The sequence below is a fragment of the Chelonia mydas genome, chromosome 6 (genome assembly GCF_015237465.2).
Source record: "Chelonia mydas isolate rCheMyd1 chromosome 6, rCheMyd1.pri.v2, whole genome shotgun sequence".
In the NCBI taxonomy this organism is placed as follows: Eukaryota; Metazoa; Chordata; order Testudines; family Cheloniidae; genus Chelonia; species Chelonia mydas.
In genome coordinates, this window is record NC_051246.2 from 19090313 (window position 1) to 19324035 (window position 233723).

At 49.1% G+C, this 233723-nt stretch overlaps 4 protein-coding genes across 18 annotated transcripts; 3 read left to right on the top strand and 1 right to left on the bottom strand.

Annotated features, from left to right (window-relative positions):
• The first annotated feature begins 922 nt into the window (after positions 1-922).
• DAGLA (diacylglycerol lipase alpha) lies at positions 923-61313 on the top strand. The gene is made up of 20 exons (XM_007065771.4): positions 923-1396; positions 4575-4713; positions 5379-5590; positions 8544-8645; positions 9283-9421; positions 18540-18627; positions 24050-24184; positions 26136-26213; positions 27980-28104; positions 29717-29873; positions 30194-30277; positions 30447-30524; positions 35747-35827; positions 38808-38950; positions 40460-40528; positions 41708-41780; positions 44119-44315; positions 44742-44871; positions 46043-46224; positions 49503-61313. The coding sequence occupies exons 2-20, from the start codon at positions 4619-4621 to the stop codon at positions 50428-50430; spliced, it is 3096 nt and encodes a 1031-aa protein (XP_007065833.2). The 5' UTR covers positions 923-1396; positions 4575-4618; the 3' UTR covers positions 50431-61313.
• Positions 61314-73265: 11952 nt separating this feature from the next.
• MYRF (myelin regulatory factor) lies at positions 73266-186230 on the top strand. 15 transcript variants are annotated; one of them, XM_043548520.1, is made up of 28 exons: positions 73323-73425; positions 122916-123003; positions 124141-124476; positions 128178-128239; positions 143335-143626; positions 144333-144538; positions 144902-145025; positions 152391-152586; positions 153363-153439; positions 153891-154001; positions 154782-154872; positions 155484-155549; positions 157284-157484; positions 161441-161549; positions 162025-162134; positions 163825-163985; positions 164719-164791; positions 165234-165322; positions 166529-166597; positions 171206-171286; positions 173752-173837; positions 174177-174338; positions 175417-175710; positions 178508-178595; positions 179232-179306; positions 180371-180473; positions 181411-181485; positions 181984-186230. In XM_043548520.1, the coding sequence occupies exons 1-28, from the start codon at positions 73398-73400 to the stop codon at positions 182068-182070; spliced, it is 3540 nt and encodes a 1179-aa protein (XP_043404455.1). In that variant the 5' UTR covers positions 73323-73397; the 3' UTR covers positions 182071-186230. The 15 variants fall into 15 exon arrangements, with proteins under 15 accessions (XP_043404463.1, XP_043404455.1, XP_043404465.1 ...); XM_043548523.1 differs by lacking the exon at positions 73323-73425 and adding an exon at positions 80494-80877 and having other exon boundaries at positions 144333-144463; XM_043548519.1 differs by lacking the exon at positions 73323-73425 and adding an exon at positions 80495-80877.
• A 6469-nt stretch (positions 186231-192699) lies between these two features.
• Positions 192700-197968, bottom strand: TMEM258 (transmembrane protein 258). The gene is made up of 4 exons (XM_037899456.2): positions 197832-197968; positions 197373-197482; positions 195199-195349; positions 192700-193335 (listed from the first exon to the last, which is right to left on the bottom strand). Exons 1-3 carry the CDS (start codon positions 197832-197834, stop codon positions 195223-195225), a joined length of 240 nt encoding a protein of 79 aa, XP_037755384.1. The 5' UTR covers positions 197835-197968; the 3' UTR covers positions 192700-193335; positions 195199-195222.
• On the top strand, positions 197924-200701 carry FEN1 (flap structure-specific endonuclease 1). Its single transcript, XM_037899454.2, has 2 exons — positions 197924-198160; positions 198573-200701. The coding sequence occupies exon 2, from the start codon at positions 198574-198576 to the stop codon at positions 199720-199722; it is 1149 nt and encodes a 382-aa protein (XP_037755382.1). The 5' UTR covers positions 197924-198160; position 198573; the 3' UTR covers positions 199723-200701.
• The last annotated feature ends 33022 nt before the right edge of the window (positions 200702-233723 follow it).

Genomic DNA, 233723 nt, shown 5'->3' on the forward strand with positions numbered 1-233723 from the left:
TGGACTAGATGACCTCCTGAGGTCCCTTCCAACCCTGATATTCTATGATTCTGTGACATGGGGTTGAGTGGAGAGCTGATAGCAGGTCGGCAGTTTCAGGATTATACAGGTGGTATACGTGAGAGTAAGCCCATTGCCTGTGTGGAGTGGTGGTGGGGGGGCAGGGGGGAGTTTCAGATGAGGGATTACTATAGGCTGCTGTGTCAGAGACTGTGTGGGTATAGGTTTTGTGCCTTGGGTGTCTGCATGTGACGGTGTGAGCATGCCAGCTCATTCCTCTGTGGATTTGGCTAGTGGGGAGTGGGTGATCTCTTGGGTTGGTTTGTCAGGGGCTGTGTGGATGCAGGTGGTGTCTCATGTCTAATGGGATATGTGTAAACCTATTTCCTTAGATTGCAGCTGTGTTCAGCTCATGTATCTACTTGTATACCTTTTTCTGTGGTTAATGTTAGACACATGAGGATGTTGGATTAAACTAAATCTAGGTTTAGTGGGAATCTTGTCTCGCTGTAGCATGTCTCTCTCTCTTGCTCTTTTCTCTAAGCCTTCACCCAACAGCTTTCTCTACCCCTCCCCCATGTCCTGCCATACCCTAGAGAGCATGTCACAGGGAATTAAGGGCTAACAAGGCCTGGGAGAGGCTGTTCCTTTTAAACAGTCCCTCCTTTCTCTGACCAGGAGGGTGGCCCCTCTTGGCTGCCCCTTTCATGTCCTGTCCCCGCCTCCCCTCTGCATTCAGCGAATGCCAGGGGATAGAGTAGTGCCCCACAGCCTTTCTGAGCTTTCCTCCAGCAGCACCGTCTCTGATGCCATCCACTGCAGGGGAAGGGGGGTTCCTGCAGGCAGCGAAGCTCCAGGACATTCCCAAAGGATCTCTGCAGCAAGCTGAGTCTTTTCTGTTTCCCTGTGGCAGAGGGGAGGCGGTTTCCGTGCTGCTGCACTTGCTGGCTGAGAGCTCCCTCCTCTCTCCATCTCTCTGTGTGTTTCTCTCCCCATGACTCTGACAGCATCTCATGCTCTCGCTTTCAATCCTTCTTCCCACAATTCACACACAATCTCCTCAGAACAGGGATGATGTCACTTCCTTCTAGAGTGTGTCGAGGGGTGTGTGCGAGGGGGGGAAGTCACGACCCCGGCTCATTCGCTCCAAGCAACCCCAGTTGAATAAATGAGGTTTCCGTCTTGGAGGGAGGGAAGTGCTCTGAAGATGATGCCTGGCTTCCTTGGCAGACAGTCATCAAGCTGTCCTTTCCTCTTCTGACTGGGATTTTCAATGGCTGCATGAAGAGTTCGTGGTTTCCTCCTTCACTCGTGATGTCTGTCTCCGTGGACGTGAACTTTCCCTGAAACACCCTCTCGGGAGAGAAGAATGTGCTTCTGCTGGACCACTTGCCATGTAAGCGTTTCCGATTCCCATAGATCTAACTCTGGCCTGAAGGGTCAGGGTCCTGGGGCTCCTCGCACTGAGCACTTGTGCATGCATGTGCTTTCCCCCTAGGTGGGGCTCAGGGTCCCAGGGCTTCTCACACTCAGTGCTCTCTCAATCTCTGACCTTGGTTTTAGGCTGCTGGGCTTCCTTGTATCGTAAGTGCTTTTGCGTGCTGTAACCTGGGGAGCAAAATCTGGGGCTCCTTGCACTCGGAGCAGTCTCTAACCCACTGTTTTAAGGTTCCAAGGCTCTTTTGCAATCAGTCCTCCGGCTCTTCTCCTCCTTCCCCAGTCCCCTGCTAGGTTCATGTCTTCAGGCCTCCTCAAATATAACTCTTTGGCTGCATCCCAGGGTTCCAGATTCCAGGACTCCTCCCCCTGAGAACACTATTTCTATCTTGCTGTAAGTCAGGTATGATAGTAACAGGCCTTCTCTCACTCCTCTCTTGCTGTTTCTAACACAAGGGGTAAGACCCCTGGCTTCCTGGTTTAGATTTCACACAGACAATCATTAGAAATTAATTGCACTCTGTCTGCCTCTGGTTTCCACGTTATGTGTAGGGTCTTCGTAAAAGAGAGGACTAGCAGCATCAGTCCCACAGTATTTATCATGTTCAGTAATGAGAGGTTGGATACCCCATTCCAAGCCTACCTGTTGCTTTTCATCAGGAGTCTACCCTAGGGCTCATTTTTTCTGCAAGATATCACTGCTTAATCTGGTAGTAGGCAGGAAAGTCTGCAAAATACAACTGCATGTACTGCTAGGTGCAGAAAAAGGGTGGAAAATACGTTGATGGGGTACGCTAGTAAACCAGGGAATGCTGGGATTGTCTGCATGGATAAAGAGCAGTTACAGGGAGGGAAAGGCTGGGAGGTACCACTGTGTTCATGGGCAAGGAGCAACAGTGTGTAAGAGCAAGGTAAAAAGTATCTCTGTGTGCACTGATTTAGGGTAGCAGTATTCATGGTAAAGGTGGAAAGTACCACCATGTACCAGTGGTAGATGGTGGGGTTATTCATGATAAGGCTAGAAAGTATTGCCATATGGCCAGTGGAGTGAGCAGTTTGAAATGTACGAAGTGCGCTGACAAGTGTGTGCTAGGGGAGTGTGAATCCAAATGGTGTGTAGTTTTTTCATGTTGTTTTTTGTTCTGCTGAGCATGGAATACAGTGTTGCCTTTACTGAAGTGAGTAACAGGCTGGAAGTGTGTCAGCATGTTAATTGTGGCATTTCCTGAAAAGTGTTAGAGGTGTGTGTGTAGTCACTTCTGCTGCGTGACAGCATGTGTAGGAGAGCAAATCCAACTGGACCAGGGTGACAGCAATTGGCAGTGGACATGGGACAAGAAATGCTGCCCAGTTCTGGGATGAGCTGCAGTTCTTGTGTGCAGATTAGAGAGCAGAAACATAATTGACAGGTACAAGATGCCAGATCATGTGACCTGCTGTAACATCAGACGTTCTAATAATATAGCTGTGTGGTGCTGCTAGGGCAGCTCGTGGGGCCTGTCATAAGCTGCAAATGTTTTTGTGGTTTGAAGATTCTAGTTAATTTAAATGTGATAACTCATCAAGTCATTTTATCCAGAGTATTTGAATTGGATTTTGAGATTTAATGTGAAAGAGTTACGATCAGTTTTGAGTTAGGAATGGGACCTGGCAGATTAGTGTAGTAGTTTGTGCCCTCTGAAATCCTGATGCAAATCCTGATTATATCACAAGTAATAGAAATTATATGTTTTTATTTTTGCCTCTGGGACGCTTGACTGGGTTATCCTGCTTGGCAGTACTTCACAGAGACAGCACTGGACTCGCACAGTTGCTGTAATTTGGGATTGAGGTGCACTGTCTCCAGTGTCTGGGTGTGAAGGAGTAGGATTAGAATAGCAAGCGGTGCTGCAGATTAAGGTTGAGGTGCATGGGCAGAGCTGGATGGTGGCCCAGACTCTGTAATAGCATAGGAAGCTGCAGGTCAGCCTTGAAGTGCTTTGACAAAGCTGAGGGTGAAGGCAAGACTGGAATTGCCGGGGATTCTGTAACATCACCATGGATGTACACTGGCAGAGCACAGTGCGTTGCTGGCGGAAGCCAGAAGTGGAATAGCCTGAGATGCTGCAGGTCCGGATAGAAGTACATTAACAAAGCCAAGCTGAGGTCTTACAACTGGTGTTGCAGGTCACTATTGAGGTGCATCTTCAGACTGAAATAGCAGGGAGTGCTGCAGGGCAGGATTGAGGGTCTTTGGCAGAGCTGTGTAAGGGGTAACCTTGGAGTAGAATAGCGGGGCAATTGTTGCAGGGCAGGATTGAGGTGCAGACCTGCATATGCAGGGGAGCTTTGTATAACCCCTGACTGCTGTTGCCAGTGCTAATTAAGGATTATCAGGTTGAAAAACTAATAAATAAAAGAGAGAGAAAAGGAGAGAAGCAATTGTCCCTTAGGTCTCCAATGATTTAATGCATACAGGAGGCAAAGTGAGGGCACGGCAAACGGGGCTTCTAAACAGTCTGCAGTTAAGATTGAGATCTCCTTGGATGCTGCTTCCTTAGCTTTGGCACACCATGGAGGCTGTAGGGTGCACACCCCCAAGAGATGGGAAGGAAATGTACAGCTCTCCAGGTGGTGTGTGAGGGCCAAGTGTTAATGGATGCTTTGGAGCACCTGGCCAGCTGAGAGGAAGGTATTGTGAGGAAGCTTTTGAGAGAAGAACCTGGTGGCAGATGTGTGGGAGAACACAGTAATAGGGAGCTGTACAGAGCTTAGGCTGGCACAACCTGTCGTAGGTGCCCAGCAGGGATCACTTACAAACACAGAGCTCTGTAACAGGATTCCAACTCATCGTGTTCGAGTGAGGGTTAATTACATTCAGCGTGAGCTACACACCTGTTTAAGCTAATGCTTCCCACGATCTTTGACTGCCTTTCTCTCTCCCCGCCTCCCCACCTTGAGTTTGGTATGCCTACCCCTCTTCGTCTGCTGGTGATGGCTGGAGGAAATACGATGCTGTCATGGGAGTAGGATGGAGAGGACTCTCAGACAGGACCCTCTCCGTGGTGTGTGGCGGATGGAGGGGATTTTAAGGCAGCACGGGGTGCATTGAGGGACTGGAGGGGACTTGCATCCTCATTCCTGTATTTCTGTTTCAGGAGATGAGCATCGTGCCTGCTGAGCCTCCTCAGACCTGCTAGCCATGCCAGGGATTGTGGTGTTCCGCCGTCGCTGGTCTGTGGGCAGCGATGACCTCGTTTTGCCAGCCATCTTCCTCTTCCTCCTTCACACCACCTGGTAAGTGAAGAGCACAGATGCTCAGGAGAAGGCTGCTCTGCAGCAACTCATGACTTCCTTTTGCTACTCCCATCTCCAGTGGCTGGAGTTCTCTCCAGTTCCCCTGTATAGCGCAGGAAGGTTGTATTGGACACTTATGACTGGTACCAAATTGTTCTGAACTTCTGGTCCCTCTTGCTTTCCCCTTTCCTTGGATCAGTGCTATTCAAAGCCCGTGTCCCACTTTCACAGGGGAAGCCTCTGTTAGAAGCCTGGTGCCTGTAACTCCAGATACATCCCCACCCTTTATCCTGAGTGGTCTATTGAAATTTGGGGTTGTGCTTCTTTAGGGGGGTCCACAAGACAGAGATTTGAGTGTGGTGCCTCTGGTGTGTCCCAGGGGATATCTCAGAACTGCCAAATAGATGCAGGATACCAAGGTGAGATCTGGGCAGCATGTCTCCCAGCAGCTGGGAAAGAGAATTCAGGACCAAATTAATATATAGATGATCTATAGGTGAGTGGGAGAACTAGCAGGAAATGTACAGGCCATCTAGGGTTCCTTCTTATAGTCCTAAGGATAAAAAACCTGGCTGTGAGGAGACTCTAGCTGAGGGAATATTACCAGATGCTGGGCTGCTTTGCTTGGTGTTGCCACTGGTAAATAGTTGGCTTGTGCATGGCAGGTTTGTGATCCTTTCCGTGGTGCTCTTCGGGCTGGCGTACAATCCCAACGAGACCTGTTCCCTTAACCTGGTGGACCATGGCAGAGGCTACCTGGGCATCCTGCTCAGCTGCATGATCGCAGAGGTGGCAATCATCTGGCTCAGCATGCGTGGCAGCATCCTGTACACAGAGCCCCGGGACTCGATGCAGTATGTGCTCTATGTCAGACTGGGTAAGAGGCAGCAGCATAGGGCCTTCTAACCATTTACCCTCCACTTTGCCATCTGTCACTCTCAGAAGACTTTTCCTCCCTACACCCTGACAAATACACAGCCCCTAAGATACACCTAGATAGCCACTCTTCTGTGACATGCACATGAATAGCTATGGAGCTCTTCTGGAATGGGTACACAATCCCCTGTCCTCCCATACATACCTTCACCTGTCACCCAAAACACCCTCTCAGCAAACCTTTCATTCATCCTCCCCTCACTGTGACACCTTGTACACCCCATCCCTACAACAAATACATTCATCCTTCTTCCTGCAATACAATTGTACACTCACTTTGTGACACATTTACACCTTTGCCCCCTCTTTCTCCACAAGGTTTCCAATAACACAAGTATATGCCTCAGTACAACACATGCCTGTCACCCAGCCTTCACCCACCTACTTAAAGGCCACCTCTCAATACACATACCCATCTAGCAGTGTGCACGTACATAACCCACCTCCATATAGATAACTATATTTACTGGATGCCCACATGTCTCCCCTCCTCCTGAGATGTGCATACAGACCTCTTTTCCTCCTAAGACCTTTCCCCCTGTCACCCATTCTGAGCTCCTCAGAGTCATACCAGAAAGGGGAACAGACACTGGTCTCTTGTGCAGGTGTTGGGATATCCCAACACAAGGTTTCTCACTCTATCCTTCCATTCATCCCCCAAGGTATGGAAATGTATTTAGGCCAGCACATCTTTTCCCTGAGGAAAGTATTTTTATAAGGAGTCTGGTGGAGAAATCTTTTGGGTAGACAAGGAGTTGTGCCCATTTTAAACATGAGGGCAGGGCAGCCTATTGCCTGTCCTTGTTTTGCTGGCTTCTTTCCACTTAGGACTTATCAAAAGCCCAGCATCCTCTCTTGAAAGCTCTCTCCATATGGGAGGCAGTTCCATCTTTGCTGAGTGCTAAGTGCAAACCATTAACGAGCAAAGCAAACAAATCTTCCTCTCTCCATTTCTCCCAGACACTGTGGAGTCTCCCAAGGGAAAGGAGCGGAGCCTGGCAGTTTGAGACTGACTGTATTAAATCAAGGTTGAGTGGAAGGGGCAGAAAAAGGGAAAAACCAAGTGAGAGATCTCTTTCCCCCACACCAGCTCCCTGCGAAGTCACCAAGCCCTTTAATACCATATATGCACTGGACTTATTCCATATTAGAGAACTATACTGAAACTGAGTCTTGGGCCTGTCTGTGTTTAATTTCCAAAATTTCTCACTGTTGCTACCACAGTTTCATCAGTTCCTCTGGTATTAGCAGTGTGGGTGTTACCACTAGTGTAGTCCAGGCCCCTGTGTCTCTGCCCCCAGAAGTCTTGTCTATGCTAACGCTCCCATGGATGGAGCTGATGTGATGGTAGCAATGGTAGGAATTTGCGGGGGAAAGAGCCAGTGAACACAAGGCCTAGTGCACAGTTTTTAAACATGCCACTGGCAGGCCAAACAGCATGAGAAAGTGTTTGCTGGAACTGTATTTAAACCAGGCTCAGTAGGATGGTGCAAGCCCATGGCTGACAGGGCCCTAGAGATGACAGGAGTGTGAGTGCCTGACAGGTCTGCAATTAATCGAAGAAACAGCAGATCAATGTCTTGGACAGGTGCCTGTGTCTCAGTTGAGGGAAACAACTCCAGTGGCTGAGATGTACCAACTGGTGAGGGAAGTAGTACCTGAAGTGCTCAAGGAAGACAGAGGGTTCTGGCCTTAAAGAAGTGGCAGCATGTGACTAGAACAGACCTTGAGTGTGCCAGAGCATCCCCTGCTCCTGGAGCTGGCAGAGTTGAGGCGGTATAATCCCTACCCCAAATCTGGCAGAGCCCAAGGGAGGTGAGCACTCCACATTCTCTCTCAAGTCTGCCAAAGCTAGTTGGGAACAGACCCCGCGTTACACATACATCCTCCTAGGTTTGCTAGAGCCCATGGAAAATTAACCCCGCCCTGTATGCCCCTTTCTGAACCTGCCAGATGCAGGAGGGATTATCTGTGTCCCGAGGCTGCCAGGCTTGGGGGCTTAACTTCCTCTGCCCATCTCGCACGCTGTGAGTCTGCTAGATGGTCCAGTGGCTAGGATGCAAACTTGGAACTTGGAAGACCTGGCTTCAGTTCTCTGCTGTACCACAGACTTCCTGTGTGAGCTTGGGCATGTCAGTTAGCTTCTGTGCCTCAGTTCCCCACCTGTAAAATGGGCATAATAGCATTTCCCTATGCCACAGTGGTGTAGTGAGGATAAATACACTGAAGATTGTGAGGTGCTCAGATACTGTGGTAATGGAGGCTATATAAGTACCTAAAATAGATAAATTCCCTTCCACACACACCAGATTTGCCAGAATGAACAAGGTGGGATTAATCACATATACAAACCCTCCTAAATTTGCCTAAGGGAATTAACCTCTCCCTTCCAAATCAGGCAGGCCGTGTATCATGGGGAGGCAGATGCATGGTTACACAGTGGTACATTATGTAGGAGAGTCTCTGTGCATTGGAGTGGGGGTGCGGGAAAAGACTAGGTGGGGTATGAGTGTGTGTCTGACTCAAGCCGGGTGTTGCAGCTGTGTGTATGTACAATCAGGGTGTAACATAGGGGTAGGGGCCGTTGAGGAGCTAGTGGATCTCTGTACTTATTCCTTGAGGATCAACTCGGAAAGCACTGTGGCCAAAATCTGTTTTGTGCTGCTCTCCTGCTGGAGAGCACTGCTTATTCTAGTGGGGTATGAACCAGCCACTGGTTAGAGTTCATTTAGCATTAGGAATTGGGATTTCTCTCTTGGCATGAGGCTGCTGATATGAGATACAGGTGGGATTGACAGAGCTGGGGCTAGGAGGATGCCCACCTTTCTGGGGAGAAGCAGTGCTTAACTGTTAGAAACTTGCTGCTATTGCGCTCTGTGTTCCTATTGTTTCAGCCATCCTGGTGATCGAGTTTGTGTACGCTATTGTGGGCATCGTTTGGTTAACACAGTACTACTCCTCCTGCAATGACCTCACTGCCAAGAGTGTCACCTTGGGTATGTATTTGGGTGTCCTGAATGTAGTGCTCAGTTAGTGCATTCATGTGCTCCTGTGCACGTAGGGGGTGCTCCTTATTGGGGAGTTACTCCATACATGGGGAGATACCCCTGGGAATGGATTGACATACAGTCGCTGTGAATGTAGTGCTTGCTGTCTGGCTATGTTACTGCACAGAGCAGGCATTGTATTCATATGTTTGAGCTGTCTCCAGAGGGACAGGAATCCAAGTTCCCAGCATTGGGTCTGGTGGGTGAATCTGAAGGACACTGTTCTTTACAATTTGTTCTGCAGAGACTTAACTAGTTACCCAGATTTCTTTTCAGGATCTCAGCTAGTCTCACTGGGGTCCTGACACATGTCCTGGAATCCTTCTAGGTATTGAACAGATATTTAGGTGTCTCTCTCTGTGTGGGTAACCTCCAAGCAAGAATCCTGAGGCTGGAGAACCCAGCTGTGATCAGAGACCCTCCCAAAGGAGTTCTCTGCAAGAGTGAGATGGTTAATGCCATCTCTTTGCTCGCTTTGCAGAAATGGAAAGATGAACTGGTATGCACACAAGAGATTAGGGTGGATGAGCCATTGCTGTGGCTCCAGGACAGACCCCCTGACTTTCCCCTTCTTCTCTCTCTACAGGAATGGTCGTCTGCAACTGGGTCGTCATTCTGAGTGTCTGCATCACTGTTCTGTGTGTCTTTGACCCGACGGGACGGACCTTTGTCAAACTGCGAGCCACAAAGAGGAGACAGCGCAACCTGAGGACGTACAATCTGCGGTAAGGAAGCAGGGCACAGTTCTCCAGAAAGAGGAGGTCTGGAAGCCCATATTGATCTGTCCAACTCTTGGCTCTTCCCTGTCCTACCTCAGGGTGCTCTCCACTACAAGCATCAGTGCATTTCTCTGTTGAGCATCATTTCAAAAGCACACAGGTCAGATGCTCCGGTATATTTATGCTGTGCAGCACATGTACATCAGTGTATGTGTCTGCAGTGAGCGGTCTGATTGGATCCCAATGTAAGCCCGGGGTCTTGCTGTCCCCAGTGAGCCCTGGTGCGGCAGTGCATAATATCCTATACCAGTCATCCTTTTGCATGGCTGTTTGCCCTTCTATGCTGCTGCAACACTGATTCTCTAGTTAAGGTTGAGACAGCATCTTCATTCCAAGCTCCTTTCTTTGCGCATTGTTTGTCTTTTTTTTAATTATTCCCCTCTGGTATGCTTTGTCTCAGCCCAGAAGCAATTACTTTTGTGTTGATAGTTAGACATTATAATTAAGAACCCATTGTGCCATTTGTGAGTAACCCAAAATAGAGGAGAGGTTTTTTTTTCACCCAGTAAGATATTTTTTTTGGATTTTTTTTAAAATGCTGGACAGCACAAACTGGCTTTGTTTTCACCTGCAGTGTGGACATGTATATAGCCCTTGGTGAGGAATGTGGCTTTGCCAGTTGAGGACATTTCCTTTTGCATGTGCAAAGGTATGACCATTTGAAAATAGCCTGCAAGTCATGTGTTTCAGATCAAGAATATACAGTGAGGGGTGGTGCTCCAAACATTTGCTCCAACTTTGACTTGAAAAGGGATCATTCAAATGCTGTTCATGTTTTGGGAAAGACCCTTGAACCATCAAAGAGCCATACAGCAAACTCAGGTACCCTTTAAGGAGTTTGGATTTTTTTCAATGGGGAGATCCCTCCTTACCATTCAACATGTCACTTGCATCAGTTCTGGAAATCCAGGGCTCTTCAGTACCCTGTTAGTCTATCTCGCATGCTTCAAACTTGCTCCGTTGAAATCAAGACGGTCCCGGGTAGGTCAGGATCCAGCTCTAAGACCACATGCCAAATCCCAGCAGGTTTGATTCAGGTCTTCCTCCTCCTGAAAGAGAGAGAAACTGAGCACTCTGCAGTCTGAGAGGTTCCTTTTGCCTGAGATCTCAAAAGTCACTGTTCTGTGGATATTAAAGGCCCCAGGGCACTGTCGGTTAGGGTATGGCTTTGTCCCAGTGTCCTTGACCAAATTTCTCCTCCCCATATTGTTATGCAGTGTGCTATTGTCATGGAGTGTGGGGGAGTCCGGGCCCTGCACCCCTCTTCCTGGGATTCACTGAGACTCTCAGCCAGCCAGTAAAACAGAAGGTTTATTGAACAATAGGCACACAGTCTCAAGCAGAGCTTGTGGGTACAACCAGGACCCCTCAGTCAAGTCCTTCTGGGGGAGCAGGGAGCTTAGACCCCAGCCCTGGGGTTCCCTGCGTTCCACCACCCAGCACCAAACTGAAACTAAACCCCCCCTAGCAGGCTCCCTTCTGCAGCCTCTGTTCGCATTCCCTGGCAGAGGTGTTACCTCCCCCTCCCCCTCCTGGCTCAGGTTACAGGCTCTCAGGTCTCCCAGTGAAACTCCCCTGCCACATTCCCAGGTCAACACTCCCCCCTCCCTGCTGCGTCACATCTCTCCCCCCTTTGAGACTGAACTGAGCGGGGTCACTCTGATCATTGACCTGGGGAAGTTCAGGGCCCCCTCTCCAGGACAGCGCATCCGCTATCATGTTGGCACTTCCCTTCACGTGGACCACATCCATGTCGTAATCCTGCAGGAGCAGGCTCCACCTCAGGAGTCTGGCGTTGGCTTCTTTCATCTGGTGCAGCCAGGTCAGGGGAGAGTGGTCGGTGTACATGGTGAAGTGTCGCCCGAAGAGATATGGCTCTAGTTTCTTGAGGGCCCACACCATGGCCAGGCACTCCTTCTTGATGGCCGTGTAGTGTCGCTCCCGGGGTAGCAACTTCTTGCTCAGGTACACGATGGGGTGTCTCTCCCCCTTTTCATCCTCCTGCATTAACACCGCCCCCAGTCCCGTGTCTGAGACGTCGGTGAACACCATAAAGGGCTTGTCAAAGTCTGGGTTTGCTAGAACTGGGCCACTGAACAGAGCCTCCTTCAGCGCCCGGAAAGCCTCCTGGCACTGCTCGGTCCAGACCACCTTGTCTGGCTTCCCCTTCTGGCATAGCTCGGTGATGGGGGTGGCTATGGCGCTAAAGCGGGGCACAAACCTTCGATAGTATCCTGCCAACCCAATAAAGGCTTGGACCTGCTTTTTGGTGTGGGGAGCAGGCCAGTCTCTGATCACCTCCATCTTAGCTGGTTCCGGCTTTAGGCGGCCGCTCCCCACCCGATGGCCCAGGTAAGATACTTCAGCCATCCCCACCTTGCACTTTTCTGCTTTTACAGTCAGCCCAGCCCCCTGGAGTTGGTCCAGCACTTGTCTAACCTGGGACACGTGGTCCTCCCAGGTCTGGCTAAAGACACAGATGTCATCAATGTACGCTACGGCAAAACTCTCCATCCCCCTCAGTAGCTGATCCACCAGGCACTGGAAGGTGGCCAGCGTTCCCTTGAGGCCCAAAGGCAGGGTCAGGAACTCATAGAGCCCCAGAGGGGTGATAAAGGCTGATTTCAGCCGGGCATCTGCATCCAGCGGCACTTGCCAGTAGCCCTTTGTAAGGTCCATGGTGGTAAGGTATCGAGCTCCTCCCAGCTTGTCTAGGAGCTCATCAGGCCTGGGCATGGGGTAGGCATCCGGTACAGTGATGGCATTGAGCTTCCGATAGTCCACACAGAACCGGTCTGACCCGTCCTTTTTGGGGACTAGCACCACCGGCGAGGCCCAAGGGCTGGCAGATAGCTGGATCACCCCCAAAGCCAACATGTCCCGGACCTCTCTTTCCAGGTCCTGAGCAGTTTTCCCTGTGACTCGGAAGGGGGAGCATCTTATCGGCGGGTGCGACCCTGTCTGCACCCAGTGGACAGTCAGATTAGTGTGTCCAGGCTGGTTGGAAAACAGCTGTCGGTACGGATGCAGCACCCCCCGATCTCAGCTTGCTGGGCAGGGGTTAGCTGATCCGAGAGGGGAATTGTTTCCAGGGGGGAACCAGCTCTGGTCCCAGGGAATAGATCTACTAAAGGGTCATCTCCCTGCTCCTCCCAGTGTCCACACACGGTCAACACCACGTTCCCCCTGGCATAATATGGCTTCATCATATTCACATGGTGCACCCGGCGGTGGTGCGCCCGGTTAGACAGCTCCACCACATAGTTTACCTCATTTAGCTGCTTGACAACCTTGAAAGGGCCTTCCCAGGCGCCCTGTTGTTTGTTCTTTCTCATGGGGATGAGAACCATCACCTGATCCCCGGTGGCGTAGGCGTGGGTCCGCGCCGTGCGGTCATACCAGGTCTTCTGCTTCTTTTGGGTTCTGGCCAGATTCTCCCTGGCCAGGCCCATGAGTTCAGCAAGTCATTCTCGGAAGATCAGGACATACTCCACCACTGACTCTCCATCGGGAGTGGCCTTCCCCTCCCACTCGTCTCTCATCAGGTCCAGGGGGCCCCTCACCCTCCTTCCATATAACAGTTTGAAAGGCGAAAATCTGGTAGACTCCTGGGGTGCCTCCCTGTACGCGAACAACAGGTGAGGTAAGTACTTATCCCAATCCTGCGGGTGCTGGTTCATAAAGGTTTTCAGCATCATCTTTAGCGTCCCATTGAACCTCTCCACCAGCCCATTGGACTGGGGGTGATAAGCTGAGGCCCAGTTGTGCCGGACCCCACACACCAGAGCAGGGCAGACATGAAGTTGGATCCTTGGTCTGTCAAGACTTCCTTGGGGAACCCCACTTGGCTGAAAATGGTCAGGAGCGCATCCGCCACGGTGTCTGCTTCAATGGAAGCTAAGGGCACTGCCTCGGGGTAGCGGGTGGCAAAATCTACCACCACCAGAATGTATTTCTTCCCTGACCGGGTCGTCTTGCTCAGAGGTCCCACTATGTCCATGGCCACCTTCTGGAAAGGTTCCTCTATGATGGGCAAAGGTTTCAAAGGCGCTTTCCCCTTGTCCTGGGCCTTCCCCACCCTCTGACAGGGGTCACGGGATCGGCAATGCTGCCGGACAGTGGTAAAGACCCCAGGCCAGTAAAAGTTCTGTAGCAACCTCTGCCGGGTGCGCCGGATTCCCTGGTTTCCTGAGAGGGGGATGTCGTGGGACAGGTACAATAGCTTGCGGCGATACTCCTGAGGCACCACCAGCTGCCTCCTGATCCCACAGGACTCCACTTCCCCTGGGGGAGCCCATTCTCGGTACAGGAACCCCTTCTCCCACAGGAACCTCTCCTGGCAACCCCTCTTCATGGTCCGTACCACACTGAGGTCGGCCAGGTCCCTGAGCTTCCACAAGGAGGGATCTTTCCTCAACTCGGCCTGGAACTCAGCTGCTGGGGAAGGGATGGGGACTGGTTCCCTCTCATTGGCTGGGTCTGAGGCCACAGCCTCTCTGAGCCGTGCCCCTCGGCGCTCCCTCCCCACCAGGGTAGGGTCCTGCCCCTCTGGTGTGGTACCCTCCCCAAGGTCAGGGCGCAGTGCCCCTCGCCGGCTCTGGCTATGGGTCACAACCAGGGCGGTCTGGGGGTTGCTTGGCCAGTCCTGTAGGTCTCCCCCCATCAAAACCTCAGTGGGCAAATGGTGGTGCACCCCCACGTCCTTGGGGCCCTCCTTGGCCCCCCATTTCAGTTGTACCCTTGCCACGGGCACCTTGAATGGGGTCCCACCCACGCCCATCAGGGTCAGGTAGGTGTTGGGCACCACCCGATCTGGGGCCACCACCTTGGGCCGGGCCAGCGTCACCTCCGTGCCCGTATCCCAGTATCCATTGACCTTCCTCCCATCCACCTCCAGGGGAACAAGGCACTCTCTCCGGAGGGACAACCCTGCGCCCACCCTGTAAACCGAGCACCCTGAGTCCAGAGCATCCAGCCGTCTGGCGGAGCTGGCCTGGGGTACTCTTCCCTCCTGAGCAGGTGGTAAGCTGGCAGCCCCCCTTGCCTGGGTCGTCTGCCCCTCATCCAGCTGGGTCCCTACCCAGTTAACCCTGGGTAGGTTGGGTCTGTTCAGTCTGTCCCTGAGCCTAGGGCACTGGGTCTGTACGTGGCCTCTCTGGCCACAGTGATAGCAGCTCAGGTCGGAGGGTCCCGACGCCAGTCGTTCCCCTTGGGAGGCGGTTCTCCACATTTCCCCGCTGGGAGGTCCCATGGTGACTCTCTCTCTGCATCGGGGGGGGGGAGCCTGTTCTTTTGGGATTCCTCCCTGCTACCCCCTGACCGACTGTTCACAAACTCGTTGGCCAGCTGCCCTGCGTGCTGTGGGTTCTCTAGCTTTTTGTCCACCAATCATAGCCTCAGGTCGGAAGGGCACTGTTCATACAGTTGCTCCAGTACGATTAGGTCAAGCAGGTCCTCTTTAGCTTGGGCCCCAGCTGTCCACTTGCAGCCATATCCCTGCATTCGGTTGACCAGTTGTAGGTATGTGACCGCAGGCGTTTTACACTGACTCCAGAACCTTTTCCGGTACATCTCGGGGGGTCAGACCAAACTCACGGAGCAGGGCCTGTTTGAACAGTTCATAGTCCCCTGCCTCCGGCCCTTTCATTCGGCTGTACACCTCCACGGCTTTGGGGTCCAGTAAGGGGGTGAGAAACTGGAGCCCGTTGGCAGGGTCAACCCTGTGCATCTCGCAGGCATTCTCAAAGGCCGTCAGGAAGCTATCTATGTCCTCCCCCTCCTTACGCTGGACCAGGAAGCACTTATCAAAGCTCCTTGCAGTCTTGGGTCCCCCCCTCACTCACCACAGCCGGGGCCCCACTGCTCCTCAGCCTGGCCAGCTCCAGTTCGTGCTGTGTTTGTTTCTCCTTCTCCTGACGTTCCCTCTCATTCTCCTCCTGCTCATGCTTACGTTGTTTCTCCTTCTCCTCCTGCTCATGCTGACGTTGTTTTCCATGATCCTCCAGCTACCTCATTTTCATCTCCCTCTCCCATTCCAGCCGCCTCCGCTCCAGGGATGGGGAGTTCCTTCGGGAGGATCCCCTGCTGGCTGCCAGGGTCAGGGTGCCCTCGGTATTCGCTGGGCTTCCCCCAACCCCTTCCCCAGGCATAGGTAGGAAGGGTCTCGGATTGTCCTCGGCAGCAGTCTGACCCCTCCCAGCCCGGTCAGGCCCCAGGGCCCACGCTGCATCCACCGGGCGGCTGCCCTCAGGGACAGGGATCGGGTCATCCAAGCGATCCCTCTCCTCCAACTGGGCAATCAGCTGTTCCTTGGTGGACCTCCCAATGCGCAGCCCCCTCTGCCTGCACAGCTCCACCAGGTCGCTCTTACGGCATTTAGTGTACATCTCCCTGCTGGCCACTCGCAGGCCTGAGCAGCTTTCCATGGTTTCCAGGAAAAACCCTTAGTGTGCCAGTCCTTCTTGAGGTCACCACCTCTTTGCCAGGGTCGAGCTGCAGACTCCTCCGCCCCTGGAACCGCTCGCTGCAATCCCTCGGGGGACCCTGTTACTGCAAAAGTCCTTCTCACTGGTCACACACCCCCAGGGGTTAACCGCCCCCTGAAACCGTCTCTCTCTGAATCTTCAGCACGCCTGGTCCCCGTCAGTCCCCCTTCGTTTTACTGCTCCCCAGTCACTTACTGCAGGAAGCGCCGTCCACGGGGTGCAGTAGATCCCACCGCTACCACCAGTTGTCGTGGAGTGTGGGGGAGTCCGGGCCCTGCACCCCTCTTCCTGGGATTCACTGAGACTCTCAGCCAGCCAGTAAAACAGAAGGTTTATTGAACAATAGGAACACAGTCTCAAGCAGAGCTTGTGGGTACAACCAGGACCCCTCAGTCAAGTCCTTCTGGGGGAGCAGGGAGCTTAGACCCCAGCCCTGGGGTTCCCTGCGTTCCACCACCCAGCACCAAACTGAAACTAACCCCCCCCCAGCAGGCTCCCTTCTGCAGCCTCTGTTCACATTCCCTGGCAGAGGTGTTACCTCCCTCTCCCCCTCCTGGCTCAGGTTACAGGCTCTCAGGTCTCCCAGTGAAACTCCCCTGCCACATTCCCAGGTCAACACTCCCCCCTCCCTGCTGCGTCACAGCTATGTACCTGCTGTTTACAGCCTTCCACCCCAGAGATGGCTGAATTTCAGTGGTGATTGGTGTATGTAACCAGAGATCTGCTGGGATATGATGTTATATGGAAAAAATGCTATGATGTATTTATTATTATTATTATTTATTTATTTATTATAACAATAGCCCCCAAAAGGTTTATTTTTAAATCATCTTCTGGTCTTGGCCCTAATCCTGCAAGGTGCCGGGCATTGCCAGTTCCCATTGGGATTAAAGGGAGTTAAGGACACTCTCCGCCTTGCAGGATCAAGCCTTTAGTCCTCAGTGGCAAGTGCCTGTAACATGTAAGAGTCAATGTGACCTTTGTAAATGCATTTAAAACTTGAGCTGTGTTTTCGCTGTCTTAACCCATAACAGAGCCTGTCAAGATGACAGATTTCCTTTGGATTTATTTGTCACATTTAGGACAGTTCATTTTTGGTGGCTTCCTTTTTGTGCTACTCAGCTGTTGTTATTAGACTCTCTGTTGTGTTATATGGCTATTTTCATGCTCACAGAAGTCAAAGATAGTTCAACTAATTATGTTCAGACTTACCTGACAAATTCACCTTTGGGCTAAGACTAAACACATGAAAGTCCAGCCCAGAAAGACTGGTTTGTGCCCCCCTGCTCCCCCCTGTTAGAGCAGTTGTGAAGTCCTTGAAACTGACAGAGGAAGTAAAAATTCTGCCACCCGGGTTCCTTAGCATTTCAGGAAGCTTATGATTTTCTCTAGCTCAGTTACAGTACAGTGCTAACTCCATTTTAAAACTATATTCTTGTTCATCTTTTGGAATCTTAGTTGCAAGTTATGGGCTACTTTTTAAACCTTTACATATCCCCTTTCAGGCACTATATGTTGAATTGCTTGACTGGGTCCCATGCTTTTATAGGAGTCATCCTGCTTACCAAAATCTTTTTTCAAAAGCAACCCACTGTACTCATGAGCTTTTCCCATCAGGATCCTGTGCCTGGAGAACAGGGTTGAGGTGACCTGTTTTTAATCACACTGAAGCACATTAAACCTTAATTCATCTGTGCTGGCACCAACAGAGCAAGTATCCGATTGGGGATACCAAGGGATGATCCCTATAGTAAAAGACTTTCGGCAGAGAATCAAAGGCACTACCATCCCCAGCCTTAAAGTGAGATGAATTTCAGTTTGCTTGATCTAATCCTCTTTGCTTTGCATGTACCTCAGTCAAAAACAGGAAAGGAACTGGTCACAAAATGTAGTTCCCCAAGGCCAGTGGCACCTGGGCTTGACTTGAGCTTCACTATGGTGTATTGAAAATCCAGTTTGAAAGGAGTCAGTTTGTCCCATAGGGGTAAAAGTTCTCTCCTTGGGAATAGCAGTAAATCCTAGGGAAGGCACCTCACCTGCAAACAATTACCTTTAGGTTCCCTTCCAAGCTCCAAAGAATGAGACATCCTTGGACATTCTGCTTCGAGCAGACCATGGAACATTGATGTCCTCGTAACAACCATCCAAATCAGAAAAGGACATCGTGTATGTGAGCACTGAGGCTTAGCACTGGCCAGACAAGTCAGAACTTTCACAAATGTCTCCCCCTCCCTCCCAACACACTCTACTAGCTGTCAATCAGTCATATGTGGAGTGCTGTCTCATAAACAATCTCCCCTGCCCTGTGTATGTTTGTCTATATACAGCATGGGCCAGACTTTCAAATCCACTAAGTCCCCTTTGTACTGCTGCCAGAGCAGTGTATAGGGGCCTTAGTGGAAATGAGAATTAGGCTCTGTATGTATATTATCCTTGACAGCACATAGTCTGCATGGTTTGTACACCAGGTCCTAGTGCTTGTCTCTCTGTGTTCTTGTTGCTGTTGTCTTCACTCCTGCACCTCTGCTATGCAACTGCTTTTCCTTTGTCCATATGCATTCTTTGTTTCCCTGATGCAGGCATCGCCTTGAGGAGGGACAGGCCAGCAGCTGGACTCGCCGGCTCAAAGTTTTCCTTTGCTGCACACGGACAAAGGACTCCCAGTCAGTAAGTAACAAATAGCTGTGCATCAGAGGGCAAATTCCAGGCCCAGCCGGCCTTGTCCTGGGCTTTTCTGAGCATAGCACTGTGAGAATCCCCAGGACTGACAACAGAAGTGTCTCACTGGTTTCAGCAGAGGGCACTCTCACCTGGTTGGGATTTAGGGGCACTAAGTGCAGTGGGAGAGGAGAACAGTGGAAATTTTCCTCTAGGAGCAACAAACTGAGCAGCTCTCAGAATAGGTGGGTGCAATGTCTTGCAGTATGGTGGTCCCCTCATCCTCCTTTGAGTTACAGGTTTTCTAGAGTAGACTGGCTGATTGTCAGGAATACGAATGATAAGACAAGCTAGAGGATCGGTTTGGAAGGTGATCACCTGGATCACTGAGCCCCATCCCTGTATGGCACAGGAAGGACTATATATAACTGCTATAACCAGGTCCAGAGAGGCAGGTCCCCAGACAGGGTGGGGGTGGTCTCTTAAAGGTGGATAGCGTTTTACCCATCTGATCCTGGAAATTATAGTCATGGGACCAGAATTAATAAAAGGGGGCATCCTCTTACAGTATTATTTAATACAGCTGTGTCCCATCTGAATGTCACTATGGTGATGTCCAGTTGTTGCTCAGAGTCTCTTACCCTGGGTGTGGGTGAACCATCCCTTAGTTCCATGATATAACGTAGCACCTAGATGAGTACAATATGAGAGGGAGAACCCAGCACAGCTTGAGTAGGGGAAAATCGTGTCTGAGCGCTGGGATTCTTTGCAAGGGTTAACTGAGTAGTAGTTAAGGTGGAAACACTTGATATAGTTCATTTAGACTTTGAAAAAGCCTTCGAAGAAATTCCCTCACAAAAAGTTATGTATGTGGAAATTTAGTAGTTCCTAGGGACGCTGTCAGCTTTAAGATCACACTTCTGCCTGAAGCTTTTTTACCTGCTGTTGTTAAATGTAGCACCTAAGATTCCTGTAAATGAAGATTAGAGCAAAAAAAAGTTTTTTATTGTGTTTACTTTCTGCATTTCATGAACTTTGATGCTTCCCTGTTTCTTTGTCGTTAATACTTACTTCAGTTTTCCCTGTTGTTTGTGAGATCCTTTCAAAGAGCAGCAAGGGAGAGAAAGAGAGACATCTTAAAAATAGGAAAGTGCAAAGCCACCAGAATTGGCAGGAGGTCTCTTATGGGCAGATGGAGTGCCTAAAACTACTGCTAAGTACAGTGACTCAGTGTCAAATTAAGTGTTCCTGTGAAGTCTTGTCGTGGCTTACAAACTGAGGTAGGAGACAGTGACCAATTCTCAGTGTGGAAAGTTTAATAATGTAGATCAGTGGTTTTCAATCTTTTTTCATTTGTGGACCCCTAAAAAATGTTGATTGGAGGTGTGGACACCTTTGGAAATCTTAGACATAGTCTGCAGAGCCCCAGGAGTCCGTGGACCACAGGTTGAAAACCACTGCTGTAGATAGTTCCCCCACAGATCTGGCCTAATGGCTTAATCCTGGCTCCCAGTGAAGTCAGCAGAAGCTTTCGTATTGACTTCAGCGGGAGCAGATTCATGCACTAGATCTGGTGTTCACTGTATTTATTAATGGCCTTTTGGAGAGGTAAATAGTAAGGTGGCAAATTTTGCAGAGGACACAGTAATAATTAGGTTAGTCAAAACTATGGAGCATTTGTGAGGAACTTGTGAAGGATCAGGCAGAATGAGGGAATTGTTACTGATGGCAGATGAAAGTCATCAAAGATAAGGGCAAGCTAATGCACATTGCAATGAACAATTTAAATTACTTGTACACGCTGATGGGCTCTAAATTAGCTATAACCTCTCAGGAAAAGATCTAGGAGTTATTGAGGACAGTTCAGCAAAGACGTCAATGTACAGCGGTGGCCAAAAATCAGAAAAGATTCTTGGCTGCATTAGAAGGGAATAGAGAACGATATGGAAAAACTCTGAGGGCATTCAAAATCAATGGTACATCTGCACTAATTACAGCTTGCAATTTTGGTCTCCTCGTCTCAGAAAAAAAGACACAGGACAGGTGCAGAGAATGGTACTGAAAGAAATGTGGGGCTGTTTATGTTCTTTACCCTGGAGAGGAGATGGGTTGAGAAGATTCAGAGCACTGTAAAGTAGTGGATGGTCTGGAGAAGACCACCGGAATGCTCTTATTTTTCCTATTTGTAAATCAGAGATTAAAGCGAAGGCTTTGTTAGATAGTGTGTAACTGAGCCGCACGGGGCTTAATGAGAATCACCAAAGGATCAGGCACTTGTCACTTTTGAAATCCCCAAATAGACTGGCACAATTGGCCACCCTGATTACATGCCCCTGCAGTACTGGGTATAATGCCTTGCAAATGCCATAGCATTTCCTGGGAACTTCCAAGCCCTAAATTGGTGCCCAACTGACAGTAACTATCCAACATAACCAGTTTCCACAGGTCAATTGCTGGATGGAAGATCCAGCTGGGAAAAACAAATATTTTGTTTCAGGTCAGATTGCTCTGAATCTAAGCATTTTCATTTGGGTCATTTTTACGTTGTGTCCACCTGAGCTGCCGTGATGTCTCCCTGGAGTTGTATTTTGGGTGCCTGCCCATCCCAGATACATCACAGGGGCTAGCCAGAGAGGAAACTGTGGCGCATCATTGGAGATGTAGTGCAGTCGGGGAGCCCAGCCCATAGGGCATGAGGCACCCAAACTACAGCACCCATGCGGCACTGTAGTGGCTCAAGTAGACACAGTTAAATATCTAAATAACCCAAAATGAAACATTCTGATTGAGGAAAGTGAACATTTTTTGTTTTGACATTTCTGAATCAGGTTTTTTTTTTTTGTACTTTTCTTTATGTGACAAGTTTCAGTGGCCTGATTCAGGGTGAGAACAAATGTAAAAATATCAAAATTTTCTATGAGATGGAAGTTCTGTTCTTCTGTCAGCTCTAGCAAAAACTAGTCTCGTCTGTATGGGGATAGGAGCTCCCATCTTTGTGATCCAGTGTTGCAAGATTGGGGACAGCTCCCCACAGAGAGGGAAGAAAAGTCTTTGTCCTCATTCTGAAGTTTTGTAGTCATGGCTGCCTGGCCCAGGCCTCAAGGAAAACTTGTCCCCCTCAGTCTGTGGAAACCTGTGGTTGTTGTCTAGACACACAAGTGGAGTGTCACCAAGTGGATATCACCCTGAACTACTTGGACAGAGATGGTTATTGTGGGATTGGGGAGTGACCTGTGCAACTATGAGTCTATTAGTGCTGGTCTTGAGCACTGCAGGTCCTGCCCAAACAGCGTACACTGTCTCTCTAGTCATCTCAGAGGTCTTGTACCTACTTTTGAAAAGCTCCAGCACAAAACTTTCTTGCTGAGCAAGGAATAAGAACTCAACTTTTACGCTGGCCTCTCCATCTTGACAAAAGGTCTGGGAAATCTCACCAGTTCCCTCGGATTTATGGGAATTTCCCCTCTTCTCCTTTAAGGCCTTTTGCATTTCCCACATGCCACTGGTTCAGGGCACTGTGGGATAGGTTTCCAGAAGGCAGTGCGATGCAAGGATTGGTACAGGTTAAAACTGCATTTAAATCAATATAGCTAGTGTAGAGATTGTGCATCATTAGTATTTGAAGTCCCATTGGTTCAGTCACTGATGATAGAGATCTCTAGCGCAGACTGTGCCAGAGATGGAGGGAAATAATCTCACACCCCAGAAGCCTGCCCTTCGTAGTTTGCCAGAGGTGGAGGCATTTACCTCTGGAAAAGAAGAGCTTCCAAGCAGTGGGTAGGACAGGAGAAGGGAGACCATGTTCTCCAAACCAGACTCTCTTTCAAGCACACTCTCCAGTCAGGGAGTTACATGTCTAATGACCACATTCACACATGCAGATCAATTGCACACAAAATCACAGTTGTAAATTTAGATGCTGGGTGAAGGTCCCTTTGAAAGTTATGGGCCGACAGTTCAGGGTAAAGACTGTGACAAACCTCCAGGAAAGATTAAGTGATGGGGAAGAGCCAAAGTAATGGCTAGGTATGTGCTACAGCGCTAGCTGAGCTCCCCTTGTGGTTAGATACCAGGTTGCTATATTGGACCAAACCTCTGGATCCCATTGCTTTTAAGCCTGCTGGATCTGAGCAGCATCCAGATACTCTCTCGTAATCTGGCCTCTCCTGTCTAGACTCCTCCTTGGGATATGGGGCCCTGCGGCCCAACTGCCCTTGGCCAGTGCTGACCCCCCATGTCTCCCCAAGAGCATAGGCATGCTCTCCCCAGAGCTCCACCCTCCTGGGTACCTGAGTTAACAGTTTAACTCTTTGGGAACTATGTGACCACTAAAGCATAGAATGCACAGACTTTGCAAAGGAACTTCTAAACCATACCCCCTTTTCTCATACAGTTACATGGGAGTTACCAATCTAAGCAAAAATAGCACCTGTTTGCAAGATCTTCAGTCCTGCACAGAGTCACTTGAGTCTTGAGCAGTGTCCTTCAGCGACTCGAGGATCCTCCTGCATGCTGCTCCTCCTGCTCAGTCTTCTCTTTCTTTCAGTGCTCTTCCCCCTTTGTCTGTCAGGGGCTCAGCTTTTAACAGTTCCAGAGTCCTTTGTTCCATTTTTCCCCTGTGTCACTGCAGGTGGTGAGCCTCAACATGGTCTGAGCTAGACTTAACGGGTTTGTCATCTGTATTGTCCCCTTAAGTCGGGGTGACTGGGGTTATCCATAGCCATTGTTTATCTTCCTGCAGATGTACCAAACCACGCATGATTGACTTAACTCATTGAAACCATGTAACAAACATGATGGCAATCAGATAATTGTTATAAAAATAATACGCTATCTCCCCCCATTCTTCACAGTATGGCTGGGACAGCGGGGTTTGGGAGACTGTCCGGCTTCAGTTTACTAGAGGTGATCAACCTATGACTCTGAGCTAGAGAATGATGGGGTCAACAAGTAGAGGAAATATGGGGGATTTTCTTACTAACATGAATTGTTCAAATTAAATCATCATTAAAAAGGAAGGCTGACCTTGAGGTTAAGGCACTGGACTGGGACCAAAGTTCAGTTCCCAGCATACTCTCTTTGTGCCGCAGTTCCTCATCTGTAAAATGGGGCTAAGAATACTTCCTTTCTCTCCCCTTTTGTCTGTCTTGTCTATTTTGATTTAATGTTAGGAGACAGTCCCTACATACAACCAGCACAGTGTAGCTCTAATCTCAACTGAGGCCTTTAGATGGTACCGTAATATAAATAATATATATTAATAATTATTAGACCAGAGACTTTTTCCCATGAGGTCCCCTTGGGAATGTTTTCAAAGGGCGCTCTGGGAATGAGGCCATCGCTGCCATACTGATTCCCACTCACTCTTTCCCTCTTGCTCCTTCCCCCAAACTCCTCTTCCTTAACCCTCCCCTCTCCCTGGATTCCACAGGATGCATACTCTGAAATTGCCTACCTTTTTGCTGAGTTTTTCCGAGATCTTGACATAGTCCCATCTGACATCATCGCGGGCCTGGTCCTCCTGCGTCAGAGGCAGAGGGCAAAGCGCAATGCAGTGCTAGATGAGGTGAGTGCATGGAGTGCGTCTGGATTGCACGGTCCCAATGCGGGTTCTGTGACTGCGTGTATCTCACTCATTTCCACTTGGCCCCTGTTTTACCTTTGCTTTTACCTGCCTCAGGCTCTGCCCACTTTGTTTCGGTTGTATGATGGGCTGTTACCAGTCACTGGGTTGTGAATTAAATATAAAATACTTAGTTCTTCTGCAACACCTTGATCTGAGACTCCCAAAGTGCTTTACATACAGCGATCTGTCCTGATTCTGGTTCTATTCAATATCTTCATAAATTGTTTGGATAATTGCATAGCGAGTAAACCTAGGGCAAATCTACACTACAGCACTACATCAGCGCAGCTGTGCTGATGCAGCTGCACCGCTGTAGCACATCTGGTGAAGATGCACTACTATGCCGACAGGAGAGGTGCTTTCCTGTCAGCATAATTCCTCCACCTCGGTGAGAAGCGGAAGCTATGTCTGTGGGAAACTTGCGTTGCTTGTAGGGGGATTTTTCACACCCCTGAGCGATGTAAGTTATATTGACTTTGGCTGTAGTGTAGACATGCTCTAATAAAATTTGTGGACAATACCAAGCTGGGAGGGGTTGCAAGCACTTTGGAGGATAGGATTAGAATTCAAAATGATCTTGACAAACTGGAGAAGTGGTCTGAAATAAATAGGATGAAGTTCAATAAGGACAAATGCAAAGTACTGCACTTCAGAAGGAATAATCAATTGCACAAATACAAAATGGAAAATGACTGCCTAAGAAGGAGTACTGCAGAAAAGGATCTGGGGCCAACAATGTAATACTGTTGCAAAAAAAAGTGAACATTGTTCTGGGACGTATTAGCAGGAGTGTTGTAAGCAAGACACAAGAAGTAATTTTTCCACTCTACTCAGCACTGATAAGGCTCGACTGGAGTACTGGGCTACACAGTTCTGGGTTACACACTTTGAGAAAGTTGTGGACAAATTGAAGAAAGTCCAGAGGAGAGCAACAAAAATGATTTAAGGTCTAGAAAACATGGCCTACAAGGAAAGATTGAAAACGCTGGATTTGTTTCGTATGGAGATGAGAAGACTGAGGGGGAGATAATAACAATCTTCAAGTATGTAAAAGGTTGTTATAAAAAGGAGGGTGATAAAATTGTTCTCCTTAACCACTGAGGATAGGACAAGACGTAATGGACGGGCTTAAATTGCATCAAGGAAGATTTAGGTTAGACATTAGGAAACACTTCCTAACTGTCAGGATAGTTAAGCCCTGGAACTAATTACCTAGGGATCTTGTGGAATCTCCATCGTTTTAAAGAACAGGTTAGACAAACACCTGTCAGGGATGGTCTACTCTAGATAATACTTAGTCCTGCCTCAGTGCAAGGGGCTGGACTAGACGACCTATTGAGGTCTCTTCCAGTCCTACATTTCTATGATTCCATTAAAGAATTAAACCTCATAACCCCTTTCTTTTTGTAGGTGGGTGATATATGCAGATTTAGTTTCCCACCCCCGGGTGGTACATTATAATTATTTAACCATGTACATCAAGATTATGCCCTCTTCTATACTTTTGTGTAAAGAAGATTCCTGTATCCAGCCAAAATGGCAGGAGGAATATTAGGGATAGTTACTGTACCCAGGGAGTTAATGAAAGTGAACTTGGCTAATTGATACCCCTGCAGAAAAGTGCCATGGGAGCAAAGTGGTCCAGGACCCCAATTTCCAAGGCTGTCATGGTAGTGATAAGAGAGATTCAAAATCAGGGGACTAGAGATCAGACTGGGTGGGAATTGGAACAAAAATAAGCTCAGAAAACTGACCAGATGGTAGGGAAAAAAGATCTCATCGTCTGCGAGTTGTGTTGGCACAGAACAATGGGACCTTGCCTTCCCTTGTGCACATCGATTGTGTCTTTGTGGATGGAGGGAACTCACCCATATGTGTGTGTGATTTACAGGCAAACAATGACATCTTGGCCTTTCTGTCTGGGATGCCAGTGACCAGGAACACCAAGTACCTGGATCTGAAAAACTCGGTAAGTCACCAGCCGATGAGCTCACCTGCTCTGTGCAGAGCCATAAAACAAACAGCAAACTGACTGTCTTCTCATAGCTCGTTTCCCTTTGTCTCTTAGATGGTGTTTGCTCTTTCATTTATTTCTGTCTGTCTCACGTAATCAAGGAAATTAAAGATGAAAAAGACCTATTAGATGATGATAACAATAAAGCTTAGCTCTTGCCTGGGTCTTTCAAAGCTTTCTAAAGCATTATCCTCACCATGTCCCTACGAAGTAGGTGGTATTATCCCACACGGAGGAGAAAGAGCAATTAATTGACTTGTCCAAGGCCACAAATGAGGAGTCCGTGACACAGGCAGGGTGTTAATAGACGACTTTCATACGGAAGTGCTGCCAGCAAAGATCAGGGTTCTATCTCGATCAGAGCAGAAGACCACCTACACCAAGATGGAACATTGCATGCTGGAACCAGTAGTGTCTGAAGGTTGTATTTCTTTAATGAAGGTGAAGACAGCTGAAATCTGTCCCATTTTGTGCAAATTCTGTTTAGCTTTTGGTCTCCTGGCATGTTGCCATTGCAGCCCTTGAGAGGGCACACGTTGGCCATCTTCCTGGATTGTTGCAAAAGAGCTGAGGTGGATGACCCAATCCGCTTCTTTTCTAATCAAGTGATTCTGTGATTAATCTACCTGTGGTTCCATTCTGCTCCACTGTGTTCCACTTTGTCTTCAGACTGCCTCTCATTATAGACAGGTGGATAATTGCCTATGTGTCTCCTTTCATAGGCAAGGTCAGCACTGTTCCACACGTGCTTTGAGGCACATGGCCCTAGACTTGAAAAATGGCTTTACAATTCCATCTCTGTGCATCTCCATGACCATCTGTGGCTATATGGGAACAATATATTAGAGCAGCAGTACTCAAACTGTGGGTTGGGACCCCAAAATGGGTTGGGACCCTGTTTTAATGGGGTCAACAGGGCTGGTTTAGACTTGCTGGGGCCTGGTGCTGAAGTCAAAGCCCAAACCCCACCGCCCGTGGCTGAAGCCAAAACCTGAGGGCTTCGGTCATGGATAGCGGGGCTCAGGTTACAGGTCCCTCCACCCAGGGCGGCGAGGCTGTGGTTTTGGCCTCCCACCCGGGGCAGTAGGGCTTGGGCAGGCTCAGGCTTCGGTTCCGCTCCTGGGGTCATGTAATAATTTTTATTGTCAGAAGGGGGTTGCGGTGCAATGAAGTTTGAGAACCCCTGTGTTAGAGAGATCCTGTTACTGACTAGTAACCTAGTATCTCCTCTCCTCAATTAGGGCAGTGCAGGGCACTCTGGGTTTTGTGCGGACTGGGACTGGCACTGGGACCTCCTCGGTGTAATTGAGCTAAGACCACTGTGGGCTGGCTTCCCTTGCAAAAGTCTGATAGTTTGCTGATGTACTGCAGGAATATCTTTAGATCTAATTCTTAATGTTATTAAACATTTATGGGTGAGAGCCTCAGCTGGTGTTAATTGCTGTAGCTTGGTTGATTTACTCCAGTGGAGGATCTGGCCCAGGATAACCAATGTGCCCTCCACAAGGCAACTGATGATGTACTCTGAGGTCTGTAGCTGCTCTGGTGGTGGGCATAGGGAGGGCTGACGTAATGTGCAGACACCAAGAGGAAACAAGGATGCACTTCTCTAACACGTGTTAGGGAGTTCTTGGTGGGGAAAGCTACGGATAAGGGAGGCTAGGTGAGGCAAGCGCCACCAAAGAGAATATGAAGGGCACTTAATCTCTCGTCTCTTTCAGCAAGAGATGCTGCGGTACAAAGAGGTCTGTTATTATATGCTGTTTGCCCTGGCAGCCTATGGCTGGCCCATGTACCTGATGAGGAAGCCCACCTGTGGACTCTGTCGCCTGGCTAGATCCTGCTCGTGAGTGGCCTTCCCTGCCTCTCCATCTGCCTTCACTTTCTTTCTCTCTCCCCATTTTGCCTCCTCTCTCCCTTTTCTCATTTTTCCCTTCTTTCTTCTTTTCTTTATCTGTCTCCTCTTTCCTTCCATTTCTCTTCTCCTCACCTCTCCTTCTTTCCTTCTTTCTTTTCTTTCTCCTCTCAGTCTCCATTCCCTCTCGTCTGCTCAGTTACTTTCCCTATCCCTTCCCGTCCTTTCTTTTCAGTCCCTTACTCCCCACTGCTCATCTGTCCTCCCTATTAAATAATCCAGACTGTGTCTCAGTATGCCCTCTGTGACATGCTAAAGACCTTGCCAGACCTATGTGCTTCATACAGCCAGAATGGGGAATTGATTAAGACTATATTCACTGAATCAGAATTGCCACCTCACAGCTCTGGGAAGCACAGAAATGCAAGGAGCTGACATTTGGCGTGAATGAGATTTGGCCAGGATCTGTGCTCCTTGCTGTCTGGCATTTATTTCTGACTCCAGGAGTAGCATGGTCACCTCCAGGTAGCAGCACTGCAGTTAAAGTGAGATAGCACTTTCATTTTAAACATTTTATATTTTCAGTTGCTTGGAACTTTCTCATTATTTTCTTTTTTTGGGGGGTGGGTGGGTGAGGGGAGCTACGCTTTTCAGGCACAGTCTCAATCCAGAAGCTGTTTTGATTTTTAGGAACGTTTTTAATAAGAGTCTGTTCACTTTTCAGTCATTTGTGCATGAGGTGTAGGGAAAGACATTTTTCAAGTCCTTTTGGTGATTAGGTTTGGTGGTTAGCCTCCAGAACTGCTTTGTTTTTTACTGACATAGACCTGAATGAAGGATGGCCTCTTTGTCTGTTACAAGACATTTGGGATTGCAGTAACAAAGGTATAGCATCCCTCCAGGCATGCAAAGTTGTGCAGGGTTCAAAGATCCCACAGTCACATTGATTCTTCAGAAAGAACAGGAGTACTTGTGGCACCTTAGAGACTAACCAATTTATTAGAGCATAAGCTTTCGTGGGCTACAGCCCACTTCATTGGATGCACGAAAGCCCACGAAAGCTTATGCTCTAACAAATTTGTTGGTCTCTAAAGTACCACAAGTACTCCTGTTCTTTTTGCGGATACAGACTAACAGGGCTGCTACTCTGAAACCATTGATTCTTCAGTCATTAGTTGCACTGTTGCTCCTCCTGGTGTCCACAAGCAACATTGCACCCCCTCATGATGATTTTACATGGTGACACTGATAAAGAGGGTGTGTCTACTCTGGGAAAAACTAAGCATTTTTTGGCATGGGTGCAGCTCCACCTGTAGCATAGGGGAGCACGGGCATTTTTACCGCCATGGCATCTAAACCTACTCAGGTCACAGTTAGGTGGTAAAAATGTCTGTTTCTTCTTGGCTGTGCTACCGCTTCATGGCACCAGTGCATAAAAAACAATGGCCAGAGACTCACATGCCGAGTCTCTCAAGCCCACATAGTATCTCCCTCTGTTTTCCCTTCTCGGCTCAGTGCCTCTCCTGCTTGCCCTCCCCTCTTCCCAAAGCCCCACTTCTCCCCACCTTTCCTTTTTCCTCAGAGTAGTTCTTTTTCTCTGCAGATGTTGCTGTCTCTGCCCCTCGCGGCCCCGCTATGCCCCTAGTGTCACCATTGAGGAGGATAACTGCTGCGGCTGCAACGCCATCGCTATCCGTCGCCACTTCCTAGATGAGAATATGACTTCAGTGGACATTGTCTACACCTCCTGTCATGATGCGGTAGGGAGACTCTATATCACCTGCTGTACTCCGGACATGTTCCCCAGCCACTTCCCCATGAGAGCTATGTGCTCTCCAGCATGGCTGGAAGGCCCTTAAGCCATTCCCCCGACACTGGAGATCCCCCTCTGGACTGACCGCACCACGTGTATACAAGTCTTTATGTTACTGCTGACCTTGAACAGTCCAGAGGGGAGATCTGTCATGCAGATGGTCTGCGTCCCGCTAGCTGGGAGGGAAAGTGTGTGTGTGTGTGGCAGGGGTGGGAATCACAGCTAGGTGGGGCTGAAGGTTTTAACAGGGTAATGTATTTTACCCAGGTCTATGAAACTCCTTTCTATGTGGCTGTGGACCATGAGAAGAAGAAGGTGGTCATCAGCATCCGAGGAACTCTGTCTCCAAAGGTATGGGTGCTCTGTGATGGGAGTCCCCTGGCGTTCACCCTCACCAGCATGCACCAGCTTATGCTTGGTCCTTGGGAATCTCCTTCGGTACAAGCAGAGAGTTCATTTCACACTCTTGCTGTCTTTCTTTCTCTCAGTCTCTGAACTGTATTGGATTCTCTCCCTCCAGGATGCCCTGACTGACCTGACAGGGGATGCAGAGCGCCTCCCAGTTGAAGGTCACCATGGAACCTGGCTGGGACACAAGGTACTCAGAAAATGCTGCTTATTTTGGCCTTCTAATTTTACAGTGTAATCCCAACCTGTCTCCCCCAAAATGTTGTAAGATTCATTAATTATTTGAGAGCCTTGGATTGAAAAACGGGCTGTATCATGGCCAAGTGGCATTATTAAAACCCCCAAAACCTTCTAAGGTCACTGTGCCATTAATCAAAGAAAAGAAAGATACACAATTAATAAAAATACGACTTTAATAAAAGGAATCTGTTAAGGTGGAAACAAAATCACTGACAGCAAATTCTGATAAGCTCAGTCGAAAGAAAAATAAATTTAGCCCTGACAGAGTGTAACAGTCTCAGTGTTGCAAGGCAGATGGTCACTGACCCACACCAGAGTCTCATCTCTATTGAGAAAACTTACACTGATGTAACAAAATTGATGCAGCATGTCTATATTAGAGATCTGGCCTGGTGTAACTAAATCGATTTAGTTAGTATAGACAACACCTTTGACCCCAGTACAGCAAAGTGCTAAATTTAAAGCATGTGCTTAATTTTAAATACATGAGTATCTTAGTCAAAGGGACTAATTTCATGCTTAACGTTAAGCACATGCTCAAGTCCTTGGCTGGATAGAGGTCTAATATCCTGATCTGGAAGGCGGGGGGTAGCTCAGTGGTTTGAGCATTGGCCTGCTAAACCCAGGGTTGTGAGTTCAATCCTTGAGGGTGCCATTTGGGATCTGGGGCAAAAATTGGGGATTGGTCCTGCTTTGAGCAGGGGGTTGGACTAGATGATCTCCTGAGGTCCTTTCTAACCCTGATATTCTGTGATTCTGTGAAGCCTTGCTCATGCAGGTAATTCTTATTCACGTGCATACTGTAGCTGGTGTCACTGGGACTCTTGTGTTTGGTTAAGGATCATATCTATGGATAGGCTTTCAGAATGGGGCCATATTGTTGAAACCAAGGTTGCATTCTTGCTCTTGTAAATGTGAATGCTGTGTTTTAAGCTTCCGAAGTAACAAAAATTAATCAGCATAACAAAATAATATTCAGAAATAAATGAAGTAATGTTTTTATCATATAATTGGCATTCAGAAATTTAAAGTCTGTGCTGCTTGTTTCATTTACTAAATATTATGCTTATCAAAAGGAGCTAGCGCTAACATCTCATGCTGTTCAACTAATGCATTTTGTTCAAAATTACATAGTATAATAATAATTGTAAACAATTTTTATGAAATAAAAAAGATAAAATGTAAATCCAAATGAAAATGACATTAATAAACTGAAAATCTAAGTTACAGGTATCTTATTATCTATTGTGCAAATCTAAAATCCATGTTAGAGATAAAGATTTTCTCTTGACTGATCTTTTTCGAATATTTGCATAAATATGTCCGATTTTATTACATATTTTATCAGAGCATTTGCTTTTTTCTTTTTGTATTTTTGTTTGGCCTTTTTATTAAAATTTTCTTTGCTATTCTTTGATTAATGGCTTCGCAACTTCAGATATAACTAAAAGAAGTTTAGTTTGTTTTTTATTTTATAAAAACAAATTATAATTATAAAATAGTTTTGACTATATTTTTCAGATCTTAGATAACCCCCAATAATAAATAGCAAAGACATATACAACTGTATTTTAAAATACTGTTATCAGGCCTGCTGACGGGGGGCGGTAAAGGGGGCAATTGCCCAGGGACCTGGGCGATTTAAAAGGGCCCAGGGGCTCCCAGCTGCTGCCACAGTAGCAGTGGTGGCATCTGGGAACGGGGCGCAGGGCTCCTAGGCACGCGAGACTGCTCCAGGCCCTGCAGGCCAGTGTGATTGGCCAGCATTGGCAGTCCTGGAAGTGACGGATTTGTCACTTCTGCCCTGGGCCCCACCCCCTCAGGGAAGGCCCTGGGCCTGGGGCCCAGAATTTCTGTTGGCGGTCCTGACTGTTATTAATATGAATTACTAGATAATTAAAAGCTATTGGCTCCCAAGAAAGACTAAATAAGATAATATTTTGTGTGTCTCTTGATACATTTTTAATATATTGTATAAAAACCAAAAGTTAATGTGAAAATAAATGAAGTGCTTCACTCATACTCACATGTGTCTTTGACAAAAGTATATGGCAGTATTTGGACTTACCATAAGTTGTTTTGTTTTCTTGTGTTGATTACTTTTTCACACATACACAAGTAACAGGAATAACCCACCTCCATTTGCTGAGCCAGTTCACTGTTCTGTTTCATGTACAGTTTATCATGTGATCTACAATTGGAAACTCTTGACAGGTTTGTACTGACCTCACCACCGATTCATTACAACTACAATAGGAAGGGAGTGGTTGAGTCACATCTGTTGTCATAGTTTCATTAGTTAAGAGTGACCTGAGCTATTGCTGGGGCCTTGACTATATCTATATTCAAGGTTGGCCGGTTATCATTGCAAAAGTAGTGTAAAAGCACAAGTCTATGGCAAAATAATTTTAAAAAAAGTCATAGGGTTACATTATATTGAGCAAAATGCCCTTAAAACTCAATCTAGTTGTAGTCATATTGATCCCAGGATATTAGACAAGATGGTGAGGTATACCTTTTATTGGACCAACTTCTGCTGGTGACAGAGACAAGCTTTCGAACCATAGAAGAGCTCTGTGTGGCTCGAAAGCTTGTCTCTCTCACCGACAGAAGTTGGTCCAATAAAAGATATTACGTCACCCATCTTGTCTTCTTAAAACTTAGGTTATTCTTTCATGGTCCAGTGCAATGAACATATCTAGAGCCAAATAGCTAAAGAAGAAATAAAATAATAAGGTAATAGAGGAGTCTTTCCTGGTAGTAAGCTAGCCAGGGTGACAGACAGGGACCATGACTTGTAACAAAAAGCCTTAAAAGTTATGGCTATGACAAATATCATGCTCTTTTAACTATAACAGCTAGATACAACAGTTCCTAATAACAATTAATTACAACTTCTCTTCTTCCAGTAGAGCCTATGTATGGATTTTCAGAAAGATTTACCTCTGTGGAAAATGTGAAGGGGTTTTGAGCTAGAGGGATCCAAAGTAATATTAGACTCCCCAGATTTCAAAAAGGAGTCATTTTTAACTCCTTAGAACTACAGAACAGTACAAAGTATTTTCTTGTAACTCCCCAAATTCTCCTTTCTGCCCCCTACCAGTGATATGCCAGTTTTTAAATTAGGCCCCGTTTTTTATTCCTTCATAATTTACAGAATGATATCCCAGTTTAACAGGAAAACTAAATGCAGCTCTAACGATAATGATGAAGCTATGACTATGGTTCCATAATATTAAAATGACTGTGTGTATTAGACTATCAGTATCAAGAATATATCTATAAGGCTGACTAATTCAACCCAGTAGTAACATATCATCATGGATTCAGGTCAGGATTTTCAAAAATAGGAGCCTAAAATCCATGTTAGTTATCTAAATAAGTGACCTGATTTTCAGACGTTCCCATTGAAGTTAAAGATGAACAGGGACTGTTCTTGAATGAGGTTGAAGTTGAAGAGCTGTCAGAAGGCCTGGAACAGAGACTTAAATGATCCTGATAGCGACTTTTTGATGATATTAGCATCACAGATGTCTCATTTGTAGGTTTACAAACTCATAAGTATTCTGCTCTTCCCTTTCATTACCAATTTCATTCAGTTCAGTGGTACATTTGATCTTGAAGAATTTGAAGAAACCCAAGTTGCTGCACATTTTTGCAATGTGCATGGATCCCTTATATCTTAATGGACAACACTTGACAATGTTCACTTTTTACTTTAGAGCTGTTTTAGTTATTTCAGTCCATCCAGGCCCTTGTTTCCTATCATATTGTTCACCTTTAGGCAGATTGAGTCAGGTGATTCATTGTAATAGGGTCCTCTGGGGGCAGAGGAGCCTAGCGGTAAGTGTCTGCTCGTTGCGGGGGCAGTGGTAGGGGAGTCTGGGCCTGCCCAATCCACTGGGCTCCCAGGGTCCTAGGAAGATTAGCAATGTTTGGCATCCAGCAGGGGGCCGTCTGAGCTACCTTCCCTGGGTCACTTCCTACCACTGCTTCTGGTCTCAGATAAGAAGAAAAAAGAAGGAAACCAAAACCTGCTGGCCCTGGCTGGGCTCTGCATACGGTCTTGTCTCCTCTAGGAGGTTTCTCCAGCTCCTTTTGGCTTTCTGGGTCGGTCTGCACACCTTCCCAGCCTCTCCCTTCTGAGCTGGGTTGCTCCCTTTTTAACCTGTGTCTCCATACTCTTGGGTTGGAGTGGCAGGGTTAGCTGGGCCCAGGAACTCCTTTAACCCCTTCCATCCCAGTGTGGGGTTTGTATACCCCATCACATTCATACGCTGGTGTTAGCTGATCACTAAACACTAATCATCTGTTGCAATGTGGATCAGCAGCCTCCATATTTACTAGGGATAGAATGAGAAACAGCCATGTGCTGAATTCAACACTGTGTAGACTGAAGGCAGACAAATAAGATGAGCTGGCCAGCTTTCTATAGAACTGTGTTATCAGTTCCCCAGCCACCTTCCAGAAGTTTCTAAATTCTACCTAACTAAAGTCTCCCAAATAGTTTACAACTACAAACCCACTCTGATGTGTTCAGTATCCGTTCACCAGGGGACCCATTCCTCTTCCCATCTGGGCTTCTAGACAATTTTCTCACTCTCTGTTGCTAGTAAGCATAACAAGAACCTTGATGTTCTCATTATTTTCCTGTTAACTTGTTAGAATAGTTAACATTTTTTATTTACAGATTGAAATTAAGAGGAACCTGGTTAAGGTGCTAGCACTCAGGAGATCCCGGTTCAATTCGCTGCTCTGCCAGAGACTTCCTGTGTGACCGTAAATACCAAAGATAGATGGCCTAATGTTCGAAGTGTCAGAAAGCTTTCAAAGACATGTTGGGTTCATACTGCGGAATGACAGTGGGCCCTAGTCCTGACTGGAGCCTCTGGGTGCTACCATAATATAAATATTTATTACTTCTGCTACTGTATAGCAGTTCACAACCATGCTAACTAGACACATACTTGCTGATACCCCAATTAATTCCTCTCCAAATGAAGTGAAAGGGTGAGGCAGTACTTTCCCCCATCATGCCTTGGGTGCAGTCCAGAGCCTTAGCTGGAAAGCTCACTAGCTCCTTTCAGTAATTTGCTGGCCTCTGTGTATTGAGACTGTGCTGATATGCTAATGATCACATTTTGGTCTATGCTCCTTGGTGTCTGCCCTCAGGGAATGGTGTTGTCTGCTGAGTACATCAAGAAGAAATTGGAGCAGGAGATGGTGCTTTCTCAAGCCTTTGGACGTGACTTGGTGAGTCCTTGCTCTCTTGTGCCCCATGCAGAGTGTTTAGGAGATAGGATTCTCCTGTGCCACTGATATTGTCCCTCCATCCACACTTCCCTGAAACATTGTAGTAGAATTGGTCCCAGGCGCTCAAAGCTTTCTTCTGATTCCTGCTGATCCTAGCCATCAGAGCACCAACTTGTTACCCGTTACTCCAATGTCCTTGTTCCTCCATGCTCCCTGTTTTGAAGGGTTCTCCACACCAGTACTGCATAGCTCCAGAGCTAGTTTTCAAGGCAAGGCTAAAAACAGGAAGTCATCCCATAGTGACACTGAGCAGAGAAACATATCAATAAGACTAAAATCTCATGCCCATGGAATCCATTAGTTTAGAGAAAGACGACTGGGGAGCAGTGCCCACTAGCATTCATCTGGACAGCTCAGATATATTTTTTGCATGAGCTGATCTTCCTGTACCATGAAGAAGACCATACCACAACTCCAGAATGCTGCCCTCCAAAGTGAATGTAAATTATACCACACTGACAGAATGATTAACTCTTAGCTAAGGGAGGGCTTCTCTGGACTGTCAGGTTCCTTGCCATGAGAAGATTTCCCTGTTCTCGTGCCCAAAGAAGGCCTTGGTCTGAAGACGGACTATTGGGATTTAGCAAGGAATCTAGAAACCAAAAAGGAGAGGAAGAAGGAAAAGAGGGATCAAGGAAGGATGGCAGACTGCAGGACTCGATAGCCAAATACCCCAATGAGATTTCCACCTTGTAATGTATGGTAAACAGATGGAGGGATGCATGGGTTACTACTCTGATGATTTCTTAATATGATGCTCTATTCCTTTCGCCCCAGAAAGTGGAAATTGGCCTTATTAAGTGAGTTCTTACTCATGAGAGGGAAATTTTCCTGCTGTCCCATATATCTCAATAATTGCTGCCCAGACTTGCAAGAATATAGTGGTGTTAGAAGCTCTGATACCTTCATTCTCTCCTGCACATTGTACACACAAATCTTGTTTTTGTTCCTGTCTAAATAATACTTGCTCATCCATCTCACATCAAGACAATTTAATTTGATTTCCTTTTGGTAAGATTGTTTTAAATATGATGGGTCCAATCTTCAGCAGGTGTAATTTGGTGTCGCTCGGTAGGATCTGGCCCAGGAAAAGTTAAGGAGATGTCTCCATTAACATGCTACAGGGAAGCAACTTTGTGAAATAGTCAAGTGCTGTCTGAAGGACAACTTTACCAGAAAGAAGCTGAAGAAATGGTTCCTTGATGGACAAAGCATTTGTTTCACTTATTCTCCTAATAGACGTGCTGGCCATTTAAGAATGCTACTTTAAACTGATAAGAAAAACAAAAACAGTATTGTAGAGATTGTTTCTAATGGTTCCATTTTGTGTCCTAGTACCAGATTTGATTTCCCATCTTAATTGGAGGGAAAGGTTTGATCCCTGACTTGGTAAACTTGGAGTACTGAGGATGTGATGGTAGACCTTCCTTTCCTCTAGATAGCCTAGGGGCCCCTAGTGCTGCTGTTGGTCATGCAGAGAACTGAGACTCAGAGCTTTAATAAAGCCAACATAGCTTTTTATTAGTAAGCTTTATGATTCAGGCCATGCCTAGAGCTTCAACTTCTGAATATACACCCAATGCAATAGTAAAGGTCAAAAGTGGATTTTTTTTTATTACAAGAGTAAGTCTGCCAGGTATTGAGAATATCTGAACTCCAGAAGATGCAGCCATCCAAGTTCCAAGCACTAGTTTGAATTTCTCAGTTTTTGGCATCTGATTGGACCTTTAGTGGGAGATAGAATTCAAGGGAACAAACTGACATTTCTAGGAGCCAGGAAAATTAAGGACTGTGGGGCCAGATCTTGGTGTTTTCAGGAGTACGCTGGCTACATGAGCAAGGAGTGGGAAAGGAAAAAATGCCCACATTAGGGGATCAGACTGCTGAACTGAGAGTGCATCAATTTTTCCATGCCTTCCTCTGCCAGTGGCTGCAACAAGAAAAGTCCAGCAAGGCAAACAAATTGATCTGTGGAGTTCTCCATTCTGAAGATGAACTGATGGAGGTTGTCTATTCATTTTCCATTCTCCATGGGCACAGAGTCTGTTGACTCAGCTGTTTGGCCTGAATGTTGTGTTTGCTTTGTACTTAGGTGGCCAAAACCAGCAGCTTCCACTTTTTCACCAGTATAAAATGCGTAGAGTCTCTATTCTTGGAGGAGAGATTGAAATTCCTCCTGGCCATTTATGTAAGCTACTATTGCATAATTGTCACTCTGAACCTAGACAAGGTCAAGAGGGAACTAGACATTTCATGGCCTTCCTGATCACCCTCAATTCCAGCAAATTTATATTCATCCTCCTTTCCAGAGTAGACCATTTTCCCTGACAAGTGTGCAACCCATTGGGAGCACCCCAGTCTGTTAGATATGCATCTGTGGTTATTCTCGCCACACATATCTCTAAGGTTTCCCTCTGAAAAGGTTTCTGGAACTTGTCCCCCTTGTCTTCAAAATTATTCAAGTTGCCTCTGTGAATGGTAGTGGATGTGGTTACCCACATTCAGTCTCCAGGCTGATGGATTCCCTGCTATGAGGAGACAAATTCACAGGTAGTAACAAAACTGTCCTACTCCCATCCATCAGATGGGGCATAGTTGGGCCCCTGCAAAGTTATGGATGTGACTCCTAGGATTGAGGGAATTCCACTTTCACTTCAGAAGAAGGGTCCTTCTGGGGCAGGGACGGGATTTGCTTGCTAGAACTGTCATTGTGTAGCCTAGACTAAGGCAGCATGGAATCTGAATTCCACTACCACTCCAGAAGGTGTCATCCTACCAGGCCATAATTAATTTCCGTTGGTGGAAGGAGAGAACGTCTGGAGCACTAGTGCATGGGAGAGTCAGCTTTTGCTAAGCCATGGGAGCATTGTAGGAAGGTGCCAAAATTCTTCCAGTATCTCAGCTGGTCTTTGTTTTGCAGGGCAGAGGAACAAAACACTATGGGCTGATTGTGGTGGGCCATTCCCTAGGGGCAGGCACAGCTGCCATTCTGTCCTTCCTGCTGCGTCCGCAGTACCCATCGCTGAAGTGCTATGCCTATTCTCCCCCAGGGGGGCTGCTGAGGTATGTGTTGGAAGATGAGACCTGACTGGGGGTTGCAGCTGATCATTATTGTGTATTATTTGTACTATGATAGCACACCAAGGCCCCATTGTGGTTGGTGCTGTACTGAAAAATAGCAAGAGACAGTCCCTGCCCTAAAGAACTTACAGCCATGGGGGGCGATATACTATAGAAGCTGATGTTGCTGTTGGTTGTGTCCAATAGGCCTGGTTCTATCTGTCTTAGTTTTGGATCTTGATTATAATGCCAGGTGGACAGCTGCCCCAGACACTCACTAAATCTGTGAAGTCACATGGCACAGGAGTCCCCTGGATAATACTATAGCTTCACCCTGTTTACAGTAGCAAGCACAAGCCACAGTCAAGAGGCTGGCAGCCCAGACAATGTTTCCCTTCCCACATCCTTCACTGCATATTATGTGATTCAGGGCGCTGTGCTCCTCTGTCCATTGCAGATAGATATACAGCAGGTGACTCATATAGTAGTTTAAAAAAAAATCACTCATCTTGACCAGCGTAGAAAGGGGTGTGGTCCCTTGAGTAGTCACGACTGTCACTGCAGGGGGTATTTACAGCAGCTGCAGAGACTCGTCCATCACCTTAGTCCTGGGTCTCTGTAGCACCCAGGGGGTTTCCCATTAGGGTAATCACTCTGGGCATTATCCTTCAGGTCCATTACCATGATAGGAGTCGCCACAGTATCTGTTGGACAGAGAGTCCTCTGCAGTGACTGTCAAAGGAATTATTCCCCAGGACAGTCACTGAGGGAACTCTGTAGCTTATCTATTTGGATTTCCCCTGGCAGAAATCCGTTAGGCTGTTGTAGACACAACCATGGCTAGAGTGTGCTGTTAAACCTCAGACTATCCAATAGCTCTAGGGGGTGCCTCCACTTATCATATTTCTGATCTTCATTGCACTCTAACACGGTTTGCAGTGTTGTCTGTAGACTCTGTCATTTTACTTCTGTCAGTAGTGTTGGCCTCTAGCTATTGTGAATCTATCCACGATTCAGAGAGAGGCCAACGAAGATGTAAATCTGCATAATGAACAGCAATCTGGGAGCCTTGGCTCACTTACCTTGGGCCAGCGGGAGTGGTGTGGTGCAGAAAGTGATGTTCTTAATCCCACAAGCACCATGTAGTGTCAGTCTCAGAAGGGCATGGGATGTTCTGTCCTTCCTACCTCTCTCAAGTGTCCTGGCCATCTGAAGACTTTGGGACATTCAATTTGAGGCACAATATTTGAGTACTTCCTTTCCCAAATGTATGCTAGGGCTATTAGTACCTGGGGCATAAGGAATGGATTTCAAGCCTTGCATCTGTGGAGCAAGGTGGAAACCCCAGATGCTGTGAGGAACAGAAATTGTGGCCTGCGCAACACCACAATTCCCCAAATCCAGCCTCTTGGAAATCAGACCCTTCAGAGGCCAAGAGCAATTTGGCCATGGAGTCCTGGTCTTTGCTAGTGAAATCCTACTTGTTCTTCTTGGATCCTATTTCTCTTCCAGTGAGGATGCCATGGAGTACTCAAAAGAGTTTGTGACTGCTGTCGTGCTTGGCAAAGATCTAGTTCCCAGGCAAGTTGAAAAATCTCTGAATTCCTCACTTTAGTATCCACTTGTTCTATACCAAAAGCACCCGTTTCCTGTCTGAATCCCCCTCCTTCCCCCCCAATCATATCTATCTCCAGTTTCCCCATTTACCTGTCCTCATGTGCTTCTTACTTGTCCCTCTTTTCCTAGTTACCTGTATTGCTGTATCTTTTACCTGGACACTTTTATTGGTGTATCACACACCTGTGTATTGGCATATCCCTCCCCTCTCTCTCAGTTGCCTGTATGAGTAAAAAGGTGAATATCCTGACTTCACAATTATGTTCATTGTTACATCTGATATATCTGTGCCATCTTGATGGTATCTGTATTGTCATCCCACACCTGTGTACTGTCTCCCTGGGTCCATGTGCTCTGTCATCTCACACCTGTGTACCCTCTCCCTGGTTACCTAGAGTTGGACATCTCACACCTTTTTATCATCACCTTGGAGACATGTGGCCTAATGGCTGGGGCTTTGGACCAGGAGACCCGGGTTCTATCCCCAGCTCCACCATCAATTCATTGTGTGACATTGGACAAGTCATGTCATTTCACTCTGTGTCTCCCCATCTTTGAAATGGGGATTATGATACTGACCCACTTCTGTAAAGTGCTTTAAGATCTCTGGAGGAAAAGCACTCTGAAGTACTGAGTATTATTATTGGTAATCTGTATGATGACATCTCTCATCTGTCCGTTGTCTCCCTGATGATCTGTATAGTGGTGTCTTACACTGCTGTACCATCTCCTTGGCTTACCTGTTTTGTAGTCTCTTATATCTATGAACCATTTTCCTGGTTCCTCATATTGTGATGTCACACCAGGTACTATCTACCTGTCTCATGCCATCTCACACCTCAGTATCCATCTTCTTGGTTATCTGTATTGTCACATCTCATACCTATACACTATCTTATCAATTTATCTGTGGCTTCTTACACCTCATTATCTATATTGTGTAATCTCACACCTCTGTGATGTTTCTTGGGTCATCTGTATCGTGGCATCTCCCAAATCTTTGTACCATCTCTTGTATTGTGGTATCTCACTTTTCTGTTATGTCAGTCCCACCTCTCCTTGCTACCTGTGTTGTGATGCTTACTTCTCGGTAGTCACCTGTGCAGTTGTAGCTAACACCCTTTCTCTCTCTCTCTCTTCCAGGATTGGTCTCTCACAGCTAGAGGGATTTCGCCGGCAGCTTCTTGATGTTCTCCAGAGAAGTAACAAACCAAAGGTAAGAAGATTCAAATCCACCTGGAATGAAAAGCCGTGACAATTATTCTCATGGAAACACCAGACCGAACAAATAGGTGGTGTCCTGAGCTGAGCCTGTTTAAGATCTCACACTCCAATTCTAGCTCTTCCTGGCCTTTAGTGAACAATAGCCAGTAATGGACTAAGTAATGGAGCAGGTGTGAAGTTTTCTACCCACGACTCCATGGCCTCTGTCTGGTTGTGCAGTTTTGGGTTAAGTGGATTATGTTAACACTTTGGAGATAGAGGATTTATATGTATATTATGTCGTAAAGATTCATTTCCAGCAGACTGGGAAATGCCAGCATTCTAAAGCAGTGGTGTCCAACCTTATTATCACATAAACCTAAGCACAACCTTATGTGGGCCAAACAGATTCAACCTGTTTTAATAAGATTTAAAGTCACCCGTATTGAGTTATATTTTAAGTTCAGCTTGTTTCATATGTATTTAGATAGGTTGTTTCTATGTACAGTATTGTCTGTTTACACACTTGTGTAAACTAAAATGATGTAAACAAACAATAATGAATTGGCTGTTAATATATATTATGTTGAAGCAGGCTGTGGGCCGTCGGAAATGCTCTGGTGGGCTGTAGGTTGGGCACCCCTGATCTAAGGGATAACAGAAGCCTTATTAACACTAGTAGCAGTTTTAATATCAAGGATTTTAAAGGTGACCTGCAAATGGGGGAAAAGGACTCTGTGTCTTTTTGTGTAGTTGTGTAGCGTGACATGCTTGAAAACGGTTTTTTCGTTGGTTTGTGGTGTTTGTTCTCTGCTTGTTTTTCGCATTGAAAATTCAGCTCTTGTCTATGCTGCTTGTCTTGCAGTGTTCTGTGGGTATGTGAAACTGTTGGGATTCGGATCTCACAAGGACCAGGAAACTGAAACCTGGTTAACTGAGAGGGGAAGTGGTTTTCATGCAGATTCTTTAGAACTTTGTTTTCTTTCTTTCGTTGCTAATATCTACTTAACTCAAATGCCTAATAAATAGGTATGAGAAAATATCTCTTTGTAAAAGATTCACCATACCTGGCCCTCCAATGCAGGGCTGATAACACTTCCACGCCATGTCTCTGGCTCCTCTAAGGAAACCTTCAGCAAAAACAGGGAAGACAAGACTTTGCTATTTCTAAGGTAAAAACAAGCAGGAAAAAAAACTTGGGGAGTGGGGAGACCTTTTAACTTTCCTTTGTTTTCTGATTAAGCAAATAAGGGCACAAGCCCGATTTTGTTGTTTTGGGACACTTTTAAAGTGTTATGTTTCAGAGTAGCAGCCGTGTTAGTCTGTATCCGGAAAAAGAAAAGGAGGACTTGTGCCACCTTAGAGACTAACAAATTTATTTGAGCATAAGCTTTCGTGAGCTACAGCTCACTTCATCGGATGCATGCAGTGGAAAATAAAGTGGGGAGATTTAATAAAATAAAAGGGACACCATCAGAGGGCCTAATCACATCAGCCACGCTATCAGAGGCTCATTCACCTGTGCATCTACCAATGTGATATGTGCCAGCAATGCCCCTCTGCCATGTACATTGGTCAAACTGGACAGTCTCTACATAAAAGAATAAATGGACACAAATCAGACGTCAAGAATTATAACATTCAAAAACCAGAACACTTCAATCTCTTTGATCACTAGATTACAGACCTAAAAGTGGCAATTCTTCAACAAAAAAACTTCAAAACCAGACTCCAACAAGAGACTGCTGAATTGGAATTAATTTGCAAACTGGATACAATTAATTTAGGCTTGAATAAAGACTGGGAGTGGATGTGTCATTACACAAAGTAAAACTATTTCCCCTTGTTTATTTCCCCCCCCTACTGTTCCTCACACATTCTTGTCAACTGCTGAAAATGGCCCACCTTGATTATCACTACAAAAGGTTCCCCCTCGTGCCCCCCCCCCCCGCTCTCTTGCTGGTAATAGCTCATCTTACCTGATCACTCTTGTTACGGTGTGTATGGTAACACCCATTGTTTCATGTTCTCTGTGTATATAAAATCTCCCCACTTTATTTTCCACTGCATGCATCCGATGAAGTGAGCTGTAGCTCACGAAAGCTTATGCTCAAATAAGTTTGCTAGTCTCTAAGGTGCCACAAGTACTCCTTTTCTTTTTAAGGTGTTATGTATCCTGTTTAACCAAACCCAGCAACCGTCTAATGTGAAGTGACCCTAGGAATATGACACTGTGTGCCCCCTTCTCCCCTGGCTTTTTATCCTATCCTCATCTCCACACTTTTCCTTTCTGTATTTTGGCATCATGATCCGTTGCATCACCTCCTCCTCCTTTCTCTCTTCTTGGACAGTGGCGAATCATTGTGGGGGCCACAAAGTGTATACCCAAGTCAGAGCTCCCGGAAGAGACTGAAGGGAATTCAGTGACCAGTAGCCGTCTCTGGACTCACCCCAGTGACCTAACTATTGCCCTGTCTGCCAGTACGCCACTCTATCCACCTGGCCGCATCATCCATGTGGTGCACAATCACCCTGCTGAGCAGTGCTGGTAAGTACAGCTGGAGCTGCAGCCATGCTGCAAGCCAGCCCAGGGTGTAGGGGCACACTTCAGTTTTGGAAAGGGACCCAACAGGATAGCCTTCAGGAAAGCCACAGCATTCTTTGGCAGCTTGCTTTGTCTGTAAGTAGGAGTTATTTAGCACCATCCTGTGATGGTTGTGTCTGTCCTGGGGAGGAGATAGAAGGAGGGGAGATCTTGCATCACGATTGGTTAGTGTTGGTCCTGGGAGCAGTGGCAGCAGTATATGTAACTCGACGTCTCTTCTCTTTTACTGCCCCCCTCCCATTCTCCTGTTCTCTGTCTCTGACCCCCACTGTCTCCTTCTCACGTTCTCCCTTCTTCCTCCTCTCTGACTCACATGCTCTCCCATGTCTCCACCTCTCCCTCTCTTTTGATCCCTGACTTCTATTCCAGTTGCTGTGAACAGGAGGATCCCACTTACTTTGCAATTTGGGGCGACAATAAAGCGTTTAATGAAGTCATCATCTCCCCAGCAATGCTGCATGAACACCTCCCTTATGTGGTCATGGAGGGGCTCAACAAGGTAATGCAGGGGGAGACTCAGCACGGCAATATAGCTTCTGAGTCCCAGACCCTGGGAGTGGCAGGAGATGGGGAGGTTCAAAGAGGGTGTAAGCTGGTGGAGTCCCCACTCAGCTGCTGCAAACCAAAGCTACGCACTTGTTGGAGAGTCGAAAAGTCACGTGCTGGCACCTGGTTTTATTAATTCTTATACATAGTAATGTATTCCAGTAATGCTTAGAGGCTCCAGCCAAGATTGGTGCCCATTGTACTAGGCATTGTACATACACATAGTAAGAGCCAGTCCCTGCTCTAGAGAACTTACAGTCTAAATGGACAAGATGGTCAAAGAGTGGGAGGGGAAACTGAGGCACAGAGTGGGCAAGTCTGGCCCAGCATCACATAGCTCATTCATTGCAGAGCTGGAAATAGAACTTGGGTCTTCTGAGTCCCAATTAAGTGCCCTGTCCACTTGACCATGCTGCATTTCTAAAACAGCACAGTGTGAACCCCAGCCGCAGCTGTCTCCTTAGTCTTGTGTGCTCCTTGGTTCCTTCAGAACCTGCCCATCCCACACCCTGCTTCTCTCTGGCAAAGGACTGCTTCTGTATTCAAAGTTAATCTGATAAGCCACAACTTCCCCAGTGGGGCAGCAGTGAATAACCTGGAGGTCCCTGAGTTGTCCAGCACCTGCCAACACGCTGGAGCCTCTGCAGAATCTTTCCAATATTAGGCATCTGCATGTCACACAGCAGGATGTGTCTCAAGTCGTTGGGCTTGATTTTACAACCCTTATTTAAGTCAATGGGACTGCTCATCTGAGTGCCTGCTAGCACACATGGGTAAGGTCTGTAGAATGGTACAAATACAGTTCCTAGTCATGAGGCAGTGGCACGTAGCTTTACCCAGGTCTCCTAGGCCCTGCTAATTGCGGGGCTACTACAAGCAGGGTCCCTAGTTGCTTTCCCCTTGCTGGGTTCCAGCAGTACATTCTGACAGTGTGGCTTTAGTGTCAATATTTGTATAATGTCAGTGTGTGTGATCCTAGGTATGATCCTTGCCTTTGAGATCCCTCTAGGCTTGCAAAGGCTGCTGATAAGAAGCAAATCAGGGGATAAGTATGCTTGTCTGGGTGAAGTTCAGAGGTCAGAACAGAAACGGTCACTGAGCAAAGCTGATCTTATTTTGAGTAGGTCCTGGAGAATTACAACAAGGGCAAAACTGCCTTGCTTTCTGCGGCCAAAGTGATGGTGAGTCCAACAGAAGTGGATCTCAACCCGGAATTGATCTTCCAGAATCAGCCCCTGCCCAGCGGACCCTCATTACAGATCGGGATTGGCGCCATAACAGTGGACAGAAGGAACAGCAGCGTCAAGTAAGGATGTGCCTTTAATTTCCTTGAAAGCTTTACCCGAGGCCTGTGGAGGGGTTGTTGCCTCCCACAGGATCCCTGATCACTGTGAAGCTGTCCTGCAGTGGCTCAAGAGCATGAGACCAACCCCTGTATAGATTGTTAAGGAGCAGGGCACAAGCCCCAACTTGGTTGTGAGTTCTGTACTTAAATTTCACCAAGCTATTGTCAAGAGTGAACTCCCCAAGCACTACATCAGCCTTAACATGGAGTCACAGACAGTCCCCTTGCGAACTCGGATCTATTTTGGCACGAAGGTAAGCTAACCTTCAATAGATGGTTCCTCCCACCAAAGATCCCAGTAATATTCAGGTTATTCCCAATCCCAAAGCACCAGTCACTTACCCCAGGTCAGTTGCATCTTAGATCTCATGCCAAAGACAACACTTGTAGCCAGTCCTATAATAAACTATCTAAAGATGTATTAACTAAGAAAAGGAAATAAGAGAGTTATTTACAAAGGTTAAAGCAGCTAAACACATACACACACAAATGAGTTACAGTGCTAAATTTCAAAAGGTAATAAAAGCTTCTATAATAAGCAAGCTCTCTATGTCCTTTAGGGCTAACACAGACTAGGCACTGGGGATCTTTTGCTTATGCTTAGTCTTCCTTGCCGCTCAGAGTCCAAGCAGTATAAAAGATACCGTTTCTCCTTGTTTGGGCCTTTTATTCCTTCCCCACTTCTGCTTCGAGTTGCAAGTTCAGCTGTTGGGAGGAATTGTCTTCTCTTCCTGAGCAGGGCCAGGGGTGGATGGGCGGAAGCAACGAACAAAATCTTTCATCCTCTGATGTTCCACAATGGTTTGTCTGGTGTTGATGGACCTTCTTTTGTTGGGCAGGAGCTAACATCTCCTATGGCAAAGTAGTATTTCACTTTCGTTAATTCCTCTCTCCTGTCTGGTAATTTGCAGTTACAGAGCAAATACTTTTACAGTTATAGAGCAAACACTTAAATATTAACTTATAAGGTGGGATACAGATATTATCAGTTTTCAGAGTAGCAGCCGTGTTAGTCTGTATTCGCAAAAAGAAAAGGAGTACTTGTACAAGTACTCCTTTTCTTTTTGCTATATTATCAGTGAGATTAATGCATGCATCAGTTTACAAACATTTCATAAAGTCTAAACACTATGCACACTTATATACTCTAATACCTATGTTAATGATACCAACACACGTGAGCCAGACTGGTTTCCAGTTATGTATTTGTCAGTGTTCAGTTGAGACCTAAGGTCTTGGCATGAGCTGGCATCTGTGCTGCCAGCATCACAAGCACCCTTTGAAAATTGTGACTGGCCCATGCGTGAAGTGTAGTTTCAGTGGCTGCTCAAGTGCTCTAGGAAAAAGAAGACCATATCATGCTAAAATCCATTGATACAGCAAAATGAAACCCAATGGTGAAAGGACATTGAAACTTTCCCTCTTACTCCAGGACAAAGGGGGGGGTTTCCCTTGGGACAAGACTGGGATTTGGTGGTGGGGCAAAGCTTGCATCCCTGTAGGGTAGATTTCTATTTTCCAGTACCCTGTAAATATGATGGTGTTGGTAGTAATAGATGGTATCAATGGTAATAGATACGATCTGAGACGGTCATGGTGAGCAGAATGCTACATTTTGTATAGGTCTGCATGTAAAGTGTACTCCAAAATGTTTTACAGAGTAAATAACGTTATTACAGAAAATTGCAGAGAAAGAGAGAAGTACAGAAGCATGGGCAAGGGGGGAAGGTATGTTCCCAGCTGAGATGTGAAATGGAGAGACTGTAAGGCAGATGAACCCAGGAAGGCTGGCAGGAGCTGCAGAGAAGGCTGTCCTAGTGAGGGAGGCCAGATTAGTGAGGGACAGGGAGCAGGCCAGGGAAGAGAGAGTTGGGAAGGGAGTAGGCAGTGACGGTGAGGCTGGCTGGAGCCAGACCATGGAGAGTTATACAAACAAGGAAGGTAATTTTCAGTCAGAACCAGAAGTGAATGGGGAGCCAGTGGAGTTGTGTAGGGGAAAGGAAAGAAGTGTGGTTGCACTCCTTTTTACATGTGTGAGGGTTGGGGCATATGCACGTGCTGGGGTTGTCAGAGCTGGGACTGGGGAGTTCACAGAATGAGAGTTGCAAGTAGTCAAGGTGAGAGGAGGAGAGGACTTGGATGAAGACTGCAGAAAATGTGAAGTTGAGGGAGTGACTTATGGACATGGTTGCGCTGGAGATAGGCCAGTATGCAGACATGATAGATGGAGTAGGAAGACTATAGACAATTGGAGCAAATGGGGGTGAAGAGACGGAGCTGTACTTGAAGGGGCCACTTCTACCCCAGAAAAGGACTTCTGTTTCTGAGATTTCAGATAAAGGAAGCGGAGAGGAAGCCGTGCACTTATCTGGCTAAGACAGAGAGGGAGGCCGAACATGATGGAGTCATTAAGGGTTTTGAAATCTGCACCCCTGAGATAAAACTGAGTAGTATCTGAAGTTAAAGAAAAAGAGGAGATGAGAAGGGAGGAGAAGACTGGAAACAGAGGGATTCTAGGCCCTGAGCAGGAGCCATCACCAGAGACAGAATGAGAGGCTAGGCAGGGGCAGAACCATGACAGTAGAGCAGCCAGAGGAGGGAGCAGTTCTGCCATGAGAGCAGGGGACTGGACTAGATACGACCTCTCAAGGTCCTTTTCAGTCCTTGATTCTGTGATTAGTGAAGGCTACAATGAAGCCAAAAAGAGGGAGATAGGAGCAAGCAGAGAGGAGGAAGAGGCTGTTGACTACCCAGAGGAGCGAGACTTCCATGTTCTAGCCAGAGCGGACTCTAGAGTGGAATAATATGAGGCCATTCTTGTTTTGGAGGTGGGTGAAGGGGAGAGGAGGTTACTTTCTCAAGCCTTGTGCTGTGAAAGGGAGGGTCAGATATAGGGCGGTCCAGGATTGGAGCCTGCTGCTGCTTCACTTTCCATCATTTCCTTCCAGGTGAGAGGCTACTCAGGGAACTAGGTACAGGGTGATGGGTTAAATTTGTGGCAGGCGAGAACTTTAACTGACAGTGTTGGGAGGTAGGAGGTGGAGAGTGAGATGCTGATTGCCAAGGTGTATGTGACGGTGCTGGGCCCAGAGGTGATGTCTGACATGCACTCAGTAAGCAGAGCTATGTTGGTGCTGAGAGATGGTGTCTGGGACTCCCTCATTTACACAGGAATGAGCTGGTATCAGTCAGGTTTCAGAGTCATGCAGCTGCCTCATGTTTCTGTTGTCTCTTTGCAGGAGCAAGTCCCATTCTGAAATCAGTTTGGAGGGGTTTTACGAGACCAAGCTCCTTTCTCCTGTGCAGAAGGACCCTGTGGAGCTATTGCTTCTGGATACCAAGGAGCGTTTGTCTGTGGAGCTGCAGGACCGTCGTGCTCCTCTCGCTACCATGGAGAGTCTGTCTGACAATGAATCCATCTACAGCTTTGAGTCGAGGCGCTCCTCTGGATTCCGGAGCATCCGCGGTTCACCCAGCCTCCACGTCGTCATGGAGAAGGACGAGACACACTGCTTTTATATAGACCCCATTATCCCTGAGGAGAACCCCTCCCTCAGCTCACGGACAGAGCTGCTTGCTGCCGACAGCCTCTCCAAACACTCCCAGGAGACCCAGCCCCCGGAGGCCCTGCACAACAGTGGTGGCACTACCCCCCGGCGACGCGGCAGTGAGGAAGGGGCTGGTAGTGAAGGGGACCACGTTTCCTTCATCCCCGAGGAGGAACTGACCCTCCAGAATGGACGGCTTACTGATGTGCCCAGTCCACAAGTGCTGGAGTTTGCTGAATTTATAGACAGCCTCTTTAACCTGGACAGCAAAACCAGCTCCTTCCAGGACCTCTACTGCATGATGGTATCTGACAGCTCCAGTGACTTTGCTGAGATGCCCAAGTCAGTCAGTGATCAGGAGATCCTGCTGAGAGCACAGTATGAGCCCAACCTAGTCCCCAAGCCCCCTAGGTTGTTTGCTGGCTCAGCAGATCCCTCTTCTGGCATCTCAGTCTCTCCCTCATTCCCTCTGAGTTCCTCTGGAGAGCTTATGGACATCACTCCCACGGGCATGAGCAGCCAGGAATGCCTGGTCACTGACAAAATCCGGACTTCCACTCCAGCTGGTCATGTGACCAGCCCTGCCAAGCAGGAGGACCTCATGATCTCAGCCCTCTAGTGCAGGAGTGGAGGGGTGAGGCTCCAAGAGCCAATCCCATGAGCTGAATACTGGGATAACACTTGGAGGAGCTGGTCATTGGGCAGTTCGGAAGTGGGAGAGACGCCTGAGAATGTTCCTTCTGAGGTGCCTTGCTGGTGGCATCGTGACGTCAGGGGGATGGATTCCGTATGCTGGGTCATATGCTTAAGTTTGGGAGAAGATGTTCTGCCTCTCAAAGCCTGCTACAATAAGAGGGTCTCATCAGTGGAGTTAGATGTTTGGTTTCCCTACCTCAGCCTACTGGATTAAATCAGAGGGCAGATTCCCTGCCTCAGGGCATCTGCTGAGGCACAGGGCTCAGATTTCCTGCTCGAGGGAGTCTGCTGGAGACGGGGTGAATTCCCTGAGGTGAGAGGACTGGATTATCAGAAGTAAGGGTCGTATCACCTCCCGTTGTCATTTAAGTGGTGTCAATAGCGAGCAGATTGCGACTTTGGGCCCAATTGCACTAACACGTCACGTCTGACCCAAGCACCAATTCATCACCCTTTCATGGTGTTTGTTTTTATAAGACACTCTCTCCCGTTTTAAAGCCATTGGATCTGTATTCCCAGGGAATGCAGCCACCCTCTCCCTGACCAGGCGCAGCGAGAATCAGGCTGGCACTGTGTGTTTTCGCTTCCCTGATTACCTCTGAGTTCACTGACTACCAGGCTTCTTCTGAGAAGAAAGGAAATCCATATACTAGAGAGCCGAAGGCCACTGCTGCATCCGTCCTCCACCAGAGGGGTGGGGAAGGTCTCTTGGGTCTCGCCTTCATCACTTCACAGCTCCCTGGAACACTCAGAACTGGTGATGTTCCCACCACAGACTGACAGGATTTTCATCTCAATACCGCATGGATGGATTGGTTTAAACTAGCTTTTGGTATTTAAAAGGCTTGCCAGTGCCAAGCATTATCTGCCAGGTCCCTGTGGTGCCTGGGAGCCTCCTTGGGCCTGTTCCTGGTCGTCAGTCCACCTTCCTCGCAGACCAACACTGGTCTCTGCCCTCGGAGTTCAGGGAAAAGATGAACCTTTACCAAGTGTTGAAATCTCATGTATGTTTACAGAGCTGCTAAGCTTTTCAGAAGGTATTCATTACACAAATTGGAAAGCCTTCCTGGAGCAAGAAGAATGTTCTGTTTCCCCTTCCTTGCTGTTCCCTCAGTGTGCGGGCTGAGGGGAGAGTGGAGGGGGCAGGAGGTGCTGTTATTGCAAATCCTTGTTTCAAAGTGGAGGCCCTTTGATCCAAGCCCAAGGGAAAGCTGCATGCATCCCTCCCGCAGGGGTTCATCCCCTTCACCCTGCTGCACGACAACTCGTTAAAAAGCCCCAATATATTGTCAACAAAAATAGTGACTGAGCAACCAGTCCTGTTGCTCTCAATGCCAGTGCCCAGGGTAGCCTGCTGGCTCTACTGAATGAATGGAAGGGATTTTCCGATGACGGAAGCAGGAGGGAGACTAACTGCCTAGGCAGTTAAACATACTGTGACCTACAAGAGTCCTCTAACTGGAAAAAGACTTCATATCAGAACTCAGCAGAATCAATCCGTGTCTCTGCAGCTCTGCCCTCCTTCACCGGAAAAGAATCTCCTGTTTGAGTCAGCTGTAAAATGCCCCCATCTTACCGGAGCCCTTGGCTGTGCAATTCCCAGTACAGTGAGAATTCCATGCTTCTGATAGGTTAGCCCCATTACACAACAGGAATTGATGGGTCCAGTTCACCATCATGGTACATCTTTGTTGTTGGTTGTTTGTGCTAGGTGCTGTACAAACACCAAACAAAAAATAGTGTAAAATGGCACCAAATAAGAACAGGAACATTTTTACACCCACTCAGCATGGCAATGTTGAATTGGTTCCTATGTGTCCAGTGTGACAATATCATGTAGGGTAGATTCCCCAGTCCCTACCATGAAATGCTTAGTCACTGGGAGTGCAGACGTTTCCATTTATAAATACTAAAACAAAATCTTTTTAACTGTCCCAGTAGTTTAGATTCCAGATGTGACCTTTCTTAAAACTCCGGCAATCAGAGGGAATAATGTCCTTCAGATTCTAAATATCTTTTTTTTAATCTATTAGTTGCTGAGCAACAAAGTTCCTTCTTTTTTTTTTTAAATAGGCCCTACCAAAAAGAGCAGTGTGGTGTGTTCCCCTTGCTGGCTTTGCAGCAACAGTTGACCAGCATTGTGCTGACAACATGAATGGTTCTGGCACCTGTACAAGAACAACTGTATTAATACTTGCTGGAGGATTCTCTGCTCCTTGAAGTCTTTAAACCACGATTTGAGGACTTCAATAGCTCAGACATAGGTGAGAGGTTTTTCGCAGGAGAGGGTGGGTGAGATTCTGTGGCCTGCATTGTGCAGGAGGTCGGACTAGATGATCATAATGGTCCCTTCTGACCTTAATATCTATGAATCTATGAATACCATCCTCCATTGGAAGTGCAGGGCAAGAATGCATGGTAAGGGAATTAAAAGATGATTTTCAGGAAGGCATTACAATGAGCAGTACAGTTTAGAATAACAAGGGGAATTTGCAGAATTTAGGGAGTAGGACTAGCAGGCTAGGCTCACCACTTGCAGCAGTCTGCTGAGGGTGCTGCAGTGTGGACAGGGTGACACCCTGCCTCAAGCCATCTGCTAGCCTTGGGGAAAGGGCGCATGTTCCTGCCTTGCCCAGTAGGCTGAGGTCGGGTAGTAATAATAACACTTAGCACTTATCTAGCGCTTTATATTTTCAAAGCACTTTACAAACATTAATGAAGGAATCATCCCAACCCCTAGTAGTTAGGTACGTACCTACTGTATTAGGAGATGCCTCGGAGAATCTGCTGAGGCTAGGTGAAGCCGGTTCCCAATTTTGGGAGATTAGGGGGTCAGAGTCACAGAAATTATGTGATCAGATAGCGTCCCTGTTAGTGAAGGTTTTGTTAGCATCTAAGTGATTTCACTAGTGACTAGATTATAACTAATGGGTCACACTATTGCACTAAGATGTCACGTCTGACCTGGGCACCCCTTTGTTGCAGTTGTATGTTTTAACACTGTCTACGTTTTCAAAGCCATTGGATTACAGGGAATTCAGAAGCTCTCTCCCTGACCAGCGGTAGAGGAATCCAGCCAGCAGGTTGTGTTCTTGCTCCCCAGTTTACATGCTCTGTGGCTATGGGGCTTCTGCCAAGAAGTTGGAAATATGCAGCCTCTGGTGTCCCAGGGCTGCCACTGACCAAAGAAGAGGGGAGTTGAGTTGTGAGAGGGTCCAATTAGAAAAGTTTCCAACGACAGTATCTCATGGCCTCCCCTCTTGTAGTCATTTTTCATTGTCCCCTCCTGGGAAATCACAGAGTAAACCCATGCTCTCTGCACCAGCACTGCCCAAACACACGTTAAATTTCCCCCTTGAAGTGACTGATGTGTAACTCCCCCCCATTGTCTTATGCATTATAGAGAGCATTTGCAAAACGCAGCCTCCCACTGCACCCAAAAGAACATATCTGATGTGTTTGTGTTTAACGCTGAGCCCGTCACTAATCCGCCATACATATCCCATGCTGCACTCCACCTTCTCTGTCTTTCCTCTACTCTGATATGTTTTCTGAGACAACTATACCTAGCACTTAAGGTTCCTTCACTGCTTGACTGCTGGATCTTATCCTGCAGCTCCTGTGCAGCCACCTTGTGCCTTTAATGTTTGGATGGTCCATTGAAAGGTCAACGGGACATCATAATGTGACTGGGGCAGTACTGGATGTACCTGACACGTTAGAGAGCAGCTAAGCTGTTAATCGTTTGTGTCAGTTCTTGGGGCACACTCTTGCCTTTCATCCCAATCAGTGAGTGATTAGTACTGGAGTGCCGTTCCAGTGAACAGTCAGAGCAGAAGGCACCCAAATTGCTGGAGCTGAGAGACTGGGTTTTCTGCACCTTAAAAATTAAAATGTATAAAGTGAAACCTAATACACCAATGCAGCTTTGCCAAAGAGTCCTACAAAGAAACCTCCCCAATTAGGCACTTCGTGGTTAGCTGAATAATAATGAGACAGCACTTGCATAGCAAGTTTTATCTTCAAAGCCCATAGAAGACTGTGATGGACTGTAACCCTGAAACCTTGGAACATTCAGGGACAACATGGGAGGCTTTAAACCATTGTAACAGCACTGGTTTAACTCCCATACCTCCTAGGTCAAAGAGAGATGGGCTCTAATCCTGTCTCTGAAAGTAGTGAGGATCCATGAAAGGCGTATGTGCTTGGGTGATGGATATTGCTCTTGTGCTTTTTCAAACAGAACCGGACCCAGAACTGATCCCTGTGGGACCCCACTTGAATTACTGATAACTGCTCTCTGGAAATGGTTTTCCAACCAGTATGCACCCACCTTATAGTAGTTACATCTAGGTTGTATTTCCCTAGTTTGTTTATGAGGAGGTCATGCAAGACTGTATCAAAAGACTTACTAAAGTCAAGATATGCTACATGTACTGCTTCCCCCCCATCCACAAGGCTTGTTACCCAGTCAAAGGTACGGTCCCTTTCAATTTTATTGAATGTTCCTTTGTACTGGAACACCTTATCTACCGTCTTCATATCATTCAGTATTTTATATATCTTTGATGTCCCCTTCTGATTTGTCTCATCTCTATACCTATGCCGTCCCAATCTTACCCATCTCTTCATGTGGACATTCTTCCATGCCTCTGATCATTTCTGTCTCCCGTCTGTGAACCCCCCTCTATTTCTTGCCCTATTCTCTTTTTAGATAGGGTGACCAGAACTGCACAAAGTATTCCCGGGGAGGGTATCTCATTGACTTATAGAATGGCATTATATAATATTTTCAGTATCTTTCTCTCTCCCATTTTTCATGCATTCCAGCGTTTTGTCTGCTTTGCTGACCACAACTGGGCATTGAGCAGAGGTCTTCATTGACCTGTCCGCACCGATGCCCAGGTCTTTTTCCCTGAGTTGTGACAGTTACTTTGGAACCAGTAAGGCATATGAGCCGTTCAAATGATTCCTTACAATGCCCATTAGCTTCATTAATCAACACTGAATTTCAGCTGCTGGTGTGTTCCCCATTTGCCTTTCTTGGCTAGGCCCTTCTGAAATCCCTTAAGGTTTTAGTCTTCTCCAATCTTGGCTAATTTACATATTTTTTTTAGTCATCTACCAGTGTTCTAACCTTACTGCTTGCCCGTTTTCCAGATCATTGTTCCATATATTACATAGCACTGGTTCTCGTATGGAATTTGGGGAGCACCCCACTAACAAGGCAGAACAAATATCACCCAGCCTATGCAAAATGTGCGTATTTTCCTTTGCAGGTTTTACTTGCAGAGCAAGCAGGTCTATTATGAATTCAGTGTGGCTGCTTGGAATATCCTGGACTGCTCAGTTCTAGGCTATCTGCCATTCCTCTGCTTGTGTACACGCGCATGCACACACTTGCAAGTACCTTGTGTACTTTTAAATGCCGCCTGCTCCAGCTAAATCTCACTTCACATTGTGCAGGAGGGCAGCCTAGTATAATGTTTAATTTCCCATCGTGATCAGCAGCGCTTTCTCTGCAATAGATGCCTTGGGAACTCCCCCCAGCTCGTGTTTTGCTAGAGCCTGGTCTTCATTATGCTAAGTAAAGCAAGCACACTTACATTTAACCAAAAGGCTAACCCCAATTTATCCCTTTTCCCCATATACACAACATACAGACAGTCTGGCTGCAGAGACTTTCTTACTCTGTGGCAAGGACAGTGGCTTTTAATCTACTCTTTCTGGTTACAGTAGCTCTGTGTGATTTGTGTGTTCTGTAGATAGCACATAGATTTTAATACTTTCCTGATAAGGTGATTAAGTAAATAAAATGCCTATAATACTTGCTGGCAAGACATCCTAAGTTAACCTATTGCAAACCTCTACTAGTTCTGCCTTTTATCAAAGTCCCTCCAGCCTTCCTCCAATTTGCAGAGTTAATTGTTTTCTTTTTTTCTGTCTGTAGTACGGTTTAAGTCTCAGATTCCTTCTTCTGAATATCCCTCCGCACTGCCCCCAGTTTGTCATTGACATCGCCTATCTGAATCTACCCGAAGCTGGGTTTTTGCTAAGAGGGTTATTGTTTCGTTATGTTGCCCCAACCCTCATGTGTTCAGTTTCTCTGCATTTTTTCAGAGTGAAGAGACAATACCTCTGATCCCTCTTCTTTCAGGTTAGGGTGATTTGGGGAGTAAATGACTGTTACCTAAGTGCGTGCTCCTTCTCTATTGTTCCTTAGCAACAAAAGTTACTAGTCATAAGAGCAGAGGGAAGTAAAAGAGTAATGGATTAAATGGGTAATGTATTAAGTCTGAGGACTCAGTGTAAAAGAAAAACCCAACATAGAACAAACAGGGATACTATTATTGTGCGTATGACTAGTGTGGTAGACGCTGTACAAAATGATACATTACATGAACTATTAAACAAGGAAACAGGATAAATAGATTTAACAGTGTGGCAGCCTGCCTAGAGCAAGGCATTATGTGCAGTGAGCTCGATGTTGGTCCTTTCATAGTTAATTAAAGTTAAACTCAAAATTGGCTCTCTGCACCTTTAAACTTGTAAACGAACACAAAAAGTAACCGCTTGGTCATAACATGCAAATGAAGGTCCTGACCCAGCCCAGGTTCTAGGTTAGGACTGAGTAAGTCCTCTACTGGCCCAACTCCACCCACCACCCCTCCTGGGATGAAGCAGGCAAACTTTCTTAATTTGCCTGTGCTTTCCTGATTGGTTAGTGTCTCTTTCCAGATCTTCTAGGCTTATGGAGGACTAAGTCATGTGGTACCCAAGCTTGAGTGGGTTTGTCTCAGGCAGGGTGGTGTCAGGGTGCTGACACTTCCAGCCAGGAGCAGAGAAGGCCTAATAGAGCATTGGTACAAGTAGCAAATAGCCCTTGTTGTCACTGAGAGATGACACACACACACACACTCATTCCTCACAAGCAGTGCACACAACCCCTCTTACGCTGTCTGAAGGAATGATCTAGAAATCCACTGCTCATTTTTCACAGATGTTCTCTCCTCTGGTCTTCTATATGAGAGATTGTTCCCCTCTCTAGCCTCCAGCAGGACTGGCACAACCAGGAACTCCGCTCTTCCTTTTCAGTAATTACTGTGGAATTTAAGGTCTCTGTATATTCCCACCACCACTCTCTTCTGAGCTGGAGCATCTCATGTCCTCTTGTTAATGTCCAGATTTGCAGTCAACGGAGAAACTAAACTAACAGATGTCAGAGCCACATCTCTTGTCCCTGGGTTACCTCCACTGTTGTCCCTGAATTGTACAGGGTTACATTCCATTGCACATGCTGTGACTGAGCAAGCCTCACTGTCCTGCTGTGAGTTAGGCAACTATTATCCCCATTTTACAGGCAGGAAAAGCGAGGAAGGGAGGTGGTTACTTGCCCACGGTCACATAGTGAGTTTCTCTTAGGGCATGTCTACACTTATCAGTAGATACACTGCAATCGATGTAGCAAGTGTCAATTTAGCAGGTCTGGTGAAGACACGCTAAATTGATGGGAGAGAGCTCTCCCGTCAATTTTTGTACTCTACCTAACCGAGAAGCATAAGGGAAGTTGATGGGAGATGCTCTTCTGTCGACACAGTGCAGGGTAGCCACCGTGGATCTAACTATGTTGACTTCAGTTACGTTGTTGACATAACTGAAGTTGCGTAAGTTAGATCGATTTACTGCGATACTGTAGACCAGGTCTCAGATATAGGATTAGAATGTGGGAGTTCCTGGCTCTGAAGCCTGTGCTCAAGTCACTAGATCATCCTCCTCTTGCAGAAAAGTTTATAAAGAATCTGTGAAATGGATTGATCAGCGTTCTTTTCCCTTCAGCCTCAAGCCCCTGTTGGGGTGTGTCTCCTATGTGCTAGTAATATTCCCTTCCTACCTACTAGAATCCCTTATGATAGAGGCCACTCCTGGCACCACCTCTGCCCCCATGACAGGAAGTTGTGATACAGCAGGGATCATCCCATGGGGACTGCAGTTCCTGTTTGCTTTGATCAGTGTTTTACACCCCACTCTTAAGAGTCAGGGGCTTCACTGCCAAGTAAGATGGTAGGAAACCATATTAATGTGGTGGGCAAAGACTCAAACCCAAATCTCTGTGAGTATAAATCTCTGTGTAACTGGAATTCTGATGAGTTCTCTAGAAAGGAGGCCCCTAGACTAGAACTCTAGTCCCAGAAGTGTGGGGTGCTGGTCTCCCCACATCAAGAGGCTAGTTGTGGGGCTCTCAGCTCCCTCAAGGAGGTGGGTGTGCCAGAGGCAGCATGCTGCCTTGCTGCTTCTGTTCCCACATTCCACTATAGTAGGTTTCTGCTTCAGCATCTCCCTACCAAATTCATGCCCTGTGCTTCTTTCAGAGCCATCTCACTCTGTACCCTGAGCAGGAGGAGAGGGGATGAGGATGCTGTTGGCATAAACTTTGGCTCTTTAAAGGCATATGCACTGGAAAGTCAAAACAAAACCAGGGAGAGAGCAAATCCAGTTCCCAGATGTATATGACATTTGTCATAGGAAATGGTCCCAGGAGACATCAGGAAATGTACGAACTTGCCTTCAAGCACTTTGCTGTCTCCATTAATGTTGTTTTCATTGCTTCTGTGCTTGGATTCATGTCTTTGTTGTGCCTTTGTTTTCTATTGCAATGTAAGGATCCTGTTTGGGACAGGACACCTGGCCTACTAGCTTCCTTTTCCCACCTGCAGAGACAGTGCTCCTACTTGGGAATGGGGAAGGAAGGGAGATGACAGGTGGGGACTGGACCAGCATCACTCTGGCTGCCAGTCTCTGTTTTCCCATCTTGGTTAGGCCATGCCATGTTTCCTCACTGTCCCCTGCTCCCTCAGGTTGTCTTAAAGTGCCAATAGCAAAGCCTGACTGATCTGAAGCAGGTCTCCTTCTCATACCCACACAAGTATGTAAGTCACCCTTCTGGATCGATCTAGTCTGGTATCTTGTCTAGGGCAAGGACAGTTTCCTGCTGTACTATGGGAAAGTGACCCCTGACATGCACTATGTCTAGCCAGTCATGCAATTCTGTATTTGTCCCCTGGCTGGTGGTCAGAAGATTTAGTCATAATAAGCAAAACTGCCCCCGTTTTTAACTCTGGCTCTGTTCTGCAAGATTTCATGATGAAAGGAACTTACTGTATTTAAACTGTGCATTGTATTTATGATGTAACTGACTGCACTTAGACTGTGGCTCTAGAACAGTGATCTTCCAATGCCAGACTCTGACATGAGTGGAGTGGGATTTCTGCTCCTCTCATCCCTGTGTTTGAATCCCCTGCTAACATGGCCATGCCTTGTTTTGCTTTTCTCTTACATAGGAGCGGTCCGTCCAGCCATTATGTCCATGAGAGAGGGAAATGGTTATTTTGCCACTAGTTTAAATGATTTTGCAAAAATAAATACAATGCAATGTAGGCAAAAACCTCCATCAATTTTGATTGGAGCTCCACTTCTCTGCTGTTTGTCATAGTCCTAGTGAAGTTCTGGTGTTCCAAAGTACATGGTACATGGGCAGTACTGGAGGGTCGTTTTCCACTCCCACGTAGCATGTATGTTACTCAACATTCAGACTGGTTTATTGACAGTTGCCTGCGTGGTCTGTCTTGTCTTAATACACACTTTGGGGCCATGGTGCATACAAAGCGCTTGCATCAGAGGTGTGATTGATGGATCACTCCCTTGTACCCTATCACGTCTCAATGCCCATATCAGCATGTCTGAGGCGCCCGCTGGTGGCCACTGTCTTGTGGAGAAGTGACTTCATCTGCGATGCAGAGGCCTCTGCTCCAAGCTCGCCGAGCTGCTGCAGTCAGAGGTGTAGAGGTCACTTCAAAGCAAGAGCCTCGAGCTTCCACTCCAGTGACAGACTCTGTTGATAAATCCAGTGAATGGTTTATGGGTGGTGAGTCACATCCCCATCCCTGTGGTCAGAATGGTGGCCTTAAGGAGAAGGGATGCTGCGGCCCTTTAAGACTCTTTCAATTAGTCTGGCCTTTTGCAGGAGAGTCCTGTAAGGATAACTGCCTGCCTGCCTGGCCTCCCAAGTATGCTGCTGCTCATGTGCAAATGGCAAGAATAGAGGAGCCCAGATGAAGATTTCTTTATGCCCTAGTCTGCTCACTTTCCCTGTTGCATGTCCCTTGGGATGGAGCCGAGTTACATGGACTCAGTGTTACAGAACACCCAGCTTTGTTCTAATGGGGCCTTTGGGCCCTCGCACTTGGGAGGGGCTTTACCAAATGATGGTTGCTATGGAGAAAGGTTTGTGTACAGGAAATCACACTCCTTTTCCATTCCCCATCCCCCCCCCTTCAACAGAAGTCAAGGCCACAAGGCCCCACTGCCTGCTTCTTTCACCCTTTTTCACGTCTTGTGCTGGGGCAAACTGGACCAGGGCAATTTCTAGCAAACTCATTCACCCCACCCGCCTGTTTAGAGTCTTTGTATCACTGGGGAGAAGGCAGCCCCCTTCTGTCCAGCCCTGAGCTGCTCCAGCTCCCTCTCCTGGGCCTTAGAGAGCCTTCATATGCAATCACTGGGGAAGCAGTAAAGGAGCCCATGTTCTCACACTCACTCAAGAGGTCACTGCCCTTCCCAGGAATGCTGCCTGCTGGATCCCTGCTCCACACTGCCCCAGCATGAAGGCTATAAGGAAACTCAAGCTCTCTTCATGTGCCATTCTCACGTGACTTTTTTGTACCTATGTATGAAAGATCTAAACTAATATTGCTGTAAAGAAAGATACAAATTAATATAGCATATTATATAAAGATATATGTATATAAAGGTTTCTGTATATTGTATAGAGTTGTGTATAAAATGGATGTAGAAGTATGGCTGGTGTATGTGCCTCCCCCAAGCTTGGCCTGGAGAATGGTAGAACCATATAGTTTGACTGATGTGATGTCTTAAAGGATTGAGCAAGGATGAGAGAGTTGGGAGAAAATAACCCTATCTCTATTGCCAAGGCCCAGGGAACAACCAGATACTACTTCATCATTAAAGCTGCCTGGGGGTTTCTGTGGAGAGGCATTCAGATGATGCTGAGGTCATCTCCAGGGCCATGTATCTCCCCTCTATAGATCCCTGGGTTCTGTATCTCTCCCCCATACAGCTCTAGAGCTGGTATCTCCTCTTCTCCTTGGAGATACTTGTGGTCCTGTATTTCCTTTCCTCTTCCCAATCCCCTGCACCCACTCTGACCTCTAAGCCTTGTGTCTTTCCCTGAACATACCAGCCTCTCTGTGTCACTGGGCAGCTCAACATGGATCATAAAGGAGAATCCTGATAGTGACAGGAAACTCCATGAGCTAGAAAGTAGAAAATGCAACCTAATTATCTTCTTCCTAGTAAGGAGGAGTTGACTAAGAATGCGAGGGTTACAGGGCAGTTTGCTGCTAGTGACTATCAGCTATCTGAAATCAACATGCTGAAAAATGGGGTTAACATGAGCAAAGGCAGTAGATTCAAAGAAACAACTCTTTTGGGGAAAAGGTGTGCAGTGGAAAAAAGTATGAAAACCCACCAGTGTGGAAGAATGCTGGAAAGATGGCATCAGAAAGAGGCCATAGTCCTTCTGCAAAAGAAACACGCAGGGTAGAAGTGGTGACCAGTGTAGATTCACAGAGATCTGAGAGTAAAAGCTCTTCAAGGCAAAGGATTTATCTTAATCGATGCTTGTAAAGCTGTTTGTGAATGTAAAGTGCTGCTCACATTTTTAGGAATAATAATAGTAAACCTGTCCTGGAAATGGAAAAGGAGCAAGGGAACCAGACAAGAATACACAGGTAAGGAGAATATGGGGAGCAATCTGGATGAAATCATGCTGCACAAAGGGGCATGAACAGCTGTTAGAAATATATGGGCAGAGGGAAAGAGCGCTAGAAAGAAAATAGCCCCATTAACTCCCTGTGTGAGGGTTAGACTAGAGGATCTTTCTGGTCCCTTTTAACACTATAATTCTATGATTAATAAATCAAGTGGAATAGTTCTCTGAATATTTATTATGGTCATTCCCAGGTGAGACCCAGGGCTGTTGGGGGAATTAATAACTCCTAAAATGACTAACCTATTGAACTACTTATAAAAATGTCTAACAGAAAAAAGGAGTTTATATTTATATTAATCCATAAACAGGAACAAATAACCATGTAAATATAGCTACTGGTGAGGAAAAATGTGAATATATACAAAGCAGGCACTCTGGATGTTAAACATCTTACAGTGTTAAGGGAACTAGCTAATGAAGCACTGACAATTATTTTTGAAAAATGGAGTACTGTGCAGGTACTAGAGAAGCAAATGTGACGACAGATCTTCAAAAAGTAAAATTAAAGGATGATCCTGGCAATTACCATCTGGTAAGTAATTTCTGTTCCTAAACAAGAGATAGTGAGAGCAAAGCTGTAGGGGTTATCTAAGAGATGATGGTATGAAGTGAATACAGGGCAAATTGCACCAAACGAACTTGATAATTGTTAATCAGATTCCAAAACTGGCAGACAAAGTAATAACTAAGGCTGTCAAGCGATTAAAAAAAATTAATTGTGATTAATTGTACTGTTAAACAATAACAGAATACCATTTATCTAAATATTTTTGGATGTTTTCTACATTTTCACATATATTGATTTCAATTATAACACAGAATACAAAGCGTACAGTGCTCACTTTATAATTATTTTTATTACAAATATTTGCACTGTAAAAAACAAAAGAAATAGTATATTTCAGTTCACCTAATACAAGTACTGTAGTGCAAGCTCTTTATCAAGAAAGTTGAACTTACAAATGTAGAATTATGCACAAAAATAACTGCGTTCAAAAATAAAACAATGTAAAACTTTAGAGTTTACAAGTCCACTCAGTCCTATTTCTTGTTCAACCAATTGCTGAGACAAACAAGTTTGTTTACATTTGCAGGAGATAATGCTGCCCGCTTCTTGATCATAATATCACCTGAAAGTGAGACCAGGTGTTCGTATGGCACTGTTGCAGCCGGCGTCACAAGATATTTACATGCCAGATTTGCTAAAGATGTATATGTCCCTTCATGCTTCATCCACCATTCCAGAGGACATGCGTCCATGCTGATGATGGGTTCTGCTTGATAATGATCCAAAGCAGTGCAGACCGACGCATGTTTATTTTATCACCTGAGTCAGATGCCACCAGCAGAAGGTTGATATTTTTTTTTTTGGTGGTTCGGGTTCTGTAGTTTCTGCATCATAGTGTTGCTCTTTTAAGACTTCTGAAAGCATGCTCCACACCTCATTCCTCTCAGATTTTGGAAAGCACTTCAGATTCTTAAACCTTGGGTCGAGTGTTGTAGCTAGCTTTAGAAATCTCACATTGGTACCTTCTCTGCATTTTGTCAAATCTGCAGCAAAAATGTTCTTAAAATGAACAATGTGCTGAGTCATCATCAGAGACTACTATAACATAAAACATATGGCAGAATGCGGGTAAAACAGAACAGGAGATATACAATTATTTCCCAAGGAGTTCAGTCACAAATTTAATTAACGCATTATTTTTTTAACGAGTGTCATTAGTATGGAAGCATGTCCTCTGGAATGTTGGCTGAAGCATGAAGGGGCATACGAATGTTTAGCATATCTGGCATGTAGATACCTTGCAATGTCGGGTATAAATGTCCCATGCGAATGCCTGTTCTCACTTTCTGGTGACATTGTAAATAAGAAGTGGGCAGCATTATCTCCCGTAAATGTAAACAAACTTGTTTGTCTTAGCGATTGGCTGAACAAGAAGTAGGACTGAGTGGACTTGTAAGCTCTAAAGTTTTACATTGTTTTTGAGTGCAGTTATGTAACAATAAAAAATCTACATTTGCAAGTTGCACATTCACAATAAAGAGATTGCACTACAGTACTTGTATGAGGTGATCAGAAAAATACTATTTCTTTTGTTTATCATTTTTACAGTGCAAATATTTGTAATAAAAATAATTATATAAAGTGAGCACTGTACACTTTGTATTCTGTGTTGTAATTGAAATCAGTATATTTGAAAATGTAGAAAAACATCCAAAAATATTTAATAAATTTCAATTGGTATTCTATTGTTTAACAGTGCGAGTAAAACTGCGATTAATCGTGAATCATTTTTTTAATCGCAATTAATTTGAGTGAATCGCGTGAGTTAACTGCAATTAATCAGCAACCCTAGTAATAACCTGTGTAGTTGTATTGTACTTAGGAGTTTTTACTAAATCATTTGAGACAGTATTTTACAAACTCTTACTTAAAAATGTCATTCAGATGGTCTTGGCTGTCAGGCCTGTAAGTAGACGAGAGCCATTATAAATGGTAGTATGTCAGGTGGGGAGAAAAGTGCTAATGGGATGCTCAAAGAACCATTGGTTAGGCCCTATTTTGTGTAGTATCTATTTGAGAAGGGTAGATTAATGATTTATGATGCCTCCAACTGAGTTATGTAGCGTTACCTTGATCACTGTGGCTTTTAGACTGGAAGAGATGCCCAGTGCCACACCAGTGGAGTAATATCTGTTGGGTAAACATTCTCTCCTGCAGCAGGTGGCACTGTCTCCCTTGCACTCAACCCACTGCTCTTCCTTATTGCAGAATCACCTCTCCCTCGAGGTTTCAGGCTCCCCGCTGCTCTGAGCCAACAGCCAAGTGAGCAGAGTACTGTTCACTCAGTCTGTGGGAAAGTTCTCTGGGGGCTTGCTGAGGTGGTTCCCTGATTAGGCCCCTGACCAGTGCTCCTGTATCAGGCACTTGTATTCTGTACAAGCATTTTGCAAGGTATCATATAGATACAGTTACAGGACTTTTTTATATAGAAGAGAGATCCAAAGTTTTCAGAGGTTTCTAAACTGTACTAGTTATGATGCTCCCCTCCCTCAGAGATCTGTTCGGTTGGGCTTGTGATGCTAAGTCAGCCTAGCTGCACAGCAGGAGGCTTATGAAAGAGTAGTAGTAATAGAAATATTCAAAACTCTCAAACAATTCTGAAAGTTACCGCACAGGCTGGAGCTTGGGCTCTGATGCCTAGGGAGTGGGGTGGGCTTCCGAGCCCAAGCTCCAGCCTGTGCGGTAACTTCAAAGCTGTGACTTCAAAGCACTGTTTACATGGTTATTTTTGGAGTGCTAGTGTGAGCCCTGCAAGCCCAAATCTCTCATTCTGGTCTGGAAGATTAGCTTCTGCGGGCTGCATAACTGTACCCAGTGTGGCCCCAGTGCATTGGGTGCTAGACTGGGACTCAGGAGGCCTGGGTTCTAATCCTCTGTCTACTGGGTGACCTTGGTTGACCCCATTCCTTTCTAGTGCCTACAGTACAATCAGGAGCTGTGACATACCTGATATAGCTACCAGTGTAGCCACGGTGGCATGGGCCAGCCTTGCCCGACCAGGACCCCGGTCTGTGTTCATGCTGCTCAAGTCTTTGCTGCTGTTGTTACTCGAGCTAATTTTGATTTAGCATGCTCAGTGTGTACGTATGCTGCACTCACACTCCCAGTTGCAATGTAGACATACCTTCTGTGCCTCTGTATCCCCACTGTCTTGTCTAGTTAGATTGTGAGCTCTTAGGAGCAAGGGCTAATATGTACGTAGCCCAGCGGAGCCCTGATCTCGGTTGGGGCACTAGAAACAGGAGCAGCACTTGCTTCTTCCTCTGAATGCTTCCAACATGTCAGACCTTACATTTAGGTATATTAAGAGATTAGATGTATTAAAACTATTTTAAGTTATTTTTATGGCTCCCTGTGAACCATACACAGCTGGGCTGATGGCAACTACAGCACCTTGCTTTATCGGGGAGATACACAGAATACCTCCAGTGTGGTTTTGGTTCCATATGTACATAAAGAGACGGTATCTGCCACTGTGGAATGGAAGTTTTAGAAGAGGCTGGTTGGAATGATTTGCCTCTCTCTTGTGTGGCTTTGCTACTTGTGAATACTGCAGCCATCCCAGACTCGTGTGGGTAAACCCTTTCTATCACACCATCCCACATTTCCTCTCTCTACCTACACACTTAAGGGGAGGCTTTCAAAAGGCATAAGTGGGAGTTTGGTGCCCAAATCCCCTCATCTTCCAATGGGAGTTAGGTGCTGAATCCCCTGTGTGCCTTTGGAAATCACTCCAGTATGGAATAGCAAAACCACATTCGAATATTGTAGTTTTAAAAAAATTAAAATTCAGAGTTAAGTTGCACAAACCCCACAGGGCTGCCCCACCCATGTAACAGGGGTTAGGACCATTCTGAAACATCACTCACTTTTCTAACTTTTGAAAGGAACAATGAACGACGCATTGTTGGCCTGACCCAGCTCCCACTGAAGTCAGTGACTCCCATTGACTTCAGTGATGGCCAGGGCAGCCCTTTTATGCATGGCATCCTTCGGTGTAGAGCAGCCAACTCCATCGCTCTTCAGGGTAGAATGGGGTGCTGTGGATACTGCAGCCAGTATCTGAGGACTGAAAGTTATTAAGGTAGCTAATTGTTTTTATGTGGAGGGGAAGTCACTGGGCTGTGGAATAAGGTAAGTAGATAGGGGTTGCATGGGACAGATTGGGCTTTGTGTCTTATAGCGGAAGGGTTGAAGAGGAGGACATTGTGGACTGCATGTATGGGATATAATTCATATTTTATGGTCTCTTGACTACAGAGGGTAGGAGGGGAGGGGAGGGCCTGGACTTTGGTCTGTGTATGGTGGGCTGGAAGGGAGATGTTTCAGCTGGCTCGTAGAGGGAGAGTGAATTGGTGGAGGGCATCTGGTTGGTTAGGTGGCTGATGTAGTGGACTTGAGTGCATTGAGGGTTTCTGCTATCACACTGATAGGTGCGGTGGTAGATGAGAGCTACATTGTCTCACTCTGTTGGTATTGGAGGGCATATGTGGGGAGGCATCCATGGCTCCTATTGGAAAGAAGGGGAAGGTGGGTGTAAAGACATCTCAGAGACAGACGTGTTGGGTTAGGGATTCAGGAGCCAGGGCAGAGTAGAAGCTTATGGAACCTTAGCTTATGAACGTTGCCTGCTTTTTGTAACTGTGCTGTTCTAAGGAGGTTCCTTCTGTTGAACTGACAGCGTTGTCAGAGCCACCCTTCTATGTGGAGTCTTGAGTATATGACAGTGTGGGAACCGATAGGAGGAAGTGCTGGAGCAGTAGAGGGGACAGTGTCATTCACTCCCAGGTCGTTGGCCTCCTTGGCTTTCGCACATTCTAGTTAGCAATGATTACAACACAGGTGACGTAAAGTACATCCAAGAATACCTTCATCCTGCACCATGGGAACAGCCCATCTCCACACAATGGAGAAAGAGGCTGAGAGAGGAAATAAACCATCCTTAGCTCTCTGCCTCGTGAGAGCATTCCCTGCTGGTGCCAGCGAGGCACTTCCATTCTTTTCACTCGGAGTCTGACGCTCCCCTCCCATGGCACTGTCACAGCACCTCAGCTGCTGAGAGCACTCCCTGACGGTCCGCAGAACGAACTTGTGCTAAGGGCTGGACAAGAGTATCCAGACCAGAGAGCAACAGTCTGTAAATCTCCACAGTCTCATGCCTGTGAGGAACCTCTCCCTTTTGTGGGATAATGAATTAAGCACCCAGTTAGTATCACTGGAAAACAGGAGCTCACAGCTGCCCTAAAGGTACAGTCTGCAGTCACTATATAAGTTCTCACACCAGGGCATGCTGATATCTTGCCAGATTTCGTGGTCTTTCTCATTGTCTTTGTCTTCATATCATTTCTGCCCTTCAGGACTCTGTCTCTGCTCAGCCTCCCTCAGCATGCCTTCTGCTATATGGATCTCTCCCTCTCAGGCACTCAGATTTCACGGTGATGGGCAAGCAGCCTTATAAAATTAAAGTTGGATTTAGTTCTTTTCCTCCCCACCCCCATCTCTCTCTCTTTCTGTGCGTGTGTGGGTCTCTCTCTGCGCTGCCTGATAGCTTTTATCTCTGTGTTATAGCATCCTTTGGCCTCAAACACTGCTGCAATTCTTCCCCTTGTCAGCGAGCATGGTTATTATGGGAGTCCCCGGCCAGCTGTGCGGAACCCTTCCATTTCATAATGGAGGTTGTGCAGCCACCTAAACAAAACCCTGCTTGCTTGGGCTGCCTCTCACTAGTGCTTCAGGCAAACTGGGACTCCACAGCGTCTCTTCAGGAGCCTTCGCCCCAGCCCCAGGGGGACAAAGAAAACTCAAGATCCTCACTTCCTATGAGCAGCATTTGTCTTCAGAATACAGTGCAAGTCGCATCCCTTTGGGCAGACGGTTTTGGAGCAGTCAGGCAGAGGCACCTAATCCCTCTCGGAGTGGGCTCCTTCAAGTCAGAGATTCAGAGCGTGGGTGCAAAAGGAGAACAGCCGTACTCCATTCACAGACAGTCCCCATACTCCGTTAGCAACCACAGCAGTGGACCCCACGGACATTCCCCTATAGCGCCAGTAGTAATCAAAGCCAGGGACGGTGTCCCTCAGCACTTTGAACGGTTTATAGCAGGGGTAGGCAACCTATGGCACATGTGCCAAAGGCGGCATGCGAGCTGATTTTCAGTGGCACTCACGCTGCCCGGGTCCTGGTCACCGGTCTGGGGGGCTCTGCATTTTAATTTAATTTTAAATGAAGCTGCTTAAACATTTTAAAAACCTTTATTTACTCTACATACAACAATAGTTACATATTAAAGACTTATAGAAAGAGACCTTCTAAAAACGTTAAAATGTATTGTTGGCACGCAAAACCTTAAATTAGAGTGAATAAATGAAGACTCGGCACACCACTTCTGAAAGGTTGCCGACCCTTGGTTTATAGCCATAAAGTCATCAGCATCTTTATTCACAGCCCATGATGGAAGGGCACATGTGCACGTGCCAGCTGAAAACACACACACACGAGCAAGCCTGTCAGTAATCCACTCCTGAATCCGCACACAGGCGAATGTACACTAGTATGGACAGGACAGGCGGGCACAGTCAGGTCTGTCCAAGCAGAGGGTCCTTCCATAGGGGCGGTCTGGTTTGATGTGGACCTCCCAAGTGCTGGGAATGAAAGTCCATCTGTGTAGGGACACCTCACTGGCTAAATCTGAGCTCCCCGCCCTGAGACCCCCATGCCCACTCGCTGGCTGAGATGGAAGCAGAGCTGGGCTTATTCTGTTATCTCTTCTCAGCACTGATAGGAACTGGGAACTGTACTGATAAATCTCCCACTGGTTATTCATTAACCACGAATGCCTGTCCCTGAGATGGCAAAAATTACACCATTGATTTAAAAGAAATAAAAGGAGGTTGCACAAGGGAGTGTGTCCATCTGTGCTGGGGATGTGTAGAAGTGTCCCACTAAGGGGGGCTTGTTTATGTGTGGAGGTTACAGGATGGAGGTGCATGAGCAGCAGTTTGTGGATCACATGCGGCTGTAAGATAACTTATTGAGTGTGGGTCTTTGAACATGGGCTCAGGGTAGGATGCTGGAGCAGATTAATGTTGAAAGATGGAAAGTGCCAATTGCCAAGTATTATTCATTGGCGCTGTTACTGTCTACTACAGAACTGACCCCACCCAGGAAGTGGCATTTCCAGTGAAAGGGCACAGAGAAGCAGCCACTGCCCAATAAGGCTCTGACACTAGAGTAATTCTCCATGGGCCCCAATGCATCTAGCCACTGCCGGTTAGGAATGAATTTGCAAGACTTCCAAAATGGCAGCCGCTATTGCAGGGGAGATCCCATTCCTTCACTTGTTGCTGATCATCTAGTTCTTCTTATTGGTAAACAGTCATTGGCCTGGCTTTATGTATATAGAGAGAGTAAATCAAACGATGAATTCACACTAATGTGGCTCTTTTGGGTAATGTTGATCGCTAATTTGGCTCCTGAACCACTGAGTTCTCAGTATCACTGCTCTAGGTTGTCTAAGTTTTTACAAGTGTGCTACACGCCTGTTCATATGTGAAGAACCTACTGAGGGATAAGTCAAAGGATTTGTCTTGATTGGGATAAAAGGTGTTTTTAGAACATGATACCTATGATGCTCTGACTAACACATTCTGAGGCAAGTTGTACTTGCCTAAGTCTTCAAGTTGACCAGCTAGTGTGTGCCGAAGTACAACTGGCCTCATCTGCTCTAGAGTTTTATAACATGCTAGCTACCATGTTCTTAAAAACACACACAGTTTAGCCTAATCCAGATGTACCCAAAGAAGGGCCTTTTGCATTTGCTTCTGGAAGTGAGTAAGTCAATGCTCATTCTTCGCTCTTCAGTTCCCTACTCCAGCCCAGCTCCTGGGAAAGTTCTGTCTTTTGCACTCCTGGTCCCGCCCCCTTTCTTGATCAACAGTTTGATCCAGTGGACTATAGTGGTCATGGGAGACTCATGGCTGCAGAAGCCAAGGCAATCTCTTAGATAGCTAGCACTTAGTGAGAGGTTTTGAATATCAGGGCAGAGACCTTGAACTGGTCCTGGAGTCAGTGCAAAGAGCAGATTACCTGGGTGTTCTGTTCATGGGTACTGTGCTGCTCAGCAGTCAGGCTGTTGTGTTTTGTATCAGCTTTTTCTGCCACTTCATTCCTAGAGAATTCCCACAAGACCATCATTAGTAAAGAGCTAAGGCAGATCCTGTGCAATTGCCATTGACGCAAACCTTCAGAGTCCAGGAAATAAACAGTTACAGTCTAAGCCAAAGCCCAGTTAAGTTAATGGGAGTCTTTCCTGTGACTTCAATGGGCATTGGATCAGACTCTAAATCCATGTGTACCTAAAATGTTAAACAAACAGGCACACACACTCGCTACATCCCACGGTAACATTAACTCAAGAGACATCCACAGGACCCATCCAAACTATTTCATCAACTGCAGCAACCTTAATTGTGCCCCCCCGGGAAGCGCCACACAAAATATGTCAAGCTATGGTGTTACAGAGTGCAGCGTGCAAACAGGGGCGTCTGCACTCTGATCACTCCAGTGTTAATTAGTTCCCCTTGAGAAAGCTGATGGGGTGGTAATTAGACAATCAGGCTGGCTGGCTGGCAAGTCTAAGGAGCTCATTACCCCATCAGCCCAAGGCTGATAGGAAGGAAGGAAGTGCGGGAGGGACCTCTGTTCCCCTCGGGTCCTGGGGAGAGGGCCAAAAGTGCTGTTGTAAATAGACTGTTGCACAGAGATTGTTGTAGAAATGGTGGAGGGGCTTAAAATAACAAGACACGGTGAAGGCACAGCCGCTGGAGTATGTGCCCTTTCTGTGGGGAGACGGTGGAAGGAGCCACGCCCAGTGACATATGGTCTTGCTCAGGGGTGAAAGTAAGATTAAATTCTTGCCGGTACGGGGGCCCAGGCCTCGGCCGGAAGGGGCAGGGCTGGGAGTCAGCCTCCCCCAGCCAACCCATCCGCGCTACCTGGCCTGCACTGCCCGGGGCTCCGGCGGCGATTTAAAAGGGACCAGGGCTCCTGGCCACCGCCAAATCACTGGCCCTGGGGCAGCTGCCCCTTTTGCCCTCCCCCCCTTCCCACGTCGGCAGCCCTGGGGTAGGGGGGAAGGGGCAATGAGGTTAAAGTGCTGCTGCGGCCCATACCGTACCAGCCCATACCGGCCCACTTTCCCCCCTGGTCTTGCTTCTTTCAACCCAACAGCTCTATTCCCCAAACACCCAAGTAGCGATATTAAAAGGGGGAACTCTGCTCTACACTCGGCATGCTAATTTATAAGCACAACACTTTTCTTTCTCCAGTTCTGTGTCAGCTACACAACGGACCCATCCCATAACGAGTAATAAGCTGTGGCCATGGGGTCACAATAACCAGCACTGACACAGTAGCAATGCCCCTCGCTCCCAGTTCCCAGACAGGGTTACAACGACCCTCACTCCTTCTTCACCAGCAGGTAAAAGGAGATTCCAGGGATCTATAGTATCTATTTACATCCCCACAGCTTGGCTTAGTGACTCCAGCTTCTCTGGCCCCGTTGACCCCTTTCAGCTGGAAATAGACATGGGCATACCCATAGGCTGCTGTTATAGGCTGGTGTGCTCCACCTTGGTGAAGGTGACATCAACAGCCTTGTACCCGAAGGAATCCCCTTTAGCCACTCTACAGGGAAAGAGGACCCTGCCCTGGTTTGGTGATGAGACAGCAAGAGGAAACAGGTCCAAGGGCTCTGAGGCTCTGGCTCTGTCGGAAAGGCCTGGCCGTTCCCTGGGATTTGGAGGGGGTGTTTAATTATTTTTTTGCTGTAATTCTGGACTTTGAGATTTAGTGCTGAAGGGAGCAGCACCCACACCTTGGGTGAGTAATCCCCCTCCCTCCTCCTGGCTTGCACTCAGAATCAATGTATCTGACATAGAGGGAGCAGTGTTTACGGACAGCAGGACCTAGAGGAAATGAGGAAGGGAGTGTGTGTGTGAGGGAGGGAGAAGGATGATGGAGGAAGACACAGCTTGCAAGAGAGAAAATGATGGAGGAAAACAGCAGAAGGGAGAAAAAGAGCAAACAACATGCCATGAAGGGGACTCTGGAGAAAAGCAAAGAGAGGCACCCACTGGGGTGACCCTAAGGTCTGATCCCATGATTAGACCCTCACAGGGTTTACTTTTTAGGTTACAGTGGTGGGTTAAAGCAGCACCGCTTAATTTCACAAGGTTAAAAATCTCTCCTAGAGCTCATTTGTTAATTACACAATAACCCCTATGTAATGGCAAGTCCTGGCTTGTTCTGGAAGTGACTCTTCTCCCTCCTTTCCACAGCGGCTAAAACTGGGCTCATTCCTCACCCTCTTCAGGACCCTGTGCACAACACATCTCTTACCCTTAATCAGATCCAGAGAGAGTGAGCAGCAGCAGTTCCTCTTCAGGCCAGGGATCATGATGAAGGCCTCTGGGCAATGCTGGAATTCGCTCAAGTAGAAGAAGGTGAGCAAGGGAATGAGGGTTTTGCCTGTTTCAGGAAATGGGGAGAGAAGAGTGAATGTGGGTAAAAAACTGAGTGAGACTGAAGTTGGCACTCGACTGGGACTAAGTCTGAGGAATTAAAACTAGGTCCACTTTCTGGGTGAAGTTGGGAAGTCACTGCATCTATCCTTTGCCTCAGTACCCCAACTGTAAATTGAGGGATAATACTTCCCTATCTTAAGGACAAACTCCATTAGTGACTGTGAGGTGCCCCTGATGCTGTGGTGATGAGGATCATATAATACACTGATAAACAGAACCTAGCAGGTGCTCAGATACCATGGCGATAAGCTCTGTACAAATACCTGGCGAGGTTGATACTATTGCCCAAAGTCACCAAATTATTCCATAAATTATTTCTAAGTCACTGGCCTGGTTGTTCTTATAACAACTCTGTAGAGCAGACACCAGAAACCAGCATGTGTTTATCCTGCATCTCCAGGGTACAGGCTGAATGTATGCTCAGAAGATACTATGTAGGAGGACACTTAGCCAATGGTTAATAGTTACTCTCTGTTACAGTTTGAGTAGTTAACAGGATACTCTCAAAGGGCCTTTCTTCATTCTTAAAATCTCCTCTCCTCTCCGTTTCTAGTCAGCAGGGTAGCGCACGACTGCTCTGTGGCACATGCCTGTGTACTGTGTTAAGGGTACAGGGCTCTGCACACTGTTATTGGGAATGTGTGCATGGGGGCTGAGCAGTGCACACTGTCAGGCTGTAGCGTTTCTCGTGGGGGCTGAGCAGTGCACACACTCAGGCTGTAGCGTTTCTCGTAGGGACCGAGCAGTGCACACTGCTGGGCTGCAGCGTTTCTCGTGGGGACTGAGCCGTGCATACTGCCAGGCTGTAGCATTTCTCATGGGGGCTGAGCAGTGCACACAGCCAGGATGTAGTGTTTCTTGTGGGGACTGAGCCGTGCACAGAGCTGGGCTGTAACGTTTCTTGTGAGCGCTGAGCAGTGCACACCCTCGGGCTGTAGCATTTCTCGTGGGGACTGAGCCGTGCACACAGCCAGGATGTAGTGTTTCTTGTGGGGGCTGAGCAGTGCACAAAGCTGGGCTGTAACGTTTCTCTTGAGGGCTGAGTGTGCACATCCTCGGGCTGTAGCATTTTTCGTGGGGGCTGCGCAGTGCACACAGCCAGGCTGTAACGATGCTGTGAGGGCTGAGTGTGCAGATCCTCGGGCTGTAGCGTTTCTCATGGAGGCTGAGCAGTGCACACTGCTGGGCTGTAGCGTTTCTCGTGGGGGCTACGCAGTGTATACCCTCTGATTGTAACATTTCTCATGGGGCTGAGCGGTGCACACTGCCGGGCTGTAGCATTTCTTGTGGAGGCTACGCAGTGTATACCCTCTGATTGTAACATTTCTCATGGGGCTGAGCGGTGCACACTGCCGGGCTGTAGCGTTTCTCGTGGGGGCTACGCAGTGTATACCCTCTGATTGTAACATTTCTCATGGGGCTGAGCGGTGCACACTGCCGGGCTGTAGCATTTCTTGTGGAGGCTGAGCAGTGCACAACGCCAGGATGTAGTGTTTCTTGTGGGGGCTGATCAGTGCGCACTGCAGGGCTGTAGGGTTTCTCACCGTGGCTAGGAGGGAGGCTCTTTATTTTCCATTTAAAACAAATTACACTGAGGCATTTGCATTTGGGAAAGTGTGGGGGCGAATCCCGTTGACAGAATTACACAGTCTGCAAACAGAAGGGTATAAAACCCAAGGTCGATCAATACTATTGCCAACCTGCCCTAAAATCTCTTCAGTATCTTCCGACAGTTTTAAACTGCTCCGTGACAGATTGTCACGACCGACAGGAGCTCATTCTCTTTCCGACTGGGGCTGTTTACAGGGTCTCTTCACTGCTTGATGGTCACTAGCAAAGTGACCCACAATAACCTTGATCTTCTGATGTAGCTTTGTCACACTTGATTAACTGAAGCCAAGACTACAGACCCTCCTGCAAATTGTCTCCTGCCTCCCAGTTCTTCACAGGAGAGTCAGTGGGCTCCGGGGAGCTCCTAGAATTTCCCAAGCCCTGGCTGACCCCCACACTGGAATTGCAGCCAGCTAGCACGATCACCTAACATATTTTCTCCCAAATGTTCTCCCCTCTTTCCTGCCTGTCAGTCTCCTGGTCCTACATGACAATCTATGTCGCTCCTTTCCTAGCATTCGCAGTGACGAGGGAAACTGAATTGCCATCTTTGCCAAGTTTGGGGGTCTTGCAGGAAGACCTGTGGTCAGGAGGAAGAGCTGTGTGCAGGGGATTAAGCTAAAGATTTAATTAACTGAATTCTTGGTGCAAGGACTGTGCAGGATAGGAGTGAGGCTTGCGAGTGGTCAGTGCCCAGCATTGGCCTAGCTGCGCTTCCGTTGAAGTAAATCATCTAATGAGCCACTGGTTTCAATGGGGGGCACAGTGGAGGCAATGTCCATTAACAGCATGTGGAGTTAGTGGCCAATGCAGAGCTCTCTGGAAAATCCCACCCTAAATCTATGTCTGGCCTCTAGAGAGGGGACTCCTTTTAGGACAGGGAGTGGATCGTCAGCTGGTGGAAATCAGCATTGTCTCTTTGACTTCAATGCAGCTACACTGATTTCCATCAGCTGAGGATCTGGCCTAGAGTTTGGGTCCCTTGGCAGAGCGGTAAGGGAGGGAGTGAAGCCCAGATCTAGGTGAATAAGAATGTAACAGTGGCCATACTGGGTCAGATCAATGGTGCATCTAACCCAGCATCCAGTCCTCGGACAGTGGCCAATGCCAGGTGCTTCAAAGGGAATGAACAGAACAGGGCAATTATTGAGTGATCCATCCCCTATCGTCCACTCCCAGCTTCTGGCAGTCAGAGGCTAGGGACACCCAGAGCACGGGGTTGCATCCCTGACCATAGAATCATAGAATATCAGGGTTGGAAGGGACCTCAGGAGGTCATCTAGTCCAACCCCCTGCTCAAAGCAGGACCAATCCCCAATCAAATCATCCCAGCCAGGGCTTTGTCAAGCCTGACCTTAAAAACTTCTAAGGAAGGAGATTCTACCACCTCCCTAGGTAACGCATTCCAGTGTTTCACCACCCTCCTAGTGAAAAAGTTTTTCCTAATATCCAACCTAAACCTCCCCCACTGCAACTTGAGACCATTACTCCTTGTCCTGTCCTCTTCTACCACTGAGAATAGTCTAGAACCATCCTCTCTGGAACCACCTCTCAGATAGTTGAAAGCAGCTATCAAATCCCCCCTCATTCTTCTCTTCTGCAGACTAAACAATCCCAGTTCCCTCAGCCTCTCCTCATAAGTCATGTGTTCCAGACCCCTAATCATTTTTGTTGCTCTTCGCTGGACTCTCTCCAATTTATCCACATCCTTCTTGTAGTGTGGGGCCCAAAACTGGACACACTACTCCAGATGAGGCCTCACCAATGTCGAATAGAGGGGAACGATCACGTCCCTCGATCTACTAGCTATGCCCCTACTTATACATCCCAAAATGCCATTGGCCTTCTTGGCAACAAGGGCACACTGCTGACTCATATCCAGCTTCTCGTCCACTGTCACCCCTAGGTCCTTTTCCGCAGAACTGCTGCCTAGCCATTCGGTCCCTAGTCTGTAGCTGTGCATTGGGTTCTTCCGTCCTAAGTGCAGGACCCTGCACTTATCCTTATTGAACCTCATCAGATTTCTTTTGGCCCAATCCTCCAATTTGTCTAGGTCCCTCTGTATCCTATCCCTGCCCTCCAGCGTATCTACCACTCCTCCCAGTTTAGTATCATCCGCAAATTTGCTGAGAGTGCAATCCATACCATCCTCCAGATCATTTATGAAGATATTGAACAAAACCGGCCCCAGGACCGACCCCTGGGCACTCCACTTGACACCGGCTGCCAACTAGACATGGAGCCATTGATCACTACATGTTGAGCCTGACAATCTAGCCAACTTTCTACCCACCTTATAGTGCATTCATCCAGCCCATACTTCTTTAACTTGCTGACAAGAATACTGTGGGAACTTGGCTAATAGCCACTGATGGACCTGTCCTCCATGAATTTATCTAATTCTTTTTTGAACCCTGTTACAGTTTTGGGCTTCACAACATGCCCTGGGAATGAGCTCCATGGGCTGACTGTGCGTTGTGTGAAGAAGCACTTCCTTTTGTTTGTTTTAAACCTGCTGCCTGTTAATTTCATTGGGTGACCCCTGGTTCTTGTGTTATGAGAAGGAGTAAATAACACTTTCACTTTCTCCACACCCCTCGTGGTTTTATAGCCCTCTCTCATCTCCCCCCTTAGTCGTCTCTTTTCCAAGCTGAAAAGTCCCAGCCTTTCAATCTCTCCTCATGTGGAAGCTGTTCCAAACTCATCATCATTTTTGTTGTCCTTCTCTGTAGCGTTCCCAACTCTAATATCTCTTTTTTGAGATGGGGCGACCAGATCTGCACGCAGTATTCCAGGTGTGGGTGCACCATGGATTTATAGAGAGGCAATATGATATTTTCTGTCTTATTATCTATCCCTTTCCTAATGATTGCTAACCTTCTGTTCGCTTTTTTGACTGCTGCTGCACACTGAGCAGATGTTTTCAGAGACCTATCCATAATACAGACATCAAGGGGCAGATTTTCAAAAGCACAAATCCTGCCCCATTGAATGACTGCCTTTCAACATCTCCGTTCTCTTCTCATCCGGGAGCCCCATAGTAGAGTGATGAAGTGCAGGATCTGAATGAACAGGGACCTGCAGGGCAGAAACGGGGTTCCACTGGCAGGACAGGGAGCTGGTGGGGGTAAAGTCCTCCTCAGCCCCCTTTTCCCCATGACACATTGTCCCAATGCTTAACACGATCATAGAAGTTTCTAAAAAACAAGAGCAAATCAGCCAACCCACCCACAAACAGAAGAATAAGGGAGAGAAAAGTAACTGAAATAGCAGAGAAGCATGTGAGGCACTTGCTTCTGAAGGGCCAGATCCAGCCACCTGCACTCACACCGAGTAGCAACTTAGTCTGCACGCAGCTGTGCTACGTGAGAAGTACGTAGCTACTCTTTGTGAGTAAGGGTGACTGGATCTGGCCTTAAACTATCAAACAACAGCCCAAATCTCCAAGCAGAAACAGAGGGAAATAAATAAATTCATTAGAATTGGTCCTGGCCAATCAAAAGCTTGTTCTGTGTGTCATGAGGTTCAGGGGTGTCTAATTCCAAGGCTCTGGTTCAAAGTCCATCACTGCATGTGGGGAACCCTTCATTACATCCAGATCCAGCTTTGGGGGAGCATTTGGAGCTGGGTTTTGATTCAGGCCTGTGGCTAACATCAGCCTCCGCAGAGAAACGTTTTGCTTCCTCCCCGGGTGCATGCAGCTTGTGTCTGTGGGCAGGGGGAGTATGTGTGTGGGGAGGGGGGATGGGATATAATGGAGAATAACAATTGTCTTAATGGAAAGAGAGAGAGAGAGGGGGAAAAGGCTGTTGAGCTCTTGCTTTCCAACCCCGAAAGAATAGACCTATTACTATCCCCAAACCTCAGCCCCCTCCCCGCTCCCCAGAGAAGAATTGGTCACTGCACAGCTGTGTGAGAGAGAAAAATATATTTATATATATAAGAGAATCTGCCCTTCTGAATTGGTTTGTGGGGATGGACAAAACCTCATTGTGTGCTTTATCTGCCCAGAAGATAATGGGCCCACAGTCTTCTGCTGGCAGGGGCTCTGCCTTTGGTTAACTGTGGTCAGATAACTGTAACTTCATTTAGCAACTGTAACTGCTATGTTTTTTTGAGGCATTATTATTGATTGTGGACACATCTGGGGAAGAAAACCCAAATTGCCCCTTCCTCCCCCCGTGGAAAGAAAGAAAGATGACCGGTTTTAAGAATGAGGATTGGACCCATGGGCTTGTGCGGAGGTCTCAAACTGTTTGTTTTCGGCCTCTTGCTGTTACATTTCAGTTGTGATTGGCAAAAATAATGATCATGTTAATGAGGCTCTTGTCTGTAAAGGGGGCGTCTGGGAACGATTGTGTCTTTCTTTCCTTCTGGGTCTTCTTCCTAGGGCTGGGACCTGAGTGCTCAGAACCTAAGCAGAGTGGCAGGACACTCATGCTTTCTCACATGACACTGATGGTGATGGAGGGGTAAGTAGTTTGTGTGGAGGACGCAGAGGGCATTTCTGAAAGTGACAAATCGGTTAGTAGTGTCTCACCTCGGGAGGTGAAACTGGGCCATAAGGCCAAAGGTCTGACTGGGCTTTCTCAGATCTCTTTGTGAACTAGCTCACGTTCTCGTCCCAAAACACACGCTTTGGGGTTATTTTTCAGCAGCGCTGGCAGTCTAGCTCCTGTCAGCGAATCAATGCAGTCCAGACTCCCTCATACAGCCTACAGTGTGGGCAGGCTAGTGTTTGTGGGTGACCCTACAAAGCCCTGTGTTCAGTCCAAACCCCCAAACAACTCTACAGTAAGGAGACAGTGTGGGCAAGCTGGTGTTTGTGAGTGACCTTACATTAACAAAGCACCGTGTGCAGCCCCTCCCCTACCACTGTTCCTGACCTTAACAAAGCAGTGGGCTTAGCTCAGCCCGACAAAGGGCAAGGCCAGTAACAAACCAGCGCTTGTGACTGACCTTATTAAAAAACAAACAAGTTTATGCAAGCCACCCTACAATAACAAACGGTGGGGGAGGGGGTGTTGTTATCCAGAGTCACTGGGGGTGTGCGGACCTCCCAGAGCTATCCTACAATAACAACATCCCTCAGTGGCGGGGAAGGGGGGAATGAGGGTCCCAGGCCCCGTGGGGGAGCAGGAATGACGGGCGCTGTGCAGGCTTAGGGGGCAGGAGCGTGGGGGGAGGAAGGTGAGCGCGGCTGCCCCCGGGAAGGCGGCGGGACAGTCCCAGGGCGATGGAGGGGAGCGGCCCCCGGCTCCCCCCGGCGGGGTGCTTGCATTGCCCGCGGCGGCCGGCAGAGGGGCCCGGCCGGGCCGGACCGGGCCGGGAGGCGGAGCGGCGGGGCCGGAGGGAGGAGCCGCGCGGCGGGCAGGGCGCCCGGAGCCAGCCGCCCAAGTTGAGTGTCAGGGCTGCTGCTGTTTCTCGGAGGCCGATGGGCAGCTGCCGGGGCCGGACGGGGCCGACACCCCCCGGGGGGAGCCGCGGCGGCTGCTGAGCGCTCCGCAGAGGGGCGCGCTCGGGGGCGCCGGAGCCGGGTCAGCCGGGGCGCGGGGAGCAGGCGGGAGAGCGGAGCGGGGCACCCGGAGCGCTCAGGGGCCGGTCCCCGCCGGCGCTGCGCGGCCCGAGCCCCCGGGCGTCCCCTCTGCGTGCCCGGGGGGATGCCCCCCTGCGGGCTCGGCCACTAGCCCGGCAGCCCGGTGCATGGCCCAGCTATGGAGGTGGTGGATGAGACGGAGGCTCTGCAGCGCTTCTTCGAAGGTGAGAGACCGCGGTGGGCAGCCCGGGACCCCCGGCCAGAGCGGGGCGCAGACACCCCGCAGCCCCGCACCGGCCGCGGCCCAGGTCAGCAGCCCCCCTCTCCCCCCCCGCATCCCCACTGATCCCACACGTCTGCCCAGGCACCCGAGAACACGACCCACCTCGAGCAGGGACCTGGGTGCAGGCCACCGTCCCCCCCGCCCCCCCGTACCCTCAAGCAGGGACCTGGGCACGGAAGTTGCTCGGAGAGACCGGCGCCCATCCCCAGCCCTTGCACCCCTAGCGGGGAGCTGAGCCTCGGTGGCCACCCTCGTGACTGGGCACCTGCCTCACTGCAGATGGAGGAAGTTGAACACAAGCCCCCCACACCCAGACTGGGGTTTAGGCATGGGCTCTGCCCGTCGCCCCGTCACGGGGACAAGGCCATCAACCTGCCGCCTCCTTACCGCTGAACAGGGCCATGCCAGTCCCAGCACTGCCAAGTCAGGGACACGGGCTCCCAGCAGACACAGGCCACCACCGTAGTCTTCACCGTCACACAGAGCCCAGCACCAGGTCAGCCTCTACGGTCACCTCCAGACCAAAGGCCTCCAGACCAGTCCCCTGAGCCATGGATGTCAGGCTCCTTGACTGAGGACCTCAGCACATCTCCATCACTCCATGGCTTGCAGTATAGATCCCCCTGCTCCCAGACCAAGGACATCAGCACAGGTTCCCTCCCCTGCTCCCTCTGTCCCCTTGGAAAGGGACTCCTTACAGAACTCTTCCTGCTCTGCTCTAGCTGTCCCTCTGATTGATAATACCTACAATAATATTCTGGGCTGGGGCCTAAATCACCATTTTAATTAGCTTCCGTAGGCTGGCGCTACACAATCAGAAACACAGATTCCCCGCAATCCACAGAAGACCTTGGCTCCTATTCTCCTTTTAACGCCAATGTGAATCAGGAGTGACTCCGTTGAGGCCAGAAGAGCTATGGTGGTGTAATGTTGGTACAAGAGGAGAATCAGGCCCCTTTTGCTGGGTTCTGGACAAAGATGAAGGGTAGAACGTGACCATTTAGTAATAACTGAATAGTTAGTAAAGTTAAACTGTTGCATTAAGAATCACTCAGTTGAATGAAGGTTACGGAGCAGATGGGGCCCTGCCACCATTTCTGACCTTTGTTTTAATTCCTCTTTCCTCTCACTGTTTCTCCTCACTGCCTCGTCTTTGTGCACCTCTCTTTGCTCTGTCTCTCTGCATTTCATTTTTTGTCAGTTCTTGTTCTCTCTTCTCTTTCCCTCTTTCTCTTTCCCTTCGTTAGGTGTCCCGAGTCTCCCCAAGAGCCCTCTTCCTGTGGTCTCTGCTAACCTGCTTTCCAAGGGGAAGGGCGGCAGCAGTGGGAAACTGACTAACGTTTCAGGTGTGCATGTGCAGAATATCTGCACTTTGCATTCAGCTCATTGCACAAAGAGCCTGTGGCAAAGGGAAAATATGGAGGATCATCTTAGCCGGTTTCTCTTTTTATAGCAGGTCCTGGGAGCTTTTGTTGCTGGTGACGATATAATCTCCAATTGACTTGAGGGCTGGATTAATACATTGATCAAGCCCAGAGTTTGGCTCCCCTCCTGCTGGTATTTTTGTTGAGATTCACTCGCTCTGTGTTTGGGGAGTGCAGCTTGCTGATACTGTATTCACGGAGAACAAGGGGATGGGGATTGTATGAGGAAATGATGATGAGCTTGTTTGCCATGGAAGCTGCCCAGATCGTGGGGAAATGAACACATGGTCAATGGAAGGTGCTTTATCTAATGGTTTGGACTATGGCTGCTTCTCTTTCTGTTCCTTCTCCTGTTCTGGTTTCTGTGAAATCTTTCCCTTTGTTGTCTCTATAGCTCCTCTCTCTCTTTTCCTCAAAAGGAAGAGATTCTCTTGCTTTTCTGGTCATGATCCCGAGTCCCATGTGGAACAGGATTAACCAGGCAGGAAGCCTTGCTCCAGAGGCTCTTACATGCACCAAACTGCGTCCTAGTCAGTCTTTGTTTTCAGTTGGGGTCCAGTTGGACATAGTTCCTGGTGGCTCCACTCCCAGTCCAGCCGCATCCTCAACCCGCTGAACACCAGTCTCCTAGCTTCTAAGCTCCATCACCCCCCACCCTTGGCTGTCCCACTCGTGCTGTGCTGTGTGATATTTAGAAGCAGTGAACTTTGGTTGCCTTTCTCTCATTGTCACTTTCAGGGGGGTGTTTTGTATTTCACAGGGTTTCGAGAACCATCTGATTGATTTATTTTTGGTGAACCCTAAAAATCTCTTGCCCCTGCCTTCCCCTGTGAAAATGGAAAGTGAAGAAAAGCGGGGCTGCGGGACACTTCTTTCATGTCTGCAAGTTGCTCGATTGTGTAACTTTTTTATTTTAGCTCTTAGTTTGCACTGCAGCCTGCAGCATGGCAGTTTGTTTCCCATGGGCAGCTCATCCTGTTCTGTTGTGTTAATCCATGTCAGTTACACTGTGGTAGGTGAGGATGAGAGGGGAATGGAGGAGTAAGCTTTAGCACAAAGGATCACCGCCCATGGAAAGAGGTGATGAGATTCTTTTCTCTCTCTCTCATACATGCCAGCTATCCAGGGTGTTTTGAAGGAGTGAACGGTGAAACTGATCATCAGCTATTAGGAGTTGAAGGTTGGTGCCTATCTTGCTAGATTTCCACAAGGAGTCAGATTTAACTTGGGATCTCAGTGTCCTGAGAGATCAGTGATCTCCGGACGGGTAGTATACAGGTGAACAAACATACCTTGTTTCTTCTCGGCATGCTAGACGTGTATTCATTTACAAGGATAAACTCTGTTTGTAGGACTGATTCATATCCACACAATTAACTTCTTTAAACTGAGTATCCCTGTTGCTTCTCATGGAAAGCTGCAAGTTTGAATCAAGACTTCCCCTCATAGAGTGAATTCCTTTTTCTTTCTCCATAGCACCCTCTGAGTAAGTGGAGATTTCACAGTAACGGGAATTTCTTTCTGCACATTGCAACATGCTGAAATAATTCGAGGAGTCCATTCTACTTCACTATAAACTGAGTCTCACCAGATCCGAGTCTGCTGTTAGCACTTCCACCATATTTATGAATAATCTTTTAGCACTTGATATTTTCGAAGTGCTGTACAAGGGTTAACTAATTAATCCTTGCAACCTTTTGGGAAGCAGGTAGGATTAAAACCCACGAGATCCTAACCCCTAGCCTCATATTCTGTCTGCTCGACATAGAATCATAGAACTGGAAGGGACCTCGAGAGGTCAGCTAGTCCAGTTCCTTGCACATTGCTGTCTCTGGTATTTACACATCAAGTCATAGCAAAATCCTTCTGTAGAGAACTGTTGAAATCTTCTATGGGGAAAGGGTTATTTTTCCATGTTTAAACTGGTGTCGATATGGCATTCGGGATAGAAGCTTTTCCTGGGATCACAGCATCATCCTTAAGTTTGCATTTTGCCTAAGCAGCTATTCCCTTGTGTGTGAACATCCCTTAGATCCCCGGCTTTGGGCCCGGCTGGTGAGGAGTGAGCTTGATTCTGGTTCCCCTTGGGTCTGAAAATCTCAGGAGCTGGGACTTTATTTCAGGAAGACGTTTCCTGGTTTCAGTCAGACTGGAGTTACCCATCTCTCTCCCATAGGAGTTTGCTCCTTTGGCACGGAGCTTGGAGGTATAGGAAGACAAAGGAGATAAAGAGAGAATGGAAATATTTGGGCCGTTGCTCTGAGATTTGGGAGGGATGAGGAGATTTTGGATTGAATGAGGCTTTGAAGGCATCTAGAGGAGGTTTGGGTGCAGGCTTTGCTGATGAAAGGAAGATGCTGGGGTTGGTAGTGTATGCTCTGAGGGTTCTCTGGACAGGCGTTTCCCTATCCTTAGTCCAAAAGAACCTAGCTGTTTGGGTCTGACTGTTCCTTAGTTTTTGCTACAGCCCGTCACATTACCACCCAGCAGAGTTGCCTGCAGCAGAGGAAATGGAAAGCCTCGCGGCAGAGTGGGATGGTGGAGGCTCTGGCGGGGAAGGTAAAGGAATTAAGTTTGGTCTCTGCACAGTGTTCAGTGTTTACCTAGAGCGGTTGTATTTTATATCAAAGGGAAGGTGGGGAGTATAAAAAGCCTGACCCTTGGCTGGCACCCTGCTAGAAACTCTGCCTTCTTCCTTGCCTAACACTCGCACGAGGGAACCAGTTACGACAGAGCTCAGCTATTCGGGATCCCTCTCTCTCTCGGCTAATTTACGAGATAAGAGGTAGTTAAAGAATGTACATCGGGAAAGATGTGCCGAGCGGCTTTAAAAGGAAGAACAAGCAGGACTGGGGGTGGATAGCATCTTGGCAGCTGTCTGAGGGTTGGCCTGTTAAATCTTTTTGTAGGGTGTTAGTGGGTAAAGTTCCTCTGTGCGTAGCAAGCCTCTGTGTGTGTGTGTGTGTGTGTGTGTACACAGACTGATTGTGTTTGCTCGCATGCTCACGAGGGCTGCCGTAGCCCTGCTGTTGAATTGTTAGTCGTTGCCTGAAGGGTCACAGGAATCTCTCAGCTGTAAGGGTGAATGAGTGAGTGTGTATCGTTGTTTATCAACCAGGGAGCGAGTGGATGTTTAGTCAGTGTGTGTGTATTAATGGGACTGAGACAGTGCCCTTCTCTGCTGCCTTCCATCCTGGATCGCAGCTGGCTTTCCAGACATCATTAAGGAACACAGCCCCTCTGCAAGGCAGCTCAGGACTGTCATCCTTGTTTTACAGATGGGGAAACTGAGGCAGAGAGCGTTGAAGTGACTTGTCCAAGGTCAGATGAGGGAAGAGCAGGGAATTGAACCTGGAACTACTGACTCCCATTCTCATCCCTTGGTCTAACCACTCCCTATCCTTTTGTTGGCATGTTGTCGTGTCTGCACTATAGCTGCCACAGCCGCACAGCTACACCACTGCAGCCATGCTGCTGGAGAGCCATAGTGTAGATGCTTCCCACAGTGACGGAGGGTTTTTTCTGTCACTGTAGATAATCCACCTCTCTGGGTGGCAGTAGCTAGGTCAGTGTGGCTGTGTCTACACCGGAGTTAGGCCGGCATAGCTGCGGTGCTCAGGGGTGTGAATTTTTCACACCTCCTGAGTGCTGTGTCTGTGTCACCCTAATGTTTCCGTGTAGACTGGATAATGCGGTGGAACAATAAGCAGTCACACAAGGGGTGAGCAAAAATCAGTTGGTCTTTGAAGAAAGATGGAGCAGAATTCCACCCCGCCACTGGGTCCCCGGCTGGGGCAAAGCATCCCCACTCAAGTGATTGGAGCTTGGCTGATTTCTGTCTGCTGAGGATCTGGCTCGTTGTTAGTGAGCCTATAGGGAGGCCTCTCAAGACAGGCGGTAGTTTCAGGTTCCTGCCCCACCAGGGTGTTGTGAGGGTGTGACTGAGGGGTCCCAAAGGAGCCAGAGAGAAGCTGATTTGAGGACTATAGGTGTGTGAGGGGGCTTATGATGGGACCCAGATGGACAGTTTGGGGGTCTCCTGTGACAGAACTGGCACAAATGGGTTATCATAGTGGGAGCAAAGGGACTTCAGGCCTGGGGCCTCCAGGGTGGAAGCTGGAGGCTGCATGCCTAGGCACCAGGCAGGGATGCTGTGTAGGAGGCAGAGCAATACTATTGAAATGTCGTGAACATGGATATAGGCTGAATCCGTGACCCAGCACATCTGACGCCACAGCCTCAGAGTGCCGCGGCTCTGAGATCCTCCCCACTGCCCTGTGCAAAGGAAAGGTGGCTGTGGGAATGGGAGTGGTGATGCAGAATTTTCCATGGAGAGGGGTGGGGTGGTGCTTGGAGGTGAGACCAGAGCAGGGAGAGGACTGCAGGGAGCTTGCATCTCTGCCGCACCTCTCATCCAGCTGGCTCCCAAAGGACTTTAGTATATTTAGTAGGGGTCACTTCCCCCATCACTGAAATGCAGCCACCTCTGGGGTGGAACATGGCAGCTGTTAGCTCACACAGCAACGCTTCATATGAGTTTGGGACAGGAACTGACCATGATGCTGTATCTAATTAAGAATGTAGGGAGCATTTTATTAGTGGAACATAATTATTTGAATTGAAATTTGCCCAGAAAACAGGATTAACACCCCTCCTCTTGTGAGGGTCTCTCATGACCATAAGAGATCAGAGCCTCAGTTTGATGTCTCGTTTGGAAGATGGCCCCTCCAGCAGACCAGGATCTCGTAGGGCTATGCTGTGGGGCTGGGTCATTCCTGACTCAGAGGGAAGAGCCCCATATACTGAACACCAGCAGGTGGTCTGCATTTATCCAGGAACAGGGTTTCACAAACGCTCCTCAGCCCTGGCTACTGGGCTTGCCAGCTCAGCTGCGCTGCTGTCCAGGCCTCAGGGCTTGCTGGCTCAGCCATGCCGCTCTCCCTCAGCCTTTGCCACTGGCTTCCTCTGAGTACTCCCCCTGCTGCCATTTCTGAGGAGAGCTTTCCCTGGGGAATCACACCTCATCCAGTTGGGGTACAGACACTGAGTGGGGAACCGCGGGGTGCTCTGGCCTGTGAGTGAATGCAGAAAGCCCCTCGCCGCCCCCCAGGAGAGCTGGTGGGTCACCCGCTCCGAACGCAGGACACATCTGCTCCGGGGCTGGTGTCCAGCTCAGCCCTGCTTGTCTGGAGGAGGATGGGGGACAGTGGCCCCGCAGAGTGGCTGCCTCGCTAGGGGCTGTTTGTTGCGGGCAGGAAGCTAAGAGGCTTTGTGTGGAGAATTTCGCTGAGCAGAGTTAGCCTGTGACAGAACAGCCCTGGGGAAGCTGGTACAGCACAAACACATGACCGGCCCTTTCGGTAATCCCCCCGCAGACCCAAATCCTGGAGGGTGCCTGTTAGAGTGAGGCGCTGCGCAGAGGTGGCAGCCTCCCGGCCTTCTTGGCCCCCCACCCCTCTCAGAGAGAATAGAAAACCCAGCCGGCAGCAGCGCTGGGGTCCACACAAGCCGAGTGAGACAGCGGGATGACCGAGGAGGAGAGCGGGGACGCTGGAGCGTGACATCCGTTGTCACCGCACTCAGGATGCGCTGGATCCGAGCAGGTAGCTTCCTACGGCCCTTCCACTGCGGAGTTTTCCTCTCTGTCTGCCTGTCTGTTCTCCTCTCTCTTGCCATCTGACCTCCCCTGCCCACCTGTCTGCTTTGGATCTACACGTCGGTCCCAGAGGAGAGCGGGCAATTTGAGGCCACTGGTGAGCATAGCCCCCTTTCCAGGCCCCCTGCAGGGGAGAGGGAGGAACCCAGCACCCACTGAATGCCAGCCTTGGTCCCAGGCACAGAGGGAGATAGCAGCTGTGGCCTGTCTTGGGAGGATGGAAGGAGAAGGCTCCCAGGAACCATGGCCACATCCTGCTACCAGGTGTGAGCCCAACACAGAACAAACTGCTCCCCCATCCAGGGTCTCACAGTTCTGGAAGTGCTTCCCCAGGTACAGCCCACTGCCCCTCACCTGTGCCATGTGGGCTCCTCTTTCCCTGGGGCTGAGAACATGGGGGCGGGGAGAAGGGAAGAGGAAGTGAGAGAAGGGCAGAGCTGTTGGTGAGGGTGTACGGGGGCTGGGAGTAGATCCTGGAGGGGGTGAGGGTTGACGAGGAGCTCGGGGTTATTCTGGGTGCTGCGATTCAGAAAGAGCAACATGTGCTAATGCCCACAGAGGTTCCCTCTGGAGTTCGGGTGACCAGGGTCTGAGGCATTCTTTGCCGCAAGTTCTTCCCGATGTGGGATTCTGTTCTGGCCCAGGTAGCTGGGAGTGCTGGCTGGAGAAGGCCCCGGCTGGTGGCCAGTGGGAGTTGGCGGCTGGAGGTGGTGGCTGCCAGTGGCACAAATGGAGTCCTGCCAGGGACTGGGAGTCCCTGACTGAAGGGGACACATCAGTGGCTGAGGTTGCTAGAGGGGAGGGCTCCTCCCAATGTCGGGGGGGGGGGGGGGGGGGTTGCTGGTGAGGAATGGCCAGGATGCTGGTTGGGGTGAGCCTGGCTTTTAAGGATTGCATCCCTCGGAGCTGGTTAGTAAGATTTGAGCAGCGGTGCACCTGGGCATGGGTCCCTTCACCATTCATTCGTTTGTAGGCAGCTGCAGCAGGCACCAGCTGTGATTCCCTCTGCCCTGCTGTGGGGTGAAGGATCAGGTCCTGCCTTGTGATTTGCATCTCAGGGCAATTTGAGGCAGAAGGGCAGGGGTTGAACTGAACTGGGGTGCTGGTTATTCCACTGAGAAGCCTGATGGGGAATCAGGGCCTGCGTTTCCCCTTTGGTTGGTCTGGCGAGCCCCTGGAGAATGGAGATGCCCTCTGGTCTTGTCAGCATCTCCAGAGCTGGCCAAACCCTGCGAGGAAGCCACCCTGAGCATTTTGCTCCAACGGTGCCTGCAGCCCTTCCCCAGGAGCATTCATCTCAGTGAATGCTCACGTACCAGGTGGTTGGTGGGAAGCAGAAGCCTTGCAGACGCACTGTGAGCTGGTCTGAACCAGAAGCCACTCGTCGGAGCCCTCTTCCTAGTTTATAAAAGTGTGAGTTGCCCAATGAGGGGGCACAGACAATAGCAGGTGACCAAAGCGACCTATCACCCAGCTGGGAGGATGAATATTCAGATAGCTGCCATGAGCTGTTGGTGGCATCCCTGGGGCTGAGGTGGGTTTGTGTCAAGCATTCATGGAACAGGCTCTGGCGATCAAGCAGGGAGTGCCCACCGTCCATCCGGGAACAGGAGCAGGGGTGCCATTGGCTGGGACGCTCCTTGTCCCCAGCTCACCATGTGGCCTATGCCGGAGTCTCTCTCACACGGTGTCTCTGAGAGGGCTTTGTGCACCAACAACCCAGGAGAATGAAGTCTGCTGTATCCACAGAACAGGGGCAGTGCTGGCAGTGCCTCTTCCCCTTCCAGGCTGCCCCTTGCCAGGTGTGTCCCTAGGGGGCTCAGGCCTAAGGGGAGCAGGAAGTTTGGTCATCGGCCACAATCAGCTTTTGGCTTCTCTGCTCCAACCGTCAACAGTGAGGCTGCCAACGAGTATTGGATAGAGTGGGCTTTGCGACACAGACACCGATCTCTTTGGAAGTAGGCTGAGGTCACTGAGTTCATGGCACTGTAAAAGTATCACATAGGAATGCCTCGTAGTCACCTCTGAGCTGGGGCTGGATTGGACCCAGCGAGAGGGGAAAGGCTTGGTGCCTGGCTGGCAGCCCTTGAGCCCACTCCTTTGGTCCTGGTGGCTACACCTGCTCCACAAAGGCTCCACTCGTGTGGTTTGGTGGCCACTTTTCTGTCTGGCTTATGTGCGGTCGGTGTTTGCGACTGGCTTGCTGGCTGTGATGAGGTCTCTCTTAGCCCTTTGCTCTGCTTTGCTAGAGCAGGGAGGTCGCCAATGTTCTTGGGCCAGATTCATCCGGAGTGTAACTCTAGGGCTGTTACACCTGGGGTGAACTGGCCCCTTGGTCTGTTCATTGCACAGAAGTGCTGTGGAGGCTCTGTCTGTGACTAATCTGGCCCTAGGTCAGTGGCTGCTCCTCCTGGGGAGCTCTCCCCACCCTAGAGCCGGGGCTGGCTCCTCTCCTCTGCTTCATTCTGTCCTGGTCTTTCTTCTACACCTGACCGTGTAGCTGGAAATACAGACAGCAGATGCATTTTAAAGGGAGAGAGAGAAAAATGGGATCCTCCTAGACTCTCCCTGTCCTGGGCTTGGGCCATGGCTGATATGCCCAGCCGGGGCTGACCCTGTGTGTGCAGGGCCCCTGCCTGCCCCCCCATGGAATTATAGACTCTCTATTCTAAACAAGGGGCCCATGGACTTCAGGGCTGTAACTGGTGTGTCCCTTCCCCTGTGCTGCCTGTCTCCTCTCTGGCTGAAGGACCCCAGGGCAATACCCTTGTTGGCCCACAGCTCAGGTGACCCTGGGGGTAGACCCCACTGGAAACTCCCAGTGTGGTATGCCATTTGTCACGCATCCAGCGAGGAAAGCTGCGGGGTGGCTGCCTTGCACAGCATGCTGGGTAACTCCCTGCTCTTGATTGACTGGGCCTTGCCCTTGGACTTTGCGCTGTCTGATAAGAACCCCAATGAGCTAAATGGATCTGAGCAATGATTAACTCAATGCGTGCACTGCCAGGGAATGGGGAGCAGCTCTCTGGAGACACAAACAGGAGCCCAGCGCAGGACTGATTGAGCCCAACCTGTAATTCCCCATTGGGTGCCCCTCCCTTGTGCCAGCTCTTAGCACTAGTCATCTCTGGGCAGCATCCTTCATGGGAGACAGACCTGGGCAAACACCTCCTTCCTGTCTCTTCCCGGCAAAGACAAACTGATGGGTGTAACCAGCGAGGCAAGAGCAGCCCCCTAGATAAGGGGGAGAGACCGCAGGAGGACAGCGCGCTCCAGGGGGTAAGGCGAGCTCTTAGCAGGGATAGGGAAAGGATCCCCATGGACACATCTCATTATAAAGGTGGCTTCTCCACCCCCTTTCCTTTCTACGCAGTTGCCCCTTGCTGGCTGGGACCGATTGGCCTGTTCCCTGGGTAACTCCTTCTCCTCTATCCCTAGGGGTGCTCCCTGCTGACTGCGGCGGAGTGGCTTCCTAGTGCACACTTGCGAACAAGCGCTGTCTGAATGGGTAGGGCCTGGTAGGGGGATCTGTCATACATGATGGTGGTGGGGTGCCTGGCTGAGCAGGAGTTCCCCCTGTAGCATGCATTGGAGAGCAATAATGAAGGGTGTGTCTGAGCGGAGGGCTCCCCTCCTGTAGAAGGAGTGTAACGTGACACCTCGAGCCGGGTACTTATCTTGCTGAACTTTATGATGTCTTTACCTAAGATGGCGGGAGAGAGATCTCTGGGGCAGAACTGCAAGTCCCAGGAGAGTGGCTGGCCATGGTTGCAAAACAAATGGCAAGCGGTGTGGAAAAGCGAGTGAGGGCAGGGCAGGGCACTAGCCTGGCTCCTGGGATGGTGACGTGGGCTGCTCTTCATGTGGGCGACTAGAAACACATGGGATGGATTATTAAAAGGCCTCATTTGTTCAGTTCTATGACTTGTGGGGGAAGCGTAAATTCCAGCAGATGAGCAGCGGTATATGAGCCAAAGGCTTCACCTTGTCTAACCCTCCACCAACCACTTCTCCCTTTCCCTATCTTTCACCCTCTCCTCCCACTCTGTCCATCCGTCCCTCTTTCCCATCCTGTCTCCCACCTCCCTGACTTCCTCCTTTTCTCTCTCCATATCTGTTGTAACTCTTTTCCACTTCATTGGGGCAGGTGGATGCTTTTATTCCATTCATTTACCATAGTTATCTGCAAACTACCCTAAGAGTAAGAACAAAAAGGAGACAGGATTGAAAACAATATGCTGCTTGGGTATAAATTCAGCAGGAGCAGCGTGGAGGGGCCTAAAGGCATGCTGACATGTACATACTATCCAAAATGTGGGGACCCCAAGATTCGAAGTCCCTTTTGGCCTTGGAATCTATGATTCCTTTAAAAAAAACACCAATGGAAAAACTTTTTGTTGAGATTTAAACCTTCCCCACAGAGTCTGCAACCCTAACATTGCAGCACTGGGCTACTGCATGAGAGTCGAAGTGTCAGATCGACTAGGCTGGTTTTGTTGTTGCAAAGCAAACATATAGCAATTGATGGAGGAGAGGAGCTGTAGAGGCAGCATGGCCAAGGGGATAAGCCACTGTCCTGGGTCTTCCAAAAGAACCTAAGAGAGTTAAATGCCCACAGTGAATGAGAGCTGGGAGTCTCAGTCCTGAAGGCTCCTTTGCCAATCCCAGCTCAGGGATGCTGGGTAACCTTGGGAAGTCGCGTCCCCTTCTGACCGTTGTCTGTCTTGTCAATCAGTAAGCTGCTTGGGACAGGGCCTATCTGCTGCAATGTGTTTGTACAGCACCCTGCACAATAGGGCACCAATCTTCCCTGCAGCCTCTAGGTGCTACTGAAATGCAAATAGTGAAGAGAATTTAAATTAAATCTTTAGTGACTGCTTAGCTGTAATAATCTTAGATGTTGCTAATAATAATCTCCAGATAAATGGTTTTTAATCTCTTGATGCCTCTTTGCAAAATACAAATCAGCCAACCAGTGGCAACCTAGATAAAGAGTCAATCAATCAATCAATCAGCTTGTTCCTTGAGCTTTTCTTTTCTGACAAATGGCTGTGATTGGCACTGATAAAGCAAAGCCCTTAAACGCGTGCTTATGCCCTGTCACAGGGTGACTGGCCCCTTTAAGAGGGAACAGGTCCCGTTCACCTGTGACTGGTTAGTTGCCTCCCAGCAGGCCCTGGTAGAGGACGTCTGTCCTCTATACAGACCCAGACAGTATATGAGAATGGGGAACAAGAAAGGGCAGCAGGGAACGCGGTGAGAGATGCCTGGAAAGAGCTGCATGAGGCCTGAGAGCTGGCAATGAAGAGAGCTGGCGCACAGAGAGGACTGATGAGAGCAGTTGGCGAGAACTGGCTGGAGCTGGGGAACCCGGCCGAGTAGAACATTCATATGCAGGCTCCTAGGTAAAAAGGAAGAACCTGCTCAGTCAGGGCAGTTGAGCCCCCCAAAAAGAGGGTTGATTGTTCAGAGAGGTTCCCATGAGAAAAAGGCGAGCAGGACTTGTAGGCAAAGGAGTCTGGGGGGTGGGAGCCCTCCTGCCGAAGCCCTGAGTTGAGGGCTGCAGGAGAAGTGTTGCAGAAGGCTTGGAGAATTGCCAGAGGCCCTGGAATAGGGTCCCAGGAATTGAAAAAGAGGGACTGTTCGCTCTCAGGTGGCCTGGAGAATGGGGCCCTGGAACAGGGCCAGAGGACCAGGGGCGTGGAGCAGTTCACTCTTGGGTGGGCAGCCTGGAGAATGGGGCCCTGGAGTGGGAATGGAGCACTGCTGCATTTTAACCTATCTTACTGTGGCATTTCAGGAATTGTCTGTTTTAAGAGGGATCAGCCGGTGATTGCTGTTATACTAATACGTTATGCCCGGACGCAGGGCTTGAACTGGGCTCTGAGTGGGACATTTCTGTCCCTGGAGAGGTGGTAACGGTCAGTCTGATATGTGAGGAGACGATGGGCAACGTAGTTGGCACCAGGCACTGTAGGGGAGGGTGGGGCAGGACTTGCCTGGATTGCCACAGGAGGGCTCTCGGGATGGGAATGAGCCATGTTGTCTGCCCCTTTGACTTCAATGGGGATTACGCAGCTGCTTAAAGTAAAGCATGTGCTTAAATGCGGTGCTGAATTGGGGCCATTAGGGGTCTTTCATTATTTGTGGCATGCCAGTAGAACGTCTCTGGCACTGAGCGCTGCGTGGAAAAAGGCAATCCTTACCCTAAGGAGCAGCAGCTACAGGTTAAACCACAGGTGTGATCCACTGGCAAACCTTAGGCATGGGGGGGTGGGGTTCTTTTTCTGTTTTAATCCTAAACTTGTTTCCTGTGGAGGTTCTAGGAGAAATGAGTTTCTGGAACGGGGGGAGAGGGGTGGGTGGCTTGGTGGGTGGGTCCCATGCGGAGGGGCAGTGTGGTGACGTGCATAGAGAAGGGTAGGAAGCAATAAATGGGCCATTGAGACAGGTACCGCCCTGGGAGTGAGGGTGGCATAGTCAGAACCAAGGTGGGGAAGGGCCGAGTGCGTAGAGTTTGGAAGGCCAGGATGAAAAGTTTGAGCTAGATGTGGTGTTGATGGGGGAGCTGCTGGAAGGACTCACAAAGGGGAGCGACGTGGCTGCCCAAGAGTCAAGAGGGAGAATTTATAATTAGAGATGTGCTGATTTGCCCGGGGAAGTTCTGCTCTTGGTGAGAGCTGGGTTCCTCTGGCTTGGGATCTTTGCTTCCAGGATGCTCTTACAGGCACGCATCTGGGGAGTCCTATCTCGGGCACCACGGTTCTCATCGTCCCAAGGAATATTTCGAGGTGAAGGAGACAATCGTTTTAGGTGCGTCTGCGCTGGGAATTGTCAGTGGTGGCAGCGCTAGTGTTGTCCGGGCACAGCCATTCTTATCATTGTCGCCTAGTGGTAGAAGCACCCTGTGTGTGCTAGAGCTTCTGTTGTTGCCATTCTTTGTGGGGCCACACTGGTTCGAGAGAGTGCAAGGCCTTTGGGGGTGACCACAATCATTGGGTTTAGGAAACCTGAGGGGACTCTGTCAATCAGTTTAGACTCAGGATTGTGGACGGCTCCCGCAGCTGATGTCAATTGGCGTAACTCCCTTGAAACCAACAGAACTACACTGATTTGCACCCCTTGAGGATCTGACCCATAACATAAGGACTGGAAAGTTTTCATTATAGTATCTTTAAATGAAAAAAAAAAAGGTTTATTGTATTTAAACATTCTCCGTGCAGTGCTGGAAACCCAGACACAGCAGCACTGAGCTACTGTCTGAGAACCAGAGAGTAGGAACTGATGGGCACTAGAAAGTGGAACTGATGCATCTTGTTTCGCTGCTCAGGCTGAGTGAAGTTCAGCAACTAAACAAAGAGCAGCAGGGAGTGCAAAGGAAGTTAGGGTCCAGTGCTGCAAATTACTTACAGGAGGAAATGTTATTCATGAGAAGAAACCTGTTGAAGACGATGGCTTTGCAGGATTGGGCCCCTAGACTTGTAAAAGTTCTTTCCATTTGAATCAAGCTGTTGGTCAAATGGGTCAGGACGTTTTTCAAAATACACGAGAACCCCACTAATTCCCGCTCTGCTGGTTCACAAACCCAATACCTCTGGATTTACTGAGAGAGCTCTGAACGCTCTTCTCCATTAGAGGTCTAATATCCAAGAGCTGTTGTGACATCTCATGTTACTCCTTGCTATGATTTGTGTTGTGGTGGTGACTAGAGCCTGCACCTGAGATCAGGGTCCCATTATGTAAGGTGCCGGACAAACACACAGTAAGAGACAGTCCCTCCCCTGAAGCGCATACAGTCCATATAGACAAGCTGGACAAACAGGACTGGCCACTGGGGTGGCCTCTCTGGGCAGGAGTCCAAATCCCTGAGTTTTTTCGCCTGTGCTCTTGGGGGGCGGGGTGGCTCTGGAAACATTTTCCGTCTTGGGTGACAAAATATCTAGGGCCAGCCCTGTGGACAAAGCGGGGGAGGAAAGGAAAGCTGATTATTTCCATGTTACAGTTGGTGAACTAAGGCTCCCCAAGGGAGTCAGCAACTGAGCTTGGAATTGAACCTACATCTCCTGGGTGTCTTAATCACAAGACCAGCCTTCCCCTCTAGCTGTACACACTTAACTAGGGAGTGTCACAAATAATTAAAACTTAGCCAGCTTGCTAAAATAATTGAGTAAAGTCCAGTTTGTGAGTTTATATCCCTTGTGTACTTTCTTTTCCCCATTTGCTTACCTGAAAATTCACAAAATTCCATAACTGGTGATGAATTTTTTAGCAAAGTTCTGCTGTGTGTGGTTTTTGTATCTTGAAAATGTCTCTTCTTTAAACAAAGAAGTTGTGAAGTTTCATAGATTTTTAAGCCCAAAGAGGACCATTAAATCATTTAGTCTGCCCTCTTGTGTAACATTGGCCTGAATAATACTAAAACTGAGGGGGGAATTCATGAAAATGTGGGTGGTATTTACTGCAATTGGAATTTATCCAAGACATTGAGGTTAATACCCGTGTTCCTGCTAAAAGACCCATGGGATTTTTGATCATGTGTGACCATGGTTTGAGATCTCATCTGAAAAACATTATAGCCCCATGCTGGGGCATTCACAGAGAAGACCATCTCCTTCTGAATCGGTCTTTATGGAAACTGTAAAGATCCAAGTTCTGTCGTGGCCCAACCTTGTGAGAGCTGCTGGGATCACAACCCACGGTGGCATGGCTGCGTGGGACAGGAGCCCCAGCGTTAGCTTGGGGGAAGGTGGAGAAGTCACAGGAGGATTAGTGCAGATTAACAATTATATATTTCTTTCAAACTAGGCTTTCTTTAAAACAATAATAATGTTTCAAACAAGAACATACAGCTCAACGGGCAGCCCTGGACAATCATGTTCTCAGCACGGGGTCTCTGGAGGAGACTTTGTGTGAGGAGGATCCTTGATCCCGTCAGCCTCAGCCCCTGTTACCAGCCCCCTGTATGCTCTGTGTTATATCTCAAAGAGGGAGGCAAGGGAGCTGAGAGGACTGGGACCCAGAGATCTGGTCTGGGTCTGTTCCTGGCTCTGACACTGACTTGCTTTGTGACCATGGGCAAGACACTTCACCTCCCTGTGGCTCTCTCTCTCCTTTTGACCTTTGTCTTGTTGATTAAGATTGTCAGCTCTTTAGGGCAAGGACCGTCTCACTCTGTGTTTGAACAGCTCACTCCACAACGGGCCCTCCATCTTGGCTCAGGCCTCTAGGTACTAGCATAATATAAATAATTAAGAAGGTGCCCATGATCTAGGAAGTTATTCTCAGCATGGGATATCGAGGGTGGCTATGCTGTATGGATCAAAGCTCTCGAGACTGGGGATATCTGGGAAACTAGAGAACAGAAGAGGAATGCCCTGTTGGCTTGGGTGGATGTGGTTGACTGGCCCATTGGCATGTCCCCAAATATGAGTGCTATCTGGTTAATAATAGACTGTTGTATTGAAAAGCACTGTGGGAAACTGTATTTGCCACTCACATGATGCTTGTACAGTAGTGAGAGAAGTGCAGGGAGGATGTGGCCTCTAGAGCGGTTACACTCCCAGTACCTTGGACAGCAGTGTTGTCATTTAAATATGTTTCCTAATGTCATTTGTCCTGCAAGAAGAATAGATCTCTGCTCACTTCCCTAGCATGTTTCAAACTCTGGAGGGAAACGTGAGGATTAACCTCCATATATATCACCCAGGGAGGTGCAGTGGGGTGAGGGGAAATTTGAGTTTTCTCCAATGAACTCGCTGTGCCTTTCCTCCATCTGTTATTCTCCACGCAGCACACTAAGAATCTTGGGAAAGGTATGGCCCATTAGGCTTGTCTTCTCATTCAGCCCTAAACCACAAGAGCCAGGGAACATTGCCCACCACTGACGGCCATGGAAGAGACCAGGTGATGCTGGAAGAGATCAAGGAAATCTAAGATTGGGGAAATGCTTCTTTGGAAGAGCCCAGTGCAACTGATGGGCCTTTGGAAGAGAGAAATTGTAGCTCTGAATGGGGTGGATCTTTGGAAGATGACAAGTTTCATTGGCAATGGAGACAAGTCTTTGCAGGGACCAGGTGCAGCACATGACTTGAAGAGCCAGAGTGCGTGAACCCATCAACTCTGAGAAGGCTGCTCTGTGGTGTAACTTGTCTGCAGTGAAAGCCCATGAGGAAGGGCCTTCCGGGTTCAGAGAAGCGTCCGTGGTGTGTGGCAGGGGGAGGTTTCAGGTGGAAATGGAGAAGGGGTTTGAAGATGGTATTAGTATCAGGTGAGCAGGACAGGGAGGTTGGGCTGGAGAACAGGTGGGATGTGGGTTTGGATAATGGATTGTGGGCTCATCAAAGGGAGTAGAGATTGGGATGGGTAGAGAATGGGTCACTGGAAGTAGGGTTGGGGGATACTTTCCCAAACCAATTTTAACTTTGTTAAATGGTTCTAGTTCAGGGCATGTGCAACCCACTGGAGAGCTTATCAGAGCACAGAGGTCTGTGTGATAGCGTCATAGAGTTTAAGGCCAGAAGGGACCACCAAATCAGCTAATCTGACACAGGCCACCACCACCATCCAGCACTTGCATGCTAAACCCAGCAACTGAAATTAGACCAAAGTATTGCAGCCCACAGGAGACTAAACTATCATGTTCCACAGGCAGAGAACAGGAGGGACTGAGATGCATCAAGTCCCCAGCAATGGCAGGAAATTGATTGTGAGACACACCCAGTTAATCCCAGCAGGTGACCTGCACTCTATGCCACAAAGGATGTCGAAACCCTCCGAAGGTCACTTCCAATCTGACCTGGGGGGAAATTCCCTTCTGACTCCACATATGGGGATCAGATAGATTCTGAGCATGTGCACAAAAACCAGCCAACTAAGCACAGAACAAGACAACTAAGCTCTGAGTCCTTATGTCACTAATCTTCAGTTGTGTGTCATCTTGCTCCAAGGATGTTTAGATCATGTCTCGTTTTACAATCAGCAGGTCCGGAGAACTTGCACCCAAGAATTTAGAAGAGCTGGCTGAGAAGCTCGCTGGATGGTTAATGTTGATTTTTCAGTAACACTGGGGATGTTCCAGAAGGCTGGAAGAAAGCTGATCTTGCGCCAGTATTTAAAAGGGTAAATGGGATGACCCAGGCAATTATAGGCCTGTCAGTCTGACATCGATCCCAGGTAACTTAATGGAGTGACTGATATGGGACTCGATGAATAAAGATTTAAAGGAGGGTAATTTAATTAATGCCGATCAACATGAGTTTATGGAAAATAGATCCTGTCAGACGAACACCTTTTTTTATTTTTTGATTACAAGTTTGGTTGGTCCAGTTAATAGCGTTGACGTAATAGACTTCTGTAAGGCATTTGACTGGGTATCACATGACATTTTGATTAAAAAACTAGACTGATGTAAAATAACATGGCAAACCTTAAATGGATTAAAAGCTGGCTAACCGATAAGTCTCAAAATGTAACTGTTAATGAGGACTCCTCATTGAGCAGGTATGTTTCTACTGGAGTCCCACAGGGATTGATTCTTGGCCTTATGCTATTTAACATTTTTTATCAGTGACCTGGAAGAAAACACTGATAAAGTTTGCAGATGACACACAAATTGGGGAGTGGTAAATAACGGACAATCAGGTGACTGATATAGAACAATCTGGATCACTTGGTAAGCTGGGCACAAGCAAATAATAAGAACATAAGAACGGCCCTACTGGGTCAGACCAAAGGTCCATCTAGCCCAGTATCCTGTCTTCTGACAGTGGCCAATGCCAGGTGCCCCAGAGGAAAAGAACAGAACAGGTAATCATCAAGTGATCCATCCCCTGTCGCTCATTCCCAGCTTCTGACATTTTAACAGGGCTAACTGTAAATGTAGACATCTAGGAACAAAGAACGGAGGCCATATTTACAGGATGGGGGGCGCTATCCTGGGAAGCAGCTACTCTGAAAACAATTGGGGAGGAATGGTGGATAATCTGCTGAACATGAGCTCCCAGTGTTAGGCTGTGGCCAAAAGGGCTAGTGTGACCTTTTGATGCATAACAAGGAAATCTTGAGGAGGAGTGGAGAGATTATTTTACCTCTGAATTTGGCACTGGTGACTGGAATACCATGTCTAGTTCTGATGTCCACAACTCAATAAGGATGTTGGTTAATTGGAGAGGGTTCAGAGAAGAGCCATAGGAGTGATTAAAGGATTAGATCCCATGCCTTAGCGATAGACTCAAGAAGCTCAATCTCTTTAGTTTGCAAAAGAGAAGGTTAAGGGGTAACTTGATTACAGTATTTCTTTTTTGTTTTATTTGTTTTTATAGGCCTTGTAGGCCTCATTGGTCCAGTTAGGCCAAGAATATCCTGTGGTATTACAGTAGGTCTGCTTCTGGCCAGCACCAGGAGGCGTGGAGGAATGGGTAGAAATGAGGGGGAGGGGGGAACTTTATGGAACCTCAAGGAAAGTGTGATTCTGCTATCTGAGTCTCTGGTCAATTATCTGTTTAGCTCATCCTGCTACAAACTGACCATTTCCTCCATCCCTACTACTTCCCTGTTATGTCACCTTTCAGTCCTGGCTTCCAAAATGGTTACCAAACATTGCTGAAATCTCTTAACACCCTTGAGAGGCTGGTAATCTCCTGCCTGGAATAAGGGAATGATCTTCCTGCTTTGTTTATAGCTTCTGACCCATGGCTGAAGAATTATGGACAAAGCATAGTGTTAAACCGCAATTCTCTGTTCTATGTATATTCTTACAGTGTGTTTGTCACCATAGTATCTGAGCACGCTCCAGCAGTGCATTAAGCATTGTGACGAACATCTGCCACATTGTTTGTTCTGTCATCATCTCCTTGGGGGAGAAGTGTGTGTAATGAAGTGTTTTGTATTGGTAGAGTGACCTTTTTTTAAAATATCCCGATCACTCTGTTTTTATGCCAGAGAAGGCAAGGTCAAAGAAATGCGCCTTGCGCTTGGTGCAGAAAGTGGTGAGGTTTGTCGTGGTCCTGGGAGAGTTCATTCCACAGTCTTGGGCCAGCCCCGGAGAAAGTTGTGTCTCCTGCACACTTGAATTCTGCCCTTTGTGTAGAGAGTTCCATTGTGCCAGAGCAGTAAAGTTGTTGACCACAGTCTTCATCCCAAAGCTTTACACCATCCTTTAGATGTCCTGGCCCCAGGCCATGGAGCACCTTGAAGGTAAAAGACCAAGAGCAGAGGGCAGGTGTGATGTGCTCACGGTAGCTTGTGTTGCTGAGGAGATGCAAAGCAGTGTTCTGTGCTAGTTGGAGTTTCCTAAGTGCGGAAGGTTTCATGCCCAGGTATAGCGCATTGCTGTAGTCTGGCGGAGGGGTGGTGAAAGCATGAACAACAGAGGCTAGGTCATCGTCTGCTAGGGACAGTGTCCTAGCCTAATGGCGACGATAGAAAGTGTAGGATACATCTATGGGAGAGGTCAGCGAAGAATTGTGGGTGTGTGTCTTCAGCCAACGGAGGCCAACTGCACCACGGCTGCAAGCTCTTCAGAATACCTTCTTCTGTCCATCAGCATTGCCGCTGTCTTGCTCAGATTCAGCCAGCTGTTCTTCACCCATGAGCTCATCCCAGCCAAGTACTGGGCTATCTTGGTGGTAGTGGTGTAGTCGTATGTGGCGAAGGATAGGTAGAGCTGCTTAAATTCTGCATATCACTGGCACTTGAGTCTGGGTTGTCTGCCCAGTTCACTTGGTGGCTGCATGTGGCTGTTGAAAAGGAGAGAGAATTGAGCTTACGGGATTCTGTGATGGGGTCCTCCACTCACCGCTAGGATGGCACTGCCTCCTGGGCACTCCTGGAGAAGAGCTTGCCAGGTCAGCGTCCCTTCCCATGGTTGCACACCATCGCTCTGTCTCTCTCACCCAGCCTGCAGCCCCTCTCTCACTGCACAAGCTGCTGCTGCCTCTTCGTGACTCAGCCCTCCAGCCAGATCACTATCTCTGATTCCCACTTCTGCGATATCAAAGTCCCTTCTCCCTAGCAGTCCTAGGCAGTCTTCCCTCTCACTGCCCCCTGGTGCCACTCCCTCAGTGGCTGGTAGGGGAACCTGGGTCCAGCCTCCACTCTGCGTTCCAGCTCAGAAGCCGTCTAGCAGCCAAGGTCTGTTCTCTTCTAGACCTTACTGCCTTTCCCTGAGCCTTCTCCTCCCAACTGGCATTCCCCGCTCTCAGGCTTTGCCAGGTTCCTAACTCCCCCCTCCCAGGGAGTAACTGTGGGCTACCTGTCCCTGTCGCCTCCAAAGACGTCTCCCTTCTCGCAGGGACTGACTGCAGACTCTCCCAGCAGCCCCCTTTCAGCTTCCAATTTCCTGTCTTTAGAGTCCCAGCCCAGCTCGCTCCTCCCCAGCTGGGCTCCCTCACTCAGTCAGGGGATTACTTGGCCACCTGATTCTCCTCAGCTGTGCCTCGCTGGGTTAATTGGCCCCCTTCTCACTCCGCATTAACCTTTTCTGGGCAAGTGCGGGGGTAAACGCCCCATCACAGACTCCACAAATGAGAGGACTAGGAGATGTGTGTACAGTTTTCCATCCCTTCTTGTTTGGTGTGTCCCTCCAAGAAGAACTCACATTATTTAGTGCATTACATTGCACCCCTGCCACCTGTCTTAGGTGAGACAGCAGTGTCTTATGGCCAACAGTGTCTAATGCTGCAGAAAAGTCTGGGAGGATGAGAATGGATCTCTGTCCTCCATCCACTGATGGGAGGAGATCATCCATCAATGCCACTAAAGCGGTTTCAGTTCCATGCCCTGGCCTGAATCCAGATTATGCTGGGTCTAGAATATTAGCTCAGCTCTATAGGCTTGTGCTTGGTCTGTGGCTAGCTTCTTTGAGCTTGCTCGGGCATGGAAGGTTTGATGCTCCGTGGTAGTTGGGTAGAACTGATGTGTCCAGGGAAGGTTTCCTCAGTGTTGGCTGGACTGTTTCATGTTAGAAGGAGGAAGGGAAGATTTCTTCTCTGAATGATGCATCAGCTATTTGAGTCAGGGGTGGCACCAGTTGCTCCTGGCTGTATCATGTACCAGTGGATCATATTAGAGGGAGGTGTCTAGAGGGGACTGCACAGTGGTCATTGTCCGCTCTGATCCTATTTAGTGTCTTCGCTTATGAGTTGGAAGACCCCTCACCTCCCAAAAAAACCATGGACAATGGGTAAGCTGTGGAAGTGCTGTGACTACTGCTTTTCATGCTGACCAGTAATGTCTCATTGTTTCCTTCTGCTACACTGTCCGTTTGTTGAGTCCACCTGTTGTCTCTTTCTTAACCTTAGATTGTAAGCTCTTCAGGACCTGGACCATCTCTTTATTTGTGTGTTCAGTGCTAAGCATTTTGGAGCCCTGATTCCTGATGGGACCCCTAGGAGCTGCCAGAATATAAACAATAATTAGTAATTTAAAAAGAGTTACAGGAATCAGAAATGTGGGCCAAAAATATCAAAAGTGAGAAAGATGGGCCAGATCCTCTGACCTGAATTTCTGTTGAAGTAAAGGGAGCTTTGCTGATTTATACCAGCTGAAAATCTGGCCCTCAGTTTGGAAAAATACAAGTTAATTCATCTGGGGAAAATAATTCCAAGCATGGATACTCAATGGAGGGAGACTGCAAGAGACCTTGGGTGATAGTGGACGGAAAATTAGATTTGGAGTTTGCAGTGTTATATAGCAGCATGAAAGGTCAATGCAACGCTGGATTATGTATGAAGAGACATCACATAATGCATCGTCCTTCTCCATTTGGTTGTTGAGTGACAGCACCTAGGCTTTTGGGCTAGGTGGCTATTGGGTTTGGGGATCACATTACCAGACAGCTTGGAGGGAGGTCAGAGAAGAGTCATAGAAATGATCAGGGACTGGAAAGGTTGACTTATTAGGAGAGACTAATGGAGTTTAGCTAAAAGACAATTAATAGTCTGACTATGGAACCCATATGTTGGCCAGCAACAATTTATACCAGTGGACCCCTTCATTTCATTGGTTCTTGGGTTCTCAGCTGGTTCATGATATCAGTTCCCACATTGAATACAAAGGGTGTAAACCACAAAGAGGGAGAGGAATTATTTAGTACAAGGGGTCTCAGCAGGGGTGATGAATAGGAATGAGGACAGGCTGAATATCAGGAAGAGCTCCCTGACAGTGAGATGGCTTACGCTGTGGAATATTCTCTGAGCAGAAGTGGGGGAAGTCCCGTCACTTGGGAAGTTTTCAAACTAGACTGGACAGAACTGTGGAAAATGAATTGTCATGCGCAATCCTGTTCTGTCCCCAGTGGGGCGAACCGAATGATCGAATAGATCTTTTGATTTAATGACTCACGCCACTTGTGTAATTTCCCTTCCTTCCCACTCCCTCTTGTCGTCCATCTCTTTGTTAAAGTTGCACAGGCTGCCAGTGAAACTGAGTAACTGGTTCAAACAATTATTGCTAAATTTTATCCCCCAGATAATTTAAAATAAATGTTAAAAACATCAAGTGCATGCAGTGCTGGTAGAAGGAGCTGGACTAGCCGCTGGGGAGGGGCAGTGTGGGAGACTCGAGGGTGGCTTTTGTGGTGTGGACACCTGGTTATTCAGAACTGGATTGAGACCCCTAAATGTATGCCACATGAGCCTCTGACCAGCCAGCAGATGGTGATTTAATTTGCTGTTAACTGGATTTGAACAGTTAACCAAGCAGTGAAAGGTTCTGTCTCCTATTGCGTGTCTGCTCTGACCTGTGGGACCAGTTCAGCTTTCATGATCAGTGGGAGTCTTGTGACCGACTTTCAAAGGAATGGGATTGTGGGGAGGGGTAGCTCAGTGGTTTGAGCACTGGCCTGCTAAACCCAGGGTTGTGAGTTCAATCTTTGAGGGGGCCATTTAGGGATCTGGGGCAAAAATTGGGGATTGGCCCTGCTTTGAGCAGGGGGTTGGACTAGATGACCTCCTGAGGTCCCTTCCAACCCTGATATTCTATGATGGGCCCTATTTGTGTGATCTGTTTGCTGTCCGTGCCCCTTCTAACCCTTCTTCTCTCTTAACTTTATTTCCCAATCCCTGCCTTTTGCAGGCTCCAAGAGGCTTTTACCCTCCTAGCCCCACTGTGATAGCATCCACCACCCCCTTCAGTGCTACTCACGCAAAACCAGACATCTGATCTATTTTTCATACCATATTCCCCACGGATTTTTATTCTGCCCTTTCCTGTGCTGAGTTTTTGTTTGTTGTAACTCTGATACACGCTTTCACCCTGATTGATTTCCCTTTCCATCCGAGTACGGCTCCTCCTACTCCTGCCAGCCAGGCTGTCCTGGGGAAAGTGAGTTTTGATCTTGAATAGTAGTGAGGTATATTCTAGTGTCCAGAGGATCAGAGATTAGCTGAGGCTGGCTTTACGAGACATTCGCTGAGGAAGCCAGACTAGAAGCACCTGAGATGGAAATTCTAGCAATAAGGTGGCCAGAGTTAAGGGGAAAAGATGAATGTTGTTTCGTGCAGCCATCTGCTGGCAATGAACTTTGAGCTATTTCCCCAGCTGCTGTTCCAGGATGATCTTCACGAAGGGGAGTATGTTGCATGGGTATGCAGGCACCTGTTCCTGGTGGGGGTCTGACTGTGTCTGTGTGCGTGCATGCATTGTGCCCGTAGAAAGGAATACAACATGCCTCTTCTCTTCCCTCCTTTAAGGGACAGCCTTTCCTGGAGCCAGAAACAACAGGGTCCTCGAGGGCAAGGCCCCTGTAAAGGGCAGGTGGAGGGCTGGGGCAGGAAAGTTCTATGGTACTTGGAACATGACAGCTGATCAGGAGACGTGGTTGATCTGTGCCCAGCCGAGGAGCGGGAGACAATGGGAATATTTTTTTTTAAAAAAAGGCAGCTGTCCAAAGGTGGCTCTTGCCCACCCCAGCCTCCAGTGCAAAGAGAGGGAATAACCTGGTCACGCCTCTCCCAGGTAGGTTCCCCAGCTTCCTATGATCCCCATTCTCCTGCCTGTGTCTCCATCTCTCTGGGCTCCTGTGGCTCTCCTTGCACTGACTGTAGGTAGCTCTTCCCCCTCCATCAGCCAGGGCCCCTCCTGAGCCCAGCATCCTGGGAACATAGGGGTGGAGATGAAGAATCTTTCTGAGAACAAGGATCCTCCTCAAGTTCTACCTTCTGTTCCTGGAACCCCACTGAACCTGCCCTCACCCAGCACAGCAGGGAACTCCGCTTGGCCAAGTCAAGGTCTCTTCTCCCCTGTCATCTTCCGTGATCTGTCCACTGCTGTTGACCCTATTGATCATTCCCACCATCTGGGCACCCTCTCCTTCCTTGGCCTCCATGATTGTGTACTTTCTGGTTCTCTTCTTACAGCCTCTTCATTGTCTCCCTGGATGGTCCCTCTTTCTCTGCTCTCCTTTTCCTCATGCTGTCCCCCAAGGCTCTGTTCTGGTTCACTTCTTTCTTCTCTCTACACAGTATTTCTTGGTGACCTTATTCACTCTTATGGTTTCAGTTACCATCTCGCTATGCCGACAGCTCCCAAATCTCTGCTTCTTCTACCCACCAACATCTCCTCCATTCAGTGCGACTCTCATCGCTGTCTCTACAACAACGCTTCCTGGATGTTCCACCAATTCATACTCGACATGGCTACCACAGAACTCCTGCTTTCCCCCAAATCCTCCCTTCTCTATCTCTCCTGATATTTCTGCTCCCCTCCACATCATCCAGACTCACAACGTCCATTCCTCTCCACTCTCCTTGCCAGCTCTCCATGTAGAGCATCTCTATGTCCCATGCTTTAACACAAAGACCCTCCTCTACGCCTTGGTCAGCTCTCACCTACTCTCAGCTGTTCCTCATTGACCTCCGGAATTCCCATCTTGCTCTGAGCTCATTCAGAATGCTGCCAGGAGAGTTATCTTGCTGGTCTGCTACACTGACCACATCATTCCCCTATTTGAATCCCATTACTAGCTTCTGCTTGCCTTCTGCATTGAGTTGAGACTTCTTGTCCTTAGCTTCAAGGCTCTGAATAATTCTTCCCTTGCTTTCTAGCCAAAGCCTTCCGCCTAACCAAGCCCAATGTTATCTTCTCCCACACTTGTCTCCATGCCTACTTCCTCGCTGCCCCCTACACACGTAGTGCTCTCATGCAGTGCTGGCAGAATTTTCCCTCTCTCCATTTAAATCCATCCCGATAACCTACTTCTGTGAAGTCAAACGTAAAATGCACCAGGAGGTCAGAGTGTGAATTTAACACAGTCTGTCTACTATCTATTTAAATGGTAAGATCTCTAGTGCAGGAACTGTTTCCCCTCTCTGTTCTGTGCAGGGCAGAATACACAGAACAATTTACAAGCAAAAAATACTTTATATTGAAAAAGTCCTTTTTAAAAAAAAAAATTTGAAATATTGTCTGGTCAAAAATTATTATTATTTTGCAAAAATGGTAATAAAAATGAATTGAAAATGTTCATATATTGAAATAAGAAATTTTCATAAATGATTTTTTCAGATTTTCAAAAAAGTTAAAAATCAATGTAAAATACCTTAATTTAGAAACAATATATGAACAGTTTCAGTAAATGAAAAATTCCAATTAAAATTTCATGTGAACAAAAATCATTGTTTCAGAAAACGATTGAGAAGTTTTCCAGTGTTTTTGTTAATTTTTTGAACTTTAATAAATAAAGCCAGTTGGAAGCATGGAGGCTTGAAGGAGCACGGAAATCCATTTCCATTCCATTATGGGAATGCTGTGTCAATTTGTGGTATCCACACTTTTAAAAGGATGTGGACAAATTGGAGCAAGAGTTACAAATGTAGGCCTGAAAAGCTGGCCTTGCAGTGAGACGCTAAAGAAGCTCAAACTATTTCGCTTAGCAGAGAGAAAGTTTAAGGGGTGACTTGAGCACAGGCTAAAAGAACTTGTCTACAGGGGCACACTGAGCAAAGTTAATCTGAATTAACTAAGGCCATGTCTACACTATGGGTGCTAGAGTGATGTAGCTATGGTACCGTCCCTATGCCTCTGTAGCCCCATAGTGTAGCTGCAAACGACATCGATGGAAGGGGTTTTTCTGTCATCATAGGAACTCCACCTCCCTGAGTGATGGTAGCTAGGTTGACAGAAGGGCTCTTCTGTTGATGTAGATCCCTAAGGGCACGTCTATGCTTAAAACACTGCTTCGGTGCAGCTACAGTGCTTCATGAAGATACTCACTACAGCAACAGAAGGGTTCTACCATTACTTTGCTCATCCTCCTCCAGAGAGGCGGTAGCTAGGTTGACAGACTAATTCTTTCATCACCCTAGCACTGTCTACACCAGGAGCTAGTCGAGCATAGCTACGTCTCTCAGGGGTGTGGATTTTTCCCTTGTGACCTTTATGAATCTACGAAGTCTGAGATGAATAACATTTACTGTATCCTTGGTTCCATCCCATTGCAAGAGCATGGTATGGTTCCCCAGTGGAGGATGAGTCCGATATAAAATCAATCCTAGACCTTGGCCAAACAGCCAAGAAAAGTTCTAAATTGTTCATTTCAAGCAACTCCTGGTTGGTACTGCGTGCTCTACAATGGTGTAATTTACACTGGGTGGTTGGTAGTAGCACGGAGGTTCATACACCTGCGGTGGCACATTTTGAATCACCGCCTCGTTTCATTCTTAAGGAAAGGAACAACTGTCCTATCTTTCAGAGTAGCAGCCGTGTTAGTCTGTATCCGCAAAAAGAAAAGGAGGACTTGTGGCACCTTAGAGACTAACACATTTTGTTAGTCTCTAAGGTGCCACAAGTCCTCCTTTTCTTTTTGTCCTATCTTTACGTGTTTAGTGTTAGTCTAATCCTCTCTCCTCTACAGCATACCTTAGATCTTGGAAAATGCTGTCATGTCTTGGGAAGTTCATGCAGGGCATATGAAAGATGTTTGTAAAGAGGGCTCTCCTGTGGTGATGGTTTCTCCTGGGAAATTCTCACCTCATATTGTGCTCAGTTAGGTCTTGCAGTCTTAGGCTGTGATCTTATCAGATGTTGTTAGCTAAATAGGGTTTGGTCTGCTCAAATTTTGGACGGGAGATGGATGTGCTGCCATCAATCAGATGAGCAGTAAAGCCCACTGACCTGATACTTTTGATCATTAAAGGTCTGATGTCAGTTTTGCACAAATAGTGGTGGCAAAGCCTAGCATCCTGGCAGAATTTCTGTCTGGATAAATATATTCTGCCTTCCTGAAGTCACCCTAGCAGTTCAACTAGATGGGATAGTCTTCATTTCCTCTCTGTTTTGTGTGCAATTACACAGCTACTGCATTCCACCCCAGCAGGGATGAAACAGAATGTCCCCCCTCTGTATGTGTTCTGTGAAATGCCTGTAAGATTGTATTATCTGTACCTATTTTATTAATAATCATCCTGCCTAAAAGATTGGGGCGGAGGTGGAATCTTTCCCAGGACAGCTCACATAGGGCTCAGCATGCTGGATCTTTCCAAATCACTTACTGAGCTCCCAAGCAGTATTAATGGGGTGCATTTCTTGAAAACTGACCTGTCCATCTAGGTGGCCCACTTGGTCTCGTAAGGGTGCGTCTGCAAATCCAGTCTTTGCAGCCACCTCCGGCACTAGCAGACCATTTGTGTTGGCTTCTGTTCATTTTTAGCCATTGTAACGTTTTCTAATGTCTTTCCAGTCTGTAAGATTTATAGAGTATTCCAGGGGCCAGTCCTGCTCGTGGCGTCCCAGGGGACGTCACACTGATGCTAGGTACAGCAGCATGGTTAACGTGGCATACTGCAGCAGCATAGTTCAGTGGGAAAGGCAGTGGATTTTCAGTAACGAGATCTGGTGTTTGTTTCTGGCTCTGCCACTGATCTGCTGTACAACCTTGGTAAAATCACTACACCTCTTTGTAGCCTCGGTGCCCCTTGCCCCCTTTGTCCATCCTGTCTATTTATATTGTAAGCTCTTTGGGGCAGGGGCTGCCTCGTATTTTGTGTTTGTACAGGCCCTTGCACAATGGGACCCAAAGACAATACTGTCATACAAACAATAATAGTAACTCAGTCTGGGCTTTGAAATTCCTTTTCTACGTGCAAATATGCTTCAGTGCATGTTAATATTAAGAGTGATTCTCTCCAAAAGGCTCTGTTTCCACATCGGAAATGGGGGCGGGGGGAGGGATAGCTCAGTGGTTTGAGCATTGGCCTGTTAAACCCAGCATTGTGAGTTCAGTCCTTGAGGGGGCTGTTTAGGGATCTGTGGCAAAATTGGGGATTGGTCCTGCTTTGAGCAGGGGGTTGGACTAGACGACCTCCTGGTCCCTTCCAAACCTGAGATTCTGTGATATTTTGGGGGGAGGGATAGCTCAGTGGTTTGAGCATTGGCCTGCTAAACCCAGGGTTGTGAGTTCAATCCTTGAGGGGCCATTTCGGGATCCAGGGCAAAAATTGGGGATTGGCCCTGCTTTGAGCAGGGGGTTGGACTAGATGATCTTCTGAGGTCCCTTCCAACCCTGATATTCTATGATTTAAATCTGTTAATTATTTATATTACAGCAGCGCCTAGAGGTCCCAGCTGTGTCCCTGTTGTGCGAAGTGCTGCCCAGACACATAGGGTATGTCCGCACTGCCTGCACACCCAGCCTGGACCCGACTTGTGGACTCAGTGGGTATGTCTGCATGGCAAAAAAAGCTCACGGCAGTGAGTCTGAGCCCGCCTTGCCCCCACCCCTTTCTGGTTCACTGTTCCAGCTTGGGCTGTTTTAACACCGTAGCGCCAGCCTGGGCCCTGAGACTCTCTGCCCTGCGGTTTTTTGCTGTGTAGACATATCTGATGTTTCCAAGCCTGTGCTTGAGCATCTGTACTGCATTGTAAACCTGGATTTACAGTTGCTGGACCCAGGTTTTACAGCTGTGCTAACACGTTCATACCGCACTGCACAGACCCTCTGACTGATCTGCAGCTTGAGCTACGTCCACACTGCAAAATGACAGGTGTTGGACTTGAGTCACAGTGGGACCCTGCTAGCAGGACCCAAGTCCTGAGTGCTTGCTGGCCCGAGTCAGACTGATTTGTGTGTAGATGGATGGGGGGCTTGGGCTCAAACCTGATTCAGAACCCAGGGTCAGCATGCAGTACAGATGTGAGAGATGGTCCCTGCCCTGAGGAGCTTACAGATAAGGCAGTTACCAGGTGGGAAAAAAGGAGGAGGATTATCCCATGTCACGAGTGGGACGCTGTGGAAAGTGACCCACCCCATGTTACACAGGAAGTCTGTGGCTGAGCAGGGATTTCCGTTCAGATTTCTTGTGTTCCGCTCCTGTCCTTTAGCCACAAACCCATGAGCTTCCTGTTCTGATCTGGTAGAGCCGGTGGTGGACGCATGATAAGGCCAGTGGACGTTTAGAGGATCTGGGCGTGTGTATTTAGAGCTTGACTCCATTGTTTCTCTAATTGGGTGGGCTCGCGGTCAATAGAGGTCCATTGTACACACGGGAGGCAGTCAGGGGGCTGTGTTGAGAGGCCTCCCCCCTTACATGTCTGAGAAGAGGCAAAACCCCTAGTACTCTGCTCCAATGTGGCTGCCAATTTGCCACTACTCTTCAGGAGGTGGAAGAGGCTGCCCTACGCTGTGTTGTCCCCGTCAATGCGAGAGAGGAGTCAGAATAGAGAAGCTGTCCCCATTCTTGCTTTCTTGTGATGGGGGAGCAAAAGGCTGGACTGTGAGACACCCTTTCTCCTCTGCGATGGGGCCTTCTCCCCCAGTCCCAGGGCAAGGGGAGCACATGGCAGGTGAGCTGTTGGTGTCATGGGTGAGCACTGTGGGACTGCTGTCTCATGGAGGGGGTGAGCCCATGTGAGAAGAATATGTGTGGGAGGGTGAGTGTCTTGGAGGGAAGCAGGCATGTGGTGGTGTTTTGCGGGGTTACTACTTCCCACGTATTGGGGAGGTGTCTCGAAGCATCAGAGTGACCCATCAGTGGCTTCTGTACCAAGATCCCACCCTTTGGGCAGAGGGAGAGGGAACAGGCCTTAGATCCTCTCAGGCCCACTGCCCCTGGGTAGGTGGTGAGGTAGAGCCTGCCACCTCTCGCAAGGATCCCCTGGAACAGATCTCAGTGACACATTTCACCTCAGTTGGGCCTTGATTTTTATTCCCATCTGTCGCAGGGGGGTGGCTCAATCCCTAGTCTCTCCCGGTCGCTGGGCAATGTGGCTCTGTCATCCCGTCTGCTGACCCTCTCAGAGCAGCCAAGGGAGCAGCAGACGTGCACCAGTGAATTGACTCCTCAACGCCACTCCTAGGGGTGCCCGGTTGAGGACTGGAAGTGCTGGGGTTAGAGGCAGGGAAAACTCTGTGGATATCTCGGCATCGGTCCTGGGTCTGATGAGGTCAGGAAGGCCTGCCAGGCTCCAGCCAGGGGGACTCCACCTGGTCTTGCCTTTGTGACCTCCCCAACGTCAGCTCCTGAGGGAGAACGGGACGTGTTCTCTGTGGCAGTGAAATTGGGTTCCAAACAAACAGGCCAATGTGCTCTCCCGAGCAGGCGCCTTTGCCACCGCCAAATGGCAACACTTGTGTTAGCTGTGATTTCCGCCATCTTAGCGCATGAATTGACAAGCAGCCCATTGACGGCGGAGGTGGAGGGGGGAGCAGCAGGGAAATGCACAAACGCTCCACTGTGTCTCCTCTTACACCTTCCCCCTCCTCCTCTCTCCCCGTGCCCAGAGGACAATGGCTCCATCCATGCCAATGCTCACAGCTGGCAAGGGCAGAGGACAGGCTAGGAGAAGGGTGGAGAGGCCGGATGGAGAAAGGGGTAGGCCAGTAGAATGGAGATGCTGGGAGGGAAGAGGTCTGGGGGAATAGTAGGGAGGTGGAGAAGAGGTGGCAGTAGAAGATAATGAGAGAAGGAGAAGGGACTCGAAGAGAGGCTGGGGAGAAGGGGGAAAGGGAAGACCTTGGGAGGGGGAGGAGAAATGGCCAGGAGAGGGGGGAAATCCCAGGAGGATAGCAGCTGGGTTGAGGCATTTCTTCTGCATGGCACTGCCCATCTTTACTCACTGTGCTTCTGGAGCGATGCCACATGACCTATGGCTGCACAGAGTGGTGCTGTCATAGAATCATAGAACTGGAAGGGACCTCGAGAGGTCTTCTAGTCCAGTCCCCTGCACTTGTGTAGGACTCAGTATTATCTAGACCGTTCCAGACCGGTGTTTGTCTAACCTGTTCTTAAAAATCTCCAATGATGGAGATTCTACAACTGCCCTAGGCAATGTATTCCAGTGCTTAACTACCCTGACAGGAAGTTTTTCCTCATGTCCATCCTAAACCTCCCTTGCTGCAATTTAAGGCCATTGCTTCTTGTCCTATCCTCAGAGGTTAAGAAAAACAATTTTTCTTCCTTGTAACAACCTTTTACATACTTGAAAACTGTTGTCATGTCTCCTCTTTCCTCGGTCTTCTCTTTTCCAGACTAAACAAACCCATTTTTTTCAATCTTCCCTCATAGGTCCTGTGTTCTAGACCTTTAATCATTTTTGTCGTTCTTCTCTGGACTCTCGCCAGTGTGTCCACATTCTTCCTGAAATGTGACGCCCAGAACTGGACACAAGAGTCCAGTTGAGGCCTAATCAGCGCAGAGTACAGTGGAAGAATTACTTCTCCTGTCTTGCTTACAACACTCCTGCTAATACATCCTAGAAGGATGTTCGCTTTTTTTGCAAATGTGTTACACTGTTGATTAATATTTAGCTTGTGGTCCAGTATGACCCCCAGACCCCTTTCCGCAGTACTCCTTCCTAGGCAGTCATTTCCCACTTTGTATATGTGCAACTGATTGTTCCTTCCTAAATGGAGTACTTGTCCTATGGCTCCATGGAGGGGTGGGGAGCTCCCAGTACAGTTTTGGTGGGAAATCCCTCATGGCACCTCCTGTTCTTCCAAAGGCCCAGGAAATCGGGTAGCCAGCTCACCTCTGTGTAGGCAGGTGCAGCTCCCATTTTGCCCAGTGCATTAGGAATAGCTGTGCAGTGCATGGTGGGAGTGGATAGTAAAGAGTGGCAGGAGGGAGGCAACCTGTGAATCAAAGCAAAATGAAACACCAGGAATTGACCTATTCGGTGGTTGGGAGAAAGTTCCCCTTTCAGTATATATAAAGGGGCCATGTGGTCCTCGGTGCTCAAGCTAAGCCGTGTCAGGTCTGGATGATATTTGGATGGGAGACCTGTGGGGAACACCAAAGTATTATGGGATGTGGCATTGTGACTTAATAGGGAAACGCTTGCCTTGGAGACAGTGCCCCATCCTCATGGCAGGGGACATGTGCTGCGGGAGGTGACGATGATGAAGTAACGTCAGGAGAGGGGTCATCGGCGGGTTGCGTACCGCGTGGCGCTGGGGGGGCGCTGTGCCAGGAGAGGGGTCATTGGTGGTTCCCTACCGCGCGGCGCTAGGGGGGCGCTGTGCTGCACTGCCGGAGGTTTCCCCCGTTATCTGTGAGATGAGGAACTTGTGGCCGCTGAAGATCCCATAGGTCTTATTGCAGAAATAGGGGTTTTAACTCTAGTGTCCTGGTGAAGTCCCATCTTGGGCCCCTATAGTCCACGTCTCTAAAATCCCCCCTCTGCCCCTGGAGTTTCAGTCGGATGCAGTAACTTCTGAGCTTCCAGCCCTGAATGCTAAAGCAGGCGCTACTGGCCACTCCGTCAGCGACTGCAGGTTAGCGGTGGATGGAGGGATTCCTGTGTCTACCCACTTTTGCAAAGGGCCAGATTCTGATCCCGTTACATGTGTTGCATCTCACTTGATTCCCCAAGAAACCCCACTGAGTTCGTGGGGCTATGCATGGAGAAAGGTATCGCTCCCCACGAGGCAGGGATTAGACTGGGATCGTTGGGGCTGAAAGGCACTATGGGGAAGTAAGACAACATTAGGAGGAGCATTGGCCTCTCCACAGCGAAGCTTTTTGGCTTTGATGAGACTTTCAGTCCCTCTTTGCAACTCCACCCACTTGTCCCTTTTAAAAATGAAAAATGGGCCAGGAACTTGGAGGTGCCCTTGGAGAAAGGACTGACGAGTGTTCCTGCAATGTGTTCTAGCCCCTCTGCTCCCTTTGCTCTGACCTCAGGCTTCCCCCAGAGCATGTCCCATGGCCCGGAGTGACCTGGCCCCCACCGTGTTTTCAGCCGGAGCTCCTAGCCTCCAGTGTGGCTCTGTACCCGTGGGAAAGGGGAGGCCCGTCTCTGTGGCACGCTGCAGATAATGTGATGCCAGAGGACAAAACAGAGGGCAGACTTCTCCTATAGTTGGGCCTTTGCTTGCGGTTCTGGTTTTGTGGGAGTGGTTTGTGCCGTGAATCTGGTGTAAATCGGAGCAGCTCTGTGGACTTCAAACCAATTCAAGTCATGGAGTTACACTGATGTCCACCAGCCAAGGGTCTGGCCCTTTTGTTTCTGGGGGAATTACTGCAGTGCCCTAAATGTGTGTAGAAAATCACTGCAGTCCCTGGAAAGCAGACTGTCCTGGCAGTGCAGCTAAGGGCACCGTTGGCCTGGGGAAATCCTAGGTGAAAGTGACTCAGGAGTTCAGGCTCAGTGTGTGTGTGAGATGGTGGGAGCTCAGGTCATGGGTGAGTCTTATTATCGCCCAGCTGGGCTGCCGTCCTCGCTCCTGTACTGATGCTGTGTGTGTGTGTGTGTGTGTAGGGAGCAGTGGGGCTTCTTCCAGGGTCTAGGGCAGAGGGGGTCTTGCTCTGGGGTGGTCTCTGAAGCATTTGGGGAAGGAGGGGTTCAGCTTTGCCTCCTGCTCCGGTTACAGGAGTCACCTCTCCTGGGAGCGACTGGTTAATGTTACAGTCAGGTAATAAAGGGCATAATTAACGAGGAATGCTGGGCTGCATATCTCGGGGAGGTTGGGGTGGGGGGAAGCATGGGCTGTGACTGGAAGGGAGGGCAGGCAGCCTTGATCAACCCCCAAAAGCTCCTGGGACAGGAGTTGGATCCTCTGGCACCCCAGGGGGAGGGGAGAGAGAGAGAGAATGCGTGTGTGTATTTTGGAAATTTCTGTCCCTAGAAAAATCACTCCTATTTTATTCTTTAAGCAAGGTGCTGTCTGTTCCCTCGGCTTGCTTGGCCTCCCAAACTTGCTGGTAGGGCCCCCTTCTGAACCCCATGTGTCTCAACTCATGGGAGGGACAGAGTCAGAGATGCCCCCTGGGGAGCAGGACATCAGTGCTGCCCCTGACTCTCTGGGTGTCCCGTGTCACTGGTGGGTGGAGCCGAATTGGGTGCTGATGCTGCCTCTGATCCCTGTGTGTCCCATCTCGCTCGCGGGTGGGGATGAATTTGGGGGAGCAGGGTATTGGTGCTGCTCAAACACATGTATTTCTCACGTCCCTCGGGGAGGGGCTGCACATGGGATAGGCCTTTGGCCCACTGGGGCTCTGGTGTGGCTGGAAGGAGGGGGGCCAGGGCCAGGGTGATGAGGCGATGAGAGAGAGGAGCTGGAGCGTAGCTGCTGGCCCCCCAGCTCCCCAGGCTTAGGCAATGTTTGGTTAGAAATCTCTCCGGTAGCTTCTTCAGACTCATGGCCAGGCCCCGAGCCAATCCGCAGGGAGGGAAGTGTAAACACAGCAGGGGGCTGCGAGCCGAGCGAGGTGCTGGGAATGTGCCGATGCTGCAGCCCAGTGCGCTGATTTCACAACCCATTGTGTGTGTTCACGGAGCCCCGCGGGCAGCGGCACGCACGGGGCAGTCCCTGTGGTTAGCATCGCGCCACTCGGATGCCACCGTGGGGGAACACAGCTGTGACACCTGTAGTGAGAGCCTTGATTTTACGGGGCAGGGGCCTCTCCGAACACCACGGAGGAGTTAGGTAGAAGGCCAACCTGCATGCAGGTCAGCCCCCAGCTGAGAGTCACTGCACCACCATGTTAAGGAAGCACAGTGCCCGCTGCACCAGATAAGGGGAGCTGGTGCACACGGCGGTGTCCCAGCGACAGCCGTGTATGTGTATACAGCGCTCGCTGTCCAGGGCTGCTCTGACACCCGCCTACAGAAATGCAGTCTCGAAGGGCGAGTGCAGGACTGGGAGCCAGGAGCTCCTGGGTTCTTCAGACCTACTGTGCTGGCTGCTGCCTCACCACAGCTCCAGCATGGTACTCTGCCAATGACTCCCGTTGTGGCCTTGGTAAAGTCACCTGAGTGCTCTGTGCCTCAGTTTCCCAATCTGTACAGTGAGGAGAATAGCACCTACCCCAAAGCGGGCTGCGGTGAGTGACTAACTGTGCTTTACATGTGGGGCATGCTAGATGGTCTGTGCTGAGGGCCCTTGGCGTCGTAGCGCTTTGCCATATGTACCGTGCAGCCACTGAGCGCTCCCAGTAAAGGACTGAATCGCTGATGTCCAGGCATCCTCTTTCTTGGGAAGGCTCTTGTCATATGGGTTAAGCCGGCATGAAAAGTCATTAGACTTTGCCTTTCTCTACTGCCTTTCAAACCAAGATCTTCAATCCCGTTGCAAACATTAATGAATGGATGGCATGCAAACCAGGTATTAATGCCCTCTGAACCGGGTGCTAATCATTATTCCCAGTTTTCAGATGGAGAAACAAAGGCACAGAGAGTCCATGTGACTCACCCAAGTGCCCGAGGGAGGCAGCGGCAGATTCAGGAACAGAAGTCAGATGTTCTGCTTCCCTGCCCCTACTCTTACCACTAGTCGTGGCTGTCTCTCCTAGCTTCACTGCCTCGTACACCCAGGAACGCCCATCGTGAGAGCCAGAGCATTGTTTGCTCCAACTCAGTATGGGGAACATCTTCAAAGGCACAAATGGCAGCTGGACACCTAGCCCCTCTCTCACTTCCCACCCCCACTGCCTCTGAAAATCTCCTTCTGTGATGTTGAAAGTGAACGTGTGGCCATCCCTGCGGCTGGTGACCTGGACTAGCAATGGGTGCGCCTCAGAGGCTGAGGGGTTCGGAGAAACCCCCCAACATTCAGATCCAAAAGGGGTCTGAAAATCCTGAGCTCTTCCTTATGCCTTTCCAGCACTTCCGCTCTGGGAAGCAGGCTGGGCAGAGATGGTGAAAACCAAACCTGCTGGGGTTTGTGGGGAAGAAAATGGGAACATGCTTGGGAAGCTGCAGGAAGGTTTGTTCAGGGGCCAGCTCTGCATCTGGACAGAGGGTTGGGTCAGTTTTTACTCTACCCAAACTGGTTCTCCGCTCCTCGGTTTCCACAGCTCTGTGATATGACCTCAAGTGGCCAAAGGCCGAATTCTGCTCTCAGCTACAGCAGAGCAACCTCCACTGATGGCAGAGTAACCAAGAGTGGAATTTGGCCCGAGCTGGCATGTGGCGGCATTGCCCTGGGGAAGCCTACAGACGTCTTGGTTGGCTTGGGGTCATCTCTTTGCAACTCCCGCCCCTCGTTCCTGCCTCTGAGAGCTTCTTTGCTTGCACTCACTTATTCCTCTTGCAGAAGTTCAGCAGCCCATTAAAATGGTTGACCTTGTCATCCTCTCCAGGTTCTCACATCTGGTTCTCGTTAAGGGATCCCAGGATGCAGCTCTCTGTCAGTTGCGCTCCCTACCTCCCACCCCTTTTGTGACCCAGGGAGGATTATGGGTGATTAGAAGACAGGCAGCAGAGCAAGTATAGAAGGGGGAGGGATTGTTATAAATAGAAATACCATAAACTTATCAGCCTATCACTCGAGGTGAATTCTGGTTTTAATCTCTAAGACCCGTAAATACGGTGACTGGAAGGGGAAGGGCGCTGTTAACCCTTTCAGAGAGCTGCAAAACACTGCAGTCCTCAGGCACACATTTCACACAGGAAACAGGGAGCTGAGCAACGTGTGAGGATTCCCGGATCCCTTCCGTGTCCCCGAGCGAGATGTGCTGAGCACAGGAGCATACTGCAGGGCGGGGTGGCACAAGCAGGTGTTCCTGGCTTGCTGATCGGGTGCCTGGGAGTCTAGTGGGACAAGAGCAGAGATGAGCCGCAAACGGAAAACACAAAGGAGGTGGGCGGGGTACTGCTGGCTCTGTTCAGAGGCTGATTGAGTTGGGAAGTCTGGGGAAGGCAGAGAAACCCAGTCCAAACAGTGGGATTCCTGACATTCTCCCACGTACGGGAGGCCTCTGCTCTCCCAGCTCCTGACTCCTTCGGTGAGGAACGAATGCCACCCTGTCCTTCCCAAACAAGCTTTACCTGCGCAGCTGCCCACGCTTTTCCTCAGCTCCTTTGGGAGGGAACTGGCACGAGAGAGACTCCAAAGGAGCCTCTAGGGGTATTCCGGAGCATGGAGGGAGGCTTTGGGGTGGGTTATGGAGTAAAGGGAGGCAGGACCAATGATTATGGAGGGAAAGGTGATTCTGGGGACAGAGCATAACCTGAACATGGTGAGGGCAAGGGAGCCTCTTGATGTGTTTTTGCAGCAGGAGTGACTGCAAGGGGTTACAAAAGGGTGGGTGTCCCAGAAGGTTTTGGAACTGGAAGCTCTTGAAATGGCTCTGGGATGAGTTAAATTCTGCTCAGTTACAATGGGTGGTGCAAAGCAACTCCACTGAGGTCAACAGAGTTACTGCGGGTTCACTGCACGGTGACCCGTGGCTCACTGAGTTTGGAGACTCTGGGAGAGGCTGTAGGTCTTGTGATACAGCCTGTGGAGTAGTGGATGGTGGGGGACTCTGGAGCGGGTTATGAAGCCTGGGTGCATTAGGCAGAGTTATGGATGGTGGCGGGTGCTGTCTATTAGAGTTAACACTTTTCTTTTGAGCAAAGGAAATATGAGCTCATTGGCTGATGGTCACTGCTGCCCTCTGCTCCATCTCTCTTTGATTGAGACTTCGAGATGAGTTCTGTTTCCTGTGGAGCCTTGGGGTGTTCAGCTTCATGGGTCCATTTTCTGTGGCTTCCTACTCCCTCTTAATCCCCCGTTGCAAGGGGAGGAGGGGCATTGTTAATGTCGTTAGGAGCTCGTGACTCTAAAGAGAGGTATTAGCTTTTGATTAATCACCTAAGCTGGCTTTTGGTAACAGTCCCTACTGAACAGAAGTTTTCAGGCAATGAGATGCTCTTAAGAGCTCGTGCTCAGCGGCAGACATTCCAGAGATACTTTCTGCCCCACAGAGACAAACAGGGGCGCTCAGAGGACCAGAAGAAAGGCTGAAGATCCAGGGGAAGAGATTCTTAGTGCTGGCCAGAATGAATCAGAAACAGTGGGAGATGGGGACTGGCAAAGAACTGGGACAGCAGTGAGCCAGGGGCAGGGAATGTCACCGCATGGAGCCCAGCTGCTCTCAGTCTCTTTGCAGAAGGCTCAAGGGCCTCCAGTCTCTTGTTTAGAAAAGTCCTTCATTGGATTTATTTTTAGTAGGTAAAGAACTGCCCCTCCCACCCCACAGCCGGTCCCCCCTGTTGTGGCCCTTATCAATTCTGTTGTAGCTCCAGAGCAGTTCAGCTGACGCACCTTCTGCGCCACGGTGCTTATCATGCCCTTTGCTTGGGTCTTGATTGAATTTTCATGAAGGTGACCTTTCAGGCAAGGTGGCTAAGAGGGAGTGAGCTGAGAGACCAGCAGAGCTGGGGAGGTTAGTCTGTGGAACGGCCACAGTCCAACACCAAGGGATGTATGTGAGCCCATGTCCCCCAGGAATTCTGTCCATCCGTGCAGAGCTTGTTAGAGCTTTGACCCTGGGAAGGGGTCTTCTGAAACCAGCAACCTGGAGAGCTCTCCTCAGGGAATCTTGGTAGCCTGTGGGTGGGGAGAGGGATTAGTGCACTGGCTCTTCGCTTCTGGAGATCCGGATTCAAATGCTGGATCGTGTGGCAAGTGAACTGGGCTCTCTGAGTTGTTCCCTGGTGGGCACATGTCCACATCAGCCCATGATGTAGTATGATTGAAAGTCTTTGCCCAAGAGAGAACTGGCACTGGAATAGTAAGGGAACTGAGAGTCGTGGCGTGAGAGCATTAGTAAACCTTGGTGGGGCAGGGCTGGAATAGCTGGGGCGCGCCAGGTCAGGACTGAGGAGCATTAACAAGCCGGGGGCAGGGCTGGAGTGGCAGGGGTGCTGCTGGACAGGCCCAGAGCTGTGTGTGGGAGCACTCAGGAGTGAGCATCCGGGAAGGGGGAGGGTTGCTGTGGGTCAGGTGGAGAAGCAGTTGCACAGCAGCTGGGGGAAGCATCCCAGCACCTGCCTGCGCTGATCCTGGCTCCAGCCAATGCTGTCAGTTCAAAGGGCACCTGAACCAGAAATTGTCTGCTGCTTTGCAATTCCAACCTGCGCGATGCCTGTGTCTAAACAAGCTTCTCTGATGAGGAGGGAGATCCTCAGGCCACGGCTGGGGAGCAAGCCCCACGCTCCTGCACCCCACGGCCCTTCTCTCTGTGACCGTACCATGGAAGTGTCTGTGCGTCTCGGCACTCAGAGTTGCACACTTGTCCTGCCCGTTGCTTTCTGTGGGATCCCAGCCTGGATACTGGAGGGGCCGGGGACTCCAGGCTCTACTGGGGTGCGTGTTAAGCTGGATGCTTTCTTTCGTAGCAGCGAGCCCCCCGTCCCTGCGGCCTGCTGTTGAAGGGTGTGGTACATAAAGGGTTAGGTGTTTTTCAATGGAATCCCGACCTGGGCTTTTCTCCCCGGCCTGGGTTACCAAGGAAAGATCCCCCCCCGTTCGCTTGGCAAAATTCCTAGCTGGATTTATTGCTGCCGATTTGCTTGTCTTGGTATGAAAGGGATTTTCACAGGGGAAAGATCTGATCGGCTGGATGCCGGCTGAAGCCCCTCTTTTTCACATTTGTGGTTCATTGGCTAACCTTTCCCCCCAGTGTGGCTTGGAGGGGGCTGTGGTCCTTTGGTGGTGTGTGCTCGCGCGCGCCTGCTGGGCAAGTGACACATCGCCTCTGGCTGAAGGGGTCGGGCCGTTGTGGAAGGGCCCTCTTTGTTAGCCGAGCTCGGGGAAGGGGGCTGGGGCTGCTCTTCCCCTTTCTTGGCAGTGTCTTTGGCACTTGGGGTTGGCATAGGCCCCAGCGGGCTGCACACTCCTACTCCAGTGAGGCAGATAAAGAAAGCACTTTCTCTTGACGAACCCCAGCCTGGCTTCCACAGCACGGGAGGAGGAGGAGGGACCTGCAGGAGAAAGGGGAAGATAGTCTAGTGCTGCCCTCGCAGGAGCGGGAGGCGGGTGTGTGAGGGGAGCTGAGATCTGTTCCAAAGCTGGCATGGCAGCGGCGGAGAGATTTCAGCGTGTTCTGTGAAACCAAGGCAAGGGTCCAACGGGGAGGGAATGAAACCAGACTCCCGAATCCACCCACAGAGCCCCACAGCGCGGCCCTGCCGCTGGGCACTAGCTACGGGCTCCTGCGGCCCACACCAAGCAGCTCTTCCACCAGGGCAGGTGGCCCAAGCAAAGCCAGTGGCTTCTGCAGCTCATGCGAGCAAGGCCTATGCTACTGCCAGGCGCTGTCATCCGCATTTCTCAGGAGGCTCCGTGCAGAGGAGTCCAACAGCCCAAGCAACCAGGCCCAGCGGGGCCCTGCATTCGGCACAATTTATCATCAAGTACTCCCTGTGTCCCGCAGACTTTCTGATAACTCTGCCTTGTCTGCACTTGCACTGTTGCACCCATGACCCCCCGAGAGGCGCCCGTCCGTGTTCTCAGCTTGTGGGATGGCAGGGGTGCGGGTGGACACTGAGGTGGTCTCTCTAAAAGAGCATGATCTGCTGATTGCGCAAGGATCAGTGGCTCTGGCCCTCAGCTCAGTCCCTTTTTCCTCCTGCGATGGAGGGGCCTGGGGCAGTAGGAGGAGCTGTAAGTCACTCTCTGATCTCTCAGGGAAGGGGGCATGACTTGTCTGGTTTTCTAATGGCTCTCGCCCCTTCCATTCCCTCTCTTCTCTGCAGGCCACGACATTAATGGAGCTCTGGAACCTTCCAACATCGACACCAGCATTCTGGAAGAGTACATCAGCAAGGAAGACTCACCAGATATGTAAGTCCCTGCCTCGCGCACGGCCCGGTGGTGGGGGGCTGCCAGCGGGGGCAGAGCTGGTGGCCATTTTCCCAGGGAGAAGTTGAATTTTCTCCTTTACGGGGGTGCAGTGCCTTGTTTGTAAATAGCTTCCCTGCTCCCTTTCGCCCCTGCTCTCTGCCTCTGTCAGGGCTCCCATGTGTCGCTCTGTGCTACCGTCCTTTTCAATGCCTCCTCTGGTCTCCAAACCCCCTTCTTTCTTTTCTGCTTCCCCCTTTCTACTTTTCTTCCTCCCGGGTAGGGTCATTGAAGAATACTTTAACTCCCGTCCTTGGAGACCCCCCTGCTACCTTTGGACAGGAGTAAAAATGGCACAGAAGAACATCAAATGAAGGCATTTGGGCCCACGCCCCCTGTGCTGCTAGGAATAGCTATTGGGGCATCATGCTGGGAGCAAAATGCACTGGCATTTTGGGGAGAGAGCTCCCCAGGAATGAGTGTGTGTGGAAGGGAAATGTCTCCCTGGGACCAGCAGGACGTGCTCTCCACACCGGGCTAGGGTGCACTGACTGCAGAGGGGGCGAAGAAGGGCACGCACCACAGGAGGGAGGCTGCAGCCCCTGTTGGTGCTGGCACTGGGGCACTGACCTGTTGAGGGGGAGGTGCTGTCCTGTTTCCAGCAGGTGTGTGTTACACTGGGCTGAGTGAAGCCTCTCAGCACATCTGGCAAAGTAAGCAGGGTTGGGTTTGGTCAGTCTTGGCCTGGGAGCCCTCAGAGGAAGACCCGAGTGGTGTAATGGGGCCTGAATCAATGCCACAGCATGGGGCGAACGGGAAGCGAGCTGCTGGAGTTGCCACTTTCCCCAGGAGTCAAAGAATTGAGGTCGTGGGCAGTTCTAGCCTTTAAAGACCCGTGAGCAACGTTAGGTTAATATCCCCTTTCCTGGGAGATTACATCCATTCCCCTGCCAGTAGCAGCTAGATACTCACCCTTCTTCTGCTCCCCGACTGAACCCTGGGGTGCAGTTTTGCTGGTGCTGTCAGGTTGCGGTGCCTCCTTCCCAGTGGTGGGCGTGTGGGTGGGGGCAGAAGGGCTGCGTGGCCGGCGAAAGGTGCAATAAGTAGACGGTGCTGAGGTGCTTGACTTCTCTCCCACAGCTGCTTCCCGGACATCCCTGCCTCAGCCAGCTACGCGCACACCCAGCCTTCCGGCTCTGCCACCGTCAGTGCTCCTGTTGCCAGTTCCATCTCCAGCGTCGCTCATGTGACCAACCCAGCTTCCAGTGGTGCCCTCCATCTCTGTCCCCCAGGCAGCCAAGGCCCGGTCCGTCATGGCCCTCTTTTGGCCAACCCCTGTGGACCCAACTACAGTGCTCACCTCAACTGCAATAACAACAATGGCATGGTGGTGCCCAAGGGGTACCTCAGCGGCCACTGCCTGAGTAACGTGGTCCCTCCAATCAAATCGGAGCCCAAGGCCTCCTATGCACCCGGGTAAGTGTGGCTGAAGCAGGGAGGAGGGGTGGGCAGAGTTTCTCCATCTGGAGGTGATTATACATTAGGAACTCTGAGGCCTGCTGTGTTTGTCCCACAAACCTTCGGGTGCCTAAACATTGATTCAGATGCTTAGTTATTGGTGCTGGAGTTTGAGAGCGTTGGCTGTGGCCATCATGCCAGTGACGTGCATTGGGCTAGGTGAAATAGTAACATCCTGTATGAGAGCAGATGGCATTAAAGCCAGGGCCGGCGGGGACCAAATTGATGCATGGAACACAGAGCAGAAGACTCTGCAAGTGCATGATGGGAAAAGCTTTTAGTATCTCAGGCAGGAACAGGGGCATATTTGGATTCCATTCCAGATTGAGAAAAATCCTCATTCCAGGATCTCCCTGGGGCTATCCCAGGTGAAAGGTGGTAGCTAACTCAGACAAAAAGATATGGAGTCTGGCATTTGATATCTCACACTCTGTGTAGGAAGGAGATAGACCCTGGGCTGGATTTGCACCCACTTGCAATGGACTCTAGGCTCACCCCCTGCAAGGAGGAGGAGGAGGCCTGAGTTTCTGTATCTTTGATGGACTGAACATGTAGCCCCAGGAGGAGAAAGTGCACCCAGTGAGACGCTGTGATTCCTGCTCTCTGGGCAGGTGTCTACCTCAGTGGGCAGGGATGGGGTCAGAGGGAACTGTGGCAATTCCAGGCCAGCGATTGCTCTGCTGGGTGAGCAGGAGAGCGCAGCGGTTGGTGGTAGAGAGAGGACTGCCGTACCATGCTGGGCGAGAACGGGGCTGAAGCTGTCTTGGTGGGCAGGGTGGGGATTGCTCCAGAGAGTGAGACATAGATGGAGAAAACGCTTGCCGTGGGCAGAATGTGTCATAGATCCCAGAGGCGAGAGCACTCCCCACACATGATAGTTACATACATTTTATTCCTGGCAGCCGTTAGTCCCTAGCCCCCTGCTGGGAGGAGCACCCCAGCTTCTCCCTTCCTCTGACTCTTTCAAGGGTGCAGCTGGGGAGACCCTTTCCTCACTGCTCGCAGAGGAAGACTCCAGAGGATTCAGTCAGACGATGATGGAAATTGATAGCGCCACATCCCTCTCTCAGCGTGGCCACCCAGCAGTCCGGCATCATCCACTCCCTGCTGCATGACCCACGCCAGTGCCTGACCCATCCTGGAGTCTCCTACCCCTCTGCCTAGCACCTCTGTCTCACGTGGCGCATAGCCTCGCTGTGTTACATTTGCAGCCATCTCCGTCCTCTTTGGAATTGGTGGGTATCGGGTGCGGAGGCCCAGGCCAGGATGGAGTCCAGGTTTTGTGCACATCTGTGAATCTCATGTTCTCCTCTGCCTTGCGTCTTCTAGTGATGCCAACAAGGAGAACATCTTCATGATTCCAGGAGTTGGGAAGGCTCTGAATTCCCGGGGCCAAACTTAACCTTGGTGTAATTCCACTGAGGCCATTGGGTTGGGTTTGGGCCATTGGAGGGACTTGGAAAGATCCTCATGAATGAGGTGGGGGTAGAGAAAATCACCGATTTTATCCATTGCCATTGGATTCCCAGTCTGGGGGAGGACACGGAGGTTTCCCATGAGGCAAACAGCTGGACAGGGGCCATTCCTAGGGGCTGTCAGTCATCTTAGGGGCTACCCTGCAGGAGGCTTCCAGTTGTTTAGTCTAGTAAGGATCCGTTCTGTCCTTGCCCTCCACTGAGATAGCCACCCAGGCTAATAGAGCCAACAGTGACCATGGCTTGTGCGATGGGAATACCTGCTCTCCAGGGCCTGGGCCCTCCAACCCATTGAATGGCAGTTGGAGGGTGATGATTTTGGGTCCCTAATAACCTCAGCTTCGGTCACACTGGAGGCTTGACAGTCTGTCTCCCAGTCCCTGATGCTTTGAGTCACCCAGTCCCCGAGTTGGGGCCCCAGTGGAGCCAGCGTCATAGAGGTGAAGGGCTCTGTACCCTACCCAGTCCCCTAGCCTTGGGGGATCATTGTGACAAAAGGCACAAGGAAGTAGCTGAATTGGGTCCTGAGATGACTTTGCAACAACTCTGGTTTGGTTTCTGTTATCTCACTGCAATATTCTTGCCCTTCCACCCACCCACGTTAGACTTGGTCTAGACGTAGCTGTGTCCATCACGGGTGTGAAAAATCCACACCCCTGAGGACCGTAGCTGTGCCGACCAAACCCTCGGTGTAGATGCAGCGAGGTAGAGGGAAGAATGCTTCTGTTGAGGTGGTGACCGTCATTCCAGGAGGTGGTGTTCCTACAGTGACAGAAAAATCCCTTCCATCACTACGCTATGGGGTTATGCTGGTGTTAGTCCCTGTAGTGTCAACTTACCCTGAGCCCGCTCATGTCTGTTTCCCCCACCCAAGTCTGCATATCGCACCTGGGCCATTAAGATCAGCTGGGACTCTGGAGCTAGATTTGTTTATCCAGGGGCAGGACGTTCTGTGGAACTTACTCCGACGGAGACCAAGTCTTTTGACGTGTCGGGCATGCTACACGGCCTGTCTTTTTTCCCAGGCTGTCTCTGAGGGTAACTGGGGAGGAGCCGTTTAGCTTTTCATAAGGGGCTGGGAGTGCTGGAAAGCTGAAGTTGGATCAAACTGGATTTTTCGGCGTGTGGTTTTTAAATGACTGAAGTGTCCGTGTGCAGGGAGCCTGTGTTTAGCCTCATGGTATAAGGCAAAATAAATAGAGGATAACTCAACAGATCACTCCCCTGCTGCCCAACTGCCCCTCAGCACACAGGAAGTTGCTTGTCAATCCTTTTATCCCCGGACATGGTGTGTTTGGTGAGGCCAATAGAGTTTCCTATTCACGTTTGGTTCCCTTTTGCAGAGTTAGGGCCAGATTCTGCTCTCGGTGCTGCCGGTGTAAATCCAGAGGAACTGCATTGACCTCTGTGGGCACTGCCCCGGATTTCCCCAGGTGTGAGTGAAAGCAGAATCTGGCCCTCAGCCTCACAGCCTTTGCTTTCATGCATCAGATTGCGGAACAGAGCCAGACTCCCCTATTTATTCAGGGCGAAACCAATGATCTTTTTCTGGGGAACAGATACAATTCTGTTTGGCTTCTTTTAACTGGACATGAGCTGCAAAGAGAAGACTCTCTGATTAGCAGGTGAACAAAATGGCAGTGAAATGAAATGCCTATACATACAATCAAAGGAGGTACTGTGCAGGGGTGCTGACAGCTGCTGCAGTGCCAGTCTCTTCCAGCAGGAGGCACTGTAGCAAATGTTCTCAGGCCCTGGTGACCGGGAGCTCTGGGCCCAGCAAGAGATGCAGGAGGGAATGGTGCAGGGGCTCTGGCTGTGCAAGGCTTTCAGCCACTCCAGTCCTAGCCTGAGGTCATGTAGGTAATGGAGGGGCTGGCTGGGAGCTGTGGCTGTAGAGAGCTGGGGCAGAAGAGCTGACTGTGGGGCAGCTCACGGCTATTTCAGTCCCCATTTCTGCTGGTATTAGGGAGTGCTGTGAGGATGGGGCAAGAGAGCTGGGTGTGGGTTATGGTGCCAGCCTCTGGCAGCAGGAGTCTCTGTGGGCAGTAGGGTTAGCCGGGGTGCTGTTTGAATGGGTTTTATCCTGGAGTGTGGAAGTCACAGTGAGCAAACTGAAAGGCTTGGTTTTGCTGGAAGCTGGTTTGCAGTGACCTTCTCCTCTCTTTCTCCATTGCTCTCCAGCACTTTACCCGACTCTCCCCCGGACTCTGGATCAGAAGCCTACTCCCCCCAGCAGGTGAATGGTAAGTGCTTAAAAAAAAAAAAAGCCCAAACCTCCCAGCCTCCCCCCTCTTTGTTTAACGAAAGTGGTTGGCTCTGAAATCTTTATCAGACGGGAAAAACAGACGGCTGCAATACGTGGAGAGATTATCAGTTAGTAAATATCCCTAGACTTTCACCTATTGTTCTCCGGCTAGTCTTTGAAAGGAGGGGAGTGAGAGGGAACGGGAGAGGGGGAGGAAGTGCGGATCCACACACACACACAGCGCGGAAGAGAGAGACTCGTACCCAGGCAGGGTGTGAAATGGAGTCTGCGAGCCTCCGTTTGCTGGTGTCCATGGTGGGGGTGTAAAACAGAGAGCCAGGGCGCGTGCGCCTCCTGGAAATGAAGCCCAACTTGTGGAGACGCTAATGAACTCGCCGTTTAGTGGTAAGTTCTTGACGGGCCTTTTCCTGCCCTCCGAGGAGCCCCACCGGTCTGAGGGGGGCACCTCTCTACCTCCCTTCTGCATAGGCTGGGGGGAACTCAGGGCCCCTCCCAGAGATGATTGTTTTCCCCCAGAGGGCGGGGTCAGGGCCATTCTGTCCCACTTGGCTTGGTGTGGGCTGGGGGAAGTGGGTGGATGTTGTTTGGTCCCAATGGCGATGTTTCCCATGCCTCGATGGCAGCGCTCAGAGCGTCTGGCCGGGGGGGTGAGAGAGTGGGAGGGGAAGGGAGCAGGCCAGCCTCCCCGCAGTTGCACCCCTTTTCCAGGCTCCAACCCAGTCCATGCTGGGAACGGCTCCTTCTCTTTTCTCTATGGAAGAGGTCAAGAGTTCTGTTTATCTTACTAAAAAAATCCCTGGAATTCCTTCTGGCCCTTCCTTAAATATAACAAAGAGGCCGGGTTACTCGCAGCAGGGAGGGCAGATTTCCCTCACTGCCAGAGCAGCAGCACCTTCGCTTCAAGAGAACAGAAGAAGAGGTGGCTACGGAGAATCTGTCTCGATAGGCTCACTTTTCTTAAGGGAGAAATCAAACCCTTCAACCTCGTTTTGCCCTGGATTTGGCAGGGGCTGGGTCCTCAGTGAGACTGTGGGGCCTGATTTTGGTGCATGTCTCGGTAATTGACTTGGCCTCTTCCCCTGCTACGGGATTAGAAGCATTTGAAAAACAGAGAGAACTCTTCCCTGGAGACGCAGAAGATAACATAAGGATCATATGCCATACTGGATCACACCAGGGTCCACATTGCCCAGTGTCCTGTCTCTGACAGTGGCCCATACCAGAGCTTCACGGGAAATGTACAAAAGAGGGTAGTGATCCACCCCTGTCTAACACTCCCGGCTTCCATGAGTCAGAAGCTTAGGGTTGCCTTGAGCATGGGATTTTATCCCTCACCATTTCGGCTGATAGCCATTGGTGGTCTTATCCTCCATGAATTTATCTAGTTCTTTTTTGAACCAGTTGCACTTTTGGCCATCACAACATTCGCTGGCAACAAATTCCACAGGCTAGTTGTGGGTCGTGTAGAAAAAGTACTTCCTCTCATTTGTGTTAAACCTGCTGCCTGTTAATTTCATTGGGTGACCCCTAGTTTTTGTATTGTGTGAAAGAGTAAATAACACTTCTCTGTTCATTTTTTTCCACACCATTCATGATTTTACAGACCTCTATTGTATCCCCCTCAGTCATCGCTTTTCTAAGATGAACAGCCCTAATTCTTTTTAGTCTCTCTTCATATGGAAGCTGTTCCATACCCTTGGTAATCTTTGTTGACCTTTTCGGAACCTTTTCCAGAACCAGAACTGGCCACAGTATTTAAGGTGTGGATACATCATAATGCCATGATATAAATCCATGGTATTTTATTTTTTATTTTCTATCCCTTTCCTAATGGTTCCTAACATATTGTTAGGGTTTTTTGACTACTGTTGAGCAATGAGCAGAATTTTTCAGAAAAATATCCATGGCAACTCCAACATCTTTTTCTTGAGTGGTAACAACTAATATAGAAGCCATCATTGTATATGTATAGTTGGGATTATGTTTTTCCAGCGTGCATTATTTTGCACTTATCAACACTGAATTTCATCTGCCATTTTATTGCCCAGTCACCCAGTTTTGTGAGAGCCCTTTGTAACTCTTTTTAGTCAGCTTTGGACTGAACTATCTTGAATAATTTTGTGCTGTCTACATACTTTGCCACTTCACCGTTCAAATCCCTTTCCAGATCTTAATGAGTGTGTTTAACAGCTCGGTCCTCAGTACAGATCCTTGGGAGACCCTGTTGTTCACCTCTCTTCATTGTGAAAACTGACTATTCCTATCCTTTGTTTCCTATTTTTCAACCAGTTACTGATCCATGAGAGGACCTTCCCTCTTATCCCCTGGTTGCTTAGTTTCCTTAAGAGCCTTTGGTAAGGAACCTTGTCAAAACTTTTTCTGAAAATCCAAGTACACTATATCCACTGGATCACCTGTGTCCATGTGTTTGTTTACACACTCAAAGAATTCTAATAGATTGGTGAGGCTTGATTTACCTTTACAAAATTTGTGTTAACTTTTCCCCACCATGTTGTATTCACTTGTGTGTTTGATAATTCTGTTCTTTACAAAAGTTTCAACCAATTTACCTAGTACTGACTCACCAGCCTGTAATTGCCAGGATCCCCTCTGGAGCCTTTTTTAAAAATTGGCATTACATTAGCTACTTTCTAGGCATCTGGTATAGAGGCTGATTTCAGTGTCGTATGTAGGTTATATACGACAGTTCTGCAGTTTCACATTTGAGACCCTTTAGAATTCTGAGGTGACTTTATCAATGAATTACTGTTTAATTTATCAGTTTGTTCTAAAATCTCTTCTAGTGACGTATCAATTTGGGGCAGCACTTCAGATTTGTTACCCACATCACAGCTATTATCCTCTCCAGTGAAGACTGGTACAAAGAATTCATTTATCTTCCCAGAGTGCTCCTTTAACACCTTTGCCATCTAGTGGCTCCACTAGCAGGCTTCCTGCTTCTGGTGTATTTAACAAAAATGTTATTGTCAGGTTTTGCATCTTTAGCAAGTTGCTTCTCAGATCCTTTCTGGGCCCTGCTGTATTCTACTTTTACATTTTACTTGCCAGCATTTGTGCTCCTCCCTATTTTTCTCACTAGGATTTGACTTGCAAATTTTAAAAGAACCTTTTCGTCTGTAACTGCCTCCATTACTCTTCTGTTCAGCCACGATGGGATCCATTTGGTCCTCCTCCTGTCCTTTTTTTAAATCTGGGGGTAGACTTTTAATCTGAGCCTCTGTTATGGTATTTTTAAGTAGCCTACATGCTGCTTGCAGGCATTCTACCCTTGTGATGGCTCTTTTTAATTGCCATCTAACTAGTGTCACCAGTTTTATATAGTTCCCCTTTTTAAAGTTAAATGTCACTGGGGGGGGGGGGGGGGGGGAGCTTTTTAATGTTTTCCTCCCTACAAGGATGTTAAATTTAATTCACTACGGTCACTATTACCAAGCAGTTCAGCTCTATTCACCTTTTGGACCACATCCTGTGCTCCACTTAGGATTAAATCAAGAATTCTTGTGGGTTCCAGGACTAACAGCTTCACAATGGAGCCCAGAGGTTCTGCTCTCCTGGGATATGGCCGGAATAGCGCACACACCGTAACTGGCTCCATATTCCCCCTCCACTGCTTTGTCAGTGGTGTGATTTACCCCCGTTAGTGCCCATACTGCCAGCATCAGACCTTCTGACTTGACCATACCACAAAGGCCGGAGTGGTTCCAGTGGGCTATCTCATAGCTCTCAAGCTGTGCTCCTAGAGCGCTTCCAGGGGGGTTATGGAGCTTCTCTCGCAATCGGGAAACATCTGACTGTCTCCAAGTGCTGATCCAGACAAGAACTCTTCTGGGGTTTCCAGAGGCTTTGTCAGTTAACTGGACTGAAAAACACCTAGCCCCTCCCTGCACAGCTGGGTCATGCTATTCTTTGTCAGGGGTTTCACTGGTGTAAATTCAGTAACAATGGGCATCAAAACTGGAGGGGGAGAGGAGCAAGCTGCAGAGTGACCTGGCAGGATTGGAGCCAGGTGCAGGTGGGTGTCAGGACAGCCAGGGGAAATTCAGAGCTAATCAGTGTAAAGCCCTGCACCCCAGTAGAGGCAGTAAACAGCACAGATATACTGCATAATGGGATGTAACCAGTCACCTCACCCATCACATGGAAGTGAGTTCAGTGTCCCTTTGTCTCTTCACTCCCGCCTACTGTCCCTTTCCATGCATCTTAGCCCTATGGCTTTGGGACATGGGCAAGCAGGAGCCTGGTCCTCCATTGGAGCTCGATTTTTAGGAAGTGACCAAAATATGGGAAAGTTTATGACAAAAGGATATTTTTAACCATCCTCTTTTTCTTTCTCCCCTCCGGGGCAGTGATAGGGAAATGGGCCATGTGCAGGCACCCCTCTGGGTTTATAACAACACAATAGCATCTTGGTTTATAACAACACAAGCCCTCCAGTGTGGCTGCAGAGACCCCTTGTGCGCAGCCTCAGTGGAACATACTGATAACGCATGTGGAGAAAATCTCGCGTTGTTATGAAAACCCATCTAAAGGAAAAGAGTCCGGTTCAATTACACACAAGCCTCCCTTCTCCCTAGGCTCTCTCTCCATGGAAGGGTGCTGGGCACCTCAGTTAATTTTGCCAGCCCCCCATGATTCCTATTAAGAAAGTTTTGGACTTGTCAGGCAATGCCTTGCAAAAGGCCTGACCAGTTCCCAGGCCTGGTCTCTCCCCATTGCAAGTTGCCTGGACTTCGCTCCATTCTGCCACCAGGGAGCCGGCTGGTGCTCAGGCCTCATTCCCCCTTACGTTAGGGGTTGAGAGGTGGTTGGACCTCATCTGGCCCCTAGCCAGAAGTGGCCTGTGTAGCTCTTGTGAGCGATCTCCATTCCCTTCTCGGGTGCACGGTGGTAGCATGGAGATGTGGAGGGGCAGTGCTGCGGGGTGGGGGTGTATCTCAAATGAGCTTGCAAATCTTACCCTGACCACTAGCACAGACAGTTTACTGCAGATCCTGGGTCTGCCAGCAACTTCTTCTGGGTCACAGCTAGAGCCCTCCTCTCCTTGCCTGTTCTCACGGAGCGAGCCCCACCAGGGCGGTACCCATCTGCCTCACTCACATCTAGTGCCTTCTGCTGTTCCCACGTCATCTGCTGATGACCAACGCTTTGCTTCCTCTGCTGGTGTCATGGAAGAATCCCCTAATCTGGCTGGCCCAAAACCCAGTGTGAGTGAATCCTTAGGCTGGCCTTGTGCAGGTTCCCTGTGTGGGCGGGTAGGCCAGCCGCTTCTGGTCATCCAGGAATGCTGTGTCCCTGCTGCCCCATATCCTCCTCCTCTTTTCTCTGCGGGGGCGGGGGAGGGAACTTCTCTCTGCATTTGAAACACCTGCAAACTGTCCCCTTCTCCATGTCCCAATGTGGGGTGCTGGGATTCAGTCATTCCCTTGTGCAGGGAGAGCATATCCCTCCAGGGGGGAGGGATAGCTCAGTGGTTTGAGCATTGGCCTTCTAAATCCAGGGTTGTGAGTTCAATCCTTGAGGGGGCCATTCAGGGATCTGGGGCAAAAATTAGGGATTGGTCCTGCTCTGAGCAGGGGGTTGGACTAGATGACCTCCTGAGGTCCCTTCCAACCCTGATATTCTGTGATGCTATGAGACCCCCCAAGAGATCTGAAATCACAGACTAATGCACCCCACATTCCCCAAACACAGTTCGGCAAAAGCCTGTGTAAACAAACAAGGTTTGCCTTGCATCTGGGTCAATGGACTCTGGTTTTGTTGGCTTACTGGGAAAAAGTGAGTTTGAGTTGAGAGGGCAACAAGCTTCTCTCAGACATGGAAATCGAGGGCCTCAGCTGAACTCAGCCCTGCTAGTGGTGTAATGAGCTGGGAGGTCAGGGCCCGCAAGCAGGGTTTGTGGTGATTTCCTCCAACCTGGAAAACCCAGGTGTGTGGGGTTTTGTGGGTTTTTTTTTCCCCCGTATGAAAGAAAAATCAATCCCAACTCACCTCCTGGAAAACCCCAGGAAAACCCATGGAGGTTTTATGAAGAAGTTAGGCACCAGACACATACTGTGTGATTTGCTTCATAAGCATGTTTAAGACTCAACACATAAAGGCAGGTTATGCCCAGATTGGAAACCTGCAGTTCTGTAAGTAGAATACAGCATCCAACGTCCCATCTGCCAGCTGGATAGGCCTGCTACTCTGTTCCAACTGCCTTTAGCTCATGATACCCTTTTACCGATGTACTTGCTTTCTCAGCACCCAGTTTATTACGAAGTCTTCATCAAACCAATCTGAATATGCTAAACGTATGTTCTGTCGGTGCTGTGCTGGATTGGAGTTTGCAGGTCTTTTCAAAATGGATAATAATCTGAATTCAGTGGGTTCTGTCTTCCATTATTTTGCATGGACATGTTCCGTCCATGTTGACGCAATGAACTGCAGTGTAACCTCCTTCGCAAACATAGATTTAGGGGAGTAATGTGGCTCTTCAGTTGTAAATATTAAAAGGGAAAGGAAGGGACTCAATATGACGTTCCATTACCTAATACTAAGCAATAATACCTAGCTCTTATCTAGCCCGTTTTGTGGGTAGATCTCACAGTGGTTTACAAAGGAGGTCAGCGTCGTTATCCCCATTTTACAAATGGGGAAACTGAGGCACAGAGCCGAAGTGAGTTGCCCAAGGTTACCCAACAGGCACTTAGAGGAGAGGAAAGTGATCAGGAACAGTCAGCATGGATTCACCAAGGGCAAGTCATGCCTGACTAATCTAATTGCCTTCTATGACGAGATAACTGGCCCTCTGGATGAAGCAGTGGACCTGTTGTTCCTTGACTTTAGCAAAGCTTTTGACACCGTCTCCCACAGTATTCTTGCCAGTAAGTTAAAGAAGTATGGGCTGGATGAATGGACTATAAGGTGGATAGAAAGCTGGCTAGATTGTCGGGCTCAACGGGTAGTGATCAATGGCTCCATGTCTAGTTGGCAGCTGGTATCAAGTGGAGTACACCAAGGGTTGGTCTTGGGGCCAGTTTTGTTCAATATCTTCATTAATGATCTGGAGGATGTTGTGGATTGCACCCTCAGCAAGTTTGCAGATGACACTAAACTGGGAGGAGAGGTAGATACGCTGGAGGGGAGGGATAGGATCCAGAGGGGCCTAGACAAATTAGAGGATTGGGCCAAAAGAAATCTGATGAGGTTCAACAAGGACAAGTGCAGAGTCCTGCACTTAGGATGGAAGAATCCCATGCACTGCTACGGACTAGGGACCAAATGGCTAGGCAGCAGTTCTGCAGAAAAGGACCTAGGGGTTACAGTGGACGAGAAGCTGCAGTGGGGGAGGTTTAGGTTGGATATTAGGAAAAACTTTTTCAACTCGGAGGGTGGTGAAACACTGGAATGTGTTACTTAGGGAGGTGGTGGAATCTCCTTCCTTAGAAATTTTTAAGGTCAGGCTGGACAAAGCCCTGGCTGGGATGATTTAGTTGGGGATTGGTCCTGCTTTGAGCAGGGGATTGGACTAGATGACCTCCTGAGGTCCCTTCCAACCCTGATAGTCTATGATTCTATGATGGCTGAGTTGGGAATAGAATGCAGGTCTCCTGATTCTCAGTCTAGTGCTCTATCTGCTAGGCCCCACTGCCTACCATACCTCTACGCTTCAAGCCTCCTTTTCCTGTTCTGGGCTTGCCTGATGAACCTATGTATCTAGGACCAGTCACTTTGGCTAAGTATCCAAAATGTTCCATAGCTTCTCGGATTCGCTTTTCAGTTTTGTCCTGGTGTGGTTTCAGTTCTTCGTTATTTAGGTCAAGCTAGATTTTCCTGAACTCCAGCAGTAGCATCGTCTGCCTGTGTTCTATCAAATTCCGCTTAAACCTTATTCCGTTGCTTTTGCGACCCTAGTGCCTCTCTGTAGAATCCCTGTGCAAACAGCATGAGAAGTCCTACTCTTGCTCAGTGTCCAAACTATAATGGTTATAGTTGGATGCAAATGTAACGTAGGGAGAGATCCTCAGATGGCATAAATTGGTGGAGCACCACTGAAGTCAGAGGAGCTGCACAGATTTCCACCAGCTGACGGTCTGGCCTGTGGGGTTCTGAGCCTTCTGCCAAGAATCCTAGGGAAGCTGAGACATCAGTCCCACGTTTCCAGTCAACCAGCTATGAGGATGGTGGCAGTTTCAGGACAATGTGTGAACTTCCATCCTGTGCTTTTGGTGTTACTTATTCCCCAAAGAGGTTTAATTGAATGCCCCATGTCTGCATTCTACCAGTTCTAGCATCATCATTGTTTTATGTTCATTGTCTGAGCACATGGTAAAGTGTTCCTGGTCATACTTTGTTCTCTGTCCTTGCACAGCATCCTCACCAACTTGGATACCATATTCTTTTGTTCTCTTCTCAGATGTAGAAGCAAGAGAATTAAGCCAAAACACAGGTTTGCCTCTATGTATACTTCTAGCCATTAACAGACCATTTCTTGTGTTTGACCACCTTGCATTAATGTCAGTGTTGATTCTTTTAGTTCTTGCTCTGTTTCTTCACTTGCAACATCTCGTAATGGAGGAGTTTAAATCTGCCTGGAGGAGGAGTATCCCGGGGCAAGAGTTTCAGTCATTTATTTAAATTAGTTGCTTTGTGTTGCAAAGAGGATGGTGAAGGTAGCTCTCAGGTGGTCTTCGGTTGTAGCCCCATGCAGAGCGCATGGCAGCAATCTGTACTGGAAGTGAGCAAGGTGCTGAGGAGTGTAGCAAGGTCCCTTCTAAGAAATGGCTGCAGTTTTCCTGCCACAGACGAACCTGGGAATCCAGGAACAACCAAGAGGCCAGTAATACCTTTCAACTGCAAACTTCTGTGACAAAAGGTAGATGTGCCCCCTCGCTAATGGGGACAGTTCCTAACCATATTATTTGGTCATTTCCCCCAGCCAGTGAGCAATGTCTCCATTTTATACAGTTTGTGCTGCCTAGGGGTCACCTTCCTTCAAGCCCCTGTCACGGCCAAGTCCAGGGAATGCAGAGGCACCACTGTATTCAGGTGTGATTATAAAGTGATGCCTGTCATTCACATAACTAACACTGCGTCTCTAGCATCCTTGCATGTCTGTTGCTCAGGAGGGATGTATGATGGGGCGCGGGAGATTCCCTTGATTAGCAGGGAGCTCTGTTTCCAGATTTTCCTTGCACCACCACCTCCATAACCTCCCCCACAAAGGCAGACTTGAGATAGGGTTGTAGCTGGCAAGATCGTCCATGTAGGCAGCTGGTTTCTTGAGCCAGGGTCTAACAGCCGCTTGGTTAGAGTGTCTGGAAGGAGAGGAGTAATAACGCTTTGCGCTCAGCTCTGTAAGTTCACAAGTGGCCTCTGCTTGTGCCAGAGGACAGGGGTCATGCCAGAGTCTTCATGTGCACCTCCCATTGTGTGCACATAGGCACCTAGCACTGTACTGCCCAGTGTGACTTGCCCCAGACGTTCCATAAAACCCTCTACCCTGCGCTGAGATGAGGCATGTGAAACTTCAGATGGATGAGTTGGTTTTTGGGCAGGGGCAGAAGGGGAGGTGTTGACAGTAATGGGTAGCTGGTTTCTATGGTGCCAACCCCAAGTTTTCAAACAGCTTGAGTGATTTCTTTCCCCCCACCCCAAAAAAAATTCTGAGATTGCCTTAAAATCATGAGATTTTAAAAATAAATAAATGTTGTGTTCTTTGTATTTACCCTTCTGGTGTTTGAGCCTTTGGAGTTCATGTTTTCAAACTTTTCTCTGTAACCACAAGAACTAGAAACTTACCTTTTGTTTACAATGCAACTCACATCTTCACAGGACTCCAGGATCTGGGGCTTTAAGATGATCATCAAATATAACTTGACTTGCAGTTTCATAGAGTTGGCAACACTGCTTCAACTTCAAGCTGGAGTGTGTAGTGCCGCTCCTTAATATTCAAGTATTGTTACCTAATATCATATCCGAGATATAGTAATTCAGGTTAAGGACAGAGATGAACCCAACCAAAACGTCGTATCTGGGGCCCAAATGCAATTACGATTTATTTAATTCCTAGACCTTTCTTCCAGACATTTTTACTATTTTCTGGCCCCAAAAAATGACCCTTGGGGCTAAAATTTCTCATGCCTTTTCTCAGCTCCCACGTGAATTTTTTTTTTTGCAGGGTGGAGTTGGGGTCTCCAGAGATTCATGTGTGAAAACAAATGGGTTTCAGCAGTTCATGTTAGAAACTTCCACCTTTCCTTAGGCCTTATTTCTTAATGTATTGCACTGCGAGGCATTTGACTTAGGATCAGTCCAGCTGAATGTTTGAAGCCTAGGGACGTCATTCTTTCTAACCGGGTAAGGGCCTGCTGCTGCAAGTAATACTGTGAGTAGTCCCATTGACTTCAGTAAAAAGAAAAGGAGTACATATGGCACCTTAGAGACTAACAAATTTATTTGAGCATAAGCTTTCGTGAGCTACAGCTCACTTCATCGGATGCATTCAGTGGAAAATACAGTGGGGAGATTTATATACATAGAGAACATGAAACAATGGGTGTTACCATACACACTGTAACCAGAGTGATCACTTAAGGTGAGCTATTACCAGCAGGAGAGTGGGGGTGTGGGGGGGAACCTTTTATAGTGATAATCAAGGTGGGCAATTTCCAGCAGTTGACAAGAACGTCTGAGGAACAGGGCGGGAATAAACATAGGGAAATAGTTTTACTTTGTGTAATGACCCATCCACTCCCAGTCTCTATTCAAGCCTAAGTTAATTGTATCCAGTTTGCAAATTAATTCCAATGAATTGACTTCAGTGAGACTGCTTGCATCAGTATGTGGTGTATTGGGTAGTGAGTGTTTGCAGGTTAAGGTGTAAGGCCTGGATCTTGCCAGAAGCTCCATGTGGACACAGGGTTTTCCTTGTGAGGAATTTATTTCTGGATCGGGGCCTGTGGTGGGGACAGTTAGTTTGCATACACCCCCAGATGCCGCTCGTTAAACATTTATTTTGATGGCAACACAGTCAAATAAATCCAGATAGTGGCTTCATTTCAATATCTGATCGCACATATAGAAGTGGGGAGTAGGAGTGTGTATTTGAATCTCTCTCGTTTATTTAAATGTGAGGAACAAAGTCCTCTCTGTGTTTAAAAATGTATATTAGTGAATTAAATGCACACACACAAAAATATCTCGTTATTGTACCACTGAGGGTGAGATTTCCAACCCTCAAAAGGCAGGTTGGGCCAGTCTGTGTCTTTGTTATGTCTTTCTCCAGTCAGCCCCCACCTGTGACTTCCCTCCCCAGGGGCTCAGAGAGGGTCGCTCCCATGGCAAGCATTGACTTCAGCGAGAATGAGAGTGCAGCCACAAAGTGCAGCCAGCGTGCAGTCGAAAGCCCAGGCTGGGAGGGCTGCGTGGCTAGGAGAGGAGGCTGTGGAGGTGGAGGGGGCAGTGACTGGAGGGCGTGGGTGTGGCACGGAGAGGGAGAGGTTGGAACTGTGGTTACAGGGTGGCTCATGGCTCCAGGATAAAGGGGCAGTGAGCAGGATAAGCTGGGAGTGAGGGAGCAGGGAGTTGCTGGGCTTGCTGATACAGGAACTGAGGAAGGATTGTCCAGTGATTATGTTACTAGCCTTGGACTGGAGAGACCCAGGTTCAGTTCCCTGCTCTGCCCCAGATTTCCTGTGAGGCCGTAAGCAAGCCCCTTCGCCTCTCCACGCCTGAGTTCCCCAGCAGTAACCAGGCCCTCTCAGAGGTCCAGGGAGGCCCAGGCCACTTCCAGCTTTTGAGGCCTGTAGTGGGGCAGCTGCCCCACTCCAGTAGACAGGGGTTAAAAGCAGCCAAGCTATGCTGATTGGGGAAGCAACCACAGATGTGGCCAGCTCAATTAGGGCCCAGCTGGGCCTCATAAGAGGGCTGGGGGCCAGGAGCTGTAGGAGTCTCACTCTAGCCCTGGAGGGGGAAGGGCTAGCTGCCTGGGAGCAAGGTACCTGAAGCGGAGCAGTGCTGGGGAAGGGCAAAGGGAGCTGGGAAGCTCCAGCCTGGTAAACTCCCAGGCTGCAGACCTTGATGAAGGCCTATGAAAAGGTACTGGGGCTGCAGAGGGGCAGCCTGGGGAGAGGCAAAGGCAGTAGGTCCTACCCCTTGCCAGTGATGAGTGGCCTTTACAGACTGCAGTCTGCCCCAGTGAGAGGGGGCTAGAGGAGGACGAGCAGTAGCCACTGAGGCAAGGTGGGTTTAGAGGGTTGGGAGTTCCCCTGGGAGGGGAGACCCAGAGTGGGGGGTACTGCTGGGGCAGAACCTTGAGATAAAGTAGCACCGGGGTCCGGGAGGGACACCGGGACCTGAGGCAGGTGAGCCATCAGCCAGCAGAGGGCGCTCCGTACACTGGAAAAGAGCTAATTCCCAGATGACCAGCAGGAGGTGCCGCACCAGCGAGTCGTCACCTCGCTACAAGGCCCCAAGCCATAATAAAAAGACAATATGACGACACATCATCTAATCTTGTGCCATCAGAACTGATATATTTTTATTAATATTTATGAACATTTTTAACTCTTTAATATGACAAAATCTATCAGTTAGCAAAAAAATTATGCGCATAAAAACAAGTTGCAAAACTTATCAAATACCAAAAAATTAACAAGTGTCTCAATTTGAGGCCCCCTTTGAGCTTGAGGCCCAGGCCCAGGCCCAGGCCAAATGGCCCTCCTGGCCCTCCCTCCCGATTGGCCCTGGCTGTAACATGGAGATAACAGCATTTCCCTGCCTCTCGGGGGGCGGGTTGATGCTAAATACCCAGAAGATTGTGAGGTGCTCAGATCCTGTAGTGTTGGGGGCCAGAGAAGTATCTACGATAGGCAGGAGCTGGGCAGGGCTGGTGCAACGAGGGGACTAGTCTGGGCTTGCAGGGTGGTGCTGGGGGCACAGCAAGTGAGCTTTCCCGTGTCTTATTTCCTGTGCAGCTTCTGAGTGTGCTCACAAAATCCTCGGCTGCGGCTAGGCAGCAGGAGTGCTGTGACCGCTGCTTATCCGGCTGTCCCTAAGCGTCTTGCTGTTACCTGATGCGCCCTCCTGCTGCTTGTCTCTTGTTTTATATTGTCAGCTCTTTGGGGAGGGGCTGTTCCTTGGCTCTGGATGTGCACAGTGCCACCTAGTACGACGGGGCTGTTACAACCCTCATGAGCTCTCCCATCTGAATGCTCCCCAGGCTGCTCTTAGCTTGCTGGGCCTGGGCAGAGTTCAGCCAGACTGTCTCTCGGGTTCTGGGCTTCTAGGCACATGCTGCAGGGGCAGACCCCTTGTCTGACACCCCTCTTGGCAGCGGGGACCACGCGGTCTGATTGCATAGGCCCTGGAACTAGTGCTTCCTCGTCCAAGCCTCCCCAGTAGCGGCTGCATGCTCCCCAAGTTCTGCCGAAGCAGTGGACCCTCTGGTTTCTTTGAGGGCTCCGTGGCAGCGTAAACAGGTAACACGCAGACTCTGCAAAGCAGTTTCTAAGCGCATACTCTGTTTGCATAGACAAGATAGATACAGATCTCTAGAAAAATAAAGCCTGCATGCAAATCCCTCCTTGCCACTCCGAGAACCCTATAGGTCTGGGACAGACTTTTCCGGGGTCCCTGGTCCTTCCTGTGTCCCTCTCCTCCCGCTCAGCCGTCAGGTTCTAGTGCGTCTCCCTCTCTAAATATGGTGGTCTGTGAGGGAGCTGCCCTTTTGTAAAGCTGCAGTCCCCTTGGACAGGTGACCAGTCAAGTCCCTTGTCAGGTGAGCCATTGCTTGGTTACTAGCTCACCTGGAAGGACGGGATATCTGTGGGCTCATTGGCCGAGGTGCTTGCATTTCAATAGGTGATCCTCCGGATTAACAGCTCCTGATCTCTCTGCATTGTTTGCCCTGTGGCTTGCAATTCCAGGCCAAGATAGAGGCACAAAGACATCAGGGATGGATGGGTCTTTCTCACAACCGAAGTGGCATTTGTAGCGTGCTATAGAGACAGACAGACATAAGTTAAATCATCACAGGAGCCCCGATTCCTGATGCTACAGCAGTCCAGCTAAATACTAACTCTGCCCCATTGCACCTACGTACCAAGGCGTTAGTGACTTGTGTGCTGGGAGATACTGGGAGCTTGAACTCTGAACATCCTGATTGTGTTGTTTGAACCTTAGCTGTAATGTGGTGTCAGCCTCCTATTATGCATTAACTAGATCAGATGTGAGCCCTTTGGGACCCTTGCTAACTGTGGGCGTGGGGCTTTCTGCTCATCCGGCTTCCTCAATCCTCCTTTCCAAATCACAGGGCCCAAAGCCCCACCATGCTGCTGAGTTTATAAAGGAAAAGTAGCTGGAACTCTCCTTACAAACTGGAAATCCCCAGCCATCCCCGTGGGACACCTGGGCCTCCCAAGAAGCAGGAGATTGGAAGAGAAATCCAGTCCCAGAATTGCCTGCAGAGTGACCCACACCAGAGTAGACTCATTTGGGAGAGGTGGGCTAGGGGCCCAAGTGTGTTGGGACTGAGGCAGGGGGCAGGCAGGTGGACGTACAGCGGGGGATGCGGGAGGGGGGTACTTGTGTTGGGGGTACTCACTGGAGGTGGGGAGGCAGTGTCATTCCCTGTCATGGTGACAGGGCGGCTGGCATAAGCCCAGGACCCACTGCTAGCTCCTGTAGCTGGGACCTGGGTCGGCGGGATCCAGCCACTGTGGCTTACAGGGGAATGGACCAATCAGCTGCCGATTCACAGGAGGCTCTTTCTGAGCTGCAGCTTGTCTGCTCTGCAAAACCGTGGACGTTACCTGTTGTTTTTCAAATTGTCCCTCCCCAGACATAGGGCGGAGGCTCGAAAAAGAGGCTGTGTCCAGGGAACCCCAGCCGTTTAGTAACCCGAGCTTGGGGAAGCGGAGGGAGTTTGCGGGAACATGATGTGATCTGCCGTGGGTGGGTTTGGACTCCCCTGGGACTCGGAGGCGGGGGGTGGGCGGGGTGGACTTGGGACAGATTGTGTTTGGCTTTGTGCGTCCTTCTAATGAATCCATTATATGTTCTTTGAAGATCCTCACCTCCTCCGGACCATGACCCCTGAGAACATGTGCCACATGACCCCACCTTCCCGGCTGGAGCACCCTCCCCCGCCTCCCCACCTTCAGGGTCCCCCACCACCTCCGCCGCATCCCCACCAGCAGCAGCACAACCCCCACTATCCCAGCATGCAGCGGGACATGTTCATGAAGCCTGAGCCGCTGATGCCGCCGTACGTCATCGGGCAGGGCATGTCCCCAGGTGATCTCCACCACGCCCAGCAGTCGCAGATGCTTCACCAGCTCCTGCAGCAGCATGGAGCAGAGTAAGAGCGCCGGGGAGGGACAGCGAGGACCGAGGGGGATGTTTGGATCCCGGACGATGAGTGTGCGCGGGGAGTGAGGATGGTGAAGAAGGGTGCACTAGTGGGGCGCATTGGGCACGGGGGAGTTTCTGTGCTGAGTGATAACACAGCTAGCGGGTAAAACCACGGGTGAAGAGTCAGACTAGGGTGAGGAGGGGCGTCGTAGCAGGCTGGGGAGTGTGATCGTGGGGATTTGAGGACATGGGGCAGAGGTTACGATACCATGGCCTGGAGGGCAGAGTGGTGAAGCACGGGGGGGGGGGGGGTGGTGCGAGGGAGATAGTGGGGGTGGGGAATGGAGGGTGTATGGCAGAACATGCAGTAAGGGAGTGGGGTGGGGAATGGCGGTAAGGGGGCAGTGGGGTGGGGAATGGAGGAGGTGTAGGGGTGGGGCATGGCGGTAAGGGGGCAGTGGGGTGGGGAATGGAGGAGGTGCAGGGGTGGGGCATGGCAGAGGGGAGGGGCAATAATGACACGGAAAAGTAATGGGTCTCCCTTTACTGAGAGCACAAAGCCTTTAATTTTTAAACGTTTGAACCAGACGTTTGCCCTCACTTGAGCCCCTGCCCCTATCCTGCTCCTGCCGCTGGGGCCCATCAGCCCCCTGCTTGCCTTTTCCTTGGTGGAGGTTGACAGCTGCCCTGCTTTCCTGCTCGCTGCCTCGCAGCTCAGGGTTTGCTGTCCCGGTTGGTCTCTGCAGCCTCCCAGTTCACCCAGCCAAGAAGCGGAAACACTCAGAGTCGCCCCCCAACACACTCAACGCACAGATGCTCAACGGGATGATAAAGCAGGAGCCAGGTATGGGGTCTGTGCCACTCAACCCTGACAGAGTCCAAACGCCTCCCTGGCACCAGCAGGGGGCACTCTCACCAGGTATGTGCTCTTCATCCCACCCCTCCCCCAACATTACCAAACACCTCCCTGGCACCAGCAGGGGGAGCTCTCCCCAGGTGGGGTGCACGGGAGAGGAGCCTGCAGGACAGAGTGAGAATGGAAGTGTCCCCCCAGATAAGCAAATGAGAGAGTTGTTCCCGGAGCTGAAAGTGCAGAGGGTGGATGCTCTCCCTTTGGCCCTGGGTTGGGGCACAGAGTGCACAGATAGCGCAGTCGGGACATGGGCCCCCCGGGTGAGCGAGTGCAGAGTGGAAATATCTCCCTTGCACCAGCATGGGGAGCTCTTGCCTGGTCAGGGACCTCACAGAAATGATTTCAGTAAATATTTCCCCATGGCTGCAGGGCTGATTCAAGACAACGACAGCTTAAACGGCTCCTACCTGGATCCCAACTACCAGTCTATAAAGTGGCAGCCGCATCAGCAGAACAAGTGGGTGACTCTCTACGATGCCAACTACAAGGAGCTGTGAGTAACTGACTGGTTCCCCAGAGATACAGCTACACTCATGTCTACCCCACCAGCCCTTTGTCCTCCTTTACCCCGGGAGTCGCAGGGGGGTTTGGGGGGCAGCGTTGTGCTGGAATCCCTGGGATCCTGCATCGGTCTCCATTGTAACCTGCCCAGGGGAAAGTTAATTCTCTGCGAGCGCGAAATGCCGGCTGACCCCAGGAACAGAGCTGTGTGTGAGCGGCTGATTGCACCATCCGAGGCAGGTCTGGCTATCGCCATCGCCTTACGTTACTCAGAGCACAAGCCAGCCCCGCTTAGCAGGAGCCTGTGATACCAAACCCAGCCCGTCTAAGGGTCTCTTTGGATCAGAGGGGCCTCTGCCCCCAGCTTCAGGCTCATCCACCGCCCTGAATTTTTAAAATGAACATTAACTCTCCTCTAAAGGCGTGAGACGTGGCTCATCAAAAGAGACCCTGGTCAGGAGTGTGGAGAAGTGGGCCGCTGGCTCCTGCTGCCCGCAGCCTTGGCGAGAGCTGGGGAGTAGCGACAGCAGGAAGGGAAACATGCAGAGGGAGTGGGGGGATAGAAAGACAGAGGGTAAGTCTGCACTGGAGGTGGAATTCGCAGCTCAGGCAGACGTACCCAGGCCAGCTCTGATCCAGCCGGCACACTACGAACAGAAGCGTAGCTGCAGCGGTTCGAGTGGCAGGAGGGACTAGCTGCCCAAGTAAGTACCTCGCTTTCAGACAGGCTCGTAGTCAGGGTGGCTAACTCCTTGCGCAGCCGAGGCTACCCTGCCACGTTAGCATGGGTAGGTCTGCCCGAGCCGGAAATTACACCTCCAGCTCCAGCTTAGATGTACCCAGAGAGAGCCAGACAGGGGGCAGGAGGAAGAGGAAGAGAGTTGCGGGGAGGGGAAGGCCAGGAGGCTGGGAGAGAGGGCGGAGATGGAGGGAAAGGCCAAGGGGCTGAGGTGGAGTTGAGGGGTGCAGAGAAATGCTGCGAGGGGGAGAGAAAGGCTGGGAGGCTGAAGTGGAGGGAAGGGCGGGGTGCAGGGAACAAGTGCGCGCAGCTCACAGGGCAAGGAAGATGAATGTTTAGGAAGAAATTGCTGCAAATCCTCCCCGCATTCCGGAAAGGTGACTGAACACTGGCAAGCAGCAGTCTGGATTCCAGGAGCGGCTAGTCCTGTAAACACCCCGTACTCCTCCTCAGGTCCCACCCAGCCAGTCTCTGTTTGGGGCCCTATTTTGGGGCTCGGGGGAGGGGCTTTGTTGTGCAGGATACCAGCTAAAATGAGAGAATGATCAGGCTTCGTCAGAACGACGTGCAGAGAAAAGGCCAAGGACTCCTGGCAGGGCTGGCTCCGGGAGCAGGGAAGGGTGTGTGACCTAGGGAGGCTGCCTCAGATGCCAGAGTGTGTGGCCAGCTGGTTCCAAGTTCCCACCGGGTGTGTAGCAACACTGCCTACCGCTGAGGTTCTCAGTGAATTAAACCCGATATTACAGCTGGGGAAAGTGAGGCACTGAGACATGACGGGACTTGCCCCAGTCACAGGATGAGCTTTTGGCAGATCTGGGAAAAGAATCCAGCTGGGCTGACTCCCAGGCCTTTGCCTTAGCGGGAAGACCGTCCTTCCTCTCATGCAGAATTAACCTCCCTCTGGAAGGACAAAGCTGTTTGGGCCAGTGCCATGTGAGCAGCCAGAGGGGGTCACAGAAAGGGAGCAGGCCCAGCTGGCCTTTCCTTTCCAGGCCTCAAGGAGTGAAGGGAGAGCTGATCCTTAGGAGGCAGACCTAAGTTGTCTCTCACAGCTCAGCCATTTGGGAAAGCCCCGGCTGGGAGCCCACTGCAGAGTGCTAGAATGAGAAGGCGGCTTTGACCTCTGCAAAGCTCTTGGAGCTTCTTGTGTACCAGCTCCAGAGCTAGATGTCGGGGGAAGATGAGGTGCTTTGTTCCAAACTGGAGGAGAATTGCAGCAGAGAGGTGGGTTCTCCACAGGGTTACTCCGAGCCAGGTGACCACTTGTGTGACTGGTTCTGTACTAGGTGTTTCGTTCTCCAGAAGAAGCCAGAGGGTTTTTAGCTCCAATCTCAGCCCTAGGGAGCTGAATTGTGGGATCAGAGTCTCATCCTTTTCTTACTCTTGCCGTTCACATGGGTCCAGCAGGTGAGAGTGGGGAGCGAGCGCAGACCCACAGGAAATTGCTCAGGTTCCCAGCCCCGGGCTAAATTTCTCACCAGCCCCTGGGCAGGGCCGTCCTTACCTGTACGCAAAGCACGCAGCTGCATAGGGCACCAGGAAATGTGGGGCACCAAATTTCCTGGTGCCCTGCGCAGCTGCGTGCTGCTTCAGCCCCTGCTCCGGCTCTTCCCCATGGCCTCTGCCCCTGCCCCACCTCTTCCCCACCCTAGCCCTGCCCCCACTCCCCTGAGCTCTGCAGCAGGGCTGGGCCTGCACTCACCGGCATCGGGAAGTGCAGCGACCCGGCCCCAGCCGCACTGCCAGTGAGTGCTGGGGGGTGGTTCCCCCCTGCCCCCCAAGCCAGCCCGCCCCCCCACCGCAGAGGCCTGGGGCCCCACACCACCACCATCCCTCATGTCAGAAACTGGCTTTGGGGAGTTAATAACCTTTCAGCTTCACTCAGCATTAGGAGAAATCACCTCTTCTCCAATCCTGAGCTTCTGAAACCTGCGTTAATCTACTTTTCATCAGTGGAGGCCTTTTGGCTAAAATAATCCATTTGACCCTAGACGACCTATTCCCAGGGGTTTGCCCTCTGACCTTCCCACTCTCACTGGAAAAAATTAGTGTGGCTTTGGCTGTGGCCTGAGTTTTGATTCGTTGAAAATGAGGCAGATTGCAAGTCAATGAATAATCTTCATTCTCACTCTCAGTAGTGGAGCCTGGCACCTAAGGTCGTTTATCCCCCAATGCCAAATTGGCACCAAACATCCATCAAGGATGGAACCATCCAGAGGACACATTTAAAACCCAAGAAATGTATGTTAATTATCCCCATGGCCCAGGGTGCTGGAATTTTGTAGGCCAGTGCTTCATGGGGTATAGTTCTGCATATCAGTGCCACCAAAGGCGGTGAGTTGAAACTTGGGGGAGATAGTTTCCAAGGGGATACAACACCCATCTGGCAGGAGGCCAGAGATGGTGTTTTTGCTGTTACAGGATGGATTTTTTTAACAGTGAAGGTAAATAATTACTGGAGCAATTTACCAAGGGAGGTGGTGGATTCTCCATGCTTTAAATCAGGATTGGATGTGTCCTGCTAACAGAGCTCAACCAGGAGTTAGGGGCTTGACCCAGGGCTCGGACCAGAAGATCAGAATGGTCCCATCTGGCTTCAAAAGCTCTGAAATGGAATTTCCACATTAGACCCTGGATGTTTGCAGAGGATTGTTGCCCATGGAGATGACATCACTCACAGCCAATCAGAAAGCTCTGTCTATTTGGTGCTATGGGGAATTGAAGTATGGGGAATCATGTTCAGCTAGGCAGTGTGTTCTGGGAGGCAGAGGAGGGGGGACCCTCCGCGGGGTTTTCTCTGTGTGTGTGTGTGTGCATGTGTGTTGGGCAGCCATCAGCCCGAATGGACGTTAACCAGAACACATTTGGGAGGCTTCTGTTTGTTTTGTGAACTCCTCCCCCTCCTCCTCACTCGCTGTATCTCTCTTGGCTGCAGCTGGCGCATGGTTCTCCCCTGGTACATCAGTGGCACATGCAGACCACCGCCCCTCCAGCAGGGCCCTGGTACCCTACGGAGGCAGTGAGGTTGAGGCCCAGGGGGATGAGCGGAGGAGACTGTGCAGTTTCTGAAGGTGCAGCGATAGTGTAGGGCAGGAGTGAGTGAATTGTGTTTCTGTGCAAAGTGGGGGAGTGTGTGTCAGGGTGAGAGCGGTTGTTAGGGGAGGGAGGGTCTGTGTGTATATGTGCATGCACACGGTTGGTACAGGGACCAGGGCCTGAGGAGCCCAGACTGCATGCTCTCAGAGACCCATTCACGAGGGACCAAGGGGAAAGACAGAAAGACCTGGATCAAATGACAGAGCTTGAGGAAGAGGAGAGACCTAACCTGGAGGGCAGATAATCCCACTTCTGCCTGCTGCAGGGTTTTTACACCTTTCTCTGAAGCATCTAATGCCTGCCACTGTCAGAGACGGGCCAGGTCTTGGGTCTGATCCACGATGGGCAATTCGTACGTTGCTGAGAGAGAGGAACCCGCGAGAGCAGATGAAGGAGTTTAGTGGGAAGAAGTGGAAAGCAAAAATGAAGCTCTGAAGCTGTGAGGAAGGGGCAAGAGTGAGAGAGGGAAATTCCTCTCATTCTTTCTGGCTAAGGTAGCGCTCTCCACTTCCAGCATCTGCTTTTTGTTCAGGTCACATCTCAGGCAGCCCAGGGTCCCTCTGCCACTCCAAGGAAGAAATAAATGGTTACTCATGGAGCTGTCCCGGCTTCACTCACCAGAGCCTGAATCACCAGGAAGACGTCATTCAACGTTAACCCATTTGCCACTGGGGAGTCCAAAAAACACAGCCCAGGGGGGTGGTGTGTTTCTGCTGGTGGAATGGTGGGAGACCAGTGTGGGGATGTGGCTTGTGGGGGAACCAGGAGTAGTGGGAGCAGGAACTGGCTGGCGAATGAACTTCGGGATGACATGAGGCTGGGTGATGCTTCTAAAAGAGGGACCCAACTTACTGTTTCTGTTGATGCTTTATGTTGTTGTTGTTCTGATCCAGTTTGTGTCACTGGAGTTTTAATTAAGAGTCTTGATTGGCTGATGGGAAACCTGGCAGTTACAAATCATTCGGGAAACAGTCATGAATCTGTAGGAGACCGCAGGTCGGGAGCTGAGGGCTGCACTTGCTACTTGCCAGAAGTCCTGAGGCTGCGCTTACTCGGCACTAAATGAAGTAGATGGCAGTGACCCTCATCAGAAGGCCGTGTGGTCTGAGAGGCCCTGTGACTGTGTCAAGAGCATAGGACTGGGAGTTGGGACACTTGGCGTCCAACTCCAACCCTGTTACTCTGTGACCTTAGGTCAGTCACCCATCCTCTATACCTCACTTCCCCATCTGTAAAATGGGGATAATGATACTGGTAATCATAAAATAAATGAAAACTATTACCCTTCTCATCAGGGTGGAAGTGCAGCCCATACAGCCGATGATATGAAAGCGTGAGCGAAAGATCCTTTCATTAAAGCTTGAATAAGTTGCATCCTCGCACATCTTCTGTCACCCGTGCATGATCCAGGTGCTTTTGCCAGTATGGAAATGCCCAGCGGGCAGTGTGGCTGGGCTGCCCAGATCAGGACGGGGCACTGCATACTGGAACTGTAGTCTTTGTGGGCCATGTTGCAGTGTTAAGGATGAAGATGGTCATGCTGAAGAATTTCCTGGACCACATTTCACCCACTGGCTGCTGTTCAGCTATCGCTCAAGTGAAAATACCCCATCTTCCAGGGAACCCACACATCTTGCCCTCGATTAGTTGGGTCTCCTGTGTGTGCTTAGCGGAATGAATTGCCTTTTGACCCCAGAAAAGAGGGGCTTCTTTTAGGCCAGGCTGGTAGTCGTGGCTCTGAATTGACTAGGCCTGAGGGAAGACGCCTGTATAAAAGGGAGTGACCCTCTCCTGCCTTTACTTCTGCCTACAAAGTCTGTCCGGTCTAATAGTCTGGTGGAGCCATAAGTCTTTCTGTCAGTGGCTGTCCTGCCCTCCCAGTCACTCTTCTCCGACACTCAGACCTTTTGAAGCTCTGTTGTTCATTCATTCTAAAAATTAACACCTGGGAGGAGAGGAAGGTGGCATGGTTTTTTCTTTGGCAGAAGGATGCGCTGTACTTTTTAATGCCTAGTGTGAAAAATGAGTCCTGGCACCTGTAATTATGTGCAGATGCTCCCTGTGATTTGAAAATCGAGGAGAGGGGGGAAAAGATTGGATTTTGGTCTCCCAGTTGAAATGCTGAGTGAGTGACTGACTTGAGGGTGTTTCCTTTCCCACCTGTGCCAGGCAGGCAGTGCCCCGCAGAGGGGCCCTAGCCCAGAGTGCAGGCCAGGGATCTTGGGAGGTGGGAGAAAGGGGGACTTGGTGCGAAGGCCACATATTTTTGCCGTTTCCGTGGTAACCAGCCCATTAGGGAGATACAGATTAAACCTCCCCAGCTGGTGCATGTGTTTCTTCTCTGTAGCCCAAGTTTCCCCGCCCAGCCAGGACGTGCCATGGTGGGAGCTGTTAGCAGTGGCAGCAGGTGGTTCTGATTTCCCCGGGAATCCGGCTGCTCGGGGCGGGTACAGCCTGGCAGCAAGGCCGGGATGGGTCACTTGGAGAACGGAACCCCATGAGGGGTCTCATCAGTCTCTCTGAAAGATCCTGTTCAGGAGAGAAACCCCCAGAGAATGTCCAGTGCCCCCCCACACCTCCATCCCTGCGTGGCTTCCTAGGTCAGCCTGATCCACAAGCACTGCCCCCTGTCCCGAGGAGCAGAATTCAGAAGTCAGATCCCAGACGTTAAGCAGGGCTGGACCTTGGGGGTGAGTGGATGGAAGACCTCCAAGGGCAAGGCAGGGGCAGCAGGATGTGCTCACTCTGAGTCTGTACGAAGTCAGTGCTCCAATGCGGGGCTCAAGGAGGGGCTGTGTGATTGGACGTGATGCCTCTCTGTTGCCTGGTGGTCATGAAAGATTCTGTGGCACCTTGTATAAGAGCTGGGAGTGACCCTGGCGGCCTGAGCGAATTCCAAGTCAAATAACTATATTCCCTTTCGATCCGGAAACATTCTGCCAGCCTAAAATCCCCCCTGCAGCTTCCAGTGGCTATGGGATTCTCTTACGCTCTTTTCCCAAACCGGCTGCATAGAGCAGCTGTGCACAGTTAAACAGCTGCTTGTGTTTGAACCCAGAACTAGCCGTGGCACAGTCCTGTCAAGCACATTGGGATCCTTGGATAAATTACACTGTACACCAGAAGTTCGCACAAAGGGTCTTTGGGTCACTGGTGACCCATGAAGCAGAGAGCCTGCTGGTGATCTGCACAGAGGTGGGCTAGTCACACGATGCTGGCTCCTCCTCCCAGTTTCCAGATACTGAACTGCATTAAAAGACAACTAAAAATACATACAGTGCTTCCCTATTGTTACTTTCCCACATTAGCCATTCTTGTAATTGCCACGGGGATGTTATTTGGTCGTAAACACGAGGAGAGCTGGTCTGTGTGATCATTAATGAGATGAGAAGTGTCTATGAAACACTCTGTCTGTTTATGCTGCTCCCCTGCTATAAATTATCAGACCACGCAGAGATATCAGTGGGTTGTTTGTCCTTCAGTCTAATGCCTGCTGCCTTTTCCCCCTACCTTGATGCACAGCCCCCCACCTACGTACCGGGTGGATGCGGACAAAGGGTTCAACTTCTCCGTGGGCGACGATGCCTTCGTATGCCAGAAGAAGAATCACTTCCAGGTCACGGTCTACATCGGCATGATCGGAGATCCCAAGTACGTGAAGACCCCTGAGGGCCTGAAGGCCCTCGACTGCTTCTACCTGAAGCTGCATGGAGTGAAGGCAAGTTCTGGGGGAAGGGGGAGAACCCTGCAAGAGCTGAAGGCCCTTTCCGGGTGCATGTGCGAGAATGTGTGTCAATGTCCGTAGGCCCACAGGCAGTGTTGTTACCATGTGTATGATCTTGTCAGTCTCTGGGTGGGAATGATGAGCATCATATCACTGTGTACTGTTTGTGGGTGAGTGGGTCAGTGAGTGGAGCCTGCGTAGGGGAGCCAACGTGTGTGATACAAGCATATGTGATCCGGCCTGCATGTGTGGAAATCACAAGTTTTGTGTGACCAGGACGTTACCTAAAGGAAGGATAGGAGCCTTGTGCCATAGCCCCATCTGCTGGGTGAAGTCTAGTCACGAGAGAACAGGCAGTAAAGAGGGTTCCCCTGGGCAATCTGGCAGGGCTCTGTATGTGTGTATGTACATCAGTGCCTGTACATTTGAGTCTGTGTGTGAGGAGCAAGGAAGAGGCCGTCTGGCCCTGCTGGTGCAGAGAACTCCTGCCCTCTCTTACAGCTGGAGAAGAGGAGGGGAGGTACAGGCAATGGTAAGGGGACAAAGTAAACCTGGTCTTTTCTGAGCAGTGGTTATGGTGCCAGTGAGGCAAATTCCCAGGGGGTAATTATGGGTGCCCAGACACTGGGGAGATTGGCGCTGTTGATGTACTTTAGGTAAGTGGCCGGATAGATTGTCCTTGGGACAATGGTGATGAGGGAAAAGGGGCTGAGAAAGGGGAAAGCCATGCCGTTCCACTCTCTGTAATGTTCCTGGATCTTTCCCTTCAGTTAGAGGCCTTGAACCAATCGATCAACATAGAGCAGTCGCAGTCTGACCGCAGCAAACGGCCCTTCAACCCTGTCACGTGAGTACTGCCCAGGGCGTGGCGGCCTGAAGGTGGGGAGCCTGTCACAGGAGAGCCACCCAAGGAGGGGGAGATTGAGGGACCCTGGGATGAGGACCCCTGAGGGTAGGAAGGCAGAGTGGGGCGAGGGGGTACTACGGGGTGCTGGCATGGAGAGCTCAGGCGGGGAGTGTATTTAAAGTGTTCTCGCTCTCTGTCTCCTTCACTTCCCAAAACAATGACTCCTCTCCGCTCCATGCCCAGAGCTCACTAACCTGTGGTGGGTCCCCCTGGCCGCTGGAGCCTGATCTGAGGCATTTTGGCAACACCCCTTGAAGTGAGGAAGAGGTGGGAGTTCCCTAGATGGTTGCAGCTGGGGGCTGATCTTCCCGCGTGAGGGGAAATGGCCGTTCTCCATGCGGCCTCCTTTCCAGCTCTGTGTCCTCAGTGGCTCCTCTGCTTCCCCTTCCAGGGTCAACCTGCCTCCGGAGCAGGTCACGAAGGTCACTGTAGGGCGGCTGCACTTCAGCGAGACCACGGCTAATAACATGAGGAAGAAGGGCAAGCCCAACCCTGACCAGAGGTACGGAGCAGCATGGTTCCCTCCGAGCCTGTGACGGGGGCTTGGCGGGACTGCGAATGTGGGACTCGGGGAGGCTGAACTGGGGAGCAGAGTGCTGCAGAGCTGCCCCTGCCGGCTGCACGGCTGCTTCGTGCAGGCCGCCTTGACGGGCAGAACGGAAAGGGGGTGTGGGGATGGGTGCTGAGGAGCTGTCCTGCCAGGCACTTAATGCGCTGGCTGAAGTGTTTGCAGGGAGAGCCCCTGGACAAGCAGCCATGACTGTCTGAAAGCTGGGCCCTGGGCTCCAGCAGCGCCATGGCCCCTGGCGCCGTGCTGAGGAGCTGGCTCGATATCGACCGAGAGGGAAGAGCATACCCTACTCAGTCACTAGCACCACTCACCGTGGTTACCTGGGTTTCTTTTGCAACCTCCGGTCCAAGTACCGAGCTGAGCTCAGCCCTGCTGAGCTTGTGAGCAGTGATAGGACCGCAGCCTGGGCAGGCTGCAGGCCTTGGAGGAGACCGGGCAGTCGATGAAGACTTGTAGACTCGGCTACAGTAGAAGAGTGCTGCCATGGGGGCCGCAGATGTTTGGAGACCTGAGTGCTAACTGGATCAGACAGTGCCCGTGAGAGGCGTGTCCCTGTCTGGGGGAAGTGTAGGAATTCCAGCTGTGCCCGCTGTGGCGTGGGGACTTCCCTGTCTGTCTGAGGGGAGGCACTATCCGCCAAGCCTCTCCCCTCCAGGGGGATGTGCTCCCTTCCTGCTGCAGATGACCCTAGTGGGTATCTGTCATTCGCAGGTACTTCATGCTCGTCGTGGCCCTGCAGGCCCATGCCCAGAACCAGACCTACACGCTGGCTGCCCACATTTCCGAGCGCATCATCGTCAGAGTAAGTTTTCTCCTGACTCACAGAACACCCCTATCCTCTTGCCCCCTTCTCCTGGCTTTTCAGTTCCCCCACCAATCCTTTGCCTGGCTCTTCAAGACCCCTGCTGCCCTTCCCCCCTTTCTCTGCCTGGCTTTCTGGGACCCCGCTCCCGATCCTTCCCGCACTTTATGAAGAAGGCAGCCCACGTGTTCCTGCAGGAACCCAGCACAGAGAGACACGGACAGAGAAGAAGGCACATTCTCCAGGAGGGGAGTGCAAGGCTGGGGATGCGTTGCCCAGGAAGGGGCTGTGGGGAGTGAGGGAACGGTCTTGGGACTTACAGTGGGTGTCCTGGCTGAATTTTCCAGATGCCTGAGGGGCAGCAGGGCTGAAGGCTGGAGTCAAGGCCAGGCAGGAAAGAGATTGGATTCCCCTGACAGGTTCTCCCAGCATTCAGCTAGTCGAGCTCTCGTCTCCCATGGGGAACGGGAGCGTAGGGGTCTGAGGAACATAGCTTGGTTTTGGCCCCGCGTGGCCGCTCAGAAGCAGGAAGCAGTGAGAGTCAGGCTGTGACGTTGTGATTGGCTGTCTCCGCCCTGCCGCCTTTTAAGTGCTTTGTCCGTTTCCTCTAGCAAAGGGCCAGTTCGGGGGTAAAACACAAACGGAGGGCGGACGGGGACCCCGGAGTCTGCAGACAAGTAAGTACATGACAAGCTATGCAGCCTCCGGGGGGCTCCACAACAGAGCTGTGGGAAAAGCGGACAGCCTGGACCACACAGACTCAACCCCTGAGCAGGGCACAGCTGCAGCCATGGCCTAGCCAGTGCAGAGATGAGATACAGACCAGTAGCTCCCTGTGAGAGACCCCCCCCAGCAGCACCTTGCAGGATTCAGTACGATCCTTGCTCCAGGGAGGGAGAGCTGGCACGTCCTGGTAGCCCCCTGCTCTCATGCAGTCCTAGTCCCAGCAGCGCTGGCCTCCGGGGAGATGAGTCTGTGTGGTCCTTATTTTGGGTAGGGAGAGCTGGCACGTCCTGGTAGCCCCCTGCTCTCATGCAGTCCTAGTCCCAGCAGTGCTGGCCTCCGGGGAGATGAGTCTGTGTGGTCCTTATTTTGGGTAGGGAGAGCGTCAGTACATTTCCAGGGGCTCAGGTAGTGTAAGGCTCAGGAAATGGGAGTGGAAAGGTGCGGACACAGATTCTATTGGCCGGTGCCTGCTGAGAGAGTCTCGATCAGAGATGGGGATCGGAGAGCAGAGAACACCCCACTGCAGGGCTGTTTCCTCACAAAGTGCAGGCAGGGCTTTGTTGCCACAGGCTTGGGGAGCAAAGTCCTCACCCCTCCTCGGCCCACGCAGAACCCCTGTCTCCTGCTCCTCTGTCTGGTTTCACTGCATTGCTTCATACTGCCGCAGAGCTCTGCATCACGCCCAAAACGACCCCAGGGCTGTGCGTGTCCTCTGCTGGCCGTGCCGCCCTGCACTGGGAGGGGGAGTTCAGGCAGGTTGCTCCCCTAGCAGCCTCCTGGGGAGCTGGTACTGCTGGCTTTCGAGCTCTGCGGTCACAGCCTGATAACCGTTCAAGTACCTACGCCTGAGCTTTTCCATCGGCGGCTGGACGGGGAGCCTCCTAGGGTGTGTCTGCACTGCGATAAACACCCCGCAGCCTGGCCACGACTGGCTGGGGCAGCAGGCTCAGGCTATGGGGCTGTGAAATTGCTGTGTAGACGTTCGGGCTCAGGCTGGAGCCTGTGCTCTGAGACCCCGCAGTGGGGAAGGATCTCAGAGCTCGGCCTCCTGCCTGAACCCGAACATCTACACTGCAATTTTACAGCCCCGCAAGCCTGAGTCATCTGACCTGAGGCTTGGGGGCGTGGATATTTTATCAGAGGCGTATCCTGACATTGCTGGGTTCGCAGGCACTTGCCAGTTAAACCCAGCACGGCTCCTTGTCCTTCCCAGGCTGCCCTGGGCTCACAGAGGTTCCATCCCACCGCACATACAAGGTAACCTTAGAATAAGGGCGCAGCCTGGCTGCACGGTTCAGTCTTGACGCAGGCTCCGTTGCTGCTCCTTAAGCCCGTTTACCACATTTCCCCATCCCCGCTGGTGACTGGAAGCCTGGGCTAGAACGTGGATGCCCTCAACCGTGGCAGGCAGCCATGATCACTCCGGGGTCTTCTCATCACACAGGGGTATAATCCTCTGTGTGGGGGCATCCAAACACAGTCTACCCCAGCTGCGCATGGTGCCCTGGCCCTCTGGTGCGTGTTTCAGGGGGATGAGTCTGGGGGGTCCCTGCTTAGGATTCTGTTGAAGCCCCCATTGCTCATGCTGTCTCCGCCTACCAGCACCGGCCCCTCCTCTCTTTGGTTTCGTTTCTCTGCTGCTGCTCTGGACGCTCTTCAGTCGCTGCCCTCTTGCTTCTCCACAGGCCTCTAACCCGGGTCAATTTGAGAGTGACAGCGACGTCCTCTGGCAGCGGGCTCAGCTCCCTGACACGGTCTTTCACCACGGCCGAGTCGGCATCAACACCGATCGCCCCGATGAAGCCCTGGTGGTCCATGGCAACGTGAAGGTCATGGGCTCGCTGATGCACCCGTCAGATATCCGAGCAAAAGATGACATTCAGGAGGTGAGAGCTGGGGAAGGCTGGCAGGACACAGGAGGCCAGTCTGAGTTGGGTGGTGGGGCTGGAGAGGCACCTAAATCAGAGTTTCTACCAAATGACTGGAGGATAGCTAATGTGATGCCAATTTTTTAAAAAGGGCTACAGAGGTGACCCTGGCAACTGCAGGCCGGCAAGCCTGACTTCAGTACCGTGCAAACTGGTTGAAACTACAGTAAAGAACAGAATTGTCAGACACATAGATAAACATAATTTGTTGGGGAAAAGTCAACATGGTGTTTGTAAAGGAAATCATGCCACATCAATCTACTAGAATTCTTTAAGGGGGTCAACAAGCATGTGGACAAGGGGGAATCCAGTGGATATAGTGTACTTAGATTTTCAAAAAGCCTTTGACAAGATCCCTCACCAAAGGCTCTTAAGCAAAGTAAGCTGTCATGGGGTAAGAGGGAAGGTCCTCTTATGGATTGGTAACTGGTTAAAAGATAGGAAAGAAAGATAGGAAACAAAGGGTAAGAATAAATGGTTAGTTTTCAGAATGGAGAGAGGTAAATAATGGTGTTCCCAAGGGGTCTATACTGGGATCAGTCCTAGTCAACAGATTCATAAATGATCTGGAAAAAGGGGTAAACAGTGAGGTGGCAAAATTTGCAGATGATACAAAACTATTCAATATAGTTAAGTCCCAGGCAGCCTGGGAAGAGTTACAAAGGGATCTCTCAAAACTGGCTGACTGGGCAACCAAATGGCAGATGAAATTCAGTGTTGATAAATGCAAAGCAATGCACATTGGAAAACATAATCCCAACAATAGATATAAAATGTTGGGGTCTAAATTAGCTGTTACCACTCAAGAAAGAGATCTTGGAGTCATTGTGGATAGTTCTCTGAAAACATCCACTCAGTGTGGTTTTACAAAAGGTAGATCGTGCCAAACCAACCTGATCTCCTTCTTTGAGAAAGTAACAGATTTTTTTAGACAAAGAAAACGCAGTGGATCTAATTTACCTAGATTTCAGTAAGGCGTTTGATACCATGCCACATGGGGAATTATAGTTAAATTGGAAAAGATGGGGATCAATATGAACATTGAAAGGTGGATAAGGAATTGGTTAAAGGGGAGACTAAAATGGGTTCTACTGAAAGGTGAATTGTCAGGCTGGAGGGAGGTTACCAGTGGAGTTCCTCAAGGATCAGTTTTGGGACCAATCTTATTTAATCTTTTTATTACTGACCTCGGCACAAAAAGTGGGAGTGTGCTAATAAAGTTTGCGGATGATACAAAGCTGGGAGGTATTTCCAATTTAGAGAAGGTCCGGGATATTATACAGGAGGATCTGGATGACCTTGTAAATTTCATCCTATTACTATTACTCCAAGGAGTAATAGTAATAGGATGAAATTTAATAGTGAGAAGTGTAAGGTTATGCATTTAGGGATTAATAACAAGAATTTTAGTTATAAGCTGGGGACGCATCAGTTAGAAGTAACAGAGGAGGAGAAGGACCTTGGAGTATTGGTTGATCATAGGATGACTATGAGCCGCCAATGTGATATGGCTGTGAAAAAAGCTAATGTGGTCTTGGGTGCATCAGGAGAGGTATTTCCAGTAGGGATAAGGAGGTTTTAGTACCGTTATACAAGCACTGGTGAGACCTCACCTGGAATACTGTGTGCAGTTCTGGTCTCCCATGTTTAAGAAGGATGAATTCAGACTGGAACAGGTACAGAGAAGAGCTACTAGGATGATCCGAGGAATGGAAAACTTGTCTTATGAAAGGAGACTCAAGGAGCTTGGCTTGTTTAGCCTAACTAAAAGAAGGTTGAGGGGAGATATGATTACTCTCTATAAATATATCAGAGGGATAAATACTGGAGAAGGAGAAGAATTATTTAAGCTCAGCACCAATGTGGACACAAGAACAAATGGATATAAACTGGTCATTGGGAAGTTTAGACTTGAAATTAGACAAAGGTTTCTAACTGTCAGAGGAGTGAAGTTTTGGAATAGCCTTCCAAGGGAAGCAGTGGGGGCAAAAGATCGATCTGGCTTTAAGATTAAACTCAATAAGTTTATGGAGGAGACGGTATGATGGGATAACATGATTTTGGTAATTAATTGATCTTTAAATATTCATGGTAAATAGGCCTAATGGCCTGTGTTGGGATGTTAGATGGGGTGGTATCTGAGTTACCCAGGAAAGAATTTTCTGTAGTATCTGGCTGGTGAATCTTGCCTATATGCTCAGGGTTCAGCTGATGGCCATATTTGGGGTCGGGAAGGAATTTTCCTCCAGGGCAGATTGGCAGAGGCCCTGGAGGTTTTTCGCCTTCCTCTGTAGCATGGGGCACGGGTCACTTACTGGAGGATTCTCTGCTCCTTGAAGTCTTTAAACCACGACTTGAGGACTTCAATAGCTCAGACATAGGTGAGGTTTTTCACAGGAGTGGGTGGGTGAGATTCTGTGGCCTGCGTTGTGCAGGAGGTCAGACTAGATGATCATAATGGTCCCTTCTGACCTGAGTATCTATGAATCTATGTGCAGCAGCAGTCCAAAAAGCAAACAGAATGTTGGGAATCATTAAGAAAGGGGTAGATAATAAGACAGAAAATATCATGTTGCCTCTATATAAATCCATGGTACGCCCACATCTTGAATACTGTGTGCAGATGTGGTCGCCCCACTGCAGAAAAGGTATATTGGAATTGGAAAAGGTTCAGAAAAGCGCAACAAAAATTATTAGGGGTATGGAACGGCTGCCATATGAGGAGCGATTAATAAGACTGGGGACTTTTCAGCTTGGAAAAGAGATGACTAAGGGGGGATATGATAGAGGTCTATAAAATTATGACTGGTGTGAAGAAAGTAAATAAGGAAGTGTTATTTACTCCTCATAACACAAGAACTAGGGGTCATCACATGAAATTAATAGGCAGCAGGTTTAAAACAAACAAAAGGAAGTATTTTTTCACACAACACACAATCAGCCTGTGGAACTCCTTGCCAGAGGATGTGAAGGCCAAGACTATAACGGTTCAAAAAAGAGCTAGATAAGTTCATGGAGGATAGGTCCAACAATGGCTATTAGCCGGGATGGGCAGGGATGGTGTCCCTAGCCTCTGTTTGCCAGAAGCTGGGAATGGGCGACAAGGGATGGATCACTTGATGATTACCTGTTCTGTTCATTCCCTCTGGGGCACCTGGCATTGGCCACTGTTGGAAAAGAGGATACTGGGCTAGATGGACCCTTGGTCTGACCCAGTATGGCCATTCTTATGTTTTAAAAGTTCGTATATTGATGTGAGCATGCTCCATCTGCACAGCTGAGCAGGAAAGCCCTTGAGTACAGAGTTTCTGGAGAGCATGTGAGCTGCCTCATGCCCTGCAGGCCGGAAATCCCATGAGAACAGAACAGCCTCTCTCCAAGGCATGGCTTGTCTCATGGAATTTCAGCTCTTCTTCTAGCTGGAACCAGAAAGTGCCGAACAACAAATATGAAAACCACCAAAGACATCAAGCCAAACTTTATCCAGCCTCAGATCAGAGCCAGTCAGAGCCTTGCGGGAAGGTCCTGGTGGGTTCTTAATTTAACTGATCTGGATAATCTCTTCCAGCAAGGTCAAATGTTACTAGATGCAGTGAGGTCTTCAAATCTCAGAGAGCTGTCTTTGCCCCTTCCCATGGTGTGTGGGGGTGTGATGGGGCTCGCTCCCTTTTCTCGAGTCATTTGACCTGGTCCTTTTTTGATAAATCCTGGATTTTAATCCTGGCTACGACTGTTAGCAGACTGTGTCCAGCAGGTGGGTGTTCTCATTCTGGGTCTGGTGTCTATGAGACCTGCCGCTGTGGGCACTGATGAGAGCCCTCGTGGCCATTGCTCTTTGCTGCCTGGGGCCAGATTCTTGGACTTTTAAAGAACAGCATCCTACTTATAGATCCCATGTGTTCGCCTTGTCCCAGGTGGACACCACAGAACAGCTGAAGAGGATCTCCCGTATGCGGCTGGTGCACTATAACTACAAGCCAGAGTTTGCCGCCACTGTGGGCATTGAAAGCACGTCTGAGACAGGTACAGTCCCTGCACCAACCCACGGGCGTCATCCTCACAGTTGTATGCTACGGGGGAGTTCTAGTGCAAACTAACGTTGCTCCTTAATCATAACTCGCAGCGCCTCCTGCTGCTCCATGCCAGCTGAGCTGATGCCTCTCAATCCTGCCCTGCAGCAGTCCAAAGAAAGTGTAGAATCCAAATATGATATACAAAGAACCTGGGAATCAGTCTTTATCCAGTTGTTCCTTTCCCAGCTGTTTTTCACTGGCTTTAGCCTGAGGTTACATTCTGGCTATGCACGGGCCTTTCAGGAAATTAAGTCCCCTACACTCTGTCTTGGCAGCTCAGGGGTGGATATTGGTTACTTATTAATTGCTGCATAGTGTGTGGGGTTCATGTCAGCAACCAAGTGTCTCATGAGAAGAAGTCAGCTATTGTGGAAGGCGTTTCGGGGGCCAGAACCATGGTGATTGGTGCTGTGGTTTCTGTGCAGGTGTCATTGCTCAGGAAGTGAAGGAGATTCTTCCCGAAGCAGTGAAGGACACTGGGGACATGGTCTTTGCCAATGGAAAAACCATCGAGAACTTCCTGGTGGTGAATAAGGTTAGTGGTACTCTCCACAGAGCAGATGGGGGATGAGGAAGAACTGGTGATTAAAAGGGTGGGGGGAGGATGGTGAATTTTGGTGTGTTTTCTTTTTCCCCTTCACGTAAAGGTAGAGGTGAAACAGAGTCAAAATCTGACGCCTGGGAAATGGTCTCTTACCAACACTTGTAAACCAAGTCTCTCCTGCTTGAGTTTCAGCCAGATGTGTTCTGTGAGCTAGCATTGGCATCACTCCACAACCTGGACTCTGGACTCGTCCTTCCTGGTTGGTGAGGGCCGCTGGGGAAGACCTGAGCCCAATATTAGTGGGTATTGACAGCAGTTTTTGAGGGAGGGCAGGTTCCTGGCTTCCTTTAAGCAGGCTGTTCCGAGGCCTGTGCCCCATCCCGAAAAAGCTACTTGCCAAATTAGGACTCTGTATCTAATCTTCATGTTCTGGTTCAGCTGACAGAGGAGGTTGTGGTGAGATAGCTTGGAGTACCTGGCTCCCTCAGATCTCCTCGACTCTGGACAGTCTTGATCCAGACCCAGGTGTGGCCTGAGGCCACACTAGCTCCGTTGGAGATGATCTCCACCAGCAGGGGATAAAAGTCAGGCATCCATGCTGATCTCACTAGGTTTACCAGCTGCCTTTCGTGTTGCTGGCCATGGGGTTTGGTTGACTTGCCTGTAGACCATAGTGGGAATGAACAGGGCCGATCTTGGGTGCCTCCGTTCCTTTCTGGCTGTGGGTCAATTCCCGTCTGCAGTTAGATGACCAGATGGCAACAGTGGCCAGGCATGTCTTTTTTCATCTGACTCTTGTAGGACCTTGTTACTGCCCCTTGTGGTTTTTGTACACTACCAATTGGATTCCTGCGGTGCACCCTACAGGGAAGCAGGAGCTGGGGCCAAGCATGGTGGAGGCCTGCCTGTTTATGTGGGGTGTCTCGCAAGGAGCATGTTATGCTGGGGCTGGATGATCTGCACTGGCTGCCTGCTGGTCGCCAGGGAGAGTTTAACGTGTTGGTTTTGAGCTGGGACCTGCCTATTACGATGAATTACCTGCGGGGTCCAGAGGCCCCAAGCAAGGACCAAGCCCCCACTGTGCGAGGCACATAGATCAAACAGTTGTGCACAGGGCTCAGGCTGAGATTGTGACAAGACCCAGTGCAGGGAAGAAACAGGGAAAAGGGCTTGGGGATAACGAGGCGATGCCTGCAAGTGTGCCTATCCCCCACTCCCATGGGACAGCGCCGCAGTTGTGAGCAGTGGAGCCTGGGATTGGAGTGCCCTGGTGTACTGGAGAAGCCGAGGCTGGCAGGGTGCTCGCTCTCCGAGTGTCAGGATTTGGGGGTGTAGGCGAATGTCTCTGTTGTTGAGAAGGACTGTACATTGACAGGTTGCCAAGGCCTGCTGGTGCCCGAGAGACCCTCCTTTATCCAGATTTGTTACCAACTGAAGTAAGCGCATTAAAAAATGTGTAGAAATATCAGTGTCCCGATGGCTAGGCCGTGGTTGGGTGGGTTTCCTCTCGTGCCTTTCCCCCGCCGGGGCGCTGAGCGACACATTGTGACCTTTCCGCTGGGGAAGGGCAGGTCTGCAGTGGCTCAAGAGATTTGAAGGAGGCCAGGCAGGTCTGTGTGTGTGTGTGTGTGTCCCTCTACTCCCGGAGAGGGCTCACGCAGAACGATGTGGCCCCTGGCAGGAGCGGATCTTCATGGAGAATGTCGGGGCAGTGAAGGAGCTCTGCAAGCTGACTGACAACCTGGAGACCCGCATTGATGAGCTGGAGAGGTGGAGTCATAAGCTGGCTAAGCTCAAGCGTCTGGACAGCATGAAGTCAACGGTCAGCTCTGGGGCATTCAGGTACAGGCACCCTCCCTCCATCTCCAAACATGGGGCAGGGGAGCAGAAAGGAGCATCCCACCTCAGGCCTGTACACTAGTCAGCCTGCACTGGGGAATACAGGGAGATTCCTGCCCGGGCACTGGGGTGGGGGTGCAGGGAGATTTCCCCTTGGGCACAGGCAGCCTGGTGTTGGGGGTGGGTGCAGGGAAGTTCCTCCTTGGATCCAGGCAGCCTGGCACTGCGGGAAGGGAGCAATACAGGGAGATTCCCCGTTGGGCTCTGTCTGCCTGGCAGTCGGGGAAATCAGGATTTGGTGCAGTGCTGGGATAATGGGGACTGGAGATGATCCATGAGCTGCTGTTGGGGAAACAAACTGAACCTCGGGCTGTGTACGAGACTCCAGCATGGAAATGGCAGCCCGGTCCGACTCGACTGTCCGTCCCAGGGCGAGCCACATCCTGAGGGTTAATGCTTTTTGACCCGTGAGGAGCAGGTGAAGCCCATTTTGCAGGCTCTACCTGCAGGATGGCTTGGTGAGGGGGCAGAGCTCACCCTGTTTCCTTTCACCCGTTGGAGCCTTCGCCAACAACCGGGCTGTTGGACAGGGCCCTTTAGCCTGGCATGGTGCTCAAAGCTTTCCTCCTGCAGTTACTGAGTCAGGTACACAACCTGCACCCCATTGCCATCCAGTGGATTCCCCTGGGGTCCCAGCCAGATACATCCCACCTCAATGCCTCTTCTCTGCTTGCAGCCAAACAGGAAGTCAGTTCAGCCGCGCAGGAAGTGTGCCCCACAAAAAGAGGCCCCCCAAAATGGCCAGCAAGGTATGGGAGCCTTTTGCGAAGGGATGTGGGGTTTGACATGCGGGGGGCTGTGTGTCTGGACAGTGTGGGTGTGTCTGGCACAGCAGTGCAGAGCCCGGGGGCTGTGTTCTGCAGTGGGGGACATGTGAGCGGGCCCTATGTCGGGCCAGAGCTAGCTGTGTCCTCCTCCTCCCACTCCTTCTCCCGCTCCCAGTGCCCTGCGGCCATCCTGCCTCTCGCAGCAGGACGAGCCAATGCCTTGTGGATGAGCCATCCTGCTGCTGCTGCTTCAGTGACCACCAAAGGGCATGGTGTGATGCAGGAGGAATGGCCTCCTGCACTGCAGTCCTCCCATCCCGGGGAAGGCTGGGGCCAGGGGGAGAGGCCCCAGGGCAGAGTGGAATAGAAATGCAGTGAGCCCTGCACTGGGCGGGCAGTTGATTCCCCTGCATTTCTCCTGCAGTCCCCGTCTGTTGTCACGGAACAAGCCTGCATCAGCCAGCGCTTCCTGCAAGGAACCATCATCGCCCTGGTCGTCGTCATGGCGTTCAGGTGAGAGACTGCACAGCCCCAGAGCTGCTAGCTCCCCTCGGCACTGGGAGGCGCTTCCCCTGCCCCATGGCACAGCCAGGGTGTGGACTAGCCTGGGGAGGATCCCCCCGCCCCATGGCGCAGCAGGGGTCTAGCCTGGGGAGGATCCCCCCACCCCATGGCGCAGCAGGGGTCTAGCCTGGGGAGATATTTCCCCCCACACCCGTGGCTCCGCAGGGATTGCTCTGTTCTATTTTAAACATACCACATTTTCCTGAATGAGTATGTGTTAAAATGTTAGGACCGTGTCTTGTCTAACTGCTGCAGAGTGTGTCGTCCTCACACACCCACAGCAGGATTTAGTTCTCTCACTGAGGGCAAGGACTGTGCAAGCATCTGTTAGGTAGCTTCACCAGCACAACCCAGTCTCGCTGTACACTGTCCCTGAGCAGGGGCTCAGACGTGCTAAGCTGCCTTTTGTTGGAGGGAGAGATCCCCACCCCGGCCTCTCCAAACCCAGCCCCTTGCAGCCCTCGGGTCTCTCACCTCCACTGTGACACCCTCCGGCTCGCTGACTCTCTCTGGCTCCATTACAAGCATCTTCCTCACCAGCCACGCTGGCGTGGCCCCCTCTGGGCGCTGCTCCATCCCACCTCAATTTCTGGGACAAAGTGGTTCCCAGAGTGAGTGGGCACAGCTCTTATTGATATCCATGGGAGTCACGCCTGCTTACTCAGGGCTGAATTAGGCCCCTGGCTTCGCCTTTAAGACTCTGGGCTACGTATTCTGCGCCACCAGCACCTCCCACCAACAAAGGGGGCCTCTGTTTCCTTCTCCAGCTCATGTTCGTCCCTCTGTGCTGGCCCCTGTATCTGCAATGCCCTTCCTGTCCCAGATCCCTTTCTTCTCCTCCGTCTGCCATCAGCCTCAGTGCCCCTGCCTGAGCAGTGCTGGCCTATTGCCTGTTCAGAGAGGGGGATAGCTCACGGCAACCCCCCAGCCAGCTAAAGAGCTGATGATAAAAAGAGCCCTGGATGAGGACCCTGTAAGCATCATCTGGGCTCGGGAGGGAGTGGTAGCTGGCCTGCAGCTGCCTGCCTAACCTTGAAGGGTTTGGACCATTGAGACAGACAGCCATTGTGGTGCTGCAGAGGAAGAATCTCCTTCCTCCTGCCATAGTGCAGATACTTATCCCCGGGCGTGTAATCTTCTCTCTCTCCTTCCCAGTGTGGTGTCCATGTCCACCCTCTACGTGCTCAGCTTGCGCAATGAGGAGGACCTCGCAGATATTGATGGGTATGTGTCCCCCTCATGCACGCGTCCTCCAGAACATGTCCCGGCTTCCTGTGTTCCCTGGGGGTCTGCAATAGCTGACAGACTGGAGGGAATACAGAGATGAGCAGAAAAGACAAGCACAGGGCTGGAGGGATAGGTTGGTGCAGCGAGATTAACGGAATGACGTGGCTTTGCCCAGACAAGTCAGTGGAGGGAAAGTGGGGTTATGGTGTCTGTCTTTTAAATCTTAGCTGGGAACATGGGGTGAAACTGACCAAGAAATATCTATAGAGATATCAGGTGGGTGAGGTTGATGAGAGAGACAAGCTTTCGAGCTACACAGAGCCCTTCTTCAGGGCTGGGAAAGGTACTCCCAACATCCATAGCTAAATGCAGGGTGGAACAGATTGTCTGGTGTAAGTAGTACGTATTGTAAGGGACTATTCAAGGTAGACAAGCCCACTAACATGTCTGCAGTCATAGGACAAAAAGAGGGGTTAGTGAGTTTCAGGTTTTTGTAATAAGCCATAAATCCAGTGTCTCTCTTCAGTTCCTGATTTTTAGTGTTTAGCAGAGTAATGAATTTAAGCTCCCGGACTCATCTTGTGAAAGTGTTGTGCAGGTTTCCTTTGAGGATGAGGACTGAGAGATCAGATATGGAGTGATCGCTTTGTGAAAAGTGCTCACCCACAGCTGATAGGGTGTTTTGTGTCTTTTATCATTTTCCTGGGTGAGTTCATTCAAGAGTATAGTGATTGTCTGGTTTTACCCACGTAGTTGTTACCGGGGCGTTTAGTACACCGAATGAGGCACACCACATGTTGTGATAGGCATGTGTAGAACCCGTAGGTCTTGACAGGTGTGTTGTGGGGGGTGCTGGTCATTATAGCAGTGGACCACAGGTTTTGCATCTGTTGTTCTGGCAGGGTCTGATGCTGCTTTGCATTGGTGTGTCCTGGTCTGTGGGGAGCTTGCTTCTGATGATGAGCTTGGAGAGGTTGGGGGGTTGTTTGAAGGCCAGAAGAGGGGGTTCATGAAAGCTTTTTTTCGGGATGGAGTCCCCATTGAGTATGGGTTGTAGTTGTTTGATGATACCCCATAGGCTTCCAGTGTGGTGTGGTAGGTGACAGCTTACGGTTGTGTGGTCAGAGGGGGTTTTATTTCTGTACTGCAGCAGGTTCTCTTGGGTATCTGGGTGACCCGTTTCATGATGGAATCTATTTCTCTGGTGGAGAGTCCTTTGGTGAAGGTGGTTTTAAGTGTGTTAAGGTGTTTATCTAGAAGATAATAAGGTGATAAGTAACAGTTAGCATGGATTTGTCAAGAACAAATTGTGTCAAACCAACAAATAGCTTTCTCTGACAGAGTAACAAGCCTTGTGGATGGGGGGAAGCAGTAGACGTGGTATATCTTGACTTTAGTAACGCTTTTGATACTGTCTCGCATGACTGTCTCATAAACAAACTAAGGAAATACAGCCTAGATGGAGCTACTATAAGGTGGGTGCCTAAATGGCTGGAAAATCATTCCCAGAAAGTAATTATCAGTGGTTCACAGTCAAGCTGGAAGGGCGTATCAAGTGGGGTCCCATGGGGATCAGTTCCGGGTCTGGTTCTATTAAATATCTTCATCAATGACTTAGATAATGACAGAGAGAGTACACTTACAAAGTTTGCAGATGATACTAAGCTGGGAGGGATTGCAAGTGCTTTGGAGAATAGGATTAAAATTCAAAATGATCTGCATAAATTGGAGAAATGGTCTGAAGTAAATAGGATGAAATTCAACAAGGACAAATGCAAAGAACTCCACTAGGAAGGAACAATCAGTTGCAAATGTACAAAATGGGAAATGACTGCCTAGAAAGGAATATTGCGGAAAGGGATCTGGGGATCATAGTGGAGCACAAGCTTAATATGTGTCAACAGTGTAACACTGTTGCAAAAAATTCAAACATCATTGTAGGAGTGTTGTAAGCAAGACATGAGCAGTAATTCTTCTGCTCTACTCCGTGCTGATTAGGGCTCAACTGGAGTATTGTGTCTAGTTCTGGGCACCACATTTCAGGAAAGACGTGGACAAATTGGAGAAAGGCCAGAGAACAGCAACAGAAATGATTAAAGGTCTAGAACACATGACCTATGAAGGAAGATGGAAGAAATTGGGTAGTTCAGTCTTCTCTTCTCCAGACTGAGAGGGGACATGAAGATAGTTTTCAAGTACATAAAAGATTGTTACAAGGAGGAGGGAGAAAATTTGTTCTAATTATCCTCAGGAGATTAGGACAAGAAGCAATGGTCTTAAATTGCAGCAAGGGAGGTTTAGGTTAGGAAGTTTTTCCGCATGTCCAACCGTCAGGGTGGTTAAGCACTGGAATAAATTGCCTAGGAAAGTTGTGGAATCTCCATCATTGGAAATGTTTAAGAGCAGATCAGATAAACACCTGTCGTGGATGGTCTAGATAATACTGAGTCCTGCCGTGAGTGCAGGGGACTGGACTAGATGACCTCTCGAGGTCCCTTCCAGGCCTATGATTCTGTGATTTCTTGCATGATTTCCAGGTAACTTTCCTGTGTTTTTTTCCTTCAGTGTGTGAAAGCTTAAATTCATTGTTCTGCTAGACACTAAAAATCAGGGACTGAAGAGAGACACTGGATTTATGGCTTATTACTAGGGCCCTACCAAATTCATGGTCCATTTTGGTCAATTTCACAGTCCTAGAATTTTAGAAATCGTAAATGTCACGATTTCAGATATTTAAATCTGAAATTTCACGGTGTGGTAAGTGTAGGGTCCTGACCCGAAAAGGTCTTGTGGGGGTCGCAAGGTTGTTGTTGGGGGGTTGCGGAATTGCCGCCTTTACTGCTGGTGGCGACGATGCCTTCAGAGCTGGGCAGCTGGAGAGCGGCTGCTGCTGGCCGGGAGCCCAGCTCTGAAGGCAGGGCCACTGCCAGCAGCAGCGCAGAAGGAAGGATGGCTTGGTATGGTATTGCCACCCTTACTTCTGCACTGCTGCCTGCAGAGCTGGGCCGTTGGCCAGCAGCCGCCACTCTCCAGCCAACCAGCTCTGAAGGCAACAGCAGCACCTCAGTACAATAACCTTGTGAACCCCCTGCAATCGCCTTTTGGGTTGGGACCCCCAGTTTGAGAAATGCTGGTCTCCCCTGTGAAATCTGTATAGTCTCGAGTAAAAGTACACAAAAGAACAGATTTCACGGAGGAGAACAGATTTCAGGATCCGTGAATTTGGTAGGGCCCCTACTTATTACAATAATATGTAACCCACTAACTCCCTCTTTTTGTGTTATGACTATGTCTCAATGGGCCACTCATCCAGTGAAGTGAGCTGTAGCTCACGAAAGCTTATGCTCAAATAAATTTGTTAGTATCTAAGGTGCGACAAGTCCTCCTTTTCTTTCTACCTTGAATGGTCCCTTACAGTATGTTCCACAAACAATCTGTTCCACCCCGCATTTAGCTGTGATGCTGGGAGTACCTTTCCCAGCCCTGAAGAAGAGCTCTGTGTGGCTCCAAAGTTTGTCTTTCTCCCCAACAGAAGTTGGTCCAGTAAAACATATTCCCTTCCCCACCTTCTCTCTTTAATCCCCTGGGACTGACATGGCGACAACTACGCTGCATACAAGATACATCTATGACAGCAAACCTTTCCTGACAGTGAGTTGTGCTGGGCTGGGGAACAGTCCCCCAGGGTAGTGGTGAAAGTCCTGTCACTCGAGGCGCCTAAAATGGATTGGACAATCCCCTGGCGAATGAACTGTAGAGCCTCAGTGGGAGAGATTTGATGAGACCCAGCAGGCCCTTTCCATCTCCGATGCCTGATTGGTCTGTGATATTAGACATGCAGCTTTACCCGAACAACCTTTGGGTAGCTGCCTGAGGAATGACAGGTTGAATTTGGCCACTGGGGGGAAGCCCATAACAGAAACGTTATTAGGAGCTCCTTGACCGTAGAGACTAATGAGCAGATGCTGCAGAGTCCAGCCAAAGTACGTCCCGAATTCATGCCAAGATCAGTGGGAAGAGGTCAGAGTGAGACCTCCTCTGTTTAGTTGCCTCAAGCAAACTGGGAGAAGCAGAGGAAGAAAAAACAGTGTACTGACGTTTGGCTAGAAATGTGCCTTTGCGGCACCTGTTTAAAGAGCTGCTCCCGGGTGTCTGGAGCAATTGGCTGCGTAGCTAAGAATCAGCATCACTCTGCTGACATCAATGGAGCTAGGCCAGTTTGCACCAGCGGAGGCTCAGGCCCTCTGAGTAGAGCCTCCTAAGGCCTGAGGAGAGAACGTGAGCACAAGGCGCTGCCCGGATTCCCTGCCCACTTTGCTTCTGCACGGACACGGCAGACAGGGTTTTTGCAGACTCGCCTCAAGTCATTGTTGGCACTGGCATTACTGAATAACTGATCTCTCTTTTTCCTTCTCTCTTCCTCTCATTTCTGGCCATCTCCCTTCTGTCCCATTTACCTCTCCATCCCAACCCATTTTCATTCCTGTATTTTCGTGTCCCCTTCCCTCCTTTCCTCTATCTTTTCATTTCTGTTCTCCTCCCTCTCTTTCTTTGTCTTTCCCTCTCTCCTTGTCTTTCCTCCTCTCTTTTCTTGGTGCCCTGCAGCTCTTTTGCTGTGCCCACTGCCTGTCTCCTGGCCCTTTTTCGGCACAGGGGTCCTGCGGTCCCGGTTGCTCTGTGCCCACGGTACGTTACTCTTCTTTCATTATACTGTTGGTTTGAGTGCTGCCTCCCTTCTCTGCCACCACTTTTTCTTTCTCCTCTGTCTGCGTCACGGAAGGCACAGACGCTCCTAAACAAAAGCCAGGGGAAAAACCAGCATGGCTGAATGGCCAGGCCATTTGAGTCAAACGGGTATCCTTCCGACTATGGAGATTCAACCCTAGTGAAGCCAGCAGGAAGGAGCCTGGATGCAAGCAGGCAACGTTTAAGATGGGAATTGGGAGGCTAAGATGGAATTTGAAGAGCAAATAGCAAAAGGGGGATAAAAAACAAAGAAAAAGACATTTTTAAAGTAGATCAGAAGCCGAAAAGCAGCAAGAGACTCATTAGGTTGGCAGGATCATCGGGGAGCAGAGGGAGCACGTGTGGAGGGTACAGGTAGGGGTCTGCCACCTGTTCTCATGCTCCGTAGAGCCACCATACACAAGTAGCCTTACTGCCAGCTGTGGGACCAGCCCTGGTGTGTGGTGCTACTCACGGTGAGCAAGGGTGGCTGAATCGGTCCCCAAACACTTCCGTTATCTGAGTGTCCGCCACAGCGGGTGTTGGAGAGACGCCCACCCAGCCCTCTGGCTCTCCGGTAATATAAGAATGAGGTGCCATGAAAGAATGAGGTGGCAAAAGAGGAAGTGCTGAAACACATGAATAAATTAAAGAGCAACAAGCCATCCAGAGCAGACGTACAGCCAAGAGTTATGAAGGGGCTGAGCTGCCAACTCTAATCTGTGATCTCGCATTAAAATGAGCTCCTGCCCTGGAAGAACAGAGGGCAGCAACTGTTGTACTTAGCTTTAAAAAAGACACCGGGAACCGCAGCCCAGAAAGCCTCCCTTCAGCTGCGGAGACAGGCTGAAATATTGATTAAAAAGAGAACTGTAAACCACCTGCGTGATCAAACCAGCACAGCTTGCAAAGAGAAAAATCATGCCTCGTCAGTCTCTTAGAACTCTTCGATCATGTCAACAAAATAGTGAATAAAGGAGAACTGGGTGGCATAATTTATTTGAACTTTCAAAAAACCCTTGACATAGTCCTTCGCTGGAGGGTATTATAGCAAGTAAGGAACTAACGTTGACTTCAATGGTAGTGAGACAAGGCCTCGGTGTTGAAATAGGTAAAGTAACGCACACAGATGGGAATAATATGAACTATTCCAGTGCCTTACCTGGCTCTAAATGTGACCGTTCAGGAAAGATACCTGGGCATCTTTGAAGTCAGCTCAGTGAAGACCCCTGCTCACGCTGTAGCCATGGTCAGGAAACCAAATCAAGTGTGAAGGTGCAAGAGGAATGGAGTGGAGAATAACCTTGACAGTATTATCTCCTGCTGTTATAGATCATGAATGAGCCACGTTCACTTGGCATCCTGTGATCAGTTCTGGTCACTGTGTCTCAACGAGGGGACAGCTGAAAAGAGCAGAGTTCCGGAGCTGAGTAGTGGAGATTATTGAGGGCGTGGAGAGATTTCTGTATAAGATGAGAGAGAAGAGATTGCGGGGGCGGGGGGAGCTGTTTTGTTTAGAAAGGAGGTGGGTTTGAGAAAGGAGAATACAATAATGACTGGGAGGGAGAAGGTAGACTAGGGACTTCTCTTCACCCTTTCTTGTAATTCTAGAATAAGGGGACATTCAAGAACATAGTAAGGCAATACATTTGAATCTGATAAAAGGAAACCCTTTACACACAGCATAATTAGTGTGTGAAACCCACAGGCACAAGAGATGATTGAGACCCAGGGCTACTGGGTTCACAAAAGGATTAGACATGTATCTGGGTAAGAAGAAAAGGAGGACTTGTGGCACCTTAGAGACTAACCAATTTATTTGAGCATAAGCTTTCGTGAGCTACAGCTCACTTCATCGGATGCATTATGCTCAAATAAATTGGTTAGTCTCTAAGGTGCCACAAGTACTCCTTTTCTTTTTGCGAATACAGACTAACACGGCTGCTACTCTGAAATGTATCTGGGTAAGGATACCCTCCGCTTATGTGGGGGAGCACCAAGAGATCTTTTAGAAAGGATGTAAAGCTCCATGCTTCAGGCAATAAACTAACCCCTAGCTGACCGGAACAGAAAGAAACTTCCCCTGGGGGCAGGTTAATTCATACTTACCCATTAAGGGGCTTCTTAGAACTTCTTCTGCAGCAGCTAGAGCTGGTCAGTGCCAGATCCAGGATCCTAGGCTAGATCTGGCCTGACAATCTTTGTATTCCAAGCTCTGCTCTGTCTCTGCCAACCATTTCCTTCCCCAGCCTGGCACTCTCCCCCTTCCCTGTCCTGCTCACTAATCGCCCATTCTTCCTCTTTCTTCATGTCTGCTCTGCCCACTGCCCCTCATACCACCCCTTCTCATTCCCCCTCTATGCAGATCTAGACAGTGCTTGTGTTTCTTATGTGAAAGGCTCTTACACACATTTCCTGCATTTTAGATTAAATCAGAACTTTGATAAGACTCAGCTTGTTTCTTCCACGGCTTCGTCAGACAGACCTAGTGATGGCACTTCCCCACACCCTGGTAGGTACCAGCTCTGCAGGCTGGAGCGGGGAGCGAGTGGCAGGGGGCATGCTTCTGCTCCAGCCAAGCCACTGCAAACAATGCTGGCAGTTTCCTGGCAGTTCCATGTATAATAGTAGAGCTCATGTGGTTTCCCAGAAGCTGTGATACAATAGGGGATGCATCCATGTCTCGGGGAGGGGGCACGGGCAGGCGTGTTCCCAGGGACTGTAATATAGCAGAGGGGATGGGGCCGGGTCTCCGTGCTGGGGGTTCCCGGGGGCTGTCTCAGTGCTGCTCATGCTGTTCCATCCCTCTGGTGCTGGCTCATAGGAAGTCTCCTTGGTGTTTGTCTTGCAGTGACAGTGAATGGGCCTGACTCTGCCTATCTCTTGCCCGGCCGTAGCATAGCTGTGTGTTTCAGCCCTCCATGTTTCTCCGTGTGCTGTTCTGCCGCTCCCACCAGTGCCTCCCCTGTTGCTGTCTCTGGGAGCAGCCCCACACATGCCCCCAACCGGACAGGTAAGTACCAGCCCACCTGGGACATGCCAAAACTTGGAACGAGCATCTGCTCTGGAGGGTGCTTCTGCCCAGGCCCAGCACTGCTTCCTGCCTCTGCACCTTCTGAAGGGACTTGTGCCCCCTGTCTGTGAGCTTTGTCTCCCCTCGGTGCTGGGTGCTTTGAGGAGCTCATACCCCCATGCCTGGCCCCCAGCAGCCTGTGACGCCTGGAAGTGATGGGTCTCACACACTAATGTTCATGCATGCGCTGTAAATCACCCTCTGTGATTGAAACTTCTCCGGGGCAACACACGCTCTGCCTGGGACATATAGCCCAGATGCTACCTGAAGTCTCTCCATGGTGTTGTGGGAGGATTTAGAGAGAGTCTGTGCCCTGAGCTCCAGCCTCATTCCTTCTGGCCAAGTCCCCCCAAGATGGAGCAGTGTGTGTGTTTCCCCACCAGCCGTGCTAGTTGCAGCTGTCACAGAGACTGAGCGCTCGCCCCGTCTGTTACAGCTCCTGGGTCTATGCCGTTATGAGTTCAGACTTGCTAGGCCGTCATCCAGCTGTGATCGGCCCATACGGTAGCTATATGGGCAATAGTTCTTGAAGCTGGCTTGCTCCCTTCTGCCTTGTCTGGTATCACAGCACGAATGGCCCCTGAGATGGCCACTACAGATCCCACAGCAGCCCCAGCAGCAGAGATCTCTGGGCAATAGTGTTGTTCATTAACCCATGCTGCACCCGCCCCGACGGCAGAGCTTAGCTCCCGCCTGGGGAATCTGGCCTCTGCTTGCCAGAGGCTTCCCCTGCCCTCCCTTCCCTCAGCAGATCCCAAACTCTCATCGGCTCTCCTTTCCGTCAGTGGCTCTGGAGTTTCACTCCGGGCACAGATGGGATGGGGTCGGGTTATCTGGAGAAGGGGGTATAAATGGGGTGGCGAGAGGAGCGATGGGACAGATGAACAGAAGACGGGTGCTCTCCGTCTGCCTCCTGTAACAAGCTGCTGCCTTCCTCAGAGATGACCTGATGATGCTTCTGCTTGGTCTCTGTCTCTCCCCTCTCTGACTCTGATCCCTCTTTTCCCTTCCTCTCCAGACCAGATCCACACCTCCCTCCTGCCAGGGATGAGTAGCAAAGCTAAATCGAGGGGCGTGACGGGGAAGGTGACCTCTCACGCCAAGTGGCCAAAGACCCCGGAGCGGTCGCAGGGCTTTGGCAGCCCCAACGCCAGCCCCTCCTCCCCCTTCACCCACATTCAGAGCAAATCCAAATACATCTCCAACCTCTCGCTGTCACGAAACAGCTTCCCTCTGGGGCAGACCCGGCAGCGGCGCAGCGTCACCCAGCCTGCCAGCCAGCAGCCCGACGTGGTGGGCACCAGCCAGGACGGTAAGTGGGCCTCCTCCCCCTCTCCCAGCAGTCTGGTCGGCTAGATCCAAACAGCAGCATTACACACCTGAAATGTCCTTCAGCCCCTCTGTAACCCGCCCCCCGCCCCACGCACACACTGCAGCCATACCCGGACCCCAGCCTGCGCCCCCTCCCCCACACTGCAGCCAAACACGGACTCCCATCTTCCCCCATATGCGGCCAGTTCCGTAACCCTCTCATTCCCCCTACCACACACAGTGGCCGTGCCAGCACACTGCCCTGGGGATCTCATAGACAAGAGAAATCTATCCCCTTAGCATCCAGACTGCGACATAATGCCCCATTACATCCCTGCAGCGTCACTGTGGTACATCTGTCGGGGTGGCCCTGTGTGCAGTCTAGTTGAAATCCCCTCTGGCAATTTGCGACCAGTTTGTTCTTCCCTGGCGCGTTGTCCGTCTCACCACCAGAGCTGAGGCGCCACTTACGTCAGCGGAGCTGAGTTTTGCCCGATGCTTGTAAAGCGCTTTGGGAATGAGGGGTCTTTGCAGCCCTGGGGATGAGGCTTTCTGGAAAGGCCGGGGCTAGCACCCCAGCCAGCAGGGCCGTTGAGTGTGGAGTTCTCCATCTTCTTGGCTTGAGCACTCGCAGCCTCTTCGCACTTTGGGGTGTGACGCTTCCCAGAGGTGCCAAGAGTTGTGAGGCACCTTGCTATCACCTGCCCTTAGTGTGAGGGAGCCTCATCTGTGCCTGCCGAGGGTCAGCTCTCCAGTCCCATGGGCAACACAAGCACTGCCCTATCGGCCTCCTAGGCCCTGCTGTCCCTCCACAGGTTAGCAATAGGAATCCTCCGACCCCTGAGCCCTCTGAGCGTCTCCCTGGAGTGTCCAGCCCTTGGCCCACTGGCAGTGTTCACAGATTTGCTGCTTCCAAAGAAGCCGTATGGCCCAGCTTACCAGTTCCAGCTCAGATCACCACTCTGCTCAATTCACAGCACTTGGATATGGTTGAAGTGAAGTCAAGTATAAGTTTATTTACCAAAGCAGAAAGATTCAAGTGGTAGCACGTGGAAGCATTGGAAACAAATGGCTACATATAAAACAAAATCATAACATGCATTCTAGAACCTAGACTTAATTCACAAGGTACTCTCATGTCTTGTAGAATATTGCTCACCCGAAATCCTTGCTGAGTTTTAAAGCCAGGCTGGTTGTGTATCCTCCTTTCATGAGATGAATACACTGTCAGCTGGCCTCCTAGGTGAGGGATCCTGTATGTTTCTTTGCCCCCCAAGATATACCAGTCCCATCCTTTGTCCATCAGCAGGCACCCCCACTGAAAGCCATTTCATCTGGTAGATTTCCTTTCTTGTAGACTTTACATCTCTTTATTAGCACCTGGCTCAGTGTGCAACCAGGCACCCAGTGTGAGCCCACAACACACAAATGGCCAGACAGGGAGAGAGCCTAGGCGTTTATTACCTCCAGCCTGAAAGGAACATCTTCGAGGTATGTCGCCACCTGGTGACTGGCCTTAACTCCAAGACCTTAAGAACATAATTTTTACTATAAATACGTGACTCTTTAATTATTACCCACACATACATTTCACACTGACAACCAGTAGGCTACTGGCTCTCGATAGAGACCTCACGTGCCACCCTTCGGTGAGATATAATGTAAATAGTCAACCCAGAGGATCCCTCTAAAACCCTATGCTCCCCTTGTGCCCTCTGCCAGCTCCCTGGGTCACAGGGGGATGTCGCCCAGACCCTAGCCCCATGCTCCTAATTGCCCATGGCTGTGTGGCTCCCACACAAACTCTTTGCCCCCAGCTTGCTCTCTGCCAAACCAAACTAAAGGAAATAAATGGGCGAGAGAGAGAAATGCTGCAGAGAGAAGATGTGGATTTAGCCACATGATGGTGCCAGAGCCCAAGGAATGGCCACTCCCAGAGCTGTCTGCGTGCTGGCCTGGAGACAGAGAGACCCTCTTATCTCCACAGTAGTGTCCCTGAGGGAGAGTCCCGTCCTGGGTGTGGCCCTCCCCCAAGCAGTGGCGGTGGTGAAGCTGTATAAAGTGGGGATCGGTGCTACCTGGGCCCAAGGAGGGGAGCAGCTCTTGCGCTGCCTCGTCTGGGCTAGAAACCCAACCAGGTGACCCAGTGCAAACACACGGAAAGGGGGCAGTGAACTCCCTGGTTGAAGGGTGCAGCGATGGTGAGGCTAGGAGAGCTGCATGTGTCGAGCGCTAACAGTCACCTCCATGTCCCAGCTGGCCAAGGAAGGGGAGAGAGGGACCTAAGGGAGTTGGGCACCTCTAAGTCCCTTAGATTGCTCTGAAACCCCAGTCTGAGTCAGCAAGAGTTCCCTTCCCCACCTCTGAAGTTAAGCACCGAAATACACATCTAGGCACCCAAAGCGAGTGAGCTTATTACCGGGGGGTCGAGCACCCCAACTGCCATTGGAGTCCCTGGAGTCTGCAAGTATGCAGCACCTCTGAAAACCAGGCCACTTATTGAAGGAGGGAAGCCGTGTGTTAGAAAACCTTGGCCTAATCCCTAAGGCTGAGTAGCAGGAAGTGCTGTCTGCCAGGGAGACCTAGTGGGCAGTGGACTTACCCTGCCCAGGGGAGAACTAGCCAGGCGATTAGCAGGGAGCCTGCAGAAAACTGTGACTCCTCTGCTGATGGGCTTTGGGGGAAGGGATAGCCTCAGGGACCCCAGAAGTCCCTGCCAGCTCCAGCTACTCTGACTCTCAATGCCCAGGAGTTCTGGCCACTTTTCCCCTTCTCAGTACCCTCTTTTCTCTCTGCAGGGCCGGACACTTCGCTCCGCTCCATCCGGATTGTGGAGAATGACATGGCCATCACTCCCCACTACTGTGCAGGCAGGGACGCATGCAGGTGAGTGAGAGGCAGGGCCCGACCTCCCCCTGGATGCTGAGTGAGTGCCAGATTGACAGCTCCTGGAGCCTGAAGTCCTCTGGTTACCCATAGGGCATGGACAGCAATTCTGGCTTCCCCCATGCTGCCCTGCTAGCCTGCCACAGCCTGCATAGGCTGCCTCTGGCAGGGAGGGGCACTCAGTCTCCATGCTGCAGTCAGTCCTTGGCCTCTCTGCTGGAGTGCCAGCAGGGAGGCCTGTTACTGTCTCTGCAGGGATGTTTGTAATATGTTCACCTGACTCAGTAGGAACTGGACTGAGACAACCACCAGCCCATTTCACACATGCTCCCAGTCATCTAATGACTCTGGGCCACTGCCAACATAGGGCCTCTAGAGGTGAGAGATTCCATCTCCACTCCTGGATCCTCTGCCCAGCCAGCCCTGACGGGCTGTGTTAGAACCCGTGTGCTGGCGATGAATGGATGCATCTCACGTTAACGATCCCTTGAGCCAAATTACCCAAGTTCCGTCTTGTGCTGCCCCCCGAAAAGCCAAAGAGCCTTGCTGGGGTGCTGCCCGCTTGGGCGGGGAACCCAGCGCCCGTCCCACAGAAGGTTCTGTTCAAGGTATCGAATTCTCTGTCTGTGTCCGCAGGAGAGGAAACATCACCTACCGCATCCCCATCAGCCCGTCCACAGCAGTGAACACCAACCTGACCTTGGAGATGAAGTGAGTGAAAACGCTTGTCTGCCGCTGGCGTCCGAGAGCCAGGGTTACAGTGGCGGGCATGTGAGGGGTTTATCAGGGTGACACTGCGTGGAAGGGGACTCAAAGGGATTCTGATGGTAACAATAAATACAGAGAGGGAAGGTGTCACGGATCCACAGGATTGGTGCTGTGCCCCAGCTTTGGAGCAGTCTCTAGGAGGAACTCTCAGTGGGCCAGACCCCCGAGGGGTGTCGCTTTTCCTCCAGGGCAAGCCACATGGTGTCACCGTGTCCTCAGCCTGAACCTCTGGGCTTTCCGCACTCCTGCGTCACACCGTGAGCTCTGTTCAGCGAGTCCCATGCAGACGGACTCCTGGCAGAGACCTGTCCACCCTTCAGGGATTAATGCACCTCACCCAGCATGAGCAGTGGCACCAAACGGTGTTGTCAGAACAGCTGGGTTTATTAGTCAGTGGGAACGCGGCATAGGAAGGCCTTGGGTTAGCACAGAGGAATGAAGGTTAAAGCAACGTCCATTCTGGGTAGGCCAGCGCCCAGCCAACTTGTAGTGACCCCCAGTGTTCAAGTTCCGTGTCTCTCTCAGGCCTGGTCTATACTAGGAAACTAGTTCGGTAGAACTACATCACTCAGGGGTGTGAAAAATTCTGGGGCGCAAAGGGTAGCAGTGGGCTTTGGGGGACTGGTGGGAAGGGAGGGGCATGAGGGGGAGGAGGGGGCTCTGGGGGGACCGGTGAGATGGGAGGGGCGTGAGGGGGAGGAGCAGGCTCTGGAGGGAACGGTGGAGTGGGAGGGGTGGGAGGAGCGGGCTCTGGGGGAACAGTGGGGTGGGCTCTGGGGGGAGGGAGGGGCATGAGGGGGGGAACAGTGGGGTGGCAGGGGCATGAGGGGGAGGAGCGGGCTCGGGGGGAGGAGCAGGCTCTGGGGGTGACTGTGAGTAGTGGGTGCGATGCAGGGGGCAGGAGGCGGTGACGGGGTAACTGGCTGAGGTGTGAAGCTGCTGGGGTTCAGTCGGAGTGGCCAGTCTGCTTTCCAGGTGCCAGGCAGAACTCTCACCTCTCTCTCCAGCGCCTCCTCTGCTGTGTCCATCTACCTTTGTGGCCTCCAGTCCAGTGACCCATGTCAGAACACAGTGAGCGTGGACAGCTCCACCAATACCACAGACACCCAGGTAGGGACATAGAATCCCACAAAGGACAGGCACCGCTTGGGCAGCCAGACCGTCCTTGAGGTCCCCCACGGTTTGTCGTAAAGGTCCCTGGCACCCCAAGCTGCCTGGCTTCCTGAGAAGCAACACGGGGTGCTAGGGACAAACCTGGCAGCCTTTGTCTTCATGTTGAGCAAACAGGGCGTGGTGTAGTCTGGGTCTGAGAAAGGGAGAGACCCAGTTGGCTGACACACGAGTCACTGACACTGTGGTTACTAGAACTACTGCTTCGTGAATCTGAATCCACCACCCCTGACCTCGGGGCTGCCTCCCTGTTGTGTGACCTCCGGGACTGTTAGGAAACAGCCCGGGTAGGGCGGAGAGCCTCAGTGCCGGTGCAGAGCTGCTCCCAGAGGGAAGGAGGAACTAATCTCTGACTCCCTTAGCTCCTGATTTCTCTGCCTGTGGATCTAGAAGTTCTAGACTCACTGAGCTTTTCTTCAGGGGTCTCCCCCAAAAAGCTGTGCTGGTCTCCACGAGGTCGCTGACAGGACTGAGGTGGCTGCCTCTGTGGAGGGGTCCTTTGGTCCATCTCTCAAAGGACGTGCAGCCTGAGTCTCCTTCATTCACTGGGCTCCAGTTAAAACGACAAGGAGACCTTGTGGCACCTTCGAGACTAACAAAGTTATTTGGGCATAAGCTTTTGTGCGCTAAAACCCACATCATCAGATTCATGGAGTGAAAAATATAGTAAGCAGTATATATATATTATGAAAAGATGGAAATTGCCTTATCAAGTGGGGGGTCAGTGCTAATGAGGCCAATTCAATTAAGGTGGAAGTGGCCTATTCTTAACAGTTGACAAGAAGGGGTGAATATCAACACAGGGAAAATTACCTTTGTAGTGTAGGAATGGGTTCACTCTGTCTCACCCCACCGGTTGTATCTTCTTCTCCCCCAGGAAATGACACAGCGTTGGCCCATGGTGATGCTGTCTTTCCAGGAGTTCACCTACCACTTCCGAGTAGCCCAGCCTGTGAGTATGGAACCTACTATGCCCTCTGCACCATCCAGGGCAGAGCTGAGGAAAGAGGGGACCAAGATCAGTGGGGCAGCCCCTGCACTGAACCCCCTACAGGGATGGGGCTCTGGATCTTGCCAGGAGGGAGGGGGCCTGTGAGAATTCCAGAGACCTGTGCCCCCCTCAGGGCAGGGATGCATGTGTAAATCGTGACTGGGTTCCCCTTGTACACAGCGGAGCAGATTGTGGGGGAAGGGAAGTTAGTTGGGGTGAGTGGCCAGGACTTTCCACGTCACGCAGTGCAGGGCTGGGTGTGGGCAGGGGAAATGCAAAACTGGAGCTCTTTACTCCTACAGGCTGAGGTTGTTGTTTTTAAACACTTGGGAGGTGATGGGGGCCATATGCAAATCTAGCTGGCGAATCCTCCACTTCCCCAGTGCATAAGTGGGATAGCAACTGAATCCTGCTCCTTCTGAGGAAGTTTCTCTTGACAGTCCTCTCTCCCTCCCGCAGGGCCAAGCCGACTGTAATACCACCCCGGAGCACATGGGACACCTCTTCACTGACTATTATTTCCAGTTTTACTGGCTCTGTGAGTGAGTCCCGGCAGCACCAGTGCCCTTTGCTGGGAGAGAGGAAGGGGACTGGTGAAACGTATCAGACTGCCACATGCCTTCCTCTGTAAACCTCCAAGCCCCCTTCTGCTCCCGCCTTCCCCTTGGGGCTCTGAGCTACTTTGGTTCTGTCCTGGGGATGATAGAGACACTGAAGTGCTCCATAAGGAATATAGGACCTCTGCCAGGAGCAACACAACCAGCCCCAGGGATCTACTGGACATGCCAACCAAACACCATAGTTCACAATCCCGGGATGCCCTGAGCAACTCTGTCCATGTCCTTCCCTTCTGGGGACACTGGCACCCTTCTCCCTCCCTCCCTCTGCTACACTGGATTTGAAAGTGTTACACTGGATCATGTGTGGACAGGCTTGTCCCAACCTCTAGAGGTGGGGCTATGGTCTGGCTGGGAACAACAGCCTGAGAGGCCTATTGGTTCCTATGGCAATGCAGCAGCTCTCTGCAACACTGGAATTTATCTTCCAAGACTGGAGCTCTTGTCAATGCTGAAACACTGGAATTCCATCCAAAAGGAAGGCTCCCCCTGGACATACTGGAAGTCATACACTGGAGTTGCTGTTCCTTCTGGTCAGCCACTGGCTATTTTCCTGCATCCCTACTCCATAGGATTCCTGGTGACATTGGGATGCTCCACACGGACAGCCAGAGAGAAACCCTGCCAAGAGGGGGCTGCAGAGGCAACAGGGTTCTCCTTGGTCCCTTTCCTCCCTGCCCTGTTTCCTACACTCCATGCAGACCAGGCCTGAACAGATGAACTTAAGAACCCCACAAAACCCCTACTCAGCCTATGCCAGCCTGTTGGCAAGGGCTTGCCCTTGATTCCTCCCCCCCCCCCCCCAAGAAGTGGGGAGAAGAGGCACCTTGGGAGCAGAGACACCCCCCAAATACCTCTATCTAAGGGCCCAGTTTGCAGGTGTTTGTTGCTGTACCCCATATTTCTGTGGTTGGGGTGGGGACTGTCCCCGTTACTCTAGAGTAGCTAGAGCTGGCTGGTCCCAGGGCCAGCCCCACAGAACATCCCTGAAGCCCAGGTTCACCCTGCCTGCCTCTACTCAGGGGTGCCAAAGGACTGCTCTGCAGAATGGGCGTGGAGACTCAGGTAACTGGTTTCACTGCACCTACTGGTGAATGCAGCTCTGGTCCCAACAGGTCCCTGCCAGGCAAGGTGGCCCCCTACCAATTTCCCCTAGGAGGGGAGGGGGCAGGTGACTCAAGGCCTGGATCCCATTGCCCCCTGGTAAGCTGGTGAGTGTATTATGGGTATTTTACTGTTACAAGGTTTTAACTTGCTAAACTACTGAATTTTTTAAAGCAGTGTAAAAACAGGCCTCTTAATTCTGTCCTTACTGATCTATTTGTGTCTTACATAGGAAACCAAAGGGGGCGAGTGCAGAGGCCCAGCCTGGCAGCTATACTGGTGCCGGGGGAGCTAGGACCTGTCAGACTTTGGCAGCTCTTGTATGTGTGTCTTTCTCCCACCCCAGCACTTTTCCCTGACCGGGGAGGGAAACTTCTGCATTCCTGCAGTCTGAACCTGTGCCAGGATAACCCTGTGACCCCGTTCTGTAAGAAAGTGGCAGCAGCCTGTGGAGAAAGGGAGGGGCAGGGGAGGAAACTCCACTCTGCAATGCTGAACCAAAGCACAAAGCTGGCTTCAGAGGCGTACGTGCTTTTCCCTTTGCAAAGTGCCGTCACCTGATGTAGGCAGCTTTACCAAACTGGGGCTGGGTAGCTGTGGCAGGGCCGACCATGGTATGGCAGGGACTCTGCCGACTCTCTTTTCTTGCTGGTAGTGGAGACAAATACAACAATCACTGAATCCCAGACTTCAGTGGCTGTCTTTAGACAGCAGAGCAGGATCTATTCATGTCCCAGCTGTAGTTACTGTTGCCCCCAGCAAAGCAGTAAGGAATGCTTTTTTAGTCAAATATAGATGGCTCCTATGCAGCCTTTGGGGGCTTTTGCTTATCTGTGTTTTATTTTGGGGGTGATACATAGCAAACACAACTCCCAATTGTCTCTGTGACTGCCCCCCCCCCCCCGCCCCCCACAGGCCAAATGCCTGCAACTCTTGGTGACTTTTATGGGAGCTAGAGACTTGGTTCCTCTAAGGATCGGGACCTTTATTTGAAGGTGTGGTTTCAGACCAGCTCTTCAGTTCCCATTCTGTGCCTGTTGGCAGAGCACACTTAGCTGTGTTAGCAATCTAGCCCCTAAGGCACACTGGCTGCAGAGAACGAGTACTGAATGCCCAGTGAGTGAGAGCATAGGTAGGGGCACGTTTTCTGTGCTACACTAGGCAACTAGTAGGGAAGGACAGAAGGCTGATGGCCCTGTGGTCCCTGAGTGTGAAGCAGCCACAATTCCAGTCTCCATAGGACTGCATTCCTGCCAGCAATTGACACGAAATCCTCCACAGCCGCTCTTTGCAAAGTACACTTTTTACATTACTTCCCCCGCCCCGCATTTGCCCTGAACTTTGCTTGGTCTTTAAGCTGGGAGATTCCTTTAGTGGCAGCTGTTGTCCTCCAGATGGCAATCGCTGGCCCCAATCTTCCAAACTCTAGTCAGTGAGCATGCTCACAGATTTTGCTGGGACCACACACAGGAGGGGTAGCGCTATCAGGGCCACTCAAAGTTTTCCTCTTGTGTTTTTAATAGAGCTGAACTTACGGCCTGTGCTTTAATTTAGTGGTGCTGGCCTTTCCCCAGGCTGAATTCCTCACTGTCTGCCCACAACCACCACCATATAAATCTGCCCCCCTCCTCCTCCCAACCCACTGGTGTTCTCAGAAGTGGCAGGTGTGGGTCTTCCCAGATGCCCTTCACAACACTCCAGAGGATGCAACACACTGGGTGCAGTCACCGGAGATTTATAATGGTGGGTGGTAGGTTGTAGCCCTAAGTAAGATCTGTAGCATTTCAGGTAGCTCCATGATGCTTAAGCATAGGGTCAGGATCACTGCTTCTGTCCACAGCCACAGTCCTTAACGTCTGCAGTAACACCTGTCTCCTTTTCCTGCCAACACACAGGCACAACACCTGCTGTGGACCTTGAAGATGATGGCTGGTAGTTTCTCTGTAGTGAGTTCACCTCCTTTCCAAAAAGGAAGGGAATAATTCAAATCCAGAGGCCTGTCCTACATGTACAACTATTTTAAAGCAAGATGGCAGTGATTAGTTAATACCTTAGATATTTACAAGATACAGGAGGATTAAACTCAGCCTGTACTCTCAGAAAAACTTCTTTTATAGTGCTTTTCATCCCAAAGTACTCCACAAACTACACACACAGAGATCATCCAAACCATAGGGTACCTCTCCAAGACAGGAACCAGAGTTTCACAGTAGGGTGGTAATTGTTAGGGAGTGAAATGGCCACATGATGGCACCAGAGCCCATGGAAACAACTGGCCAGTGGCCAACTGTGTTGCTTAGAGTCAGCCTCCTAAGGAGGTCTCCACTCTACTCCCCTGTAATTAAAGAGGTTTTCTCCCCATCCCCTTCCCAAAATAGTAGCAGGAAGAGTTAAGTTAGGCTTTTCCCTGTGTGAGACGGAGAGAGCTCTGAGCCAGTGTTTCCAGCCTCGCAAGGCAGGAAGCTCCCCTTTCTCTCTGCATCTGGAAACTGAAGCTTCATCTCTCTAGACACTCTTAGCTGGAAAGAAGGATGACAAGTGTGAACATGGGGCCACTTTCTAAAGTTTGCCTGTTTGGGAGAGAGTTTGTTTCAAAAGCAAATTCACATCTCTTTTGCCCTACTTCTAAAGCTTAAAGCCTGTAAATAAAGATTGCAGCACCACTGCGAGGATTAAGGAAAAATAAAGCACTAATTTGTTTGGTTTAAATGTTGCTGTCACAGCTTTGATCACTGTATATTGCCAGCAAGTTTGTAGAGTTGCATTCTGAGCAGATATTAATGGTTATTGGTTTTTATTTGCTCTGGGGGGGCTAAGCACTGCTTCCCTCCTTTCTTTCTGATTTGTATTTATATTTTGCTGAGTTTTAGGGGTGCTTGTTCTCAGGACTCCCCCACTTTTTTGTTTGGCTTATCTAGACTTTGTTTTATGCTGGAGGTAAATATACCTATATAAATAAATATATAAATACAGCTTTGTATCCAAGTATGGCTCCTGGCTGCTTTCCTCCACCAGTGGAAAAATTGTGTTTCTTAATGCAGTTGTTTACAAATTGTCCCTTTCACACAACTGGGCCCTGAGACCACAAACACCCTGGGTTTCTTCCAGATGGCATCAGTTACTTAAGATGCTAAGGTGTGGGCAAATCAAATTCCAAGCTCTGTCCATGCTCATGGCTGTGGACTGCATTTTAAACTGTACTTAAGGATAGGTATAAAATGGAGCATTCAGTTTATACTCCAGCGCTGACAGATACTAGGATGTGGAGCAAGGGAATTTAGGATCTTTTTGCAGGACACCATCTGAAAAATAGATGAAGCTACTGCTTTAGATCTATAAATTGTGAACTGATTCAATGTTGGCTTAGTGGCTCCAAGACACATCATGCTCCCCATTTTCAAAGCAGTGTACAAGTAATGTTACACCATGCCTATAAGGTAGGTAAGTATTATTCCTCCTTTTATAGGTAGGGAAATAAATCATTGATTTTCCCAGGGCCACACAATGAGGCAAAGCCAAGATTACTTCATACTTTCAGTAATGTCTGGTTTCAGAGTAGCAGCCGTGTTAGTCTGTATCCGCAAAAAGAAAAGGAGGACTTGTGGCACCTTAGAGACTAACCAATTTATTTGAGCATAAGCTTTCGTGAGCTACAGCTCACTTCATCGGATGCATAAATTTGTTAGTCTCTAAGGTGCCACAAGTCCTCCTTTTCTTTTTTCAGCAATGGGTTGCAGAGTGCATGGCTGACGCACATCGAACCGGCAGGAACTGCGGTCTCTATCCCTGAATCTGTATCAATTTTACAGGATACTGCTGCTAAACCTGAATGTTATTGTTAGTTTGTCTAAGCTCCTCCTCCTGTTTGTTGTTGTATTGGTTTCATATCCAAGACTTCCCCTCGATAGTGCCCACTTGCGCTGCAGGCAGAGGAGCCTGAGCAGTAGCATTGTGACTGAGTTCCACCTGATGGCGTCGTCTCCCTCCAGCAACTCTAGCCCCTGACCCTGCTGCCTGCCTCGGTTTTACCTCCCCGTGGCGGTGCCTGTTTGGTGCTACAAGCAGAGTCCTCTGCCTGCAGCACCACATGGGCACTGCTTTTGACTGGGCAAAGGTAAATGATCCTGCCTGAGCCAGGCATAGTGTGGAGGGAGCCACAGCACAAATCTCCAGCCTCTCTCCTACTCAGCCAGTACAGCTCCTGATCTGAGGCAGCCCCTGCTTTGCCAGCCCTGAACCCCTGCATTCCTTCAACTCTGCCAAACAGCCTCAGTGCTGGCCAGCAGAAAAATGCCATCAAATGAAGTGTTAGACGACACTTCACTCAGCCAATAACACATTCTTTCAGAGGCTCTCTCTTCTCGGAACAAGCATTGATTAGCACAACACTCACTAGGCAGGTATCCCCACTTCACAGCTGAGGACACGGACACCGATATAAAAAGTGGCATTGTGAGAGGGTGCACAAACCCTGCACCAGGCAAGAAGGGATTAAAGAGCAGCTTTGGGCTCAGGCAGCCCCACATGCGAGGTGTTCAATCTCAGAGGAGCCTTGAAAAAGGGAGAAGCCCAGTACAGAAGAGCCAAGCCTGGGAAGGTGGACAGACATCTCGTCCTCAGCTCCCAGAGAGGAGCACAGCAGAGGGTCAAGCTACATTAGATTCTCTGTGAACACAGAGCGGTAAGCCAGTAGCTGAAAGATCCTGGTAGGAGAGAGGAAGTGGTGTTGCTCGTTCTTTCTGATCATTTAGTTTTCTGTTGTTTGAAATTTTGAGGACTGGGACTTGGGGGTTGACCCAAAGGCAGACCCCCACTGAGAATACAAGCCCCCTCAGGAGAAACTGGGCCAGAATAGGAAGTAGCAGCCCAAGGAAGAAGCAGGAGGTCTGAGAAGACAGACCATAGCCACTTGCTACAAGGGTCCAGAAAAACTTTTGGGCCTTGATCTGGGCCATCTACCGAGTGAGATGTCCTGGGACTTTTCTGTGAAAACCCTGATTTACCCTGAAAGGGGTGGCAGCAAACATGCTCTGGCCAGAGAGCAGAGTCAAAAGGCAAAGGGGACCACCAGACAGTTGAACTATAGAGGAAAGCCATATGCCATATCGAGCCACAAGGTGGCCCACCAGCTCAGTCACTCTGACACATCACAAGGGGGTTCATTCTCCCAACAAATTTTTTGGTGGCCTCAGTGTGGCCGCCAACTCTTGCTAAAGTAAATAAAGTAATATGCACATTTATACATCCAAATCATTGTAATTAATTTATGTAAGGGTTGGGGTTTTTTTTGCAGACTCGATAATAAAAATCATGCAGTTATCTCTTTTATTATTGTTTCTTTTGCTTTTTTGGTAAAGGTGTTTGTATAACAATTCTGAAATAAATTTAAAAATGCTTTTACATAATAGAAGTCCAAATAATAATGAAAAACATATCTGGGTGGCTTGGGTCTGGAGAGGGGATGGGAGGCATGGCTGCAGCTAGCCCGGGGATCCTCCAGGCAGGTGGGTGGGGCTCGGGGCTTCAACTGACCCGCAGGAGCTCCACCAGCCTGGGGCTCCTTCGAGCAGGTGCGGGAGGGGGGCGCTGGGGGCTTCAGCTGCCAGGGGGTGGGCCTCCCCAGGGGGGCTCCACCCGCTGCCCAGGTGCCTGCCTCCTGTATCCCTCCTCACTCCCCTGCCAGACCACCCCCCCCAACACAAGAACTCCCACTCATCGGTGGCTCACCTCCTCACTGCCCAGCTTGCAGCCAGACCCCCCTGCCCGCACCATCACCCTGCTGCTGGCTCGCCACTCGCCTCCTTACACCTCCGCCAGGACCATCCCTGCCACTCACCTCCTCACCCCACCCCCGCTCACAGCCAGCCCCCCACCTGCCCCCTCACCCTGCTGCTGGCTCGCTGCTCACCTCTACTCCTCTTCCAGTGCCTCCCTGCCACTCACCTCCTCCCTCATCCCCCCCCCCCCCCCCCGCCTGCTGCTCTCCTCACCACTGACTTCCTCACTCACCTGCCAGGCCCCCCACCCGCTGCTCACCTCCTCACCTTGCTCCTTAAGAGTTGTCTGGAGACACAGGTGGGACACACATGTGGCGCATGCAGGAGCAACAGGGAGGAAGGGGAGGGGGCTGATATTCCCCACCCCCCCAGGAAACTGCCCTGGCCTCAGGGAAACTTGCTCTATAAAGCCTGGCCTGGTGCCATAGCAGTTCTCCTTGAGTGAGGGATCCTGAAAGCACCGGCACTTAGAGCAGATGACCCCAGATACAGCTTCCCATTCCCAAGCCAACTCAATACAATACAGGTGCTTTGCAACTGGGCTTCGGACCAAAGTAATTAGCCTCTTCACAGCTATGGAAAAAGGCCCTGTCTCAGCACTCACATTACTCAACCTCTGGGAAGTTTCCAACAGTGAGCCATAGGTATTACCCCAGCTATTCCATGCAAGCAGGATGGTACGTGGAACTACACTACAGAGGCTCCATTTATTCCTCCAACAGGACACCAGAGAGTGGTGATGGGTAACGGCTCTTCAAAACTCCCATCTGCAGAGTCACTCCAGGATCTATCGTGCCTCCCTTCTCTTCACCATGTATAAGACGCCACAGGCTCTAATGATTAGAAAAGGACCTGGGGATTACAGTGGGCGAGAAGCTGGATATAAGTCAGCAGTATGCCCTTGTTGCCAAGAAAGCCAATGGCATATTGGGCTGTATTAGTAGAAGCATTGCCAGCAGATCAAGGGAAGTGATTATTCCCCTTTATCTGGCACTGGTGAGGCCACATCTGGAGTATTGCGTCCAGTTTTGGTCCCCCCACTACAGAAGGGATGTGGACAAATTGGAGAGAGTTCAGCAGAGGGCAACAAAAATAATTTAGGGAGCTGGGGCACATGACTTACGAGGAGAGGATGAGGGAACTGGGCTTACTTAGTCTGCAGAAGAGACGAGTGAGGGGGGATTTGATAGCAGCCTTCATTACCTGAAGGGGGGTTCCAAATAGGATGGAGCTAGGCTATTCTCAGTGGTAGCAGATGACAGAACAAGAAGCAACGGTCTCAAGTTTCAGTGGGGGAGGTCCAGGTTGGATATTAGGAAACACCATTTCACTAAGAGGGTGGTAAAGCACTGGAATTACCTGGGTTACCTAGGGAGGTGGTGGAACCTCCATCCTTAGAGGTTTTTAAGGTCAGGCTTGACAAAGCCCTGGCTGGGATGATTTAGTTGGTGTTGGTCCTGCTTTGAACAGAGGATTGGACTAGATGACCTCCTGAGGTCTCTTCCAACCCTAATATTCTATGATAGACAACATGCTAAGAGCATGCACCTGCATAACATATTTTTTGGTCCCTTGTAAGGACATTGGAAGGACGCTGACAGGAGACCAACACCTGGTTGAAGAGCTGCTGGCTCAAACATGCACAAGACTGAAATGATGCTGACCAGAAGGGGAAAATTGTCCAAAGAATTAACGGGTTCACTGTCCTCCATTTATCAGTTGGTGCAAAGCTTTGTGGTCCTGAACAAATCATTAAACCTGGATAATTGGATAACGTCGGTGGCAAAAAACAAAACAAAAAATCCACCACCATCTCCAGCTTGCTAGGAAACTTGGCCCCTTCCTTCCAGATGAGAAGCTGGTCAATGATCCACCCATTTGTCACCTCCAGCCAGGATTATCAAACTCACTGCCTCCGAGACTGAATACAATGCAGAGAATCCAACCTGTGTGGAATGAACATATCCCCCCCCCCCCCCAACTACTTCACCAGGGCAGACTTCCATAGGCACATTACCTCTGCACACCACTCCCTCCAGTGGCTTCCAGCCTGCTTCTATTGCCAGTTCCAGGCTATGGTCTAAAATGATCAACATTTTTAACGGATCACAACCTAAACTACATCAGTATCCTCATCTCTATCCATGATGCCACACCAAGACAGCTGGGATTGTAATTTACAAAACCAAATACAAAGTGAGAGGCAGTGATAAAGCATTCTTGGTTGAGAAAACTGGACTATGGAATGAGCTTCCATTGCAAATTTGATCAATTCACAGTCAATCTTGGGAGCACTGAGAACATCCTCTTCGATAAAGCTGTACCACTACTAGGCATTATATTTAAAATACACAGATACAGTAACTCCTCACTTAACGTCATCCCAATTAACGTTGTTTTGTTGTAAAGTTTGGCAGCTCCCTGCTTTGTCCACTGCTTGCAGGAAGAGCAGCCCGTTGGCACTAGCTGGTGGGGGCTTGGAACCAGGGTGGGCCGGCAGCCCCTCTATCAACTTCCCTAGGTTCCCTGTGCGGCAGCTGCCCAGCAGGCTACCAATTGCCAAGCAGTTCAGGTGTCCCTCCCCCCACTGCTGTGTGCTGCTCCTGCTCTCTGCCTTGGAGCTGCTCCTGGGAGCCTCCTGTTTGCTGTACGGGGGGGAAGAGGCGTGCTGATGTCAGGGTATCCCATTCTCCCGCTCCTGTACCCCATCTCCACAGAGCAGGGGGGGAGACACAGGGCTCAGGATGGAGGGAGCTTGCTGGCAGCAGCTGCTGTCTCAACTTGCTGATGTACTTAAAAAGGCAGTGTACTTAAGAGTGGGGTCAGCGTACTTAAAAGGGCAATGTGCATCCCACACCACAGACACAGACAAACACAGAGCGTGTCTCTGTCTCACACACACATGCACCCCCCGGACACTTTGGAAAGTGAAGGGAGTGCTGTGCTCCAGTGGGATAGCGTGGGTTCATCATCATGTTCAGTTTCTGCAGGGAATGTTTGCAGCCACTGCCATGCCTCTATTGTGTCTCCTCCCTCCATTCGTGCTGCCTTGTAGAGTGTGAGGCTACATTAACAACGTGTTAGCCCTTGAGGGCTCAGCCAAGTGTTAGTTCATCATTTAGCAGCAAGGCATTCCCTGGGAAATATCCCACCCTCTGACTTCACCACCTCAACCAAGCTTCACAATCATCGTTGTGTACTGTATTAAATCGTTTAAAACATATACACACACACACACACACACACACACAGAGAGGGGAACCTCACCCCCCCCTTTACATTAATTTTTATGAAGAAATTTGCTTAAAATCGTTTTGCTTAAAGTAGCATTTTTCAGGAACATAACTATAACGCTAAGCAAGAAGTTACTCCATATATCCCAAGCAGAGCTTCCTACAACCAGAGAAGGGAGAAGAGCACAAAATTCCATAAAGTCCAACAGGACATACTACATACATTTAATTTTTCTTCAAAGCACTAAGATACCACAGCAGTGGCCATTATAGAAAACCCTAAGCTTGATAAGAATCAGTGACAGTTTACAGACCAGCTCTCTCACAACCAACAAGTACTAGAAGCAAATGTTGTATATCATGAGATTCCCACACTTTGGTCTCTGATTTAAGAGTAGCAGCCGTGTTAGTCTGTATTCGCAAAAAGAAAAGGAGTACTTGTGGCACCTTAGAGACAAACAAATTTATTTGAGCATAAGCTAGAGTACCAAGCAGTGAAGAATTAGGGGTTTAGTGAGGGCCAGTGAGAAAGCTGCTATTTCTCACTGGTTACAGTAAAGGCTCTCCATCTGTTCCGGTCTGTTAATCTATCCCTAAGAGAGAGATCCTTTCATGGATCATAACCCCTTCACCATGGTCCTCTAAAACTTTAGTTCTGCAGACCATAAAGACAGACTTCTTAACTTAAGTGATGGTCCACGGACTACAGACTGAGATCCACTGTGCTGAGTTAACACTTCATAAAGTGGGAGGATTGCCACACTAATGTCAGTGTCTCACAGATACCAACATCTTCAGTGTTGAGGCCCTGATTATCCAGCAACAGCTGAGGTGGAGCGGGCACTGAGTGCACATGCCTGATGGACACTTACCAAAACAACTGCTGTATGCCCAACTCACCAAAGAAGAAAGGAAACGAGGAGGCCAAAAGAAACGTTTTAAAGACACCCTCAAGATAAACATCAAGAGATGTGGCATCGACACTGCACACTGGGAGAGAGTAGCCCAGGATAGGGATGACTGGCAAAGACTTGTCAGAGAAGGAACGTCCACTTTTGAGGAAAATCACCTGGCGTTTTTCTGTGACCAAGGCAAGAGAAGAAAAGACAGACAACTGTCACACAAGAATCTGACTTCCAACATCACCTACAACATCTGCCAATGAGCTTGTGATACAAGGATCAGACTCCTCAGTCACCAAAGGACCCTTAAAAAATAAAACCTGTGAAAGAGATCGTCCTTGACCTCGAGCTGAGCTAACAGCTTATTCCCAACCCTACGCCACATTCACCTCTGGGGCCTATAGATTTCAATGGGAGTTACAGCACAAAACCCCTGCTGCAACGTGACTGACTTGCACCAGTAATGAATTTGGCCATATAACTGTAGCCGAGAGTTTATTTGGGAACACGATTTCCTCATTTTACCAAACTTGTACAATAAAATCAGGTCAGCGCCAGTTTTACTTCACACTTCTCCTGCACTAGCTCCATTATGATACAAGATCACACAGGGGGAAGAACATGAAGATCAAAATCAGCTATCTATTAGAGAAGGAAGCAGTCTTTTGGAGCGGATGTATTCACTATTAGATTGACATCTGATCTCATCTCTGGTCTCTCTAAAAGAAAACAATTACTTTAAAAACATCTTTTCATGGTACATTTCTACACCCGTGAGATGCTGTGAAAGCCTGTTTTGTTTGAAACAAACCTTTAACATTATGCCTACGCTCCTTGTCAGTGGATGGCCAGTTACAGTGCAGCTTTCCTTACAGTTTGCATCTGTAAGAGACAACTGGAAACTAGCCCCATCCTGCACTGCAGAGGGAAGTGGATCCCTTCAGGGCTATACTCGGTTCCTCTCAGTATGGCTGCAGTTGGCTGGAGCCTGTAAAAGGGCCATTTTATTTCTGAACACAACAGAGGATCTATCCAGAGGATGCTGATCTTGTGCTGAGATCAGAGGACATTTGAAAGTCAGATAAAGAGCCCCCAAAACACAGAGCAGGACCCCGAAGTTTGCTACATCACAGAACCAGCTTTATTCAGGCTTGAGGTGATGCAGTGGGCTGCGTTCACTTGGCAGGACACAGAGTCTGCATCTGCGATGGGCCATATCCTTAAAGTACAAAAATAGAAAAAGGAGGAACTTCTGTGAGGCCTTCCACCTGGAATCTGAAATGACAGAGGCAGGAAGTTGGAGTGACAGCTTTCCCCCCAAAACAAACTCCTGCTGCTCCCATAACTGCTTCCCACGGCATTAGGTGGGAGTGAGACTAGGACTCAAAGAACTCCAAACCCATTGTCTGACCCAGAAACACATGGGTGAGTGGGATGCTTTACTGAAGCAGTGCCAAAGGGAGTGTGTGTAAAAGCAGGCAATGAGACACAGAAATTCAATTCCTTAGCCCCACTCATTCCAGATTCATTTATTTATTCACCATTTGTCAGAAGACTCTGGGAATCCCAGTTTATAGCATTAAGATGAATATGGATTCCTTCATAGAATAACTGGTTTGGGATGTCATGTGTGTGCCACTGAGCTGCCTTCATTCAAAACCGCCGTGTACACAGTCCATACAGGGGAAATGAAGCAGCTCCACATCGGCAGAAAAGTGTTAAATAAGGAGCGGAGCTCTGCCTCAGGATAGTTGCAGCCCCTGTTACAGTGCTGGAGAATTAACCAGCAGCAGCTATTCCACATATAGGAGGAAAATCGTGGCATAGCAGCATCTATGTCCACTGCCCTGTACCCCAACAGCGATCCCTCCAAGGGAGGTTTCTGTACAGAGCATTTACAAGCTCAGGGCGTGACACTGTCTCCAGGAGATGAGATATCTACAAATGCTTAACTAGCATCTATCAGCCTCTGGCAGCTGTAAGCTGGGCCTGTCACTGAGGACAGCTGCCTACCTCTACGTTCTGGTTCTACAGGTCTTACCTAGAGTAGGTCCCTGGCTTAGTGTCACACATAGATACCGACCCACAACAGCAAGAAGAGAACTCCAAAGCCCATGAAAAGTGAAGCCACCAGGGAGATAAGCAGTTCCTTGTAGATGTCCCGTGTGTACTTAGTGGAAGTCACTTCATAGCTGAAAAGGCTAGTTAAAGCAATAACCAAAGAGACAGATCAGAGGGCTTATAGTACCACACTCTAACTTTGGCCTGAAAATGAACCAAAAGGGTCTGGCAGGGAGGCAGCCTTATACAGTAAAAGCTGTTTTATCCGGCACTTCACCAACCAGAAAGCTCTATAAACTGGCATTTCTGATCTTCATTGAAAGTCCATTTGGTGTGGGGCTGGCAGGGGTTGGGGCGCAGGAGCGGGTGTGGAGCGCAGGCTCTGTGAGGGAGTTTGGGTTCGGGAGGGGGCTTGGGGCACCGGATCCAGGGGCCACTCACCTCAGGTGGCTCCCCGCAAGCAGCGACCTGTCCTGGCTGCTCCTAGGTGGAGGCGTGGCAGGCGGCTCTGCACATTGCCTCTGCCCGCAAGCATTCTCCCCACAGCTCCCATTGGCTGCTGTTCCCAGCAATGGGAGGTGTGGACACAGTGCTCGGGGCAGGGGCAGCACGCAGGGTCGCCTGCGATGTCTCCGCCTAGGAGCAACCAGGACAGGTCGCCATTTGTGGAGAGTCGCCTGAGGCAAGCACCCCCTGGATCTGGCACCCCGCACCCCCTCCCGTGCTCCAAGTCCCCTCCCGCACCCAAACTCCCTCTCAGAGCCCATGCCCTGCACCCCCTCCCATGCCCCAGTCCCACACCCACTCCTGCACCCAAAGTCCCTCCCTCTTAGTTAACTGGCATTTTTCACTTACTGGCACCCCCCAACCCCGGAACATGCCGGCTAAAACAGCTTTTACTGTACCAGAGTAATATTTACTACGCAATCTAAGATTCCTGAAGAGACTGCTTCCGTGGCTTGAAGGGCTCCAGCCAGGCAGCCTTTTCCACTTCATCCTCAACACCAAGTGCTGTCAAAGAACATTATCAAAAAGCAGGTCATTGTAGGTTCACACCAAGCCTGACTAACACATCCTCAAGCTGTGGCTCCTTCTTGCTCTTGGCCCTCTTGCCTGCCCTCCTGGCTTCTCTACCAACAGCAAATCCTCTCCCCCTCAGTCCCAGTTTAGGTACACCCACTGCTCAACTTTCAAGCAATCCAGTTCAACCACAGCGTATCGTGGGGTGGGCAAACTTTTTGGCCTAAGGGCCACATCTTGGTATGGAAATTGTATGGTGGGCCATGAATGCTCATGAAATTGGGGGTTGGGGGGCGGGGGAGAAGAGGGCTCCAACCGGGGGTGTAGGCTCTGGGGTGGGGCCAGAAATGAGGAGTTCAGGATGCGGGAGGGGGCTCCGGGTTGAGGTGCAGGGGGGAGACTCCAGGGTGGGGCTGGGCCTGAGGAGTTTGGGGTACAGGAGAGTGCTCCAGGCTGGGACCGAGGAGTTAGGAGGGCAGGAGGGGGATCAGGGCTGGGGCAGGGGCGAAGGGCATCAGGGATGCAGGCTCTGGGCAGCACTTACCTGAAGCAGCGGCATGTCCTCCCTCCGGCTCCTATGCAGAAGCGCGGCCAGGCGGCTCTGTGTGCACTACCCTGTCCGCAAGTGCGGCCCCTGCAGCTCCCATTGGCCGTGGTTCCCAGCCAATGAGAACGGTGCTTGGGCCGGGGGCAACATGCAAAGCCCCTTGGCTGCCCTTACTCATAGGAGCCAGCGGGGGAACATGCCACTACTTCTGGGAGCCGCACGGAGCAAGCCCCCTACCCCGCAACCTGACTAGAGCACCGGAGTGGGGCAAGCCCCAGACCCTGCTCCCCGATGGGAGCTCGAAGGCCGGATTAAAATGTCTGGTGGGCCGGATGCAGCCCCCAAGCCGTAGTTTGCCCACCCCTGAGGTAGCCCCACCCCAGACTATTATACCCTCCAAAACTGTGGTTCTACACCCTCTGCTTCCAGTTGCCCCACCCCAACTATGATGGGCCTCTTTTTCTCCCTGAGGCTCCTCAATACTCCTAGCAGAGCCATTCCTACTTTGCTTCAAAGGGCTCTTCCCCCAAGTCCAGCCTCTGCGGTCAGTGGCACTAACTCCTGGCTGTTCCGTAGCGGGTGGATACACGAAGAACCAGGCAGTGAAGAACATGCCAATGGCCAGCAGCACCACGGTGAGGTGCGGGAACACAGCCGGGTTCACCGGGCTGGTGTATCTGCTCATGGCCTCGAGCTCCTGGGAGGAGAGAAAGAGCAGAGCGATGCTAGCGCCGCGGAGGAGGCGGCAGCCACAGGCCACGACCCAGCCCCGGCCAGTCACCGCGGGAGAGCGGTAACCCCGGCTCCCCAGGCGGTCCGGGGCAGAGCTGGTCCCCGCGGGGCAGGACACAGGCGCCATGGGGGAGGGGACACCCCCAGGGTCCCAACCTGATCGGGGCCCCAGGCCGTGGCGTGGGGGGAGGGGGGCTGAGTGTGACGGTTTCTGTCCGTTTCAGGCCTAGACGCGGAGGAAAAGCCCCCGCCCCAGGGCCGGCCGGGTAGGGGACCGAAGCAGGGCTCGGGCTCGGGCCGCCCCCGGCTCTCACCATCGCGCCGCTCTCCCCTCCACCGCCGGCGACGGAAGGACACGTCTCCTCCGCTCGCCCCCGCTGCCCCGGAAGCGGAAGGAACGGGCGCGCGGCTCCCGGAGGAGGGGCGGGGCCGCCCGGGAGTTGTAGTTCTGCGCGCCGGCCCGTCCGCCGCTCTTCCCGGCAAGACACCGCGGGAGGAGCCGGGCGAGCGGGACTACGCTTCCCGGCAGGCAGTGCGCGGCGCAGCACGCGGGACCCGACGCGCGATTTCAGAACGCGGGAAGAGAGAGTCAGTGGCGGTGTCTGGAGGCGGCGCGCGGGGCCGAGGGACCCAGCAAAGACAGGTAACCCCCCCCCCGCCCCGAGAGCGCGCGCCCCGCTGCCCGGGAGCGCCGCGCGGGTGGCGTGACCCCTCGGCACGTTCTCCGGCTGGGGGGCTGTGGGCTGTCCCGCGGGGGCGCCGTCCTGCGGGAGGGTGGGGGCTGGGCTCGCTGCAGGGGGCGCTGGGGCTGCAGGGAATGGGTGGTGTCCTGGGTGCAGGACATGCTTTGTAGGATGCTGCAGAGCACTCTGGGGCGGACCTTACATCCCGGGGTACTGAGGCCTATGTGGTGGGGCCGGGCATGCACAGTGTGGCCGTTCCCCCACGCCGTCTGAAGGGCTTTTTTCCCCTTTGCGCTCTGACTCATGTTCCCTGCGGGGTGCAATGTGCTTTGGGGCCATTCCTGGCTTAATTCCCCTGTTTCTTGCTGCTAGGATGGGAATCCATGGCCTGGCCAAACTGATCGCAGACGTGGCGCCCGGTGCCATCCGAGAGAATGACATCAAGAGTTATTTCGGTCGGAAGGTGGCCATCGACGCCTCCATGAGCATCTACCAGTTCCTGATTGCCGTGCGGCAGGGAGCTGACATGCTGCAGAACGAGGAAGGTGAGACCACCAGCCACCTGATGGGCATGTTCTACCGAACCATTCGTATGGTGGAGAACGGTATCAAACCGGTCTATGTCTTTGACGGCAAGCCCCCCCAGCTGAAGTCGGGCGAGCTGGCCAAGCGGACTGAGCGCCGGGCCGAGGCAGAGAAGCAGCTCCAGGAGGCCCAAGAGGCAGGGGAAGAGGACAACGTGGAGAAATTCAGCAAGAGGCTAGTCAAGGTGACCAAGCAGCACAATGACGAGTGCAAGAAGCTGCTGACCCTCATGGGCATTCCTTATGTGGAGGCACCAGGTGAGGCTGAAGCCAGCTGTGCCACCTTAGTGAAAGCTGGCAAAGTCTATGCAGCTGCCACTGAGGACATGGATTGCCTGACCTTTGGCAGCCCCGTGCTGATGCGGCACCTTACAGCCAGTGAGGCCAAGAAGCTGCCTATCCAGGAATTCCACCTGAACCGCGTCCTGCAGGACCTAGACCTAACATGGGAGCAGTTTGTGGACCTGTGCATCCTTCTGGGCTGTGACTACTGCGAGAGCATACGTGGCGTTGGGCCCAAGCGTGCTGTGGAGCTCATCAAGCAGCATAAGACCATTGAAAAGATTGTGCAGCACATAGATCCCAAGAAGTACCCCCTGCCTGAGAACTGGCTGCACAAGGAGGCCCAGCAACTCTTCCTACAGCCTGACGTGGTGGACCCTGAAGCTGTGGAGCTGAAGTGGAGCGAGCCGGATGAGAATGGGCTTGTCCTTTTTATGTGTGGGGAGAAGCAGTTCAACGAAGAACGGATCCGCAATGGGATCAAGAGGCTGAGCAAGAGCCGCCAAGGTAGCACTCAGGGCCGGCTGGATGACTTCTTCAAGGTGACTGGCTCCATCACCTCAGCCAAGCGTAAGGAGCCAGAACCCAAGGGCTCAGCCAAGAAGAAAGCAAAGGGCAATAGTGCAGCAGCAGCGAAGTTCAAAAAGGGGAAATAACCAGACCTTCCAGAACTGTCCTAGTTCTCTTCCACTCCCAGATCCTCCAGAGGTTTAAATTTGATAGAAGATCCTGTATTCTTCCTGCACTGCTCTGAGTTATACCCTGCACGGGAGAATGTTATCTATGCTGCTTCCGCTCCTCCATATAGTGAACCAGATGGCAGTCTCGTAGCACAGAAGCAATATAGGCACAATGCTGAGGGAAGAGAAGGACAAAATTAGTGGAAGGGTGGGGGAATTTGACAAACCAAGGGGCGAGGGAGCTGCACTAGCAATCCAATGACAGTGTTCATCAGCTTCAGACTTACTTTGTCCAAGGCCTATAAGGACTGGGGGTGCTGCAAAGATTGTGCATGGCCATCTCCTTGTGTTACTCTCAAAAGCAGTTCCCTCTGGCTGACTGAAGGAGGGCTGTTGACTAGCCATAATGCAAGCCAAACCCAAATACTGAAAAGGAGGATGTCAGCCAAATGGACCAAGAAATCAGCTCAAAGTAGAGTGTGGAAGAGATGGAGACTGAAGCAGAAAGTGGGGAAGAAATGTGTAAAATCCAAATGTGGGGGAGGGAGGGAGGGAGCTACAGAAAGAAGGGAATTTTTACTTTAATGGGGATTCTCTATGGTCTTCCTTCACTTATCTGTATGTATTAGATTGGTAATTAAGTGATTGATGGAGAGAAAACAGAGAAATTTAAAATCCTCTTGATGTTTTAAACTCTCCCCCTCCCCTATTTATAGACGTATCTGATTGGGGTGGGAAAGATTCTTCCCCCCACAAAAAGTACTGAAGTTTAACCATTTGATGCAGATTATTTTGATTCCACTCCAGATCCCAGCCTTGGGTTGGTTTGGTTCCAATATGTAAATGAGGAGGAGCTGTGAAGGAATTGTAACTCCCCAGGTTTAACATTTGTCACTAGGTTTTATTTTATTAAGTTTTTTGAAGAAAAATGTAAATAAACCTAAAAAATGGAAAACTGTTCAGTTCATTCAGATTTGAAATGGCTTCTTCACTGCAGCCCATTCCAAAGAAAAAGTTACTCAAATGGAATAAAGGTTAGAAATCCATAGGAATAATGCAAAGTGAGAGAAACCTTGAACATTAACCCAGCCCTTCTTACAAGCTGCATTCATTTTAGCAGAGATTTCCAGGCTCTGTGGAATGTGAAGGAGCTAGGATTCAGGGAAAGACATTTGGTCTTCCCTTGTGCCATTCTCTGCTTCTCCAAGCTGTACAGGGGACCTAGTACTATTTGCATTTTCCATTATAAGTGTTGTACAGACATGAATTTGTGCCTCTTGTAAGGTAGATTCAGATTTTCCATATCATTACAATGGGAAAAGAGAGACTGATGAAGTGGCTCGCTCATGAGCAAGAGTGGTCTTGCAGATTCAGTGTAGGAGTTGGGCATAAGGCAATCTGAAATTTCAATCCTGGCTTGGACGGTAATTTTGTGTAGGCTTTATACAAGTCAATTAAGTTATCTGAGATTCAGTTTTCGTCATTTATAAAATGGGAACAGTAATACCTACCTCACAGGGTGTTTGAGGCTAAATTAATTAGTTTTATAAAGCACTTTGAGATCACGGAATGAAAGACACTATTGGCAGGAGAATATCAGGATCCATGAAGTGACAGCAGAAAATAGATCTCTTGAACATTTTTGCCATCTTGCTTGGTTGCTACATTAATCTCTCTCTTCCTCTGCCATCTAGTAGTTGTTGGTATAGTAGCTGACAATGTGTACAGGCATAGCCTGCATTCATCAATCTGCATGTTCCATACAGTACAATTTTAAGTGAGCAAAATTCCAAATCAGTAAATATAAAATAGCAGCCCATATTGAAGCCACCTGAACAAAGCAAGTTTGTGCTTTGTAGGACAAGGTGGAGTTTGAAATGACATTAGACTAATTTTCAAACGGATGAAACAATGTTGAAGTTGGAGGAGGGCATCTCACAAATGCTCTATCAAATTATAACCAAATTTTTCTCAAAAAGTCATCTTCCTCTGGCAGACAGGTACATTTACAGGGGATTGATTTAACTTTGTTAAAATTAAAAGGTGGGAGGGGTGTCAGAAGCAGCTTTCTAATGGAAAATCAGCCACCTCATCTCTGCAGGTTGCTGGACCTTTGATTGACTGACTATCTTATTGCTTTGTAATGGAAAGCTAACAGCCTAACATTCAGTGTGTGATAGGTACATTACTTTAAGCAACTGAGACAAAGGGAACATTTTTCAAGAGCAGCTGGGTCCTATTTTCAAAAGAGATTTAGGCACCTAGGAACCTTAGTCTCATTGTAACTCAATGGTTAACTTAAAGGTTAAGTACCAGGCTGAGTCTCTATTGAAAATTGGAGTTAGGATTGTGTTGGTTATTTTTTTTTTTAATTTACTCAAAGTTTTAAGTAAGGAACAGAATGATGGTAGAGAAACTAGGCTGCTGAAACTCTCACTAATATAAGACCTTTATTATCCCAGACATTCTGGTAACCAAAACAGGATCATGTTCTATATATCCATTGTTTTGATATTGCGATTATCCAAACGTGTGTATTCTCCTCACTAAGAGCCAAGGTTTTAGCATACAAAGCTTAATCCAAATCTGAGTGACAACGATGGCACCAGAGCCAAAAGGATCAGGCAGTTGCCCTTTGTAAAAGCTTGACTCCGTTCAGTTCATCTGTATTTAAAGGTCTCTTGAATCTCACACCAAAAACAGGGAAGAGGTTGAATGTACAAGTACCCTAGTACAACAGAAGTAGCATGGTCTGAGAGATTCATAGATACTAAGGTCAGAAGGGACCATTATGATCATCTAGTCTGACCTCCTGCACAACGCAGGCCGCAGAATCTCACCCACCCACTCCTGCGAAAAACCTCACCTATGTCTGAGCTATTGAAGTCCTCAACCCGTGGTTTAAAGACTTCAAGGAGCAGAGAATCCTCCAGCAAGTGACCCATGCCCCATGCTACAGAAGAAGGCAAAAAAACTCCAGGGCCTCTTCCAATCTGCCCTGGAGGAAAATTCTTTCCCAACCCCAAATATGGCGATCAGCTAAACCCTGAGCATATGGGCAAGATTCAGCAGCCAGATACTACAGAAAATTCTTTCCTGGGTAACTCAGATCCCACCCCATCTAACATCCCATCACAGGCCATTAGGCCTATTTACCATGAATATTTAAAGATCAATTAATTACCAAAATCATGTTATCCCATCATACCATCTCCTCCATAAACTTATCAAGTTTAATCTTAAAGCCAGATAGATCTTTTGCCCCCACTGCTTCCCTTGGAAGGCTACTCCAAAACTTCCCTCCTCTGATGGTTAGAAACCTTTGTCTAATTTCAAGTCTAAACTTCCTGGTGGCCAGTTTATATCCATTTGTTCTTGTGTCCACATTGGTGCTGAGCTTAAATAATTCCTCTCCCTCTCCAGTATTTCTCCCTCTGATATATTTATAGAGAGTAATCATATCTCGCCTCAACCTTCTTTTAGTTAGGCTAAACAAGCCAAGCTCCTTGAGTCTCGTTTCATAAAACAGGTTTTCCATTCCTCGGATCATCCTAGTAGCCCTTCTCTGTACCTGTTCCAGTTTGAATTCATCCTTCTTAAACATGGGAGACCAGAACTGCACACAGTATTCCAGGTGAGGTCTCACCAGTGCTTGTATAACGGTACTAAAACCTCCTTATCCCTACTGGAAATACCTCTCCTGATGCATCCCAAGACCGCATTAGCTTTTTTCACGGCCATATCACATTGGCGGCTCATAGTCATCCTATGATCAACCAATACTCCAAGGTCCTTCTCCTCCTCCGTTACTTCTAACTGATGCGTCCCCAGTTTATAACTAAAATTCTTGTTATTAATCCCTAAATGCATGACCTTGCACTTCTCACTATTAAATTTCATCCTATTACTATGACTCCAGTTTACAAGGTCATCCAGATCCTCCTGTATGATATCCCAGTCCTTCTCTAAATTGGCAATACCTCCCAGCTTTGTATCATCTGCAAACTTTATTAGCGCACACCCACTTTTTGTGCCGAGGTCAGTAATAAAAAGATTAAATAAGATTGGTCCCAAAACTGATCCTTGAGGAACTCCACTGGTAACCTCCCTCCAGCCTGACAGTTCACCTTTCAGTAGGACCCGTTGTCGTCTCCCCTTTAACCAATTCCTTATCCATCTTTCAATGTTCATATTGATCCTCATCTTTTCCAATTTAACTAATAATTCCCTATGTGGCATGGTATCAAACGCCCTACTGAAATCTAGGTAAATTAGATCCACTGTGTTTCCTCTGTCTAAAAAATCTGTTACTTTCTCAAAGAAGGAGATCAGGTTTGTTTGGCATGATCTACCTTTTGTAAAACCATGTTGTATTTTGTCCCATTTACCATTGACTTCAATGTCCTTAACTGCCTTCTCCTTCAAAAATTTTTCCAAGACCTTGCATACTACAGATGTCAAACTAACAGGCCTGTAGTTACCCGGATCACTTTTTTTCCCTTTCTTAAAAATAGGAACTATATTCGCAATTCTCCAATCATACGGTACAACTCCTGAGTTTACAGATTCATTAAAAATTCTTGCTAATGGGCTTGCAATTTCGGGTGCCAATTCCTTTAATATTCTTGGATGAAGATTATCTGGGCCCCCCGATTTAGTCCCATTAAGCTGTTTGAGTTTCGCTTCTACCTCAGATATGGTAATATCTACCTCCATATCCTCATTCCCATTTGTCATGCCACCATTATCCCTAAGATCCTCTTTAGTCTTATTAAAGACTGAGGCATAGTATTTGTTTAGATATTGGGCCATGCCTAGATTATCCTTAACCTCCATTCCATCCTCAGTGTTTAGCAGTCCCACTTTTTCTTTCTTTGTTTTCTTCTTATTTATATGGCTATAGAACCGTTTACTGTTGGTTTTAATTCCCTTTGCAAGGTCCAGCTCTACTTGACTTTTAGACTGTCTCACTTTATCCCTACATGTTCTGACCTCAATAAGGTAGCTTTCCTTGCTGATCCCTCCCTTCTTCCACTCCCTGTATGCTTTCTGCTTTTTCTTAATCACCTCTCTGAGGTGCTTGCTCATCCAACTTGGTCTACTACTCCTGCCTATGAATTTTTCCCCCTTTCTTGGGATGCAGGCTTCCGATAGCTTCTGCAGCTTTGATGTAAAGTAATCCCAGGCCTCCTCTGCCTTTAGATCCATAAGTTCTTCAGTCCAATCCACTTCCCTAATTTCCTTAATTTTTGAAAGTCAGCCCTTTTGAAATCAAAAACCCTAGTCGCAGATTTATTTTTGTTAATCCTTCCGTTCAGTTTGAACTGAATTAGCTCATGATCACTTGAACCAAGATTATCCCCTACAACCATTTCTTCTATGAGGTCCTCACTACTCACCAAAACCAAATCTAAAATGGCATCCCCTCTAGTCAGTTCAGCGACTACTTGATGAACGAATCCATCAGCTATCGCATCTAGGAAAATCTGAGCCCTATTATTATTACTAACACTTGTCCTCCAGTCTATATCTGGGAAGTTAAAGTCTCCCATGATCACGCAGTTTCCATTAGTATTTACTTTATTAAAAACATTAAAAAGGGCTCTATCCATATCCAAATTAGATCCCGGTGGTCTATAGCACACCCCAAGCGCTATCCCAGGGGAGGCTCTAATAGTTTTCTTCCCCAATGTAATTTTTGCCCAGACGGACTCTGTCTTATCCATTCCATCACTTCTTATTTCTTTACATTCTACCTCATCAATGCTACTCCACCACCTTTACCTTTATTTCGGTCTTTCCTAAACAGCACATACCCTTCAATACCCGTAGTCCAGTCATGACTACTATTCCACCATGTTTCTGTTATCCCTATAATATCTGGTTTCACTTCCTGCATCAGTAGCTCTAGTTCCTCCATTTTGTTACCTAGGCTCCTTGCATTGGTGTACAAACATCTTAATTTTTGCTGTTTGGCCTCGCTCACATTCTGTACCCTATTAGGCACGGTCATTCTACAGCCAGTATAACCTATTAGACTGGTATCCACACTGCCCTTCCTCCTTATATACATTCTCCTACCCACGGCTGTATCCTTTCTTACTTTGTTTTCTTCCCTCTCAATGCTAAAATCCGGCGTGGAGATTACCTGGACATCTCCCAACCATCTCCCCCAAATTCCTAGTTTAAAGCTCTCTTAATTAGTTGTGCCAGCCTCCATCCTAGAAGTCTATTTCTGTCCTCTGTCCATGAATGCCTCCCAGTGGCCATACATCCCAAAGCCCTCCTTATAGCACCACTGCCTAAGCCATCTGTTGATAGTCATAATCCTGTCACACCTTTGTTGCCCTTCTCTAGGAACAGGCAGAATCCCACTAAAGATCACCTGAGCCTCAATTTCCTTAAGCGTCTTCCCCAGCCTAGCATAGTCTCCCTTAATACTTTCCAGCGAGAATCTAGCTGTATCATTTGTTCCCACATGAAGGATAATTAGGGGATTCTTTCCTGCTCCCTTTAGGATCCTTTTCAACCTCAGGTCTACATCCTGTATCTTAGCACCTGGAAGACAGCACACCCTTGTATTCTCTGGATCAGCTCTGGTTACAGGCCTGTCTATTCTTCTCAGTAAAGAGTCCCCGATCACATAGACCTGCCTTTTCCTGGTGATGGTGCTATTCTCCAGTCTATCCCCTGTTCCCTCCCCTGGTAGAGAGTGGAAAACTGAATAGAGAAGTACAGCCAATCCCTCTCTCTCCCTCTTCATCCTGGAACAATAATGGGGAATTGCATTTGTTTGTTTCTTCCTTGGCACCCTTAATAATCAGACCTCAAATGAGAAATCAAGGAATTTGACCTGTGCTTGCATTTAGCAGGGCATTCTGACTCCTCTTTTACCCTGGGCTCACTTTGTCCTCCCTTTCCTGGAATATAACATACTATTAACAATGGGATTTTAAGCACTGAAATCAGAGAAAAATTTCTACCACTACCTTGTTAGGGGGCTTATTCCTTCACCCACTCACTTCCCTGGTCCTTCTCGCATGAACAGAGAGCAACAATACCCAAAGTCCAAAGGTGCAAACAATTCAGTGTTTATTGGGGTGAACTTCCAGCAAGCATGATTCCAGTTTCCTTCCTTAGTATCCTCCTTCCCAGCTCTGACACGACAGAGCCTTACACCTGTGTCCCTGTTCCCATTCCTGCCCTTAGCCAAACATGATTCCAATTTCCTTACCCCATTCCCTGTTCCCATCTCCCCCTTTAGCAAAACGTGATTCCAATTTCCTTACCCCCATTCCCTGTTCCCATCTCCCCCTTTAGCAAAACGTGATTCCAATTTCCTCACCCCCATTCCCTGATCCCATCTCTCCCACCCCCACTCACTTCCTGATTGACTGCAGACTGTATAGTAAAACTTGAGTTCTGCTTTGCTATACCTTAACCAATCATTTTCCTGAAATTTAACTAACCAATCCTAACATATTGTAACATGATTATGTAACCAATTATATCCCACCACCTTAATTAGTTTACACCCAGCAAAATTAATTATACAGCAGACAGGAACAATCACAGAACCAGACAGAGATTATACAGACAAACAATAGCAAAGTGGGAACTATAATGACAAGACAATACAGAAGTGAGGATTTCACATCCCAGCTATTGATAAGTGAGTTCTTGCCAGACAGGATACTATCAAACTAAGTTTCCTTTTACATTTTCTAGGCACTTCCCTTTCTCTGGAGGGGATAGGAATACAATCCTGTCCTGATAGTGCCTAACAGCCCAATAGCACCTTATTTCAATGTGACTAGTTTGGAATGTGAGGATGTGACTGTTCGCTTCCTAGCTTATGGCTGCCTCTGCTGCTTAGCCAAAGGCCTTAGCCTAAGAACAGGGCCTCAGACTGTCACAGTAAGAGAAGGCCCTTACACCAGCAGACAGTGATTTTGATTCTTTCTTTTATACCTCTAGAACTAGCCAAGTGATAAGAATACACCTAAATTCTTAAAGTACAGGCCTTTGCAGACAGGCCTGAATATCTATATCCTAACACACCTGAAACTTGTTTGTGTTGTTTGTATGTTATATATGGGACTAACTATTATGTCCTAATATACCTGTAACAGGGCTGCACTTTAGTTTCTCAGTGAGGGGAACCATAACTTTGAATGACCTGAGTGTTTTGAATTTGAGTTCTGTATAGTAACATTACATTAAGCTAAGGTTTCTGCACTGTATGTGAAAAGAAACATTAGATGATGCATAAACTGGTCTATCATTCAGTGGCTTGTGGGAGTCATGCATGCAGGGATTTTGTTCTTCACCTGGGAAGAGGAGGGTTATATTAATCATCTCTTCATATTTCAGGCCAGAGAGTGATGTGAGAGTTTCCATCAAATCTCTGGGGAAGTTTGGGGCTCCTCTCCAGTCTGAAGAATGGGGGCGGGTGGGGGAAGTGTGAATGCCCTGACTCTAGCCTCCCTTTGCTCTATGCCCTTGATTAATCCAGGTTTGTATGCTTTTCAAGTTTCCATTTCTGTCTGTGCTTGGCATCCCATTCCTGCCCATGTGTCTGTGCAGAAAAGACTCCTAAGCAGCTTGTGTCTTTTTCAACTGGAAGGTGTGGGAAGAACACTTCAGTATAAAATTCCTGTGCCTGATCTCATTCCTACTGACCCCATGAGGCACAAACTGCTGAGTCTGGAGGAAGTAAAGAGGCTACTATTAGTGGAGTAGAAATGCCTGCAATGTGGGCAAGGGTGGGGGAGGAAAGGGTATGGGATGGGGGAAAACCAAGGCATGTATCTAACATTTTTGGGGTTTTTTTTGCAATGTTAAACAGATTATGAGCCAGCATATTACAAGCACAACCTTTAGCTTGTGATTTGGCTAGGTTGACTGTAGTATTTGAGGTTTTTTAACGATTTTGTAAAAAAAATTTATGGCTACATTAATTGCAGTTAGAGCATAAGATAGTATGCTTAAGGGCTTGGGTGGTTTGGCCTTTGACCCAAGAATTGTATGTCCTTTTAGAATTTAAATTAAACGTATTTAGTATGGAATTGGAGCTTTTACAATTTTTTTTAATGTTACTTAACATGCTATGGTTTTGTCTTTTGGCTTTTTTAAAAATATTTTGTGACTTTGCATTTTGAAATTGGGGGTCCTATATGTGTGTGCCCACATTCCCTGAAGCTAAATACCCAGTTACAGTCCAGATCAGGTGAGATGCAGGGAGGGAGCCGAAGGCAGCTTCTGGGCTGTGGTAGTTGGATTGAGACCTTGGAGCCTGGATGTTTTTGGAGGTGAGCTATAACCACGATAGGTCCCAGGTGGTCTGGTCTGGGGGTAAGCCAAGTGTGTGGGGGGTTTTTTTTGTGTTTTGGTTTTTTTTACCCATTTGCTGCTGTCTCTTGTAGGGAGTTGCACATGCTGGCCAGTTTTGAAACAGGTGTTTTGTGTAACATGTACTAAGGGCAGGTCCCAGGAGGCTGCATCAGGTATGTTTGTCAGAAGGATTAACATGGGCGGCCATGTTTGTTACCTAGAAGGATACAATATAAACAAAATGAATTTGACTTAGTTTGCCACCCCAAATAAGGTTAGTTATATGCGGTACTGAGGAGTAGTTTTGCCGCCCTCAATAAGGTTAATGCACTCGTGCTGAGGGGTTTTTACCGCCTCAAATAAGGGAAAGGTTGTATTAAGTCCGGACATAAAGAATTAAGGTTATTGTACATGAGATGCATCCAGATATGGGGAATGAATGTGTGTGTATGAATGAATAAAGTGCGGTATGAGCCACTGACCAGGTCTAAGACTTAAGCTGACTCCAGCCGCACCTGGGCTACCCCATGTGGGAGTTCTGAAAGCAAGGGGGGTCAGCCGAATCTTGTGGCCCAGAGGATAGGAATTTTTCCTTATTCATGAGCCGCTGACCAGGTCCGGACTTAAGCTGCTAGTCAGTGAAATCTGTGACCCAGTGGACCCTTTCCTTGGGATGCGAGAGAGTGAGAATTTCTCTAGCTCATGAGCCACTGACCTAGTAGACAGGGTGCCCTCCCTGGAGTGTGTGGAAATCTTCCTTAGTTTATGAGCAGACAGGGCACTCCCCTGTGAGACTGGAAAATGGGTGGGGGACAGTCTAAGAATTCCCCCGCACTACTAAAGGGCACCCCTGCGTACTACATGTATGTGCATTATGGTCCTAGGACCTGCAGGTATTTAGAAAATTGGAATAGCTACACGCGTGATAATCCATCTAAACAATTCCCACTAGAAGGTACCTTTGATCTAGATAAACTTACATACCTCAGAGGAACCCTTACATCACCAAAAGCCTCTGATACACAGTGGGAGCAATTTGGCTATTGGTGGGAGGAAGCTACAAAGAGACTCCATGAGTCTCGAGTGCGGAGTCTGAAGGACTCCCAGGAAAAATTAAAAACTCAAGTACAGGATTTGAAAATTAAATGCAAAGCATCCGGATGCCTCCCTGCCCAAACCACTTTATTAACTCCCTTGGCTTCTTTATATCCCCAATTAGTTAAGGCTGAAAGCGAAGAGGGAAAGGAACGGGTTAATTTAAAAATTCAGCTTGGCCTAGAGATAAAGAGAAAGCTGGTCTGTGTTCAAGGTCAAGAATCAATACAGTCTGCCTTGCTCTGCATGCCAAGCACCAAAAAAACCCCCAGCTGGCTGTGAAAAATATAGACAGAGGCAAACAAAGGCAACACAAGTTACGGGACTGAAATTACAATTTGCAAAGGTTGGCTGCCCAGTGAGACCCAGCAGTCTGCCTTTGCGACCCTGGAGCTGGTGTGGTTTGGGGATACTGAAGAAGCCACAGGCAGCCGGCTTGGACTGGAATACTGAGCAGAGGTCTCTGAAAGGGACACCCCAAGAGACTCCAGGGTTAAAAACAAAACAAAACCCCAAGAGCAGAAGCAAGTTGGAGATTTTTTTGCAGCGTACCTCTGGACAACCTGTGCACAGGATAACCTCCCGTCCACCTCTCTTTCTCTCCTACCCCCGGGCCTGGCCAGCCCGGGCAGCATGTTTGTGAGTATGAAGGGGAAAAAAAAGGGTGCTGGTGGGTCTACCCCCAGTCATAGCAGGACCGGGCAATAAGAGGAGCTGCGGAAAAGGGAAGAGATGTGTACCTGATAGCTAGAGAAAACTGAACAGTTAAAATGCCAATTGGCCGTGCATTCTGTCCAAGTGACAAGCCTTGCCGGGGAGGACTCAGGTAGCCTTGTAAGTGAGAATGTTTAAGGGCAGGACCAGGAGGGGTGGGGGGTTAGTTGAGAAGCCCACCCTCCTTGCTAAATTAGTAGTGGAACAAAGCCTGTGTCCATGGAAAGGAATGGTTCGACAAGGAAAAAAAAAAGGATTGGGCCCAGGCAAGCAGGCAGGCAACAGATAGAAAAATTGGGAAACGGGTTGGAAACCTTGAAAGCATAGTATCAGAGGGGTAGCCGTGTTAGTCTGAATCTGTAAAAGCGGCAAAGAGTCCTGTGGTACCGTATAGACTAATGGATGTATTTGGAGCATAAGCTTTCGTAGGTGGATACCCACTTCGTCGGATGCATGTAGTGGAAATTTCCAATATTGCTTGCATATTTATACCTGCCTCTGGAAATTTCCACTACATGCATCTGACGAAGTGGGTATTCACCCACGAAAGCTTATGCTCCAATATGTCTGTTAGTCTATACGGTGCCACAGGACTCTTTGCCTCTTGAAAGCATAGTGGCAGAAGTAAAGGACGCAGTAAATGCAAATGTGGGAAATTCAGATCCCTAAAATAATACTTGGAATGGTAAAATCTGAGTTGATGAAGGTGTTATTGAGGGAATTAAGCAGTGAAACTTTGTAGAAATGTGAAAAGAGGAAAGGTGTTATGAAAAGAAAATTCCTGGTTTCTTTGCAGCCATTCTGAAGGAGAAATGGGCCCTTTTCCAAAGGAATGTCTGTAAATAATCCAGGCAAAGAGGTTATTTAAGTAGAATCATTTGACTATGAACAAGTTAGTCGAATTTGCTAAAAGTACACTCCTGGTGTGTACAATCTTTGTTTTATAAGTCTGAGATGAACTGGTGTTGTTTTAAAGTTGTAAAACCGAGAAATACTTTTGCCAGATACAGGAAACTAGTGTTGTTTAATTTTGGTATTTAGCATTTAATCCTTAAGGTAACTTAATGCTTTACAAGATTTAAAATGTTTTTAAATAAAGACCAAAGTTGTGGCTGCAGCAGGGCAGTCAAAGCCAGGAGAATGGGAAAATATTTTAAATCTGGTTTTGGTAACAAAACAGCAGATAAGAATTTGTAGTAAAAAAGAAAAAGACCGTGCCCCACACTAAGCCTTAAGGTGGCTCTGTGTAATCAAACGGTCACTTTGCCAAAGGGGAGCCACAATACATTGTGTTTTCCTTTTCAAATCACTGTGTATTTTGAAAACAGGAGTTAAAAGTTAATTGTGTCCTTTTGAGACCAAGTCTCTAAGTGGCTGATAATTTTGAATCCAAAAGCAAACTGAAAGCATCTGTGTTAATGCAAATCACCTAAATGATAAAGATAGAAGTCATTGAAATATTACCTGCCTATAAAACAAACACAGGAAAATATGGGGGTAATTCCTCTGTTTTACCTGCAATCAGCAAGGGTATTTGTATAAGAAAGAAATATTTTAAACAATGACTGATCGCCCCAGAAGGGGTAGAAATATGTTTTTGTCTTTCAAGAAAATTAGAAAAAGCTTATTGTTGTATCAACCAGGCGAGGTACTAACAAGCTTCAACAAGACTTTATTTTCAAAGTGGAAACCTCTTTAAGAAGGGTTTCTTCAGGTATGTTGGCAACAAGAAGAAAGCCAAGGAAAGTGTGGGCCCCTTACTGAATGAGGGAGGCAACCTAGTGACAGAGGATGTGGAAAAAGCTAATGTGCTCAATGCTTTTTTTGCCTCTGTCTTCACTAACAAGGACAGCTCCCAGACTGCTGCGCTGGGCATCGCAACATGGGGAGTAGATGGCCAGCCCTCTGTGGAGAAAGAGGTGGTTAGGGACTATTTAGAAAAGCTGGACGTGCACAAGTCCATGGGGCCGGACGAGTTGCATCCGAGAGTGCTAAAGGAATTGGCGGATGTGATTGCAGAGCCATTGGCCATTATCTTTGAAAACTCGTGGTGAACGGGGGAAGTCCTGGATGACTGGAAAAAGGCTAATGTAGTGCCAATCTTTAAAAAAGGGAAGAAGGAGGATCCTGGGAACTACAGGCCAGTCAGCCTCACCTCAGTCCCCGGAAAAATCATGGAGCAGGTCCTCAAGGAATCAATCCTGAAGCACTTACACGAGAGGAAAGTGATCAGGAACAGTCAGCATGGATTCACCAAGGGAAGGTCATGCCTGACTAATCTAATCGCCTTCTATGATGAGATTACTGATTCTGTGGATGAAGGGAAAGCAGTGGATGTATTGTTTCTTGACTTTAGCAAAGCTTTTGACACGGTCTCCCACAGTATTCTTGCCAGTAAGTTAAAGAAGTATGGGCTGGATGAATGCACTATAAGGTGGGTAGAAAGTTGGCTAGATTGTCGGGCTCAACGGGTAGTGATCAATGGCTCCATGTCTAGTTGGCAGCCGGTGTCAAGTGGAGTGCCCCAGGGGTCAGTCCTGGGGCCGGTTTTGTTCAATATCTTCATAAATGATCTGGAGGATGGTGTGGATTGCACTCTCAGCAAATTTGCGGATGATACTAAACTGGGAGGAGTGGTAGATACGCTGGAGGGCAGGGATAGGATACAGAGGGACCTAGACAAATTGGAGGATTGGGCCAAAAGAAACCTGATGAGGTTCAATAAGGATAAGTGCAGGGTCCTGCACTTAGGACGGAAGAACCCAATGCACAGCTACAGACTAGGGACCGAATGGCTAGGCAGCAGTTCTGTGGAAAAGGACCTAGGGGTGACAGTGGACGAGAAGCTGGATATGAGTCAGCAGTGTGCCCTTGTTGCCAAGAAGGCCAATGGCATTTTGGGATGTATAAGTAGGGGCATAGCGAGCAGATCGAGGGACGTGATCGTTCCCCTCTATTCGACATTGGTGAGGCCTCATCTGGAGTACTGTGTCCAGTTTTGGGCCGCACACTACAAGAAGGATGTGGATAAATTGGAGAGAGTCCAGCGAAGGGCAACAAAAATGATTAGGGGTCTGGAACACATGACTTATGAGGAGAGGCTGAGGGAACTGGGATTGTTTAGTCTGCGGAAGAGAAGAATGAGGGGGGATTTGATAGCTGCTTTCAACTACCTGAGAGGTGGTTCCAGAGAGGATGGTTCTAGACTATTCTCAGTGGTAGAAGAGGACAGGACAAGGAGTAATGGTCTCAAGTTGCAGTGGGGGAGGTTTAGGTTGGATATTAGGAAAAACTTTTTCACTAGGAGGGTGGTGAAACACTGGAATGCGTTACCTAGGGAGGTGGTGGAATCTCCTTCCTTAGAAGTTTTTAAGGTCAGGCTTGACAAAGCCCTGGCTGGGATGATTTAGTTGGGGATTGGTCCTGCTTTGAGCAGGGGGTTGGACTAGATGACCTCCTGAGGTCCCTTCCAACCCTGATATTCTATGATTCTATGATTTACCAAGCTGCTTCTGCACCCTCTGTAGCTCTCTCCCAGCCTCTCAACTCCTCCCCCCTCCTTCCTGTTTCCTGTCCTTCAGACTCCCAACAGCCAGTGCTCCCAATTCTAATAATTACAAGCAACATCTAAACACCACATTCCCTCCTCTCTTAAGAAACTCTCCCAATTAAAATAAACGTTATTGTTCTAATCACAGGAACAAATATGAAACAAGACACTATACTGTTGGCAGAAATATTACACTGAAAACACTGTAGATACTACATAACATAGTCTCTAGTCCAGACAGGTGGTCGTCTGGTTCTGACACACCATCTCTCAAGCCCCGGTTCCAGTGCAATGTCTTGTTGTGTTGGTACTACGGTGAAGTCATCCAATGCAGGCTGGGTGTTGGCATAATCTCCTTTTGGTGCATAGGAAGGTGCAAGATAAGAAGCATTCCATACCCGCCCATCAGAAAGTCGATAGGTGTAAGGTCCCTTCTCTATGATTTTAAGAGGAGCTGTGAATTTATGGTCCCCTTTGCATAAAATTCCAGGTTTTCGTATTCTAACAAAGGAACCACGCTCAAACTTTGGTTCCTTAGCACACCGCCGCTTGTCTGTGGAAAGCCTTAGACTTTGCTTGTTTCTGTTCAACTGTTTTTCTCACATCATCCTCGTTTGGGGCATCAGGTCATGCCTTTAACAATCCAGCAATGTTCAGTTTAGTATTCATCTGTTTCCCATGCAGTAACTCTGCGGGTGATCTTTGCATTGTGGCATGTCGTGTAGCCCGGTATTCTTGCAAGAAATCAGTAGTGAAGGGTATTCACAATCGCCCTTCCAGTTTAGCCATTTGTAAACTCTCTTTCAAACTTCTGTTAAACCGTTCGATTTCCCCATTGGCTTGAGGGTAATATAGGGATGACCTTCTGTGTAAAATGTTCCTCTGTGCTAGAAAAGTTTCAAACTCCAGGGAAGTAAATTGACTAACATTATCTGAAATCAGTTCTTTGGGGTTACCTTCCTTGCTAAAAACTGAAGACAGGAACTTAATTACTGTAGCAGAAGAGATTTGCAATGTAAATGCTACCTCAGGCCATTTACTGAAATAGTCTATTCAAGTGATGGCATAACGGCAGTCAATTGGAGCAGTATCAAAGGATCCTACAATATCAATTGTCACTTTTTCCCATGCAGATTCAGGAAGAGGAACAGGCTGTAATGGAGGGGTACATGTCACTGCTGTTTTATCATGCCTTTGGCAAGTGACACAGGATTTTATGAGTGCTTCAGTTTGAGAGTCCATCCCTGGCCACCAATACAGATCCTGTAGTCGTCGTTTGGTTCGGACAATTCCTTGATGAAAACCGTGTGCCAGGTGTATGAGTTTTGACTGTAATTCTTCTGGCACAAGGAGCCGGTGTGTACCTCGTAGCACACAGCCATCAAACAAAGAAAGGTAATCCCGAAATCTAAAATAAGGCAGCAAAACTGGGTCAAGGTTTTTAGGATGACTGGGCCATCTCTTTGTCAGAAATTTCCATAGTTTTTGTTGAATTGGACACGCTGAACAAGCAGCTTGAAATTGTTCTCTTGTAACTGCAATAAGAGTGCCTGTAATAAGCTCAACCATTACATCCTCATCCTCCGGTGGACCATCTGGTGAAGGCAAAAGCAGGCGAGAAAGGCAATCAGCTACCACATTTTGGTTTCCAGGCTTATATTGCAGTTCATAATTGAAAGAGAGTAGTCTTGCAGGCCATTGAGCAATACGGTATCCTGCTCTTCCCAGTCCTTTCATGGTGAGCCACGTTGTCAAAGGGCTGTGGTCTGTGCGCAACTTGAACGTGCGGCCCCATAGGTAAGTTCTCCATTTTTCAGTAGCCCAGACACAACAAGTGCTTCTTTTTCGACTGTAGAATATTTTCTCTCAGCATTACTTAGTGTCCTTGAAGCAAATGCAACAGTCCTCTCTGTGTTTTCCTTATGCAGTTGTGTAAGAACAGCCCCAAGTCCATAATCAGAAGCATCAGTAGTTACAATTGTGGGCAGTTGTAGGACTAAATAGTGCAAGTACTGGACCATGTACAATCAAGTCTTTCGCAGTTTCGAAACTAGCTTGTGCATCCGTTGTCCACACTGAAGTTGAACTTCTCCATAATAATTCCTGTAACAGTTCAATGACAGAAGCATAATTGGGAATGAATTTTGCAAACCAGGAGGTAAGACCCAAGAAGGAACGTAAGGTTTGCAAATCTGTTGGAGGAGGAGCATTTGAAATTGCCAGGATATGATCTGGATCAGGTTTTAGTCCAGCCTGTGAAATTGTATGCCCTAGAAAGGAGAGCTGTTTGTTTAAATTTGGACCTATTGAGCTGGAGGCCTGCTGTGCTGTGCTGATGCAGTTTAGTACAGACTGCAGGTTATTGTAATGCTCCTCAGAAGTGTTTCCAAACACGATAATATCATCCAGATAACATTGAACTCCATGATGATTCTTCAGAATCAATGACATCATTTTTTGAAAGGCACTTGGGGCAGATGCGAGACCATATGGAACACGTTCAAAACAAAATAGTCCCTCGTGTGTAATAAATGCTGAGAAGTCTCTGCTATCTTCATGCAACATAACCTGGTGGTATGCACTCTGCAAATCAAGAGTAGAAAACATCTTTGCTCCACGGAGTTCTGAAAATACCTCTTCTATGTGAGGAAGAAGATGACTGTCAATCACAATAGCTTTATTTGGCTCCCTTAAGTCCACACAAAGGCGAATGCCTCCACCCTTCTTCTGCATCACTACTATAGGTGAAACCCATTCTGAGGAGTCGATCTCTTCAATAATGTCCTTTTGAACAAGTTTTTAAAGTTTTCTCTGAAACAGCTTCCCTGACTGAAAATGGTAGGCACCGTAACTTCTGTCGTACATGCATCACATTATTCCGCATTTTAATTTTATGCAGAAACCCTTAAGCACAGCCGAGTTTCTCCTCAACCTGGTGTTGGGTCCCAGATGAAACTGGTGTGTGTACCGCAAGAGTGCTATGCTGAGGAAGATCAATTTGTCCATTAACTACCCTGAGATTTAAAGCAGCCAATAAATCTCTGCCAAGGATAGGAGTGCCTTTGTGGACAATGTAGAACTCTGCAGTTACACATCAATCACCAAAAGTAACTATTACTGGCAGGCAGCCATGTACTGGAATATGGTTTTTCAAATAGCACACCAAGTGAAGTTTGGGTTCTGTAAGAGGCACATCTTTAAAGTAGTGCAGCTAGATGGAATCAGGTAGTATAGATACTGCTGAGTCAGTGTCCAATATTAGCTGAATAGAGTGTGGTTTGCCTGAGGGTATGGCGGAAACGTTTACAGTGTACTTTATCTGTTCTGGAATATGTGCAGTAGTGATTTTGTCCACGCTCAGCACAGTAACATCTGGTATTGTAACTGCATGCACCTGTTGATTGAACTGGCTACTGCGACATACTTTAGCAAAATGTCCAATCTTTTTGCAATGATTGCACTGAGCTGCTTTTGCCGGACATCCTGTGTAGCTTGCAAGGTGTTGTGAGGATCCACAGCGAAAGCATGCTTTTACTGTATTTTGAATTTGCTGATTTGGTGGTTTTTCATTAGTTTTCCTCTTGCAACTGTGTGTCTGCAGTGGTAGTAAACTTTTCTGCAAAGAAGTCACAGCCTGGACTGTGCCTCCTGTATCCATGCTCATTATTTTGGCTTCAGCTGTAGCTGACTCAATTTGAGTAGCAATGGTTATTGCTTTTTCTAGTATAAGTTGTGGTTCTAGAAGTAAGTGTTCTCTTACATGAAGCATGATTGTTTTCTCAATGAGCTGGTCTCTAATCATCTCATCTGCCATATTCCCAGAGTCACAAATTACAATCAGACTCCTCAGGGAAGCAATATACTGCATTATAGTTTCCTCTGGTTTCTGCTCACGCTGGCGAAATCTGTAGCGATTAGCTACTACATTCACTTTTGGCACAAAAAAATTCTTTAATGCAGTGAGTTCAGTCTCATATTTATCATCTGCAAGGGTAAAAGTGTAAAAATATACGCTGCCCTTCTGCTCCAAGGCAGTGGATTAGCAGAGCACGCTTTCTTACTTCAGAAATCTCTGTAGCACTGATTGCAAGCAGATAAGTCTCAAACATATGGATCCAGGTAGTAAAAGCAATTGGAGGCTCACCTGGGCTTTGCAGAAAGGGTGCAGGTGGGTTGAGAGGCAGAACATCCCTCCTCGTCGCCAAAATGTTGTATCAACCAGGCGAGGTACTAACAAGCTTCAACAGGACTTTATTTGCAAAGTGGAAATCTCTTTACCAAACTGTTTCTGCACCCTCTGTAGCTCTCTCCCAGCCTCTCAACTCCTCCCCCTCCTTCCTGTTTCCTGTCCTTTCAGACTCCCAACAGCCAGTGCTCCCAATTCTAATAATTACAAGCAACATCTAAACACCACACTAATGCCAGCTAAAGAGCAATCCAATATACCATGCATTTACTGGCACAATAGACGTTGTGTTCTGTGTTCTATGTCCTTGTGGTGTTTTGTCTTGTGACTAGAATTGTTGTGTTTAATTTTCTACAGGACAGCCTAGTTCAAAACCAATGGAAGGATTAGAACTAAATGCAGATACTTGTTTTATCCAGCTTGAAATACAAAGTGTTTTGGATACTATCAGGAAATACTAAGGTTTTAATATACGTGACAGAGGCTGTGCCAAAAGCTGAGAAATGTTCTTGGAGTTCTACTGGGTCCACTTTACATCCATCAGGATGGATGGATCCTGATGGATCCAAAACTGGCCATTGTGCCCAAGCAGCGGGCCCCTCCCTGCTAGGTAAGTGTCCATGAGCAAAGGCGGGGACGATTGCTGCAGTTAAACGAGACTGGTTTGCACCAGATTTTTCCCCTGTGGCCCAGCACTACTGCCAACAATGTGAGATCTGCCAGCAGCATAATGTTGGTAAAACTGTTAAAGTTAGGCAGGCAGCACTTCCCCCTCCCTGGGGACCTTTTGTAAATATTCAGATTGATTTTATTCAAATGTTTAAATGTTGTAATTATGAGTATGTGTTCGTTTTAGTTGATGTATTTTCAAATTGGGTTGAGGCCTTCCCTTACAGAAAGGCAGATGCCAAGACTGTTGTGAAACTTTTGCTTAAGGATTTTGTACCGCGATTTGGCATACCTGTGAGTATTAACAGTGATTGTGGAACTCATTTGACTGGACAGATTGTAAAGGAGTTATGTGCAGCTTTGCAGATCCAACACAATCTCTACTGTCCCCACCGCCCGCAGTCTGCTGGGACAGTGGAACGTCAAAATGGGATTTTGAAAAATAAACTGGCCAAGATCTGTGCTGAGATGAACTTAAAGTGGCCAGATGCCCTCCCATTAGCATTGATGAGTATGAGGGCTACTCCCAATCGAAAGACTGGACTCAGCCCTCATGAGATTCTGACAGGACACCTGATGCGGCTTCCAGCGGCACCTCCACTGACCATTCATTTAATGGATGATACAATGCTTAATTACTGCCAGGCACTAATGAAATGTGTCAGGTCTTTTTATACACAGGTGAAAGAAGTACTACCCAAGGATCCTGAGCAACCCTGCCACTCGTTGGAACCAGGAGACTGGGTCTACATAAAGATCCATCAGCGAAAGACCACCCTGACCCCGTGCTGGAAAGGCCCTTACCAAGTCCTGTTAACTACCAACACCGCTGTGAAGTGCCAAGGACTGCCTGCCTTGACCCATGCTTCTCACTGCAAGAAGGCCCCTCCACCTCAAGATGACCCTCCGACTGCTGATCAGCCTGTCCCTCCTTCTGGTACTTCTTTTCCTCTTCCTAAATAGCAGGAGAAAAGGACAAGGTGAAGTGCTGGTAACCTCTCCCTTATCCACTAACAGAACCACCATACATTCACCATCTGCTGGAGGAACCCAGCTATTACAGGGTGACGTGCTGGTAACCTCTCCCCGTACGATGCTGAACCACGACTGTTCCAGGAAAGAAGAAGAAGGTATGTTCGTTCCACTGAAACCGCCAAAGTCCAGGGATTCTTAACTACAAAAGACATTAAAAATTGGCCCTGGTGGAAGAGACGGAGTATCGTAACCTGGCAGGGAGAAACTTGTGGGAACCGCGCTTGGGACTGTGGTACTGAGTGGTGGTTTGGGTTTATTCCAGGGTCTGGGCTTTGTGCCTACGGACAAGTACCATCAGCATGCGCTGCCCTCCCTAATTGGCTTCCCGATGATGAACCCCAAAGATGCCTTGCTGCCACGAACATTACTCCCACCATCCCCTCCACCTTTGCTACCCCCTCGCCTCCTGTAATTTACCCAAATACAGACAATACTGTATATTCTAATGAAACCCATTGGCCAAGGCCTTCACATCTTAGTGATTTATTGAAATTTTGATCAGAAAGATTGTTTTTTAAGGTTCAGAATGGTTCATATGAGCGAACAATTGAGTGGAAAACAAATAGGTCGGTGGAAATAGAAATAGATGATATCACTACAGATGAGCCCCAAGAATCAGAAATTGAGATTAATGGGTTCTATAGCGAGGTAGATATGATGGCCGTTCCTGGAGTCTGCAGTATGTTAGATGAATGAGGCCCTTATTGTTATTTGGTCACCCAATTAGTGAATAATCAAACGAATACCCAAAGAATCTGTTCTGCCACCGGAACTTTTACCTGTACTGAAATCATTCCAGTAGCTAATAATTTAATCTGTACCATATTGCAATATACCTATGCTATTAATGCTAATGCCTCTTGGAAGTATATGAAAGTGTTTAGCTGACAGATGTGGTATGGTACTTCACCAAAGAGAGATGTGTTAGGATATCGGTGGACTGTGGCACTATAAAATTCACACTGCCCTTATCCAGTTTTCAGGTCACCTCTACATATCCAAATTGCTCAAAAGGGGCTGCCATTAGGTTAGCACAGCAAAGGGCCTGGCTTTCCTCTAGAAAGAAGAGGGGCTTGGCTGGACACCTATGGGATGGTGCCAATAGTGAAGCAGCAATTTGGAATATTTATAAAGGCCAACAACATGAAGAGAAATTAGGACCTTTGGAAAAAACCACAGGTCTTATTACTGGAGCACAGGTGACCCAGGTACAGGCTGGGGTTGGTGAATTACATGTTATTTTTGCCCTTAGGTCAAGGACCCAGCAGCTGTCGATAGGGATGGTATTGAATATCACTGAGACTGGGAAGGAATGGCAGTGGAACTGGCATGTTCCGAAATTTAGGATTTTCTGAATGACCAGCTGATGGCCATTCGGAGTGATTTTGAGCATCAGGCTTGGCCCACTGCCCTTACAGATACTTCAGGAGCATCACCTGATCTGTGGCCATGGAGACATAGTTGGAGATTTTCTGGGTGGAGGTGCAGATGTTCGCAGTGCTGCTTGCAAGCATACGGACCAGTTGGAGGGGTTTGGGCTCCCACATACCGAATCCTGCTTGGTCCGTGGGGAGGATGCATGTGGGATTGGATAATTCACCGTGATGTTTGGGAAATTAAACTACCTGGTATACCTAATCGATTTAAAGTCAGTGCTCCTGGAATAACACCCGACATTTGGCTAGCGATAGGGAGTCAATGGACACTCTGGCTGTTAGAGCCCCCACAGCTTCAGTGGGTACAAAAGCTGAAGCTAGGAGAAGTTGTAACTGTTCATGACAACGTTTGTTGGGAGGATATGGGACAAGGAATTACCCTGACAGAACACCTGCTTTTCCAAGCTAATGACAGCTGTGTGCATGTTAAGGCCACCGCTTTCAAGACATACATTTTAATTTCACCACTGCTGCAGGCAGTTATTTTACAATCAGCCCTTAGGTTTCAGATACCCTTTAACTGGGACTGCCTTAGTACCTGACCGGTTCCAAAATTTGCTTTCACTCCTACCAGGGGTTCAGAAAATCTCTGAATTACAAGGGCAAATTCATATGCTCCAAAATATATATCAAGTTGAAAAGTATGCTTTTCATACAGCCTATAGAGTGTCTATTTTATGTACTAAGTATTTTTTGTGACTAAGGTTGTGCGACAATCCCATTATATTATTACTATGGGAACGTTATTGCTTTTATTGTTGTTGTTTAGTTTCGGATTATGTTGTTGTAAAGGATGTAATAATCATAACACCTTCCATGTTCATACTAACCGTGCATTGTCGTTGGATCCAATCAATAAGGCTAAATCATTTAATTTGGAACCTGACATACAAGGTTTGATGAATATAGAGGTTTAAGCATAATAATTGTGCTAGAAGCATGAAACGGGGGAGTGTGGAAGTGAGGATAAAGGGAATTTGGATGCAGGCCTCTTAGCCTGACTCCTGCTCTTTCAGAGAAAACTATCTCTAACCTTCCTAATGCGAGACTTAAAGCAAGGCCTGGGCGAGTGGGAAGCTAGTGGGAAAGAACTGTGAGAGATGTTGTTTGACCTTGTGTAAGATAAGAATGAAATGTAGACTACAGCAGAAATTGCTGATATTAGGAAGGAATATGTATAAACAAAATGCAGCTGTTGATCATTACTGTATGTAACAAAAGGTATAAATGCTCGCCCTCATTGTTTATCTTTTGAGAGACCTGCCTAGACAGGGTGAATGCCTGTCAGTGTGCACTCTCTCCTCCTTGCAATTGCGAGAGAATAAAAACTGACTCTGACTTGCTGCAACCAACCTAAGAGCGAAGGCTGCGTTTCTTCCACAAATGCACCTCTTCAGTTAAAAGGAATATCTATGCAACGACTTCAAAAATATTTAATACAGGTCTGTTTGTGCTAAAGAATTGAGAAAAATAAGAACAAAAGCATAGCTTGTATTATAAAAGACTTGGTCCCTATTAACAAACTAAGTTATTCTGTGTATTAAATTGGGGTTACTGAAAAAAAGAGAATTATAAAACAAACAATCAAAAATCTTATTATGCTAACCAACTTAAGCTGTTTAAGGGTGCATCCCACAGACCTGAAGACACCAGGAGATACCAGTGCACAGTACTCCTGGGGGAAGTCTGTGCCACTGCGCACGCGCAGAAATTATGTCTCCCGCAGATTTATTTGCTTCCATGCAAAAAAATGACTTTCTGATGGGGAAGCAAAGGGAAGCCACAAGAGCGGTCATGCGACCCTCCCCAGGGGTATGTTTTGGGTGCCCAGGGCAGCCGGCAGAGAGGTAAATCACAGTGGTGTGAGGGGCGGGACTGGGGAAGACCCGGCTGGTGCCTCCTACCTTGCGCTGGGCTCAGCTGCTACTCCTGGCTGGGGTGGGGAGGACGGAACTTCCTCTTCTCCTGCACGGCATCTGGGGTCTTGTCAGACCCACCCCCGGATTTCTCCTCTGGCTATAGGAAGCTCTGGAAACTCCTCCCGCCGCCCCACCACGCTTGCTGCACTCATTGCTCCTCAGCTGCAGGGGGAGCGATCCCTGTACAGAGAGCTGCTCCCACATCCACCCAACCTCTGTGCATCTAGATCACCTCATACCCAGGCCCTCCTGTTGAGCCTCACTCCCCCCTGCACACAGGACTCTCCCGATGGGCCCCACTCCCCCTGCACCTGGACCACCCCGATGAGCCACCCACACCCGGATTCCCACCCTACTGAGCCCTAACCAGCTGCACCTGGATTCCCGCTCCACTGAGCCCCACTCCCCCAGCATCTGGACTCCCCCACTGAGCCCCTCACACCCCACCCCCGCTGCTGAGCTCTATCCCCCCCCCACACCAAGACACCCCCCCCGGCTCAGCCCCAACCACCTTCACTTCAACCCCCCTGCAGAGTCCCATTACCGTTGCACCCAGAACTCCCCAACAAGCCACTGTGCATCCAGATCCCCCCTGCCACCAGGATCCCCCACTGAGCTGCCTGCACCCCGACTGCCCCACACAGAACCCTGTCAACCCACACCTGGAGGCCCCACACTAACCCCCTCCACACTTGGATCCTGTCTTGCTGAGCCTGCCTGCCCACACCTGGTGCACTTGGCATGGAGGGGCAGGGCCCTGGGGTGTTTCTGGGGCAGGTCCTGTCCTCACGCTGTGTCAGGGTTGGGTGCATCCTCACTGCTGAGTCCATGTCCTGTGTTGGAGCTGCACGGTGATCTCCCACCTCTGTGCAGCCAGTGGCCTGTGCTCCCCAGTGCCATGCTGGAGCTTTCACATTTATTTGACAAATAAAATTTGCAGAATTTTAAAATATTATATGCATAATTTTTATTTTTTGTCACAGAATTTTAATTTTTTTTGGTGCAGAATGCCCTCAGGAGTAGCAGAGGGAAGAAACCTCTGGGTATCAAGAAAGAGAAATGAATTGCTTTATAAATAACAGATTGGTCAACTACATCCCCGTCTACCATATATGGACAATTTAGTATGCAGTCATCTGTAGACACATTATAGAAATGCCTCTGGGCCAAGTGCACCTGGTGGGCCAGGTCTAAATGTTGTTTAAAAATATGTATCATTGATGAAAGTAAGTTCATTTGCCTGTGGTTTTGAATCTTTATCACTGAAATATAGATGAATTTGGCTACTGTGTAAAAGCAACTGTATTATTGTTATATACTTCTTTGTTAATTTATGTACTAGCATTTGCTCTGCATTCTTCACTCACAGCCAAACGAAGGCCCATGTGGGTACAGCAGCTGTCAGCTAGCTTTCTGCGTAAAGGAGATATAAAAGATGGATTCAAGGAAAGGTCCTTCATCTCTGGACTGTTTGGATTCCAGAAGGGTGGAAATACTGAGATCCCCAGAGCCATTCTGGGTAACCCCGAGGGACTTTTGGAGATTGGCAGATTACTATATCTCTGCTATCATTTTGGACTTACAAACTTTGACTCACCTGTTAATGTATTTTACCTGCTTTAACCTCTCATTTCTTTTCTTAACTAATACATCTTTTGTTAGTTTGCTAGAGAATTGGCTGCTGGCATTGTCACTGGATAAGATCCTGAATACCAATTAACCTAGGGGTAAGTGACTGTCCCTTTGGAGTTGGGAGTAACCTGAAGTGGTGTGATTTTTGGTTCATGTGACCATTATCACAAAGTCCAGTTTGTCTTGGAGGTAAGATTGGCTGGAGAGTCCAAGAGGACTGTCTGTGACTCCATGTAAGACTGGTACAGTGATCCAGGAGTTTACATTTGTTACTGGCTTGGTGAAATCTACTTATAGAATATACCCCCAGTTTGGGGTACGTGCCCTGTTTTCTGACAGTCTGCCCTGAAATTAGCACTCTCAGTGGTGAGCCACTCCAGACAGTGTGACTGTGGGCTTGGGAATGTGCTGTTGGGTAAGAAACTTTTAAGTAGCTGTCTGGCCTGATATAAGTAATTAACACATGGAGGGAGGTCCCATTTTTTGAAAGAGTGGATTAGGGAAGGAAATAAATTATTAGGTTGAAAACAGACCGTTTGTGCTAAATAAGATAAGTAAATAAGTCCGTAGGCTAAGAAGACAGAATATCTGAGTCAACTCATACAAGAGGGAAAGCGCTCAGAGAACTCTTTTCTAGGAACGAGGTAACAGGGGATGAAGACGGTAAAGATGAGCTAAAAAGCAAACTGAACCAAGGTCAGTGTCACTGGGTGAACAACACATGCTGCACAGGGATTGGTTCCCGCAAAGCAGCCAAGCCAAGCCAGAAATCTGGGACGCAATTTACAGTAAGTGCAATGAAATGTGTAAAGTGCGTCAAGGGAAAAGAGTTTGGTGTCCCTTTGGAGCTGTAATGTACCCTGCATCCATTCCCCCTGCGTCTGAGTCTCATCAACTCAGTGTAGCACGGCTGTATGTAACTTGCAATTTGTATAGACGCATTTTCTGTTAGTTCCAGTCATAATTTGAGGTCCGTGACACTGCACCCTAACCGAGGCACATGTGATTCAAAACAATCTTGTTCAGTGTCTGGTTACCAGTATTGAATCCTGACACTGCAATACTTAATAAATTGGTTCCTGTCCATTCAGTAGGGTATCCGGAAGACAGCAGCTCTAAATATAACTGGAACTACGTAAGCTACTGGTGAGTCATGCAGCAATGCAAACCTAAAAGAGCATCACACATGGCTTGTTATGCTAGAAATGTCTTGGCATCGCAATCCCAGTGGGTGGCCAGAAAGATTCAAGCCAATCCAATGGAACAGAGAAGCTAGCCGCTCCTGTCTCCTGCCCAGCAAAGCCTACAAGATGGTAATAACCAACATTAAGGATAACCTATAACATGGAGGGACAGTCCAGTGTACTAACTAATTACAAGACATTTATAGATGAAGGACTCATTTGTGATGTCACTGCACCAAATTTTTGTTTTACTTTTCATACATAGCATTGTGAAACACAATATAATAATGCCTATCCCAGTAGTTCAGGTGGTAACAGTAATTGCCCTACTTGAACTCATGGGCGTAGTTTGGGGGGTACAGGAGGGCATTGCCCTCACAAAGGGTAGGCGTGGGCACGTGACCCTGTGTGATACCTACCGCTTCTGCCTTATTTGATATAGTTATAAATAAAATGTTGGCACCATTTACCTACCACCATTTACCTACCCCCCCCATTTCTGTGAGTGCCAACCTGCCCTGCAGGGCATGCTCTGCTCAGCCTGCCCTTCCCCCGCTGAGCCTCCCGGGCACATTTTGACTCGTGGGGAGTGGAGGGGGCAGGACAGAGCAGCTTTTCCCCTGTGCTCCAGGCTGCTGCCTTTGCAGCTGGACGCCGCCTCCTGGGTCCTAGCGCCAACTTATTTCCTGTACAATGGTGAGTGTCTGCCACTGAACTGATAGAGACCAAAAGATTTCAGATGCAATAGATATTCTGTGTCTAATCTCTGTGGTGATGGGTGCCCAGACCAAAAACCTTTTCCATTTGGCTGCATAAAAGTTCTGGTGGAATCTCTTCTGCTGTTCACTGGAATGCCCTGGACCTCTCAAGAGCAAACTCCCTCCGCATTGCTCAACCAGAGATCATCCATGAAGAGATTGTAGGTGGTGTGCAGTGATTTGCCTTGGTTTTGAGATAAAAGATCCTCAACCAAATGTAGAGCTGGGTGGTCAAACTGAGAGCTCATGTAGGTCTGTGTAGCAATAGGATGTTGGACAGGCCGATGGTATAAGATTTAAAGTTGCCTTGGCCTTTTTTAGTTTCCTGATTATCCTAGGAGCCAGAGGGACGGGAGGGAACGTGTACAGCACATGGCCTGACCAGGAAAGAAGAAAGGTATCTGTCAGAGAATCCAGGTTCTGACCTGACCTGGAGCTAATCCTCCCACACTTGATGATCAGATTGATTGCAAAGAGGTCCATTTTAGGATACCTTCACTGATGAAGGATCTGCCGGAGAAAGTTCCTTCTTATTGATCACTCGTGATGATCTATAAAGTTCCTACGGAGGGAATCCATAAGAGTGTTGTTAGGATATAGATATTCAGGCCTGTCTGTAAAGGCCTATACTCTAAGAATTTTGGTGTATTCTTATCACTTGGCTAGTTATAGAGGTATAAAAGAGAGAATCAAAATCACTGTCTGCTGGTGTAAGGGCCTTCTCTTACTGTGACAGTCTGAGGCCCTGTGCTTAGGCTAAGGCCTTTGGCTAAGCAGCAGAGGCAGCCATAAGCTAGGAAGCGACCGGTCACATCCTCACATTCCAAACTAGTCACATTGAAAGAAGGTGCTATTGGGCTCTTAGGAATACAATCCTGTCCTGATAATGCCTATCACCTCCAGAGAAAGGGAAGTGCCTAGAAAATGTAAAAGGAAACAGCATCCTGTCTGGCAAGAACTCACTTATCAATACTGGGATGTGAAATCCTCACTTCTGTATTGTTTTGTCATTATAGTTCCCACTTTGCTATTGTTTGTCTGTATAATCTCTGTCTGGTTCTGTGATTGTTCCTGTCTGCTGTATAATTAATTTTGCTGGGTGTAAACTAATTAAGGTGGTGGGATATAATTGGTTACATAATCATGTTACAATATGTTAGGATTGGTTAGTTAAATTTCAGGAAAATGATTGGTTAAGGTATAGCTAAGCAGAACTCAAGTTTTACTATATAATCTGTAGTCAATGAGGAAGTGAGGGGGCGTGGGTGGGAGGAAGGGGGCGTGGGTGGGAGATGGGAACAGGGAACGGGGGTAAGGAAATTGGAATCATGTTTTGCTGAAGGGGGAGATGGGAACAGGGAATGGGAGTGGGGAAACTGGAATCCTGTTTTGCTAAGGGCAGGAATGGGAACAGGGACACAGGTGTAAGGCTCTGTGGTGTCAGAGCTGGGAAGGAGGATACTAAGGAAGGAAACTGGAATCATGCTTGCTGGAAGTTCACCCCAATAAACATCGAATTGTTTGCACCTTTGGACTTCGGGTATTGTTGCTCTCTGTTCATGCGAGAAGGACGAGGGAAGTGAGTGGGTGAAGGAATAAGCCCCCTAACAGTGTTCTTCACCCCTGGAAGGCTAGAGGTGTTGAGTGAGATACTGCTCTTTATGCAGAAGTTCCAAAAGTGGATTACTTCTTGGCACAGCTGACGTGTCCTTGTATCTCCCTGCATGTTCAGATAAAACATAGCAGTGGTTTTGTCAGTGACAACTTGGACAGCTTGACCCCTGATGATGATAATGAATGATTTGCAGGCCAAGTGAATAGCTCAAAGTTCCAGCATATTTATGTGTTACAAGACTTTGTGGAAATCCAAAGTGCTGGATCCTGAAGTTGGCCCAGATGTGCCCCCCAGCGCTTGGTGGACATGATTCTTACTAGAATTGGAATCCCTCTGCATACGTTCTGAGGGCCTAATCACCAGCTTAGGGACTGAAGTACTCATGCACGTATGCAGATCAGCAGGAAGAGGTCATGTCTGCTTGGAAGATATACGAGTGAAGCCAGGCTTAAAGACATCAGAGGTGAATTCTGGCGTGCTGAATCACATATATGCACCAGGCCATGTGTCCCAATAGTTGCAGACACACAGACACTGTCGTTGAGATGGACATGAGGCTCTCAGAAAGAGACATAATGTACTGGAACCTGTCCGTTGGCAAGTAAGCCACGGTAAATATGGTGTAGAGGCCTACCCCTGTGAAATTTAGTCTGTATGTTGGTTGTAATATCTATTTCTTTACTTTCCATTTTAGACCTAGATGAGATAACAGATGTCTGATAACAAGGATGCTGTTCTAGACGTGACACTTTGATCTTCCCTGAACAAACCAATCATCCAGGTAGGGAAATACTGAAATTTGCACAAATGGGCCAGTCCCATCGTGATACACTTTGTGAACACTTTTTGGGCTGAGGAGGGGCTGAAGGCAGGACTGTATGCTGGTTGTACATGGTGTTTACCCAGAACCGAAGAACGTTTTTTTGGCCAGGATATATTACCACATGAGAGTAAGTATAGTGCAGTTGAGGGCAGCAAACCAATCTCCAGTTTCCAATAGAAGCAAGGGTGATCATCCTGTATTTGATTTCTTTGATAAATCTGTTCAAGTTTCTTAAATCCAGAAAGGGTTGAAGACCACCTCTCTTTTGGGGAATCAGGAAGTAGTGGGAATAGAAACCTTTCCCTCTGTGCTGGTAAGGATCTTCCTCTATTGCTCCCAATTCCAGTAGACACTGTACTTCTTGATATAAAAAATATTCTCATGAGATGGCGCCTGAAAATGGAGGGGGAAAGTGTGTTGGAGAAAGAGAGAGAGGTGAATTGAATATCTTATCCCTCCCAACTGTGTTGCTGTACAGAATATGGGAGTCACGTTATGATATTGTTGATACCAGTATTATAAAATTGCAAGGAATCTGACTAGATATGTCATGTAACGTGTCTGTGAAAATGTTTTGATTTGCCAAGTATGATGATCTTGTTTATATGTTTGTATTGCCTGTGTATTGTGAGTTATAGATATGTACGGTATATCTATATTTCAAAACTTGTGCCGTGTTTCTGGGTGACACCCCAGACAGATTGGCATCAGCACTGCCTAGCCTGTTCAATGGCCCATCAAGGGTCATCAGCTATACAAAGAACCCATTGAAAGAAGCTATGGGCTACACCAGGACTTGTAGGGGCATGCCTATGGACAGGGGCCTCTAAAGCTTTTCCATGCCTTGTGCTGTAAAGCTTGTGTTTGGGACACAGGAAATACAAACCGCATGGCAAAAGGAATATAAAGGTCAGCTGCATCATCTCTATTTTGTCTTCATTTCTGCTTCTTACCTCTTGAGTAACTTTTCTACAAACAAAGCTCTGAACAAAGGACTGAATGACCCATGCAAGCTGTGGATGTATTCCAGAGGAACTTTCAAGCCAGCAAATTCACCAACACTCCTAAGAATCTGACTTTGCTAGTCTTGTGTATGTATCTTATTGCTTTACCATTTAACAACTCTCTTCTTTTCTTTCCTTTCCTTTCCTTTTATAATAAACGTTTAGTTTTATATGTTAAAGGATTGGCTGGCAGCATGGTATTTTGGGTAAGATCCAAACTAATATTGACCCGGTAATGTGGCTGGCCCTTTGGGGTCAGAAGAACATTCTGTATAGAGAGCAGAGTTTTTAAATAACTTCTCACTGTACTGGCCTATGCGCTGATTGGGCGCCAGAGAACTGGAACGCAATAACCAGTGTGTGGGATCAGGAACACAGTTTGTGTCTGGTTGGTGAGTCTAACTTCATTGTTAACCACCAGTTTTGGGAATACATGCCAGTGTTCCCTCTAATTTTTCCCATGCATGTGTGGAATGAATTTTGTTATGTGCACTTATATGGAGATGATGTGTGACACATCACCTTCATATTGGTGCACATAACAAAATTCATGTGGCGGCCGTGGAGCCAAGGGGTTCAGAATGTGGGAGGGGGCTCAGGGCTGGGGCAGAGGGTTGGGGTGCAGGGGGGAGAGGGCTCCAGCTGGGGGTGCAGGCTCTGGGGTGAGGCAAGGGATGAGAGGCTCAGGGCTGGGGTACAGGGTTGGGGAGGTGACGGTTCTGGCTGGGGGTGTGGGCTCTGGGGTGGGGCTGGGGATGAGGGGCAGAGGGTTGGGTGAGGGGGTGAGGGCTCTGGCTGGGGTGTGGGCTCTGGGGTGGGGCCAGGGATGAGGGGTTTGTGTTGCAGGCTGCCCCGGGGCTACGGAAGGGAGAGAGGACTCCCCCGATCTCTCTCTCCCCGCAGAAGCTCCTGGGCGAGGAGAGGCCCCTCTCCCCGCCGCAGCTGGTCCGGGGCTGGGGGAGATGCATCTCTCCCCGCCCCAGCCCTGAGTGCCTGCATGGTGCTTAATAGGAGGGAACTTAGGTACCTGCTCTCCCTTTTGTAGCCTGCCCTGACCTTGGCATTTTAGGTGAGAGCTGCCCCAGGCATCCCAGGTCATACCAACTGTTTGAAGTAGATTCCATGGACTGAAAAAGAGAGGTAGGTGCTTCCTAAAAGGAAGGTCTGCATGCAGGAGATGAGATATGGTTTGTATTATGGTCTCAACAGAGTTACCAACGTGATTGTTTCAAAGTCACCGAAGTCTGGTGAGAAGGACCTGTGCGAATGATACTAGAGGGTGACACCTAGAAAGCTTAGATCTCCTTTGAGAGACATCCTGAGGCCTCTGCAGACAGTAGGGTCTGAACTGCATTTGGGGCTTACTGATTCCTCTTTGTCACTGGGGTGTGGATACCCCGCAAACGAAGGGTTAAATGCGAGTCTTTCAACATGCACCTTGCATCATTGGTTTTCTGGGAGAGCAGTTTCTGTAGATCATCTATTGTGTTTTTCAGATCTTTTAGGACCAAAAATGGCCCTCGAATATGACACGTTACCTGACACATCAATCTCTGCTTGGAGGGACGTGGGAGCAGAGAGATGATCGTCAGATACTATGGCCAAAAACTAATCCCTGTATCCCTCTGGTCGTTTGACTGCACATTTTGACATTGCTGCCCAGTTAATAAAAGTATATTTGAACAAGAGTGCCGGATAATGTGACACCCTCATTTGAATGCTTGTGGTGGCATGAGGGGGTGTCTCAACGCCACACTGGTGAGGTGAGGGTTAGCTTTAGATGCCGAAAGCCATGCTCCCTCACCTCTGCTGGGCACGCTGCCAATGGCAGTAGCATTTAAAAGCTCAGCTCAGTTTGGCATGACCAAAGAGGAGAGCAGTTGGGTGCAACAACCTCCTGCCGGAAGGTATTTCTGCAATTTCAGGCTCTCTCTATTTTTTGGGGGTTTTTTGCTTTAGCTGCAGTTTTGCTGTTAAGGTTCTTGCTAATGCAAATGGATATTTGTGGGGTTTTTAAAACTTAATTAGAAGTGTCATTTTGCTGTATATGCCGAATTGGATTGTATCCATGAAATTAATTTGTCCTTCCTTCAATGCAGCTGTAATTTCTGTCTTACCTTCTACCACCAGATACGGAATTGTTCTTGTGTTGATGACATCCCGCCCCAGGCCTGCCGATGGTGGAGGAGAAGGGAGGGGGCGGGGGGCCCGGGTCATTTTAAATCGCCAGGATGGGCCGCAGGGCTCCTAGGCACGTGCAGGGTGGCACCGGCGGCGGCGAAGGCAGCCAGGTGGGCATGTGGAAGCCCTGGCCGTGCTAGAGGTGCATGCCCAGCAGCACAGCCAGCAGCAGCTTGCTGGGCACCAGCCAGCACAGGCGCAGCGATGCCCAAACGCCAGGTGGCCTACGCCTGCGGCTGGTGTGCGCGTTTGCCAGCCGCTGCATGCGGTCCAGCTCCACGCCCGTGTGGCGACGCCATGCCGGGCCAGCAGCAGCATAGGGCCCGGCTCCAGCCCGCCCGGCATGAATCAAACCTCAGCTATCCCTTTCTAAGGGGCCCATTGGCTGTTCTGCCCTGGGCCTGGAATTGCTGTCGGCGGGCCTGTCCCTCCCACATTTCTCTCTGTGACCTGAGTTTTTCTCAGCACCGGCTAGATTTCCCTCAGCTCCGACTTTCATAGAATATCAGGGTTGGAAGGGACCTCAGGAGGTCGTCTAGTCCAACCCCCTGCTCAAAGCAGGACCAATCCCCAACTAAATCATCCCAGTTTGGGCTTTGTCAAGCCTGACCTTAAAAATCTCTAAGGAAGGAGATTCCACCACCTCCCTAAGTAACCCATTCCAGTGTTTCACCACCCTCCTAGTGAAAAAGTTTTTCCTAATATCCAACCTAAACCTCCCCCACTGCAACTTGAGACCATTACTCCTTGTTCTGTCGTCTAGTACCACTGAGAAGATCCATCCTTTTTGGAACCCCCTTTCAGGTAGTTGAAAGCAGCTATCAAATCCCCCCTCATTCTTCT

Bases quoted from the DNA above. Each gene is read 5' to 3' on its own strand.
- DAGLA (XM_007065771.4), top strand. From the start codon at position 4,619: ATGCCAGGGATTGTGGTGTTCCGCCGTCGCTGGTCTGTGGGCAGCGAT. The intron at 30,525-35,746 runs GTACTCAGAAAA...GTCTGCCCTCAG, and splicing joins GAACCTGGCTGGGACACAAG to GGAATGGTGTTGTCTGCTGA. The intron at 40,529-41,707 runs GCAAGTTGAAAA...TCTCTCTTCCAG, and splicing joins GGCAAAGATCTAGTTCCCAG to GATTGGTCTCTCACAGCTAG.
- MYRF (XM_043548519.1), top strand. From the start codon at position 80,832: ATGGAGGTGGTGGATGAGACGGAGGCTCTGCAGCGCTTCTTCGAAG. The intron at 80,878-122,915 runs GTGAGAGACCGC...TCTTCTCTGCAG, and splicing joins TCTGCAGCGCTTCTTCGAAG to GCCACGACATTAATGGAGCT. The intron at 171,287-173,751 runs GTACGTTACTCT...CCTGCATTTTAG, and splicing joins CCGGTTGCTCTGTGCCCACG to ATTAAATCAGAACTTTGATA.
- TMEM258 (XM_037899456.2), bottom strand. The intron at 195,350-197,372 runs GTATCCACCCGC...TAGCCTTTTCAG, and splicing joins TTCACTGCCTGGTTCTTCGT to CTATGAAGTGACTTCCACTA.
- FEN1 (XM_037899454.2), top strand. From the start codon at position 198,574: ATGGGAATCCATGGCCTGGCCAAACTGATCGCAGACGTGGCGCCCGGT.